General features: G+C 40.2%; 1 protein-coding gene across 1 annotated transcript; it reads right to left on the bottom strand.

Moving 5' to 3' along the window:
- Positions 1-27555: 27555 nt before the first annotated feature.
- Positions 27556-208401, bottom strand: LOC128657130 (gastrula zinc finger protein XlCGF26.1-like). The gene is made up of 9 exons (XM_053711375.1): positions 208289-208401; positions 198762-198867; positions 192602-192706; positions 191521-191668; positions 180629-180715; positions 162850-162948; positions 129780-129884; positions 124838-124945; positions 27556-29201 (listed from the first exon to the last, which is right to left on the bottom strand). Exons 2-9 carry the CDS (start codon positions 198828-198830, stop codon positions 28084-28086), a joined length of 1839 nt encoding a protein of 612 aa, XP_053567350.1. The 5' UTR covers positions 198831-198867; positions 208289-208401; the 3' UTR covers positions 27556-28083.
- Between the last annotated feature and the right edge of the window lie 36253 nt (positions 208402-244654).

Genomic DNA, 244654 nt, shown 5'->3' on the forward strand with positions numbered 1-244654 from the left:
CTGAACACTTTCTTACATCCCGCATAGTGGGGCCGGATAACCGTGAGTAACCTGGGTTGATGTTTTTACCATTGCACAAGGTCAGTTCGAGACCACCAATATATTCTCATGTTATTTACCTGTGATACAATATAATATACTGGCAATACTGAAAGTTTTGGAGGTTACCTGAACGTATATTTACCTACAAAGGAGAAACATAATACCTAACAATGTATGTGTAAAACTCACTCAGCTGAATATATACACAGTTAACACTCTATATGTACCCGGATATTAGAGTGTTACAAGTAAGAACTTTGCAACAATTTGATTCCTGTAGATAACTAGGTTGTGGCAACAATACATGCGAGACTATAAACCGATTTGAAAGGAAAAAAATAACAGTCTGTTTTGGTTGTACACAGCTGAAAGTGATTACATGTCTTATGGCTCAAATACACAGTTTTTGCAACAGTGTGTCTTTGTTTGAAGTGAAATTCTCAAATTGCATATTATACTGTGACAAGTCAAGTGCATAGCGCATAAGATAATAACTTGAAGCCATGGATCAGGAAGAAATTGTAAATAGACGAGCAAAACTTGATTTACTTATTAAAGGGGACACCACTCCTAAACACACACCTGTAGATTTGAGCACATTGTTTTCTATGAAAGAAAAATTAACCATTAAGGAACTAAAGACATGGTGGGAAATGGAATTTTTACAACTATATATAAATGAGGAAAAAATACCACGAGGCCTTAGAATGAAAAAGTACCCAGCAGCAGAAAAAATGGATGTGGTTTTTATGAAAGAATGGAATCAGAATCTAACTGATTGCTCTGTGATTCTTATGAAACAACTACTAAAGAAAAGAACAGAGGAAAGAGAAACCACACTATGTGAGCTAGCTGAGATACAAACACAGATTGATGACCATAAAAAAATGAGGATCCATCTTCCATTTATGATAGTGAGATAGTGGATACGGGTACAGTTGAGAGTAATATAATGGGCACAGATATAGATTCACTAACATTTAATGAATTGTGTGATACCAACAGTTTAAGGATCTTAAGTAGTGAAAACTTGAGATATGATCCTAATAATTTAAGTATTCCAAGCTCTACACAAAAGATAGGACACACAAGTAGTTTCTATCCTATACATGCAAGAGGGGATTTAATTGAGGTATTTCACGCAGTGGTGGAAGAAGAATTGACACAACTGTACAACACAAAAGTAAAAGATATACACACAAAAAAGAATAAAAGGGATAATTTGTCTCACCAGGAGAGAAAAGCACTAAAAGAAATTAGGGACAACACTAACATAGTAGTTTCTAAATCTGATAAGGGTGGCACTATCGTGGTACAAGATAGGGAAGCATATGTATTGGAAGCTGAAAGGCAACTATCAGATGAAAATACATACCACAAATTGACATATAACCCTACAGAGCGTTTTAATAATGAGCTAAAAATATTGTTAGATGAAGGTGTTCACCAGGGTTTTTTGACACAAGCACAGGCAGAATGCTTAGTAAATGAGAGCCCTACAGTAACTGTATTTAAACATCTCCCTAAAGTTCATAAATGTGCATCAAAACCGCCAGGGAGGCCCATAATCTCCACCATAGGAACCATAGGAGAAAACCTAGGGAGATGGATTGACGAATTTCTACAACCCATAGTAAAAAGTTTACCAGGTTACCTTAGGGATACGAAACACCTACTACGTAAGGTGGAAGATCTAGGATGGGATAGTGAATCACTGTTATTAACTATAGACGTAGAATCGTTATATTCCTGTATACCGCATAGGGAGGGACTTAATGCTCTTAATGAAATGCTACATATGTATACTAAATTTGAGACGTGCTTTATTGAATATATTGTAGACATTGTTCAGTTTCTTTTGAACCATAACTATTTTCTATTTGAGGGCTGCTTTTATGTACAATGTCAGGGCACGGCGATGGGGGCGAAATTCGCCCCCTCGTACGCTAACTTATATCTTGGATATTTTGAATTGAAGAAAATATTTACTACTAGTAATCCTTTTCAAAACCGTATTTTATTCTATACTAGATTTATAGATGATTTGCTAATAGTCTGGAAAAGTGGTGATTCAACTATAGAACAGTTTATGGGATATTTAAATGACAATAATAACAATCTGAGGTTTACATTTTTTTGCTCAGAGAAAAGTGTTGATTATCTAGACTTGACAATAAAAGGAGATATAGATAAAGGGTGTATTACAACAGAAATATTCAGAAAAAAAACATCAGGCAACACCATACTTAGAGCAGATTCTGGCCATCCCTACAGTGTGAAAAAGGGAATTCCAAAAGGCCAGTTTATGCGTTTAAAACGTAATTGTAGTAGTGAAGAAAATTACTCTATACAAGCAAATATATTAAAGAATAGACTGATGGATAGGGGCTATAAGAAAAGGGATCTAGAAATAACTATGGAAGAGGTTAAGGCTATGGACAGGAAATCTTTATTGCAGGATAAAAACAAACAGGACAAAACTTTAGGAAATATGGATAGGTTAACTTTTTCCACTAAATATAGCAGACAATATCCAGAAATTTGTAAAATTATTCAGAAATTTAGCCCTCTATTAAGAAATGATCCTAAATTAAAAACAGTCATAGACAAAGGGATTAGGTGTGTATCAAGGAGAGCAGAAACTATAGAGAACAATCTTAAACGAAATTTTTCTATCAAAGAGAAAAAGGACGATAGAATGTGGCTTAAAAAGAAAAATGGGAACTATAGATGTGGTGGCACACCATGTAAATCATGTAAATACCTGGCTAGGAGTGATACTTTTAACTCTACAGTAACAGGTAATGTGTACATGGTGAACCATCACATTAACTGTAATTCCAGATATATAGTGTATCTTATCACTTGTAAACTCTGTTTTTTTCAGTGCACTGGGAGAACGACACGTATGCTCAAGGATAGAGTGAGAGAGCACCTGTTGTCCCTTGAGAGTGAGGTGCCAAAGACACCTGTGGCAAAACATTTTGCCCAACATAGAAGGAATGATAATTTTGATATAAGTGAACTAAAATATATCAATACTTTATTTTCATTTCAAGGTATTGATCATGTGCCCAAACTGAATACAGGTGGCAATAGGTCTCAGACGCTCAATAGGAGAGAAGTGTATTGGATTTATACCTTAAAAACAGGGAGTCCTTTGGGCATAAATGAGAACTCAGATGTAAAACTTTATATAGGTAACTGAGATGTAATCGATAGTTAATAGTATTCCAATTTTTCTCCTTAGGAGGATAAATATGTAAATAAAACTATCAATAAACAAAGGTGATGAGTTACCCTAAATACTATTATTACTAGAGGTTACCTACGGTATTGTAAAAAAATTACCATTATGTTGTGCTGAGTCCTGAGTATATGTTTATACCTTTATTTGAAATATGCCCTTATATTTGTGACCTCTATAATAGCTCAGTGGTATACGTAATGCTGATGCAGCAAAAGTATTTGTTTATATAGCATTAGCTGTTTTTCCCAACTTATGTGTTAATTTTTCTAACTATATTTTTAGATACAATGTACTCGTAACATATAAATTTAAGATTGTTATTTTATATATTGTAATGTGATACTGATGCACCAGATTGAATGGCGTATAGGTTATAAACATGCCGCTAAATATATAAGCGGCAGTATACCTTTAAATTTTGGGAATGAGTGGTGAGCCTAATAAAAGGTGCAATCAGACAGCTGTGAGTATCCCTGACGAAGTGCTGTTTAGCAGCAGGAAACGCGTTGGATGTAGCTGTTGTGTGTGGAGTGGTGGAACCTTTGTTTTTTCGATGTGACAATAAATACACAGTGTTGATTTAGCTCGGTCTATGAATGCTTATTTCTTCGCAATTGTGGTAATATTGGATTCTTTTTTGGTGTGTGAGATACACCGCGGAGATCTTTTAAGCTACTAGTTCTGTACTGGATAACGGCTGTCTGGTGAGAAGGAGGAGTGCCTGAACACTTTCTTACATCCCGCATAGTGGGGCCGGATAACCGTGAGTAACCTGGGTTGATGTTTTTACCATTGCACAAGGTCAGTTCGAGACCACCAATATATTCTCATGTTATTTACCTGTGATACAATATAATATACTGGCAATACTGAAAGTTTTGGAGGTTACCTGAACGTATATTTACCTACAAAGGAGAAACATAATACCTAACAATGTATGTGTAAAACTCACTCAGCTGAATATATACACAGTTAACACTCTATATGTACCCGGATATTAGAGTGTTACAAGTAAGAACTTTGCAACAATTTGATTCCTGTAGATAACTAGGTTGTGGCAACAATACATGCGAGACTATAAACCGATTTGAAAGGAAAAAAAATAACAGTCTGTTTTGGTTGTACACAGCTGAAAGTGATTACATGTCTTATGGCTCAAATACACAGTTTTTGCAACAGTGTGTCTTTGTATATTAGGATTTATTTTACAGGTAAGTATTTAGCTTTAAATAGGAATAATTTATTTAATAAGAGTTAATTAATTTCGTTAGATTAAAATTATATTTAACTTAGGGGGGTGTTAGTGTTAGGGTTAGACTTAGCTTTAGGGGTTAATACATTTATTAGAATAGCGGCGAGATTCGGTCGGCAGATTAGGGGTTAATAATTGAAGTTAGGTGTCGGCGATGTTAGGGAGGGCAGGTTAGGGGTTAATAAATATAATATAGGGGTCGGCGGTGTTAGGGGCAGCAGATTAGGGGTACATAGCTATAATGTAGGTGGCGGCTCTTTGCGGTCGGCAGATTAGGGGTTAATTATTGTAGGTAGGTGGCGGCGACGTTGTGGGGGGCAGGTTAGGGGTTAATAAATATAATATAGGGGTCGGCGATGTTAGGGCAGATTAGGGGTACATAGGGATAATGTAGCTGGCGGCGGCGTGCGGACGGCAGATTAGGGGTTAATAAGTGTAGGTAGCTGGCGGCGACGTTGTGGGGGGCAGGTTAGGGGTTAATAAATATAATATAGGGGTCGGCGGTGTTAGGGGCAGCAGATTAGGGGTACATAAGGATAACGTAGGTGGCGGTCGGCAGATTAGGGGTTAAAAAAATTTAATCGAGTTGCGGCGATGTGGGGGGACCTCGGTTTAGGGGTACATAGGTAGTTTATGGGTGTTAGTGTACTTTAGAGTACAGTAGTTAAGAGCTTTAGGAACCGGCGTTAGCCCAGAAAGCTCTTAACTACTGACTTTTTTCCTGCGGCTGGAGTTTTGTCGTTAGATGTCTAACGCTCACTTCAGACACGACTCTAAATACCGGAGTTAGAAAAATCCCATTGAAAAGATAGGATACGCAATTGACGTAAGGGGATCTGCGGTATGGAAAAGTCGCGGCTGAAAAGTGAGCGTTAGACCCTTTTTTGAGTGACTCCAAATACCGGAGGTAGCCTAAAACCAGCGTTAGGAGCCTCTAACGCTGGTTTTCACGGCTACCGCCAAACTCTAAATCTAGGCCATAGACTATGCAAATCAAATTGAGAAAATTGAGGTCCCTATTATCACTAACTATTCTGTACAACATAAGATGTTTAAAAAAATTATCAATAAACATTGGCACCTGTTACAAAAAGATCCCATCATTGGTAGACAAATACCAGATCATCCCAGGTTCATTTACAGAAAGGCAAAAAACTTCAAAAATATACTTTGCCCTAGCGAATATCGCACCAAATGTGGAATAAATAAAAATAAAGATCTAGAAGGTGCTGAACTAAAAGGTTTTTATCCTTGCCACAACTGCAATTCTTGTAAACATAGTAACAAAATAAAAATGATTAAATCTGATAAAGATGAAAAAAACAACTAAATTCGAGATGTGATCAGATGTACGGAAGTAAATGTGATTTATATGATACAATGCGACTATGGTTTGAAATATTTTGGACAAACCAGTCGCAAACTGAGAGATAGGATCAGAGAACACATTGTAGCAATAGAACATGAAAAAGAGGACACAGTTTTATATAGACACTTCAAGGAGAAACACAATAATAATCTAGGAACATTCAAATACTGGGGGATCTTTAAAGTTAAAAAAGATAGTAGGAGGGGTAATTTAGAGAAAAAACTGTTAAGGAAGGAGGCAGAATTTATATATAATTTCGGTACCCTGGGGGGCGGAGTTAACCGCCATAGCAGAAAGACGTGTTCTGAAGGAGCTCCGTTAGTGTTTTCCCCTAACGAAGTTGTTAACAGCGGGATCAGTATTATTTTTACCCCAAAACATCACACAGGGGGAGCTGAGCCCACAAAGAGGCCACAGAGATCCGGTTTGGGATTTGCAATGGGAGGATTCCCGAATCTCGCCATCTTACAGCCCAGGGCCATCTAACTGAAGTGGCAGTGTCGGAGGGTCGGGGCTCCGCTCTGGCAGCTGCTTACATTGGGGCACTTTCAAGAGAAGACTGAGCGAACTCCCTGGGCTCAGCAAAACCACAGCCTGCCTAACCAGGTGCCGCAAGATCGGCCATAACAGCGGAGCAAGCGACACCAGTACTACGAGGTCAGGGAAAGGGAGGAGGACAGCCCCATATACAAGATAAGCAGGTGAGCGGCTCCATACATAAAGGGGTGAGGACTGTGACGGAGATATAAACCTTCATAAACCCCCCAGAGATATCCGGATAGTCTCACACACTGATACAGAGTGAACAGTCACACTATACAGAGAAAATTAGGTGGGAGATAACGCCATCTTTATTAGCTCCCCTATCTCAATTTACACGGCAGCAGTGCTAGTAGTGGGGCATCTTCACACACGCTCAGCTTTTTTAGCCTGCTTATGACTTAAGGTGCCACAACATATGATCACAGTATAAAAATCTTTGATGGCAGCCTAACCAGAGCTCAAACCTACAGGTTCCTTCTTAGGCCCTATCTCTAAAGACTACACAGTGTCCTACCTTGATCCTAAGAGGTTATATACCCAAAGACAAGAATATATAGGATACCTCACCTAAGGGCTGAATCAGTCACTTGACGAAAGAACATTCACACAGAGGGCTCTTTCACACTACAGCCTAGCACATCTTGCTCTACTACAGAGCTCCATGTAATTCAACATTACTGGAAGGGAGGGAGAGGACAAGTTAAAGTTAAACAGAATAGCTTTATGCCCCTTTCACAGAGCAACTAGCAGGCATGGACAGCCTTCCCCAACTCTCCTCTAACTAGCCCCTGATCCAGAGAGGCTTCTGAGCAAGCATTAACCCCCACAACCAGAAGGTATTGGTACCACTGCAATATAGAAAGGAACACAAGGGAAGTAGAGAGATAACATCATAACAACTCCTAACAAGGAACTCCTGACTCAAATTAAATCCCTACTCCAGGAGGAACTAAAAACTGCAATCTCAGAAATAAGGCTAGACATCAGAGAAATTGGCGGACGCACCGCTGAATTAGAAGAAAAACTAGACAACATTGCAGAAGAAATTCCACATCTCCAACAATCCATATCAGATAATTCGACCTACATTGCAAAGCTGGAAGAACACATAGAAGATCTGGAAAACAGGTCACGAAGATCAAATATCCGTATAAGGAATCTCCCTGAATCCTACAAAAATCTTAACGAAACCATATCAGACCTCTTTCAACAACTAGTCCCAGAAGTAGAAGAAAATATGTTGCTCATGGACCGTGTCCATAGGGCCTTGACAAAGCCCCAACAATTTACCTCAAGAGACGTTATCACTAAGCTCCATTACTTTCATGTAAAGGAACTTATCATGAGAGCAGTTAGAAATAGCCAGGTCATCAAGTATGATGGGCACACTATCCAGATCTATGCTGACTTAGCTCCAATCACTCTACGGAAAAGAAAATAATTAAAACCAATAACTACAGCCCTCACCAACGCAAACATAAGGTACAGATGGAACTTTCCCTTCAAGTTGGTGTTCTCTTACCAAAACACCACGCATTCCTGCACAACAACCGAAGAAGGTTTCACTCTACTCACTAAACTTAGGATACCCTCCGGAGAACCCCCACCGACCACACCTAATAAGGAAATAAAGAAGACCTTTCAAAGGGAATGGACCCCAGCACGAGAGTCCTCAAAACCCAAAAGAAGAAAATCGGCTCCCAGTGGTCCTAAAGATGCAGAAACCTCAATGGAAGAAGATGAACCGGAATGATATAAGGTGGTAATAAGAGGCTCAAATACTAGGTACATTCATCTTAGGGGAAGTGTTTACCCCTAGAACACAGAATAAGTGAACTGAGAGCAGCGGGAGAGCTCAGGTTTAAGTAATTAAGAACAGAATGAGAGCTCAGCCTCAAGCAACTACAGTTTGTTAGTTTAATAGTTTGAGTTTGTCAGTTTAATAGTTTCAGTTCGAGACATTCTTTATTATTATTGTTCCGTACTCCAGGTTGCTAACTCCCACTTAGCAACCCTGACTTTAAATTCCTTGTTATTATTTAAGGCAAAGCTGAATATCTCAGGAACTACCTACACTGAACCTTTATCCCCTTCCCCCTCTCCCTCATTACTTACCCTCCTTTCCCCATAGCCTAATTGGGGAAGAGTTACGTCCATGCTGTACTAAAACAATGAAAAATATGTCATCAACCAGCTCCCTCACACATGTGTGTGTGTTTGTATATGCCAGCTTATATATGTATAGACAAGCAAGTCAGAACTACTGACATTTCTATGCCTTTGTTATTTTTATATATGTTTGTTAAAATTATTTTTTGTTTCCTTGAAATATGCTCCACTGAGTTACTTTATCCATTTAGCAAAAGTAATGCAGACATTCGACTCTGTTTGTTATCCGCTGTCACTAAAAGCTTCTGCTCTCTTCCAAGATTTGATGAGGGAGGAGAGAACTGCACACACCTGCAGTCTCCAGTGGGTCTCGGCTCTACATATGGTAAAACAGGTCAACAGGTAAGCGAGCCGCTAAATTATCAGGTAACTAAACCTTTAGCAGAAAGGGGTACCATTTCACATCTACTTTTTTCTCCCCTGTTGTTATGCCAATTAAGATAATTTCACACAATGTAATAATGTTACAGGAAACGCACTTCACTAGATCATACACACCTAAATATTGGGATAGAACTTACCCTATACAATATCATGCTATAAACCCCAAAAAGAAATGTGGAGTCACGATTCTCTTACACTCCTCGCTAAATTTTAAAGAAGAAACAGTAATAAGAGATAAAGAGGGTAGATTTTTGATAATCACAGGATTAATACAAGACACCCCAGTTTTACTAGTTAATGTCTACGCTCCCAATGAACAACAATCGTCATTTATTTCAAAACTCAGTAAACAAATCACATTATGGAAAAAATACAAGACCATAGTTGGAGGGGACTTTAATACTACAATGGATAACCGAGTAGATAGAACAACCCCAATTGCATCACAGTCCACAACACCTAAACCTCCAAGTAATATTCTAAAAGATTTCACTGCAGACCATAACTTAATAGACTGTTGGCGAACATGCAATAATAATACACGTGACTACACTTATTACTCTCCCATGCACAAAACCCACTCCAGGATAGACTATATATTTATGAGCCAGATACTGATACCCTTACTAACTAATGCTAAAATCACAAATTGTGCATCGTCGGACCATTCTATAGTAGAAATCACGGTGTCGGGTTTGATCAATCCTAACAGAACAATGTCATGGACACTAAACACTAGTCTACTCCAGGATAACTTGATTTTAAGAGGCCTCACACAGCAAATACAGGAGTTTATGATGCTTAACAAAAACACCACCACGAACCCACTATATGAATGGGGTGCCCTGAAAGCCTATTTCAGAGGTCTGTTGATAACAGAATCCAACAAACAGCGTAAACTTAGAGAAGCCAAGCTCTTGGAGCTAAGGTCAGAGATTAGCCTTTTACAAACTCAAATTCTAAATAACCCCACTACGACCCTAATGAAACAACTAAAGACTAGTAATGAAAAACTAGATCAACTCTTGAATAAAGATGCAATCAGATCAATTAAAATGATTGACACACACTATTATATATATAGCAACAAACCAGATAAAATGTTAGCAAACAAACTGAAAGAGATTACTAAAATTACTACAGTCCCCCAATTACAACTTCCTGACAAAAAACAACTAACGATCCATTATCTATCGTGAACACTTTTGCAGACTATTATCAAAAACTTTATAACCTACAGGTCAATGAAAATAATGTCGACAAATCGAGTGAACTAGATAAATCTTTAGAGGACAGCGCGCTACCCAAAATAACAGAGGAAGATAGAGAACTTTTAAATAATCCCATTACTCACGAAGAACTCAGATTAGGAATTAAAGGCCTGAAAAGCTCAAAAGCCCCAGGTCCAGACGGATACTCAGGAATCTTTTACAAATTAATGCAGCCAACTATAGTCCCACTGTTAGTACAGGTATTCAATTCCATGCTACAGGGCAAAGAAATTCCCAAGGAGATGTTGATGGCAAGAATAGCGGTAATACCAAAACCAGGTAAAAATAAGCAGCACTGCCAACACTATTGGCCTATCTCTTTAATAAATAAAGACATCAAGCTGTTTACAAAAATTCTAGCAAACCGCCTTAACATCCTTCTCAATAAATTGATACACCTAGACCAGGTTGGATTTGTGTCCAACAGAGAGGCCCCAGACAATACACGCAAAGTGATCGACCTGATCAATATTGCCACTGTACAGGGAACGCCTTCTCTGTTCCTGGCCCTGGACGCAGAGAAGGCTTTCGGCAGAGTAGGCTGGAAATACATGCTAGCTGTCCTGAAAAACGTAGGTATCAGAGGAGGGTTCTATGATGCCATTAACACCCTATATTCATCCCCGACTGCGTTCGTCAAACTGTCAGGCTACCAATCTAAAACAATACATATTAATAACGGCACACGCCAAGGCAGCCCGCTTTCGCCCCTACTATTTGCTCTCTGTATAGAGCCACTGGCAGTCAAAATAAGAGACAATCAAAACATAACGGGTATTGTAGATGGTAAATTGGAGCACAAGCTGTCCCCATTTGCGGACGACGTCATCTTATCATTGTCCAAACCATTGTTATCTCTTCCCCCCCTATATCAGACACTGCAACAATTTGGTAACCTATCAGGCTATAAAGTAAATGAGGATAAATGCGAGGCATTAAGTGTTAAACTTCCTCAACACACAAAGAAACTGTTAGAATTAAACTTTGCATTCAAATGGGCTAAAAAGTCCATTAAATACTTGGGGATTAATCTTCCTACCAATATACACACGCTATATCAAGCCAATTATGTTCCAATGTTTAAACACATCAGAGATTTAATGACCAGATGGAACAAACTTAAAATTTCCCTATATGGCAGAATTATAACAACCAAGATGACGCTGTTACCAAAATTACTATACCTGTTTAGAGCTCTTCCTATCTCAGTACCTCACATAGAACTACATAAGCTTCAAAGGGATATACTTAGATTTATTTGGCAGGGGAAAAGAGCCAGAATTAATAAAAAAATAATGTGCACCAATAGAAAAGAAGGGGGGGGGTGGGTGTCCCAAACTTAATACCATATTACTATTCGGCCAGGATGTCCCAAACCCTACACTGGCTTAGAACACATCAAGAAAGACAATGGACTCTCCTAGAGTCAAACATTATGAAAACCAACTTTTTAGCTAGACTATTGTGGCCCTCAAACCCCCTGAAACCCCCACAGACAGGAAGCTATATCTCAATTAACCATACAATTTATTTATGGAAGCTACTGAACTCTAAATACTCCTTAATACGGGAAAGATCTAGATTAACCCCATTAGTAACGTGCGACTCCCCGATCGATCTGGGAGTGCAGCAGAAATGGTCTAATAAAGGACTTTACAGAATAGTGGACGCGATCAAAGCAAATAAATTATTATCCTTCAAACAGTATCAGAGTATTGACCCAGACGATAAGAATATTTGGTACCACTACCTTCAGCTTAGATCTAGGGCTCACGAAATAATGGGCAAAACAAAACTTCCTCTTAATACTACTCTAGAAACATTATGTCTCACCACATCCCAAGTAAAAGGAGTGATTTCTAAATTATATTCCATTTTTAACGCCCCACATAGCGAAGTTAAAACACAGCTTATGTCTAGGTGGGAACAAGACTTAGGTAAAACATGGTCATTAGAGACCTGGAACACCACACTTTCAAACGGCCTATCTTTTACACAGAATGCTATGTTAAAAGAGAACTTTATAAAGGTAGCTTTTAGATGGTATTTACACCCCACCAGATCGCCAGAGTCAGGGGGACCAGCATCTCACCTCTGCTACAGGGGATGCGGTACTAGGGGTACATATGTCCATATGTGGTGGGACTGTGACCATATCAAAAAGATATGGGATTGGACCTCGAAACTACTCAGCTCCATTTTTCAGAAGCAAATAGAACTTACAATAGAACAAGCCCTACTTCATTTCCCAATTGCAGGAATCCCTAAGATCCATAGTAAATTAATTATGCTAATAAGTACCACAGTTAGAATAAGTGTGGCGCAATTCTGGAAGTCCAATCCACCTGATTTCTCTTTCATACATAAAAAAATAGAATACCATTACAACAGGGCGGGTGCAGCTGCTGAAACCCTTAATGACACAGAAAGGTTCGTCAGATGTTGGGAACTGTATATTATGTACTATGAATCAGCCAGAAGACAGAGAGAATGATAGGGAGACTCTAAAAAACCTGAATAAAACCATGAGCCGAGACCCATGTTAACATTGATCTATATATAGGTGTCAACAATGTTTGCTGATACAATTGTATTAACAGAGTACAGTTAGCTTTGGAATTCTATGTGATGACATAATACCCTCTTTCTTTTTGTGGTCCCCTTTATACTAGAATGGAATAACTCTTACTTACAGCGAATGTCCTAGACGGAAATAAGACCTTGATCAATGTTTCTTTTTGAGAAGAAATGTATATTGTGACTTGTATTAAGAAACAACTGGAAAGTATGGATAGGAATGTTTGACATATGTATATTTTACTTTTTCTTGTAAAAATCAATAAAAACAATTTCAACATAATTTCGGTACCCTGCACCCAAAAGGACTAAACAGCGAATTTGACCTCAATAGTCTATTATAAACTACTATATTATACAGGGAGTGCAGAATTATTAGGCAAGTTGTATTTTTGAGAATTAATTTTATTATTGAACAACAACCATGTTCTCAATGAACCCAAAAAAGCTGAATATTTTTGGAAGTAGTTTTTAGTTTGTTTTTAGTTTTAGCTATTTTAGGGGGATATCTGTGTGTGCAGGTGACTATTACTGTGCATAATTATTAGGCAACTTAACAAAAAACAAATATATACCCATTTCAATTATTTATTTTTACCAGTGAAACCAATATAACATCTCAACATTCACAAATATACATTTCTGACATTCAAAAACAAAACAAAAACAAATCAGTGACCAATATAGCCACCTTTCTTTGCAAGGACACTCAAAAGCCTGCCATCCATGGATTCTGTCAGTGTTTTGATCTGTTCACCATCAACATTGCGTGCAGCAGCAACCACAGCCTCCCAGACACTGTTCAGAGAGGTGTACTGTTTTCCCTCCTTGTAAATCTCACATTTGATGATGGACCACAGGTTCTCAATGGGGTTCAGATCAGGTGAACAAGGAGACCATGTCATTAGATTTTCTTCTTTTATACCCTTTCTTGCCAGCCACGCTGTGGAGTACTTGGACGCGTGTGATGGAGCATTGTCCTGCATGAAAATCATGTTTTTCTTGAAGGATGCAGACTTCTCCCTGTACTACTACTTGAAGAAGGTGTCTTCCAGAAACTGGCAGTAGGACTGGGAGTTGAGCTTGACTCCATCCTCAACCCGAAAAGGCCCCACAAGCTCATCTTTGATGATACCAGCCCAAACCAGTACTCCACCTCCACCTTGCTGGCGTCTGAGTCGGACTGGAGCTCTCTGCCCTTTACCAATCCAGCCACGGGGCCATCCATCTGGCCCATCAAGACTCACTCTCATTTCATCAGTCCATAAAACCTTAGAAAAATCAGTCTTGAGATATTTCTTGGCCCAGTCTTGACGTTTCAGCTTGTGTGTCTTGTTCAGTGGTGGTCGTCTTTCAGCCTTTCTTACCTTGGCCATGTCTCTGAGTATTGCACACCTTGTGCTTTTGGGCACTCCAGTGATGTTGCAGCTCTGAAATATGGCCAAACTGGTGGCAAGTGGCATCTTGGCAGCTGCACGCTTGACTTTTCTCAGTTCATGGGCAGTTATTTTGCGCCTTGGTTTTTTCACACGCTTCTTGCGACCCTGTTGACTATTTTGAATGAAACGCTTGATTTTTCGATGATCACGCTTCAGAAGCTTTGCAATTTTAAGAGTGCTGCATCCCTCTGCAAGATATCTCACTATTTTTGACTTTTCTGAGCCTGTCAAGTCCTTCTTTTGACCCATTTTGCCAAAGGAAAGGAAGTTGCCTAATAATTATGCACACCTGATATAGGGTGTTGATGTCATTAGACCACACCCCTTCTCATTACAGAGATGCACATCACCTAATACGCTTAATTGGTAGTAGGCTTTTGAGCCTATACAGCTTGGAGTAAGACAACATGCATAAAGAGGATGATGTGGTCAAAATACTCATTTGCCTAATAATTCTGCACTCCCTGTATACTTGAAAGTCTATATACTAGTATCATATATACCATCCCCATACTACTCCTTAAAAGGACCCTTTTATTAACCAAACCTATTACAATCAGGCTGGATAAAAATCAATTTTTTTTTTTTTAAAAATCTGATTTTTTTTAATTTAAATCTGATTTTTTGAATTTAAATCGGATTTTTTTAAATAAAATGCTTTTTGAGGAAAATATATTACAATCCAAAGGTTATTCCATCATGAAATAAAGATTAGTTTTTTTAATTATGTAGAATAAGGCTGTATATGTTTAATATTTTTGGTAAATAAATTCCATTAATTCATTCACAATGTCATGCTCTTCCAGAGGTTTTTGTAAGATTATTGGGCAGTTTCTCTGCCTACAAGATATTATCACAGATGCTTGGTTTACTTTTGCAGTTCTCAAAACTGAATGACTCAGCAGAGATCACATGCCTCTTCTTCACAGCAAAAATGTTATAACATGAACAGAGTTGAGAAAAAGACCTTAATCCTAACTTCTACAAACCTATGAATACAGAATCAACCCCTTCAGTGCTAAGTTTCAAGAAGTTCAGTGAATAGAATAGAAACAATATTTTTCTGATTGTTTGGAGTGAAATAGATCTGAACAAGAAGAAAGTGAAACTAAGTGTGAGGAGGAAGGGACAAGCAGACAAGCAGTACTACAAAATGAAAGTGAAACTTTATGAGCACAATACTGCACAGCCACAGACAAGTCTTTGGATCTTTTTGTGTGTATGACCTGAGGTTTATTACATTCTTTCCTTGGAGGAAAAAACCTATAATGGCAGCAGGCCATAAAATAGACCCAGTTTGGCAATATTTTAATGAAGGTCCTTTACCTATCAGTAAGGCAGGCATGTGTGCAAAGTGCAAACACTGCAACAAAGAAATGCAAGGCCTGGTGGCCCGAATGAGGCAACATCATGAGAAGTGCTGTGATGAAGATGACCAAAAAAACACATTTGAACAGGCAGGATCTTCAGGTTGGTAAACATTTTTATTGAATCATATTTCTAAAGACTGCCTTGAACTGTCATGTTAGAGCAAAATTATATTTCTTATTATTACTGCATGTTACTGTCATTTGGTACAGTTATGAAGAAAAGCAAATATTCCTTTTGGGGCAGTGCTGTGTACAATAAGCAGAAATTGTATAAACAATAAAATAACAGCATTGACTTTTTTGTTTAGGGGAATTCATGGATTCTGGAAACTATCCACCTTCAAGATCACCATCCTCCTGTTCTACAGTTTCAGAGTTATCCATCCAGGATAGTGCTTCATTAGCATCATCATCATCAGACACCCGCAGCCACATATCACTATCACCTAAAAGAAAGAAATACCCCTTCCCTCCTGGAACAACCATAGATAAGTTTGTGATAAAAACTAGCAGATTAGAAAAAGAGTTAATTGATGAAAAAATTGCCCAGTTTGTTTATGCAATGAACTCTTCTTTCCGTCTGACTGAGAACCCACATTTTATTAATATGGTTCAGTCACTGAGACCAGGATACAGTCCACCCAGGAGAGCAGATGTTGCAGGGAAACTGCTGGATAAAGTGTATGACAGAGAAATGGAGCAATGTGCAACAACTCTGGAGGGTAGAATTGTTAACCTAAGTATTGATGGGTGGAGTAATGTCCACAATGATCCTACTGTATGTGCTTGTATAACAACAGAAGAAGGGAAAGTCTTCCTTGCACAAACAATTGATACGTCAGGAAATGCACATACAGCAGAATACTTACAAGAAGTGGCAGTAAAAGCTATAATAACATGTGAACAAAAATTCAAAATGTCTAGTACGCAGTTTGGTCACAGATAATGCTACAAATGTATCCAAGATGAGAAGAAATTTAGAAGAGTAGGAAGGGAATACAAAGCTAATAACATATGGTTGCAGTGCTCATTTGCTGCACAAAGACTTAAGTGTTCCAGAAATAAAGACTAATGTTGTTGAAATTGCTAAATACTTCCGTAACAATCATTTTGCTGCAGCAGCTCTGAAAAGGATGGGTGGAACCAAGCTAACGCTCCCACAAGATGTTAGATGGAACTCTGTGGTGGACTGTTTTGAGCAGTATATCAAGAACTGGCCTATTCTGATGACAGTTTGTGAAGAAAATCGAGATAAAATAGATGGCACTGTCACAGCCAAAATCCTCAACATTGGGCTTAAGAGAAATGTTGAACATATGCTGAGCATCCTGAAACCCATCTCTGAAGCTTTAAACAAAAGACAGAAAAATAGCTGTTTTATTGCTGATGCTGTTGAAATTTGGAAGGAACTGAGTGAACACTTAAAAACAGAATTTCAAGTTCAACTACACATGGACAGAATTAAATTACAAGCATTAAAAAACCGAATGGGACAAGCACTGTTTCCAGCTCATTTTTTGGCAAATATTGTCAATATCCAGTATCCGGGTCAAAACTAAGTGCTAAGGAAGAGGAGTTGGCTATGACATGGGTATCCAGCAATCATCCATCTGTAATGCCAACTATAATAAACTTCAAAGCTAAGGGGGAACCATTCAAGAAATATATGTTTGCTGAAGATATTTTAAACAAAGTCACACCAGTGAACTGGTGGAAGTCACTTAAGCACTTGGATTTAGAGACTGTTCAAGTAATGATTTCACTTTTAACAGCAGTAGCTTCTTCTGCAGGCGTTGAAAGAATATTCTCTTCCTTTGGACTCTTTCATTCTAAATTGAGAAATCGTTTGGGACCCGATAAAGCAGGAAAGCTTGTTTTTCTTTTCCAGATTATGAACAAAGAAGCTGAAGATGACGAGTGAGCTACAGAGGACAGTATTTAAGTTTTTCATGTGTAGGCTGGGCTGACAGTCGAGGTTTCTTAAAATATATATATTTTGTTTAGCCAAATTAGTTAACAAACATGGATGTTTGTTTAAGCAAATAACATATGCTGTAATGTTATTGTTTCAGTTGAATAAATCTATTTAAATTGTTATTATTAAGGTAGTGATTCTTTTTCTCCTTCCTAAGTACAACAGAAAAGTTGTCCAAATATGAATTATATTTATTATCCTATTAAACTGGGGATAAAAAAACTAATATGAAAAGTTGTTATTCTAAAAATCTTTATCTACTTGCATATTAAAGTTATACCAGCAAGAATGAGTCTTTATGTAGAAAACTATGATTTAAATCAAGCCTTACTGACTAGTGATTTAAATTGTGTTTTAAATCGTGAATTAAATCAGTTTGATTTAAATCAAATCCACCCTGATTACAATTGAAAGATGGTAAATGAATTACCAAGGCTCCTAATCTAATACTTTAATATAACTGTCACTATATAGTAGAAATGGTAAATTCATATTTACATATAACAGTATAGAGAGCATTTAGATCTTAAAACTAATTATAACCAACTTTAATGTTGAATATACAATTAAACATTTTTACTAATAATTTATATAATTTATATTTTTTTATATATCCTGTCAGAGTCAGGATAGATTAGTAACATATTGCTAACTATGAATATGCCTTAATGATATCTAGTATTAGGTTATTTATACACAAAACAACACCAAAGACATTATTTATTTTTTGTCTAAAAATAACAGAATTTATGCTTACCTGTATTCAGTCCACAGATTCATCCTTACTTGTGGGATATTCTCAATCCCTACAGGAAGTGGCAAAGAGAGCACACAGCAAAGCTGTCCATATAGCTCCCCTCAGGCTCCGCCCCCCCAGTCATTCGACCGACGGTTAGGAGAAAAAGGAGAACCATAGGGTGCAGTGGTGACTGTAGTTATTGTAAATTAAATTTGAACCTGACTTAAATATCAGGGCGGGCCGTGGACTGAATACACCTGTAAGAGAAAGTAATTTATCAGGTAAGCATAAATTCTGTTTTCTCTTACTTGGTGTATTCAGTCCACGGATTCATCCTTACTTGTGGGATACCAATACCAAAGCAATAGGACACGGATGAAGGGAGGGAACAAGTCAGGTAATCTAAACGGAAGGCACCACTGCTTGCAAAACCTTTCTCCCAAAAATAGCCTCCGAAGAAGCAAAAGTATCGAATTTGTAAAATTTGGCGAATGTATGCAGTGAAGACCAAGTCGCTGCCTTACAAATCTTTTCAACAGAAGCCTCATTCTTGAAAGCCCATGTGGAAGCCACAGCTCTGGTGGAATGACCTCTCCTCTTACCAGAATACACAACAAACAAGGATGATGTTTGTCTGAAATCTTTAGTTGCTTTTAAATAGAACTTTAAAGCACGAACCACATCAAGATTGTGCAACAGTCGTTCCGTCTTAGAAACTGGATTAGGGCACAGAGAAGGAACAATGATTTCCTGGTTAATATTCTTATTAGAAACCACCTTTGGAAGGAAACCAGGTTTAGTACGCAAAACAACCTTATCTGCATGGAACACCAGATAGGGTGAATCACACTGTAAAGCGGACAATTCTGAAACTCTCAGAGCAGAAGAATAGCTACTAAAAACAAAACTTTCCAAGATAATAACTTGATATCTATGGAATGCAAAGGTTCAAACGGAACCCCTTGAAGAACTGAAAGAACTAAATTTAGACTCCATGGAGGAGCCACAGGTCTGTAGACAGGCTTGATTCTAACTAGGGCCTGTGCAAATGCCTGAACGTCTGGTACAGCTGCCAGACGCTTGTGTAACAGAATAGACAGAGCAGATATCTGTCCCTTTAAGGAACTAGCTGACAGACCTTTCTCCAAACCTTCTTGGAGAAAAGACAATATCCTTCGAATCCTAACCTTACTCCACGAGTAACCCTTGGATTCACACCAACAAAGATATTTCCGCCATATTTTATGGTAAATTTTCCTGGTGACAGGCTTTCTGGCCTGTATCAGAGTATCTATAACTGATTCAGAGAAACCCCGCTTAGCTAGGATTAAGCGTTCAATCTCCAAGCAGTCAGTTGCAGAGAAACTAGATTTGGATGCTTGAAAGGACCTTGGATTAGAAGATCCTGCCTCGATGGCAGTTTCCATGGGACCGATGACATGTCCACTAGGTCTGCATACCAAGTCCTGCGTGGCCACGCAGGGGCTATCAGAATTACCGAGGCCTTCTCCTGTTTGATTCTGGCTATTAGCCGAGGGAGAAGAGGAAACGGTGGAAAGACATAAGCTAGACTGAATGACCAAGGCGCTATTAATGCATCTATCAATGCCGCCTTGGGATCCCTGGATCTGGATCCGTAAAGGGGAAGTTTGGTGTTCTGACGGGACGCCATCAGATCCAACTCTGGAATGCCCCAAAGCTGGGTCAGCTGAGCAAAAACCTCCGGGTGGAGTTCCCACTCCCCCGGATGGAAAGTCTGACGACTTAGAAAATCCGCCTCCCAGTTGTCTACCCCTGGGATGTGAATTACAGATAGATGGCAGGAGTGATCCTCCGCCCATTTGATAATCTTGGATACTTCCTTCATTGCTAGGGAACTGTTTGTTCCTCCCTGATGATTGATGTACGCTACAGTCGTGATGTTGTCCGACTGAAATCTGATGAATTTGGCCTCTGCTAGTTGAGGCCACGCCTGGAGCGTATTGAATATCGCTCTCAGCTCCAAAAAGTTTATCGGGAGAAGAGATTCTTCCAGAGACCATAGTCCCTGAGCCTTCAGGGAGTTCCAGACCGCACCCCAGCCTACCAGACTGGCATCGGTTGTGACAATGATCCACTCTGGTCTGCGGAAACTCATTCCCTGAGACAGGTGATCTTGAGAGAACCACCAGAGAAGAGAGTCTCTGGGTTTTTTATCCATTTGAATTTGAGGAGAAAAATCTGCGTAATCTCCATTCCACTGTTTGAGCATGCACAGCTGCAGTGGTCTGAGATGGATTCGGGCGAAAGGGACTACGTCCATTGCCGCAACCATTAAACCAATTACTTCCATGCACTGAGCCACGGAAGGCCGAGGAATGGAATGAAGAACTCGGCAAGTATTCAACAGTTTTGACTTCCTGACCTCTGTCAGAAAGATTTTCATTTCTACCGAGTCTATTAGTGTTCCCAGAAAGGGAACCCTTGTGAGCGGGGACAGAGAACTCTTTTCTACGTTCACCTTCCACTCGTGAGACCTTAGAAAGGCCAGAACGATGTCCGTATGAGCCTTGGCTCTGTGAAAGGACGACACCTGTATTAATATGTCGTCTAGGTAAGGTGCTACTGCAATGCCCCGCGGTCTTAGTACCGCTAGAAGGGACCCTAGCACCTTTGTGAAAATTCTGGGAGCGGTGGCAAACGCGAAAGGAAGGGCCACGAACTGGTAATGTTTGTCCAGAAAGGCGAACCTTAGGAACTGATGGTGATCTTTGTGGATAGGAATATGTAGGTACGCATCCTTTAGATCCACGGTAGTCATATATTGACCTTCCTGGATCATCGGCAAGATTGTCCGAATGGTTTCCATCTTGAAAGACGTAACTCTGAGGAATTTGTTTAGAATTTTTAGATCCAGGATTGGCCTGAAAGTTCCTTCCTTTTTGGGAACTACGAACAGGTTTGAGTAAAAGCCCAGTCCTTGTTCTGCAATTGGAACTGGGTGTATCACTCCCATTTTTAGTAGATCTTCTACACAGCGTAAGAACGCCTGTTTCTTTGTTTGGTCTGAAGACAAACGAGAAATGTGGAACCTTCCCCTTGGGGGAGAATCCTTGAATTCTAGAAGATACCCCTGAGCAACTATTTCTAATGCCCAGGGATCTGGAACATCTCTTGCCCAAGCCTGAGCAAAGAGGGAAAGTCTGCCCCCTACTAGATCTGATCCCGGATCGGGGGCTACCCCTTCATGCTGTCTTGGTAGCAGGAGCAGGCTTCTTGGCCTGTTTACCCTTATTCCAGCCCTGCAAGGGTTTCCAGGTTGCTTTGGGCTGTGCATCGTTATCTTGCTTTGCGGCAGCAGAGGTTGCAGCAGGTCTGCTCCTAAAGTTGCGAAAGGAGCGAAAATTAGCCTTGTTTTTGGCCTTAAACGGCCTATCTTGTAAAAAAGGGCATGGCCCTTTCCCCCAGTGATATCCAAAATAATTTCTTTCAGCTCTGGGCCAGATAGGGTCTTCCCCTTGAAGGGAATATTTAACAGTTTCGTTTTGGACGACCATGATTTGAGCCAAAGCGCTCTGCGCGCCATGATGGCAAAACCTGAATTTTTCGCCGCTAGCTTAGCTAATTGGAGAGCGGCATCAGTGATAAAAGAATTAGCCAGCTTTAGAGCATGAATTCTATCCATGACCTCATCATATGAAGTCTCCCTTTGGAGCGACTCCTCCAAGGCTTCGAACCAAAAAGCTGCAGCAGTAGTTACCGGAATAATGCAGGCAATTGGTTGAAGAAAACCTTGCTGAACAAAAATTTTCTTCAGCAATCCTTCCAATTTTTTATCCATAGGATCTTTGAAAGCACAACTGTCCTCTATTGGTATAGTTGTACGTTTAGCAAGTGTTGAAACAGCCCCCTCTACCTTAGGGACCGTCTGCCACGCGTCCCGCCTAGGGTCGTTTATGGGGAACATTTTCTTAAAGATAGGTGGGGGAACAAAGGGTACACCTGATCTCTCCCACTCCCTAGTCACAATATCCGCCACCCTCTTTGGGATCGGAAATGCCTCAGTGTATACAGGGACCTCTAAAAATCTGTCCATTTTACACAATTTTTCAGGGACCACCATGGGGTCACAATCATCCAGTGTAGCTAAAACCTTCTTAAGCAGGACGCGGAGGTGTTCTAGCTTAAATTTAAACGCTAAGGAATCTGACTCTGCCTGCTGAGAAACTTTTCCTGTGTCAGAAATTTCTCCCTCAGACAGACCTTCCCTCACTGCTACCTCTGAGTTTTGTGAGGGTACTACAGATAAATTATCCAAATTATTTAAAACTGAGCTATCGCGCTTTCTTGGAAAAACTGGCAGTTTGGATAAAAATGCTGCAAGGGAATTATCCATTACTGCTGCTAATTGTTGTAAAGTAATAGGGGCCAATGCGCTAGAGGTACTAGGCATCGCTTGCGCGGGTGTAACTGGTGTAGACACGTGGTGGGAGGAAGAAGGACTATCCTCATTACCCTCCGTTAAGGAATCATCTTGGGCAGCATTTTTAATTGTCACTGGATGATCTTTAAAATGCTTAGATGTTTTGGCACACTTTAAACATAAATGCAATGGGGGTACTGCCATGGCTTTTGAACATAAAGAACAAGGTCTATTTGAAGGCTCAGACATGTTTGACAGACTCAGACAACACTAAAATATTGAAAAAAATACTTTTTGAAAAAACGTTACTGTGTCTTTAAATAATAAAAAGCACACACTTTTTTACCAAATCATCAAAAAACATCCGATCTTAATGAAATTTTCACCACATGATCCTAATGCTTTGAAATGATTGCACACAAATTTTCAAATCAATTAACCCCTTAATGCCCAAACCGGAGCAAAATGAAGTAAACACCTGGTTTAACCCACTACAGTACGATGCCACAGTCTTTGCTGTGGCTTTACCTTCCTTTAGGGTTATTTGCAGGTGTAAATTAAGCCTCCCTGAAGTCCTCCTGTACTCTTAAGGCTCTGCACATGAAGCTGCATGGAGCTGTGTTGCAAATCAACTGCGCAATTGAGGCGCAAAAATGAGGCCCCCTCCTTCATTACTCCAGAGTTATGGGGCCTTTCTGAGTCAGATTAGCTGTCTTACAAAATGCCAGGCGTAAAAAAGTCCCCAAAAAGTGTTTCCAACGTCTAAAACGCTTAATAAATATAAGATTACCTTAATAAAGTAATCGATTTAGCCCATCACAGTGTCTGTCAGTATTAAAGCCCTTAACTGAAGCCATCATTCTATACTGTGTCTCAGAAAATGGCTTACCTTCCCTCATGGGATTTCTGTCAGTCTTCTAGCACTCAAAGAAGAAGGATAGGATCCAGCTTTATGCAAATAAAATGCATCTTTATTGGCAAAGTTAAAACGCCAGAAGTGGCTCAGTGAACAGCATACAAAGATAGTAAGCAAAAACTGGTGTGTGAGCGTGACACCACGGCTTACATGTTTCGGCGCTCAGCCGTAATCATAGCCATAGGTGTCATGCAGGTGAATGCAGGTTTAAAAGACTGTGTTACAATTGTGATTGGTTAAAAACAATGAATACAAAACACGCCCACACCTCAGGTAAAGAGTAATTTGTTTAACCCTTAATGCCCAAGTCACGTTACAGCAAAGGTACACACATTAAGGTATATATATGATAAATCCTTGTGAATATAAACAAGTTTCTAAAATGGAAAACCCATAAAGATAATATAAGAACATGGAGGAAAAATTACCCTATCACCAATTTATATCTGCGCTAGATTATTGTGTGTCTTATAGTTAGCAAGCACTTAAGCAAAATGTATATAGTTTACAAAATTCTCAAATGGCATAGTTTAAGATGTGATATGAATAATAATAGTATTGATTAACTGTAATAAATTCTCTTACAGAATTATGTCTCAAAGGTATGTACCCCTTAGAGAGTAAAGTTAGATGCTCGCATGCACAAATATACACATACTAGTGAATGCGATATACATATATATATTCACACACCTTGCAGGGCAGACTAATGTATAACCTTCAATGCGTATTAAAGAATAATTCAAAATAAATGTTAAAAGTGCGAGACACATCTAGAAGTATCAAAAAATGGGAAAGAAGGAAGGGGTATAACAGAATGAACAGTACCCTCAAAAGAATACAATATATATATATAGGGATGTTTGAATGGTAAATGTTAATACCCTAAAATTATTCCCAGAAATTGATCAAATCATATCTTGAGTTTAAACCCAATGGTAATCTGGTTTTAAGGGTGTATATCCAATATACTTCCCTTTTAGCAAGTATGTTATCCAGATTGCCACCTCTCTTGGGCACCTTAGCTTGTTCTATTGCTGCCCATTTAAATGAGTTTAGACTACTGTGATGTTTTGTGGAAAAATGTTGAACAAGTGGTGTGCTCGATGTACCCTTTGTAATAGTCGAAAAATGTTCTCTAATACGGGAATTTATATCCCTAGAGGTTAACCCTATGTATTGAATATTACATAGGGTACATGTAATGATATATATGACGTTAGTACTTTGGCAATTTAAGCAAGTTTTAATAGGATATGTCTGTCCTGTTATTGCTGAGGTGAATTCTTTAGTAACCCATGCAAAATCGCATGGTTTACGTTTCTTATGGCCACACTTGAACATGCCCAGATGATGTAACCATGAGCTGGTATGACCTGAAGTCTGTTTTAATTCTGTGGGAGACAGGATGGAAGCCAAAGTAGGGCTCTTCTTGTAGGAACACCTAACACCTTGTTTTACAGTTTCAACCAACTTCTCGTCAGCTGCCAATAGTGGGAAATGTTTCCTGACTATGTCGCAGATTTGAGAATATTGTGTACTAAAGGTTGTCACAAAATGTACACCTAGAAAATCTCTGTGTGTGTTGGCAGGTTTGTCCACCAAAAGTTGGTCCCTGTCCAGTTGGTCTACAGCTAATCTAGCCTGTCTAATGTGGCCACGTGTATATTTCCTCTCTTTTAGTCTCTTCTCTAGACAAACAGCCTCCTGCACATAATCCTCGTTATTGCTACAATTTCTTTTAAGCCGGGTAAACTGGCCTTTTGCAACAGCATATGAGGTATTTTTAGGGTGGCAGCTGGAGGCGTGCAGGAGGGTGTTGCCTGAGATAGGTTTACGGTACACTTTTGATACAATGTTACCACTTCTATCACCTGTAAGGCATAAGTCTAGATAATTGATGGAGTATCTGTCAGTGGTGTATGTAAAACTCAAGTTTAAATTGTTTTTATTGATCATGTCGATGAAGTTCTTAATGTCTGCAGGAGGACCTGACCAGATAAGAAGGAGGTCGTCAATATAGCGTTTAAAGAAACAAATGTGGGACCTGAATGGGTTGCTATGGTCAAAGATGTTTTCTAGCTCCCATTTGCCAAGAAATAAGTTAGCATAAGAGGGGGCATATTTCGCCCCCATGGCTGTGCCACATCTTTGTACATAGTATTTGCCTTCAAATGTAAAAAAGTTGTGAGTCAGTAGGAACTCAAGAATTCTTAGAATATATTTTTGGAAATCTGATGTATATTCTGTGTGTGTTGCCAAATAATATCTTACTGCTTCAATACCCTTGTTGTGTGGGATCCTAGAATATAGTGAGACTACATCAACCGAGAGCCAATAGTGGTTGGTTTGCCATTTTGTATTGGTTAGAAGATTTAGTATGTGTTTTGAATCCCTCGTATATGAAGGTAGTTGGTGAACCAATGGCTGCAAGATGGCATCCAACCACTGGGACAATCTTTCAAAGATAGAATCGATACCGCTGACTATAGGGCGGCCTTGTACGTTGTGAAGGGACTTATGAACCTTAGGGAACATATGGAAGACTGGGATTCTTGGGTATTTTACATAGAGATAGTCAGCTGTGTTTTCATCTAAGAAACCATGTTCAACGCCATCATCTAGTATATCAAATAAGAGCTTCTTATACTCATTTGTTGGATTTCTGGGAAGGATCAAGTAGTCAGTGGGGATATTTAGTTGTCTGTGTGCCTCTGATATGTAATCCTGCCTATCAAGTACTACAACGGTACCTCCCTTATCTGATGGGCGGATTACTAAGTCAGATCTTTGCTGTAAAGACCTGAGTGCTTCTGTCTGTTTTTTAGTCAGATTTTTAGTTGTTCGTTCAGTGGTCTCTTTTAATTTGTGCAAATCAGATTCTACTCGTGCATGGAATGTTTCGATTATAGGTCCTCTGTTTTGTATTGGATAAAAAGTAGATTTATTTCTAAATGAGTGTGCCCTATTGAGTGTTCCTGATATTGTGTTGCTCTCAATTGCTAAATTTTGTAGGGATATGAGGTCACATGTTTCTGAAAAGGTATTTATGCCTGTAGTAGATGTAGTGTGAAAACTATCTGGTTCGAAAATTGGTGTCTCCTGAGCGGTATCTGCAAAATATTTTTTTAAAGTAATATTCCTGACAAATTTGTTGATATCTATGAGTGTCTGGAATATATCAAAGTTTGTAGTGGGTGCAAAACCTAAACCTAAGGAGAGTACATCTATTTGATCTTGAGTAAGTGTAGCTGAAGATTGATTAACTACACTGTTCATTTGTATTTGGTCAATGTGCGGTTTCCCCGTACTGGATATCTCTCTTGGTTGTTGGCCTGCATCCCCCCTATACCCTCTGTCTGGGGGTCCATAGGAAAAACCTGATTCAGTAGTGTCTTCTAGCACTACCAAGTCTTGTTAGAATAAATGACTGAACATACCTTAAGCAGTATAAGCCTGCAAACTGTTAACCAAACATTATTTTTAAGCTATTATCATCACTTTAGTTAGATATCATCATACAAATAATTAATTAATTAATTTTTTTAAGGTTTAAATATTATAAATCACAATTAAAATTAATTTATTGCACCTTATCACGTTTTATACTTAATTTTTTAGAGATATCAATATCCAGATTGCTATTTCAGCGCCCCTTCTTACCCCACCCTCTTTTTTCTAATACTTATGGTAGTCATTTGTGAGAAGACTACACTAGTGAAGGAGGCTATATCTGGAGTGAGACATACTGTTCAATATCTTTTCCATACATAGGGGTTCATTCTTTGCAAAATATGAGAATGCTTTCTCTCCCATATGAATTTTCTGATACACAATAAGTTGTAACTTCTGAGCAAAACTTTTCCCACATTTATAACATGAAAAGGATTTCTCTCCTTTATGAATTCTCTAGTGTAACAAGAATATATTTCAGAGCAAAACATTCCCCACATTCAATATATAAAAATGCTTTCGAATAAAACACTTCACACATTCAGCACATTAAAATGCTTTTTCTCCTCTATGAGTTTTCTGATGTGCAATTAGATGTGATTTCTGAGCAAAATGCTGTATCTCCTGAATGAATTTTCTGATGTCTAATAGGTGATTTCTGAGAAAAATATTTCCCATATTCAGCACATGAAAATACTTTCTCTCCTATATGAATTTTCTGTCTATTAAGATTTGATTTGTCAGTAAAAGAAAAAAAAATTCCAACATTCAGAACATGAAAATTATTTCTCTCCTGTATGAATTTTCTGGGCACAATAAAATGTGATTTCTAAGTAAACCACTTCCCACATTCAGAACATGAAAATGCTTTCTCGCCTGTATGAATTTTCTGTTTACCAAGATTTGATTTCTGAATAAAACATTTCCAACATTCAGAAGATGAAAAAGCCATTCTCTCCTGTATGAATTTTCTGATGTCTAATAAGACGTGATTTCACAGCAAAACATTTCCCACATTCAGAACATGAAAATGCTTTCTCTCCTGTATGAATTTTCTGATGTGTAATAAGCTCTGATTTCTGAATAAAACACTTCCCACATTCAGAACATAAAAATGCTTTCTCTCCTGTATGAATTTTCTGATGTCTACTAAGTTGTGATTTGACAGTAAAAAATTTCCCACATTCAGAACATGAAAAGACGTTCTCTCCTGTATGAATTTTCTGATGTGTAACAAGAGCTGATTTATGAATAAAACACTTCCCACATTCAGAACATGAAAATGCTTTCTCTCCTGTATGATTTTTCTGATGTGTAACAAGAGCTGATTTCTGAATAAAACACTTCCCACATTCAGAACATGAAAATGCTTTCTCTCCTGTATGAATTTTCTGATGTCTTCTAAGCTGCGATTGGTCAGTAAAACACTTCCCACATTCAGAACATGAAAATGCTCTCTCTTGTGTATGGACCGTCTGATGTCTACTAAGATGTGATTTGACAGTAAAAAATTTCCCACATTCAGAACATGAAAAGGCGTTCTCTCCTGTATGAATTTTCTGATGTCTAATAAGACGTGATTTCACAGCAAAAAATTTCCCACATTCAGAACATGAAAATGTTTTCTCTCCTGTATGAATTTTCTGATGTGTATTACGATCTGATTTATGAATAAAACACTTCCCACATTCAGAACATGAAAATGCTTTCTCTCCTGTATGAATTTTCAGATGTGTAATAAGACTTGATTGCAAAGCAAAGCACTTCCCACATTCAGAACATAAAAAGGCTTTCTCTCTTGTATGAACTTTCTGATGTGTAATAAGACGTGATTTCAAAGCAAAACATTTCCCACATTCAGAACATGAAAAGGCTTTCTCTCCTGTATGAGTTTTCTTATGTCTTAAAATATTTGATTTCCTGGTAAAAAAAATTCCATATTCAGAACCTATATTTTCCACGTTGCTTCTTTGATTTTGAAGAAGATTGAAACAAGTATCTGTATTTTCACCATGGCTAGGACTAGGATTACTGCAGTTTGTAAATTCACCTGTTGATAAGATATACAATGGGATTAATGTTAGTTATTAAATACATTTTTTATTATATTTTGAGGACATTTCAACTGTTATGAGTGTCTACCACAAGAGTAAGAGGTAGGCTATGACCGTTGCACCTTTCCCTAGCTTCATGCTAATGCTTAAAGGGATATAGATATAACATTGTTGTTTTATTATTCAGATAGAGCATACATTTTTTTTTAAAGTTTCCAATTTACTTTTATGTCCATTTAATGGCAGTTTAGTAGACATTAAAGAATTTTTTTTATTTTATTGCAAACAAAGAAATCCTGTAACAAATATATTTTCAGAAGATCTCATATTTAAATATTATACAGATGTAGCAAAACATATAAGAATCTCTTATACAAATCTCTAACAAACACCTATCCAATTATTAGCAATAACAAAAACAAAAATCAACTAAACGCGATATAGCAACTAATACAACATCTTTCATCTGCCACTACCTTAGGTTTACTAAATGTGCTTTTATAAAATATAATATGTTTTTTTTAAAACCTTTAAATAGTTAACCCAGCATACAAAAAGTTTTCAAGTCTATTTAAAGTATAATTTATGACTAATATCTTTCACTAACTATCTAGTGACATAGAATTGTCTTACATTACAAAAGATAGGATTTCTTTTATCTATTGAAAACTTAAAATATGTTTCTTGTCTACAAAATAAAATATGGTAAACAAAATTTGTCTATAAATCTAAGACATCAAAAATTATTTTCTGTAATGTTAATATCATAACGCAATATCAACTTTAAAAAAATATTACAATTTGGACCAAAACTGAAAACTATTTGAAAAAATATAATTTATGTAAGAACTTACCTGATAATTTATTTCATGGTGGTGAGACTCCATGAGCTTTTACTGATGGGATATACATTCCTACCAGGAGGAGGCAAAGTTTCCCTCAAAAGCCTATAAATACCCCACCCACTTCACTCATATTTCAGTTTAACGTATAGCCAAGATGTGAGGTGTTAAGGAGCAAAAGCATAAAAAAAGAAGAGGAACAGGAAAAAAAGATGTGCTTTTTTAAAAATAACCCAAAAATTAAGAACTTGGGTGGTCCTCGTGGCCTCTCACCACCATGAAAGAAATTAATTTATCAGGTAAGTTCTTACATAAAAACATAATTTATGTAAGAACTTACCTGATAAATTAATTTCTTTCATATTGGCAAGAGTCCATGAGCTAGTGACGTATGGGATATACATTCCTACCAGGAGGGGCAAAGTTTCCCATACCTCAAAATGCCTATAAATACACCCCTCACAACACCCACAATTCAGTTTAACGAATAGCCAAGAAGTGGGATGATAAGAAAGGAGCAAAAGCATCAACAAGGAATAATTGTGCTTTATACAAAAAAATCATAACCACCACAAAAAAGGGTGGGTCTCATGGACTCTTGCCAATATGAAAGAAATGAATTTATCAGGTAAGTTCTTACATAAATTATGTTTTCTTTCATGTAATTGGCAAGAGTCCATGAGCTAGTGACGTATGGGATAGCAAATACCCAAGATGTGGAACTCCACGCAAGAGTCACTAGAGAGGGAGGGATAAAATAAAGACAGCCAATTCAGCTGAAAAAACAATCCACAACCCAAATCAAAAGTTTTAATCTTTATAATGAAAAAAACTGAAATTATAAGCAGAAGAATCAGACTGAAACAGCTGCCTGAAGTACTTTTCTACCAAAAACTGCTTCTGAAGAAGAAAAAACATCTAAATGGTAGAATTTAGTAAAAGTATGCAAAGAAGACCAAGTTGCTGCTTTGCAAATCTGATCAACAGAAGCTTCATTCTTAAAAGCCAAAGAAGTAGAAACTGACCTAGTAGAATGAGCCGTAATCCTTTGAGGCGGGGATTTACCCGACTCCACATAAGCATGATGAATCAAAAGCTTTAACCAAGACGCCAAAGAAATGGCAGAAGCCTTCTGACCTTTCCTAAACCCAGAAAAGATAACAAATAGACTAGAAGTCTTTCTGAAATCTTAGTAGCTTCAACATAATATTTCAAAACTCTGACCACATCCAATGAATGTAAGGATCTTTCCAAAGAATTCTTGGGATTTAGGACACAAGGAAGGAACAATAATTCCTCTATTAATGTTGTTAGAATTCACAACTTGAGGTAAAAATTTAAATAAAGACAGCAAAACCACCTTATCCTGATGAAAAATCAGAAAAGGAGACTCACAAGAAAGAACAGATAATTCAAAAACTCTTCTAGCAGAAGAGATGGCCAAAAGGAACAATACTTTCCATGAAAGTAATTCAATGTCCAAAGAATGCATAGGCTCAAACGGAAGAGCCTGTTAAGCCCTCAGAACCAAATTAAGACTCCAAGGAGGAGAAATTGGCTTAATGACAGGCTTGATACGAACCAAAGCCTGAACAAAACAATGAATATCAGAAAGATTAGAATTTTTTTTCTGTGAAACAGCACAGAAAGAGCAGAGACTTGTCCTTTCAATGAACTTGCAGACAAAACCTTATGAAGAAACTATAAAATCCTAGGAATTCTAAAAGAATGCCAAGAGAAATTATGAGAAGAGCATCATAAGATGTAAGTCTTTCAAACTCGATAATAAATCTTTCTAGACACAGATTTACAAACCTGCAACATAGTATTAATCACTGAGTCAGAGAATCCTCTATGACTAAGCACTAAGCGTTTTAATTTCTATACCATCAAATTTAATAATTTGATTTCCTGATGGAAAAAACGAATCTTAAGATATAAGGTCTGGCCTTAATGGAAGTGACCAAGGTTGGCAACTGTACATCCGAACAAGAACCATATACCAAAACCTGAGCAGCCATGCTGGAGCCACCAGCAGCACAAACGATTGCTCCATGATGATTTTGAAAAATCACTCTTAAAAAGAAGAACCAGAAGGAGCAAAAATATAGGCAGATTGATAACTCCAAGGAAGTGTCAATGCATACACTTTTTCCACCTGAGGATCCCCGGACCTGAAAAGGTACCTGGGAAGTTTTCTTGTTTAGATGAGATGCCATCAGAACTATTACTGGAAACCCTCACATCAGAACAATTTGAAAAAACACATCGGGTAAAGAGACCATTCTCCTGGATGTAAAGCTTGATTGACAGAGATAATCCGCTTCCCAATTGTCTAAACCTGGGATATGGACCGCAGAAATTAGACAGGAGCTGGATTTAGCCCAAGCAAGTATCCAAGATACTTCTTTCACAGCTTAAGGACTGAGAGTCCCATCCTGATGAATGGCATACGCCACAGTTGTGACATTGTCTGTCTGAAAAACAATAACGTCTCTCTCATCAAAAAGAAGCCAAAACTGACGAACTCTGAGAATGCACGGAGTTCCAAAATATTGAATGGTAATCTCGCCTCCTGAGATTTCCAAACCCCTTGTGCTGACAGAGATCCCCAGACAGCCTCCCAACCTAAAAGACTCGCATCTGTAGTAATCAAGGTCCAGGTTGGATGAATCGAAGAGACCCGTAGAACTATATGATGGTGATCTAACCACCAAGTCAAAGATAGTTGAATATTGGAATTCAAAGATATTAAAAATTATATCCTAGAATCCCTGCACCATTAATTCAGCATAAAAAACTGGAAAGGTTTCATATGAAAATGAGCAAAGGGAATTGAATCCAATGCTGCAGCCATGAGACCTAAAACTTCCATGCATATAGCTACTGAAGGAAATAATAGAGACTGAAGGTTCAGACAAACTGAACCCAATATAATTGTCTCCTGTCTGTTAGAGACAAAGACATTGACACAATCTATCTGGAAACCTAAAAAAGGTGACCCTTGACTGAGCAACCAAGGATCTTTTGATAAAAAGATCCTCCAACCATGTCTAAGAAGAAACAACAAAAGTTGAATTGTATGAGATTCTGCAGAACGAAAAGACTGAGCCAGTACCACGAGATCGTCCAAATAAGGAAACACTGAGAACCTTGAAAAGATTCTCAGAGCTGTCGCCAGACCAGAAGGAAAAGCAACAAATTGGTAATGCTTGTCAAAAAAAAGAGAATCTCAGAAAATGAAAAATAATCTGAATGAAAACAGAAGAAGATATGCATCTATTGTATCTATTGTAAACAAATAATGCCCTTACTGACCAAAAAGGCAGAATAGACTATATAAACACCATTCTGAAAGAAGGAACTCTTATATGACAAATCTTAAAGATTTTCTATCTTTGGGACAATGAATAGTTTTGAACAAAACCCCAAACCCTGTTCCTGAAATGGAACTGGTATGAATACCCCTGATAACTCCAGGTCTGAGCAGCGCCTTGAGACCCCAACGGGTAACCAGCCGCGCCTCACAAGTACCCAACACATACAGGTCTGAAACATACTTCAGAAAAGTGTGAGCCTTTACTGGAATAGCTGAAATTTGCTAGAGAGAAAAAAACTTCTCACAGGCGGTTTTACTCTGAATCCTATTCAGTACCCCAATCTAAGAAGTTTGGACCAAATTGAACCAAACAAATTTAAAAAAGTCAAAACCTGCCCCTTACCAGCTAAGCTGGAATAAAAAAAACGCACCTACATGCAAATTTGGGGGGCTGACTTTGAACTTTTAAATAGCTTAAATTCATTCCATGTTGAAGAAAGCTTCCAATTATAAACATGTTACTTGGGGAAGAATTAGGATTCTGTTCCTTATTAAGAACAAACTAATTTAAGCTTAAGATTTACTCTTAGAACTCAATCTTGAAGCAACAAAAAACTCCCTTCCCCAGAGTAACAGTTGGAAAAAATTGAATCCAATTGTGAACCAAATAATTGATTACCTTGGAAAAAAAGAAATATGAATTTTAGAAATCAAATTAGCATTCCAAGATTATGTCACAAAGTTCTTCTAGCTAAAAATAGCTAAAGACATAGATTAAACCTCAATTGTGAAAATATCAAAAAAATTACGACACAAATGAAATTATTAGCATGTTGATCAACTTAACAATGCTAAAACAAATAATAATTCGATACTTGTTGCACTAAAGTATACAACCAGAAAGTTGAAGCATTTGCAACATCAGCCAAATAAATTGCAGGCCTAAGAAAAGGACCTGAAATAAAATAATTTTCCTTCAATAAGATACAAGTTTCCCATCTGAAGGAAAAAAATAAATACTATTTTCTATAGAAATAGTAGAATGTTTAGCAAGAGTAGAGATAGCCCCATTAACTTTGGGGATCTTCCTCAAAACTTTAAACTAACTGCCGGCAAAGGATACAATTTAAAAACCTTAAAGAAGGAATAAAAGAAGTCCCAGACCTATTCCATTCCCTAGTATCATGAACTGGGAAAAAAACGTCTGAAGAAACCACAGGAGGTTAATGAGCAGAATTTAAATGTTAGCTAGTCTTAAATCAAAAGAACTAGACTCCACAATATCCAATATAATCAACACCTTTTCAACAACGAATGTACTCTATTTAAAAATAAAAAAGTAGCTTTGTTAGTGTCAAATATCTGATGAAGTATATTCTAAATGAGAAAAAACATCATCAGAGAAGGATAATTCAGTATGTTGTTGGTCATTTAAAAATTCATCAACTAAATGAGAAGTTTAAAAAAGACCTATAAATTTTATTAGAAGGCGGGATGTCAGACAAAGCCTTTAGGATAGAATCAGAAAAACAATTTTCATAGATTCCTAGGTCTATCTTGTACATTAGATGTAAAAAGAATAGCAATAGATAATGCATAAATACTAATGGACTCTGCATGTAAAAGTTTATCATGATAACTTATTACAAACCATAGCTAAAGATAAAATTCATAAAATTAAAATAAATGAACTTAGCTTTGGTAGGACCGATATCAGTCATCAGGAATCCAACCGTATTTTCTGATACAGGAACAGTTTTTGGAATATCTTGCAATATGTAATAGAAAAACAACATATAAAGCAAAATTATCAAATTCCTTAAATGACAGTTTCAGGAATGGGAAAAAATGCAAACAGAACAACCCTCTAGAAACCAGAAGCAACTAAAAAGTGAGACTTAAATAATGTAAAAAAACTGGCGCCAAGTATGACGCCCACATATTTTTTGGCGCCAAAAACGTCTGTAATAAACACGAGAGTCAAAAATGACGCAACTACATGAAAACTTCCGGCGTCAACTACGACGCCGGAAATTACGTCATTGACGTCAGACAAACGTCAATCTCACGCCAAAAAAGTCTCGCGCCAAAAATGACGCAATAAATTCTAGCATTTTTTGCACCCGCGAGCCTAACAGCCCGCAATTTATGTTTAAATATTTTTATTAACAAATCACTAGTACACTTACAATACGAAAGGAAAAATAAAAGAAAATAATTTTTCCAGCCAAAATTTCAATGAGACATATTTTAGAATATTAGGAGATAACAATTCTAAAATATACAAATAATATTCCCCCCGATACCTCCTATATAACTTAAAGTACTTCACATGTCCCAGAGAAACAACTCGGATTGTAGAGGACCCTGCAATAGAAATCAAGTTTCAGACTCTACAAATTGGTCATCTGTTTCTGGACTCTACTCCGGGAAAGTTATAAGTTATAACTTATAACAAAAATAGTCACGTGAACTCTTTACCTAATGATAAACCCAAAAAGAGTAATGTAGGCTGAAGGTTTCTTATCTATAGTAGTGATCAAGTAAAATGTTTTAGATAAAAACAAATAACTTTTCCTAGATCCCCTTTCAAGTGATTAGGGTCCAGGGAGGACAGGGAGGGGGGGAGGGGAAAGAAGGGGGGGAGGGGAAGAGAGTGTCTCCACTCCCGGCGATCCTCCGAGCCTCACGGATACTGTCTAGGTGCAATGTTTAGGAGTCAGAGCTAGCCACCCGTTTAGGTCTGGGAGGTGTTGAGTTACTAATCCAATAGTACCATATCCTCTGAAAAGAAGCCCTATTATTTAACGTGTCCGCTGCAGTTTCATACATAGTATAGGTGTAGCCTATTTTGTTGTATACTTCCGACCATGAGGGTGATCCCACCTTCCAATATTTTGCAATGCAGATCCTTGTCACTGTACAAAGGATTCTAATGAATGTATTAAGATATCTATGGAATTTGTCTATGTGTTCGTGTAGCAATGCCTGTTGAATGGTAAGTGTGACCTCTTCCTCCAGCAATCGGCTAATCAAAGCGGATAGGTTCTGCCAGATCCCCTGAATCTCTCAGTCCCACCACATGTCTATAGGACCCTAATTCACTGCATCCTCTATAGCATAAGTTACTGCCATTCGGTTGCATATGAGCTGTCCTCATTGGGGTCAAATACCATCTAAATATAGTCTTCATGACATTTTCTTTTAAATCCATACTAATTAGGCCCCTATCAGCTCCTTGTATCATTTACTCCCATTCCTGTATTTCTTTACTCATATTCAGGTCTTTCTCCCATGCTCCTATAACTGTGGATTTAGTCCTGTTTTGGGGTGTTTGTAGTGCTATGTATATTCTAGAAATATTATGTTTAACCCTGATAGGACCCGTGCCACAGGCCTCTAATACCGTAGATTGTCCACTCTTTGATTTTAACAAAAAAGAGTGCAAGGAGGAGCGTAATTGAAGGTATAGGTACCAGTGTAATTTTATAGGTGTAAGCTTTGACTGTAGTTGGGTGAAGGGAAGTAACTGTCCCCTCTGCACCACATCCATCATTCTATAAAGTCCCTTGTTTTCCCACTTAGCAACCAATCTGCGAGAGTCACCCGATAGAAAGCATCTAATTGGTGTCAGGAAGGAGGACTCAGGAAATAAGTCTGTTCTTTTAAGTGCCTGTGTCCAGGTCTTCATAGTCAAGTCTGAAGTATATGTCTTGGTATGTGTCTTAACAGAGTGTGGTGAGAGGTCCCATAGAATTGAGTCTCTTTCCTCCCACCCCCCTAAATCCCTCTCCAAAAATACCCATGTAGCCTCCTCCGACCTCCTCAGAAGACAGGACTCTTGGGCTAATCTCGCGGCCCTATAATATTCCAGAAGGTCCGGAGCTCCCACCCCTCCCGCCTTTCTACTCCTGCAGATGACTTGTTTCGCTATTCTAGTCGATTTTGGTCCCCTTATAAAAGTTAGTATTTCAGCTTGCATTTTAATAATATCTGTGTTAACTAGTTTAACGGGGAGGGCTCTGAAGAGGTATAGGATATGTGGGAGCAGGTTCATTTTAACTAATGCTACTCTTCCCATCCAGGAGAAACCACACACCCTCCATTTCAACAGATCTTTTCTAAACTGAGTAAGAAGTGGGGTGTAATTATATTTATATAACGATTGCATCTGTGTTGGGAGATTAATACCCAGATATCTAATTGCTTTTGTAGCCCATCTAAAGTCAAAATTAAGTTCAATTATTTTTCGTGTGTGTGGGGGAATGGCCACCGGAAGGAGTTCGCTCTTTTCCATATTTATTTTATACCCCGAGATATCTGAGAAATAGTTTAGTACCATATGTAAGTTAGGAAGTGAGATGAGTGGGTTGGTAATGGTGAGCAGAATATCATCCGCAAATAGTGTTACTTTGTATTCAGATTGGGCCACTCGGATTCCTGAGATGTCTGGATGAGCCCGAATTTTGGCCGCCAGCGGCTCAATGCAAAGGGCAAACAGTAGGGGCGACAGAGGGCACCCCTGTCTTGTCCCGTTCAGTATGGGAAAAAGAGTGGATCTATACCCCCCCGAAGTTACCTGGGCCCGTGGGTTCGAATATATTGCCTGCAGGGCAGTCATAAATGTGTCACCAAAGCCCAGTTCCCCCATGACCGCAAACATGTATTTCCAGTCTATCCTGTCAAACGCCTTCTCCGCGTCCAATGACAGGATCAGAGAAGGCGTTTGCGTACTTTCCAGATGGTGGACCAAATTAATCACTCGTCTTATGTTATCTGGGGCTTCCCTATTCTGTATAAACCCTACTTGATCGGGATGGACTAGGTGTGGCATGATTGGTTTAAGACGATTGGCCAAGGTTTTGGTAAAAATCTTAAGGTCTTGGTTAATTAGCGAGATGGGGCGATAGTTTTGGCATTTTTTATGATCCTTATCTGGCTTGGGGATAACTACTATTTTTGCATCCAATAGGTCCTGGGGGATGGGGTTGCCCTCCAGGATGAAGTTGCAGAGCTTGGTCAAGTGGGGGACAAGTGTTCTCTTAAAAAGTTTATAATATTCCCCCGGGAAACCGTCGGGGCCTGCTGCCTTTCCTGGTTTTAAATCCTTAATAGCTCTTGAGATCTCCTCAGGGGATATCGGGGCATCAAGGGTGTCCCTGTGCTCTGTCGTGAGGGAAGTCAGTTTGCAGTCACCCAAAAATGTCTCTGTTCGGGTCACTGTCGCTGTATTTTGTGTCACCTTTTTTCCATCATAAAGTTTACAATAAAAGCTAGTAAAGGTATCAACTATCTCCTGGGGATGAGAAGTCAAGACCCCTTTCTCTGTCTCTATTGAAGGTATAGCCGACGCCTTGTATCTTTCCCTAATCTTATGAGCCATATATCTGTCTGGCTTATTCACGTAGATAAAATAATGTGATTTAAGTCGCTGCACTGCTCTTGCTGCTTGTGAGTTTAAGATTGTTGCTAGGGATTGTTTTTTATCCTGGAGGATTTTTAACATCGCTGGGCTTGTTTCGATCTCTTTATGGAGTTGATCTATGTGGATTCTGTATTTCTTGTTAGTTTTGGCTTTGAGTTGACTACTGCTTTATGGGCTGCCCATGCGTATGTTGGGTTTGTGGTAGAGTCGGTATTAATGGTCCAGAATTCTGTCATGGCCCGTAGTAAGTCCTTGCAATCTTGGTTGTGTCTTAACAGGGTATTGTCATACGTCCATGTCCTACTTCTGTTGATATCCCTAAATCCCCCTAAGTTGACTGCAATTATAGAGTGGTCCAACCACACGCATGTGTGTATCCTCGAATTTTGAAGCATAGGTTGTAATACCTGGCTTAAGTAGATATAGTCAAGTCTAATGTAGGAATTGTGTGCAGCTGAGTAAAAAGTAGTGTCAGTTGTTGTACCGTATAGTGTGTTCCAAGTGTCTCTAAGAGTGTGTGGCATAAACGCGTCCTGTATAGCCTTGACGATGCGGTTATGTCTATGGTGTTTGGGAGTCATTGTTTTAGTGTTTGAGGGTTGAATAGGGGTCATTGTTATATTAAAGTCTCCTGCCAAGAGAATTTTAGTTTGTGACCACTCTGTCAGGAGATGGGCAACATAGGCAAAAAACGTATGCTGGTTATCATTGGGGGCATAAACATTACACAGGGTGACCTCGTTGTCCAGAATGCGTCCCCTCACTATCAAATATCTACCCTCAGGGTCAGCTAGTGTGCTATTGTGAATGAAGCCCACTGAGGAGTGGATTAGGATACCCCACGGGTCTTATTGGGTGCCGTGGCATGATAGTGTGTATTGAACTGTTTAGTCCAATATTTTGGCAGCTTATCTTTGAGGAAATGAGTTTCCTGTAAAAACACCAGGTTAGCGTCCAGTGTTCTATATTGGTTCATTGCTAATCTACGTTTAGTGTCTGTGTTAAGACCCCGTACGTTATGAGAGATCAGTCTAATCCTGGTGTTCATAGACATTTATAGTAGTTTGTGCTATTGTGTGAGGTAACTTGTATGTATATATGTTTGCAGCTTGTAACATAAATCACCTTACCCCAAAACTTCTGGTCTGATGTGGTGTGCTGTAGCCTGTGAGCCAGCATCTCGGAGGAATCGCCTAAGGAGGGGGAGAGGGGGGGAGGGAGCAAACAACAGAAAATCAGATAATCAACACATAACTGGTCCCCAACAGAAGGACGTTTTAACATTGTTTGAGAATGTCTTATGGGTCGAGTGGTATCCACTAAACCTTGAACTTTGGGGAGGTGACCATACACCTCTTCAGAATGTCAACAGAATGAGAACTGTCGCAGAACATGTCTTCCTCGTAACCCACCAGGGTTATTGATGATAAGAGTGCTGTCTATATGTAGAAGGTCCACAAGCCCACCCAACTTGGATAGGCAATAGGGATCATTCCCTCAGCATAGTTAGCAGTAATTGAATTATAAAGTGTCTTAATTGTAGCTAACCGCTCTGAGTTTTTTTACCTCCTGTCTCATATTGATTGAAGATGAGGAGAAATAGAAGAGAAGATACTTCATGATACCTTGTCTCTGGTTTCACTTGTTTTTTGCCTCTTGTGGCTGACCTTCTGCCAGGCCAGTTGGGGACCAGCACCTGCCGAGCTGCCTATCCGTGATGTTAGTGGATCCTGCTCCGGAAGGGCCGGAGGGTCCAAGCCTAATATCCCACACACCTCCGGGATGTCTACTTGATCCTTGATGGTTATAGTTTTTGAGTCTTTGAGAATTTTTAGGGCAAAGGGGAACCCCCATCTGTAAGGAATCTGTTGTTTGCGTAGAATGTTAGTTAAGGGTCTCAGCGAGCCTCTTCGTTGTAGGGTGCTGTTACGGTACCGACAAGATACCAAGGGTTAATACCAGATGAACAATGTCCTGAATAGGGGATCAGCAACTCACAACCCAACCAGTTCCCCCCCTCAAACATGAGACCAGGCTCCACATTGAAGGTAAAAACAGAATGTACTTTATTGAAGGCCATATGCCCAGTATTTATGCAGGTCTGACCCCAGATGGGGGGTTGAAAGAATATTGTACATTAGATAGAGGGAAAACGCCCTTTGACAGGCCACAATAGAATTACATTACTTAAGCAGATAAGCAAGTTAAACACAAGAAAACAATCCTTATCACCAACAGTCTGACTCTGGAGGTGATTAAACAATGTGAATGTGTATCACTAAACTTAATTACAGTACACAATAGCTGAGGCTAGCAAACCTGTCTTTAGAAAATAGCTTCTTAAAGCTGAACAAAGTTAACTCTTTCAGTACTGACAGAAGGGTCTGTCACATAGCTCCCCCCTTGTGGAACACTCCGGAAGACCCGGCTTGACTCTTTGGCGGGTCAACCTGGGGATGACCGGACTAGGAGGTGGTAGGCATGTCAGTTTGCCGGGACAATCCATCTGTATTCCCGTTATGAGAGAGAATTCCTGCCCGTATAAATAAGGGTTCAACTTCTTCAGTGCCCAGACCAGGGCTAAACAGTCCTTCAAAATCTCATCAGCTTCTTTACGCGTTTTTTGTACCTGTTCTTTATAGGTATCCACAATCCCTTCATACTGACATAGGGTGCCCTTGAGTTGCTGCACCTCACTATGAGCCAGCGTCAGCTTCTCCTCAAGTGTCGCTAAGTTTGTCTTTAATGTTTCATGTCCCACTCTCAAGCTGGTGTTTTCTGCAGTCTGTCGGTGCAGCTTGTCTAGCAGAGATTCCCGTTCTAAACGTGCCTTTTCCTCTGCGCTCCTCTTCTCCTTCATCAGCGCATTGTAACGGGACTTCAATGTATCAATAGCGGATAGAGATTTACTGAGCTCAGCGTCCTGGGGCTCAGCAGCAGGTGGGTCAGTCTCTGTGACACGGATCTGGGCACTGGTAGTCACAGGGTTAACATCGGTGGGACCCATGGGAGCATAGGCAGAAACAAGGGGGGCCAAGTTATTTCCAAGGAGAACATCAGCAGGTAAGTCCTTCTTGACCCCCACATTCACAGGTCTAGCGCCCCCTCCCCAATCCAAATGTACCCTGGCAACAGGTAGGCGGAACACAGCGCCCCCTGCTACCCTCACAGCCACAGTGTCTCCAGTGTGCTGTTTCTCAGACACCAAGTTCTTTTGAAGCAAGGTCATGGTAGCACCAGTATCCCGTAGACCACTGACCTCCTTCCCATTCACTTTAACCAGTTGCCGGTTATTCCGGTGGGCAGCTTGCACGGGGTCTGCTTTATGTTGGATGCCCCACTATTCTTGCTCCTCTACGTAGTGGGCCACAGGCTGAGGGTTACGTGGGATTTTACCGGCGGGTCTTCTCCAGGACTGTGCTTGGTTCGCTGCGTTTAGGGGACACTCTGTTCTTTTGTGCCCTAGTTGCTTACATCCAAAGCACCGAATAGGTTGTGAGTAGCCCCGCGAATTGAACCGGGCTCTCTGAGGGTAGGTCGTGGCCGGAGGCCGTGTGGTATAGCGGTGCACCGGGGGTTGGTAACTGGCAGCTGCTGGGGTGACTGGGGGTCTGTACTCCACTCTAGCAGGGGGCTTAGTGGTTGCAGTGTCCAGTTTGTGGGCATCCGTATACTCATCTGCCAGGCGAGCAGCTTCATGCAGGGTGGAGGGTTTACGGTCCCGAACCCACTCTAACTCCTGCGGATAACTTGTCAAAGCAATGTTCCAACAGGAATAGCTGCAGCACCTCTTCCCCAGATACGGCTTGGCACCCCGCTATCCAGTGAGCTGCTGTGCGGTGCACCTTACATGCCCACTCAACGTAGGAATCTCCAGCTAGCTTAACAGTGTCTCTGAACCTTCTCCGGTATGCCTCCGGTGTAACCGCATACCTGGAGAGCAGAGCCTCTTTTACAGTATTATAATCCCCGACTTCCTCATCTGGAATGGCCCGAAAAGCCTCACTGGCCCGGCCGGATAATTTTCCGGATAATATCGTGACCCAGTCCTCTGCGAGTACCTTGTGTAGTGCACATTGCCTCTCAAAATCCGCAAGGTACCCATCAATCTCTCCTTCTGTTTCCAGGAAGTTTTTAAAAGCTGCAAAATTTACTTTTCCCTTTTTCACTGGGGTTCCTGTGACTTGGGCTGCTGCAGCGCCTCTTTGGCGAAGTAGGTTGGCCTCCACAGCTGCTATGACCCGGTCGATAATTTCCGCAGATGGGTTGGGGCCATAATGTGCCAGTCTTATTTTGACAGCCCGGTCAAAGCTTGCTTCTTCGGGGGTTCTGTCTGATATGCTGGGCCCATTGGTTCCTACGGTCCCTGGTACTCTTTCCATCTTGGTCAGTGTTGTAATAATCCCCCTCTTCCTGAGGTTACTGGCTTGTGTAGTTGCTCTTCTGGGCGTTAAGGATCATCCCGACGCTTGCCACCAATTGTTACGGTACCGACAGGATACCAAGGGTTAATACCAGATGAACAATGTCCTGAATAGGGGATCAGCAACTCACAACCCAACCAGTTCCCCCCTCAAACATGAGACCAGGCTCCACATTGAAGGTAAAAACAGAATGTACTTTATTGAAGGCCATATGCCCAGTATTTATGCAGGTCTGACCCCAGATGGGGGGTTGAAAGAATATTGTACATTAGATAGAGGGAAAACGCCCTTTGACAGGCCACAATAGAATTACATTACTTAAGCAGATAAGCAAGTTAAACACAAGAAAACAATCCTTATCACCAACAGTCTGACTCTGGAGGTGATTAAACAATGTGAATGTTTATCACTAAACTTAATTACAGTACACAATAGCTGAGGCTAGCGAACCTGTCTTTAGAAAATAGCTTCTTAAAGCTGAACAAAGTTAACTCTTTCAGTACTGACAGAAGGGTCTGTCACATATGTCACAGGTGCGTAGGCTCAGGTCCTGAAAGAACTGTACTATATTACCCTGAAATTTGAATGTTGGGTTTTTCCTGGAGGCCCGCAGTATCTTTTCTTTGTCAGGGAAGAAGGTCATTTTGACTATTATATCCCTTGGGGGTAATCCGTTTTTGGTCTTAGCTTTGAGAGCTCTGTGTGCCCTTTCCACGTGGAATGTGTAATCAGGTGACCCTGTTATTTGACTGAAAAGCTGCGCAATGTATGCTGGAATATCTTTAGTAGTGACATCCTCTGGGATCCCCTTCAGCTTAATGTTATTTCGTCTGCTCCTATTCTCCAAATCTTCCATTTTGTCTTGTATTTCCTGTAGGAGCTGTTGTTGGCTGGAGACTGTTTGTGTTATATCATCTACATTTTCCACCATTGCATCCTTCTGATCTTCTAGTATGTCAATTCTATTTCCCATATCAGTGAGGTCAGATTTAATCTCAGCTAGACTCAATGTCATCGAAGTGTGTATGGAATCTATCTTCCCCCATAATTTTTCAAAATTATCCACTAGGTCTTTCTTAGATACTAGGGATTGTAGATCTGCCCTAGTGATAGGAGATTGATCTTCGGAGGTTGGTGTTAAAGGGACACTCAATCAAAATTAAACTTTCAGTATTCAGCTGGAGCATGCCATTTTAAACAACTTTCAAATTTACTTCCATTTAAAAAATGTGCACAGTCTTTTAATATTTAAAAATTTAGAGTCAACATCTCCTACTGAGCATGTGCAAGAATAAGTGTGTATGCATTTGTGAATGGCTGATGGCTGTCACATGGTATGTGTATGCATTTGTGATTAGCTGATGGCTGTCAAAATCTTCTGGAACTTAATATAATACTCATTTGAAGTTCAGACTAAGTGCTATTGAATTGTCTTGTTCACTTGCATTTGTTGATTATGCAACTATTCTTTGATGACTGGTCCTTTAAGGTTTGATCTGAGCCATTTCCTGCTTCCATGTCTCTAGCAGGTTTGGAGGGGTGGGAGGCTTTGAAGAAGGAAGATACTGTGTTAGGGGTACTAGGGTTTATTATTTTCTCTCCCTTCCCGCCTCTTCTTGTAGCCATCACAATGGTATATCAGTAGTTACTACTATTAGGTATGGTTGATATTGAAATCTTGAGGAGGGATAGTACTTCCGTCTTCTCTATGTAAGAATATAGGAAAGAGCAGCCCCAGAGGTACCCCTGGCAGTGTTAATAGATCAAAAGGGAGGAGGCAATTTTAGGTAATACAAAGGTATTCGTTAGCGGGTCCTCTTCATTTAAATGGTAATATGTGCTCTGCTATGTCTCCTTATAAGCATATGTAGAGGTAGATATCCCCTCTCTTTATTCCTAGAGATTACATACTGCTATGGCAAAAGTTGACTCTATATTCAATTCCTCCCCTTAATAGGCAGTTTAATAATATGTCCAATGTTGCAAGGAGTGAGTCTTAAGTATATCCCCTGAACAGATAAGTATAGATGGGAGCCACTTGGGACAGGCGGCTTGTAGTCTGCTAAGTGAACTATTATCTACTTTGGTATTGATCAGGAGACCAATGTTTGTGTTAGCTGTAGTTAATCTCTTAGTTCGAAGTTTCAAGATGATTCACTCTGAGCTATTGGTCTTTAGGGTGCAGAACCTGAGGTATGTAAGGTATAGTGGCCTGTAGTCATAATATTCTCTCTCCTCAGGCCATGCTGAGCCCAGTGCTGTCACTGAGAGAAGTTCTGTATTGCCTGTGTGATGCTCATTTTATATAGAGTAAATAGCAGGCTAAGGCCCTGGACTCAAGTATTAGGTTCTCCTCTAATCAGGCCCAGCTACTCATATGGGCCTAACTTATTGTCTCTGGAGGTATCCGCCTCTTATTAGGGCCTCAGAGCTACACCAATTATCCCATATGGCCCCCAAGACTGTTGCGTGAGGCTACTGTCGTGTTTCACTGGCTTATAGGGTATGTTTAGCTTGCAAGCGTGTGTATCTTACCTCCGGTGGTTAGCTGCTCTGTGCTCGCGGTAAAATGGCCGTTTTTCACACCAAACCAGGCTGGCGTTTGTGAGCAAGTCCTGACTTTTCCAGCTGGCCCCAATAGTCACTTCCACCCACCGGAGGGTGTTCCTAGTGTTCTCCCCTCAAACCGGTACTCCCCAGCTATGCAGTGTGGTTGTTCTCCTTAAGCTGCGTGTAGCCCCTGCTCACAGCCGGGTCCCGCAGTCGGACCAGTTGGTCCGTTATCGGCTGGGGTGCTGCTGTTCTACGGGTCTCCTCTCTGTTAAGTGGATTTTGTGTAGGCTGTGGATTTACTCCGGAGTGGAGTTCCTACCCCCCGGGGTGGAATGTTGATGGCTGCCAGTCACAAGTGCCCTGGCGTGGTGTAAAGAGGATTTTCCTCCCCGTTGCGGCAGCGCTCCTCTTCTTTAATTCAGGCAGGGGACACCTTGCAAATAGCTTGAGAGGATCTCTCACAATTTTTAAATATTAGACTGCCAAAATCTTAAATTAAAGCACTTTCTCTAATCTAAATGTCCGGAGCTCCTGAGAAGTGCGACTGAGCTGCACGGCAGTTAACTCCGCCCCCCAACAGCCCGCAATTTAAAGGAAAAAAGTCAATTGAAAATTTTAGGTAAGAAAAATATTTCATTCATATGCATTTTCCCAAAAAATGAAACTGACAGTCTGAAAGAAGGAAAATAAACTGATTGACCTGAATCATGGCAAATATGTATAAAAAGTATAAAACATATATTTAGAACTTTACATATAAAGTGCCAAACCATAGCTGAGAGTGTCATAAATAAAATAAGACTTACTTACCCAAAGACACTCATCTACATATAGTAGATAGCCAAACCAGTACTGAAACGAGAATCAGTAGAGGTAATGGTATATGGAATATAAGAGTATATCGTCGATCAGAAAAGGGAGGTAGGAGAAGAAATCTCTACGACCGATAACCGAGAACCTATGAAATAGATCCCCTAGAGGAAGACCATGGTATTCAAAAAGGCAATACTCTCTTCACATCCCTCTGACATTCACTGCACTCTGAGAGGAAAACCGGGCTTCAGCCTACTGCGAAGCACATATCAACGTAGAAATCTAGCACAAACTAACTTCACCACCTCCATGGGAGGCAAAGTTTGTAAAACTGAATTGTGGGTGTGGTGAGGGGTGTATTTATAGGCATTTTGAGGTTTGGGAAACTTTGCCCCTCCTGGTAGGAATGTATATCCCATACGTCACTAGCTCATGGACTCTTGCCAATTACATGAAAGAAACATAATTTATTCTTACCTGATAAATGTATTTATTTTTTTACAAGGTGAGTCCACGGATAATCATAATTACTGTTGGGAATATCCCTCCTGACCAGCAGGAGGAGGCAAAGAGCACCACAGCAAAAGCTGTTAAATACCACTCCCCCTACCCATAATCCCCAGTCATTCGACCAAAAGGAAAGGTGAAAGGAAGTAATCTAAGGTGCAGAGGTGCCAGAAGATTATAGGAAAGCAAAATGTCTGAAAAACAGGCCGGGCCGTGTCAAGAAATAAATAAATTTATCAGGTAAGAATGAATCATGTTTTCTTTCTAATGACATGGTGAGTCCACGGATCATCTTAATTACTGTTAAGAACCAATACCCAAACTAGAGGACACGGATGATAAGGGAGGGACAAGACAGTTAATCTAAACAGAAGGCACCACTGCTTGAAGAACCTTTTATCCCAAAAGAAGCCTCTGCTGAAGCAAAAGTATCAAATTTGTAAAATTTAGAAAAAGTATGCAAAGATGACCAAGTCACAGACTTTCAAAGCTGATCTACAGAAGCTCCATTTTTAAAAGCCCAAGAAGATGAAACAGACCTTGTGGAATGAGCCGTGATTCTCTCATATGCCAAGTGAATAACACTCCTCAACCAACAAGAAAGAGAAGTAGCCGTAGCTTTCTTACCCTTACACTTCCCAGAAAAAACAACAAATAAAGAAGACTGGCGAAAATCCTGTCGCCTGCAAATAATATTTCAATGCATAAACCACATCCAGGTTTGTGCAACAAACACTTCTTATGAGAAGAAGGATTAGGACACAACGAAGGAAGAACAATCTCTTGATTAATATTCTTATCAGAAACAAACTTGGGAAGAAAACCCAAGGCAGTACGCAGAACTACCTTGAAGTGAAAAATAAGAAAAGGCAATTCACACTGTAAAGCTGAAAGCTCAGAAACTCTTCAAGCCGAAGAAATAGCCACCAGAAACAAAACCTTCCAAGATAACATCTTAATATCCAAAGAATGCATAGGTTCAAACGGAGCCTGTTGAAGAACTCTAAGAACCAAATTAAGACTCCAAGGTGGAATAGTAGAATTAAACACAGGCCGAATTCTAACCAAAGCCTGACAAAAAGAATGAACATCTGGCATATCCGCCAGACGTTTGTGCAATAAAATAGATAAAGCAGAAATTTGACCCTACAGGGTACTAGAAGATAAACCCTTCTCCAAACCCACCTGGAGAAAAGACAAAATCCTAGAAATCCTAACTCTACTCCACGAGTAGCCTTTGGATTCATACCAATACAAATATTTACGCAAAATATTTTAATAAATCTTCCTAGGCACATGATGCTGAACATCCCTTTTTAAAAAAAAAAAAAAAAATAGGGAAAGAGGTTCGGAGAGGAAGGGATAGAAAAGGTCATTACCCACAGTATATAAATAAAGAGAAAGGAAAGTTGAGAATTTATGTGTTGCATTTATATAGATTCACGCCTCTACTAAGTTACATACAAAGATTTATTATGCATACCATGATTATACTACATAGTACTGGTAACTGATAAAAAGGAATCGATAAGAAACAGGTTGCCAGCTAGCAAGGTTTTTACCTTTTTAGTCTATTATCTCTGATACATAAAGTAGTTCAGATTTGAATAGTAATGTGACTGTGCTGCATTGGAAATAAGTATTCTGAGTTAATATTGAATAGTTTTTGTGTGGTGTGCTCACTACTTTTTTTGTGTTTTTGCCTTTTTTGTTTTTGTTTTTAAAGTGATTACCTCTGTTTATATTCCTTTTTTTTTTTTTTTCTTCTTTCTTCTTCTCTTCCTCTATTTTTTTTTTAATCTAATTTTCATGATATTGTGATTAACATATGTATTGTGTGATGCTTTGCTGATTCATGATGGCTCTGTATTGAAATAAGCACATCATGATTTTTTGATTCACTGTGTATTTATATGTAGACACATCACAACACATTCACTGTGTCTAATATATTCCAGCGGGTTTGAAGGCTGGTTTGATATTGTTGGTTGAGCTGCACTTATTTTTAAGCTCTCTTAGAATTTGTAGGTATTAGCCTATAATCAAAGGTTCTGTGGTATTCTTAGCACCAATTAACACGGTTAGGACTAAACTCTTTGTTAGATTTTGTCGTAGTCACGATTCACTTTTTCACCGAATATATGGAAAGATATATATCACATTCTAAACCCTCTTCACCCAGCATGCCACCTAAAACTAAAGATAAAAAATCTAAGCCCAGTGAAAGCAGTTCAGACACGCAAAGTCAGAATGAATTAGCTGTGAGCTCTTTGGATAATACATCATTAATTCAACAGATCTCTGAGTTAGTCATGCCACAATTTGAAGTTTTAAAGCAAGAAATGGCAACAGTTACTAACGAAATAAAGCAGTTTGCAACTCGTATGAATGAAATTGAATCGAGAGTCTCAGACCTAGAAGATAGAGCAGTAACACAGGATCAGATGACTATCAGGTTAGACTTCTCTCACTACAAACTAAATTAGAAGAACTCGAGGATAGGGCACGACGCAACAACCTGAGGGTTGTTGGGTTACCGGAAACGGCAGAGTTTCACGATCTGATAAATTTTGCTGCTACACAACTACCAAAATTACTCGATAGTAATATTGAAAATATAAGAATCCCTATAGAGAGAGCACATAGATTAGGCCCTCCTAGAGGGAGTCTAGATACTCAGGTAAGACCGCGAGCAGTAATCATCAAATTTCTGAATTTCCAAGACAAATTCCATATCCTCAGATTATACCGTAAAAATAACAATCTCATGATTGGTTCCCACAAAATCTTAATATTTCAGGATTTTTCAATAGAAACTCAAAACAGGCGTAGGGAAATGGCCCCTTACTGCTCTAAAATGATTAAAGCTAATTTAAAGGCAAGATTGGTATATCCTGCTAAGGTGATCTTGGAAAAAGATGGCAAATCTCACAGCTTTACGAAGCCGGAAGAGATTAAAATATTTTGCCAGAGTATAGGTCTACAATAAAGGAATTAAGGTAGGAGAAGGGTCCCATAAAGGAAAGAATGAGGATGAGGAAGCAAGAAGAAGTGATAATGTTGGTTGTGCTGGGGAATGATATAGGTATAGGAATGTCTAAACACATAAACAGAATTTTAACAATAAGTAACAGGGTGGGAAGCGAGGTAGAAGATATTAGTAATCCAGTAGATCTGAGGAGGGGGAATGGGGTGGGGGGCGTACCCTTTTTTTTTTTTCTCTCTTCTTTTTCTTTTTTATTTAGATGGTTAAGTTTAAATTAGTGTCCTGGAATGTTGGGGGGGATTTCATGCCCCAGCAAAAGGAAATTGATTATTAGACATCTTGGACTCCAAAAGCCAGACATAGCATTCATCCAGGAGACCCATCTCAGACCAAAAGAAGCGGTTAAATTTAGATCTAAGTGGGTGGGGGAGATATTATTTACCCCATATGATAAAGCTAAGAGAGGCCTTGCTATTTTAATTCGTAAGCAATTGGACTGTAAAATTATTACAGTAGAAAATGATTCTAATGGGAGATATCAGATTATGGAGATTGAAGTTAACGGTTCTAATTTTGTTTTCTGTAATATATATGGTCCCAATCTGATCGATAAAGGATTTTGGGAAGATATAAGTTTAAAATTATTTATGCATACCGGGAAAAACTTAGTGGTGGTAGGGGACTTCAATATGGCTTTCTCGCATATTTTAGACAGATCCAAAACAAGATTCTTGCCGAGAAAGGCCAGGGAAGCTGATATCCTCCAAATGTTTAGGAAGAAGTTAGCTCTATACGATGTGTGGCGCGGACAAAACCCAAATCATCGCGAGTATACGTGTGTTTCACGCGCCCACTCCTCCTTCTCTAGAATAGATTACTTTTTAATCTCTAAGCATATGGCTAGAATGCAAATTCGGGCAGACATTGGTGAGATCCTGGTCTCTGACCACGCTACTATCACATTAGAGATCGGAATAAGTGATAAGAGCAGGGTGAAAAATACTAGGATGTACTTCCCCCAATACCTGTACCACAATTTGCACTTTAAAAAATGGGTTAAGAACAGATGGTATCAATTTAGGGCCGAGAATAAAGACTATATAAACAGACCAGAAATTCTCTGGGAAACCGCGAAAGCGGTCTTCAGAGGAGAGATAAAGGCATACTTGGCTAGGATGCGAACAATTTGGGGGAAAAGGGAGGAGCAACTCGCGAATACCTTAAGCAACAACTATAGGAAATATTTAAGCAACCCTTTGCCAGAGCAGTGGCTTAAATACAAGGAGAGCAAAGCGCTCTATGATCTCTTCCTGAAACAAAATTCGATATCAGAAGAACTCAAAATGAAGGCCATATATTCAGGGGCTCAAGGTACGTCAGCTAAATATCTAGCTAGAATTGTTAAGATCAGACAACAGAAGAATTTTATCACTGCAGTTAAATTTAGAAACACCAGAGTGACTGATCCTGTAGGAATTAGTGAAGCTTTTAACTATATGCAGCTAAACAGATAGATATATTGTCAAAACAACAATTCTGGCAAGGGTTCACCATGCCTCAAATCGCGAGAGAGGATTTGCTAAGACTGAATGATCCTATTTCTCTGGAAGAAGTCATTAATTCTATTAAAAAGTTAAAACTCGGGAAAGCTCCCGGGCCAGACTCCCTCCCAGCAGAATTCTATAAATTACTTCTCGATCAAGTTCCGACGGTCCTGGTTCAACTTTATAACAATTATTATACCCAGAATAATTCACAATCGTGCCTGTTCGCGGCATCCAACATAGTTTTGATTCCAAAGAAAGATAAAGATCTTGAATTGCCCTCTTCCTACAGGCCTATCTCACTCTTGAATCAAGATTATAAAATTCTTACCTACATTCTTGCCAATAGATTAAAAGTGCCTTTAGGTTATCTGGTGCATCAGGATCAGACCGGTTTTATGACAGGAAGGAACCCTGTCAAGAACCTGAGGAAAGTGCAATTGGTTCTGGATTTCTTTTGCAATAAAGTGGAAAGACAGAGATCTCATATCAAGCCAGACCTTGCTATTCTCACGATCGACGCTGAGAAAGCGTTCGATTCCATTATATGGGATCATTTAATAACGGTTTTGGAGAAATTTGGCATAGCAGGTAATTTCCAACAATTCATATCACAGCTTTACAAGGCACCAACCTCCACAATTATAGTAAATGGGGAAGCAACAGAAAAGGTTAGTCTCGGACGAGGTACGCGGCAAGGATGCCCGCTTTCGCCTTTCTTATTTAATCTGTCTCTTGAACCACTGGCAATGTATTTAAGGAAGAAACTACATGGTATTCAGGTTGGGAGCTATAAGTTAGTTCTTTCGTTATACGCAGATGACCTCCTTTTATTTTTAAGTAACACACAGGACTCTATTCCTCGTCTTCTGGAAATATTTAATCTGTTTAGCTCCTTCTCAGGATATAAAATAAACTATGAAAAATCTGAGATCATGTGGATCCGTAAACCCCTAGGTCAGAGCTGGCATCCATTTATAGAATCGCTACAGATCACATACCTAGGAATCAGGTTAACTAGGGATCCCAGTCGCTGGTATGAGCTTAATCTCAAACAATGTATCAAGGGACTACTGTCTAAACTACGGAGTTGGAGCAATCTCCCCCTCTCGCTTACGGCCCGAATAATGTTGATTAAAGTAGTCCTACTTCCTAAAATTTTATATTTCTTACAGAATCTCCCCCTCTTGCTATACAAAAAAGACTATGTTCTCCTCAATAGATCTTTTAATCATTTTATCTGGCAAGGTAAGAAACCACGTATATCACTTCATAAGTTAACATTACCTAAAGCTTTTGGTGGTATGGCTTGTCCCAACTTAAAGTTCTATAATTATGCAGCAGCTGTGAAATTTGCTTTGGACTGGATTACCGAAAAAAATTTGGTTACGTTTTATGATTTGGAGTCGATATTGATAAAGCCGTTTAATCTTAAGGTGATTCTTCACCACCCAGCAAGTAAGCTTCCAGACCCAGTTAATTATCTTCACACCTTTAAGTATATTGTACAGGCTTGGCAGAAAGTATGTAAGGAACTGGGAATTGATTTTCGAAAATCAGAATTTCTACCTTTATGTGGCAACCCTAGTTTCCCAGCAGCCCATAACCCATCGATATTTGAGCTATGGGCTGAACGAGGAGTGAAATATGTGATCCAGCTATGTGATGGGAGCAATTTGCGGCTCCACTCTTTTGAAACTATAACTCAACAGTTTGGTATTCCAAGGATCAGTTTCTTTGCTTACTTGCAAACTAGGCATTGGGTAGAGAATTTAAGGCAGGAGTCTGGTGCGGAGATTGACACTAAATATTTGCAGAATGTTATTACACAATATAGTGAGGGGGTGAACTCTATTTCCATAACTTATGGCGTAATTATGAAATTTCTGGGCCAGAAAAATATAATTGAAATATCATCAAAATGGGCTAAAGAAAAAGTGGAGGCTGAGAGCGAGACCCTCACACAGAGTATTACTCTTGCAGCTGGGGCGACTTGCATGCACGCGTGGAAGGAATCCCACATGAAATTATTAAATAGGGCGTATTTAACGCCTATTAGATTGGCAAAATGGAGTCCTGAGAATAAGAACTGCCCCAAATGCAGTAAAGAACAGACAGACCTTTTGCATTGTTTTGGGAGTGCCCCAAAATATTTCAATTTTGGCAAAAGATAAATTTCTGGATAGGTAAATTAATGGGGATAAAATTTAAAATTAATCCACACCAAATAATGTTTTTATGCAAACTCTCGCCCGCTATACCTAATAATAGATTTATGAATCTATCAATCTTGACAGCTCGCAACATAATATTAAAAAAATGGAAAAACCATAAATCACCTAAGTTTACAGACTTCTTAAAAGAAGTGCAACATCAAATGGTGACGGAACAGTGTCAGGTAAAAGTCAATAATCCAAAAATGATCACCAGATTCTTTAGTAAATGGAAGAGATATATCTATTCACTTCCCTTAAAGATGCAGAGACAAGCAGTGAATCAATTCAGGTCCTCAGCGTGGGTACAACGCCAAATAGAGCTGAGTCTCCTACCTAGAGCATGGTTCGATCAATAGCTCTTGAAAGAGCCTGATAGATCTCTTCCTACAGGTATATAGCACTAATGCCACTTTACTCGTAGTTTAGTATATAATTTTTTTTTTTTTTTGTTTTGTTTTTCTCTCTCCCCCTCCCTCTTTTCCTCTCCTCCCCAGACCAAGGCTAAGCAGACTAATTTTCGACATTTTAAGGGATTAGGAGCTTAGGCTCTGGGTAATAAGGTTAGCAAATGAATGTATCCTCCATACCATCTAATAAATCTTAGTTTTTTGGATATCTCTCGCCAACTGCCACACTTATAGAGGACGCACGCTGAAAAGATAAGAGGGTTTTGAAATTGGCATAGACTCATAATGACTCTTATAGACCAGACATTTGTGTTTTTATTAAGAGCTGAGTCATTAATATGGATAGGATGTACAATTGATATCTTGGTAGTTAATATATGTAAATATATAAGAAGCTATTCTTGGTAATAGTTAAGGTAACTGGCTGTACCATGGTAATAATGGAAACTGTCTGTATTTGCTTATGTGAAATACAGGAGCTGCGTCTCCTAAACAATTGTATTATAATTTTTTTTCTTTTTGAAATAAACGTTTAAAAAAAAAAAAAATCTTCCTAGGCACAGGCTTACGAATCATAGTCTCAATGGCTTACTCATTGAAAAACCATGTTTAGAAAGAATCAAGCGTTCAATCTCCAAGCAGTAAGCTTCAGAGAAATGAGATTTGGATGAAGGAAGGGACCCTGCAGAAGAAGGTCCTTCCTTAATGGAAGATGCCAAGGTGGAAGAGAAGACATCTCCACCAGATCTGAAAACCAGATTTTGCGAGGCCACGCCGGAGCAATGAGAATCACTGGTGCCCTCTCTTGTTTGATCCGAGCAATGACCCGATGAAGAAGAGCAAACGGAGGGAACACATATGCCAGACTGAAAGTCCAAGGAACTGCCAGAGCATCTATCAGAACAGTCTGAGGATCCTATGACCTCGACCCATACCTCGGGAGCTAGGCATTCTGACGAGACGCCATAAGATCCAATTCCGGCTGCCCCCAACTGAGAATCAAGCTGGAAAATACCTCTGGATGAAGTTCCCACTCCCCCGGATGAAAAGTCTGCCGCTCAGAAAATCCACTTCCCAATTGTCCACCCCTGGAATGTGGATAGCAGACAGACAACAGTTGGGAATCTCCGTCCACTGAATAATCTTGGCTACTTCTGTCATGACCAAGGAACTCCGAGTTCCTCCCTGATGATTAATGTAAGCCACTGACGTTATGTTGTCCGACTGAAACCTGATAAACTGGGTTGAAGCTAGTTGAGGCCAGGCTAGAAAAGCATGGAAAATTGCTCTCAATTCCAAAACATTTATTGGAAGAACCGACTCCTCCCGAGTCCATAGAACCTGAGCCTTTAATGAACCCCAGACAGCACCCCAGCCCAGCAGACTGGCATCCGTGGTCACAATCACCCAGGCAGGTCTGTGGAAGCAAATTCCTGAGAAGATCTTGAGACAACCACCATGGAATAGACTCTCTGGACATCTGATCTAGAACAATCTTTGGAGATAGATCTGCATAATCCCCGTTCCACTGCCTGAACAAGCATAACTGCAGAGGTCTGAGATGGAACTGAGCAAACGGAATGATGTCCATGACTGAAACCATCAGACCAATAACCTCAATGCACTGAGCTACTGATGGCCAAGGAAGGGACTGAAGAGCAAGAGACGTATTGAAAATCTTTGACTTTCTTGCTTTTGTCAGAAAAATCTTCATCTCTAGAGAATCTTTAATGATCCCCAAAAATACCACTTTTGTAGCCGGAATTAAGGAACTTTTTCCTAAATTCACCTTCCAACCGTGGGAGCGCAGAAAAGACAACAACAACTCAGTGTGGGAGTTTGCTAGTTGAAAAGATGGAGCCTGAACTAGAATGTCATCCAGATAAGCAGCCACTGCAACACCCTTCAATCGAAGCACCGCCAACAATGCTCCCAGGACCTTTGAAAAAATTCTGGGAGCAGTTGCCAGACCAAAAGGAAGAGCTACAAATGGAAAATGTTTGTCTAGAAATGCAAATCTTAGGAACCTGTGATGATCCCTGTGAATGGAAATATGCAGATACACAGCCTTTAAATCCACTGTGGTCATGAACTAACCTTCCTGAACCAAAGGAAGAATGGAATTAATAGTTTCCATCTTGAAAGACGGAACACTGAGAAACTTGTTTACACTCTTGAGATCTAAAATAGGTCTGAAAGTTCCCTCCTTTTTGGAAATGACAAAGAGATTGGAATAAAAACCCAGACCCTGTTCCTGAACCGAAATAGGAACTATCACTCCCATGTCGGAAAGATTTTGAACACAATGTAAGAACGCCTCTCCTTTTATCTGGTTTACAGATAACCTGGAGAGAAGAAACCTGCCTCTGGGAGGAAAATTCTTTAACTCTAGTTTGTAACCCTGGGACACGATATCTACCACCCAGGGATCCTGAACATCTGAAACCCAAGCTTGAGCGAAGAAAGAGAGAGTCTGCCCTCCACAAGATCCATTCCCAGATCGGGGGCAGACCCTTCATGCTGATTTTGAGTCAGCAACATGCTTCCTGGGCTGCTTCCCCTTATTCCAAGACTGATTTGACTTCCAAGATGGCTTGGACTGTTCCTGCTTGGGGGAAGAAGAGGAAGATTTACCAGAGAAGTTACGAAAGGAACGAAAATTACTCTGCCGACCCATCTGTTTATTTCTTTTATCCTGAGAAAGAGAATGCCCCTTCCCTCCTGTAATATCAGAAATAATCTCAGCGAAACCTGGCTCAAACAAGGTCTTGTTGGAAGCCGAATAACCAGAGAAGGTGAGCTGCTTGAAGTTTTTCACAGAATCGCCAAATAACCTGGAGTAAGAGGGGTTACTGCACTGAGAGGAATAACCACAGGGGACCAATGAGGACCAGAGGGTGTCACTGAGAGCGGTAAGATCTCTTTCACTACTTTCAAAGCTCTAATTTTTTGCAATTTCATGGTTGGCTAAAGGTCTTAACCTTGTAAGGAATAGAAAAAAGCTTAGACTTAGAGGACGCATGTGCAGACCAGGATTTTAACCATGAAGCTCTGCGAGCTAAAATGGCAAAACCAGAAACTTTAGCTCCCAAATTGATGACCTGTAGAGAAGCATCTGCAATAAAGGAATTAGCCAACTTCAAAGCCTTGATTCTATCTTGAATTTCTTCAAGAGGAGTATCTTGCTGAATAGAATCAGACAATGCATGAAACCAATATGTCACCGCAATAGTAACTGTACTATTGATACCCCTGGTGAACATAAATCTTTTTAAGCAAGGCTTCCAATTTATTATCCATAGGATCTTTAAAGGAACAGCTGTCCTCAATAGGAATAGTGGTCCTCTTGGTCAGAGTGGAAACTGTTCCCTCCACCTTAGGAACCATCTGCCAAAATTCCTTAATATAATCAGCAATAGGAAACATCTTCCTAAAAATTGGAGAAGGGGAAAAAGGAATCCCAGGTTTCTCCCATTCTCGTACAATAATATCCGAAACATGATCTGGTATAGGAAAAACTTCCACCGAGGAAGGGACATCAAAAAACTTATTAAGTTTACTAGATTTCATAGGAATAACCATGACTGACGCCTCAGAGTCATCCAAGGTAGCCAAAACCTTGAGTAACAAACGGAGGTGCTCTAGCTTAAACCTAAAGGAAATAACCTCAGGTTCAGAAGAAGGATTTACACTATCAGAATCTGAGATCTCACCCTCAGACGCTACAGAAGTATCTTCCTTTTCAGACTTATGAGAAGAAACACTAGACACAAGTGCAACAGAATCAGAAACCTTATACTTCATTTTGTGCTTCCCCTGCAACATAGGAAAAGCATACAAAGCCTCAGATACTGCTGAGGATATATGGGTAGCCATATCCTGCAAGGAAAAAACAACCTGAGACGAAACACCGGGCACAGCAGAAGATTGGGACGTTTGAGGAGAAAGTTGCGGATTAGCTTGAACAGGAGACTCCCGAACAACATCCACCCTAGACAATGAAGACTCGGAATCAAAAAGTCTATCCTTGTAATGTAATGTTCTCTCAATACAAGAGGAACAAAAAGGGATAGGAGGCTTAACATTAGTATTTAAACATAGAAAACAAGCAACAGCTTGCAGGGCCTCTTGGTTCATCTTATTCCAAAGGAACAAACCTTAATCAAAAAATTCTAAGTTCAAAACAGAATTTAATGAAACAAAAAAAAAACACAAAAAAAGTTACTGTCCATTTAAATTTTAAAGACTTTTAAAAAAAAAAAAATCCTTAAACTGCACAATAAATCTTGCAGCAACAACAAACAAAATGAATGCAAAAAAACATTATAGTCCCTGATATTCAGACAGAAACTTAAATACAAACAGAGCAGCAGCCCCACAAACAGAGCAGCAGCCTACCTGACCTACTTGCTGCCGGAAACAAAGTCAGAAAATGATCCGGACCCCCACACAGCCGCACCAGAGAGAACGCTGAACCACCTCTGAGGAACTATGCAACAGAGCTGCAATATCCAGGAACAACAGGAAACAGCTAAAAGGGCGCAAAAAAATGTCCTATCTCAGATAAGCCCGCCTAATGTGGGCGTGGTCTAACAAACCTCCCGGTAGCCATTAATGCACAAACAAAAAACATGTACACCAAAGTGAAAACATAATAAACTGAGCCTCCAAACATCCCCAGTGCCTGCGAAACTGCCATAAAATAAACCATTAACCTAAAAGGCTGATTGTATATTCAGACAGTATTAACTTTCAAAGTGCCAAATTCTCCTATATCAAAACAGGGAAAGAAATAGGCACTTACCTCAAAAATTTGTCCGGCAGCAGGACAGCTCACTTGGTATGAGGGGGGCTTCCTACATCACATGGACCTGTGGAAAAAAGAAAAAGGTTGAGTAAACGTACTCAAACTTTCAACCAAGGGCAGCATTAAACTACTTGGGAGGCACAGTGGGTATTATACGCCACAAGTTCCCAAATGCTTAAAAGCCAGCACTTGCTCTACTGAAGAGACTGACATGGACTATGGCTAAACCCCAAAGAAAACCGGAGCAAACTTGCGCTGCTTAAAAAATAACAAACTCTTGATTGAAGAATCAGACACCTAACTTTAGCCCTCCTTGCAACTGACGCAAGCAAAGAGAATGACTGGGGATTGTGGGTAGGGGGAGTGGTAATTAACAGCTTTTGCTGTGGTGCTCTTTGCCTCCTGCTGGTCAGGAGTGATATTCCCAACAGTAATTAAGATGATCCATGGGTAGTCAGTAATTAAAAATGATAATTCATGCTTACTCAATGTACCTGCCTCATATCCACGATTAAGATGACCATCAATAATGTTTTTAAATAATGTAGTAAACTTTTTTAGGGGTGGCCACCCGGCCCACTGCCAAACCCCCCTTCATGCCACTACCCTTAAAAGGGCAAAGAGACATAAGATCAGAAGGGGTGGGTACAAACACAAAAAAACTGACAAAAAAAGAAGTAGACAGACGCCTAGATTTAGAGTTCTGCGGTAGCCGTCAAAAGCAGCATTAAGGGGTCCTAATGCTGCTTTTGGCCGCCCGCTGATATTTAGAGTCAGCCAGGAAAGGGTCTAACGCTCACTTCCAAGCCGCAACTTTTCCATACCGCAGATCCCTTTACGCCAATTGCGTATTCTATCTTTTCAATGGGATCTTCCTAACGCCGGTATTTGAAGTCTTGGCTGAAGTGAGCAGTAGATCCTCTACCGACAAGACTCCAGCCGCAGAAAAAAGTCAGTAGTTAAGAGCTTTCTGGGCTAACGCCGGTTCATAAAGCTCTTAACTACTGTGCTCTAAAGTACACTAACACCCATAAACTACCTATGTACCCCTAAACCAAGGACCCCCCACATCGCCACCACTATAATAAAATTTTTTAACCCCTAATCTGCCGACCGCACATCGCCGCCACCTACATTATACCTATGTACTCCTAATATGCTGCCCCTAACATCGCCGACACCTACATAATATTTATTAACCCCTAATCTGCCCCCCCCAACGTCGCCGCTACCTTACCTACACTTATTAACCCCTAATCTGCCGACTGGACCTCGCCGCCACTCTAATAAATGTATTAACCCCTAAACCGCCACACTCCCGCCTCGCAAACCCTATAATAAATTGTATTAACTAACATCGCCACCACTTAATTTAAAGTATTAACCCCTACTCTGCCGACCGGACCTCGCCACTACTATAATAAATGTATTAACCCCTAAAGCTAAGTCTAACCCTAACAGCCCCCTAAGTTAAATATAATTTTATTCTAACAAAATAAATTAACTCTTATTAAATAAAGTATTCCTATTTAAAGCTAAATACTTACCTGTAAAATAAACCCTAATACAGCTACAATATAACGAATAATTATATTGTAGCTATTTTAGGATTTATATTTATTTTACAGGCAACTTTGTATTTATTTTAACTAGGTACAATAGCTATTAAATAGGTATGAACTATTTAATAGCTACCTAGTTAAAATAATTACAAAATTACCTGTAAAATAAATCCTAACCTAAGTTACAATTAAACCTAACACTACACTATCAATAAATTAATTAAATAAATTAACTACAATTACATACAATTAAATAAAATAAACTACAAAAAAAACACACTAATTTACAAAAAAATAACAAAAGAATACAAGAATTTTAAGCTAATTACACCTACTCTAAGCCCCCTAATAAAATAACAAAGCCCCCCAAAATAAAAAAAAATCCCTACCCTAATCTAAATTAAAAAAGTTAACAGCTCTATTACCTTACCAGCCCTTAAAAGCACTTTTTGCGGGGCATGCCATAAAGAAATCAGCTCTTTTGCCTGTAAAAAAAAACACAATACCACCCCCCAACATTACAACCCACCACCCACATACCACCAACCCACTAACCCAAACCCCCCTTAAATAAACCTAACACTACCCCCCTGAAGATCTCCCTACCTTGAGCCGTGTTCACCCAGCCGGGCACCGATGGACCAAAAGAAGACATCCGGAGCGGCAGAAGTCTTCATCCTATCCGGGCAGAAGAGGACATCTGGACCGGCAGACATCTTCATCCAAGCGGCATCTTCTATCTTCATCCATCCGACGAGGAGCGGCTCCATCTTCAAGACCTCCGGCGCGGAACATTCTTCTTCAACGACGACTACCCTACGAATGAAGGTTCCTTTAAGTGACGTCATCCAAGATGGCGTCCCTCGAATTCCGATTGGCTGATAGGATTCTATCAGCCAATCGGAATTAAGGTAGGAAAAATCTGATTGGCTGATTGAATCAGCCAATCAGATTCAAGTTCAATCGGATTGGCTGATCCAATCAGATTGAGCTCGCATTCTATTGGCTGATCGGAACAGCCAATAGAATGCGAGCTCAATCTGATTGGCTGATTGGATCAGCCAATCCAATTGAACTTGAATCTGATTGGCCGATTCAATCAGCCAATCAGATATTTCCTACCTTAATTCCGATTGGCTGATAGAATGCTATCAGCCAATCGGAATTCGAGGGACGCCATCTTGGATGACGTGACTTAAAGGAACCTTCATTCGTTGGGTAGTCGTCGTTGAAGAAGGATGTTCCGCTCCGGAGGTCTTGAAGATGGAGCCGCTCCTCGTCGGATGGATGAAGAGAGAAGATGCCGCTTGGATGAAGATGTCTGCCGGTCCAGATGTCCTCTTCTGCCCGGATAGGATGAAGACTTCTGCCGCTCCGGATGTCTTCTTTTGGTCCATCGGTGCCCGGCTGGGTGAACACGGCTCAAGGTAGGGAGATCTTCAGGGGGGTAGTGTTAGGTTTATTTAAGGGGGGTTTGGGTTAGAGTAGGGGTATGTGGGTTGTAATGTTGGGGGGTGGTATTGTGTGTTTTTTTACAGACAAAAGAGCCGATTTCTTTGGGGCATGCCCCGCAAAAAGCCCTTTTAAGGGCTGGTAAGGTAATAGAGCTGTTAACTTTTTAAATTTAGATTAGTGTAGGGAATTTTTTTTATTTTGGGGGGATTTGTTATTTTATTAGGGGGCTTAGAGTAGGTGTAATTAGCTTAAAATTCTTGTATTCTTTTTTTATTTTTTGTAAATTAGTGTGTTTTTTTTTTGTAATTTAGTTTAGTTTATTTAATTGTATGTAATTGTAGTTAATTTATTTATTAATTTATTGATAGTGTAGTGTTAGGTTTAATTGTAACTTAGGTTAGGATTTATTTTACAGGTAATTTATTTCGTTAGAATAAAATTATATTTAACTTAGGGGGGTGTTAGGGTTAGACTTAGCTTTAGGGGTTAATACATTTATTATAGTAGCGGAGAGGTCCGGTCGGCAGATTAGGGGTTAATACTTGAATTTAGGTGTAAATAAAACCCTAATACAGCTACAATATAACGAATAATTATATTGTAGCTATTTTAGGATTTATATTTATTTTACAGGCAACTTTGTATTTATTTTAACTAGGTACAATAGCTATTAAATAGGTATTAACTATTTAATAGCTACCTAGTTAAAATAATGGAGTGGCCCGAGACACCGGTGGCTCCGTTCCAGTGGAGGCTGGATGTCTCCCTTTTAAATGACCCACTGGTGAAAATCGAGATTGAAAAGTCTCTCATTGAATATTTCCGGTTGAACACTGGTGATGAGTTACCACTTACTACAATTTGGGAGGCACACAAGTGCGTTCTGAGGGGAGAATATATAAAGTACAAGGCGCGCAAGCAAAGAGAGCAAAGGGCCAAATATCAGCAACTGTTAGAAGAAGTTAGCTCTGCAGAACAATTACATAAACAAGACCCATCCCACACCCTCTTTACAGAGCAACTTCTACAAAAGAGGGCAGCTTTGACACTATACTTACAACAGGAGTAGCACCATTCTGCCTTCTCTTTGAAACAATATTATCACAAACACAGTAACAAGGCGGGACGCTTACTCGCTAGAGCTCTCTGTAGGAAACACTTAAAGACTTTTGTACATTCGTTGCAGGACAACTCGGGACATTCACATGAGGATAGCTTACAAATAGCAGAAACATTTAAAGCATATTATTCTTCCTTATATAACCTACAGACCAGCCAGCACAATACATCCCAGTTGGACAGCAATAGCTATGCAACAGAGGTGGAGAATTATCTTTCCATTTCCGGCCTTCCCAAACTTGACGACAGTGACTCAGACGCTCTAGACTTACCTTTTTCAGTGGAAGAAATAACAGACGCCATCAGAGACTTACCGGCAGGTAAAAGTCCGGGCCCCGATGGGTACGGCAACTCTTACTACAAAACATACATTCACATTCTAGCCCCACAGCTCGCTAATCTATTCAATTCTCTACAGGATAATACAGGTTTTGCGCAAAATATGTTAGAAGCACATATCACGGTGCTCCCCAAACCAGGGAAAACACCTACCAGACCGGAGAACTATCGACCCATTTCACTTCTGAATTCGGACGTGAAGATATATGCCAAGGTCCTGGCCAATATGCTAAACCCTCTATTAAAGCATCTGGTCCACACGGACCAGGTCGGATTCATTCCGGGGAGGGAGGCCAGGGATAATACCCTTAAGGTTACACAGCTTATTTCCTACGCCCGAAACAATCAAATCCCAATGGGAATTATATCCACCGATGCCGAGAAGGCTTTTGATAGGGTGGACTGGCGATTCCTTAAAGCCACCCTATCCTCCATGAATATAGGGGACAAATTTATTAGTAGGGTTTTTGCTCTTTACTCTTGCCCTGTTGCCAGAGTGAAGGTTAACTGCTATCTCTCGGATCCCTTTAAAATTTCCAACGGGACTCGTCAGGGATGCCCACTGTCCCCTCTATTATTCGCCCTCTCCATTGAAATTTTGGCACACAAGATTAGACTTAACCAACAAATAGAGCTGTTAACATTTTAAATTTAGATTAGTGTAGGGAATTTTTTTTATTTTGGGGGGATTTGTTATTTTATTAGGGGGCTTAGAGTAGGTGTAATTAGCTTAAAATTCTTGTATTCTTTTTTTATTTTTTGTAAATTAGTGTTTGTTTTTTTTGTAATTTAGTTTAGTTTATTTAATTGTATGTAATTGTAGTTAATTTATTTATTAATTTATTGATAGTGTAGTGTTAGGTTTAATTGTAACTTAGGTTAGGATTTATTTTACAGGTAATTTATTTCGTTAGAATAAAATTATATTTAACTTAGGGGGGTGTTAGGGTTAGACTTAGCTTTAGGGGTTAATACATTTATTATAGTAGCGGAGAGGTCCGGTCGGCAGATTAGGGGTTAATACTTGAATTTAGGTGTAAATAAAACCCTAATACAGCTACAATATAACAAATAATTATATTGTAGCTATTTTAGGATTTATATTTATTTTACAGGCAACTTTGTATTTATTTTAACTAGGTACAATAGCTATTAAATAGGTATTAACTATTTAATAGCTACCTAGTTAAAATAATGGAGTGGCCCGAGACACCGGTGGCTCTGTTCCAGTGGAGGCTGGATGTCTCCCTTTTAAATGACCCACTGGTGAAAATCGAGATTGAAAAGTCTCTCATTGAATATTTCCGGTTGAACACTGGTGATGAGTTACCACTTACTACAATTTGGGAGGCACACAAGTGCGTTCTGAGGGGAGAATATATAAAGTACAAGGCGCGCAAGCAAAGAGAGCAAAGGGCCAAATATCAGCAACTGTTAGAAGAAGTTAGCTCTGCAGAACAATTACATAAACAAGACCCATCCCACACCCTCTTTACAGAGCAACTTCTACAAAAGAGGGCAGCTTTGACACTATACTTACAACAGGAGCAGCACCATTCTGCCTTCTCTTTGAAACAACATTATCACAAACACAGTAACAAGGCGGGACGCTTACTCGCTAGAGCTCTCCGTAGGAAACACTTAAAGACTTTTGTACATTCGTTGCAGGACAACTCGGGACATTCACATGAGGATAGCTTACAAATAGCAGAAACATTTAAAGCATATTATTCTTCCTTATATAACCTACAGACCAGCCAGCACAATGCATCCCAGTTGGACAGAAATAGCTATGCAACAGAGGTGGAGAATTATCTTTCCATTCCCGGCCTTCCCAAACTTGACGATAGTGACTCAGACGCTCTAGACTTACCTTTTTCAGTGGAAGAAATAACAGACGCCATCAGAGACTTACCGGCAGGTAAAAGTCCGGGCCCCGATGGGTACGGCAACTCTTACTACAAAACATACATTCACATTCTAGCCCCACAGCTCGCTAATCTATTCAATTCTCTACAGGATAATACAGGTTTTGCGCAAAATATGTTAGAAGCACATATCACGGTGCTCCCCAAACCAGGGAAAACACCTACCAGACCGGAGAACTATCGACCCATTTCACTTCTGAATTCGGACGTGAAGATATATGCCAAGGTCCTGGCCAATATGCTAAACCCTCTATTAAAGCATCTGGTCCACACGGACCAGGTCGGATTCATTCCGGGGAGGGAGGCCAGGGATAATACCCTTAAGGTTACACAGCTTATTTCCTACGCCCGAAACAATCAAATCCCAATGGGAATTATATCCACCGATGCCGAGAAGGCTTTTGATAGGGTGGACTGGCGATTCCTTAAAGCCACCCTATCCTCCATGAATATAGGGGACAAATTTATTAGTAGGGTTTTTGCTCTTTACTCTTGCCCTGTTGCCAGAGTGAAGGTTAACTGCTATCTCTCGGATCCCTTTAAAATTTCCAACGGGACTCGTCAGGGATGCCCACTGTCCCCTCTATTATTCGCCCTCTCCATTGAAATTTTGGCACACAAGATTAGACTTAACCAACAAATAGAGCTGTTAACTTTTTAAATTTAGATTAGTGTAGGGAATTTTTTTTATTTTGGGGGGATTTGTTATTTTATTAGGGGGCTTAGAGTAGGTGTAATTAGCTTAAAATTCTTGTATTCTTTTTTTATTTTTTGTAAATTAGTGTTTGTTTTTTTTGTAATTTAGTTTAGTTTATTTAATTGTATGTAATTGTAGTTAATTTATTTATTAATTTATTGATAGTGTAGTGTTAGGTTTAATTGTAACTTAGGTTAGGATTTATTTTACAGGTAATTTATTTCGTTAGAATAAAATTATATTTAACTTAGGGGGGTGTTAGGGTTAGACTTAGCTTTAGGGGTTAATACATTTATTATAGTAGCGGAGAGGTCCGGTCGGCAGATTAGGGGTTAATACTTGAATTTAGGTGTAAATAAAACCCTAATACAGCTACAATATAACAAATAATTATATTGTAGCTATTTTAGGATTTATATTTATTTTACAGGCAACTTTGTATTTATTTTAACTAGGTACAATAGCTATTAAATAGGTATTAACTATTTAATAGCTACCTAGTTAAAATAATGGAGTGGCCCGAGACACCGGTGGCTCTGTTCCAGTGGAGGCTGGATGTCTCCCTTTTAAATGACCCACTGGTGAAAATCGAGATTGAAAAGTCTCTCATTGAATATTTCCGGTTGAACACTGGTGATGAGTTACCACTTACTACAATTTGGGAGGCACACAAGTGCGTTCTGAGGGGAGAATATATAAAGTACAAGGCGCGCAAGCAAAGAGAGCAAAGGGCCAAATATCAGCAACTGTTAGAAGAAGTTAGCTCTGCAGAACAATTACATAAACAAGACCCATCCCACACCCTCTTTACAGAGCAACTTCTACAAAAGAGGGCAGCTTTGACACTATACTTACAACAGGAGCAGCACCATTCTGCCTTCTCTTTGAAACAACATTATCACAAACACAGTAACAAGGCGGGACGCTTACTCGCTAGAGCTCTCCGTAGGAAACACTTAAAGACTTTTGTACATTCGTTGCAGGACAACTCGGGACATTCACATGAGGATAGCTTACAAATAGCAGAAACATTTAAAGCATATTATTCTTCCTTATATAACCTACAGACCAGCCAGCACAATGCATCCCAGTTGGACAGAAATAGCTATGCAACAGAGGTGGAGAATTATCTTTCCATTCCCGGCCTTCCCAAACTTGACGATAGTGACTCAGACGCTCTAGACTTACCTTTTTCAGTGGAAGAAATAACAGACGCCATCAGAGACTTACCGGCAGGTAAAAGTCCGGGCCCCGATGGGTACGGCAACACTTACTACAAAACATACATTCACATTCTAGCCCCACAGCTCGCTAATCTATTCAATTCTCTACAGGATAACACAGGTTTTGCGCAAAATATGTTAGAAGCACATATCACGGTGCTCCCCAAACCAGGGAAAACACCTACCAGACCGGAGAACTATCGACCCATTTCACTTCTGAATTCGGACGTGAAGATATATGCCAAGGTCCTGGCCAATAGGCTAAACCCTCTATTAAAGCATCTGGTCCACACGGACCAGGTCGGATTCATTCCGGGGAGGGAGGCCAGGGATAATATCCTTAAGGTTACACAGCTTATTTCCTACACCCGAAACAATCAAATCCCAATGGGAATTATATCCACCGATGCCGAGAAGGCTTTTGATAGGGTGGACTGGCAATTCCTTAAAGCCACCCTATCCTCCATGAATATAGGGGACAAATTTATTAGTAGGGTTTTTGCTCTTTACTCTTGCCCTGTTGCCAGAGTGAAGGTTAACGGCTATCTCTCGGATCCCTTTAAAATTTCCAACGGGACTCGTCAGGGATGCCCACTGTCTCCTCTATTATTCGCCCTCTCCATTGAAATTTTGGCACACAAGATTAGACTTAACCAACAAATTAGGGGAATCACAGTACACGACACTGAATATAAAGCGACTCTTTATGCCGATGACGTGCTATTGACACTGACTGACATAGATGAATCCATCCCAGCCTTGCTCAGAGAATTTCAGATATATGGCAGATTTTCAAATTTCCATCTCAATCTTGCAAAATCCGAAATACTCAATGTAAATATCCCCCAAGGGGTCCTAGAGAGGGTCACCTTGAATTGCCCACTCAAAATTCAACCTAAAAAACTTAAATACCTAGGGGTATATTTAACAGCTGACCCTGCGGACATGATAGAACCAAACTATTTCCTTATCCAAAACGAGATTATAAATGACCTCTCCAGATGGGGCGGCAAAACTTTTTCCTGGTTTGGTAGGATCCAGATATTGAAGATGAACATCCTGCCCGCATACTTTATCTTCTCCAAATGATTCCCCTACCCCTGCCCAGTCAATATCTTACCAAACTGCAAGCGAGGCTGGAGGGCTTCATATGGAATAAAATTAAACCCAGAGTACAAAAAAAACCCCTTTACCTGGCTAGGGACAGAGGAGGACTGGGAGTACCGGACCTTGTGAGCTACAGAACTGCTACTTTGTTGCAAAGGATACCGGAGGGGTGTTCCTTGTCGGATCAGAAGCAGTGGATCCGCTTGGATTCTGACATTCTGAGAATAGGTAATGTAGGTGCTGCGGCGTGGCTGAGTCCACGGCACAGACCACCTTTGATTAGGAGATACCCCCTCCTGAACGAAGTGTTTACACAATGGGATAGGCTAACAAGCACTACCACACACATCTCTTCTATTCCTTCACCTCTATCACCTTTTCGGGGGAATCCCGAAATTCCTTTATCCTTTACCTCCAGATTGGACACGAGGGCAACGCACATCCGCGATAGAGCTATAGGATCTCTGATCAGGGATGGAGCCGTGATACCGATAAATGAACTGATGGGAACGGAGGAACCTGTGTTCTCCTCCTGGTTCTCACACGCACAGGTCTCTCATTTTGTACACGGGCACCCTAAAAAAAACCAAATAATCAGGGGACTTACCCCTTTTGAGAGCATCTGTATGTCAGAGCATCTAGGGCGGCATCTTCTATCAAAAATATACAGGCTGTTGATCCTATGGACCTTCTGCCTGCTTATGTACATAGATGGAACTCGGACTTACATTCGGACATAACCTTACAAAACTGGGCAAAAATCTTCCTTTTACACACAAAATTTTCAATCTCTGCCAACACACAAGAAATGAATTTTAAATTCCTTTCTCGCTGGTACCTGACCCCAACAAGGTTAAAACAAATCTATAAAAACACTGATGGCAAGTGTTGGAGAGGGTGTGGCGAGGAGGCAGATCTTCTCCACATTTGGTGGAGTTGTGATAAACTCAGACCTTTCTGGAAAGAGGTTGTTACGTATATCAGACATACCTTCTCGGTACCGCTTCCTTTAGAGCCTGATATTTTGTTGTTTCATTCATTACCTAGAGTAGAGGATGCTGCCACACAACTGCTTTTAACGACCTTTTTGAATTGCGCCAAAGCTCTTATCCCCCAGAGGTGGAAGTCGGTAGCGACTCCCACGCTGGCTCACTGGAAGGCACAGGTGTCACACACCCTTAACCTAGATAGACGACACTACTGGGAGTCAGGTAAAGCAGTGACACACGAGCTAATGTTGATTAGGTGGAGAGAGGCTACAGATAATGCGGAGGGCCAAAGTGTTTAGCCTTAAATGTTCATGGAAATTAGAGTGTTATTCCGTACTGGCCCTCGCCGAGCATCTCCCCTCTACTTTCTTAGGTGATTGTTCCTCCCTTTTTTTTTTTTCTTCTCTCTCTCCCTTCCTTTCTTCTCTCCCCCCCTTCTCCCCTTATCCCCCCCTTGCTCTTCTTTCTTCCGTTTCCTCTAACCTCTGGTTAATTGTTGAATTAAAACTGTTTCATTGACTACGGTCCAGGGGTTTCTCGAACTCTTCTATTACAATATTGAAAGTTTGAGCTTTTGTTCTATTCCAAACCCCTGATTGTAACTATTGTTATGTTTTTCTTAATATGTTTGGTAACCTTATACTGTTTTGGACAATATTGTTAAGAAATAAGGAACAAAAAAAAAAAAAAAAAAGAAAAGAGCAGAGCGTGTCAACAGATATGACGGCAGATACAGTATATATGTTTGGGACATTAGATGCAGGACCCACTTTGAAATTGTAATTTCGTGATTGTCCTAATTGTGTTGTACTATTATTTTTTTTTATTTGTTTGTCTTTTTCATTTTATATTTTAATAAAGCTCTTTTCAACACAAAAAAAAAAAAAAATAATTACAAAATTACCTGTAAAATAAATCCTAACCTAAGTTACAAAAGAATGGGGATGTGTTTAGGAGCGCCTATTGAAAGGCTGGGTCTGAAATGAGGTGTGTGAACTGAAATATGTCAGCACAATGAAAGGATCTTAAAATTACCCAAATTTACAAGAGTAATGTAACATATAATTATCAGGTTTAATAGAACATATAATAATCAAGTATAATATAACATATAGTATCAGCAGGTGATCACAAGTTTAAAAAAGCTTAAAAGTATATGGATCCATAATACTTAATAAAAACAATCCATAATGACATAATATAGGTACAATAACAAAGAGTAAAAAAGTCAGATATAAAAAATAAAGGATAATAATAACAATAGAACAGTGCACAATATGATACAGTGAGAGATTACTGTATAATGATATAGAATGAAATATAAAATATAAAACAGTTATGGATTGGAAGAAAAAAACAGTGAGAGTAAGGGTCGTGGAACCAGGGAAAAAAAGGGGTGTATACCAAAAAAATATATATATGTGTATACCTAAAGAAATATATATATGGGTGGTTATATCAAAGATAAAAAATGTAAAAAATGTGGAAGTCCAAAAGATAAAACAAATTGAAAGTATATGATTTATAAGTCAATGGCAATGTCCTCGTGATCCAAATGTAAATCCAAAATCCTGTGCATCAATTCAAATCTGAAGAATTCAGTGTAAACAAAATAATAATGTCATAAGCCAAACAGTCAAAAAGCTGTGAACACTAGTTAGCAATAGTGTATGCAACCAGACTTCATAAAAAAGTGTGATCCAAAAACCATAAGTAAAAAGTAAAATCCTGTGAAAAAATATACTTAAAGTGATCCAATCCCTGTAAAAAAAGAAAAATACAACATAGGGCAATATTGTTTAAAATAAGCTTACAGTGGGGGGCGGAGCCTAGCCACGGACTGAAATGGCTGCTTTCTAAACAAGCTCTGCAGTCCCTGCTATATCTACACTCAAAACAAGTGCACACATGGCATAAACTAATATATAAATAGTTTACCACTATGCTCTAAACATAACTCACTAACTATACACAAATTCTGAGACCAGATGGCGTTACAGAGCAGTGACAGAGGGGAGACGTGAGTTGGAGGCCTTCCAAACAGACAGCATCCACCGCGAGAGCACCGGGCTCAAATTAATATCTCTAACTGGATCGCATGATCACTGTGTGGAAGTATCGACCCAGAGCTTTCTTCAACTAACCCCAAGAGGTGAGAATAGGAGATCACACGACCGCAGTGAAGCACTTACACTTCAACGCGGACTTTCTTGTCGAGCTGCGGTGAGGCCTACCACGTGGGATCTGCAGAATCCGACCGACACAGAGGAGATCCAAAGCGGATTGAAGAACTGGACTTCCGCGATAGGAGTATTGAGCCCTGAGACCTGTGCGGAGAGTGCGGCTATCCCCAGAAGCGGTGCGGGGTACTCACCGACAGTTTGAAATCACCGGGTCTACACGGCAGAGGTAAAGCCACGCGACAGGAGAGCGCAGCACTCAGATCCCACTACCGGACAGGTAATACATACTACCGGATAACACCAGACTCAGGCCTGAGGGGTTATGAGGTACTAAAGGTAGTAGTGGGACACGCAAACAGGCTCTTCACTGCTAGCCCACGCAACGCCAAAACAGGGATCTATTGGCACGATCCTACATACATAGTTGGGCAATACAATTTCTTAACATTTCAAGGGTGAACTAGTTGAATAAATCTGCCCAGGACACAGTCACCTTGATAAACACTCTTGGCCTCTATAGCACTACCCGGCGTCTCCCGGGGAGAAAATATAACTATACTTGGGACTGCTTGCTCTCTCAGCTCCTTGATACCTCATAAAAGCATTTTATACTTCTGAGGGATAAGAGACATAAGGAATTGCCTGCCGGTAGACCCCATCTATAGAAAACAGCCCATTCCATTACATGTAATGTCTAGTAAAAGAAATACTAGACCTCTTAAAAGCTCTCAGCCCACCATCTTGGAAAATTATTTGATAAATAACGACCCCACAGTCTCAAAGTCAGACACTAACCAGAAAACTACAGCAGCGCAGGTTCATAACACAGACACAATGTCCTCTCATCAGGCCTGTGTTACCAAAGACGATCTTAAACTCCTCTCCTCTAAAGAGGATATAAAAGAGGCGATGAGAGATTTTAAATCTATGTTCCAGGAATTAAAAAGTGACATCTCAGCAGTAGATCAAAGAGTAACACAGATAGAGGAAAAACAAGAGACACTTAGCTCTGATTTACAGCACCAGACCAGCTTCCTACAGGCCCAAGAAAACACTGTACACACCCTATTAGATAGAATCGAGGACCTCGAAAACCGCAGCAGGAGGAATAACCTCAGACTGCGAGGAGTGCCTGAATCAGTCGAACCTGCCGCTATCCAAGCATACATCCAAGATTTTGTAAAATACCTCAGAAATTTTTAGCCCAGACATCCAAATAGAAAGAGCACATAGGGCTTTACGCCCCAAACCTCCAGGAAGGGCCCCTCCTAGAGACATTATACTAAAACTTTTGTCTTTTAAAGAGAAAGAAGATATTCTACGTTTGGCCAGAAACAAACAACAGATTGATTTTAGGGGTGTGGAATTACAGGTCTACTCGGATTTATGCCCAACTACCCTCCAGAAAAGGAGAGAACTCAGATTTGTCACATCCACATTAAAAGCCAACAAAATCCCGTACAGATAGGGCTTCCCTACAAGCCTCATTGTCTCTAAAAATAACACCACACACATCCTGAGGACCCCTGCTGACCTGCCTGCCTTCAGCCAAGCCTTAGGCATCAACATTAGACTTCCATCCCGGGCCCCTGCAGTGTCAGAGGGTCAGGCTATGGGGGAACCTAACGAGATACGCCATCTGGAATGATCAGCAGACACCTCCTGGTGTCAACCTTCCCAGCTGCTCTAAACTGCCCAGCTCTTACAATGAGCTGGTGGACTTAATTCTGCTAAATGAACAATGGAGGGACGACTCAGATAAGTTAACCCTTACAAACTGTGGGCATCTTATGCTAATTTAATGTATAGCTCTACAATGACTTTACCAGGGATACACTGAATGTGCCCAAATAGATAATTGTTACTAACAAATGCACTATCATTGCCAAGACGCCTGTATGCATGTAGATGATAGGATAGATAACAATATGATGGCTAAGGATATTACCTAGATGCTGCCCATGAGCTGATTAGAAAGGCTAGGGACCCATGTAATATAATATGAGGTCTTCTGATGTAATTGCAATAACCCCATAGCTTTAACTCAAAAAATGTCTATTCAGATGTTAACATATTGATTAGGACACACACCATGAGCTTTCCAAACATTATAATGAGATTGCCCATTTTTGTCAGAAACTTTGGAAAGATTTAGTCCCAAGATGACTTAAATTACTTAATATCTACCCCATTTCCAATGCATATATTATATTTAAGAGTGATACAGGTGTATAAATATTAGAAAACTTAAGATGGTAAAACAGTCTCATAGGTCACTCCATAGACCGCTACATTTCTGTGATACACCTGAGCTATGTTTTAACTGAGCCCGGTTGCGGTCCCCTTTGTTGGGGGTTTAATGCACATCACATGTCTCTATGACCGAACTAAGCTAAAAGACATATCCGGGTTGGATAAGAAAAACGCCTTAAGAGTGGCGGGAGTCATGGAGATGTGATGAGTAATTTACACAACAGCAATGAGGGGTGAAATCAGAATCAGTTCCTATATGATATACTTAGGTTTCAATTTCAGTTGTTACAAATGTTGTATAACACTGTGCACCAAGCAGTTAACTTTTATGAAAAATGTTTGATATTAGAGTTCTTTTCTTCATTTTGAATAGATAAAGAGTAAGTTGCAATAATGCAATGCCCTACTGTACTTGTTTCTATCTAAACATATTACAAAAGTGTTATGAAAAGTGTAGAATAGCAGGGAACACTACCCCTGCTTGTGTTTTACTTAGTTTGTCTTAATTGTATACCTTCCAGATACATGCCTGTGTAAGTTATACTACTGAACCATAGTTTGATTGAATTGTTCATTGCATAGGTTTGTTCTTACTTTTCTTCACTGCTAGTCGACTTCGGTCGCCTGCTCCCCTCCTCCCTTTTCTCATCCTCATTCCCCATTCACCTCTACTCATCTCTTTGCTTTTCCCTCACTCTCCCTCCCTTTTTTTTTTTTTCTCTCACACCCCCACTACCACTAACATGACGCCCCCACACAAAGAAACCTGCCCCCGAAGGATAGAGCTACTTTCTGTAAATGTAAAGGGCTTTAACAGCCCATCTAAACGCTCTATGGTCTTACGAGACATACACAGACAGGGTGGGCACATTATCTACCTACAAGAGACACACTTTGCTGCTGGCCATGAGCCCCACTGGTATAGTCAACAGTATCCAACTGCTTTCTTTGCATCTGGTCCACATAAAAAAAATGGAGTGGGTATTCTTTTTAGCAAGGACGTACCATTCCAACTTACACAAGCACATAGAGACCCAGAAGGTAGATACCTGTTGCTAACTGGACTGTTATATGCTAGACCCATAACCTTAGTCAACGTCTACTGTCCTAACCAATCCCAGCAGACCTTTTTTCAAAAGGTCATCCATAAAATACTCGAACTACAGACTGGTGTAGTATTCCTTGGGGGGGACTTGAATGCTCCAATGAACCCTAATCTAGACACCTCGGATGGTGTCTCTAGTGTGCCCCACAAGACCCTCAAACGTATAACATCATCACTCAGAGAAGCAGCATTGCACGACATATGGCGATCACACCACCCCACATCTAAGAATTTTACATTCTTCTCCCACCCCCATAAAAAATACTCGAGAATAGATTATTGGTTTACAGACGCTACTGGCCTCACAGTTGCCACGTCAAGCAATATACTTCCTATCACATGGTCAGATCATGCCCCAGTCACATGTACAATCCTATGGTCTGACACGCCTATCACGCCTTATATTTGGAGAATGGATGATACCCTGTTGGATGATCCAATCTTTAAACTAGAAATAGAGAAGGCTCTGACGGAATACTTTCAGATACATGAAAGAACGGAAACACCGTCAACCATGGTATGGGAAGCCCATAAGTGTACTATCCGAGGTCTCTTTCTGAAACAGAAAGCCAGAATAGTTAAGAGTAGACGATTAAAATATCATAAGCTTCTTTCTGAAGTAGAAAACGCTGAGCGCTCACACAAGGCTATGCCTACTGACGCAGCGCTTGATAAGAATTTGACTCATGCGAGAACAGAACTCTTGCAGTTCCTACAAGAAGATTATCAGAAAGCAGCCCTTGTTCTGAGACAGCAATTCTTCGAACAGGGTAATAAAGCTGGTAGATTGCTGGCCAGGGCTGTTGCCCGGAAAAAAAAGAAACAATATGTACATAGTATGATAAACCCAGATGGGAAGACTAGGGAAGATGGGAGATCTATCGCTGAGATCTTTCGATCCTACTATGAAACCCTATACAATATCCAGAATACGAATAGGGCTGAAGGTCATGCCCCCACTCGGGAGCAAGAGACAAGCAGGATATTGGAGTATCTTGATAGTGTCGATACCCCAAAGCTTTCGAGTCAGGACTCCGAGACCTTGGACTTCCCGCTTACTCCTATGGAACTTAAGCAAGCTCTCAGGGATATATCTTCGGGCAAGAGCCCAGGACCTGATGGTTTCGGAGCCAAGTACTACAAAATGTTTGGCGACATACTTGCGCCGAATATGATAAATCTTTTTAATCAACTATCAGACGACCCATTTCTACCTAACACAATGCTGGAGGCCCACATTGCCGTGATCCCTAAGCCAGGCAAATCAGAAACTAGCCCAGAAAATTACCGCCCTATCTCACTGCTTAACGCAGACGTTAAGATATTGGCGAAGGTAATTGCCAACCGCCTCAATAAACATCTTCCGCACCTTATCTCTACCGACCAGGTAGGCTTTATCCCAGGACGTGAAGCGAGGGATAATACTTTGAAAGTCCTTCAAATGATAACATTCGCGCACAACAATTCAGTCCCGCTGGCCCTGGTCTCGACCGATGCTGAAAAAGCGTTTGATCGGGTCAGCTGGACATTTATGCAACTCACACTGGGAAAGTTCGGTTTTGGGCCTAAACTTACAAATTGGATAATGTCACTATACTCAACACCCAATGCTAGGGTAAGAGTGAATGGAACCCTTTCAAATCCCTTCGATATTCGCAATGGGACTCGACAGGGTTGCCCCCTGTCTCCCCTTCTGTTCGCTCTGACGATTGAAATATTAGCGACCAGAATTAGAGCGAACCCTGACATTAAAGGAATCAATATAGGGGGCAATACACATAAGCTTGCCATGTACGCTGATGATGTCCTCTTGCTGATATCAGATGTGGGGCAGTCCCTCACAACGGCTATTGAAGAGTTCACACTCTTCGGGGATGTATCAAACTTTCTCCTAAATCCCTCAAAGTCCGAGATCATGAACGTTACGGTCCCGGAGGCTGAGTTTGATAAGCTGAAAAGAGGCTGTCCATTGAGAATTGCAAAAGATAAACTGAAATACTTGGGTGTATTCTTGACACCCAGTATTAAAGAAATGGTGACCCTAAACTATAAGAACATCAAAAATGAAATCTGTAGGGATCTGTCCAATTGGAGATATAAAACCATCTCCTGGCTAGGCCGCATAGGAGTGGTCAAAATGAATGTCATGCCCAGAGTTCTCTACATCATGCAGACTATCCCGTCATCTGCAGCCACCCATATCCTACACCAAATTCAATCGGCTATGGAGTCATATATCTGGAGAGATCTAAAACCTAGAATCAGTAGAAGAACGACATTCTTGACTCGGAGTGGAGGAGGATTGGGAGTGCCTGATTTGTTGACGTACCAAAAGGCAATATCCCTCCAGAGATTGGTAGAATGGTGTCAAAACTCAAACCAAAAGGCTTGGATACATGTAGACAATGCTATCCTAAAAAGAGGAAACTCAGGCGCCCTGGCGTGGATTTCTCCCGCCCACAGACCCTCTGAGATTAAGCTCTATCCACTCATGGACAGTGTACTAATGAACTGGGATAAATTGCTTAAGAAAACCTCTCATATATCTACCTTTATATCACCCATTACCCCGCTCAGAGAGAATCCTGACCTGATCTTCATGTCTGGTCTCCCCTCCGCGAAGGGGTCCTATGATCTTGCTGACTCTGCCATATATAATATACTCCAGCAGGACAGGTTGAAAACTCAGGAAGAATTAAAGACATGGGATAACGGAGTATTCGCTTCATGGTTTAGACTAGCTCAGATTAGACACTACTTTGATACGCACAGAGACAAACATAATCTGACAAGACGTAAGACTCATTTTGAAACTTTATGTACGATGACCCAACACCCGACTCATTTGATCTCTCAACTGTACAAATTATTATTGCAGGGAGACAGCCACCTCCTCCCATCCTTTACACTGTCATGGCAAGACGAACTAGATTTAGAGATAGACCACAAGGACTGGGGAAAATTTTTTGAACGAACGAGACGGGCCTCAGTCTCAGCTAAGATACAAGAAACACAATACAAATTGCTAAGTAGGTGGTACCTGACTCCCCACAGGCTGAAACATATATACCCACACACTAGCGGGAACTGTTGGAGAGGGTGTGGAGAAGAGGGAACCCTTTTACATATATGGTGGACCTGTCCACTGATACGACCTTACTGGAATGATATACTAGCTGAAATGAGTAGGGTACTTAATATTATTATACCTCCTAACCCCTGCTATTTATTATACCACCAGTTACCCAAAATAATTGGAGAGGATAAATACCTTCTCCTCCTGTTGATGCTTAATGGCGCAAAAGGCCTAATTCCCTTATACTGGAAAAAACAGAGCACCCCCAATATCCGGGAATGGAAAAATAAGGTAACTGACTTACTGAGGCTTGAGAGATACCATTACCTTAAAATTGGGAAACTGGGTATACATGAAATGATGTTATTAACCTGGGAGGGACGTGGAATCTAAGTTTTCCTGTAGAGAATTACTGTAGCTGAACTTGAAAAGGGAGTCCACTTCTTATATTATATAACTCACACAACAATCCCCTCACCCCCCCTCCCCCCCTTCCCCACCACTCCCCCCTTCCCTTTTTTTTTTTTTTTCTCATCTTCTCTCTCTCTTCTGTTTTTTATCTCCTCACTTTCTCCTCCTTCCCCTATCTTTCTCTCCCCCCTTCTTTGGAAGGTTAATCTATCTTACTCCTAACTCTTTTTCCTATCTGTTAGAGATAAAAAGCACAGAGAACAACTTATCCGACAGCGCTGTGTAAAAGTAAGCTGTCGATTTGAGATTTTTAGAATTGTTCTGTTCTCGTTAAGCTATATTTTTCATTATGCATTTCATATTGTTTAAACAGAGAATCATCTGCTGCGATGGTTCTTGACGTGTAAACAGTCTATGTGATGAGTTTCAATAAGTATAAACGGTATGTGATGGTTTTATACCTTATGTACCGGATGACATTATCTAGGCTGTTAGAATAGATTTGAACATCTAACACATCGCGAAATGTCTCTGAGTAACTATACCACTGCAAATGTTGCATAGCAACTTAATATTGTTTTGTAATGAACGTGTTTATATGTTTGCCTTTTTATGTTATACCATTTCGCTAATAAAGCTTATTTTGAAAACTAAAATAAGCTTACAGTAATAGGAATAAAACTCACCATATATGCCAACGCGTTTCGGCCCACCAATAGGGCCTTTTTCAAGACTGATATATGGTTGGTGAGATTGCTTGTTATATACCAGTATGAGTTTAGAAAATTTGCGCCAAAATTTCTCAATTTGCGCCAAAAAATGACCTTTAGACCCGGAAGTGGAAGTAAACCGGATGTGGGAATTTTCCGGTGTTAATGGAAAAAGATTTAGCCTAATTTGAAGTGTAGTAATATTCTGTTCCATCTTATCCTAATGTGGTAATAATAGTGCCTTCTTAGATATATATCTTTGTAGTCTGATTATGTGGCTTGATACCTATTGTTTACCTTTCAGCGTGTAAAACCGGATATCCGGTTTCGCCGCTAGACCCGAAGTAGATGAAAACCGGAGGTTGACTAGAACCGGAAGTTGACTAAAACCGGAAGTCGGTATGTTTCGTCAAAACCGGAACTAGCCTGGATGGGGGTAGACATGTGTCTAAGAAGTGATCATTATTGGAAGGGACTGACTCTTAGTAATATTCAATAGTTGGTATACTGAGTTGCGATATAACTTAGATTATACTCCTATTATTATAGATAAAATTAACATGTGAACTTGTGATGTGGTATCTGTATCTTATGTGTGGTTTTGTAATAGACACAGAAATCTGCATGAAGACACTACTCCATATTCCCTCACAATTTGGCCAGAAGTTCAATCTAAGGTCCCACATACTTCCCGAACATACTCCCTCCATAAATAAATAAAATAATAAAAGAAATGATTAGGAGATGTACTCCCCCGATTCTTATCGTCTTCTAGATAACATTTTTAAAAATTTTGGAAATTTTTAAAATTTTTATTACTTTTTGATCTCTATATTACTGTCTAGCAGTCTGGATTTACCAAATTCCTCAATGCCTAAATATTTATGTTGATTTCAATTTCCCAATTTTAGGAATATATTCACTACTCAGTATATATTTACTATCTATTATTTATAACAAAACCACACATAAGATACAGATACCACATCACAAGTTCACATGTTAATTTTATCTATAATAATAGGAGTTTTTCATCTACTTCGGGTCTAGCGGCGAAACCGGATATCCGGTTTTACACGCTGAAAGGTAAACAATAGGTATCAAGCCACATAATCAGACTACAAAGATATATATCTAAGAAGGCACTATTATTACCACATTAGGATAAGATGGAACAGAATATTACTACACTTCAAATTAGGCTAAATATTTTTCCATTAACACCGGAAAATTCCCACATCCGGTTTACTTCCACTTCCGGGTCTAAAGGTCATTTTTTGGCGCAAATTTTCTAAACTCATTCAGGTATATAACAAGAAATCTCACCAACCATATATCAGTCTTGAAAAAGGCCCTATTGGTGGGCCGAAACGCGTTGGCATATATGGTGAGTTTTATTCCTATTACTGTAAGCTTATTTTAAACAATATTGCCCTATGTTGTATTTTTCTTTTTTTACAGAGATTGGATCACTTTAAGTATATTTTTTCACAGGATTTTACTTTTTACTTATGGTTTTTGGATCACACTTTTTTATGAAGTCTGGTTGCATACACTATTGCTAACTAGTTTTCACAGCTTTTTGACTGTTTGGCTTATGACATTATTATTTTGTTTACACTGAATTCTTCAGATTTGAATTGATGCACAGGATTTTGGATTGACATTTGGATCACGAGGACATTGCCATTGACTTATAAATCATATACTTTCAATTTGTTTTATCTTTTGGACTTCCACATTTTTTACATTTTTTATCTTTGATATAACCACCCATATATATATTTCTTTAGGTATACACATATATATTTTTTTGGTATACACCCCTTTTTTTTCCCTGGTTCCACGACCCTTACTCTCACTGTTTTTTTCTTCCAATCCATAACTGTTTCATATTTTATATTTCATTCTATATCATTATACAGTAATCTCTCACTGTATCATATTGTGCACTGTTCTATTGTTATTATTATCCTTTATTTTTTATATCTGACTTTTTTACTCTTTGTTATTGTACCTATATTATGTCATTATGGATTGTTTTTATTAAGTATTATGGATCCATATACTTTTAAGCTTTTTTAAACTTGTGATCACCTGCTGATACTATATGTTATATTATACTTGATTATTATATGTTCTATTAAACCTGATAATTATATGTTACATTACTCTTGTAAATTTGGGTAATTTTAAGATCCTTTCATTGTGCTGACATATTTCAGTTCACACACCTCCTTTCAGACCCAGCCTTTCAATAGGCGCTCCTAAACACATCCCCATTCTTTCTGACTCTTCTTTGGGTATCTAGAGACCCAATTGTTATAGGAGCTAGGGTATTGGCAGTTAGCGCCGTCGGACAGATCATATTTCAATTCACTAAGTTACAATTAAACCTAACACTACACTATCAATAAATTAATTAAATAAATTAACTACAATTACATACAATTAAATAAACTAAACTACAAAAAAAACACACTAATTTACAAAAAATAACAAAAGAATACAAGAATTTTAAGCTAATTACACCTACTCTAAGCCCCCTAATAAAATAACAAAGCCCCCCAAAATAAAAAAAAATCCCTACCCTAATCTAAATTAAAAAAGTTAACAGCTCTATTACCTTACCAGCCCTTAAAAGCGCTTTTTGCGGGGCATGCCATAAAGAAATCAGCTCTTTTGCCTGTAAAAAAAAAACACAATACCACCCCCCAACATTACAACCCACCACCCACATACCCCTATTCTAACCCAAACCCCCCTTAAATAAACCTAACACTACCCCCCTGAAGATCTCCTTACCTTGAGCCGTGTTCACCCAGCCGGGCACCGATGGACCAAAAGAAGACATCCGGAGCGGCAGAAGTCTTCATCCTATCCGGGCAGAAGAGGACATCCGGACCGGCAGACATCTTCATCCAAGCGGCATCTTCTATCTTCATCCATCCGACGAGGAGCGGCTCCATCTTCAAGACCTCCGGCGCGGAACATCCTTCTTCAACGACGACTACCCTACGAATGAAGGTTCCTTTAAGTGACGTCATCCAAGATGGCGTCCCTCGAATTCCGATTGGATGATAGCATTCTATCAGCCAATCGGAATTAAGGTAGGAAAAATCTGATTGGCTGATTGAACCAGCCAATCAGATTCAAGTTCAATCGGATTGGCTGATCCAATCAGATTGAGCTCGCATTCTATTGGCTGATCGGAACAGCCAATAGAATGCGAGCTCAATCTGATTGGCTGATTGGATCAGCCAATCAGATATTTCCTACCTTAATTCTGATTGGCTGATAGAATGCTATCAGCCAATTGGAATTCGAGGGACGCCATCTTGGATGACGTCACTTAAAGGAACCTTCATTCGTTGGGTAGTCGTCGTTGAAGAAGGATGTTCCGCTCCAGAGGTCTTGAAGATGGAGCCGCTCCTCGTCGGATGGATGAAGAGAGAAGATGCCGCTTGGATGAAGATGTCTGCCGGTCCGGATGTCCTCTTCTGCCCGGATAGGATGAAGACTTCTGCCGCTCCGGATGTCTTCTTTTGGTCCATCGGTGCCCGGCTGGGTGAACACGGCTCAAGGTAGGGAGATCTTCAGGGGGGTAGTGTTAGGTTTATTTAAGGGGGTTTGGGTTAGAGTAGGGGTATGTGGGTTGTAATGTTGGGGGGTGGTATTGTATGTTTTTTTACAGGCAAAAGAGCCGATTTCTTTGGGGCATGCCCCGCAAAAAGCCCTTTTAAGGGCTGGTAAGGTAATAGAGCTGTTAACTTTTTAAATTTAGATTAGTGTAGGGAATTTTTTTTATTTTGGGGGGATTTGTTATTTTATTAGGGGGCTTAGAGTAGGTGTAATTAGCTTAAAATTCTTGTATTCTTTTTTTATTTTTTGTAAATTAGTGTTTGTTTTTTTTGTAATTTAGTTTAGTTTATTTAATTGTATGTAATTGTAGTTAATTTATTTAATTAATTTATTGATAGTGTAGTGTTAGGTTTAATTGTAACTTAGGTTAGGATTTATTATACAGGTAATTTATTTCGTTAGAATAAAATTATATTTAACTTAGGGGGGTGTTAGGGTTAGACTTAGCTTTAGGGGTTAATACATTTATTATAGTAGCGGAGAGGTCCGGTCGGCAGATTAGGGGTTAATACTTGAATTTAGGTGGCGGCGCTGTTAGGGAGGGCAGATTAGGGGTTAATACAATTTATTATAGTGTTTGCGAGGCGGGAGTGTGGCGGTTTAGGGGTTAATACATTTATTAGAGTGGGGGCGAGGTCCGGTCAGCAGATTAGGGGTTAATAAGTGTAGGTAAGGTAGCGGCGACGTTGGGGGGGCAGATTAGGGGTTAATAAATATTATGTAGGTGTCGGCGATGTTAGGGGCAGCAGATTAGGGGTACATAGGTATAATGTAGGTGGCGGCGGTGTCCGGAGCGGCAGATTAGGGGTTAATAGTGTAATGCAGGGGTCAGTGATAGCGGGGGCGGCAGATTAGGGGTTAATAAGTATAAGGTTAGGGGTGTCTAGACTCGGGGTTCATGGTAGGGTGTTAGGTGCAGACTTAGAAACTGTTTCCCCATAGGAAACAATGGGGCTGCGTTAGGAGCTGAACGCTGCTTTTTTGCAGGTGTTAGGCTTTTTTTCTGCCCAAACTGCCCCATTGTTTCCTATGGGGGAATCATGCACGAGCACGTTTTTCCAGCTAGCCGCTACCGTAAGCAACGCTGGTATTGAGAGTTGAAGTGGCGGTAAATATGCCTGTACGCTCCCTTTTTGGAGCCTAACGCAGCCCTTCAGAGAACTCTAAATACCAGCGTTGTTTAGAAGCAGCGCTAGAAAAAAAACACGCGTAGCTAACGCACCCCTTTGGCCGCAAAACTCTAAATCTAGGTGATAGTGCTTAATTTAAGTAAAAGACCACTTAGTGATGTGGAGGAAACCCTACTAAATAGTGGTTTATCTTTTATTCCCACTCCTAAGACTGAACCTTTTGACATGCTGGTTGATAAACACAGATTACAACATCAGTTAAAACTTAGGGACCACTTTTAAGAAAACTTCTACCTTTGAACCACCTAATACCAATACTTCTATTAGAAGCTATATACGGCTGCTTAGCCATATTAAAGAGACCTAACAGCAACAAACTTATTCCAATCTCAGCATCAAGGAATCTAAGGCCCTGTTGGACCTAAGCTATGATACGTCCATCATTATCCGCCCTGCAGATAAGGGTGGGTCTATTGTGATCCAAGACTATGCTGATTACAAACAAGAGGCGCTTAGACAGCTATCTGAAGTGAATACAAATGTAAAATTAAGAGGTAACCCTACTACATTATTTAAAAACATTATTGACAGTCATCTTAATCGTGGATATGAGGCAGGTACACTGAGTGAACATGAATTATTTTTAATTACTGACTATCCAAAGGTACCAGTGTTGTACTTACTACCAAAGGTTCACAAAACCTTGATAAACCCACCTGGAAGACATATTGTGTCTGCCAGGGGTTCTATGCTGTCTAGTTTGGCGATCTATATTGACTCCCACCTTCAACATGTCAGGGTACAGGTAAATGACATATATATATATATATATATATATATATATATATATATATATATATATATATATATATATATATATATATATATATATGTAAATAGGACAGGGGAATGTGTTTATGTATGAAACCACATTTTTTTATCAGGTATTATTAAAATAGGATTGCAATTCTGATGTCAGGATTTAACTCAAAACCCCCCACGATTTGAATACACATCTCAATACTTAAATACAGACAGGATGTCTCCAGAAACTTTAAAACTAAAACATTTGCTCTTTAATTGGAAGTGCAAACTGCAGAGCATTCTTTACCCCATACAGTGAGTGAAGACGAAGTGTCTGGGATACGTCTTTTGAGGCCTAATGAGATTCGTGGGGAGAAGCAGTGTTGGTTGAAGAAATGACTGTTAACAGCCATGTGTAAATTGACCCCATACTGTGTAAGTGGGGCAATGAAAACCTTGAGAACAGCAAATGAACATATTTGAATGTATACCTTAGAATGTATTGAATATAGAAATTAATATATATATGGGAGATGGATAAAAATTTTGTAATAGAGTAAATGGCAATTGTGATGATCCCATTGGTAAAGTATATATAACATGATCTTTCTATCTTGCAGATGGGACTAGAGGACACTGAGTGCAGGAGTGCCTACATGAGATGATCTGAGTCATGTCATATGATTATAAAATAGATGTTTATGAAAATTTTAAACACAGTTCTGAAAATATATCAGGAGTTTAAATGCTATCAATCTTGAATAGTTAGCAATATAAATTACTTTAATATAATGTTAATAACATAACATATTTGGTACCAGAATAATCAGAAAAATGATATGATACTACCCCATCTATAATTAATATTGTAAGTGATTGATGCAGGAAGTTATGGTCTGATAAATAATCATTTTATAAGAATAATTAAGTTGTTAAAAATGTTTAAAAATGGTTAAATGAATCTGTGTGTGTTGTCTGCTGCCCCGATGACCAGAATACAGAATTAGAGCCAGAAGGCTTTTTGGCTATTAAAAAGGAAATTTCCAAGGGCCAATCCGATAAGATATTCCAGATATCCAATCAGAAGGGACAAGGTTTTCCGAAAAGGGCCTCCCATATCCTCACCTATGATGGAAACACATATAAGCTTAATGCAAGATAGGAAAAAGGACAGATGCTGAGCTGACTTATAACTGGTTACTGGGTGTGAAAATACCATTTACTCTAGCAAAGCTGACCTGCCTTTTCTCATTGATTGCAAAATATACTTATTGGTCTTCTGAGGTGAGACTATTCCTATTAAGGAATACTGGATATTGATTGGTGTTCATCTTGGTAATGTATTAAGAGATTGCTGTAGCAAATAAATTTAGAGAGCAGTTTGTATTTTAAGCTAGTATTTCATAGCCTGTGTATTGTTAAACATATATCCTTGATGCTAAATTTATTCATCTGTGCAAAATATAGAATATATATATATACCTTAGAATTGATTTTAATTATAAGTAACTAAGGATTGGTTCCAGTTTAAATAAACAGACATTTTAAAGTAACGGTTTACAGTAAGAATATATGTATTTTTAGTATCCTAATTAGAATTGTATTAAAATAAATTGCAGCTAAATAGCTGAGTATATATATATATATTGTACTATTGTCTAATTTAACACTATTTATTGTACTGCTTGAATATTAGTAGCTGCTATTTCAAGTCTCATTGTGATATTTTAAATGCAACTCTAAATTGAATGAAATTCTATTGTGAATAAGGCTAGATTTAAAGGTAAATTTGTATAAACTTTGCATAGCATATTTTAATACTTTTTAAAAATATATAGTATTGATTCACATTCTGATCCCTACAAATATATTCCAATGTGTTCATAGATATTAACTAATAAAAAAAGAATTCAGGTATTTATATTAATTTTATGGTTTATAGTAGATGCATATTGATTGAGGGTTTATTTTTAAAGGATAATTATTAAATATATTGTATTATAACCCTGCCATAGACTGACATATTGTTTGGAGAGTACTGCTAAGATTCTTATCAATATACTGACAAACAGGTTGTAAAAACACCCAAGCCTATCTACACGGTTTTCCCAGTATGATTAAAATACTTAAGGAGTACATGAATTTAGAGAGCATGGATATCCTTGTCACCATGGACGTAGACAGCTTGTATACTGTAATCCCCCATACAGCAGGGGTTGAAGCAGTCAGGTCCATGGTGACTGGGAATATTTCATACAATGGTCCCCCAATTGAATTCTTGTGTGAACTATTAACCCTTTGTTTGGAGAGAAATTATTTTAAATTTGAGAGTCATTATTTCCTCCAAGTTACATGCACTGCCATGGGTTCAAACGTGGCACCCACTTACGCTAATCTGTACATGGCTTGGTATGAGCAGGAATTGATTAAACCATTTGACCATCCTAATGTACAAAATTACACACGCTACATCGACGATGTCTTCATGGTGTGGAGAGGTAGCGAACAAGAGCTACAGGAGTGGGTGTCACGTTTGAACTCCATGGTAAGTCCTATTAGATTTAAACTTGAATATGATCTAAGCACTGTGCACTTTTTGGATCTTAACATTTTTAAGATTGATGCCTGTGATCAAATTCGGTTTGGTACATAAATATACACGAAACCAACAGCGACTCTTTGCTTGATGCTAGAAGCTTTCATCCCAGGCACCAAAAGAAGGGGATTGTCACCTCGCAGCTCACTTCGGTCATCAGGAAAACAGTGAGAAACCCACAATGCAAGCACAATTAATTGAGATGGGAGACAAACTCTAGTCAAGAGGTTTTGCCAGGGAAGAAATTGGAGCTATCCAGGAGAGGTTGTTGAACACTGAAGCTGCTGTAAACACCGATATCTTGACGAAGGTTAATTCTGGACAACAACATAATGTGATCACCACATATGCAGTAGTGTACCGCAGGGTGAACAACTTAAGAGACCTGTTGGTGAAAACCGATCCTGTGAAACATTATAAAAAGGAGACATGGTTCAAATCAGCTAAGATGGGCTGTTTCCCATGTGGGAGTTGCATCACCTGTAATGGTATGCTTAGAGGCAATATGTTCCAACATCCACACAATAACCACAGGTACACGATACGTCATACGTTGTCCTGCACTAGCACCTTTGTGGTGTACATGTTGATATGCCCATGTCCATGGGTTTACATTGGGAAAACGGTAACCACCTTCCTTGAGCGGATGGCCAATCATCGTTGTGCCATTCGTGAGGCACTCACCAAGGGTGAATCAGACCAGCCAGTGGCACACCACTTCACTAAGTTCAAGCATGCTGTTTGAAGTTTGTTATCGATGCTGATCGACCATGTACCCCCCCATGCCTACGGATGGCAACCAAGCTAAGAAATTGCTACAACTTGAGAGCAAGTGGATTTACAGGATGGACACCCTAGCCCCAAGGGGCCTCAACACCTCCCTGGACTTCAGCCCCTTTTATTGAAGGATGTGATTTATGATCTGAATACCTATTGAGTTATCACTGTTTTATGAAGCTCCCATCATTCTCCATTGTGCTTTGAGCTGCATTCTTATTGGGGTCTCACTGTTTGAAAAAGTTTCTAGTATACTCCATTGGGCTATGAAGTGTTCCAATATATTTAACATTCATTTTGATGTCTAGGCAGTACATGTCTTTTGGCATGACTAATGTGGGTTCATATGAATGTAATAATTGGCTTTGTAAACTTAGCCTTATTTGCCATCCGGTACTTGGATCTATACTGAGTGCCATATAATATAGTATTACATTGTTCTTAAGTGTGCATCATTTTTGTTTCTAACTTTAACACCAGGGCCGGCCCTAGCCATTGCGGGGCCCAAGGCAGAATGACAAAGCGGGGCCCCCCTTTCCCCCCGCCCCAACCCCGCCCCACAGCTTTTAAAATGGAAAAAAATATAAAAAATCATTTAAGGTAATGCACAACATTTTATATATAAAAAACCCCCATAAATCCACTAATGTGGATCACTATAACATTGTATATATTGCAATATACCATTTGTACTATTGGAATAACTGTTTATGTATATAATGAAGAATTATGCTGACAATTAGGAACAGTTGAGTTGAACTGGGCCTTATTTTTATGTGTTTTTCGTATGATAACAAGAACATTACAGAGACGCCAGGGCCGGCCCTAGCAAGTGCAGGTCCCTAGGCAGATTGACAGCCCGGGGCCTCTACCCAGAACAAAAAATACTTAAAAGAAATGGGCAATGCACTGTACCACACAAACACACAGATATAATACACACAGAGATACTTATATACACATACATCCACACACTGTGTGTCAGACACACACAGGTGTACACACACACCAAAGCCCCCCCCCCCACACACACACCACAGCCCACACACACACACCACAGCCCACACACACACACACACACACCACAGCCCACACACACACCACAGCCCCCACACACACCACAGCCCCCACACACACACCACAGCCCCCACACACACACCACAGCCCCCCCCACACACACCACAGCCCCCACACACACACCACAGCCCCCACACACACACCACAGCCCCCACACACACACCACAGCCCCCACACACCACAGCCCACACACACCACAGCCCACACACACCACAGCCCACACACACCACAGCCCACACACACCACAGCCCACACACACCACAGCCCACACACACCACAGCCCACACACACCACAGCCCACACACACCACAGCCCACACACCACAGCCCACACCACAGCCCCCCCACACACACACACCACAGCCCACACACACACACACATACCACAGCCCACACACACCACAGCCCACACACACACACACCACAGCCCACACACACACACACCATAGCACCCACACACACACACACCACAGCCCCCCCACACACACACACCACAGCCCACACACACACACCACAGCCCCCACACACACCACAGCCCCCACTCACACACACACCACAGCCCACACACACACACCACAGCCCACACACACACACACACACACACACCACAGCCCACACACACACACCACAGCCCACACACCACAGCCCACACACACACACATCACAGCCCACACACCCACCACAGCCCACACACACACACACACACACCACAGCCCACACACACACACACCACAGCCCACACACACACACACCACAGCCCACACACACACACCACAGCCCACACACACACACCACACCCACACCACAGCCCACACACCACAGCCCACACACACACACTCACACCACAGCCCACACACACACACACCACAGCCCACACTTCCAGGTATAATTGTATATGTAAATGGAGGGTAGACATCCGCAAGACCTAATCACCTAAAGAGAATCACCTAATCTTTCAAATGGAAGATTTAGTGGTTAAAAGTAATTATTTTTTAAGGGAAAAGGTGTCTGTAAGTGAAAATGAAATGCTTACTAACTCCAAGATGACTCATGTGAGAAAAGACAGACCCTTTTTTAATTTGGGTATTATTTTGGACAGTGTAACTAGGGGGATCATGCAGTCACAGCGATTGTGTGGCTAAAGATATATACTGTATGAATTTTTGAAGGTGGTCTCTAAATACTTAAAAAAAAAATTGATTTTTTTAGAGACCCAAAAAAGCCCTTATGTAGAAAAAGAAGATAGATAGACCCCTATTTCAAATTCAAGTACTACTAGGTATTATAGTCAGATGATCATTGAGGTAATTAGTGATCACCTGGCTAAAAAATATATACTTGTCTGTTTGTGTAGAGGCCCTTTTTGTTGTAGCATTATGCCCATAATATATATATAATATATATATATATATATATATATATATATATATATATATATATATATATATATATATATATATATATATATATTATTATTAATAATAATTGTGGAGTTTTCCAGAAAAGTTTAAATCTAAGCCGCAATCAAAAGCTCAAAACTGCAGCATATCCTGGTATATATCAGATACCCCTATAAAGCATTTGTCAACTCATGCACACTCATCAGTACTAGCAGCATATCCTGGTATATATCAGATACCCCTATAAAGCATTTGTCAGCTCATGCACACTCATCAGGACTAGCAGCATATCCTGGTATATATCAGATACCCTATAAAGCATTTGTCAGCTCATGCACACTCATCAGGACTAGCAGCATATCCTGGTATATATCAGATACAAATACAAAAGAAAAGAAGGGCTGCGCAAAACACCTCTAAATGCAGACTGTAAGATCACAACAATTTTATTAAAACATATGACGATTAAAAACTCACACTCTCAAACCTCAAACATATGAGGTATGTTCAGTCACAGAAATAAAAATGCACTCAGATGCTCAATCCTCCGTGATAAAGTTCCAGCACACGAACAGTCCTCAACACACTGTTGTGCGATTACAACAAAGATTTGAACCAAGTTCACAATATGTAAAAGTTCGTAATAAATAGATATGTCACAATTACAAACGCCAAAAGCCCATACTGCACCAGACTACCAGGTTGAAAAAGCCGGCTACCCTGCAGCTGGTGTATGCGGCATGACGTCAAGACGGTGGGCGGGGCCTCTATATCAGATACCCCTATAAAGCATTTGTAAGCTCAAGCACACTCATCAGGACTAGCAGCATATCCTGGTATATATCAGGTACCCCTATAAAGCATTTGTCAGCTCATGCACACTAATCAGGACTAGCAGCTTATCCTGGTATATATCAGATACCCCTATAAAGCATTTGTCAGCTCATGCTCATCAGTACTAGCAGCATATCCTTCCTGGTATATGTCAGATGCCCCTAGAGAGCATTTGTCAGCTGAGCTCATGCACACTAATCAGGACTAGCAGCATATCCTGGTATATATCAGATACCCCTAGAGAGCATTTGTCAGCTGAGCTCATGCACACTCATCAGTACTAGCAGCATATCCTGGTATATATCAGATACCCCTATAAAGCATTTGTCAGCTCATGCACACTCATCAGTACTAGCAGCATATCCTGGTATATATCAGATACCCCTAAAAAGCATTTGTCAGCTCATGCACACTCATCAGTACTAGCAGCATATCCTGGTATATATCAGATACCCCTTGTGCTTCCTAGTTCCTACAGTGCTGTGCATAATGACTCTCAGTCCCCCCCACATGCCACTTACTGAGATATTAAACATAGATATCATCCATATCTAGCATCCTAAGCCATCATACCCACTCTCATAGTCACTATACAGAACAATATTATCAGCCCGCAAACTAATAATCACTGGACTGGATATTAAACATATCATCCATATATAGCATCCTAAGCCATCATACCCACTCTCACTATACAGAGTCGGAGCAAGCAGCCCGCAAAATAATAATCACTGTCTGGACCTGCCGGAGTCCCCCATTATCTCTACATTATCCGAGTGGCCACTGACTGTCACCCCCATTATAACTAATTGGTGACAGTGACACTGCTGTCCATACACTGTAAAGTTTCCCCTATAGCACTCAGTGACAGCTCCCGGAGCCTACCTTACACTTACAGATGTTCCAGTTGATGTCAGCTCTCACAGACTCAGTCTGAGTCTCAGACAGTTAAACAAGAAAGTACACACCTGACCTGACTCGCGCGCGCTTGCCCGCCCGGTACCTCTCGGCTGCCTGTTCCCGACTTCACGCCCAGTGCCTGTCACTCCTCCTCCTCCTGTGCTTTCGCTCTGACCGCTGCCTCAGCCACATGCTCCATCCTCAGACTGGGAAATAAATTGGCCCATAAAATTTAAAAATGGCGCCAAAAAAAAAAATGTCAACTAAAAAAAAAATTACCCCCCCAAAAAAAAAAAAAATGTTTGTGTGAACCGCGTTTAAGTGCGGAGCCCGAGGCAGCCGCCTCGCCGCCACACCCAAAGGCCGGCCCTGTTTAACATTATTTGCTGTTCTATCAGTGGGGTTCAATTTGATCCCTTAATCACCCAGTATGGTGCGATATGTGCATTATATAATTCTATGAATCAAGCACTTTGATAATTTTTGCTCTATATGTTCTTTAACAGCCATATTATGTGATAAAATTAGGTATTGATATATACCAATACCTTTCCTTTTACCAGTGTAACCGTTACTTTCTGTGTTATGTATACAACGTTGCTATGGCAACGTGTCTACGTACATCATGACGTTACGCACGTTGGCGCACTCTGATGATTATATAATTAATCTACAGGTGTAGCAACACCCTATTTGGACATATTTTTTTAAATATATACTATGTTACTTTCCCTGACACTATAAATAAGCCTCTACATCACTGTAGGTGCTTAGAGGATTTGCAGTTCACTATATACATATAAATAAGCTAATAAGTAAATATGAATATAGGTGCCTGTAGTCTGCTTATCTGTAAACTGCAACACACAGGAATGAACTTTGAAACATTAATCAATTAGATAACCTAGAGATTGGCTGCCGTATATGACTTATACAGGATATACAGTGAAATACTTTAGGGTATAATGGTTAAGGGAGAACAATAGCTGGTCAAAGTATCAGGGGTTCACAGCATAGATAGTTTTTCCTCATTAGCACATAGGAAATGCACCATCAGACAAAAAAGTCGTCATAGAGCAGAAAGAGGGATCAGAAACCCCTATAATAGGGGGGAAGGGCGAGGTGTAATATGATTAGTGGGAGACCATATTCTGTGTCTAACTACGAAAGAGTCCAAGGAAAAACCGAGGAACACTATAAATCATGTTATTTCACAATATATGAGAGCAGCCACAGTCACTTGATAGTGTATCATATATGTCCTCACAAAGTTCACGTACTTAACCAACTCCAGTTTTCACAATGTCTGCGGCATGTTTAACGACCAAACCTTTCTTTGTTAGTAGGGCCCTTATGCAATTTTGTGAGCTAGGCAGATCTATGTAATGCACCGGATATAAAGAATTCAGCTGCCATTGGAGTAAAGGGACACGCGATCCCCAGGATCCACTTTTTGCCGTAAGTCTCTGAGGTTTCTCTTGATCCGACCAATTTGTGGACCTGTGATGCTCTGTTTGTTGAACGGGCCCTGTGGCAGCTGAAACCCCGGCTGCCCTGTGTGATAGGAAGATCGCCTTGTTGTGGGCTTGTCCAGTGTGTGCTTTAGCCTGCTCGATCAGCCGTTCTCCTGCGACAACAATGTGAGGCAAAGCGTTCGCTCTAGAGTGAGAGACTGCTTCTGCAGAGCCACAGTTCTCAACATGTGCTCCCTCCGAGAAGTTGCAGTTCCAAATTATTGACTCTATGCGGTTCTCCAATCTGGCGTAATGGTCCCTTAATAGTTTCCCCAAAGCCTCCCATGTCATTCCAGTTACGCATTCCATAATTGTTGCTCAGGGCTAGTATGAGATCTACAGCGAAATAATATAGGAGTGTATCTTAAAAGCTTCCTTTTAGCCTCTGTAGGTGACCACTTAACCAGATGGCCAGGGGGGGGGGGGGGAGTGCCACGCTCATATAGGTAGGCCGCCGCTGCCCGGAATAAAGTATAGGCACAATAAATAAAGCATAAAATAGGCTTCTTCGGCTTGTCCTGAGCTCATGCGGCTTTTAACAAGAGCCTGTCCTGTAGATTATGTCCTCAGATGGTATAATTTGGTAAATTGTTGAAGATTCTTAATGAGCTTCAGATAATGCGTCCTGTCATGGCCGCTGCTTGGACACGCCCCCGGACAAACTTTTTAAAGTACTATAGTTTTTAAAGAAGCTTTATAATATTAATTAGCTTGCTTTTGTGTAGCTTTTAAAAAAGTTTTAGAGATGAAATGTACAAACATTCGGCTAGATTACGAGTTTTGCGTTATGAATAAAAAAGCAGCGTTATGGGTCATACTGCTGCTTGTTCACTAACGCTGCTATTACGAGTCTTGTCAAAAAAGCTGGTGGCCGATTGGCCGCGAGGCTGCAGGGGGCGGCGTTGCACCAGCAGCTCACAAGAGCTCTCCGCATTCAGCGTTGTCTGTCGAACTTGATCTGTCTTGTCAAAAAGCTGTACCGCACACTTTTTTGGCCGTAACGCAAATTAACTAACGCACCTTTCAAAAAGTCCTTTTTCAATGGGACTTCCATAGCGCCGGTATTACGAATCTGCCTGGGAGGCCAAAAAGTGAGCGGTACAACCAATACCGCCAAGATTCGTAACGCAATCTAAAGTCCGTATTTATGGGTTTTACTCTACAAAGCTGTAGCATAAAACTCATAACTAAAGTTCTAAAAAGCACCCATAAACTACCTTTACCTCTGAGCCAATTAGTGTCAGCCCTAGTCTTAGACTTCACTAAGCTAGGTGATAACTTGGAAGCTAGTGTCGGTGGTTTCTTGGCTACAAATCTGCAGTCTTTAATATAGGGCTGTAAGATTTCATCACCCTTTAATACATGTAGGTGTTTTTTGATAATACTACATATTGAATTATATTGGAGTGAAAATTCGGTTGAAAAAACAATACTATTTTCATCCAAATACTTTTTGCAGGTTCCTCCCTTAGTTGCACGAGTGCTACTAATTGTCCCTATCGGGGGGAGTGATTCTTTCAATTTTGGTTTCCAATATTTGGTCTCCTCAAACACTTTAAGCAGCTCTCTTTCATTGTAACCTCTAGCTTTGAGCCTCACAATTAGATCCATTCCACCTTGAATGTAATTTTCAAGATTGCTGGCATTACGCCTAAGTCTGATAAATTGGCTCCTGGGTATTGATTTTACTAAATGCTGTGGGTGACAAGAGGTGGCGTGGAGTATGGTATTGCCCGCTGTGTCCTTTCTGTATGTACTAGACAGAATTTTATGTGTGGAAATATCACTATATAAATGGAGATCTAGAAAATTGACTCCCTCAGGATGCAAGTCCCCAGTGAACCTAAGGTTGATATCATTGTCATTCATGGCAGTCAAGAAATCTTCAAAAGGAAAGTCATCCTTTACAATAAAAATGAGGTAATCAATATACCTCATGTACATAAGGATGCCGGACCTGAAAGGCTCCCCTATGTCATATATGTGTTGGAGCTCCCACTTACCCACAAACAAATTTGCATAAGAAGGGGCGAACTTCGCCCCCATAGCTGTTCCCTGACATTGTAAATAATATGCGGAATCAAAAATAAAATGATTGTGAGTAAGTAGGAACTCCACCACTTCCAAGATAAACTGTTTAACCTCATCCCCATAAGATGTATTTCTATTCAGGAAGAATTCCAAGGCCCGGCATCCATGTACATGAGGTATAGAGTACAAAGATGTAACATCCACTGTTACCCATTTATAGCCTTCCTGCCACTCACAATTCTGCAAGATGTCTAAGAGATGGCTAGAGTCCCTAGTATAACTATATAAGTTTTTAACCAAAGGTTGCAAAATACTATCTATCCATTCAGACATAGGCTCCAAAAGGGAGCCTATGCCTGAAATAATTGGAAGGCCTGGAGGGGACAAAAGGCTTTTATGTGTTTTTGGAAGGTAGTGACCAAGATTTTAACCATAACGCTCTACGCGCTAAAATAGCAAATCCGGCATTCTTAGCCGCCAACTTGGCAATCGGAAATGCAGCATCTGTAAAAAAGAATTAGCCAGCTTAAGAGCCTTAATTCTATCTAAAATATCCTCTAAAGGAGTCTCGGTTTTAAGAGACTCTTCTAAGGCATCAAACCAGAAGGCCGCCGCAGTGGTAACTGGTACAATGCAGGCCGTTGGTTGTAAAAGGAAACCCTGATAAATAAACAATTTCTTTAGAAGACCCTCCAATTTCTTATCCATAGGGTCTTTAAAAGAACAGCTGTCCTCAATAGGAATAGTTGTACGCTTAGCCAGGGTAGATATAGCTCCTTCCACCTTAGGGACTGTTTGCCAAAAGTCCCGAACAGTGTCGGATATGGGATACATCTTCTTGAAATTAGGAGAGGGTGAGAACAGGATACCCGGTCTGTCCCATTCCCTCTTAATAATCTCCGAGATTCTCTTAGGAACGGGAAAAACATCAGTGTAAGCAGGTACCTCTAAGTATTTGTCCATCTTACACAATTTCTCTGGTGGTACCACAATAGGGTCAATCCTATTATTAACACAGGCAAAGAAAATGACTGGAGGTGGAGGGAAGGGAGGAGCTATATATACAGCTCTGCTGTGGTGCTCTTTGCCACTTCCTGTTAGCAGAAGAATAAATCCCACAAGTAAGGATGAAATCCGTGGACTCGTCATATCTTGTAGAAGAAAAAGGAAAACTTTCCTCTAGTCTGAAAAATATGAAGAAAGAGAAGCGCAGCACGCTCTAAGTGTAATATGTTTGGTAGTTATCAATTATCAAAACCCCCTTCCCTGGGTATTACTCACAGGATCGTTCTGTATGATGTGCGCATCAGGTTGTATACAACCATGGAGTTTGTTCCTCAGATAACCTCCCTCAGTGACGTCTGGAAAGCCTGTCCAACCGGAGAGATTGTTTCACTTTCCCACGGCAGTCCACAATCAAACATGGAAGGGATACCACTCCAGTGTTTAAAGTATAACACGTTTATTGTGAAATAAAATATAAAAACTTACAAATCTATGTCTCTCAGCTCACCCAATAGGTGCCCACAACATCTGAGCCCTGGTAGCCTCCCTGAGACAATAACTTTAAAAACAGAATTTCTCTACGTACGTTTCGTTTCTATGCCAGAAACTTTTTCAAGAGTATGTTCCTTAAACAAATATGCTCCTTATATATCCCCTTACTTGCACAGGTGTGCTGATTTGAATTGATTCAGTTAACCCTGCATACATTTGATGTCATTTTGTCTACAATCAACAAATTTGTATTTTTCAAATATTTTGTTATACATTTGAAGTATACCACTTGTTGTAATAATTAAATTAATACACTATTAAAATCTGTATATGCTTAAAAAACCCAACAAAATCATAAAACTTTAACTTAAGGTCAAAATAATTAAAGAGTTTAAAATATTTTGCTGCAGTCAGAATTGAACTCGCTACTATTCTGTTATGAGGCCGTTATCTTAACCATTAGACATTTCCTCTAGTCTATTCTGCTTGACGTGTGGTAGAAAAGACCCTTTTCCACCCGTAAAGTCAGAGACCAGGTCCAAACAAGGTCTCGCCCTTGTAAGGAAGCACCAGAAGCTTGGACTTGGAGGAAACATTAAAAATAATCCAAATATGCCCAAGGTTGTCACATGTTTTGGTCAATGCTGCTTGACGTGTGGTAGAAAAGACCCTTTTCCACCCGTAAAGTCAGAGACCAGGTCCAAACAAGGTCTCGCCCTTGTAAGGAAGCACCAGAAGCTTGGACTTGGAGGAAACATTAAAAATAATCCAAATATGCCCAAGGTTGTCACATATTTTGGTCAATGTGGATATTGAACCTGCATCTGCAGTGCTATAAAGTCCAAGCTGGCCCATTAAGCCACAGATAGGCTGCTCAGCTGACCCAAGGTTACGGCCACAATGCTCCGCAAGCTAGCACAGCAAATCTAATTAGACAAGTAGATGATCAAATAAACCTCCAGCTTCTTATTCATGGTTCCGCAGAGGAGCAACTATCCTCTATATGAATCAAAGTTCTCTGAGCCATAGTAGAAAAGCTCCCTCTACCACCGTGCAATTTAATGGAGTCAGTGACGGGAAAATCCATTAAAGGACAGGAGACAAGGAGAATGGCATCCCTAGCTTCTCCTATTAATGTGAAAATTTCCATAGCATGTCTAGAAACACTTACCCATTGTAAAGAACATCATAGAAATGATAAAGTTTACACACAAAAAAAAACTTCCATGGGTTGACAACGACAGGTTATCGATGTCGTCCAAGTAGCTAATACCTCCTTTAACAGTACACAAGGTGTTCAAGCATACATCTGAAGGAGAACACTTCAGCATCAGATAAAGGAATTATACTGTCTGAATCCAAGATATCACCCTCAGAAGCTAATAGCGAATGCACCTCTTCAGACTTATGAGGGATAGCAACATATGTAACAGAAAGTGGAGCAGAAACCTTACTATCTGAATCTTTTAAATTTCCTTTTGCATTTTCCCTTAAGCATAGGAAAGGCAGATAAAGTCGCAGATACCGCAGAGGATACCTGAGCTGCAAAATATGCAGGCAAATACACTGCTCCAGGAGATTGAGAGGAACCGCAGGGCACTGCACATGACACCATATAGGCTTTGAACATTTAAGGAGTAAACTGTGGCATAGCCTGAACAGCATCATCCTGGGAGACATAAGGCTCAGAGGGCAACAACCTATCTGTTCCTTCAATAGCTATAGCTAAACATGCAGCACAGAAAAACAGACATTTTAACTTGTCTAAAATTGTCTTATAGGAGAGAGGCTCCAACAAAGAAGATCTTAATTTGTAAATATTTATGTTAAAATGAGGGACAGATGTGCTTAGAAAAACAAATTTGTTCCTCAAAGGCCAATAATCATTTGTTCCTAAGAACATAAGCCCCAAATAACTGTAATGATAAAAATATATAATTTAATAACCCTTAACTTAAGGGTGTAATATGTACATAAAGAGTGCATCCACTTTCACTGGCAAGCACAAGTACAGAAAATGAAATGTATTAATTTTATTTCATCCCAAAATACGATAATCTCTTTTGGCTTAACTGTCTCTTTATGACAAATTAAACTCTTGCGTTTGACACAGAATCCCACGTTACTTAGAAAAAAATACATGAACATATAGTGGGGAATGTATTTCAAAAGTTAAAATGCTGAGACTACGTAATTTCTTTACTGTCACACCGTTCTAGTTAATGCACCTCAACATTTTAAGTCAGTCGGCAAGCTAGTCTGAAAGTTAGCTTAACAATGGTGCTGCTCCACTAGACACTTCCGCGACAAGCGGAAGAGACGAGTAACATGTATAGGCTTGGGGCGTTTAAGGTCTGCCATAAAAGTGCAGTGTCAAAAAACAGAGCGCGCTCACAAAAAAAAAAACAACCTCCGCCATTGAGATCGGTCTGCAGTACAGGACCGAAAGAAAAGAAGCTTATGAACTAACTCTACAGAGAACTAAGGAACTAGCTGACAATCCTTTCTCCAATCCTTCTTGGAGAAAAGATAATATCCTGGGAATCCTGACCTTACTCCATGAGTAGCCCTTGGATTCACACCAATAAAGATATTTACGCCATATCTTATGATAGATTTTCCTGGTGACAGGCTTTCGTGCCTGAATTAAGGTATCAATGACTGACTCGGAGAAACCACGCTTTGATAAAATCAAGCGTTCAATCTCCAGGCAGTCAGCCTCAGAGAAATTAGATTTGGATGGTTGAAAGGACCTTGAAGAAGAAGGTCCTGTCTCAACGGCAGAGTCCATGGTGGAAAGGATGAAATGTCCACCAGATCTGCATACCAAGTCCTGCGTGGCCACGCAGGAGCTATCAAGATCACCAATGCTCTCTCCTGCTTGATTTTGGCAATCAGACGAGGGAGCAGAGGAAACGGTGGAAACACATAAGCCAGGTTGAAGGACCAAGGCGCTGCTAGAGCATCTATCAGCGTTGCCTTGGGGTCCCTGGACCTGGATCCGTAACAAGGAAGCTTGGCGTTCTGGTGAGATGCCATGAGATCCAGTTCTGGTTTGCCCCAACGATGAACCAATTGTGCAAACACCTCCGGATGGAGTTCCCACTCCCCCGGATGAAAAGTCTGTCGACTTAGAAAATCCGCCTCCCAGTTCTCTACACCTGGGATATGGATAGCTGATAGGTGAATCTCTGCCCAGCGAATTATCTTTGAGACTTCTAACATCGCTAGGGAACTCCTTGTTCCCCCTTGATGGTCGACGTAAGCCACAGTCGTGATGTTGTCCGACTGAAATCTGATGAACCTCATTGTCGCTAGCTGAGGCCAAGCCTGAAGAGCATTGAATATCGCTCTTGGTTCCAGAATGTTTATTGGACGGAGTGACTCCTCCTGAGTCCACGATCCCTGAGACTTCAGGGAGTTCCAGACTGCACCCCAACCCAGAAGGCTGGCATCTGTCGTTACAATTGTCCAATCTGGCCTGCGAAAGGTCATACCTTTGGACAGATGGACCCGAGATAGCCACCAGAGAAGAGAATCCCTGGTCTCTTGATCCAGATTTAGTAGAGGGGTAATCCCCATTCCACTGACTGAGCATGCAGAGTTGCAGCGGTCTGAGATGTAGGCGTGCAAACGGCACTATGTCCATTGCCGCTACCATTAAGCCGATTACTTCCATGCACTGAGCCACCGAAGGGCGAGGAATGGAATAAAGAACACGGCAGGAATTTAGAAGTTTTGATAACCTGGACTCCGTCAGGTAAATTTTCATTTCTACAGAATCTATCAGAGTCCCTAGGAAGGAAACTCTTGTGAGGGGGGATAGAGAACTCTTCCCCCTTCACCTTCCACCCATGCGACCTCAGAAATGCCAACACTATGTCCGTATGAGACTTGGCAACTTGGAAGTTTGACGCCTGAATCAGGATGTCGTCTAAATAAGGGGCCACTGCTATGCCCCGCGGCCTTAGGACCGCCAGAAGCGACCCCAGAACCTTTGTAAACATTCTTGGGGTTGTAGCTAACCCAAAGGGAAGAGCTACAAACTGGTAATGCCTGTCTATGAAGGCAAACCTGAGAACCCGATGATGATCTTTGTGTATCAGAATGTGAAGATAAGCATCCTTTAAATCCACTGTAGTCATGTATTGACCCTCCTGGATCATAGGTAGGATGGTACGAATAGTCTTCATCTTGAATGATGGGACCCTGAAATTTGTTTAAGATCTTTAGATCCAAAATTGGTCGGAAGGTTCCCTCTTTTTTGGGAACCACAAACAGATTTGAGTAAAATCCCTGTCCCTGTTCCTCCTTTGGAACTGGATGGATCACTCCCATAACTAGGAGGTCTTGTACACAGTGTAAGAATGCCTCTCTCTTTATCTGGTTTGCAGATAATTGTGAAAGGTGAAATCTCCCTTTTGGGGGGGAAGCTTTGAAGTCCAGAAGATATCCCTGGGATATAATTTCCAACGCCCAGGGATCCTGGACATCTCTTGCCCACGCCTGGGCGAACAGCGAAAGTCTGCCCCCTACTAGATCCGTTACCGGTTAGGGGGCCGTTCCTTCATGCTGTCTTAGAGGCAGCAGCAGGCTTTTTTGGCCTGCTTACCCTTGTTCCAGGTCTGGTTAGGTCTCCAGACCGTCTTGGACTGAGCAAAAGTTCCCTCTTGTTTTGCATTAGAGGAAGTTGATGCTGCACTTGCCTTGAAGTTTTGAAAGGCACGAAAATTAGACTGTTTGGCCCTTGATTTGGACCTATCCTGAGGAAGGGCATGACCTTTTCCTCCAGTGATATCAGCAATAATCTCTTTCAAACCAGGCCCGAATAGGGTCTGCCCCTTGAAGGGAATGTTAAGCAGCTTAGACTTTGAAGTAACGTCAGCTGACCATGATTGAAGCCATAGCGCTCTGCGCGCCTGGATAGCAAAACCAGAATTCTTAGCCGTTAGTTTAGTCAAATGAACAATGGCATCAGAAACTAAAGAATTAGCTAGCTTAAGTGCTCTAAGCTTGTCCAGTATGTCATCCAATGGAGTCGCTACCTGTAAAGCCTCTTCCAGAGACTCAAACCAGAACGCCGCAGCAGCAGTGACAGGAGCAATGCATGCAAGGGGCTGTAGGATAAAACCTTGTTGAATAAACATTTTCTTAAGGTAACCCTCTAACTTTTTATCCATTGGATCTAAGAAAGCACAACTGTCCTCGACAGGGATAGTAGTATGCTTTGCTAGAGTAGAAACTGCTCCCTCCACCTTAGGAACTGTCTGCCATAAGTCCCGTGTGGTGGCGTCTATTGGAAACATTTTTCTAAAAATAGGAGGGGGAGAGAACGGCACACCTGGTCTATCCCATTCCTTAGTAATAATTTCTGTAAACCTTTTAGTTATTGGAAAAACATCAGTGCACACCGGCACTGCATAGTATTTATCCAGTCTACACAATTTCTCTGGCACTGCAATTGTATCACAGTCATTCAGAGCAGCTAAAACCTCCCTGAGTAACATGCGGAGGTGTTCAAGCTTAAATTTAAATGTAGAGATATCAGAATCAGGTTGCATCATCTTCCCTGAGTCAGAAAAATCACCCACAGAAAGCTCTTCTTCAGCTTCTGCATATTGTGAGGCAGTATCAGACATAGCTCTTAAAGCGTCAGTATGCTCTGTATTTCGTCTAACTCCAGAGCTATATCTCGCTTTCCTCTAAATTCAGGTAGTCTGGCTAATACCGCTGACAGTGTATTATCCATGACTGCCGCCATGTCTTGTAAAGTAAACGCTATGGGCGCCCTAGATGTACTTGGCGCCATTTGAGCGTGAGTCCCTTGAGCGGGAGTCAAAGGATCTGACACGTGGGGAGAGTTAGTCGGCATAACTTCCCCCTCGTCAGATTCCTCTGGTGATACATTTTTTAAAGACATAATATGATCTTTATTGCTTAAAGTGAAATCAGTACATTTGGTACACATTCTAAGAGGGGGTTCCACAATGGCTTTTAAACATAATGAACAAGGAGTTTCCTCTATGTCAGACATGTTTGTACAGACTAGCAATGAGACTAGCAAGCTTGGAAAACACTTTAAATCAAGTTAACAAGCAAATATAAAAAACGGTACTGTGCCTTTAAGAGAAACAAATTTTGTCAGAATTTGAAAAACAGTGAAAAAAGGCAGTAAATCAAACGAAATTTTTACAGTGTGTATAATAAGCTAACAGAGCATTGCACCCACTTGCAAATGGATGATTAACCCCTTAGTTCAAAAAACGGATCAAAAAAACGATAGACGTTTTTTAACAGTCACACCAAACTGCCACAGCCTTGCTGTGGGCCTACCTTCCCCAACAAACGATTTCAGAAAGCCTAAGAGCCCTTTAGAGATGTCCTATAGCATTCAGGGGACTCCTGGAGGTGGCTGGATGTCTCAGTCTGTAAAAGTTACTGCGCAAAAAAGCGCTAAATTAGGCCCCTCCCACTCATAGTAACACAGTGGAAGGCCTCAGGAAACTGTTTCTAGGCAAATTTAAGCCAGCCATGTGGAAAAAACTAGGCCCCAATAAAGTTTTATCACCAAAGTATATATAAAAATGTTTAAACATGCCAGCAAACGTTTTATATTGTAAATATAAAAGAGTATTACCTCAGAAAGTAAGCATGATACCAGTCGCTATTAAATCACTGTATTCAGGCTTACCTTACATAAATTTGGTATCAGCAGCATTTTCTAGCATTCACATCTTCTAGAAAAAATCTTAACTGCACATACCTCATAGCAGGATAACCTGCACGCCATTCCCCCGCTGAAGTTACCTCTCTCTTCAGTCATGTGTGAGAACAGCAATGGATCTTAGTTACAACCTGCTAAGATCATAGAAATCACAGGCAGATTCTTCTATTTTTCTGCCTGGGACAAAATAGTACAACTCCGGTACCATTTAAAAATAACAAACTTTTGATTGAAGCAAGATAACAGCTACATTTCACCACTTTCCTCTTACTACCTCCATGCTTGTTGAGAGTTGCAAGAGAATGACTGGGTATGGCAGTTAGGGGAGGAGCTATATAGCAGGTCTGCTGTGGGTGATCCTCTTGCAACTTCCTGTTGGGAAGGAGAATATCCCACAAGTAATGGATGATCCGTGGACTGGATACACCTTACAAGAGAAATACATTTTTTAACCCCTAATCTGCCAAACCGGACATCACCACCACTATAATAAATACATTAGCCTCTAAACCGCCGCACTCCTGCATCGCAAACATTGCTCCTATCTTTCTCACAGGTCTTTTTCTGTGTCATTTGCCGGCGACTCCTTCTCTCCTATGCCTCTGTCTGTTGGAGTACCTCAAGGATCTGTTCTGGGTCCTCTACTCTTCTCCATCTATACTTCTTCGCTGGGTAAACTTATCAACAGTTATGGCTTCAAATAACCCCTCTATGCTGATGACACCCAGATCTACCTCTCCACCCCTGCTCTCTCTCCCTCTGTCCTCTCTCATGTCAGCAACTGCTTATCTGGTATTTCTTCCTGGATGGCCTCTCACCACCTAAAGATTAACATGTCCAAGACTGAGCTCCTTCTTATCCCCCCCTAAAGCTCTACGCCGACTTCTGACTTCTCTATCCCTGTTGACGGCATCACCATTTCCCCATCGCCCCAAGTCCGCTGCCTCGGAGTCACACTTGACTCAAACCTATCCTTCGTCCCCCATATCCAATTGCTTTCTACATCCTGCCGCAATCATCTACGCAATATTTCCAAAATTCGCCCTTTTCTGAGCGCTGACACCACAAAGCAAATAATCCACTCCCTTGTTATCTCCCGACTTGACTACTGAAATAACCTACTCGCTGGCCTTCCTCTTTTCCGCCTCTCCCCCTTCAATCCATCCTAAATGCCTCTGTCAGGCTGATCCACCTTTCCTGTCGATCTGTATCTGCTGCACCTCTCTGAGTCTCTTCATTGGCTCCCCATTCACAGCAGAATTAAATTCAAAATTCTCACCCTTACATACAAAGCTCTCACCAACGCCGCTCCCCTCTACCTATCCTCTCTAATAGACAAGTATACTCCAGCCCGTCCACTAAGATCCAACAATGACCTGCTCCTTGCATCCGCAACTATCACCTCCTCTCATGCTAGACTGCAGGACTTCTCTCGTGCAGCACCTACCCTCTGGAACACTCTCCCTCATGCTGTCAGGCTTTGCCCTAATCTTTCTTCCTTTAAATGTTCCCTGAAGACTTTTCTGTTCAGGGAAGCCTACCACCCAACTCAATAATAAATAAATTTCACTTACCTAACATTTTCCTCATCTAACTCTGTATTAACATCCTTCTCAATCTTGCAGTCCTCACCTCATGTTTCTCAACCTCCTACCCTTCTAGATTGTAAATTCTCACGGGAATAGGGCCCTCAATCCCTCCTGTATGTGTTTGTAAATTTTGTCCTGTATCTTACAAGTCTTGTATTGTTTTATTTAAATGAATTGTATGCATGGACAGCGCTGTGGAATATGTTGGCGCTTAATAAATAAAGTATAATAATAATAATATTAACACCTAATCTGCCATCCCAAATATCGCCGACACCTACCTACATTTATTAACCCCTAATCTGCCGCCCCCAACATCGCCGCCACTATATTAAAGTTATTAACCCCTAAATCTAAGTCTAACCCTAACACCCCCTAACTTAAATATAATTTAAATAAATCTAAATAAAATTACTATCATTAACTAAATTATTACTATTTAATATTTCATAACTACCTAGTTAAAATAAAGACAAATTTACCTGTAAATAAAACTTAACCTAAATTACAATTACACCTAACACTACACTACAATTAAATTAATTACCTAAATTAAATACAATTAATTACAATTAAATAAAATTATCTAAAGTACAAAAAAAACAAAACACTAAATTACAGAAAATAAACAAATTACAAGATTTTTAAACTAATTACACCTAATCTAATCCCCCTAACAAAATAAAAAAAGCCCCCCCAAAATAAAAAAAGCCCTACCCTACACTAAATTACAAATAGCCCTTAAAAGGGCCTTTTGCGGGGCATTGCCCCAAAGTAATCAGCTCTTTTACCTGAAAACAAAATTACATCCCCCCCCCCCAACATTAAAACCCACCACCCACACAACCAACCCTTCTCTAAAACCCACCCAACCCCCCCTTAAAAAAAAAACTAACACTAACCCCCTGAAGATCACCTTACCGGGAGAGGTCTTCACCCAACTGGGCCGAAGTCCTCAACGAACCCGGGAGAAGTCTTCATCCAAGCCGGGCGAAGTGGTCCACCAGACGGGCAGAAGTCTTCATCCAGACGGCATCTTCTATCTTCATCCATCCAGCGCGGAGCGGGTCCATCTTCAAGACATCAGACGCTGAGCATCCTCTTCAAACGACTGCTACACACAGAATGAAGGTTCCTTTAAATGATGTCATCCAAGATTAAGGTAAAAAAAAATCCTATTGGCTGATGCAATCAGCCAATAGGATTGAGCTGGCATTCTATTGGCTGTTCCAATCAGCCAATAGAATGCCAGTTCAATCCTATTGGCTGATTGCATCAGCCAATAGGATTTTTTCTACCTTAATTCCGATTGGCTGGTAGAATTCTATCAGCCAATCGGAATTGAAGGGACGCCATCTTGGATGACGTCACTTAAAGGAACCGTCATTCTGTGTTTAGCCGTCGTTTGAAGAGGATGCTCCGCGTTGGATGTCTTGAAGATGGACCCGATCCGCGCCGGATGGATGAGGATAGAAGATGCCGTCTGGATGACCACGTCGCCCGGCTAGGATGAAGACTTCTCCCGGCTTCGTTGAGGACTTCGGCCCGGTTGGGTGAAGACGTCTCCTGGTAAGGTGATCTTCATGGGGTTTTTTTAAGGGGGGATTGGGTGGGTTTTAGAGTAGGGTTGGTTGTGTGGGTGGTGGGTTTTAATGTTGGGGGGGAATTGTAATTTTTTTTCAGGTAAAAGAGCTGATTACTTTGGGGCAATGCCCTGCAAAAGGCCCTTTTAAGGGCTATTTGTAATTTAGTGTAGGGTAGGGCTTTTTTTATTTTGGGGGGCTTTTATTATTTTGTTAGGGGGATAAGATTAGGTGTAATTAGTTTAAAAATCTTGTAATTTCTTTATTATTTTCTGTAATTTAGTGTTTGTTTGTTTGTTTTTTGTACTTTAGATAATTTTATTTAATTGTAATTAATTGTATTTAATTTAGGTAATTCATTTAATTGTAGTGTAGTGTTAGGTGTAATTGTAACGTAGGTTAGATTTTATTTTACAGGTAAATTTGTCTTTATTTTAACTAGGTAGTTATTAAATAGTTAATAACTATTTAATAACTATTGTAGCAATTTAAAATAAATACAAAGTTGCCTGTAAAATAAAAATAAAGCCTAAGCTAGATACAATGTAACTATTAGTTATATTGTAGCTAGCTTAGGGTTTATTTTATAGGTAAGTATTTAGGTTTAAATAGGAATTATTAAGTTAATTGTAGTCATTTTATTTAGATGTATTTAAATTATATTTAAGTTAAGGGGGGGTTAGGGTTAGACTTAGGTTTAGGGGTTAATATGTTTATTATAGTGGTGGTGACGTTGGGGGCAGCAGATTAGGGGTTAATAAATGTAGTTAGGTTGCGTTGACATTGGGGACGGCAGATTAGGGGTTAATAAATATAATGTAGGTGTCGGCGATGTTGGGGGCAGCAGATTAGGGGTTAATAAGTGTAATATTAGGGGTGTTTAGACTCGGGGTTCATGTTAGGGTGTTAGGTGTAGACATAAATGTATTTTCCCCATAGGAATCAATGGGGCTGTGTTAGGAGCTTTACGCTGCTTTTTTTGCAGGTGTTAGGTTTTTTTCAGTCGGCTCTCCCCCATTGATTCCTATGGGGAAATCGTGCACGAGCACGTTTAGCCAGCTCACCGCTAACGTGAGCAGCGCTGGTATTGAGGTGAGATGTGGAGCTAAATTTTGCTCTACGCTCACTTTTTTGCGGTTAAAGCCGGGTTTGTAAAAATCCGTAATACCAGCACTGTCTGTAAGTGAGCGGTGAGCATAAACTGTGTGTCACTGTGCATCGTTCAACAATTCAGCGCACGTTGCACAAGGAGAAGCTGTATGGGAGAGTGATGCTGAAGCCTTTTCTGCACACACGCCACAAATAGTCGCTTGAGGTATGCAAACGCACATTTGGACAAGCCAGCTTCATTTTGGAAGAAGGTGCTGTGGACTGATGAAACAAAGATTGAGTTATTTGGTCATAACAAGGGGAAGTTATGCATGGCGGCAAAAGAACACTGTTCCAAGACAAACACTTGTTCCATCATGCTGTGGGGCTGTGTGCTGGTACTAGGAATCTTGTTAAAGTTGAGGGTCGCATGGATTCCACTCGATATCAGCAGATACTTGAGAATAATGTTGAGGAATCAGTCACAAAGTTGATGTTATGCCGGGGCTAGATATATAAGACAACGACTTAAAACACTGCTCAAAATCTATTTTGGCATTTATGCAGAGGAACAAGTACAATGTTCTGGAATAGCCATTCCAGTCCCCACACCTGAATATCATTTAAAATCTGTGTGGTGTTATGAAGCGGTCTATCCATGCTCGGCAACCATCAAACCTAACTGAATTGGAGATGTTTTGCAAGGAGAAATGGTCCAAAATACCTTCATCCAGAATCCAGACACTCATTACAGACTATAGAAAGCGTCTAGAGGCTGTTATTTCTGCTAAAGGAGGCTCTACTAAATTTTGATGCTGGGGTGCCCATATTTATGCACCTGTTTAATTTTGTTTTGATGCACATTACACACATTCTGTTAATCCAATAAACCTCATTTCACTACTGAAATATTACTGTGTCCTTCAGTTACTTGATAGATCAAAATGAAATTGCTGATCCAAACACCCAATTATTTATAAATGAAAACCATGGAAATTGTCAGGGGTGCCTAAACTTTTGCATGCAACTGTACCTAGATAGGTGTCTGGAGAACTACATGGTAGGAAATAGTGCTGCCATCTAGTGTTCTTACAAATTGATACAATTCATGCAAAATGTCTTCCATATAGTGCTCCAGAAATGGGCTGGCTCCTAAGCTTATATCCTTGCTTTTCATAAAAAAATTAAGAAAAATTTATAATAGAAGTAAATTATAAAGTTATTTAAAAACATAAATTATGCTTACCAGATAATTTCATTTCATTCTGTAAAAGAAGAGTCCACGGCATCATTCCTTACTGTTGGAAAATACTGAACCTGGCCACCAGGAGGAGGCAAAGACACCCCAGCCAAATGTTTAAATGCCTCTCCCCATTCCCCCAGTCATTCTGACGAGGGAACAAGTAGGAGGAATATCAGGGTATAAAAGATGCTAGAAGAAAAATATAATTTAGAGGGCCGCCCATCTGAGAACACGGGCGGGGCCATGGACTGAAATTATCTGGTAAGCAAAATGTGTGTTTTCCTTCTTAAAATAAGGAGAGTCCATGGGATAATTCCTTACTGTTGGGAAACTTATACCTAAGCTCTAGAGGACACTGAATGATAACGGGAGGGACAAAAAGAGAGGCAGACCCTAATCTGAGGGCACCACAGCCTGCAAAACTTTTCTCCCAAAGGTTGCTTTCAGCTAAAGCAAAAACATCAAACTTAAAATTTAGAAAAAGTATGTAAGGAGGACCAGGTAGCCACCTTACAAATCTGATCCATAGAGGCCTCGTTCCAAAAGGCCAAAGTGGAAGCCACTGCTCTAGTAGAATGAGCCGTACTCCTCGCTGTCTCATAAGTTAAGCGGATAACACTCCTTAACCAAAAAGATAAGGCAGTCAAAGAGACCTTCTGACCCTTACGCTTCCCAGACTAGGCAACAAATAAGGAAGAAGTTTGTCTAAAATCCTTTGTAGCCTGAAGATATAACTTCAAGGTGCAAACCACATCCAAATTATGAAGCAAACGTTCATTTGAAGAAGAAGGATTAGGACACAAGGAAGGAACCACAATCTCTTGATTGATGCTGTGGTCTGACACGACCTTAGGAAGAAACCCTAACTTAGTCCGAAGGACAGCTTTATCAGAATGGAACACCAGCTAAGGGGGCTCACATTGCAAAGCAGCAATCTCAGAAGCTGTCAGGGTTTTTTCCCTCTTTTGTTTGCCATGTGCTGCTGGCAGCCATTTTACTCACCTCTCTTGCTACTCTGGTGCATACTGTGTGATGTTGCTCATTTCCTGCACTTCCTTTTATGGTCAGACTGGTGTTCATCATCAGTGTGAGACAGGATGCAGTCTCAGAATTTTGATGTCATCACTTATTATTTAAATGGGCCTATGTACAGTATGCTTTGCCCTTGCGTTGTCTCAGACCTGTTTGTGAGAGCTCCTATTTATTACCTGGCTGTCTGATGTCCCTCCTGGTTCCTGATCCCTGGCTTGTTCCTGCTGATCTCCTTGTTCCTGATTCTGGCTCGTCTGACTACTAGCTTTGGCTCCTGACTCAGCTCGTCTGACTATTCGCTTTGGCTCCTGATTCGGCTCGTCTGACTACCAGCTCTGGTTTTGATTCCTGGCTTATTATTTGTTTTGTGGACTTTTTATAATTTTTTGCTATTAAGGTGTGATTATTTTTGCACTTCTCGCCTCAGTCTGATTCCTGGCACCCTGACATTACGCAAGGGCCATGAATCCTGATAGTGTTAATAATCCACCTTTACCTGCCATAATTTCCAGGATGGATGAACAGGATCACCGCTTGGATCAATTTGCACTAGCCCTGCAAACCCTGCTGACTCGCACTGCACATTTGGACCAAAGTGTCCCGCAAGTTATGGCTGCTCCTGTTTCCGCTGCTGCACCTAGTCCTACCAGGAGCATGTCTGGTTCTGCACCTCTACCTCAGCAATATGGAGGTGATCCTAATCAGTGCAGAGGGTTTTTGAACCAGGTGGGCATTTACTTTGAGATGTTACCTCAGGCCTTTCCCTCTGACAGAGCTAAGGTGGGATTTCTCATCTCGTTACTCTCTGACACAGCTCTTGCCTGGGCTAATCCCTTGTGGGAGACTAATAAACCTGTGATTTCAAATTACCCTGAATTTGTGGCCTCCTTTCGAAGGTTGTTTGATGTTCCGGCTCGCTCCTCCTCTGCTGCGAAATGACTTATGTCCATTCAGCAAGGTACAAGATCTGTTGCTCAGTATGTGATTCAGTTCCGTGTGTTGCCGCAGAGGTAGGTTGGAACAATGAAGCCCTTGTTGCTGCCTATTTTCATGGTCTCTCTGATGCGATTAAAGACGAAGTTGCTGCCAGAGATTTACCAGAGGATCTTGAGGCATTGGTGTCTTTTTTGATCCTAATTGACATCAGACTCAGAGAGAGGCCCTCTTTCAAGGAGCGCTTGTGGAAGCCTCCTGTTCCATTGTCTCCTACGTGTTCGTTCCCACCCATGCCTCCCTCTCCTCCCATGCCTCCTGGTCCCGAGTCACCAGGTACTGCTGAGCCGATGCAGTTGGGATTCACGCGTCTCTCCGCGGCGGAGAGGGCCTTTAGGAGAAGGGAGGGGCTCTGCCTCTATTGTGGGGTATAGGGCCACCTTTTGATGTCTTGTCCTACACGGCCGTAAAAGGCTCACGCCTAAGGTCCTGTCTGGGGCAGACTTTGGGTGGTTTATCCTCGACCCCGGAACCGCTAAAGGAGAAACCTTTGGTCACGGTTGTCCTTTCCTGGGTGGACTCCACCATAGTCACCCAGGCTCTTGTCGACTCCGGTGCTGCAGGCTATTTCATTGACAGTGCTTTTGTATCAAAGCACTCCATTCCTGTTTTGCCTCGGTCTGTTCCGCTTGCTATTGAGGCCATTGATGGCAGGCCCCTTCAGCCCGCACTCGTTACTCACGAAACTGTGCTGTTGGGGCTCTCCATTTTGAAACCCTCCAGTTCCAGGTGATAAATTCATTAATTTTCCGGTTGTTCTGGGTTATCCCTGGCTCCAAAAGCACAATCCCAGTCTCGACTGGCGCAGGTCCGAAATTTTGTCGTGGTCTCCGCAATGTATTTCCACTTGTCTTCGGAAACCAGTTAAAGTCTTGTGCACTTCTTCGGTATCTCAATTGCCAGAGGAGTACCGAGAGTTTCTAGACGTTTTTGACAAGGTGCGTGCCAGTATGTTGCCTCCTCACTGGTCTTACGATTGTGCCATAGACCTGCAACCCGGAGCCATTCCTCCTCGGGGCCGGGTTTACCCTCTGTCCGTTGCAGAGAATTGTGCTATGGAGGAGTATGTTGCCGATGCTCTGTCGTGCTGGATCATCCGCAAATCCTGCTCTCCTGCAGGGGCTGGCTTCTTCTTTGTGAAGAAAAAGGGTGGCGAGTTAAGACCATGCATCCATTATAGGGGTCTTAATCATCTTACAATTAAGAATGCTTACCCTATTCCGCTCATTACGGAACTCTTTAACCGCCTCAAGGGAGCTACGGTTTTTACTAAAATTGATTTGAGAGGAGCGTACAATCTCGTTAGGATCAAGGAGGGTCACGAATGGAAAACAGCATTTAACACCAGGAGCGGGCATTATGAGTATCTTGTAATGCCCTTTGGCCTATGTAATGCTCCTGCTGTTTTCCAGGAATTTATAAATGATGTCCTATGAGATATGTTGCAACAGTGTGTTGTGGTGTACTTAGACGACATCCTCATACACTTGAGGCTCATCGTTCTGATGTTACATGGGTTTCTCAGAGACTACGTGAGAATGGCCTGTTTTGTAAACTCGAGAAATGTGAGTTCCATCAGACTCAAGTAACCTTCCTAGGTTATGTTATTTCCGTTGCAGGGTTCTCCATGGATCCTGACAAGTTTTCTGCAGTTTTGCAGTGGCCTCGCCCAGTTGGTCTTCGGTCTATTCAACGTTTTTTGGGGTTCGCTAATTACTATAGAAAGTTTATTAAAAACTTTTCTTCCTTGGTCAAACCTATCACAGACATGACCCGTAAAGAGAATGATCCACATTGGTCACCTACTGCCATTAAGGCCATTGATAGTCTTAAGACTGCCTTTGCTGCCGCTCCAGTTCTGGCTCATCCAAACCCTGTCCTGCCTTTCATTCTTGAGGTCGATGCGTCTGAGACTGGAGTAGGTGCCCTCTTGTCTCAACGTCCTACGCCTGACGGATCCTTGCATCCATGTGGTTTCTTTCCTAAGAAATTGTCTCCAGCTGATTGCAATTATGAAATTGGAGACAGGCCATAATTTTGGCACTCAAGGAATGGAGGCATCTTCTTGAGGGTACTAGTGTGCCAGTGCTCATTCTTACTGACCACAAGAATTTAACTTATCTATCTGAAGCAAAACATTTGTTGCCCCGACAGGCCAGATGGGCGCTATTTTTGTCTTGGTTTATGTGGTCTCCTACCTGCCTGGTAGTAAGAATGTTATGGCTGATGCCCTCTCTCGACAATTTTCATCTCGGTCCAAGGAGGACTCTGTACCTACTCCAGTTATACCTCCTGACCATATTTTGGCTACCATACGTACTAATTTGACTTCTCCCTTGGGGGAGGAGATCCTGCTGCTTACCCTGTTTGTTTGCCATGTGCTGCTGGCAGCCATTTTACTCACCTCTCTTCCTGACTATGGTGCATTGTGGGGGATGCTGCTCATTTCCTGCACTACCTTTTATGGCCAGACTGGTGTGCATCATCCATGTGAGACAGGATGCAGTCTAAGAATTGTGATGTCATCACTTATTATTTAAAGGGCCTCTGTTCAGTATGCTTTGCCTTTGCGTTGTCTCAGACCTGTTTGTGAGAGTTCCTGTGTATTACCTGGCTGCCTGACGTCCTTCCTAGTTCCTGATCCCTGGCTTGTTCCTGACTCTGTTGTTTTCCTTGTTGCTGATTCCGGCTCGTCTGACTATTCGCTTTGGCTCCTGACTCGGCTCATCTGACTACCAGCTCTGGTTTTGACTCCTGGCTTGTTATTTGACTTGTGGACTTTTATTATTTTTTGCTATTAATAAAGGTGTGATTATTTTTGCACTTCTCGTCTCAGTCTGATTCCAGGCACCCTGGCATTCCCCCACTATCAGATAGGTAATAGCTACAGCCGTTTCTGAGGTAATGAATGTCCCAGAAAAATAAAGAGCTGCAAATACCTCTATGCTGAGCAACAGAATGACCGGTCCCACATGATAAAGAGGTCTTCTCCCTCCAGTAGTTCTGTGGAGACATACAGGGTCTTAGTTAATATCTGCTAAGACCATCATCTGAAGGGCAGCACTCAGTATGGGAGGCGCAGTGAGAATTTAATCCCACAAGTTCCCATTGCTTTAAAGTCACCTGTAGCTCTACTCTAGAGGCTGACAAGGAATACGGCCACACCCTATAATAAAATAGCACTCACTGGTACCATTTTAAAAATAATAAACTCTTGATTGAAGAATCCAAACTAACACCTCACTTTACCTCTTCCTATCACTAACACAGGCAAAGAGAATGACTGGATTGGGAGGGAAGGGAGGAGCTATATATACAGCTCTGTTGTGGTGCTCTTTGCCTCCTCCTGCTGACCAGGAGGCGTAATCCTACAAGTAAGGATGAAATCTGTGGACTCATTCGGCTAGATTTAGAGTTGGGCGGTAGCCGTCAAAACCAGCGTTAAAGGGTCCTAACCCTGGTTTTTACCGCCCTCTGGTATTTGGAGTCAGTCAGGAAAGGGTCTAACGCTCACTTTCCAGCCGCGACTTTTCCATACCGCAGATCCCATTACGTCAATTGCGTATCCTATCTTTTCAATGGGATATTTCTAACGCCGGTATTTAGAGTCCTGGCTGAAGTGAGCGTTAGAAATCTAACGACAAAACTCCAGCTGCAGAAAAAAAACAGGAGTTAAGAGCTTTCTGGGCTAACGCCGGTTTATAATGCTCTTAACTACTGTGCTCTAAAGTACACTAACACCCATAAACTACCTATGTACCCCTAAACCAAGGTCCCCCCACATCGCCGCCACTCTATTAAATTTTTTTAACCCCTAATCTGCCGTCCGCACGCCGCCGCAAGGTACGTTATACTTATGTACCCCTAATCTGCTGCCCCTAACACCGCCGACCCCTATATTATATTTATTAACCCCTAATCTGCCCCCCTCAACGTCGCCTCCACCTGCCTACACTTATTAACCCCTAATCTGCCGACCGGACCGCGCCGCTATTATAATAAAGTTATTAACCCCTAATCCGCCTCACTCCCGCCTCAATAACCCTATAATAAATAGTATTAACCCCTAATCTGCCCTCCCTAACATCGCTGACACCTAACTTCAAGCATTAACCCCTAATCTGCCGACCGGAGCTCACCGCTATTCTAATAAATTTTTTAACCCCTAAAGCCAATTCTAACCCTAACCCTAACACCCCCCTAACTTAAATATAATTTAAATCTAACGAAATAAATTAACTATTATTAAATAAATTATTCCTATTTAAAGCTAAATACTTACCTGTAAAATAAACCCTAATATAGCTACAATATAAATTATAATTATATTGTAGCTATTTTAGGATTTATATTTATATTTATTTTACAGGTAACTTTGTAATTATTTTAACCAGGTACAATAGCTATTAAATAGTTAATAACTATTTAATAGTTACCTAGTTAAAATAATTACAAAATTACCTGTAAAATAAATCCTAACCTCAGTTACAATTAAACCTAACACTACACTATCAATAAATTAATTAAATAAAATACCTCCAATTACCTACAATTAAACCTAACACTACACTATCAATAAATTAATTAAATACAATACCTACAAATAAATACATTTAAATAAACTAACTAAAGTACAAAAAATAAAAAGAACTAAGTTACAAAAAATAAAAAAATATTTACAAACATAAGAAAAATATTACAACAATTTTAAACCAATTACACCTACTCTAAGCCCCCTAATAAAATAAAGTCCCCCAAAATAAAAAAAATGCCCTACCCTATTCTAAATTAAAAAAGTTCAAAGCTCTTTTACCTTACCAGCCCTTAAAAGGACCTTTTGTGGGGCATGCCCCAAAGAATTCAGCTCTTTTGCCTGTAAAAAAAAACACATACAATACCCCCCCCAACATTAAAACCCACCACCCACATACCCCTAATCTAACCCAAACCCCACTTAAATAAACCTAACACTAAGCCCCTGAAGATCTTCCTACCTTATCTTCACCTCGCCGGGTATCACACCGATCCGTCCTGGCATTCTATTGGCTGATCGGAACAGCCAATAGAATGTGAGCTCAATCTGATTGGATGATTGAATCAGCCAATCGGATTGAACTTGATTCTGATTGGCTGATTCCATCAGCCAATCAGAATATTCCTACCTTAATTCCGATTGGCTGATAGAATCCTATCAGCCAATCGGAATTCGAGGGACGCCATCTTGGATGACGTCATTTAAAGGAACCGTCATTCGGCGAGTAGGCGTCGCTTGAAGAGGTTGGATCCGCGTCGGCTGGGAAGAAGATGGCTCCGCTCCGGAAGAAAGAAGATTGAAGATGCGGCTTGATAGAAGACTTCATCCCGATGATGGACTTCCGACTTCAGCCCGATGATGGAGTTCTTCAGCCGCCGCTTGGATCAAGACTTCGGACCCTCTTCTGGACCGATCGCTGAACCTGGTGAGGTGAAGACAAGGTAGGGAGATCTTCAGGGGCTTAGTGTTAGGTTTATTTAAGAGGGGTTTGGGTTAGATTAGGGGTATGTGGGTGGTGGGTTGTAATGTTGTGGGGGGGGGTATTGTATGTTTTTTCTTACAGGCAAAAGAGCTGAATTATTTGGGGCATGCCCCACAAAAGGTCCTTTTAAGGGCTGGTAAGGTAAAAGAGCTTTGAACTTTTTTAATTTAGAATAGGGTAGGGCATTTTTTTATTTTGGGGGGCTTTGTTATTTTATTAGGGGGCTTAGAGTAGGTGTAATTAGTTTAAAATTGTTGTAATATTTTTCTAATGTTTGTAAATATTTTTTTATTTTTTGTAACTTAGTTCTTTCTTATTTTTTGTACTTTAGTTAGTTTATTTAATTATAGTTATTTGTAGGTATTGTATTTAATTAATTTATTGATAGTGTAGTGTTAGGTTTAATTGTAACTTAGGTTAGGATTTATTTTACAGGTAATTTTGTAATTATTTTAACTAGGTAGCCATTAAATAGTTATTAACTATTTAATAGCTATTGTACCTGGTTAATATAATTACAAAGTTGCCTGTAAAATAAATATTAATCCTAAAATAGCTACAATATAATTATAATTTATATTGTAGCTATATTAGGGTTTATTTTACAGGTAAGTATTTAGCTTTAAATAGGAATAAGTTATTTAATAATAGTTAATTTATTTCGTTAGATTTAAATTATATTTAACTTATGGGGGTGTTAGGGTTAGGGTTAGACTTAGCTTTAGGGGTTAAAAAATGTATTAGAATAGCGGTGAGCTCCGGTCGGCAGATTAGGGGTTAATGTTTGAAGTTAGGTGTCGGCGATGTTAGGGAGGGCAGATTAGGGGTTAATACTATTTATTATAGGGTTATTGAGGCGGGAGTGAGGCGGGAGTGAGGCGGATTAGGGGTTAATACATTTATTATAGTAGCGGTGCGGTCGGCAGATTAGGGGTTAATTATTGTAGGTAGGTGGAGGCGACGTTGTGGGGGGCAGATTAGGGGTTAATAAATATAATATAGGGGTCGGCGGTGTTAGGGGCAGCCGATTAGGGGTACATAGGGATAATGTAGGTAGCGGCGGTTTACGGAGCGGCAGATTAGGGGTTAAAAAAAATATGCAGGTGTCAGCGATAGCGGGGGCGGCAGAATAGGGGTTAATAAGTGTAAGGTTAGGGGTGTTTAGACTCGGGGTACATGTTACGGTGTTAGGTGCAGATGTAGGAAGTGTTTCCCCATAGAAAACAATGGGGCTGCGTTAGGAGCTGAACGCTGCTTTTTTGCAGGTGTTAGGTTTTTTTTCAGCTCAAATGGCCCCATTGTTTTCTATGGGGGAATCGTGCACGAGCACGTTTTTTAAGCTGGCCGCGTCCGTAAGCACCGCTGGAATTTAGAGTTGCAGTGGCGTTAAATTATGCTCTACGCTCCCTTTTTGGAGCCTAACGCACTGAAAACCCAGCCATTCTGTGAACTCTAAACCAGCGGTATTTAAAAGGTGCGGGGGAAAAAAAGCACGCGTAGCTAACGCACCCCTTTGGCCGCAGAACTCTAAATCTAGCCGATTGTGTCTTTAAAAAGAAAAAGCCATTTTAAAGGCCCTTGGTCATTTGGGGGGGGGTGGGGGTTTGTATAGTGTTAGGGGGTGTTTGTATTCTTTTTAAAGTAAAAGAGCTGGTTATCTCAGGGCAGTGCCCTACAAAAGGCCCATTTATGGCCCCCCCAAAAGGTCCTTTTAAGGGCCCTTGGTAGTTTATTCTAGAGTAGGGTTTTTTATTTTGGGGTGGTTTTTAGAATAGGATTAATCCTTTTTTTAGTTGTTTTTGTTTTGCAATTATAGGTTTTTTTATTTTTTGTAATGGTAGTTTTTTTTTATTTTTGGTAATGTTAGGTTTTAGTGTAAGGAAGGTTAGGTTTTATTTCACAGGTAAATTTGTATTTATTTTAACTAGGTAGTTAGTAAATTGTTAATAACTATTTACCAACTAGTCTACCTAGTTAAAATAAATACAAATTTACCTGTGAAATAAAAATAAAACCTAAGCTAGCTACAATGTAACTATTAGTTATATTGTAGCGAGCTTAGGTTTTATTTCACAGGTATGTATTTAGTTTCAAATAGGAATTATTTAGTTAATAATTGTAAATTTAATTTAGCTATATTTTTATTATGATAAAGTTAGGTGGTGTTAGGGTTACGTTAGGGTTAGGTTTAGGGGTTAATATAGTTTAATTCAGCTTGTTGTGATGAGGGGGGCTGGCGGTTTAGGGGTTAATAAATGTAGTATAGTGGCAGCGATATCAGGAGCAGCAGATTAGGGGTTAATAACTGTAGGCAGGTGTCAGTGATGTCAGGGGCAGCAGATTGGGGTGTTTAGACGTAGGGTTTATGTTAGGGTGTTGGGTTTAAACTGTATTTTTATTTCCCCATAGACATCAATGGGGCTGCGTTACGGAACTTTTGTTTCCGCGATCGCAGGTGTTAGGTTTTTTTTTGCCGGCTCTACCGATTGATGTCTATGGGGAAATCGTGCACGAGCAGGTCTCAGCAGATATCTGATTGTGTGCGGTATGGAGCTCAACGCAACCATAGCGCAGGCAAAAGTATGTTTGAGAACTTGTAATAGCAGCACTATAGAAAATTAAACGACGTAACTTTTGTTGCGTTCATTAATATCTCTATAGCGCTCAAAACTCGTAATCTAGCTGATGGGTAATAATGAGGATAAGAAACTGATCACGCTCACAGTAGTTACTTAACCCACATCGCATAACAGTGATCTATCATCTACTTGCCCTAACCCACATGGACAATCTGTCAGCCCTACAACCACATACATTCAGGTTTTGTCCATGTTGAACTTCAGATCAAACTGCTGTATAGCAACCCTTATGTCACAACCATGCACAAATCAGACTAGAAAATATCTCACAGGGTCAGCTGATCAAAACTGATCTTCATTTTCTTACCCATTAGATCATAAAATGCAGTAGAAACATATAAAACACAGTTTTCCTCTTTACTCATGTAATGGTGGCATCAAGTTTAAGACAATGATCTACACTAGCATAAATCAAATCTAGGATTGTATATAATGACCAATTTTTTAAGAATCTGCAAATGTTAAGCTTTTTACCATTTAGCATGAAACATCTCTAACAGTGGAGGAGAAACAGTAAACACAAGTGTTTTCCTAAATGTAGACTAATCAACAGTGACCAATGTAGTATGACCAGCCACATGAATAAGGGTGTATACAGCATTAGTTATACACAGAAACAAAGATAGAGCAAAGTTAGATCAAAGGAAATACATTTCCTAATAAATGTCTGTCTTCAGAATCAAACTCCTCCTTGTCAAGTAATAAAAGAGGTAACTAAACTTCTTACATTTAGACAGAACATCTGCATTAGGCTCCACATAACTTATCAGAAGCAGGTTGAACATGGTGACTAATAATCCTAAAGGATTATTTATGGAACTACAGAATTGTCTGTCTCTCCAAAGAGCATATGGGACCAGCATCATTAGTGGTTAAGGGACCTGCCTTACTTAGGGTTGTAACGAGTAAGAAATACAATTAACTCTATACATCTATCATTCCAAAACACATTCAGACTTACAGACCGAAATCAAAATAAACATTATATGATAAATGCAGACAGTAATGACAGTAGTAAAAAAAAAAAAATAATAATCCCAGAAACAAAACACAATAACAGAAAAGGGGAAACTCCAGTTACTACAAGTAACACATAAATAAAATGCCCAGGTATTTGCACCAGTAAATAAATAAACAAATATGTTACTGCATATCAGTGTCCTCCCCAGGACCTTTTTAGCGGTGACAGCATCTGGCTAATTTTATTGACCATCTGGCAAAAATTGAAGCCAATTTTAAAGGGAATGTAAAGTTGAGCGTACACGCTCACGTCATAGGATAGAATTTTTAAAATTATGAGGACTTTATTAATAAATAGTACAAATTTTATGAATGAAAGTCCTCCTAATTTTTTATCCTATGACATGAGTATGCTCAACTTTACATTCCCTTTAAGTTAACATTAGTAAATTTTAAATGTTTTCAATATTTGTTGCTCAAATTCAGCTAGATTACAGGTTTTCCGCCGCTCCCCGACATTGTGGCCACTCTACTAAACTTATTAACCCCTAAACCGCCGTCCTCCCGCATCGCAAACACTATTTAAATATTATTAACCCCTAATCTGCCGTCCGCCCACACCGCCGCTATAATAAACCTATTAACCCCTAAACCGCAAGCCCCCCACAACGAAATAAACTAAAATAAACTATTAACCCCTAAACCGAAAGCCCCCCACAATGAAATAAATTTAAACTAGTAACCCCTAAACCTAACGACCACCTAACTTTATATTAAAATTACAAGTTTCCTAGCTTAAATTCAATTAAAACTTACCTGTCAAAATAAAAAAAATTTTTTTAAATTAAATAAAACTAAACTACCAATAAAAAAATCCTAACACTACTCTAAAAATTACAAAAAGTATCTAATTACAAAAAATGAAAACTAACTAAATTACAAAAACAAACACTAAATTATGAAAAATAACAAATTATCACAAATAAAAAATAATTACAGCTAATCTAATAGCCCTATCAAAATAAAAAAAGCCCCCCCCCCCAAATAAAAAAACCCTAGCCTATAATAAACTACCAATGGCCCTTAAAAGGGCCTTTTGTGGGGCAATGCCCCAAATATATCAACTCTTTTACCTGTAAAAAAAATACAAACACCCCCAACAGTAAAACCCACCACCCAACTAACCACCCCAAATAAAAAAAAAACTATCTAAAATAACCTAAGCTAACCATTGCATACAAAGGGCATTTGTATGGGTATTGCCCTTAAAAGGGCATTTAGCTGTTTTACTGCCCAGACCATAAACTTAAAAAAAAAAAAAAAAAAAAACGTAAAAAAACCCTAACACTAACCCCCGACGATCCACTTACAGTTGTTGAAGTCCCACTTGAAGGATCTTCATCCAGCCGGCCTCGTCTATCTTCATCCAGCCAGCAAGAAGTCTTCATCCAGACGGCCTCTACTATATTCATCCAGCCGGCGAAGTCCTCATCTAGGCGGCCTCTTCGATCTTCATGTGGCTGGCGCGGGTCCATCCTGAAAACATTTGGCACGAAGCCTCCTCTTCATACGGTCGTCGCCGTACACTGGATCTTCAATGCAAGTGACGCTATTCAAGATGGCGTACCTTGCATTCCAAATGGCTGAAAAATTTGAATCTGCCAATAGGAAATAGGGCTGCTAAAATCCTATTGGCTTTTCAAATCAGCCAATAGGATTTAAGCAGCTCTCATTCTATTGGCTAATTCGAATTAGCCAATAGAATGAGAGCTGCTTAAATCCTATTGGCTGATTTGAATAGCCAATAGGATTTTAGCAGCCCGAATTGCTATTGGCTGATTCAAATTTTTCAGCCAATAGGAATGCAAGGGACGTCATCTTGAATCGCGTCACTTGCATTGAAGATCCAGTGTACGGCGGCGACCATATGAAGAGGATGCTCCGCGCCGGATGTCTTCAGGATGGACCCGCTCTGCGCCTCTGGGATCAAGATAGAAGATGCCGTCTGGATGAAAATTGAAGAGGCCGCCTGGATGAAGACTTGTTGCTGCCGGGATGAAGATTGAAGAGGCCGTCTGGATGAAGACTTCGCCGGGATGAAGATCGTTCAAGCGGGATTTAAAAAACTGTAAGTGGATCATCAGGGGGTTAGTGTTAGGCTTTTTTAAGGGATTATTGGGTTGATTTTATTTTTTAGTTTAGGGTCCGGGCAGTAAAAGAGCTAAATGCCCTTTTAAGGGCAATGCCCATACAAATGCCCTTTTCAGGGCAATGGGTAGATTAGTTTTTTTAGATTTTGTGGGTTGGGGGGGGGGTTGTTATGTATTTTCAATAAAAGAGCTGATATCTTTAGGGCAATGCCCTACAAAAGGCCCTTTTAAGGGCCATTGGTGGTTTATTCTAGATTAGGTTTTTTATTTTGGGGTGTTTTTTTATGGGTATTAGAATAGGAATATTTTTTTTTTATTTTGATAATTTGTTTGTTATTTTGTGTAATGTATATTTTTAGCAAGATAGCTGTTTATCTAAGGGCAATGCCCTACAAAAGGCCCTTTTAAGGGCCCTTGGTAGTTTGGGGGGTGTGGGTTTGAATTTTGTTTGTTAGGGGGTGTTTGAATTTTTTTAGTTAACATAAATACAAACTTACCTGTGAAATAAAAATAAAACCTAAGCTAGAAACAATATAACTATTGGTTATACTGTAGCTAGCTTATGTTTCATTTCACAGGTATGTGTTTAGTTTTAAATAGGAATTATTTAGTTAATAATTGTAAATTTAATTTAGATCTAATTTAATTATGTTAAAGTTAGGGGGGTTAGGTTTAGGGGTTAATATAGTTTAATTTAGCTTATTGCAATGTGGGGGCTGGCGGTTTAGGGGTTAATAGGTTTATTTAATTAATAATTGTAAATTTAATTTAGCTATATTTTTAATATGTTAAAGTTAGGGGGTTTTAGGGTTACGTTAGGGGTTAATATAGTTTAATTTAGCTTGCTGCAATGTGGGGGGCTGGCGGTTTAGGGGTTAATAAATGTAGTATAGTGGCAGCGATATCGGGAGCGGCAGATCAGGGGTTAATAATTTTATTTAGGTAGCGGCAATATTGGGAGAGGCAGATTAGGGTTTAATAACTGTAGGCAGGTGTCAGCGATGTTAGGGGCAGCAGATTAGGGGTGTTTAGACGTAGGATTATGTTAGGGTGTTATTTCCCCATAGACATCAATGGGGCTGCGTTACTTTTGTTTCCGCGATCGCAGGTGTTCGTTTTTTTTTTGCCGGCTCTCAACATTGATGTCTATGGGAAAATCGTGCACGAGCACGTCAAACAAAGCACTTGTTTTAGGTGCGGTATGGAGCTCAACACAACCATATTGCATGCAAAAGGTGTATGTTTGAAAACTTGTAATGGCAGCACTATAGAAAATTAAATAACGTAACTTTTGTTGCGTTCGTTAATTTCTCTATAGCGCTCAAAACTCATAATCTAGCTGAGTATCATTTAATCAGTTTATGTTACATTATGCAATTACTTTGTGCAATGGATAGCTTAAAGGGACAGTATACACCAATTTTCATTTATCTGCATGTAATAAGCACAACAATAAAGAAGAATATGCACAGATACTGATCTAAAAATCCAGTATAAAAGCTTTAAAAAAAACTTACTTAGAAGCTCACAGTTTAGCACTATTGATGAGGTTAGGTTGGGACACCCAGTGAAAGGGGCTGGGAAAACATGAAGAGCAGACACTCCCCCCTCCCCTGCATATGAAAAGACAGATTACACAAACAGGAGCGGAAGGAATCTGTAGACATCAGTATACATCTAAAACTTTGGGGCTTGGTTAGAAGTCCGAAAATCAGCACAAGGTTAATTAAAAATAGACAAAACTATACATTTTTACAAAAACACTCCCAGATGGGCTTTATAAATGGATCACCTACAAAACATTTATGCAAAGAAAAATCTATGGTAAAATGTCCCTTTAATAAAAAAACCTTCCTGTGCCTAGTGGACCAGGTGATCTGTATCCCTCAGACACATCACACACGTGCACTCACCTGTACTGATATTGTCACTGATTTCCTGCTTCACTGCTTCCTGTTGACTCTTTACATACAGATCATTTGTTTGTTCAGCATTAAGTGTAACTTCAGTCTTAACATCACCTGCATAGAGCATATAAACATGGGCAAATATTAGCTACTTAGCACTGCGCAATGAAATTGTAATATCTGAATGTCACATACAACACTAAACTGTGCCCTGTATACCTCCGACACATCACACATGTATACTCGCCTGTACTGATATTGTCACTGATTTCCTGCTTCCCAGCTTCACTGCACCCTGCATCCCTCAGGCACATCTCATACATACACTCACTTGTGCCCTACATCCCTCAGGCACATCACACATGTACACTCACTTGTGCCCTACATCCCTCAGGCACATCTCATACATACACTCACTTGTGCCCTACATCCCTCAGGCACATCTCATACATACACTCACTTGTGCCCTACATCCCTCAGGCACATCTCATACATACACTCACTTGTGCCCTACATCCCTCAGGCACATCTCATACATACACTCACTTGTGCCCTACATCCCTCAGGCACATCTCATACATACACTCACTTGTGCCCTACATCCCTCAGGCACATCTCATACATACACTCACTTGTGCCCTACATCCCTCATGCACATCTCATACATACACTCACTTGTGCCCTACATCCCTCAGGCACATCTCATACATACACTCACTTGTGCCCTACATCCCTCAGGCACATCACACACGTACACTCACCTGTGCCCTGTATCCCTCAGACACATCACACACGTACACTCACCTGTGCCCTGTATCCCTCAGACACATCACATACGTACACTCACCTGTGCCCTGTATCCCTCAGACACATTACATACGTACACTCACCTGTACCATGTATCCCTCAGACACATCACACATGTACACTCACTTGTGCCCTGTATCCCTCAGACACATCACATATGTACATTCACCTGTACCATGTATCCCTCAGGCACATCACACACGTACACTCACTTGTGCCCTGTATCCCTCAGACACATCACACATACACTCACCTGTGCCCTGTATCCCTCAGGCACATCACACACGTACATTCACCTGTACCATGTATCCCTCAGGCACATCACACACGTACACTCACTTGTGCCCTGTATCCCTCAGACACATCACACATGTACACTCACCTGTGCCCTGTATCCCTCAGACACATCACATATGTACACTCACCTGTGCCCTGTATCCCTCAGACACGTCACACATGTACACTCACCTGTGCCCTGTATCACTCAGACACATCACACACGTACACTCACTTGTGCCCTGTATCCCTCAGACACATCACACTAGTACACTCACCTGTGCCCTGTATCCCTCAGACACATCACACACTTACACTCACCTGTGCCTTGTATCCCTCAGACACATCACACACATACACTCACCTGTGCCCTGTATCCCTCAGACACATCACACATGTACACTCACCTGTGCCCTGTATCCCTCAGACACATCACACACTTACACTTACCTGTGCCCTGTATCCCTCAGACACATCACACATGTACACTCACCTGTGCCCTGTATCCCTCAGACACATCACACATGTACACTCACCTGTGCCCTGTATCCCTCAGACACATCACACGTGTACACTCACCTGTGCCCTGTATCCCTCAGGCACATCACACACGTACACTCACCTGTGCCCTGTATCCCTGACACATCACACATGTACACTCACCTGTGCCCTGTATCCCTCAGACACATCACACATGTACACTCACCTGTGCCCTGTATCCCTCAGACACATCACACATACACTCACCTGTCCCCTGTATCCCTCAGACACATCACACATGTACACTCACCTGTGCCCTGTTTCCCTCAGACACATCACACACGTACACTCACCTGTGCCCTGTATCCCTCAGACACATCACACACGTACACTCACCTGTGCCCTGTATCCCTCAGACATACGTCACACTAGTACACTCACCTGTACCCTGTATCCCTCAGACACATCACACACGTACACTCACCTGTGCCCTACATCCCTCAGACACATCACACATGTACACTCACCTGTGCCCTGTATCCCTCAGACACATCACACATGTACACTCGCCTGTGCCCTACATCCCTCAGGCACATCACACATGTAGACTCACCTGTGCCCTGTATCCCTCAGACACATCACACATGTAGACACACCTGTGCCCTGTATCCCTCAGACACATTACACGTGTACACTCACCTCTGCCCTGTATCCCTCAGACACATTACACGTGTACACTCACCTGTGCCCTGTATCCCTCAGACACATCACACACGTACACTCACCTGTGCACTGTATCCCTCAGGCACATCACACATGTACACTCACCTGTGTCCTACATCCCTCAGGCCTATCACACATGTACACTCACCTGTGTCCTGCATCCCTCAGGCACATCACACACATGTAATCACCTGTGCCCTTCATCCCACAAGCATGTCACACGTACACTCACCTGTGCCCTGCGTCCCTCAGGCACATCACACACATGTAATCACCTGTGCCCTTCATCCCACAAGCATGTCACACGTACACTCACCTGTGCCCTGCGTCCCTCAGACACATCACACACTGTCATGTACTTCCCCTTTAACTGGGGTTTGGCCCAATTCTCATTTCCCTTTATAAGGAACATCAGGGTTCTTTTCAAATTGCTTGGTAATTTGTCTCTTGCCTCCGTGTATGCAAGTGTTTGCTGCGTTCCTGCAAGCTACCGGTTAAGCCCTTTTCGCTACTAATTCCTGGAGTAGCCACCTACTAGTTTTCTACAGCTAAAGAATATTTCTACCTAACTTTAGTTATTCACCTTTATCTATGTTTTTAGAGTGAAACCGGAGTTTTGTTCTACGGATATTGTCGGATCTTCCTGTGATGTCACAGCCACGCTGAAACCGAAACGCTTCCACAGATCAGCTGCAACTCTCTCAAGCTTTGCCGTGCCACTGTTTCTAAGGCCTGCAGAATTCTCTGCTTTCGTGACGGCCGTTGCGACGGATTTGGCTGCCATAAAGCTCTTCATACATTGATCATTTTTACCAATATTAAGGTATTTTCTGAATTGTCAATTTTCTTCTTCTCGCAGGTACTACCGCTTCCATGGTTGTTTCGTTGTATTCCTACAAACAACCATTATTCATGCGACTCGTTCTCTCTTTGTAATGCTGCTTGAATCTAGTAAGAACCGCCAGCCTAAGACTCTAACTTTATGCCTCCCTGCATTTAATTATTCAGTTATGTTCAGTAATTCTGAAACATTTTGTTACTATGTTTTTGTGGCCAAATATCCTATAATCATATATAACAATTGTTATTTAGCTATCAGAATAATTTATTCTTCCTCTTTAGAATATTTAGTTCATATTCTTTAGAATTTGAGTCTTCTGTATAATAAGTGCAGATTTAAGTCAGCTTTTACCAGAAGATAGCTATAAGTTGATTTATCACTGCTACAATTAATAACATGTTATATTAACTACAAATTTGTTCTACATATTAGATCCTTTCAAGACAGTCTATTACACTCACGTACACTCACCTTTGCCCTGTATTCCTCAGACATCACACACGTACACTCACCTGTGCTGTATCCCTCAGACACATCACACATATACACTCACCTGTGCCCTGTATTCCTCAGACATCACACACGTACACTCACCTGTGCCCTGTATCCTTCAGACACATCACACACGTACACTCACCTTTGCCCTGTATTCCTCAGACATCACACACGTACACTCACCTGTGCTGTATCCCTCAGACACATCACACACGTACACTCACCTGTACTGTATCCCTCAGACACATCACACATATACACTCACCTGTGCCCTGTATTCCTCAGACATCACACACGTACACTCACCTGTGCCCTGTATCCTTCAGACACATCACACACGTACACTCACCTTTGCCCTGTATTCCTCAGACATCACACACGTACACTCACCTGTGCTGTATCCCTCAGACACATCACACACGTACACTCACCTGTACTGTATCCCTCAGACACATCACACATATACACTCACCTGTGCCCTGTATTCCTCAGACATCACACACGTACACTCACCTGTGCCCTGTATTCCTCAGACATCACACACGTACACTCCCCTGTGCCCTGTATCCTTCAGACACATCACACATGTACACTCACCTGTGCCCTGTATCCCTCAGACACATCACACACGTAAACTCACCTGTGCCCTGTATCTCTCAGACACATCACACATGTACACTCACCTGTGCCCTGTATCCCTCAGACACATCACACATGTACACTCACCTGTGCCCTGTATCCCTCAGACACATCACACACGTATACTCACCTGTGCCCTGTATCCCTCAGACACATCACACATGTACACTCACCGGTGCCCTGTATCCCTCAGACACATCACACACGTACACTCACCTGTGCCCTGTATCCCTCAGACACATCACACACGTACACTCCCCTGTGCCCTGTATCCTTCAGACACATCACACATGTACACTCACCTGTGCCCTGTATCCCTCAGACATATCACACATGTACACTCACCTGTACCCTGCATCCCTCAGTAACATCACACACGTACACTCACCTGTGCCCTGCGTCCCTCAGACACATCACACACATACACTCACCTGTGCCCTGTATCCCTCAGACACATCACACATGTACACTCACTTGTGCCCTGCGTCCCTCAGACACATCACACATGTACACTCACCTATGCCCTGTATCCCTCAGACACATAACACACGTACACTCACCTGTGCCCTGCGTCCCTCAGACACATCACACACATACACTCACCTGTGCCCTGTATCCCTCAGACACATCACACATGTACACTCACTTGTGCCCTGCGTCCCTCAGACACATCACATATACACTCACCTGCACTACTATTAAGCATTTCCTGATGTGCATCTTCTGTAATTTTTCTTAGCCATTGATTTTCTGATTTTTCCATCTCACGTGAAATCTTAGCATGATTTTTACCTGAAGTAAAAAACAAAAGAATTGTTATTTACAAAGTAACATAGGTGAGGTTGAAAAGAGACATAAGTCCATCAAGTTCAGCCTAAATCCATTGAGTTTTAAAATTTAATCTCTATATCCTCTTTTAAAAAAGGACTAAAATAAAATGTGAAAATTTTGTGATTTGCTACAGCACTAGTATTTCAAAAGCCCCTATACCCGATATGGGGACAGTACAGCATTAGTATACCAACAGCTCCTATACATGATATGGGGAAAATACAGCACTGATATTTCAACAGCCCCTATATCTGACATGCGGAAAATATTGGACTAGTATCCCAACAGCCACTATATCTGACATGAGGAGACTACACACATACAGATATGCACATAGAAGCATGCACAGACTACACAAGCTCACACTTGATTACTTTGTACAAACCGATGTTGAAGTCGATAAACAGGAAGGCAATCTACAAATAGTAGCTAGATTAAGGGTGAGCAAACAACTGCAATAATAAGGCAATATGGCAGGAAGTGACCTCTTCTCGGTCCAGTCACATGTTTAGAGTCATGTGAAGAGAGTTCAATATAACAATGCAGGAGCTAGGTTCAAGGTAAGGCATGAAAGCAAACAGATTTAAGTTCTGAAGTGGCAGAGTGACAGAGCAAAGGGTTAGTACCAGTGAGAACAGGGTTCAATACCAGATGTGCTCCTAACAGTACTTCCTCCTTCAGAGAGACGTGCTCTGGACAATCAACCATCCTGGCTTTGTAGGATATCATACATGGAAATCCCTGATCAACCTAGGAACATGAATATTCTCAACAGGTTCCCAAGAACTCTTCAAATGTCCATGATGAACTCTAGAATCTAAAAAAAAACAACTACCATATATTCTTCCTCTACGTCCACTTGTCCAGGCGCTGAAGGGAGTGAAATCCTGCCTGGAAATGTATTTTCATGAAATGGTTTTAGAAGAGCTGAATGAAAAACAAGGCATATCTTAATGAAGCCTGGAAGTCGTAGCTGGAATGTTTTGCTCTGTTATCTTATAAGGACCAATGTACTTTTGACTCCGTTTTTTAGATAGAACTTGAACCTTGAGATTCTTTGTGAAGAACTATACTTTATCTCCAATATAAAAAACTAGATTCTATTTACGATATTTCTTAGCTGATCTTGTAGAATGTTCCTGAGCTTCACTGATAGCCATTTTCAAAAGTTCCTGAGTATCATGTAGAGCTGCAAGTCGTTTTTCTACGGCAGGCATGGAATCTGTGGTTGGGTGGTTAATAATAAATGCTGGATGATACGCATAATTTGCAAAGAACGGAGTCTGGAAGGTGGAACTGTGTTTGCATTATTGTAGGCAAATTCTCCTGCAGATAGGAAAATCAGTGTAATTATTCTGCAGATAATTAACAAAACATTGCAGATATTGCTGTAGAGTCTGGTTAGTATACTCTGTCCATTAATTTGTGGATGAAAGCAGTAGACAATTTGATGTCAATACCTAAAGCAGAACAAAAACTTTTTCAAAATCGAGAAGTAAATTGAACCCCTCAGCCAAAGATTAGATCATCTTTAACTCCTGGCAGAAGAAAAAACATAATTTATGTAAGAACTTACCTGATAAATTAATTTCTTTCATATTAGCAAGAGTCCATGAGCTAGTGACGTATGGGATATACATTCCTACCAGGAGGGGCAAAGTTTCCCAAACCTTAAAATGCCTATAAATACACCCCTCACCACACCCACAATTCAGTTTAACGAATAGCCAAGAAGTGGGGTGATAAAAAAGGAGCGAAAGCATCAAAAAAATAAGGAATTGGAATAATTGTGCTTTATACAAAAAATCATAACCACCACAAAAAAGGGTGGGCCTCATGGACTCTTGCTAATATGAAAGAAATGAATTTATCAGGTAAGTTCTTACATAAATTATGTTTTCTTTCATGTAATTAGCAAGAGTCCATGAGCTAGTGACGTATGGGATAATAAATACCCAAGATGTGGAACTTCCACGCAAGAGTCACTAGAGAGGGAGGGATAAAATAAAGACAGCCAATTCCGCTGAAAAATTAATCCACTACCCAAATCAAAAAAGTTTCAATTTTTATAATGAAAAAAACTGAAAATATAAGCAGAAGAATCAAACTGAAACAGCTGCCTGAAGTACCATTCTACCAAAACTGCTTCTAAAGAAGAGAAAACATCAAAATGGTAGAACATAGTAAAAGTATGCAAAGAAGACCAAGTCATTGCTTTGCAAATCTGATCAACAGAAGCTTCATTCTTAAAAAGCCCAGGAAGTAGAAACTTACCTAGTAGAATGAGCCATAATCCTCCGAGGCGGGAATGCACCAGACTCCAAATAAGCATGATGAATCAAAAGTGAAAGCAAGATGCCAAATAAATGGCAGAAGCCTTTTGACCTTCCTAACACCAGAAAAGATAACAAATAGACTAGAAGACTATCTGAAATCTGAATAGCTTCAACATAAGATTTCAAAACTCTTACCATATCCAAAGAATGTAAGAATCTTACCAAAGAAGTCTTAGTAAAAGACAATAATTCCTCCCTAATGTTGATAGAAATCACAACTTTAGGTAAAAATTGAAATGAGGATAGCAAAAACCACCTTATCCTGATGAAAAAATCAGAAAAAGGAGATTCACAAGAAAGAACAGATAATTAAAAATTGTTCTAGCTGAAGAGATGTCTAAAAAGAACAATACTTTCCATGAAAGTAAATAATGTCTAGAGAAAACATATGCTCAAATAGAAGAGCCTGTAAAGCCTTTAGAACCAAATTAAAACTCCAAGGAGGAGAAATTGGCTTAATGACAGGTTTGATAAGAAACAAAGCCTGAACAAAATAATGAATAACAGGAAGGAACACTGCCTTACCCTGATGAAAAATCAGAAAAGGAGATCCACAAGAAAGAGCAGAAAACTCAGAAACTGTTCTAGCAGAAGAGATAACCAAAAGGAACAATACTTTCCAAGAAAGTAATTTTAATGTCCAGAGAACGCAAAGGTTCAAACGGAGGAGCCTGTAAAGCCCTCAGTACCAAATTGAGACTCCAAGGAGGAGATATTGACTTAATGACAGGCTTGATACAAACCGAAGCCTGTACAAAACAATGAATATCAGAATGAATAGCAATCTTTCTGTGAAAAAGAACAGAAAGAGTAGAGATTTGTCCTTTCAAATAACTTGCAGACAAAACCAACCTGAAAAATTGTAAAATTCTAGGAATTCTAAAAGAATGCCAAAAGAATTTATGAGAAGAACACCAAGAAATGAAAGTCTTCCAAACTCGATAATAAATCTTTCTAGAGACAGATTTAGAAACCTGTAACATAGTATTAATCACTGAGTCAGAGAAACCTCTATGACTAAGAATCAAACGTTCAATCTCCATATCTTCAAATTAAATGATTTGAGATCCTGATGGAAAAATGGGCCTTGAGATAAAAGGTCTGGTCTTAACGGAAATGTCCAAGGTTGGCAACTGGCCATCCGAATGAGATCCGCATACCAAAACCTGTGAGGCCATGCTGGAACCACCAGCAGTACAAACGAACGCTCCATTAGAATTTTTGAAGAACTAGAGGCGGAAGATATAGACAGAATGATAATTCCAAGGAAGTGTCAATGCATACGCTACTTCCGTCTGAGGATCCCCGGACCTGAAATAGGCCCCTGGGAAATTCCTTGTTAAGACGAGAGGCCAACAGATCTATTTCTGGAAGCCCTCACATCTGAAAAATTGAAAAACATATCTGGGTAAAGACCATTCTCCCGGATGTAAAGCTTGATTAACAGAGATAATCCGCTTCCCAAACGTCTATACCTGGGAAAAGGAGCCCAGAATTTAGATAGTATCCGAGATACTTTGTCACAGTCTAAAGACTGATAATTACACCCTGATGATTGACATACACCACAGATGTGATAATGTCTGAAAAAAACAATAAACGTCTCTTCTTCAAAAAGAAACCAACTGAAGAACTCTGGGAATGCACAGAGTTCCAAAATATCAAATGGTAATCTCGCCTCCTGAGATTTCCAAACCCCTTGTGCTGACAGAGAACCTCAGACAGCCTGCCAACCTAAAAGACTCGCATCTATAGAGATCATGGTCCAGGTTGAAAGAATCGAAGAGACCTGTAGAACTAAATGATGGTGATCTTAACCACCGAATCAAAGATAGATAAACATAGAATTCGAAGATTTAAAAAGTGAAATCCTAGAATCCCTGCACCATTATGCAGCATAAAAAACTGAAAAGGTTTTCTATGAAAATGAGCAAAGGAAAATGAATCCAATGCTGCAGCCATAAGACCTAAATTTCCATGCATATATAGCAACTGAAGGAAATAATAGAGACTGAAGGTACCGACAGACGGAACCCAATAAGAAAAAAATCACTTATCTGTTAGAGACAAAGACAGTGACACAATCTATCTGGAAACCTAAAAAAGGTGACCCTTGTGTGAGGAATCAAGAGCTTTTGATAAAAAGATCCTCTAACCATGTCTTGAAAAAACAAAATTGAATCATATGAGATTCCGTAGTCTCAGAAAATAAAAATAATCTGAATGAAAACAGAAATGAAGATATGCATCTATTGTATCTAATGAAAACAAATAATGCTATCACTGACCAAAAAAAGTCAGAATAGACCATATAAATACCAATCTAAAAGATGGTACATTTATATAATAAAAAGATTTTCTATCTTTGGAACAATGAATAGTTTGAATAAAACCCCAAAACCCAGATCCTAAAAATGGAACTGGAATAAATACCCCAGAAGATTCCAGATCTGAGCAGCGCTTGATCCTCAACAGGTGATCAACCACACTTCAACATTACCCAAAATATATGGGACTAAAACACATTAAGGAAAATGTTAGCCTTACTGGAATAGCTTTAATATAATAGAGAGAAAAAGACTTCTCACAGACGGTTTTACTTCAAATTTTATTTTGTACCCAAAATCTAAGAATTTTGGACCGAATAGAACCAAAAAAACTTCTAAATAAAAACATGTTACTTGGGTAAGAATTTAGAATTTTGTTCTTTAGTAAGAACAACCAAACTAAAATAAGCTTAAAGTTTTAGTCTAAGAACTTAATCTTGAAGCCCAGAGTAACAGTTAAGAATTGAATCCAATATGAATCAAATAATTGATTATCTTGGAAAAAAGAAATAAGGATTTTTTAGAAATCACAACATTTCTTCTAGCTAAAAACAGCTAAAGACATAGATTAAACCTCATTTGTGAAAATATTCAATAAAAAGGAAGAAACAAATAAAATTATTAGCATGTTAATCCAGTTAAGGGACCAGAACACACCGGACTTGCATAAACAAAAATGCAAGACAACAAGACAAATGCAACAGCACCCAGTCTGAACCTCAAATGAGCAGTAGACTTTGTCCCTTAACAATGCTAAATAATACATAATCTGATACTTGATCTTTAAAGTAAACAGAAAAAATGGAGCAAAAGCAACATCATCCAAAAAAATTACAGGTCCAAGAAAAGTACCTGAAAATAAAAATTTTTCCTTAAATAGGATACAACCATTTAAAAAGAAAATAAATACTATTTTGCTATAGAAACAATAGCATAATTTAGCAGGAGTAGAGATAGCCCCATTAAATTGGAGAACCCTCAAAATTGAATTTAACTGCCGGCAAAGAATATAATTTAAAACCTTTGAAGAAAATTGTCAGCCTATTCCATTCCCTAGTATGAAGGAATGGAAAAAAACCTCTGAAGACACAGAAGATAAAATAAGCAGAAATAAAATGTTAGCTAGTTTTGAAAAAGAACTAGTTACCTCAATATCCAAAATAATCAACACCTTTTCAACAAAAAACAAATGTACTCTAATAAAAAATAAAAAAGTAGATTTGTTAGTGTCAATATCTGATGAAGAAAAGTTCTGAAAGAGAAAAAACATCATCAGAGAAGGATAATTCAGTATGTTGTTGGTCATTTGAAACTTCATCAAAAAGAAGTTTAAAAAAGACCTAAAAATTTTTTAATAGAAGCCGCAAAGTCAGACAAAGCCTTAACCTAGAATCAGAAAAATATTCTAATAAATTTACATAAGATGTAAAAAGAAAAGCAATACATAAAGCATAAATACTAATGGATTCTGCATGTAAAAGTTTATCATGATAACTTATTACAAACCATAGCTAAAGATAAAGATTCATAACATTTAAAATAAATGAACTTAGCTTTGGTAGGACTTCTTAGTCAACAGGAATCCCTCAGTATGTTCTGATCCAGGAATAATTTATGGAAAATCTTGCAATATGTAATAGAAAAAAACAACATATAAAGCAAAATTATCAAATTCCTTAAATGACAGTTTCAGGAATGGGGAAAAAATGCAAAACAAACAAGCCTCTAGCAACCAGAAGCAACAAAAAAGTGAGACTTAAATAATGTGAAAAAAAGTGGCGCCAAGTATGACGCCCACATTTTTTGGCGCCAAGTATGATACCCACATTTTTTGGCGCCAAGTATAACGCCCACATTTTTGGCGCCAAGTATGACGCCCACACTTTTTGGCGCAAAAAAAACGTCTGTAACACACATGCGTCAAAAATGACGCAACCACGTGTAAACTTCCGGCGTCAACTATGGCGCCGGAAATGACAAAATTTTGCGTCAAAAAAGTTTGCGCCAAGAATGACGCAATAAATTGAAGCATTTTCTGCCCCCGCGAGCCTAACAGCCCGCAAGGAAAAAAGTCAATTAGAAAATTTCTTTAAGGTAAGAAAACATATTTTATTCATATGCATTTTCCCAAATAATGAAACTGAAAGAAGGAATACTGATTATCCTGAATCATGGCAAATATAAGTTTAAAGACATATATTTAGAACTTTACATATAAAGTGCCCAACCATAGCTTAGAGTGTCACAAAAAAATAAGACTTACTTACCCCAGGACACTCATCTACATATAGCAGATAGCCAAACCAGTACTGAAACGAGAATCAGTAGAGGTAATGGTATATAAGAGTATATCGTCGATCTGAAAAGGGAGGTAAGAGATGAATCTCTACGACCGATAACAGAGAACCTATGAAATAGATCCCGTAGAAGGAGACCATTGAATTCAAATAGGCAATACTCTCTTCCCATCCCTCTGACATTCACTGCACTCTGAGAGGAAAACCGGGCTCCAGCCTGCTGTGAAGCGCATATCAACGTAGAATCTAGCACAAACTTACTTCACCACCTCCACGGGAGGCAAAGTTTGTAAAACTGAATTGTGGGTGTGGTGAGGGGTGTATTTATAGGCATTTTAAGGTTTGGGAAACTTTGCCCCTCCTGGTAGGAATGTATATCCCATACGTCACTAGCTCATGGACTCTTGCTAATTACATGAAAGAAATGTCACTGATACCGGGCTGCCAATGCCACCCCCCTCTCCAATTTGGACTATTGTGTTTTCCACCCGTTCCCCTTTTGTTTGTTACAATGACTGAACTTTGCCCTGAAAGAGCTGATCGCTACCCCGCTGGCCTCTTCCTTCCTTGCCGAGGCCCAGCCGGAGTCTTATGGAACTATTCGCCGGCTGGGCTCGCTAGAGATCCCCGCTGAACTTCAACCTAGGTCACTCCAGAAGCCCTTTGCCCCAGAGCTCCGCTCCAGGTTGGGGTGATTCCTAAGAGGGAGCTCACTCGGGAACTTGGGGTTCTGGACACCTCTCTACCTCATGCTGGCCTGAGTACCTCTTTGCCAGGCTGTCGCTCCGGCCACCAGCCACGGATAATGTCGTTTTTTGGACTGTGACATCTGGGGATCCGGGGCTCTCCAATGGTAACCCGGAATAGCCGTCGCTCCATCTGGATCACCCCAAAACTACGACCTAGCTATTGTGGGATCTCAATATTCCAACGGCTCCTATGGAGGCGCCAGCCTGTCTGGAGAGGCAGTGATTTCTTGATCATATAAGGCTCTTGTCAGATGGCAATGAAAAGTGTAAATAAGCTGTGTGTTTGTCCCAATAAAGTCTGTTCGTGTTTCACCTTAATACTGGTCTTGTATAGTTATTAGGGTGGGCTACTTGCTATAATCACTTTCCCGCTCTACAGCTACAGGTTCCATGGTAAAGAAGGATAATTTTGGCAGAGATACCCAGTCAAGGTATCCGGAAGTCCGTCACAAAAAAACATTCTGCATAATTAACTCTACAGTCTTTTTAGCTGTGGGGAGGCCCTGGGTAGCAATTACTCATCTTGGTTAGACAATCAACAACATCCAAGATTGTTTTATATTCCCCAGATGGAGGCAGCTCTACAATAAAGTCCACTGAAATTGAAATGGACGGGTTGGCACAGGAAGGTGTTGTAATAACCCAAGTGGACAACAATGAGGAGCTTTGTTTCTGGCACAAGTGTCACAGGATGAAACAAATTTCTGGATATCCTTTTGAAAAGTGGGCCACCCGAAAGAACGAAACAGTGCTTGGGTTTTACTTATTCCTTGGTGACCTGCCAGTTTGGAGTCATGGCAAAGGTATCAAACTTGCAACCTAGCAGACCCTAGTACATATTGTTTTTTCTAGTAAACCCAAAAAACATCATGGTCACAGACAGTTCTTTGGGGGGGGGGGGGGGAATCATCAGCGTATGCTCCTTTAAATTGTGATAACATGGTAGAAGAAATTGAAGCACCCAAAAAATTGGCTTTAGACAAAATAGCCTTTTCTGGTTCACTGGGTTGTGGAGTTTCGGAAAAAAATTTGAGACAGAGCATTTGCCTTTCCATTTCTGCAGCCAGGGCTTTAAGAAATCACAAAATTGAAGCAAGAGAAAAGTGGCCATCTTGCCTGTCAGGCTCACTGTCTTTTAGCGGACAATACATTCTAGATTTATGTGGTCTGTAAGTACTGCAATTGTGTTAAATGCTCCTTCTAAATTATGTCTCTATTCTGTAAAATCAGATTTGATTGCTATGAGCTCTTTATTACCAATACCATAATTTATTTCTGCTGGATTCATCTCTCGTGGGCCCTGTACACTGGGAGGGGACTGCACCAACTGCAGTAGAGAGTTTTTAACCTTGTAAAAAAAAAAAAAAAAAGAAGATTCTGCTTCAGTTGGCAATTTTTTTCTTTTCTTCAAATCTGTTTTATTGAAAGATAATAAGGTGGAAACAAATACACATAATTGTCAAATTTACATGTGTACAAAAGATTGATGAATATAGTTTGGAAAACATAACATACGAGATTTAAACCAAACAGTACAGTATGAGAAAAACGTCTCGTGTAATAAAAAACTGGAACAGATATTATTCACATTATTTAGAAAAAGCAATAGAAAACGTGATGTATGTCATATTATCAAAAACATTAATCTGATTAAATAATCTGCACTGGCGTCAACCAGGAACATCTCTAACCACAGAGAGTCAGTTTAGGTGAGCTGGAATTAAAGTAAGCCGTCAGTGGGCTGTTAGAAAATTATGTTCAGGTCAAAGATGCCCAGATATAGGTTGGGTAACTAGTACGATAAGGAAGAGGCTGAGGAGTAGAAGAAAGGGGATTGGGGGATAGAGGGGGAGATATAAAAAAAAAAAAAGGGGGAAGTTACGAGAGGAATTCAGTTGACAATTTGAGTTAACTTAGTAATTGGGGCTATTATCCTAGAGAAGTTCTTAATAAATTGTCTTTATAAGTTTGCAAATCCAACAAATCTTTTAAAATCTCTCTCATTTTTAGGAGTAGGCCATTTCAAAATAGCCTTTATTCATCACCTGGCCTAATCCGAACCAAACTGTAAGTTCCTCTCAAATCAAGCCAAGTTCTCAAGTAGCTCAGGTATGAGAGAAAGAGGATATTGTCTTTTAACAGTAACTTACTTTAATTCACTGTAGTCTATGCAGGGTCTGAGACCGCTATCTTTTTTCTCTACAAATAATATAGGTGCTCAAGCTGGGGTGGTGAATGGTCCAAAGAATCCCTTTGCTAGGTTTTCCTGCAGGTAGCCTCTAAGAACTTTTAATTTTAGTTCTGAAAGAGCATAAAATTTGTACAAGAGGTGTTACCACTCTGGGAAGCAGTTCTATATGACTATGAGTGATGAGGTGGAAGCTTATCTGCATTTTTTTGTCACAGACATCTGCTAAATCTTGCTACTGAGAATGAAGCTTAACAATATATCTGTAGAGTTCTTGCCATTAATGGTTACAGCTGTTTGCAATGTTGTAGAATGTTTACAATTCAGAAAAAAAACAGTACTCAGATGGAAAAGATAGCTTTTTGGTTTTCCAATCAATCTGTGGATTATGTTTCGATAACCAAGGGATTCCTAAAATCCCTGGGAACTGAGCAGAGGAATTTAGATGAAACTTTATAGTCTCATGATGAAGCAATTTAAATTGTTTTACTCTCATGGGTAACCGGAGCAGAACGAAGCTGTGAGTTATCCACGGTTTCCATCTAAATGGGTGATAGTGTACTGAATTGTATTTTCTTCTGCAAACGTAACGTCCATAAAGGTAAATTGGCAGTCAAATGGGGGTGACAATTTAAATTTTGACCTATGCCACAGAGGAAAGAGATTGTGTAATGAAATCTAATTGTCCAAACAAAGGTATACTCCAGTAGTTCTTGTTAAAATTGAGCAGTCATGGTGATAGTTCCCTTAGCCTTATTTGGGCAAATAATAGCATAATATCCTGAATTAACACAATACAGATACAGGTTCTGAGAGACACAACACTGTTTTTTTTTCAAATGAAAGTGGTTTCTGGATTAAGTTAACTTGCATGTGTTCAGGTTCTATATCAGCTGATGTACAAGGAAACTTAGCAACAGGAACATTTAACTAAACATTTGAACTTGAACTTAGGCTAGAAAAACTTTGTCTTTCCATCCTTTACTCTGAAAGACTTTGATCAATATGAACGGCAATGCAAATAAAAGTATCCAGATCTTCAGGAATATCTATTTGAGCCAATTCATATTAAATGGAATCTTCTAGACATGTCCTGAAATAAAATATTTGAGCTAATTGGTTCCAAGTTGTGTCTGCTATCCATTGATGAAATTCAGCAGCACATTCTGCTAGAGAACGCCTTCCTTAGCGAAGATTCAGTAAAGTTGCCTCAGCTGTAGCACAACAACTGGGTCATCAAAAACCAGGCACATAGCATTAGTAAAGTCATTCAGATTACCTAAATTCGAGCTGTCCTGATAAAGTAACAGTGAAGCCCAGGCTAAAGCCTCATCAACCAGTTGAGACAAAATAAATGCTACCTTGGTTTGGTCTGTGCAAAATCTGGAGGGGTGCATCAGAAAAAACATAATTTATGCTTACCTGATAAATTTATTTCTCTTGTAGTGTATTCAGTCCACGGGTCATCCATTACTTATGGGATATATTCCCTTCCCAACAGGAAGTTGCAAGAGGATCACCCAAGCAGAGCTGCTATATAGCTCCTCCCCTCACATGTCATATCCAGTCATTCGACCGAAACAAGACAAGAAAGGAGAAACTATAGGGTGCAGTGGTGACTGGAGTTTTAATTAAAATTTAGATCTGCCTCAAAAAGACAGGGCGGGCCATGGACTGAATACACTACAAGAGAAATACATTTATCAGGTAAGCATAAATTATGTTTTCTCTTGTTAAGTGTATTCAGTCCACGGGTCATCCATTACTTATGGGATACCAATACCAAAGCTAAAGTACACGGATGATGGGAGGGACCAGGCAGGAACTTTAAACAGAAGGAACCACAGCCTGTAGAACCTTTCTCCCAAAAACAGCCTCCGAAGAAGCAAAAGTGTCAAATTTGTAAAATTTTGAAAAGGTATGAAGCGAAGACCAAGTCGCAGCCTTGCAAATCTGTTCAACAGAGGCCTCATTCTTAAAGGCCCAGGTGGAAGCCACAGCTCTAGTGGAATGAGCTGTAATCCTTTCAGGGGGCTGCTGTCCAGCAGTCTCATAGGCTAAACGTATTATGCTACGAAGCCAAAAGGAGAGAGAGGTAGCCAAAGCTTTTTGACCTCTCCTCTGTACAGAGTAAACGATAAACAGGGAAGAAGTTTGACGAAAATCTTTAGTTGCCTGTAAATAGAACTTCAGGGCACGGACTACGTCCAGATAATGCAAAAGTCTTTCCTTCTTTGAAGAAGGGTTAGAACATAATGATGGAACAACAATCTCTTGATTGATATTCCTGTTAGAAACTACCTTAGGTAAGAGCCCAGGTTTAGTACGCAGAACTACCTTGTCTGAATGGAAAATCAGATAAGGAGAATCACAATGTAAGGCAGATAACTCAGAGACTCTTCGAGCCGAGGAAATAGCCATCAAAAACAGAACTTTCCAAGATAACAGCTTAATATCAATGGAATGAAGGGGTTCAAACGGAACACCTTGAAGAACTTTAAGAACTAAGTTTAAGCTCCACGGCGGAGCAACAGTCTTAAACACAGGCTTAATCCTAGCCAAAGCCTGACAAAAAGCCTGAACGTCTGGATCCTCTGCCAGACGTTTGTGTAAAAGAATAGACAGAGCAGAAATCTGTCCCTTTAACGAACTAGCAGATAAGCCCTTTTCTAAACCCTCTTGTAGAAAAGACAATATCCTAGGAATCCTAACCTTACTCCATGAGTAACTCTTGGATTCACACCAATACAAATATTTCCGCCATATCTTATGGTAAATTTTTCTGGTAACAGGTTTCCGAGCCTGTATTAAGGTATCAATAATCGACTCCGAGAAGCCACGCTTTGATAGAATCAAGCGTTCAATCTCCATGCAGTCAGCCTCAGAGAAATTAGATTTGGATGGTTGAAAGGACCCTGAATTAGAAGGTCCTGCCTCAGAGGCAGAGACCATGGTGGACAGGACGACATGTCCACTAGGTCTGCATACCAGGTCCTGCGTGGCCACGCAGGCGCTATCAGAATCACGATGCTCTCTCCTGTTTGATCTTGGCAATCAGTCGAGGAAGCAGCGGAAATGGTGGAAACACATAAGCCATGTTGAAAACCCAAGGGGCTGCTAGAGCATCTATCAGCGCCGCTCCTGGGTCCCTGGACCTGGATCCGTAACAAGGAAGTTTGGCGTTCTGGCGAGACGCCATGAGATCCAGTTCCGGTTTGCCCCAACGATGAATCAGTTGAGCGAAGACCTCCGGATGAAGTTCCCACTCCCCCGGATGAAAAGTCTGGCGACTTAGAAAGTCCGCCTCCCAGTTCTCCACGCCTGGGATGTAGATCGCTGACAGGTGGCAAGAGTGAGACTCTGCCCAGCGAATTATCTTTGAGACTTCTAACATCGCTAGGGAACTCCTGGTTCCCCCTTGATGGTTGATGTAAGCCACAGTCGTGATGTTGTCCGACTGAAATCTGATGAACCTCAGTGTTGCTAACTGAGGCCAAGCTAGAAGAGCATTGAATATTGCTCTTAATTCCAGAATATTTATTGGGAGGAGTTTTTCCTCCTGAGTCCACGATCCCTGAGCCTTCAGGGAGTTCCAGACTGCGCCCCAACCTAGCAGGCTGGCATCTGTTGTTACAATCGTCCAATCTGGCCTGCGAAAGGTCATCCCTTTGGACAGATGGACCCGAGAAAGCCACCAGAGAAGAGAATCTCTGGTCTCTTGATCCAGATTTAGTAGAGGGGACAAATCTGAGTAATCCCCATTCCACTGACTTAGCATGCATACTTGCAGCGGTCTGAGATGCAGGCGCGCAAATGGCACTATGTCCATTGCCGCTACCATTAAGCCGATTACTTCCATGCACTGAGCTACTGACGGGCGTGGAATGGAATGAAGGACACGGCAAGCATTTAGAAGTTTTGATAACCTGGACTCCGTCAGGTAAATTTTCATCTCTACAGAATCTATAAGAGTCCCTAGGAAGGGAACCCTTGTGAGTGGTAATAGAGAACTCTTTTCCACGTTCACCTTCCACCCATGCGCCCTCAGAAATGCCAGAACTATCTCTGTATGAGACTTGGCAATTTGAAAACTTGACGCTTGTATCAGAATGTCGTCTAGGTACGGAGCCACCGCTATGCCTCGCGGTCTTAGCACCGCCAGAAGTGAGCCCAGAACCTTTTTAAAAATTCTCGGGGACGTAGCTAACCCGAAGGGAAGAGCTACAAACTGGTAATGCCTGTCTAGAAAGGCAAATCTTAGGTACCGATAATGATCTTTGTGAATCGGTATGTGAAGGTAGGCATCCTTTAAGTCCACTGTGGTCATATACTGACCCTCTTGGATCATGGGTAGGATGGTTTGAATAGTTTCCATTTTGAATGATGGAACTCTTAGGAATTTGTTTAAGATTTTTAGGTCCAAGATTGGTCTGAAGGTTCCCTCTTTCTTGGGAACCACAAACAGATTTGAGTAAAATCCTTGCCCTTGTTCCGTCCGCGGAACTGGATGGATCACCCCCATTACTAGGAGGTCTTGTACACAGCGTAGAAATGCCTCTTTCTTTATTTGGTTTGCTGATAACCTTGAAAGATGAAATCTCCCTTGTGGAGGAGAAGCTTTGAAGTCCAGAAGATATCCCTGAGATATGATCTCCAACGCCCAGGGATCCTGGACATCTCTTGCCCAAGCCTGGGCGAAGAGAGAAAGTCTGCCCCCCACTAGATCCGTTTCCGGATAGGGGGCCCTCTCTTCATGCTGTCTTAGGGGCAGAAGTAGGTTTTCTGGCCTGCTTGCCCTTGTTCCAGGACTGGTTAGCTTTCCAACCCTGTCTGTAACGAGCAACAGTTCCTTCCTGTTTTGGAGCGGAGGAAGTTGATGCTGCTCCTGCCTTGAAGTTACGAAAGGCACGAAAATTAGACTGATTGGCCTTTGATTTGGCCCTGTCCTGAGGAAGAGTATGACCCTTACCTCCAGTAATGTCAGCAATAATTTCTTTCAAGCCGGGCCCGAATAAGGTCTGCCCTTTGAAAGGAATATTAAGCAATTTAGATTTAGAAGTCACGTCAGCTGACCAGGATTTAAGCCATAGCGCTCTGCGCGCCTGGATGGCGAATCCGGAGTTCTTAGCCGTTAGTTTGGTTAAATGTACAACGGCATCAGAAACAAATACGTTAGCTAGCTGAAGTGCTTTAAGCTTGTCCATAATCTCATCCAATGGAGCTGTGCGAATGGCCTCTTCCAGAGACTCAAACCAGAATGCCGCAGCAGCAGTGACAGGCGCAATGCATGCAAGGGGCTGTAAGATAAAACCTTGTTGAACAAACATTTTCTTAAGGTAACCTTCTAATTTTTTATCCATTGGATCCGAAAAAGCACAACTATCCTCCACCGGGATAGTGGTACGCTTAGCTAAAGTAGAAACTGCTCCCTCCACCTTAGGGACCGTCTGCCATAAGTCTCATGTGGTGGCGTCTATTGGAAACATTTTCCTAAATATCGGAGGAGGGGAAAAGGGCACACCGGGTCTATCCCACTCCTTGCTAATAATCTCTGTAAGCCTTTTAGGTATAGGAAAAACGTCAGTACACACCGGCACCGCATAGTATCTATCCAGCCTACATAATTTCTCTGGAATTGCAACCGTGTTACAATCATTCAGAGCCGCTAATACCTCCCCTAGCAATACACGGAGGTTCTCAAGCTTAAATTTAAAATTAGAAATCTCTGAATCCGGTCTCCCTGGATCAGATCCGTCACCCACAGAATGAAGCTCTCCGTCCTCATGTTCTGCAAATTGTGATGCAGTATCGGACATGGCTCTCACATCATCAGCGCGCTCTGTCCTTAACCCAGAGCTATCGCGCTTGCCTCTTAATTCTGGCAATTTAGATAATACTTCTGTCATAACAGTAGCCATGTCTTGCAAAGTGATTTGTATGGGCCTCTCTGATGTACTTGGCGCCACAATATCACGCGCCTCCTGAGCGGGAGGCGAAGGTACTGACACGTGAGGAGAGTTAGTCGGCATAACTTCCCCCTCATTGTCTGGTGATAATTTCTTTACAGATAAAGACTGACTTTTATTTAAAGTGACATCAATACATTTAGTACACATATTTCTATGGGGCTCCACATTGGCCTTCAAACATAGTGAACAAACAGATTCATCTGTGTCAGACATGTTTAAACAGACTAGCAATGAGACTGGCAAGCTTGGAAAATACTTTCAATAAATTTACAAGCAATATAAAAGACGCTACTGCGCCTTTAAGAAGCACAAAAAAAAAAAACTGTCACAGTTGAAATAACAATGAACCAAATCAGTTATAGCAACCAAATTTTCACAGTAAATGTATTAAGTTAGCAAAGTATTGCACTCACTAGCAAATGGATGATTAACCCCTTAATACCCAAAACGGATAATCAATTTAACAATTAACGTTTTTATCACAGTCTAACACACTGTCACAGGTCTGCTGTGACTGATTACCTCCCTCAAAATGAATTTTGAAGACCCCTGAGCTCTCTAGAGACGTCCTGGATCAAGGAGGAAGAAGCAGGAAGACTGTGACTGAATTTTTACTGCGCAAAAAAACGCTAAAATAGGCCCCTCCCACTCATATTACAACAGTGGGAAACCTCAGTTAACCATTTCTATGCAGAAATATAGCAGCACATTCTGCTAGAGAACGCCTTCCTTAGCGAAGATTCAGTAAAGTTGCCTCAGCTGTAGCACAACAACTGGGTCATCAAAAACCAGGCACATAGCATTAGTAAAGTCATTCAGATTACCTAAATTCGAGCTGTCCTGATAAAGTAACAGTGAAGCCCAGGCTAAAGCCTCATCAACCAGTCGAGACAAAATAAATGCTACCTTGGTTTGGTCTGTGCAAAATCTGGAGGGGTGCATCAGAAAAAACATAATTTATGCTTACCTGATAAATTTATTTCTCTTGTAGTGTATTCAGTCCACGGGTCATCCATTACTTATGGGATATATTCCCTTCCCAACAGGAAGTTGCAAGAGGATCACCCAAGCAGAGCTGCTATATAGCTCCTCCCCTCGCATGTCATATCCAGTCATTCGACCGAAACAAGACAAGAAAGGAGAAACTATAGGGTGCAGTGGTGACTGGAGTTTTAATTAATATTTAGATCTGCCTCAAAAAGACAGGGCGGGCCGTGGACTGAATACACTACAAGAGAAATACATTTATCAGGTAAGCATAAATTATGTTTTCTCTTGTTAAGTGTATTCAGTCCACGGGTCATCCATTACTTATGGGATACCAATACCAAAGCTAAAGTACACGGATGATGGGAGGGACCAGGCAGGAACTTTAAACGGAAGGAACCACAGCCTGTAGAACCTTTCTCCCAAAAACAGCCTCCGAAGAAGCAAAAGTGTCAAATTTGTAAAATTTTGAAAAGGTATGAAGCGAAGACCAAGTCGCAGCCTTGCAAATCTGTTCAACAGAGGCCTCATTCTTAAAGGCCCAGGTGGAAGCCACAGCTCTAGTGGAATGAGCTGTAATCCTTTCAGGGGGCTGCTGTCCAGCAGTCTCATAGGCTAAACGTATTATGCTACGAAGCCAAAAGGAGAGAGAGGTAGCCAAAGCTTTTTGACCTCTCCTCTGTACAGAGTAAACGATAAACAGGGAAGAAGTTTGACGAAAATCTTTAGTTGCCTGTAAATAGAACTTCAGGGCACGGACTACGTCCAGATAATGCAAAAGTCTTTCCTTCTTTGAAGAAGGGTTAGAACATAATGATGGAACAACAATCTCTTGATTGATATTCCTGTTAGAAACTACCTTAGGTTAGAGCCCAGGTTTAGTACGCAGAACTACCTTGTCTGAATGGAAAATCAGATAAGGAGAATCACAATGTAAGGCAGATAACTCAGAGACTCTTCGAGCCGAGGAAATAGCCATCAAAAACAGAACTTTCCAAGATAACAGCTTAATATCAATGGAATGAAGGGGTTCAAACGGAACACCTTGAAGAACTTTAAGAACTAAGTTTAAGCTCCACGGCGGAGCAACAGTCTTAAACACAGGCTTAATCCTAGCCAAAGCCTGACAAAAAGCCTGAACGTCTGGATCCTCTGCCAGACGTTTGTGTAAAAGAATAGACAGAGCAGAAATCTGTCCCTTTAACGAACTAGCAGATAAGCCCTTTTCTAAACCCTCTTGTAGAAAAGACAATATCCTAGGAATCCTAACCTTACTCCATGAGTAACTCTTGGATTCACACCAATACAAATATTTACGCCATATCTTATGGTAAATTTTTCTGGTAACAGGTTTCCGAGCCTGTATTAAGGTATCAATAATCGACTCCGAGAAGCCACGCTTTGATAGAATCAAGCGTTCAATCTCCATGCAGTCAGCCTCAGAGAAATTAGATTTGGATGGTTGAAAGGACCCTGAATTAGAAGGTCCTGCCTCAGAGGCAGAGACCATGGTGGACAGGACGACATGTCCACTAGGTCTGCATACCAGGTCCTGCGTGGCCACGCAGGCGCTATCAGAATCACCGATGCTCTCTCCTGTTTGATCTTGGCAATCAGTCGAGGAAGCAGCGGAAATGGTGGAAACACATAAGCCATGTTGAAAACCCAAGGGGCTGCTAGAGCATCTATCAGCGCCGCTCCTGGGTCCCTGGACCTGAATCCGTAACAAGGAAGTTTGGCATTCTGGCGAGACGCCATGAGATCCAGTTCCGGTTTGCCCCAACGATGAATCAGTTGAGCGAAGACCTCCGGATGAAGTTCCCACTCCCCCGGATGAAAAGTCTGGCGACTTAGAAAGTCCGCCTCCCAGTTCTCCACGCCTGGGATGTAGATCGCTGACAGGTGGCAAGAGTGAGACTCTGCCCAGCGAATTATCTTTGAGACTTCTAACATCGCTAGGGAACTCCTGGTTCCCCCTTGATGGTTGATGTAAGCCACAGTCGTGATGTTGTCCGACTGAAATCTGATGAACCTCAGTGTTGCTAACTGAGGCCAAGCTAGAAGAGCATTGAATATTGCTCTTAATTCCAGAATATTTATTGGGAGGAGTTTTTCCTCCTGAGTCCACGATCCCTGAGCCTTCAGGGAGTTCCAGACTGCGCCCCAACCTAGCAGGCTGGCATCTGTTGTTACAATCATCCAATCTGGCCTGCGAAAGGTCATCCCTTTGGACAGATGGACCCGAGAAAGCCACCAGAGAAGAGAATCTCTGGTCTCTTGATCCAGATTTAGTAGAGGGGACAAATCTGAGTAATCCCCATTCCACTGACTTAGCATGCATACTTGCAGCGGTCTGAGATGCAGGCGCGCAAATGGCACTATGTCCATTGCCGCTACCATTAAGCCGATTACTTCCATGCACTGAGCTACTGACGGGCGTGGAATGGAATGAAGGACACGGCAAGCATTTAGAAGTTTTGATAACCTGGACTCCGTCAGGTAAATTTTCATCTCTACAGAATCTATAAGAGTCCCTAGGAAGGGAACCCTTGTGAGTGGTAATAGAGAACTCTTTTCCACGTTCACCTTCCACCCATGCGCCCTCAGAAATGCCAGAACTATCTCTGTATGAGACTTGGCAATTTGAAAACTTGACGCTTGTATCAGAATGTCGTCTAGGTACGGAGCCACCGCTATGCCTCGCGGTCTTAGCACCGCCAGAAGTGAGCCCAGAACCTTTTTAAAAATTCTCGGGGACGTAGCTAACCCGAAGGGAAGAGCTACAAACTGGTAATGCCTGTCTAGAAAGGCAAATCTTAGGTACCGATAATGATCTTTGTGAATCGGTATGTGAAGGTAGGCATCCTTTAAGTCCACTGTGGTCATATACTGACCCTCTTGGATCATGGGTAGGATGGTTCGAATAGTTTCCATTTTGAATGATGGAACTCTTAGGAATTTGTTTAAGATTTTTAGGTCCAAGATTGGTCTGAAGGTTCCCTCTTTCTTGGGAACCACAAACAGATTTGAGTAAAATCCTTGCCCTTGTTCCGTCCGCGGAACTGGATGGATCACCCCCATTACTAGGAGGTCTTGTACACAGCGTAGAAATGCCTCTTTCTTTATTTGGTTTGCTGATAACCTTGAAAGATGAAATCTCCCTTGTGGAGGAGAAGCTTTGAAGTCCAGAAGATATCCCTGAGATATGATCTCCAACGCCCAGGGATCCTGGACATCTCTTGCCCAAGCCTGGGCGAAGAGAGAAAGTCTGGCCCCCACTAGATCCGTTTCCGGATAGGGGGCCCTCTCTTCATGCTGTCTTAGGGGCAGAAGTAGGTTTTCTGGCCTGCTTGCCCTTGTTCCAGGACTGGTTAGCTTTCCAACCCTGTCTGTAACGAGCAACAGTTCCTTCCTGTTTTGGAGCGGAGGAAGTTGATGCTGCTCCTGCCTTGAAGTTACGAAAGGCACGAAAATTAGACTGATTGGCCTTTGATTTGGCCCTGTCCTGAGGAAGAGTATGACCCTTACCTCCAGTAATGTCAGCAATAATTTCTTTCAAGCCGGGCCCGAATAAGGTCTGCCCTTTGAAAGGAATATTAAGCAATTTAGATTTAGAAGTCACGTCAGCTGACCAGGATTTAAGCCATAGCGCTCTGCGCGCCTGGATGGCGAATCCGGAGTTCTTAGCCGTTAGTTTGGTTAAATGTACAACGGCATCAGAAACAAATACGTTAGCTAGCTGAAGTGCTTTAAGCTTGTCCATAATCTCATCCAATGGAGCTGTGCGAATGGCCTCTTCCAGAGACTCAAACCAGAATGCCGCAGCAGCAGTGACAGGCGCAATGCATGCAAGGGGCTGTAAGATAAAACCTTGTTGAACAAACATTTTCTTAAGGTAACCTTCTAATTTTGTATCCATTGGATCCGAAAAAGCACAACTATCCTCCACCGGGATAGTGGTACGCTTAGCTAAAGTAGAAACTGCTCCCTCCACCTTAGGGACCGTCTGCCATAAGTCTCGTGTGGTGGCGTCTATTGGAAACATTTTCCTAAATATCGGAGGAGGGGAAAAGGGCACACCGGGTCTATCCCACTCCTTGCTAATAATCTCTGTAAGCCTTTTAGGTATAGGAAAAACGTCAGTACACACCGGCACCGCATAGTATCTATCCAGCCTACATAATTTCTCTGGAATTGCAACCGTGTTACAATCATTCAGAGCCGCTAATACCTCCCCTAGCAATACACGGAGGTTCTCAAGCTTAAATTTAAAATTAGAAATCTCTGAATCCGGTCTCCCTGGATCAGATCCGTCACCCACAGAATGAAGCTCTCCGTCCTCATGTTCTGCAAATTGTGACGCAGTATCGGACATGGCTCTCACATCATCAGCGCGCTCTGTCCTTAACCCAGAGCTATCGCGCTTGCCTCTTAATTCTGGCAATTTAGATAATACTTCTGTCATAACAGTAGCCATGTCTTGCAAAGTGATTTGTATGGGCCTCTCTGATGTACTTGGCGCCACAATATCACGCGCCTCCTGAGCGGGAGGCGAAGGTACTGACACGTGAGGAGAGTTAGTCGGCATAACTTCCCCCTCGTTGTCTGGTGATAATTTCTTTACAGAAAAAGACTGACTTTTATTTAAAGTGACATCAATACATTTAGTACACATATTTCTATGGGGCTCCACATTGGCCTTCAAACATAGTGAACAAACAGATTCATCTGTGTCAGACATGTTTAAACAGACTAGCAATGAGACTGGCAAGCTTGGAAAATACTTTCAATAAATTTACAAGCAATATAAAAGACGCTACTGCGCCTTTAAGAAGCACAAAAAAAAAAAAAACTGTCACAGTTGAAATAACAATGAACCAAATCAGTTATAGCAACCAAATTTTCACAGTAAATGTATTAAGTTAGCAAAGTATTGCACTCACTAGCAAATGGATGATTAACCCCTTAATACCCAAAACGGATAATCAATTTAACAATTAACGTTTTTATCACAGTCTAACACACTGTCACAGGTCTGCTGTGACTGATTACCTCCCTCAAAATGAATTTTGAAGACCCCTGAGCTCTCTAGAGACGTCCTGGATCAAGGAGGAAGAAGCAGGAAGACTGTGACTGAATTTTTACTGCGCAAAAAAACGCTAAAATAGGCCCCTCCCACTCATATTACAACAGTGGGAAACCTCAGTTAACCATTTCTATGCAGAAATATAGCAGCACATTCTGCTAGAGAACGCCTTCCTTAGCGAAGATTCAGTAAAGTTGCCTCAGCTGTAGCACAACAACTGGGTCATCAAAAACCAGGCACATAGCATTAGTAAAGTCATTCAGATTACCTAAATTCGAGCTGTCCTGATAAAGTAACAGTGAAGCCCAGGCTAAAGCCTCATCAACCAGTCGAGACAAAATAAATGCTACCTTGGTTTGGTCTGTGCAAAATCTGGAGGGGTGCATCAGAAAAAACATAATTTATGCTTACCTGATAAATTTATTTCTCTTGTAGTGTATTCAGTCCACGGGTCATCCATTACTTATGGGATATATTCCCTTCCCAACAGGAAGTTGCAAGAGGATCACCCAAGCAGAGCTGCTATATAGCTCCTCCCCTCGCATGTCATATCCAGTCATTCGACCGAAACAAGACAAGAAAGGAGAAACTATAGGGTGCAGTGGTGACTGGAGTTTTAATTAATATTTAGATCTGCCTCAAAAAGACAGGGCGGGCCGTGGACTGAATACACTACAAGAGAAATACATTTATCAGGTAAGCATAAATTATGTTTTCTCTTGTTAAGTGTATTCAGTCCACGGGTCATCCATTACTTATGGGATACCAATACCAAAGCTAAAGTACACGGATGATGGGAGGGACCAGGCAGGAACTTTAAACGGAAGGAACCACAGCCTGTAGAACCTTTCTCCCAAAAACAGCCTCCGAAGAAGCAAAAGTGTCAAATTTGTAAAATTTTGAAAAGGTATGAAGCGAAGACCAAGTCACAGCCTTGCAAATCTGTTCAACAGAGGCCTCATTCTTAAAGGCCCAGGTGGAAGCCACAGCTCTAGTGGAATGAGCTGTAATCCTTTCAGGGGGCTGCTGTCCAGCAGTCTCATAGGCTAAACGTATTATGCTACGAAGCCAAAAGGAGAGAGAGGTAGCCAAAGCTTTTTGACCTCTCCTCTGTACAGAGTAAACGATAAACAGGGAAGAAGTTTGACGAAAATCTTTAGTTGCCTGTAAATAGAACTTCAGGGCACGGACTACGTCCAGATAATGCAAAAGTCTTTCCTTCTTTGAAGAAGGGTTAGAACATAATGATGGAACAACAATCTCTTGATTGATATTCCTGTTAGAAACTACCTTAGGTAAGAGCCCAGGTTTAGTACGCAGAACTACCTTGTCTGAATGGAAAATCAGATAAGGAGAATCACAATGTAAGGCAGATAACTCAGAGACTCTTCGAGCCGAGGAAATAGCCATCAAAAACAGAACTTTCCAAGATAACAGCTTAATATCAATGGAATGAAGGGGTTCAAACGGAACACCTTGAAGAACTTTAAGAACTAAGTTTAAGCTCCACGGCGGAGCAACAGTCTTAAACACAGGCTTAATCCTAGCCAAAGCCTGACAAAAAGCCTGAACGTCTGGATCCTCTGCCAGACGTTTGTGTAAAAGAATAGACAGAGCAGAAATCTGTCCCTTTAATGAACTAGCAGATAAGCCCTTTTCTAAACCCTCTTGTAGAAAAGACAATATCCTAGGAATCCTAACCTTACTCCATGAGTAACTCTTGGATTCACACCAATACAAATATTTACGCCATATCTTATGGTAAATTTTTCTGGTAACAGGTTTCCGAGCCTGTATTAAGGTATCAATAATCGACTCCGAGAAGCCACGCTTTGATAGAATCAAGCGTTCAATCTCCATGCAGTCAGCCTCAGAGAAATTAGATTTGGATGGTTGAAAGGACCCTGAATTAGAAGGTCCTGCCTCAGAGGCAGAGACCATGGTGGACAGGACGACATGTCCACTAGGTCTGCATACCAGGTCCTGCGTGGCCACGCAGGCGCTATCAGAATCACCGATGCTCTCTCCTGTTTGATCTTGGCAATCAGTCGAGGAAGCAGCGGAAATGGTGGAAACACATAAGCCATGTTGAAAACCCAAGGGGCTGCTAGAGCATCTATCAGCGCCGCTCCTGGGTCCCTGGACCTGAATCCGTAACAAGGAAGTTTGGCATTCTGGCGAGACGCCATGAGATCCAGTTCCGGTTTGCCCCAACGATGAATCAGTTGAGCGAAGACCTCCGGATGAAGTTCCCACTCCCCCGGATGAAAAGTCTGGCGACTTAGAAAGTCCGCCTCCCAGTTCTCCACGCCTGGGATGTAGATCGCTGACAGGTGGCAAGAGTGAGACTCTGCCCAGCGAATTATCTTTGAGACTTCTAACATCGCTAGGGAACTCCTGGTTCCCCCTTGATGGTTGATGTAAGCCACAGTCGTGATGTTGTCCGACTGAAATCTGATGAACCTCAGTGTTGCTAACTGAGGCCAAGCTAGAAGAGCATTGAATATTGCTCTTAATTCCAGAATATTTATTGGGAGGAGTTTTTCCTCCTGAGTCCACGATCCCTGAGCCTTCAGGGAGTTCCAGACTGCGCCCCAACCTAGCAGGCTGGCATCTGTTGTTACAATCATCCAATCTGGCCTGCGAAAGGTCATCCCTTTGGACAGATGGACCCGAGAAAGCCACCAGAGAAGAGAATCTCTGGTCTCTTGATCCAGATTTAGTAGAGGGGACAAATCTGAGTAATCCCCATTCCACTGACTTAGCATGCATACTTGCAGCGGTCTGAGATGCAGGCGCGCAAATGGCACTATGTCCATTGCCGCTACCATTAAGCCGATTACTTCCATGCACTGAGCTACTGACGGGCGTGGAATGGAATGAAGGACACGGCAAGCATTTAGAAGTTTTGATAACCTGGACTCCGTCAGGTAAATTTTCATCTCTACAGAATCTATAAGAGTCCCTAGGAAGGGAACCCTTGTGAGTGGTAATAGAGAACTCTTTTCCACGTTCACCTTCCACCCATGCGCCCTCAGAAATGCCAGAACTATCTCTGTATGAGACTTGGCAATTTGAAAACTTGACGCTTGTATCAGAATGTCGTCTAGGTACGGAGCCACCGCTATGCCTCGCGGTCTTAGCACCGCCAGAAGTGAGCCCAGAACCTTTTTAAAAATTCTCGGGGACGTAGCTAACCCGAAGGGAAGAGCTACAAACTGGTAATGCCTGTCTAGAAAGGCAAATCTTAGGTACCGATAATGATCTTTGTGAATCGGTATGTGAAGGTAGGCATCCTTTAAGTCCACTGTGGTCATATACTGACCCTCTTGGATCATGGGTAGGATGGTTCGAATAGTTTCCATTTTGAATGATGGAACTCTTAGGAATTTGTTTAAGATTTTTAGGTCCAAGATTGGTCTGAAGGTTCCCTCTTTCTTGGGAACCACAAACAGATTTGAGTAAAATCCTTGCCCTTGTTCCGTCCGCGGAACTGGATGGATCACCCCCATTACTAGGAGGTCTTGTACACAGCGTAGAAATGCCTCTTTCTTTATTTGGTTTGCTGATAACCTTGAAAGATGAAATCTCCCTTGTGGAGGAGAAGCTTTGAAGTCCAGAAGATATCCCTGAGATATGATCTCCAACGCCCAGGGATCCTGGACATCTCTTGCCCAAGCCTGGGCGAAGAGAGAAAGTCTGCCCCCCACTAGATCCGTTTCCGGATAGGGGGCCCTCTCTTCATGCTGTCTTAGGGGCAGAAGTAGGTTTTCTGGCCTGCTTGCCCTTGTTCCAGGACTGGTTAGCTTTCCAACCCTGTCTGTAACGAGCAACAGTTCCTTCCTGTTTTGGAGCGGAGGAAGTTGATGCTGCTCCTGCCTTGAAGTTACGAAAGGCACGAAAATTAGACTGATTGGCCTTTGATTTGGCCCTGTCCTGAGGAAGAGTATGACCCTTACCTCCAGTAATGTCAGCAATAATTTCTTTCAAGCCGGGCCCGAATAAGGTCTGCCCTTTGAAAGGAATATTAAGCAATTTAGATTTAGAAGTCACGTCAGCTGACCAGGATTTAAGCCATAGCGCTCTGCGCGCCTGGATGGCGAATCCGGAGTTCTTAGCCGTTAGTTTGGTTAAATGTACAACGGCATCAGAAACAAATACGTTAGCTAGCTGAAGTGCTTTAAGCTTGTCCATAATCTCATCCAATGGAGCTGTGCGAATGGCCTCTTCCAGAGACTCAAACCAGAATGCCGCAGCAGCAGTGACAGGCGCAATGCATGCAAGGGGCTGTAAGATAAAACCTTGTTGAACAAACATTTTCTTAAGGTAACCTTCTAATTTTGTATCCATTGGATCCGAAAAAGCACAACTATCCTCCACCGGGATAGTGGTACGCTTAGCTAAAGTAGAAACTGCTCCCTCCACCTTAGGGACCGTCTGCCATAAGTCTCGTGTGGTGGCGTCTATTGGAAACATTTTCCTAAATATCGGAGGAGGGGAAAAGGGCACACCGGGTCTATCCCACTCCTTGCTAATAATCTCTGTAAGCCTTTTAGGTATAGGAAAAACGTCAGTACACACCGGCACCGCATAGTATCTATCCAGCCTACATAATTTCTCTGGAATTGCAACCGTGTTACAATCATTCAGAGCCGCTAATACCTCCCCTAGCAATACACGGAGGTTCTCAAGCTTAAATTTAAAATTAGAAATCTCTGAATCCGGTCTCCCTGGATCAGATCCGTCACCCACAGAATGAAGCTCTCCGTCCTCATGTTCTGCAAATTGTGACGCAGTATCGGACATGGCTCTCACATCATCAGCGCGCTCTGTCCTTAACCCAGAGCTATCGCGCTTGCCTCTTAATTCTGGCAATTTAGATAATACTTCTGTCATAACAGTAGCCATGTCTTGCAAAGTGATTTGTATGGGCCTCTCTGATGTACTTGGCGCCACAATATCACGCGCCTCCTGAGCGGGAGGCGAAGGTACTGACACGTGAGGAGAGTTAGTCGGCATAACTTCCCCCTCGTTGTCTGGTGATAATTTCTTTACAGATAAAGACTGACTTTTATTTAAAGTGACATCAATACATTTAGTACACATATTTCTATGGGGCTCCACATTGGCCTTCAAACATAGTGAACAAACAGATTCATCTGTGTCAGACATGTTTAAACAGACTAGCAATGAGACTGGCAAGCTTGGAAAATACTTTCAATAAATTTACAAGCAATATAAAAGACGCTACTGCGCCTTTAAGAAGCACAAAAAAAAAAAAAAACTGTCACAGTTGAAATAACAATGAACCAAATCAGTTATAGCAACCAAATTTTCACAGTAAATGTATTAAGTTAGCAAAGTATTGCACTCACTAGCAAATGGATGATTAACCCCTTAATACCCAAAACGGATAATCAATTTAACAATTAACGTTTTTATCACAGTCTAACACACTGTCACAGGTCTGCTGTGACTGATTACCTCCCTCAAAATGAATTTTGAAGACCCCTGAGCTCTCTAGAGACGTCCTGGATCAAGGAGGAAGAAGCAGGAAGACTGTGACTGAATTTTTACTGCGCAAAAAAACGCTAAAATAGGCCCCTCCCACTCATATTACAACAGTGGGAAACCTCAGTTAACCATTTCTATGCAGAAATATACGTCAGCCATGTGGAAAAAAACATGCCCCAATAAGTTTTATCACCAAAGTACCTCACAAAAACGATTAACATGCCAGTAAACGTTTTAAACATACATTTTAAAGGTTATGTAGTGTTATCAATAAAAAATGAAAAAGGCTGTCCAGCCGAAACATGTTGATACCAGAGCACACCTGCACAGGATTTGAGAAGACAAAGTGAATACCAGCTATACCCAGTTGAAATATTCAAGTTCCCACTGAGCGGCATATATTTAACCGCAAAGATCACATTGATAACTAGAAATCCTTTTTCTACTTATCCTACAAACTTTCTACTTATCCCAACAACCACATTTCAGCACCCAGATCGGTCACTGACCGACATCTAAGAAACCTGGGAACAACAGACCGGAAAGGCACGCAAAAATTCCACATCAGGAGGTTATCCAACAACCATACCATCGTGATCGGTCACTGACCGACAGACAAGCCACAGAATAGAAAAACCGGAGATACTTAAAAAACATCAGCAAACGGTTTAGCACTTAACCGCAACGAAGATCCCACCAAGAAACCCTTAAGAGCGCGATCGGTCACTGACCGACAAAGGATAAGGTAACTGAGCGGCCACGACAACTACCCAAACACTTATATAAAAGTGAATTTTCTCGCAGCAAACAGATAAGCCCACCTAATAAGAGGAAACCAAAGCGGCATTTATTTAACCGCCAGCAGCTCATATAGAACTGCCACCAGCTTGATCTTGAAACTTAATCAAAACACTGGCATAGCGGCGTTTATTTAACCGCAATTATCTCACAAAAGTGATATCAAACAGATACACTTCAAGGTACTAATTTGTATACTTATATTATAGTGTGATAAAAATCGCACCAATATACCTCTACATTTGATATATAGTTGCCTAAGATAAGATCTCAATTGCATAGCTGAACTTGAAACAAAGTATCCTATATGAACTATACAGCAACTATTGTTTTATCCACTATAAAATTGTATCTACAAACATTCTGTTAGAAATTACAACTTGTGATAAACCCAAAACTGTATAAATTATAAGATTTCAACGTTATTATTTTAATTTAATTTATTTTTTATATATTATGTACATTTTTATACATAGAGACACCGGTGTAATTTTTTAAACTTTGAAGGAATTGTAATAATTTTTGTTTAACTGTACTTTTAGCATCACTACTATTGGGTAAATTTACCATAATCAAATAAAGGATCATATTTATTTCTTAAATAGTTTCGACATCCATTTTTTTCCAAAAGAGAATATAAAATTAGGACTCATCAAAACATTAACATATATTGAGCCCACACATTATCACACATATTTACAGTAAGACACATTGGGAATAGCAACTTGTTTTGCGCCACCTACTACAACTAACTATAACTCTTTAAACTTTGGGATAAAGTTTACTTCAGGTGTGCTAGATTCCCCACCAGCTAGACAGTCTAAACCTACCAAACATTCAGTGTTATCAATAAGCCTGCTACCAGTCGCTTCTACTGCAGTTAAGGCTCATACATTACTTCAGTATTAACAGTATTTTCTTAGTCAAATTCCATTCCTTAGAAAATTACTTTACTGCACATACATTCATCAGCCTGATACCAGTCGCTACTACTGCATTTAAGGCTGTACTTACATTACATCGGTATCAGCAGTATTTTCTTAGTCAATTCCATTCCTTAGAAAAATATTTTACTGCACATACCTCATTTGCAGGGGACCCCGCATGCTATTCCCTTTCTGAAGTTACCCCACTCCTCAGAATGTGCGAGAACAGCCAGTGGATCTTAGTTACTTCTGCTAAGATCACAGAAAACGCAGGCAGATTCTTCTTCTAAATACTGCCTGAGAGAAAAACAGCACACTCCGGTGCCATTTAAAATAACAAACTTTTGATTGAAGAAATAATTAAGTATAAAAACTCCACACTCCTCTCACGACCTTCCTACTATGTTGAGAGTTGCAAGAGAATGACTGGATATGACATGTGAGGGGAGGAGCTATATAGCAGCTCTGCTTGGGTGATCCTCTTGCAACTTCCTGTTGGGAAGGGAATATATCCCATAAGTAATGGATGACCCGTGGACTGAATACACTTAACAAGAGAAATGCATATTGTTACATTGAAATAGGAACCCCGGAAACCTGTAATTGTTTCCTTTAAAAACTTCTCAGGTAAAGGCAGATGAACATCTTGGGGTGTGTCAGCGGCAGCAGCATTTGGAGGACGGATCCCAGAAACATTTCCACAGAGGGTATGCATTTTATTTTGCATCTGAGTAACTAGAGCTTGTACAGTCTGAGTTAGGAAAGTAACCTGTTGCAGAAGGAGTCAATTTTTTGGGCCTGGTTATTCTGTATTGATACGGATACTCAGCAAGAACAAATACAGTAGCTGGCAAAGGAAAATAAAAGAAACACAGGCGTCTAGTTTGAAAACATGAAGAACATTGCATAGTCCAAAAAAACAATAAAAGAAAAACAATACAAGAGTCATTAAACAGTACTGATATTTCCCAAAAAGACTTAGATTTTATCTTAATGGACATTACATTCATATTAAACCACAATTATTTTACATTTGAGAAGCAGTTTTTTCGACAAGTACAAGGGACTGTGATGGGGACCACATTTGCCCCATTGTATGCCAATTTATTTATGCATAATTTTGAGGAAAAATACATATGGGCCAATAATCCCCACATCCGTAATCTGATCAAATATTACTGGTATATTGACAATATCGTCATGATTTGGAGAGGATCAGAGACTGATTATGGGGATTTAGCGAATCAAATGAATAACAACAACCACAATCTTAAGTTTACCTCCAAAGTAGATAAACAGGTGGAATTTTTAGATCCTTTGCTTTTTATTGATGAGAATAGAAAGGTAGCAGTATCAAATTATCGTAAACCTACAGATAAGAATGGGTTTTTAAACGCTAAAAGTGGTCATTTTCCTAGGTGGAAAACCAACATCCCCCTGGTGCAGTACCAAAGTATTAAAAGGAACTGCACCAGGGAGATATATTATCACAAAGAAGAGGCCCTATTGGATACAAGGTTTAAGGAAAATCATACAGAAGGCTAAAGAAAGAGTTAGAAATATGGAAAGAAAAAATATTTTGAAACCCAAAGAGTAGAAATCTAGTTCAAAGTGAAAAAATGTATAACAATGAGGCTAGATTCATCACCACATATAATCAGGGTAGCAAAGACATCCAAAACATCCTTAGGAAACATTGGGGAGTTTTAAAAGCAGAACCTGTATTAGGAGCCATCCTGCAGGAAAAACCACTAGTGACTTTTAGAAAAAATAGGGATTTGAAAAATATATTAGCTCCCACTAAACTACGTGACACCAACAAAGAAAAAATACCTACAACAACATGGTTGTAACAAAAACCAGGCACATATAGATGTGGAGTTAGTAGGTGCGGGATGTGCAGTTTCATTAAAAGAGGTAATTCTTTTGTAAACCATGATGAATCTAAATCTTTCACAATGACGTATAAAAGCAATTGCAGTACTAATTATGCTGTTTATCTCCTCAGCTGTAGTTGCAACATTATCTACATTGGTAGAACAAAAAGGAACGTACGAACCAGGCTGAGTGAGCATGTAAACAACATTAAAGCAGGTTTAACAACCCACAGTGTGTCTGAACACTTTAGAATAAGGCACAATAAAGATCCTATTTGCCTAAAAATACAAATTATAGACTGGATTCCACCAAACATATATCCAAACAGATTACTCACCCTGAGACGCAGGGAGTCATATTGGATTTACCAGCTTGACTCCATGCATCCTCAGGGTTTAAATATAGAACTGGATCTACAGGCTTTTATGTAAGCAACAGTCAGGCTAATTAGGAAGTGTTCACATCTAGAAGCGTGGGCTGTTGCTTTCATATTAAGCCTCTTGTTTTATGGTGTTGCTATTATCATTTGGCACACATGTATTATGTTATGTTCACATTATTAGATTTCCATAATCACGTCTCTATATGACATAGAGCGTATAAATATGGAGGTTATTAACTTTGTATTAATCACATACACACTTGCGACACTGTTTGTTTTATGTTATTTATTGTGTATATTTCAAATGGTGCTTCTATATATGTCTTCCATATATGTTTTATAATGTGGCTGTTTTTAATAGGTTTTCAATTTCAAATGCTTTGAGGGTTTTTTTTTATTACCTTAACTGCATAATATTTGGGATGCATAACCCTATGCTGTATACCTTTAAGCATCCAACACATTCAACCAATTAGCATAGTCATGTGCATGATGCCCAACATGCTATTGGCTGAATTTGAGGTTCCAATTACATAGGCTCTTTTAAAAAGCCGGTTTGAGCCCTATATTGGGATACATTTTACACTCTTGAAAAAGTCTGAGCGTACTCAGACGAAACGTACGTAGAGTCCTCATTATCCTACCGGCAGTGTCTCAATAGTCTCAGGCACTCTTCATCCAGACTTGGTATATTCCGACCGAGATGGTTGTTTTGGCTTAGGACACAAGAATCACACCGGAAGGATCGTTTTCTATTTGAACTTGCTTTTTGTGTTTTTAAACGCTTGTGAGTATGTATTTTGTGATATAACTTACTTTGCAATAAATAATCTGCATTTGAGTCGGGCTGCGCCTGTTTTCTACTTTCATACAATAGTCCAAAAAAAGCCTTAGAGAAGTCAACCAGGCTGAAATCGATACACAGGAAGGCAATCCACAAATATTAGCTAGATTAAAGGTGAGCAAACATCCACAATAATCAGGCAAGGCAAGATGGCAGGAAGTAACCTCTTATAGGCCCAGAACCAGTCAAGTGATCAAAGTCAGGTGAAGAGAGTTCAATATAATGATGCAGTAGCCAGGTTCAATGTAAGGTATGAAAGCAACCAGATTTGAGTTCTGAAGTTGGAGATCGACAGAGCTCCTAACAATGCAATTTAATTGGGTACACTATTGCACAAGTGGTCCATGGTCCTCTCTACTGCCACTTCTCACCTTGGTAATTGACAATAGTAATGATTATACTCTGGCAGATATAAATGACAGCAGCTGTATAGGGCTTGGGTGTTAAATGATGAGGATAACCAAACACTAGAAATGTGACAACAGTCTGTGATTATCAGGCTATATTGTACTGTGACACTCAGTGTGTGATTGAGGTGACACCCTGACTGGTGATACAGTATGTTGTACAGTACTTACAAACAATAAGCTATAAAACTCAGGCAATACTTCATAAACAGAAGACACACCACACACGTGCACTTACCTTCATTGTTACTGTAACACATTTCCTGCATTGGAGCTTCCAGCTGACACATTACACTCAGATCTTCGGTTTTAACATCTACGTCAGTATTAATGTCATCTGTCAGATTATTTAATGCAGAGAATATTTCATGGTTTAGGATTTTATTTCACCCCAAAAGCAGCTAATGTTTAACACAGTAATGTGTACTTAATTTCCATACAATTAATATTTGGGGAATATTGAGATTGATTAATAACATAAAAAATGTATTTTCATTAGATTTGTAAATTCAGATGTTACATTCAATATTTAAAATAGATGGCAAATTTGAAGGTATGTGTACAAAGCATATACACCCAAAACATATTTCAGAACTTAAATGTACATACAGTAATAAACTATAGATTAAATAATGTTCCACTACAGTCATCAATTCAAAAGTATAATTATATTCCAAAATACCAGCCAATGTATTCATATATTAAAGTGAATGTAAATTTTGATGCTAAAATGCCCAGTTTTTAAAACTTTGATTAAAAACAGGGGCACTTTAATTCATCAAAATTTACATTTCACTCCTGTTGTGAAAAAAACTTACCTTTTAAACTTCACAGCAGCTCCAGCTTCCTCCGGTCTCACAAGCCATTTCTGATGTCAGAAATGATTGATAGGTCATCCTCCAATCACAGCTTCCCCCCCGGGGGAATCAGTGTCTGATTCAACGCTGTGATTGGAGGAAGTCGGATGCCTCATTTTAGACCCAGGACGAGGCTTTGAAACGGGTGGAGGAAGCTGGAGCTCCTGTGAAGTTTAAAAGGTAAGTTTTTTTCACAACAGGAGTGAAATGTAAATTTTGATGAATTAAAGTGCCCCTGTTTTTAATCGAAGTTTGAAAAACCGGGCACTTTAGCATCAACATTTACATTCACTTTAAGTCACATATTCATTAATGGCCCAAATAATTGAATTTAAAATAAAAACAGAATTTTCAGAATACCATTTGATGAAGAGGGTGAGGAGATAGAGAGGACATATGTGTATCATTTACATGAAGAAGAGTGTGAGAGAGATGGGAACAGAGAGCATGTGTGTGTATCATTTACATGTAGCAGAGGGTGAGAGAGAAGGGAAGAGAGGGCATGTGTGTGTATCATTTACATGAATCAGAGGGTGAGAGAGAAGGGAAGAGAGGGCATGTGTGTATCATTTACATGAAGCAGAGGGTGAGATTAAAGAGAATAGAGGGCATGTGTGTGTGTGTATCATTTACATGAAGCAGAGTGTGAGAGAGAAGCGAAGAGAGGGCATGTGTGTGTATCATTTACATGAAGCAGAGGGTGAGAGAGAAGGGAAGATAGGGCATGTGTGTGTGTATCATTTACATGAAGCAGAGTGTGAGAGAGAAGGGAAGAGAGGGCATGTGTGTGTGTATCATTTACATGAAGCAGAGTGTGAGAGAGAAGCGAAGAGAGGGCATGTGTGTGTATCATTTACATGAATCAGAGGGTAAGAGAGAAGGGAAGAGAGGGCATGTGTGTGTATCATTTACATGAAGCCGAGTGTGAGAGAGAAGGGAAGAGAGGGCATGTGTGTGTGTATCATTTACATGAAGCAGAGTGTGAGAGAGAAGGGAAGAGAGGGCATGTGTGTGTGTATCATTTACATGAAGCAGAGGGTGAGAGAGAAGGAAGAGAGGGCATGTGTGTGTATCATTTACATGAAGCAGAGGGTGAGAGAGAAGGGAAGAGAGGGCATGTGTGTGTATCATTTACATGAAGCAGAGGGTGAGAGAGAAGGAAGAGAGGGCATGTGTGTATCATTTACATGAAGCAGAAGGTGAGAGAGAAGGAAGAGAGGGCATGTGTGTGTATCATTTACATGAAGCAGAGTGTGAGAGAGAAGGAAGAGAGGGCATGTGTGTGTATCATTTACATGAAGCAGAGGATGAGAGAGAAGGGAAGAAAGGGCATGTGTGTACCATTTACATGAAGCAGAGGATGAAAGAGAAGGAAGAGAGGGCATGTGTGTGTATCATTTACATGAAGCAGAGGATGAAAGAGAAGGAAGAGAGGGCATGTGTGTGTATCATTTTACATGAAGCAGAGGGTGAGAGAGAAGGAAGAGAGGGAATGTGTGTGTATCATTTACATGAAGCAGAGGGTGAGAGAGAAGGAAGAGAGGGCATGTGTGTGTGTATCATTTACATGAAGCAGAGGGTGAGAGAGGAGGAAGAGAGGGCATGTGTGTGTGTGTATCATTTACATGAAGCAGAGGGTGAGAGAGAAGGGAAGAGAGGGCATGTGTGTGTATCATTTACATGAAGCAGAGGGTGAGAGAGAAGGAAGAGAGGGCATGTGTGTGTGTCATTTACATAAAGCAGAGGGTGAGAGAGAAGGGAAGAGAGGGCATGTGTGTGTATCATTTACATGAAGCAGAGGGTGAGTGAGAAGGGAAGAGAGGGCATGTGTGTGTATCATTTACATGAAGCAGAGGGTGAGAGAGAAGGAAGAGAGGGCATGTGTGTGTGTCATTTACATGAAGCAGAGGGTGAGAGAGAAGGGAAGAGAGGGCATGTGTGTGTATCATTTACATGAAGCAGAGGGTGAAAGAGAAGGGAAGAGAGGGCATGTGTGTGTATCATTTACATGAAGCAGAGGGTGAGAGAGAAGGAAGAGAGGGCATGTGTGTGTATCATTTACATGAAGCAGAGGGTGAGAGAGAAGGAAGAGAGGGCATGTGTGTGTACCATTTACATGAAGCAGAGGGTGAGAGAGAAGGGAAGAGAGGGCATGTGTGTGTGTATCATTTACATGAATCAGAGGGTGAGTGAGAAGGGAAGAGAGGGCATGTGTGTGTATCATTTACATGAATCAGAGGGTGAGAGAGAAGGGAAGAGAGGGCATGTGTGTGTGTATCATTTACATGAAGCAGAGTGTGAGAGAGAAGGGAAGAGAGGGCATGTGTGTGTATCATTTACATGAATCAGAGGGTAAAAGAGAAGGGAAGTGAGGGCATGTGTGTGTGTCATTTACATGAAGCAGAGGGTGAGAGAGAAGGGAAGAGAGGGCATGTGTGTGTATCATTTACATGAAGCAGAAGGTGAGAGAGAAGGAAGAGAGGGCATGTGTGTATCATTTACATGAAGCAGAAGGTGAGAGAGAAGGAAGAGAGGGCATGTGTGTATCATTTACATGAAGCAGAGTGTGAGAGAGAAGGAAGAGAGGGCATGTGTGTGTATCATTTACATGAAGCAGAGGATGAGAGAGAAGGAAGAGAGTTCATGTGTGTATCATTTACATGAAGCAGAAGGTGAGAGAGAAGGAAGAGAGGGCATGTGTGTGTATCATTTACATGAAGCAGAGTGTGAGAGAGAAGGAAGAGAGGGCATGTGTGTGTGTATCATTTACATGAAGCAGAGGGTGAGAGAGAAGGGAAGAGAGGGCATGTGTGTGTATCATTTACATGAAGCAGAGGGTGAGAGAGAAGGGAAGAGAGGGCATATGTGTGTATACCATTTACATGAATCAGAGGGTGAGAGAGAAGGGAAGAGAGGGCATGTGTGTGTATCATTTACATGAAGCAGAGGATGAGAGAGAAGGGAAGAAAGGGCATGTGTGTACCATTTACATGAAGCAGAGGATGAAAGAGAAGGAAGAGAGGGCATGTGTGTGTATCATTTACATGAAGCAGAGGATGAAAGAGAAGGAAGAGAGGGCATGTGTGTGTATCATTTTACATGAAGCAGAGGGTGAGAGAGAAGGAAGAGAGGGCATGTGTGTGTGTATCATTTACATGAAGCAGAGGGTGAGAGAGGAGGAAGAGAGGGCATGTGTGTGTGTGTACCATTTACATGAAGCAGAGGGTGAGAGAGAAGGGAAGAGAGGGCATGTGTGTGTATCATTTACATGAAGCAGAGGGTGAGAGAGAAGGAAGAGAGGGCATGTGTGTGTGTCATTTACATGAAGCAGAGGGTGAGAGAGAAGGGAAGAGAGGGCATGTGTGTGTATCATTTACATGAAGCAGAGGGTGAAAGAGAAGGGAAGAGAGGGCATGTGTGTGTATCATTTACATGAAGCAGAGGGTGAGAGAGAAGGAAGAGAGGGCATGTGTGTGTATCATTTACATGAAGCAGAGGGTGAGAGAGAAGGAAGAGAGGGCATGTGTGTGTACCATTTACATGAAGCAGAGGGTGAGAGAGAAGGGAAGAGAGGGCATGTGTGTGTGTATCATTTACATGAATCAGAGGGTGAGTGAGAAGGGAAGAGAGGGTATGTGTGTGTATCATTTACATGAATCAGAGGGTGAGAGAGAAGGGAAGAGAGGGCATGTGTGTGTGTGTGTGTGTATCATTTACATGAATCAGAGGGTGAGAGAGAAGGGAAGAAAGGGCATGTGTGTGTGTATCATTTACATGAAGCAGAGTGTGAGAGAGAAGGGAAGAGAGGGCATGTGTGTGTATCATTTACATGAATCAGAGGGTAAAAGAGAAGGGAAGTGAGGGCATGTGTGTGTATCATTTACATGAAGCAGAGTGTGAGAGAGAAGGGAAGAGAGGGCATGTGTGTGTATCATTTACATGAAGCAGATTGTGAGAGAGAAGGGAAGAGAGGGCATGTGTGTGTATCATTTACATGAATCAGAGGGTGAGAGAGAAGGAAGAGAGGGCATGTGTGTGTATCATTTACATGAAGCAGAGGGTGAGAGAGAAGGGAAGAGAGGGCATGTGTGTGTATCATTTACATGAAGCAGAGGGTGAGAGAGAAGGAAGAGAGGGCATGTGTGTATCATTTACATGAAGCAGAGGGTGAGAGAGAAGGAAGAGAGGGCATGAGTGTGTGTATCATTTACATGAAGCAGAGTGTGAGAGAGAAGGAAGAGAGGGCATGTGTGTGTATCATTTACATGAAGCAGAGGATGAGAGAGAAGGAAGAGAGTTCATGTGTGTATATCATTTACATGAAGCAGAGGATGAAAGAGAAGGAAGAGAGGGCATGTGTGTGTGTATCATTTTACATGAAGCAGAGGGTGAGAGAGAGGGGAAGAGAGGGCATGTGTGTGTATCATTTACATGAAGCAGAGGGTGAGAGAGAAGGGAAGAAAGGGCATGTGTGTGTACCATTTACATGAAGCAGAGGATGAAAGAGAAGGAAGAGAGGGCATGTGTGTGTGTATAATTTACATGAAGCAGAGGGTGAGAGAGAAGGAAGAGAGGGCATGTGTGTGTGTATAATTTACATGAAGCAGAGGGTGAGAGAGAAGGAAGAGAGGGAATGTGTGTGTATCATAGGGTGAGAGAGAGAAGGGAAGAGAGGGCATGCGTGTGTATCATTTACATGAAGCAGAGGGTGAGAGAGAAGGAAGAGAGGGCATGTGTGTGTGTATCATTTACATGAAGCAGAGGGTGAGAGAGAAGGAAGAGAGGGCATGTGTGTGTGTATCATTTACATGAAGCAGAGGGTGAGAGAGAAGGGAAGAGAGGGCATGTGTGTGTATCATTTACATGAAGCAGAGGGTGAGAGAGAAGGAAGAGAGGGCATGTGTGTGTATCATTTACATGAAGCAGAGGGTGAGAGAGAAGGAAGAGAGGGCATGTGTGTGTATCATTTACATGAAGCAGAGGGTGAGAGAGAAGGAAGAGAGGGCATGTGTGTGTGTGTCATTTACATGAAGCAGAGGGTGAGAGAGAAGGGAAGAGAGGGCATGTGTGTGTGTATCATTTACATGAAGCAGAGGGTGAAAGAGAAGGGAAGAGAGGGCATGTGTGTGTATCATTTACATGAAGCAGAGGGTGAGAGAGAAGGAAGAGAGGGCATGTGTGTGTATCATTTACATGAAGCAGAGGGTGAGAGAGAAGGAAGAGAGGGCATGTGTGTGTGTATCATTTACATGAAGCAGAGGGTGAGAGAGAAGGAAGAGAGGGCATGTGTGTGTGTATCATTTACATGAAGCAGAGGGTGAGAGAGAAGGGAAGAGAGGGCATGTGTGTGTATCATTTACATGAAGCAGAGGGTGAGAGAGAGAAGGAAGAGAGGGCATGTGTGTGTATCATTTACATGAAGCAGAGGGTGAGAGAGGAGGAAGAGAGGGCATGTGTGTGTGTGTATCATTTACATGAAGCAGAGGGTGAGAGAGAAGGGAAGAGAGGGCATGTGTGTGTATCATTTACATGAAGCAGAGGGTGAGAGAGAAGGAAGAGAGGGCATGTGTGTGTGTCATTTACATGAAGCAGAGGGTGAGAGAGAAGGGAAGAGAGGGCATGTGTGTGTATCATTTACATGAAGCAGAGGGTGAAAGAGAAGGGAAGAGAGGGCATGTGTGTGTATCATTTACATGAAGCAGAGGGTGAGAGAGAAGGAAGAGAGGGCATGTGTGTGTATCATTTACATGAAGCAGAGGGTGAGAGAGAAGGAAGAGAGGGCATGTGTGTGTACCATTTACATGAAGCAGAGGGTGAGAGAGAAGGGAAGAGAGGGCATGTGTGTGTGTATCATTTACATGAATCAGAGGGTGAGAGAGAAGGGAAGAGAGGGCATGTGTGTGTATCATTTACATGAATCAGAGGGTGAGAGAGAAGGAAGAGAGGGCATGTGTGTGTGTATCATTTACATGAAGCAGAGGGTGAGAGAGAAGGAAGAGAGGGCATGTGTGTGTGTATCATTTACATGAAGCAGAGGGTGAGAGAGAAGGGAAGAGAGGGCATGTGTGTGTATCATTTACATGAAGCAGAGGGTGAGAGAGAAGGAAGAGAGGGCATGTGTGTGTATCATTTACATGAAGCAGAGGGTGAGAGAGAAGGAAGAGAGGGCATGTGTGTGTATCGTTTACATGAAGCAGAGGGTGAGAGAGAAGGAAGAGAGGGCATGTGTGTGTGTGTCATTTACATGAAGCAGAGGGTGAGAGAGAAGGGAAGAGAGGGCATGTGTGTGTGTATCATTTACATGAAGCAGAGGGTGAAAGAGAAGGGAAGAGAGGGCATGTGTGTGTATCATTTACATGAAGCAGAGGGTGAGAGAGAAGGAAGAGAGGGCATGTGTGTGTATCATTTACATGAAGCAGAGGGTGAGAGAGAAGGGAAGAGAGGGTATGTGTGTGTATCATTTACATGAATCAGAGGGTGAGAGAGAAGGGAAGAGAGGGCATGTGTGTGTGTGTGTGTGTATCATTTACATGAATCAGAGGGTGAGAGAGAAGGGAAGAAAGGGCATGTGTGTGTGTATCATTTACATGAAGCAGAGTGTGAGAGAGAAGGGAAGAGAGGGCATGTGTGTGTATCATTTACATGAATCAGAGGGTAAAAGAGAAGGGAAGTGAGGGCATGTGTGTGTATCATTTACATGAAGCAGAGTGTGAGAGAGAAGGGAAGAGAGGGCATGTGTGTGTATCATTTACATGAAGCAGATTGTGAGAGAGAAGGGAAGAGAGGGCATGTGTGTGTATCATTTACATGAATCAGAGGGTGAGAGAGAAGGAAGAGAGGGCATGTGTGTGTATCATTTACATGAAGCAGAGGGTGAGAGAGAAGGGAAGAGAGGGCATGTGTGTGTATCATTTACATGAAGCAGAGGGTGAGAGAGAAGGAAGAGAGGGCATGTGTGTATCATTTACATGAAGCAGAAGGTGAGAGAGAAGGAAGAGAGGGCATGAGTGTGTGTATCATTTACATGAAGCAGAGTGTGAGAGAGAAGGAAGAGAGGGCATGTGTGTGTATCATTTACATGAAGCAGAGGATGAGAGAGAAGGAAGAGAGTTCATGTGTGTATATCATTTACATGAAGCAGAGGATGAAAGAGAAGGAAGAGAGGGCATGTGTGTGTGTATCATTTTACATGAAGCAGAGGGTGAGAGAGAGGGGAAGAGAGGGCATGTGTGTGTATCATTTACATGAAGCAGAGGGTGAGAGAGAAGGGAAGAAAGGGCATGTGTGTGTACCATTTACATGAAGCAGAGGATGAAAGAGAAGGAAGAGAGGGCATGTGTGTGTGTATAATTTACATGAAGCAGAGGGTGAGAGAGAAGGAAGAGAGGGCATGTGTGTGTGTATAATTTACATGAAGCAGAGGGTGAGAGAGAAGGAAGAGAGGGAATGTGTGTGTATCATAGGGTGAGAGAGAGAAGGGAAGAGAGGGCATGCGTGTGTATCATTTACATGAAGCAGAGGGTGAGAGAGAAGGAAGAGAGGGCATGTGTGTGTGTATCATTTACATGAAGCAGAGGGTGAGAGAGAAGGAAGAGAGGGCATGTGTGTGTGTATCATTTACATGAAGCAGAGGGTGAGAGAGAAGGGAAGAGAGGGCATGTGTGTGTATCATTTACATGAAGCAGAGGGTGAGAGAGAAGGAAGAGAGGGCATGTGTGTGTATCATTTACATGAAGCAGAGGGTGAGAGAGAAGGAAGAGAGGGCATGTGTGTGTATCATTTACATGAAGCAGAGGGTGAGAGAGAAGGAAGAGAGGGCATGTGTGTGTGTGTCATTTACATGAAGCAGAGGGTGAGAGAGAAGGGAAGAGAGGGCATGTGTGTGTGTATCATTTACATGAAGCAGAGGGTGAAAGAGAAGGGAAGAGAGGGCATGTGTGTGTATCATTTACATGAAGCAGAGGGTGAGAGAGAAGGAAGAGAGGACATGTGTGTGTATCATTTACATGAAGCAGAGGGTGAGAGAGAAGGAAGAGAGGGCATGTGTGTGTGTATCATTTACATGAAGCAGAGGGTGAGAGAGAAGGAAGAGAGGGCATGTGTGTGTGTATCATTTACATGAAGCAGAGGGTGAGAGAGAAGGGAAGAGAGGGCATGTGTGTGTATCATTTACATGAAGCAGAGGGTGAGAGAGAGAAGGAAGAGAGGGCATGTGTGTGTATCATTTACATGAAGCAGAGGGTGAGAGAGGAGGAAGAGAGGGCATGTGTGTGTGTGTATCATTTACATGAAGCAGAGGGTGAGAGAGAAGGGAAGAGAGGGCATGTGTGTGTATCATTTACATGAAGCAGAGGGTGAGAGAGAAGGAAGAGAGGGCATGTGTGTGTGTCATTTACATGAAGCAGAGGGTGAGAGAGAAGGGAAGAGAGGGCATGTGTGTGTATCATTTACATGAAGCAGAGGGTGAGAGAGAAGGGAAGAGAGGGCATGTGTGTGTATCATTTACATGAAGCAGAGGGTGAGAGAGAAGGAAGAGAGGGCATGTGTGTGTATCATTTACATGAAGCAGAGGGTGAGAGAGAAGGAAGAGAGGGCATGTGTGTGTACCATTTACATGAAGCAGAGGGTGAGAGAGAAGGGAAGAGAGGGCATGTGTGTGTGTATCATTTACATGAATCAGAGGGTGAGTGAGAAGGGAAGAGAGGGCATGTGTGTGTATCATTTACATGAATCAGAGGGTGAGAGAGAAGGAAGAGAGGGCATGTGTGTGTGTATCATTTACATGAAGCAGAGGGTGAGAGAGAAGGAAGAGAGGGCATGTGTGTGTGTATCATTTACATGAAGCAGAGGGTGAGAGAGAAGGGAAGAGAGGGCATGTGTGTGTATCATTTACATGAAGCAGAGGGTGAGAGAGAAGGAAGAGAGGGCATGTGTGTGTATCATTTACATGAAGCAGAGGGTGAGAGAGAAGGAAGAGAGGGCATGTGTGTGTATCGTTTACATGAAGCAGAGGGTGAGAGAGAAGGAAGAGAGGGCATGTGTGTGTGTGTCATTTACATGAAGCAGAGGGTGAGAGAGAAGGGAAGAGAGGGCATGTGTGTGTGTATCATTTACATGAAGCAGAGGGTGAAAGAGAAGGGAAGAGAGGGCATGTGTGTGTATCATTTACATGAAGCAGAGGGTGAGAGAGAAGGAAGAGAGGGCATGTGTGTGTATCATTTACATGAAGCAGAGGGTGAGAGAGAATGGAAGAGAGGGTATGTGTGTGTATCATTTACATGAATCAGAGGGTGAGAGAGAAGGGAAGAGAGGGCATGTGTGTGTGTGTGTGTGTATCATTTACATGAATCAGAGGGTGAGAGAGAAGGGAAGAAAGGGCATGTGTGTGTGTATCATTTACATGAAGCAGAGTGTGAGAGAGAAGGGAAGAGAGGGCATGTGTGTGTATCATTTACATGAATCAGAGGGTAAAAGAGAAGGGAAGTGAGGGCATGTGTGTGTATCATTTACATGAAGCAGAGTGTGAGAGAGAAGGGAAGAGAGGGCATGTGTGTGTATCATTTACATGAAGCAGATTGTGAGAGAGAAGGGAAGAGAGGGCATGTGTGTGTATCATTTACATGAATCAGAGGGTGAGAGAGAAGGAAGAGAGGGCATGTGTGTGTATAATTTACATGAAGCAGAGGGTGAGAGAGAAGGGAAGAGAGGGCATGTGTGTGTATCATTTACATGAAGCAGAGGGTGAGAGAGAAGGAAGAGAGGGCATGTGTGTATCATTTACATGAAGCAGAAGGTGAGAGAGAAGGAAGAGAGGGCATGAGTGTGTGTATCATTTACATGAAGCAGAGTGTGAGAGAGAAGGAAGAGAGGGCATGTGTGTGTATCATTTACATGAAGCAGAGGATGAGAGAGAAGGAAGAGAGTTCATGTGTGTATATCATTTACATGAAGCAGAGGATGAAAGAGAAGGAAGAGAGGGCATGTGTGTGTGTATCATTTTACATGAAGCAGAGGGTGAGAGAGAGGGGAAGAGAGGGCATGTGTGTGTATCATTTACATGAAGCAGAGGGTGAGAGAGAAGGGAAGAAAGGGCATGTGTGTGTACCATTTACATGAAGCAGAGGATGAAAGAGAAGGAAGAGAGGGCATGTGTGTGTGTATAATTTACATGAAGCAGAGGATGAAAGAGAAGGAAGAGAGGGCATGTGTGTGTGTATAATTTACATGAAGCAGAGGGTGAGAGAGAAGGAAGAGAGGGAATGTGTGTGTATCATAGGGTGAGAGAGAGAAGGGAAGAGAGGGCATGCGTGTGTATCATTTACATGAAGCAGAGGGTGAGAGAGAAGGAAGAGAGGGCATGTGTGTGTGTATCATTTACATGAAGCAGAGGGTGAGAGAGAAGGAAGAGAGGGCATGTGTGTGTGTATCATTTACATGAAGCAGAGGGTGAGAGAGAAGGGAAGAGAGGGCATGTGTGTGTATCATTTACATGAAGCAGAGGGTGAGAGAGAAGGAAGAGAGGGCATGTGTGTGTATCATTTACATGAAGCAGAGGGTGAGAGAGAAGGAAGAGAGGGCATGTGTGTGTATCATTTACATGAAGCAGAGGGTGAGAGAGAAGGAAGAGAGGGCATGTGTGTGTGTGTCATTTACATGAAGCAGAGGGTGAGAGAGAAGGGAAGAGAGGGCATGTGTGTGTATCATTTACATGAAGCAGAGGGTGAGAGAGAAGGAAGAGAGGGCATGTGTGTGTATCATTTACATGAAGCAGAGGGTGAGAGAGAAGGAAGAGAGGGCATGTGTGTGTGTATCATTTACATGAAGCAGAGGGTGAGAGAGAAGGAAGAGAGGGCATGTGTGTGTGTATCATTTACATGAAGCAGAGGGTGAGAGAGAAGGGAAGAGAGGGCATGTGTGTGTATCATTTACATGAAGCAGAGGGTGAGAGAGAGAAGGAAGAGAGGGCATGTGTGTGTATCATTTACATGAAGCAGAGGGTGAGAGAGGAGGAAGAGAGGGCATGTGTGTGTGTGTATCATTTACATGAAGCAGAGGGTGAGAGAGAAGGGAAGAGAGGGCATGTGTGTGTATCATTTACATGAAGCAGAGGGTGAGAGAGAAGGAAGAGAGGGCATGTGTGTGTGTCATTTACATGAAGCAGAGGGTGAGAGAGAAGGGAAGAGAGGGCATGTGTGTGTATCATTTACATGAAGCAGAGGGTGAAAGAGAAGGGAAGAGAGGGCATGTGTGTGTATCATTTACATGAAGCAGAGGGTGAGAGAGAAGGAAGAGAGGGCATGTGTGTGTATCATTTACATGAAGCAGAGGGTGAGAGAGAAGGAAGAGAGGGCATGTGTGTGTACCATTTACATGAAGCAGAGGGTGAGAGAGAAGGGAAGAGAGGGCATGTGTGTGTGTATCATTTACATGAATCAGAGGGTGAGTGAGAAGGGAAGAGAGGGCATGTGTGTGTATCATTTACATGAATCAGAGGGTGAGAGAGAAGGAAGAGAGGGCATGTGTGTGTGTATCATTTACATGAAGCAGAGGGTGAGAGAGAAGGAAGAGAGGGCATGTGTGTGTGTATCATTTACATGAAGCAGAGGGTGAGAGAGAAGGGAAGAGAGGGCATGTGTGTGTATCATTTACATGAAGCAGAGGGTGAGAGAGAAGGAAGAGAGGGCATGTGTGTGTATCATTTACATGAAGCAGAGGGTGAGAGAGAAGGAAGAGAGGGCATGTGTGTGTATCGTTTACATGAAGCAGAGGGTGAGAGAGAAGGAAGAGAGGGCATGTGTGTGTGTGTCATTTACATGAAGCAGAGGGTGAGTGAGAAGGGAAGAGAGGGCATGTGTGTGTGTATCATTTACATGAAGCAGAGGGTGAAAGAGAAGGGAAGAGAGGGCATGTGTGTGTATCATTTACATGAAGCAGAGGGTGAGAGAGAAGGAAGAGAGGGCATGTGTGTGTATCATTTACATGAAGCAGAGGGTGAGAGAGAAGGAAGAGAGGGCATGTGTGTGTGTATCATTTACATGAAGCAGAGGGTGAGAGAGAAGGAAGAGAGGGCATGTGTGTGTGTATCATTTACATGAAGCAGAGGGTGAGAGAGAAGGGAAGAGAGGGCATGTGTGTGTATCATTTACATGAAGCAGAGGGTGAGAGAGAGAAGGAAGAGAGGGCATGTGTGTGTATCATTTACATGAAGCAGAGGGTGAGAGAGGAGGAAGAGAGGGCATGTGTGTGTGTGTATCATTTACATGAAGCAGAGGGTGAGAGAGAAGGGAAGAGAGGGCATGTGTGTGTATCATTTACATGAAGCAGAGGGTGAGAGAGAAGGAAGAGAGGGCATGTGTGTGTGTCATTTACATGAAGCAGAGGGTGAGAGAGAAGGGAAGAGAGGGCATGTGTGTGTATCATTTACATGAAGCAGAGGGTGAAAGAGAAGGGAAGAGAGGGCATGTGTGTGTATCATTTACATGAAGCAGAGGGTGAGAGAGAAGGAAGAGAGGGCATGTGTGTGTATCATTTACATGAAGCAGAGGGTGAGAGAGAAGGAAGAGAGGGCATGTGTGTGTACCATTTACATGAAGCAGAGGGTGAGAGAGAAGGGAAGAGAGGGCATGTGTGTGTGTATCATTTACATGAATCAGAGGGTGAGTGAGAAGGGAAGAGAGGGCATGTGTGTGTATCATTTACATGAATCAGAGGGTGAGAGAGAAGGGAAGAGAGGGCATGTGTGTGTGTATCATTTACATGAAGCAGAGTGTGAGAGAGAAGGGAAGAGAGGGCATGTGTGTGTATCATTTACATGAATCAGAGGGTAAAAGAGAAGGGAAGTGAGGGCATGTGTGTGTGTCATTTACATGAAGCAGAGGGTGAGAGAGAAGGGAAGAGAGGGCATGTGTGTGTATCATTTACATGAAGCAGAAGGTGAGAGAGAAGGAAGAGAGGGCATGTGTGTATCATTTACATGAAGCAGAAGGTGAGAGAGAAGGAAGAGAGGGCATGTGTGTATCATTTACATGAAGCAGAGTGTGAGAGAGAAGGAAGAGAGGGCATGTGTGTGTATCATTTACATGAAGCAGAGGATGAGAGAGAAGGAAGAGAGTTCATGTGTGTATCATTTACATGAAGCAGAAGGTGAGAGAGAAGGAAGAGAGGGCATGTGTGTGTATCATTTACATGAAGCAGAGTGTGAGAGAGAAGGAAGAGAGGGCATGTGTGTGTGTATCATTTACATGAAGCAGAGGGTGAGAGAGAAGGGAAGAGAGGGCATGTGTGTGTATCATTTACATGAAGCAGAGGGTGAGAGAGAAGGGAAGAGAGGGCATATGTGTGTATACCATTTACATGAATCAGAGGGTGAGAGAGAAGGGAAGAGAGGGCATGTGTGTGTATCATTTACATGAAGCAGAGGATGAGAGAGAAGGGAAGAAAGGGCATGTGTGTACCATTTACATGAAGCAGAGGATGAAAGAGAAGGAAGAGAGGGCATGTGTGTGTATCATTTACATGAAGCAGAGGATGAAAGAGAAGGAAGAGAGGGCATGTGTGTGTATCATTTTACATGAAGCAGAGGGTGAGAGAGAAGGAAGAGAGGGCATGTGTGTGTGTATCATTTACATGAAGCAGAGGGTGAGAGAGGAGGAAGAGAGGGCATGTGTGTGTGTGTACCATTTACATGAAGAAGAGGGTGAGAGAGAAGGGAAGAGAGGGCATGTGTGTGTATCATTTACATGAAGCAGAGGGTGAGAGAGAAGGAAGAGAGGGCATGTGTGTGTGTCATTTACATGAAGCAGAGGGTGAGAGAGAAGGGAAGAGAGGGCATGTGTGTGTATCATTTACATGAAGCAGAGGGTGAAAGAGAAGGGAAGAGAGGGCATGTGTGTGTATCATTTACATGAAGCAGAGGGTGAGAGAGAAGGAAGAGAGGGCATGTGTGTGTATCATTTACATGAAGCAGAGGGTGAGAGAGAAGGAAGAGAGGGCATGTGTGTGTACCATTTACATGAAGCAGAGGGTGAGAGAGAAGGGAAGAGAGGGCATGTGTGTGTGTATCATTTACATGAATCAGAGGGTGAGTGAGAAGGGAAGAGAGGGTATGTGTGTGTATCATTTACATGAATCAGAGGGTGAGAGAGAAGGGAAGAGAGGGCATGTGTGTGTGTGTGTGTGTATCATTTACATGAATCAGAGGGTGAGAGAGAAGGGAAGAAAGGGCATGTGTGTGTGTATCATTTACATGAAGCAGAGTGTGAGAGAGAAGGGAAGAGAGGGCATGTGTGTGTATCATTTACATGAATCAGAGGGTAAAAGAGAAGGGAAGTGAGGGCATGTGTGTGTATCATTTACATGAAGCAGAGTGTGAGAGAGAAGGGAAGAGAGGGCATGTGTGTGTATCATTTACATGAAGCAGATTGTGAGAGAGAAGGGAAGAGAGGGCATGTGTGTGTATCATTTACATGAATCAGAGGGTGAGAGAGAAGGAAGAGAGGGCATGTGTGTGTATCATTTACATGAAGCAGAGGGTGAGAGAGAAGGGAAGAGAGGGCATGTGTGTGTATCATTTACATGAAGCAGAGGGTGAGAGAGAAGGAAGAGAGGGCATGTGTGTATCATTTACATGAAGCAGAAGGTGAGAGAGAAGGAAGAGAGGGCATGAGTGTGTGTATCATTTACATGAAGCAGAGTGTGAGAGAGAAGGAAGAGAGGGCATGTGTGTGTATCATTTACATGAAGCAGAGGATGAGAGAGAAGGAAGAGAGTTCATGTGTGTATATCATTTACATGAAGCAGAGGATGAAAGAGAAGGAAGAGAGGGCATGTGTGTGTGTATCATTTTACATGAAGCAGAGGGTGAGAGAGAGGGGAAGAGAGGGCATGTGTGTGTATCATTTACATGAAGCAGAGGGTGAGAGAGAAGGGAAGAAAGGGCATGTGTGTGTACCATTTACATGAAGCAGAGGATGAAAGAGAAGGAAGAGAGGGCATGTGTGTGTGTATAATTTACATGAAGCAGAGGATGAAAGAGAAGGAAGAGAGGGCATGTGTGTGTGTATAATTTACATGAAGCAGAGGGTGAGAGAGAAGGAAGAGAGGGAATGTGTGTGTATCATAGGGTGAGAGAGAGAAGGGAAGAGAGGGCATGCGTGTGTATCATTTACATGAAGCAGAGGGTGAGAGAGAAGGAAGAGAGGGCATGTGTGTGTGTATCATTTACATGAAGCAGAGGGTGAGAGAGAAGGAAGAGAGGGCATGTGTGTGTGTATCATTTACATGAAGCAGAGGGTGAGAGAGAAGGGAAGAGAGGGCATGTGTGTGTATCATTTACATGAAGCAGAGGGTGAGAGAGAAGGAAGAGAGGGCATGTGTGTGTATCATTTACATGAAGCAGAGGGTGAGAGAGAAGGAAGAGAGGGCATGTGTGTGTATCGTTTACATGAAGCAGAGGGTGAGAGAGAAGGAAGAGAGGGCATGTGTGTGTGTGTCATTTACATGAAGCAGAGGGTGAGAGAGAAGGGAAGAGAGGGCATGTGTGTGTGTATCATTTACATGAAGCAGAGGGTGAAAGAGAAGGGAAGAGAGGGCATGTGTGTGTATCATTTACATGAAGCAGAGGGTGAGAGAGAAGGAAGAGAGGGCATGTGTGTGTATCATTTACATGAAGCAGAGGGTGAGAGAGAAGGAAGAGAGGGCATGTGTGTGTGTATCATTTACATGAAGCAGAGGGTGAGAGAGAAGGAAGAGAGGGCATGTGTGTGTGTATCATTTACATGAAGCAGAGGGTGAGAGAGAAGGGAAGAGAGGGCATGTGTGTGTATCATTTACATGAAGCAGAGGGTGAGAGAGAGAAGGAAGAGAGGGCATGTGTGTGTATCATTTACATAAAGCAGAGGATGAGAGAGAAGGAAGAGAGGGCATGTGTGTGTATCGTTTACATGAAGCAGAGGATGAGAGAGAAGGGAAGAGAGGGCATGTGTGTGTATCATTTACATGAAGCAGAGGGTGAAAGAGAAGGGAAGAGAGGGCATGTGTGTGTATCATTTACATGAAGCAGAGGGTGAGAGAGAAGGGAAGAGAGGGCATGTGTGTGTATCATTTACATGAAGCAGAGGGTGAGAGAGAAGGAAGAGAGGGCATGTGTGTGTATCATTTACATGAAGCAGAGGGTGAGAGAGAAGGAAGAGAGGGCATGTGTGTGTATCATTTACATGAAGCAGAGGGTGAGAGAGATGGGAACAGAGAGCATGTGTGTGTATCATTTACATGAAGCAGAGGGTGAGAGAGAAGGAAGAGAGGGCATGTGTGTGTATCATTTACATGAAGCAGAGGGTGAGAGAGAAGGAAGAGAGGGCATGTGTGTGTATCATTTACATGAAGCAGAGGGTGAGAGAGAAGGAAGAGAGGGCATGTGTGTGTACCATTTACATGAAGCAGAGGGTGAGAGAGAAGGGAAGAGAGGGCATGTGTGTGTGTATCATTTACATGAATCAGAGGGTGAGTGAGAAGGGAAGAGAGGGCATGTGTGTGTACCATTTACATGAATCAGAGGGTGAGAGAGAAGGGAAGAGAGGGCATGTGTGTGTATCATTTACATGAAGCAGAGGGTGAGAGAGAAGGGAAGAGAGGGCATGTGTGTGTGTATCATTTACATGAATCAGAGGGTGAGAGAGAAGGAAAGAGAGGGCATGTGTGTGTACCATTTACATGAATCAGAGGGTGAGAGAGAAGGGAAGAGAGGGCATGTGTGTGTATCATTTACATGAAGCAGAGGATAAGAGAGAAGGGAAGAGAGGGCATGTGTGTGTATCATTTACATGAATCAGAGGGTGAGAGAGAAGGGAAGAGAGGACATGTGTGTGTACCATTTACATGAATCAGAGGGTGAGAGAGAAGGGAAGAGAGGGCATGTGTGTGTATCATTTACATGAAGCAGAGGATAAGAGAGAAGGGAAGAGAGAGCATGTGTGTGTATCATTTACATGAAGCAGAGGGTGAGAGAGAAGGGGGCAGAGGGCGTGTCTATGTACTATTCATATGAAGCAGAGAGTGAGAAAGAATAGAGAATATATGTATGTAATATTTGCATGAAGCAGTGTGAGATAATTTCAGAATCTGAGTTTTCTAACTGTGAAGCTTATACCATAGATCACTCACTTGCAGAGATATCTGATGGCTGAATATTCTGTACAAGGTCTCCATGTGATCCTGGGTCTAAAATTGCATCACTGTGACCTGTTAGTTCTAATAAAGAATAAAGTTTCCTTAGGTAATCATGAAACACTGTACAATGTATTTTTATTTTTTTAAAGATGATCTGTTATTGGATAAACCTACTTTATTGGTCAGCCTATGCACATCACAAAGTAAGAATGCGGCATGCATTGCTGCTAGTGTGCTGCATAAATAAGTTTTTGCCTCTAATAATAATAATAATAATAATAATAACAATAATAAATAATTGCATTAATATCCATTACCGTGAGCTCGCGTTAGTAATTTGCGATTATAAAATTAACCAGAGATCAGATCTCTGTTTAATTTTACAAATGTCAACCAAAAGCCTTAAAAATATAGGCCTAGATTTGGAGTTTTGTCGGTAACGACCCGAAAAACTAACGCCGGCTTTTTTCTGGCCGCACCATAAAAATAACTCTGGTATCGAGAGTCCACATAAAGGCTGCGTTAGGCTCCAAAAAAGGAGCGTAGAGCATTTTTAACGCAGCTTCAACTCTCGATACCAGAGTTGCTTACGGACGCGGCCAGCCTCAAAAACGTGCTCGTGCACGATTCCCCCATAGGAAACAATGGGGCTGTTTGAGCTGAAAAAAAACCAAACACCTGCAAAAAAGCCGCGTTCAGCTCCTAACGCAGCCCCATTGTTTGCTATGCGGTAACCCTTCCGACGTCTGCACTTAACACTCTAACATGTACCCCGAGTCTAAACACCCCTAACCTTACACTTATTAACCCCTAATCTGCCGCCCCCGCTATCGCTGACCCCTGCATATTATTTTTAACCCCTAATCTGCCGCTCCGTAAACCGACGCTACTTACATTATCCCTATGTACCCCTAATCTGCTGCCCTAACATCGCCGACCCCTATATTATATTTATTAACCCCTAATCTGCCCCCCACAACGTCGCCTCCACCTGCCTACACTTATTAACCCCTAATCTGCCGAGCGGACCTGAGCGCTACTATAATAAAGTTATTAACCCCTAATCCGCCTCACTAACCCTATCATAAATAGTATTAACCCCTAATCTGCCCTCCCTAACATCGCCGACACCTAACTTCAATTATTAACCCCTAATCTGCCGACCGAATCTCGCCGCTATTCTAATAAATGTATTAACCCCTAAAGCTAAGTCTAACCCTAATACTAACACCCCCCTAAGTTAAATATAATTTAAATCTAACGAAATTAATTAACTCTTATTAAATAAATTATTCCTATTTAAAGCTAAATACTTACCTGTAAAATAAATCCTAATATAGCTACAATATAAATTATAATTATATTATAGCTATTTTAGGATTTATATTTATTTTACAGGTAACTTTGTATTTATTTTAACCAGGTACAATAGCTATTAAATAGTTAAGAACTATTTAATAGCTAAAATAGTTAAAATAATTACAAATTTACCTGTAAAAGAAATCCTAACCTAAGTTACAATTAAACCTAACACTACACTATCAATAAATTAATTAAATAAAATACCTACAATTACCTACAATTAACCTAACACTACACTATCAATACATTAATTAAATACAATTGCTACAAATAAATACAATTAAATAAACTAGCTAAAGTACAAAAAATAAAAAAGAACTAAGTTACAAAAAATAAAAAAATATTTACAAACATAAGAAAAATATTACAACAATTTTAAACTAATTACACCTACTCTAAGCCCCCTAATAAAATAACAAAGCCCCCCAAAATAAAAAAATGCCCTACCCTATTCTAAATTACTAAAGTTCAAAGCTCTTTTACCTTACCAGCCCTGAACAGGGCCCTTTGCGGGGCATGCCCCAAGAAATACAGCTCTTTTGCCTGTAAAAAAAAACATACAATACCCAAGCCCCCCAACATTACAACCCACCACCCACATACCCCTAATCTAACCCAAACCCCCCTTAAATAAACCTAACACTAAGCCCCTGAAGATCATCCTACCTTGTCTTCACCATACCAGGTTCACCGATCGGTCCAGAAGAGCTCCTCCGATGTCCTGATCCAAGCCCAAGCGGGGGGCTGAAGAGGTCCATGATCCGGCTGAAGTCTTCATCCAAGCGGGGCAGAAGAGTTCTTCCATCCGATTGAAGTCTTCATCCAAGCGGCATCCATCCGGAGCGAAGCGGCAGCATCCTGAAGACCTCCACCGCGGAACATCCATCCTGGCCGACGACTGAACGACGAATGACGGTTCCTTTAAATGACGTCATCCAAGATGGCGTCCCTCGAATTCCGATTGGCTGATAGGATTCTATCAGCCAATCGGAATTAAGGTAGGAATATTCTGATTGGCTGATGGAATCAGCCAATCAGAATCAAGTTCAATCCGATTGGCTGATCCAATCAGCCAATCAGATTGAGCTTGCATTCTATTGGCTGATCGGAACAGCCAATAGAATGCGAGCTCAATCTGATTGGCTGATCGGATCAGCCAATCGGATTGAACTTGATTCTGATTGGCTGATTCCATCAGCCAATCAGAATATTCCTACCTTAATTCCGATTGGCTGATAGAATCCTATCAGCCAATCGGAATTCGAGGGACGCCATCTTGGATGACGTCATTTAAAGGAACCGTCATTCGTCGTTCAGTCGTCGGCCAGGATGGATGTTCCGCGGTGGAGGTCTTCAGGATGCTGCCGCTTCGCTCCGGATGGATGCCGCTTGGATGAAGACTTCAATTGGATGGAAGAACTCTTCTGCCCCGCTTGGATGAAGACTTCAGCCGGATCATGGACCTCTTCAGCCCCCCGCTTGGGCTTGGATCAGGACATCGGAGGAGCTCTTCTGGACCGATCGGTGAACCTGGTATGGTGAAGACAAGGTAGGATGATCTTCAGGGGCTTAGTGTTAGGTTTATTTAAGGGGGGTTTGGGTTAGATTAGGGGTATGTGGGTGGTGGGTTGTAATGTTGGGGGGCTTGGGTATTGTATGTTTTTTTTTACAGGCAAAAGAGCTGTATTTCTTGGGGCATGCCCCGCAAAGGGCCCTGTTCAGGGCTGGTAAGGTAAAAGAGCTTTGAACTTTAGTAATTTAGAATAGGGTAGGGCATTTTTTTATTTTGGGGGGCTTTGTTATTTTATTAGGGGGCTTAGAGTAGGTGTAATTAGTTTAAAATTGTTGTAATATTTTTCTTATGTTTGTAAATATTTTTTTATTTTTTGTAACTTAGTTCTTTTTTATTTTTTGTACTTTAGCTAGTTTATTTAACTGTATTTATTTGTAGCAATTGTATTTAATTAATTTATTGATAGTGTAGTGTTAGGTTAATTGTAGGTAATTGTAGGTAGTTTATTTAATTAATTTATTGATAGTCTAGTGTTAGGTTTATTTGTAACTTAGGTTAGGATTTCTTTTATAGGTAAATTTGTAATTATTTTAACTATTTTAGCTATTAAATAGTTCTTAACTATTTAATAGCTATTGTACCTGGTTAAAATATATACAAAGTTACCTGTAAAATAAATATAAATCCTAAAATAGCTATAATATAATTATAATTTATATTGTAGCTATATTAGGATTTATTTTACAGGTAAGTATTTAGCTTTAAATAGGAATAATTTATTCAATAAGAGTTAATTAATTTCGTTAGATTTAAATTATATTTAACTTAGGGGGGTGTTAGTATTAGGGTTAGACTTAGCTTTAGGGGTTAATACATTTATTAGAATAGCGGCGAGATTCGGTCGGCAGATTAGGGGTTAATAATTGAAGTTAGGTGTCGGCGATGTTAGGGAGGGCAGATTAGGGGTTAATACTATTTATGATAGGGTTAGTGAGGCGGATTAGGGGTTAATAACTTTATTATAGTAGCGCTCAGGTCCGCTCGGCAGATTAGGGGTTAATAAGTGTAGGCAGGTGGAGGCGACGTTGAGGGGGGCAGATTAGGGGTTAATAAATATAATATAGGGGTCGGCGGAGTTAGGGGCAGCAGATTAGGGTTACATAAGGATAACGTAGGTGGCGGCGCTTTGCGGTCGGCAGATTAGGGGTTAATAAGTGTAGGCAGGTGGAGGCGACGTTGAGGGGGGCAGATTAGGGGTTAATAAATATAATATAGGGGTCGGCGGAGTTAGGGGCAGCAGATTAGGGGTACATAAGTATAACGTAGGTGGCGGTCGGCAGATTAGGGGTTAAAAAATTTTTTTCGAGTGTCTGCGATGTGGGGGGACCTCGGTTTAGGGGTACATAGGTAGTTTATGGGTGTTAGTGTACTTTAGAGCACAGTAGTTAAGAGCTTTATAAACCGGCGTTAGCCAGAAAGCTCTTAACTACTGACTTTTTTCCTGCGGCTGGAGTTTTGTCGTTAGATGTCTAACGCTCACTTCAGAAACGACTCTAAATACCGGAGTTAGAAAAATCCCATTGAAAAGATAGGATACGCAATTTACGTAAGGGGATCTGCGGTATGGAAAAGTCGCGGCTGGAAAGTGAGCGTTAGACCCTATTTTGAGTGACTCCAAATACCGGCGGTAGCCTAAAACCAGCGTTAGGAGCCTCTAACGCTGGTTTTCACGGCTAACGCCAAACTCTAAATCTAGGCCATAGTGTAATACACTTTATTAAAAAATAAAGAAAGTAGCAACTGCAGTTTTTGGGGTCTAAATTTGGCGGCGATAGGGTGTTAGAAAGAAAAAAAAAAACGGCACTGAAAAGCCCCTTTACATTGCAGTCTATGGGAATTGTGTGTTCCTTGTAAATATATATGCATATGCTTATGTGTAGATCCCAGAGGCAGAACTTTTTTTTTTATTTTCTGCAATGAGATTTTATTAGTGAAAACATTTCTGCAGTGTCTCACTACACACACACACATATATATATATATATATATATATATATATATATATACACACACACATACATACATACATACACAAACACATATACATCTGTTGGATCATGCAATAGAACACAATTTCATGACTAAAGAATTAACAGAATATCTATATGTGGAAGAGCCAACCACCCCATATTTTCGCATTGCACCAAAGATACATAAGGGACTTAAAAATCCCCCTGGACGACCCATTGTAGCCAGCAATGGGTCTTTGTGCGAAAGATTAGGTGGTTGGCTCGACCACATCCTCCAACCAATTATGGTGGCCCTCCCTGGGTATATTAAGGACAGTACACACTTGCTCACACAGATTACAGATCTTACTTGGAGTGATTCCTATGTATGGACCACTATTGACGTGACTGCCCTATACTCGAATATCCCCCATTCAAAAGGATTAGAAGCCATTGACTTTATGCTACATAGATACTCAGATTATAACCATGAATTTATAACATTTATTGTTCAGGTAACTGAGTTCCTTCTGAAACATAATTTTTTCATTTTTCAGGGTACCCATTACTTGCAAAGACGAGGCACGGCGATGGGGGCAAAATTTGCCCCAGCCTTTGCCAATATTTATATGGGGTGGTTAGAGTTTAATATGATCTTTTCAGACTCATTTCCATATAAAACTAATATCATACTTTATGGCCGTTATATAGACGACATTATTGTCATTTGGGAGACTAGTGAAAGTTGTAATGTAAATACAATACTGAGAGCTGATTCTTGCCATCTCGACCATCTCAAGAGAGGCATACCTAAGGCCCAATACTTACGCCTTAGGAGAAATTGTACAGAAGTGACAGAATACTGCTCCCAGGCTAGAGAATTGACAAATAGACTGACAGATAGGGGCTACCAAAGAAATTTACTATTACATATAGAAAAACAAGTAGCAACCCTAGATAGACAAGACTTACTTCAAGGGAGGAATAATCTAGATAGGACCAAGATATTTAACAAGACTGTACTGCCTAGTCAAAATCTTTTGTTTGTTACACAATTTAGTAAACAATATAATCAGATTTGTAGTATAGTCAAGAATAACTTGACCATCCTAAAAGGTGATGAGGCTTTAAAAGATATCCTAACATCTGGAGTTAAGTGCATAGCACGTAAAGCCCCTACCATAAGAGAAATAACTAGTAAGCAGTTCACTGAAAAAGTAACAGTAGGTTCTAATTGGTTAAGCCTAAAATCAGTATGTTTTAAATGTGGCCATGTACCATGTAAAGGGTGCACGAGCATAACTGTGACTAACACTTTTTCTTCACATGTGACGAATCAAACATTTCATATTAGGGACAGGATTGACTGTAACTCCCAATATGTGGTTTATCTAGTTAATTGCTTATTTTGTTCTTGCCAATATGTAGGCATAACTACTCGCCCACTGAAAGATAGGATTCGTGAGCACCTGTGCTCTTTGGATGAAAAAGAGCCCAGAACACCTGTAGCTAAACACTTCAGACTACATGGTATAGGTCCCAAATATGTCTCATTTATAGGCATTGATCTAATCAAAAAACATCCCAGAGGGGGAGATAGGGAAAAAAGTCTAAGGAAAAAATAAGTCTTTTGGATTGTAAAATTACATTCAAGAGCACCAGAGGGCATCAACAAGAGGATGGATGTTGACCTATTTGTTGAATAGCCCCTTGCTGCCCAGTTATCTAATTCTTACAAAATCCTTATTTTGACTTGTCAAAAAAGTGAGTCTCTACTTAAGTTTGTCTCTATCTGTTCCCTAGCTAATTAATATGGCTAAACCAATATAGTCCCTTAGTTCCCCAATTTGTTCAAAGTAAAATCAAAATTTATTTGAAAATTAATATAGTAAAATTGCTAATTGCTGTAGTAAAACTCCTCATTTGAAATTAGATCTTTTTCTTTCTTTTTTAATAATATCTATAGATATATTTTTATTTATTTAGGTTTATCAATATTATTTAATGTTTATTTTTTATTTGCTTTATATATATATGACATGATATACCAAAAAACAAATATTGTTTTTTTTAAAAATATTTTTTCCTTTTTTCATCTTTCTTTTTTACAAGAGATAGTTACTTGGTTAAGACTGGATTCATATTCAGCGATCTAATTTCCACATACCTGATACTTGGAAACAAAATATATATTTATATTTCTATTATTTTTAAGGTTCTTAACCAGTACTTTGTGTCCTATCTCGACCCATAAGTATTATTCACATTTAGATTCCTATCTTTATATGATATGTTATGGTTGTATTTATGAATTGTATTTTCTTTACAATTGAAAAAATTGTTTTTGAATATATCACGATATATGTTTATATGCACTATTACCATTGCAGACTTCTATATATGAAGTCTTAGAACTTAATTGTTTACACATGTATATATCTATAAGAAAAAGAATGAGTGGTTGGCTTGTTTACAGCAAACAATCTTATCTCATATTACAGGTGTAACCGTTATCCTATTCATCTAATGATACCTGGATTGGTTGCTTTGCTGTATATAAGTCTATGCACACCTTGAACACATCACCTCTGATGAAGCGCATGTGCGCATGCGCGAAACGCGTCAGGTGTTAATGTCCTGGCTTCACCTCTGTACCTGCACTCTGCCAATAAACTGGTTTTGAACTGACCTTGGATGTAGCTTCGGCCTCTATGTTGCCCTCCTTTGGGGATTTCTTGCTTCTTTTTATATATATATATATATATATATATATATATATATATATATATATACACACACACACATATATATATATATACACAGACACACACACACATATACACTTAATATACACACAAACACATACATACACACATTTATTAAAGAAAGAAAAAAATCTGGCTCCTAAAAGTATTTTGGTTGGCTCCTAGACTTAAAATAAATTTGTTAAGCCCTGACGTACCTTTTCTGCAATGTGCTAGTACCACACTGGAGTTCAGGAAGGGGGAGGAAATTGACACACACGCACATACACACAGATACAGAAACACACACACATATACATACACACATAGAGATACATACACACACACACACACGCAGATACAAATACACACACTAACAGAGATACACACACAGATAAATACACACACACACAGATACATACACACTAGGGCTGCACGATATGGGCAAAAATGAAAATCGTGATTTTGTACCCAAAAAAATTGCGATTGCGATTTAACAGCAAATTTCTTAAAAATGACTAAAACACTCTCACATGAAACATTACTGCTGCTAACACAGGGTCGTGATCTATATAGCGCTTGTGCTGAAACCCTGCTGATGCCTACGTATCCCATATGTACCAAAAATACACATCCCAAAAATACCCGCGCTGTACCTGTGGCCTTGTGCTCCATCTGACACCTACATATCCCAAAAGCACAAGCGATAAAAACGAAATAGCTCAATAGTCTCTGTGGTGAGATCCTGCTGAAGCCTACATACCCCAGAATTACTAGCGATAGGAACTACATACCCCATTAGTCTCTGCAAGTCTGCCGTGAAATCCTGCCAAAGCCTACGTATCCCAGAATTACTAGCGATAGAAACTACATACCCCATTAGTCTCTGCGGTGAAATCCTGCCCAAGCCTATCCCGCTGCAGCACACAGGAAACCGAGGGAAGAGAAGGGCACGCAGGTAGAGGATCACTCTGCTGAGCTGCCTGGGGTGTGATGTCACTGTCAGGCAGCTTTCCATTCTGGGACACTGCATTGTCCCGAAATGAAGGTGCCCGGGACTGACCTTTACACCGCTAGATCGTCATGACGTGATGTCCCCCCAGGCCTTGCCCCCATAAAAACCGTGGACTCTCGCGGTTTTTAAATCGCGGCGGTTAATCGTGGTTTAAAACCGCATATGTGGTTAATCGCCCAGCCCTAAAACACACACACAGATACATACACACACACATACATACACACACACAGAGACACATACACACAAATACAGATACATACACACATATACACACACACACAGAGCTACACACACAGAGATACAAACTAAAATTAAAAAAAAAACTCTAAAATTACAGAAAAAAAATAAACATAATTATCAAAAATTAAAAAATTAAACCTAATCCCTATGAAAATAAAAAAGCCCCCCAAAAAAATAAAAACAATCCCTAAACCAAACTACCAATAGCTCTTAAAAGGGCCTTTTGTAGGGCATTGCGCTAAGTTAAACAGCTCTTTTACATTTAAAAATTACTAAATCCCTCCTAACAGTAAGAAAAACCCCACCCACCAAACCCCCAAAAATAAAAAAAAACTAACAATAAAAATAAATAATTAAACTACCCATTGCCCCTTAAGGGGCTTTTATATGGGCATTGCACTTAAAAAGGCTTTCAGCTCTTTTACTGCCCATTAAATCCCTATTCTTAAAAAAAAATAAAAAATAAAAAATCCTAACGCTAAGCCCCAATTAGGTACTCACCGTTCCTGAAGTCCGGCGGAGGTCTTCTTCCAGACGGCTCCATCATCTTCTATCTTCATCCGGAGCGAAGGCAGCGCAGATCGGAGGTGCAGAACTGGCTTCCCCAATGCGTGGATCCTAAGCGGCGGTCCTCAACGGCGGTGGTCCTCAGTGGCGTGGAGGCTCCTCTTCATGCAATCGTCCGTAGCACACTGAAGATTGAATTCAAGGTACTCCATATTTATTGGGGTACCTTGCATTCCTATTGGCTGAAATTTTGAAATCAGCCAATAGGATGAGAGCTACTGAAATCGTATTGGCTGATTTGAACAAATAATAGGATTTCAGTATCTCTAATCCTATTGGCTGATTTCAAAATTTCAACTAATAGGAATGCAAGGTACCCCACAATTGATTGTGGTACCTTATATTCAATCTTCAGTGTACGACGGACATCGGATGAAGAGGAGCCTCCATGCCACCGAGGAACGCCACCGTTGAGGACCACCCCTAAGGATCCACGCATCGGGGAAGACAGCTCCGCACCGTGCCACCTTCGTTCCAGATGAAGATAGAAGATGATGGAGCTGTCTGGAAGAAGACCCTCTCCGCCGGACTTCAGGAACAGTGAATATCTATTTGGGGCTTAGTCTTAGGCTTTTTTTGTTTAGATTAGGGTTTTTTGGGCTGGAAAAGAGCCGATAGCCCTTTTAAGGGCAGTAAAAGAACGGAATGCCCTTTTAAAGGGCAATGCCCATACAAATGCCCCTTTAGGGGCCATGGGTAGTTTAGTTTTTTTTTAGTGTTAGGTTTTTTTATTTTGGGGGGTTTGATGTGTGGGGGGGTTTACTTTTAGGGGGTAATTGGTCATTTGTTTAGGTAAAAGAGCTGTTTAACTTAGGGCAATGCCCTACAAAAGCCTTTTTAAGGGCTATTGGTAGTTTAGTATTAGATTAGGAGGTGTTTTTTAATTTGGGGGGATTCTTTATAGGGGTATTAGTTTAGGTTTACATTTTTTATTTTTGATAGCTTTGTTAATTTTTTTCTGTAATTTTACATTTTTTTTTATTTTGTGTACTTTTAGCTTTGGGGTTTGTAGTGTTTTTTTTTTTTTTTTTTAAATAGACTGCCCTCTGGGCAGGCTTATCGCCTAGTATGTATATAAACATTTACATAAATATTTATATTTGCTGCCCATCTCTGCGAGACCCCCCTTCGTTGAGCTAGTTCTCATGCCATGTCTCACGGAGCCTATGGAAGCGTGCTCTCATGAGCACAATGCTTCCCAGCAATGTGAATGCAAGGTTGTGTTTCCATTGCGGCTAACTTGTAATACCAGTGCACATTTGCGTGCTCCGGTATTACTCAGTGGAGCGCAAATATCACTTTCGCGAAAGTGATATTTTGCGCTCCACTTGTAATCTAGCCCTATGTATTAATTGGAAATGTACTCTTTATCAGTCAGTTCTGTAGTGTATGTGCATTCCCTGAGTGAGATATTTATTACTACACAGTGTTACCTGAGCTCTCATTTCCTGGGATCTCCATAGTCCTTAGTGCTTGGTGAGTCTCCATCATGACGTCCTTGTAAAGCTCCTTGTGTCCCTCTATATACTCCCACTCCTCCATAGAGAAATACACAGCAACATCATCACACTTTATAGGCACCTGAAACACACACAACTCATTCAGCACTGACACAGGGACTGGTTCTGTCACACACTTTTACTGACAGAGCCAGGATAATGTTACTGAGACCATACAGAAGGTAGGAAATACACACAGGGCAGGTGACTCAGCAATGGGAAGTGCACTACTGTGTTCTAGGCCTCGCACCATCAGTATTGCTTGATTTGGTATTAGAAGTTATTACTTAAAGAATTTAACAAAAGACTGGAATCTGTTTTCTTTGAAATGTGGCAATTTTGTGGGCATCCTTGGTGATTATGCAGAAAATATTATGTAAATTCTTGGTTATATATAATATTATAGTCGTGTATACTGGAGTTTAATTTCAGATTTCCTGTGCTTTTAAAGTGAATGTAAAGTGAACACGACTGCCTCACGGTATTGTATAGACTTTTAAAAATGAGCCTGAGTTTAATTCATGCAATTTTTTATATTTATTTTCTTAAATTTATACTGCTCCGACTATAAGCGCAGCTCTCCTGCCCTCCATATTGTCTAATTGATTGACAGATGACGATTCTTAAAACTACTAATCCTTGTTTCCCCCCATGGGGCGTTCAGCCCCTTTGCATAAATGTCACGGCCTGGGGGGAAACAAGGATTTGTTGTTTTAAGAATCGTTATCTGTCAATCAATTACACAATATGACGGGCGGGAGAGCTGCGCTTATCGGCAGAGCAGTAAAAAGGTAATAATTTAGGAAAATAAATATAAAAAAATTACATGAATTAACCTCAGGCTCATTTTTAAAAGTCTATACAATACCGTGAGGCAGTCGTGTTCACTTTACATTAACTTTAATGTTTATACACAAATATATCTATTTTTAGGCTCTCCAATAAAAAACAAAACTAATACAGCCGGTCGCAGGGACACAAAGCTGTTATTATGACACATTCCATCAGCTCTCACCTCCTCTGTCAGCAGGTACATGATCTGCAGGGTGTGGGTTAGTATCCTCTCTGTTGTCATCTTGTCCCCGGTCATGTGACTCACTGTCAGTGAGTTAGTCACATGCTGCAAGAGTGAAACGTAAAAACATCACTGACTCCTCTTAAAGGGATATTCCAGCCAAAAAGAACACATTGGTGCATTTCAGTATTAAACAGAAGCAATTTTGTAATATAAATGCATTAAGAAAAATGCTTCTAATAAAAGCTATAGCTGTTTCAAACGTGTATTTAAGTATGCACCGTGCACCAGCATTTTTAACACAGCACTTGCTCAGAGAGCCTAAAGTGCTTGTAGCATCTGGTAATGACTCAACTTGTTAATTGCTGACATGATACAAGCCCCAGTGATGATCTGAGCAGCTACATTATTTAAAATGTGGGTGCAGTGACAATATCTAGCTATGCTTTACATGCACGTGCAGAGAGAAATGTTAACACAAACACAGTGATAACTTTTACTAGAAGCATTTTTGCTAATACATGTATATTGCTAATATCTTTCTATTCAAAGATATAATTAATCGATGTGCATTTAAATTTTGACTGGAATGTCCCTTTAAGTGTATATCCTGTTATAATATTCTCCATCTCATCATGGTCACATTCTGAGCACTTGTGTAAAACTTAGCTGGTGAGTTTAGCATGACAGTAAACTACACAATGTGACTGTTAAACACCATCCTAGTTAAAGGAACATTACACATTCATGATTCAGATAGAACATGCAGTTTTAAACAAACTATCTAATTTGCTTCATTCCCTTGGTAACCATTGCTGAAATGCAGTATAGTGAACTAGGTGCTGATTGGTGGCTGCACATATGCTTCTTGTCATAGGCTCAACTGATGTGTTAAGCTACCTGGGTATAGAAAGAATGAAGCAAATATAATACTAAAAGTAAATTGAAAAGTTATTTAAATGTGTCTGCTTTATCTGAATCACAAAATAAAAATTTTGGGTTTCGTGTCCTTTTAAAGGGTCAGGAAACCCCAACATTTTCTTTCATGATTCTAATAGAACATACAATTTGCTTCATTATCTTGTTAAAGGAATAGCATTGCACTACTAGAAGCTTGCTGAACACATCTAGCTAACCAATCACAGGAGTTAAATGTGTGCAAACATTAATCAGCCGTTACCGCCCTCTAGTGTAGGATAAGTGCATAGCTTCACCAATAATAAATTATATGATCTAATTAGTTAGAGAATGTAATCTTTTTCAATTGTATATCTGTATAGTATATCACAGCAATTAAGCCCTTTGTGGGTGTTAAACACAGACTTAAATATCACTAATAATAATTAATATGATCTAATTAGTTAGAGAATGTCATTTCATTAGAAAGGCCCTTTAAAAGGGACTTTAAACACTTTTAGATGGCAATACAAAATGATCAATTGTAAATATAAAAAAAGTCTGCAATATATCTTCATTATTTATTTTGTCCCCCTTTCCTGTAGTACTATTCTGAATTTGTGAGCTTTCAAGTTCCCTTTAGAAATGGAAGTGCAGAACACTGTTATATTCCACACAGCCATTGGCTGAAACTCGTGACCTATTTATGACTGTCTCTAATTGGCTATAGTAGAGAAGGTAACCTAAGTTACAATATGGCAGCTCCCATTGTTTTATGGACACTAGAACTTTTCACTTATTTTTTTCAATATTTAAACAACAAATTACACTTTAAAAAATAGGGGGGGGGCGGAGCCAGCCACAGAAGAGACAAGACATACAGTTCATGAGCTCCTGATAAATTAATTGATTTAGGGTTATATTTCCCAGATCTAAGCAAAGCTCCTGATCTACACTTACAAATAGGGAAAGCAGCCTGTTTAAAGACCCAGTTGGCAAATCTTTGGATAGTTGCTAAGGCAATTTCCTAGACCTTAATTGATTGGATTGACCACGAGGTAGCAGTGACTGTAGGCCTCAGAGACGCAGACTGATGTGAATGGAACTCTCTTTCATATAACCAAACATGGAAAAATTTTACTTACAGGTACAAACACTGCTTAATGATTTCAAGGAGAAGATGTATCACAGTTTAGATAACCTACTGCCTACAACTAAGGTTCACTCTATAAAAGAGGTCCACCTAATCTCTGGAATGGTGGAGGGTGCAGAACTGATAGCATACCGCAAGAGTTCTCAGCTAAATGTGAGGGGATCCACGTCGGAGCAGGAGCCTGACCACTTCAAGCAAGTCCCCTATGAGAGCAAGATATACAGCCCGCAAACTTTCTGCCTAGATGAGGGAGATATGGATATTTCTATGGGCTGGAGTATGAGCACCTTACAGTATCCTATGGAGCCTCCCTTACACGATATACATGTGAGAACATCCAAGCGACTCACAACAGAGAGGGACTTAGCTTCTCCGGATCTGCTAGGGGACAGTCTGGGCGCCGGTGGTGATCCTCGGCAGTCCGCTGGTGTCCTGACAATCCCTGATGGATTGCACTCTAGCACAAGTATTCCGGCGATTAATTCTGGCATAATTCCCGCAGGTGATAAACAAGCATGGCTGCACTTGCAGTGTGCTCAGTGCTCATACTACTGTTTCCTTAACGCAGTCAGTGTTGGCTAAAGCAGCAGGGCTTCCTACAGTAAGAGAAGATAAGTTCTCTGTATACTTAAGACTCTCTTCTACTGACTGCTAATCTATAAGACACTCATTGATATTAAAACATTTATTTTGGCACAGAAGGTCAATGTTGTTGTCAGATGGACTTGCTATGGTTTATCCTCTTACTCTTTGCATATTTTTTTTTTTTGTGCCTTCAATATGTTAAAACAGCCTACACACTGAGAGACACTGACGAAATTTTGTGATGTGTTTAGTTTGTGCAGACCTTGATATTTGTTTTATTACAGGTTTTTGGTTTGCTTACTTGTCATTTTTTTTTTCTCTCACTGTTTCCTTTCCACAGGAATTACGTGCTATATAATGACTGTAGTGCCGGATCCACCAGAAGAGCTTAGTAATATGGATAGATATATATCCCCATAGTTTGCTGAATAGGTCAGCTGTCATCTAATAGCAATACATTGTTGGGGTAATTAGCGAATCTTTTAGCTTAGATCATCTTCCCAGCATAATAGGCATTAAAACTTTGTATGTTGCATCATGTAATGGGGGCACTGTGCTCTGTGGGCTAGATGTCTATATGTCAGATATTTATTAAGCTATTTAGACCTATATCTCGTGAGCTCTTTACATAAAAACAAGGCACACAGCAGAATGTGGCTTTAAAATAATATTCACGGAAGGAAGATGCAATTGCCACTTTGCGCCACTAGAGAGGAGTCATGGTTTGTGTATAACTTGTATATATCGCAAATTACTGTGCTCAATTACTTTATTACTTTTGCCTCCCCTAAGACTCCTAGCCCTGTATTTATAGAGATGTTAACCCCAGGCTTACTACATATCTTTATACATATATACATGAGCTATGATCAGGTAGTAATATGTGTTCTCCAATGTGTCTCACTTTCTAAGGATTCTGGTCGATTCACTACCAAGTGGTGGAAAGTTTCTGCTCCCCCAGGCGACTGCAATGTTCCTTCACTTGAATTATTTGTTTCACAGATGGGGCATAGCATAGCTAATATTCACTTATCTACTTGTATGCATTACTTTGCAATATAATGTAAGGGGATACATAAGTATCTGCTGCGTTTGCTTACAATACAGTGCAAATAGCCTAATTTGAGTGTTAAAGGTTATTTGTTAAAAAATATTTTTTGGTTAAGATGTAGGGCTGGGGACCCTAGACACATATTGAGCTATTTTAATCGTTAACCTGGATATTGGTTGACATCTTCATTGATAAGGGAAGGATTTCGATTCACCTTCTCTGTACCTCACATAAAGTAAGTTATAGGACGGCATTCCTATGTTTATCCCACTAATGTTGAGCCACATATCATAGTAATATATTTATGAAGCGCTCCTCAATTTTATTATGCTCAATTACTCCCTAGATTGGATCAAGTTAGTTAGCCCAGGGAACTATTGTTATTGCTATTGCAGAAAATACTCTCTACTCCGCAAGTGATACCTACAACCACGAATCCCCTTCCTGATTTTAATATCCTATGCAATTCTAGTATTTTTATTTTTCAAGCACCTTTAACACTGCGGTTTCAATGAAGCATTTTTCATAAATATTATAACCTTGGTATTTGGAACTCTACTATTGGTCCCTAGCAGTACATGAGTGTGAGCATGCCATCAGAGTTTCCATTAAGTGAGTGGAGCTACTTTCCCATTATATGTTGAGAAATATGGTGATTTTGGGGTACTCCCCTCACTAGTACACGTTGTGGGGGTTGTGGGCTCCGCTGCCAGCGGCCAAAGCGGTGTGGGCCTCTATAATTATGAGTAGATTGTAGTATAACCCTGTTCCTTTCTCTTTTTTTTTTTGTTAGACGTGGAACTAAGACCTCAAGGTAAAAGCTTTAACATTAGTATGTCGCCCCCACCCTACACCTCTATAGCTAATAATTGTATATTCCAAATATACCATAAGGCTTCCAAGATTTAAAAAAAAGGTCCAAAGGAGACCAACATCCAACATCTTTCAGTAAATAGCTTTATAGCTAATCATCGCAATTTTTAACGTTTCAGAGCATAAAACCTCTTTTGTTTTCTAGTACCTGTTACCCATCGCACCTTAACCACCACCTCCCTCCCCCCACGCATAATGTGCCTCCTAGTTTAGGAGGACTACAACTGCGGCTTCTCTTGCCTATGCCGCAACTGTCACTATAGTGTTGACTCTACCTATCACCCCTAGCCCAGTAGGACTGACTAATATAACTTAACAGTTGAGTCTGCAATTTTAAAGTATTTTTAAATTGCCTTCTTCGAAGCTATTAAGTCCATGATAGGGCCCAAAAGTGACCCATTGTATCAGTTTGAAGGCTTCACTACTAATTCTATATTAAAATTAAAATTTGAGGTCTTGATATAGAGACCCGTAAGTGGTCTACTATAATTGGTTTAACCTTCAGTTGTTGTACTATATTTTTGTTGATTTTGGGCCCGAATGTGACCTCTTAAAAAGATCTGAAGGTTTAAAATGTTTGCCTTGGCATGTTGCTGAATTGTTTTTCTTTTTGCAGCAATTGTTAGCACTAATTGTTTGTGCCATATAGATCGCAACTACTGTTTATTACTAGTGCAACCATTATAAGTAACCCATAAGATGTAACTTGCAACAAGCAATTTCAAAATGTTATTGTATAATGCTGCAATTCCTTGTCTGTATGCTGAATCAATACCTCAATAAAAATATATAAAAAAACTTTAAAAAATACATCTACATGTTACTCTCAGATTGAGCTTTTCTTTGAATGAATCAATCTATCTAGCATTTATTTAGTGTTTAATGTCCCTTTAAAGTGTCAGTAAACCTCAAAAATAATGTTATAGAATTCTGCACATAGTGCAGAATTATATAACATTATATTAGCCTTATCTTTATAAAACATAATATTCCCTTTTGATTTTTTTAAAACAATGACATTTTTTCAGACCCGCTCTCTGTACTCTTCTGAGCGGGTCTGTTTTTTTCACACAGCGCATCGGGCCAGCTGTATAGTCACAGCCTGGCCCGACCGTGCCATTATACACAGTGCAGCTCGCTCCTGCTGTCTGAAAAACTCTCATTGTTTTAAAAAAATCAAAAGGAATATTATGTTTTATAAAGATAAGGCTAATATGTTATATAATTCTGCACTATGTGCAGAATTATATAATATTATTTTTGAGGTTTACTGTCCCTTTAAGTGCAGCATTACAAAAGGTCTGCACAAATAATACATGTTTTATAAATGCTAAAGGCAACCTAAAGAGCTACATATTGCTGGTCTGTGTATGGGATTGATGGAACAAATAACAAAAGGCTGCTGTAAAATAACGGTCTCCTCTGGTAAATTTCTACAACAGAATATTCCCAGAACAAATTTACACTTTTGTATTTGCACAAACACCTTAAACACTGGATCTTTCTTTTCCTCTGAGCATCTGTCACCTCTTGTTGCTAAGCAACTAATACACATATTCACTGCAGAAGGTTACCGTGGTGTCGTTATGATGTTTTCTCACCTCTCCTGTCAGCAGGTAGAGAATCTCCAGGATGTGATTCAGGATCTGCTCAGGCAGCTTCTTCTTCATCTTGTTCGTGGTCAGTGATTTTGTGTAACACTGAGACCTGCAACAGTGGCACGTACATGACAGAAATTACAGATATGGGTATAATGGCCATACATACACCAACAAATATACATATGCATCTATCTAATCTATACACACATCTAAACTCTGCCTGTGAAATATATACGTAAATGTGAATATATATATATAATATAAATATATACAGGTAGCCCTCAGTTTACGCTGAGGTTAGGTTCCAGAAGGAATGGTTGTAAATCAAAACCCAGTTTATAATGTAAGTCAATGGGAAGTGAGGGAATTAGATTCCAGGCCCCTCTCAAAATTGACATAAGTAACACCTAATACATTATTTTTAAACCTTTGAAATGAAGACTTTAAATGCTAAACAACATTATAAACCTAATTAAATAATCACATAACAGACTGTATCATCAAACTAAGTTTAATGAACAAAACCATTTTTTTACTTGCACTACTTGCATTTTTCTGCAAACAGTTCTCTGCATTGTTAGCATGTTAGATAATATTGGGTCTGCACCTATTCTATGCATTTCAATCTGGACTGATTAAGCAGTTAGGCACCCTCACCTCAAGCAGCTGGACAGGAAGATAATAGGGAAGTGGCTGCTAAATCTTGCTGCTTTGAAAGCTGCTCTATAGCTAATGTCTGTTCTGTGTACACAGATTAACTTCAGTCTGCTAAGCTTGCTTAACTTTGCTGCAACACAAGCGGACAGCTCCACCTACTTGCTATTTTAATTAGTGCACTGCTTTTCAATAGCAGTCACATGACTGGGGAAAAAAGGTTGTTATTCTGAAACGGCGCAAATTGAACCGGCATAAACCGAGGGCCACCTGTATGTGTATATATATATATATATATATATATCATAAACATATACAAACATACCTACTTATAAATCAGACACACATTCACTAAACTGATGAAAATCCCTATTTTGGTTTAATCCATAAGCAATGGAATAGGAGGTTAAGAGGGGAGCCTGAGGTTGTGTTTGAGTGAAGGAGAGGGAGTTCAGAGAGTGAGCATGGGCTGTGTGTGAAAAGGAGACTTACAGGGGAACAGTCATAGACATAAAGATATAAAAATGACTATGTTTGCAATTTGAATGACACTTTTTTTTTTTTTAAAATCCACAGTAAAAAGTACCCATACTTTGCTCTATTGTAGAGGGGTCATTGTGTGAGATAGCTGCAGTAAAAATGTATTGACACAATATGATTTTTTGGTTTTTAACCCTTAGTGAAGTGGTGGAAAATCACTACTTTTGCAATTTGTGTGACATTTGGGGCCCAATATTTTTAAAATTCCACAGTAAAAAGCATGCAAACTTTTTGATATTTTAGAGGGGTGATTGTGTCAGATAGTTGCAGTGAAAACTTACTCGCACAATGGGAGATTTTGTTTTTACCTTAACGTGAATGTAAAGTTTGAGGAATGAGTGCCCGGTTTTTAATAATCCTATTAAAAACAGGGGCACTTTCATTCATCAAACTTTAAATTACACTGCTTTTGTTAAAATACTTACCTTTTCTTTCTGCAAGCCAATCCAGCGCTTCCTCCGCAAGCCTCTGACGACGTCAGAAATGATGATTCCGGCCTTCCACCAATCACGGCGTTGCTTTGGGCAATGATTCCCTGGGGGGGAAGCCGTGATTGGAGGATGCCGGAATCGTCATTCCTGACGTAAGAAGAGGCTTGCGACGGGGTGGAGAAGTGCTGGAGCGGCTTGCAGAAAGAAAAGGTAAGTATTTTAACAAAAGCAGTGTAATTTAAAGTTTGATGAATGAAAGTGCCCAGGGATAGGCAAGGTGTCCGTACACGGACACTGGTGTCCATGACTAGCCCTTGCAGTGTCCGCCACAACCTTAGTATATCTTTTCTTTCTGATTAAATAATAGGAATAAAAAAAATATGTAGTGTGAATAAAGTTAGTGGCTTGTCAAGAGACTGCTAGTGATATTGGGTGATAAGTTATGGAATAAATAAAGCCTGAGTGAAATACTGGATGTGTATCTGTATAATAACACCCAGTAGTGACACAGGCACATGGGTATAGCCAGAGGAGGGCTGGTTATAGAATCAGTGGTATCTGCATCAGTATAATAACACCCAGCACTAAATAATGACACAGTAGTGACACTGGCACATGGGTATAGCAAGAGGAAGGCTGGTTATAGGATCAGTGGTATATGCATCAGTATAATAACACTCAGCGCTATATAATGACACAGTAGTGACACTGGCACATGGGTATAGCAAGAGGAAGGCTGGTTATAGGATCAGTGGTATCTGCATCAGTATAATAACACCCAGCACTATATAATGACACAGTAGTGACACTGGCACATGGGTATAGCCAGAGGAGGGCTGGTTATAGGATCAGTGGTATCTGCATTAGTATAATAACTCTGAGCACTATATAATGACACAGTAGTGACACTGGCTCATGGGTATAGCCAGAGGAGGGCTGGTTATAGTTTCAGTGGTATCTGCATCAGTATAATAACACCCAGCACTATACAAAGACACAGTAGTGACACTGGCTCATGGGTATAGCCAGAGGAGGGCTGGTTATAGGATCAGTGGTATTTGCATCTGTATAATAACACCAAGCACTATACAAAGACACAGTAGTGACACTGGCTCATGGGTATAGCCAGAGGAGGGCTGGTTATAGGATCAGTGGTATCTGCATCAGTATAATAACACCCAGCACTAAATAATGACACAGTAGTGACACTGGCACATGGGTATAGCAAGAGGAAGGCTGGTTATAGGATCAGTGGTATCTGCATCAGTATAATAACACCCAGCACTATAAAATAATGTTTTTAATTTCAAAATGTGCCTTGGTGTCCTTCACTAAGGTCTGTACTTTGGAAAAGGTCCTCCATAGCCTTTGTCTGTGCCTATCCCTGAAAGTGTCCCTGTTTTTAATAGGATTTAAAAAAAAACGGGCACTCATTTCTCAAACTTTACATTCACTTTAAGTGGAAATGTTGGAAAATTACTATTTTTGGAATTTGAGTAATATTAGAAACTCAAAATGTAAAATATTCTACAGTAAAACGTCTACATAATGTGTGATACTATACGGGGCCAGAGTGTGAGATATGTGCAGTGTAAATATATGCTGTATTAGTAGAATGATAAAAATAATTTTATCTTTATGCAGAATTATATTAAAATGTCAATTCATTGGTACTGAGATTTTACTAATTTATTACAAAAATGCTTACGCTTTGTTCAGTATTTTTTTAATGTAAAAAATAAATGCAACACAGTTAAAACATTTCTTATTAGCACAAATGTATGGTACAGCTGTCTTAATAAAGTGCAGAAAACTCCAGTCACCTACAGATATTTATAGAGGTTCCCTCTGCCTCACACACACACACTTTCTCTGTGTTTTTTTTATTGGTTTTTATTTTCTTTTTGGCCTGTATGACCCCTAGCACCCTCCCTTAACTTTTTTTGCAGACCAATATAACACTAATTTATCTTTCCCCCCAGCTGACTTAAAGTATACTCACAATAAGTCTAAGGAACATTCACAGACCCACATTTGCAGCTGAAACTGCTCTCTGCATCAGGTAGTTACAGGTAGGTAGCATCTGGTAATGACTCAACTTGTTAATTGCTGACATGATACAAGCCCCAGTGATGATCTGAGCAGCTACATTATTTAAAATGTGGGTGCAGTGACAATATCTAGCTATGCTTTACATGCACGTGCAGAGAGAAATGTTAACACAAACACAGTGATAACTTTTACTAGAAGCATTTTTGCTAATACATGTATATTGCTAATATCTTTCTATTCAAAGATATAATTAATCGATGTGCATTTAAATTTTGACTGGAATGTCCCTTTAAGTGTATATCCTGTTATAATATTCTCCATCTCATCATGGTCACATTCTGAGCACTTGTGTAAAACTTAGCTGGTGAGTTTAGCATGACAGTAAACTACACAATGTGACTGTTAAACACCATCCTAGTTAAAGGAACATTACACATTCATGATTCAGATAGAACATGCAGTTTTAAACAAACTATCTAATTTGCTTCATTCCCTTGGTAACCATTGCTGAAATGCAGTATAGTGAACTAGGTGCTGATTGGTGGCTGCACATATGCTTCTTGTCATAGGCTCAACTGATGTGTTAAGCTACCTGGGTATAGAAAGAATGAAGCAAATATAATACTAAAAGTAAATTGAAAAGTTATTTAAATGTGTCTGCTTTATCTGAATCACAAAATAAAAATTTTGGGTTTCGTGTCCTTTTAAAGGGTCAGGAAACCCCAACATTTTCTTTCATGATTCTAATAGAACATACAATTTGCTTCATTATCTTGTTAAAGGAATAGCATTGCACTACTAGAAGCTTGCTGAACACATCTAGCTAACCAATCACAGGAGTTAAATGTGTGCAAACATTAATCAGCCGTTACCGCCCTCTAGTGTAGGATAAGTGCATAGCTTCACCAATAATAAATTATATGATCTAATTAGTTAGAGAATGTAATCTTTTTCAATTGTATATCTGTATAGTATATCACAGCAATTAAGCCCTTTGTGGGTGTTAAACACAGACTTAAATATCACTAATAATAATTAATATGATCTAATTAGTTAGAGAATGTCATTTCATTAGAAAGGCCCTTTAAAAGGGACTTTAAACACTTTTAGATGGCAATACAAAATGATCAATTGTAAATATAAAAAAAGTCTGCAATATATCTTCATTATTTATTTTGTCCCCCTTTCCTGTAGTACTATTCTGAATTTGTGAGCTTTCAAGTTCCCTTTAGAAATGGAAGTGCAGAACACTGTTATATTCCACACAGCCATTGGCTGAAACTCGTGACCTATTTATGACTGTCTCTAATTGGCTATAGTAGAGAAGGTAACCTAAGTTACAATATGGCAGCTCCCATTGTTTTATGGACACTAGAACTTTTCACTTATTTTTTTCAATATTTAAACAACAAATTACACTTTAAAAAATAGGGGGGGGGCGGAGCCAGCCACAGAAGAGACAAGACATACAGTTCATGAGCTCCTGATAAATTAATTGATTTAGGGTTATATTTCCCAGATCTAAGCAAAGCTCCTGATCTACACTTACAAATAGGGAAAGCAGCCTGTTTAAAGACCCAGTTGGCAAATCTTTGGATAGTTGCTAAGGCAATTTCCTAGACCTTAATCGATTGGATTGACCACGAGGTAGCAGTGACTGTAGGCCTCAGAGACGCAGACTGATGTGAATGGAACTCTCTTTCATATAACCAAACATGGAAAAATTTTACTTACAGGTACAAACACTGCTTAATGATTTCAAGGAGAAGATGTATCACAGTTTAGATAACCTACTGCCTACAACTAAGGTTCACTCTATAAAAGAGGTCCACCTAATCTCTGGAATGGTGGAGGGTGCAGAACTGATAGCATACCGCAAGAGTTCTCAGCTAAATGTGAGGGGATCCACGTCGGAGCAGGAGCCTGACCACTTCAAGCAAGTCCCCTATGAGAGCAAGATATACAGCCCGCAAACTTTCTGCCTAGATGAGGGAGATATGGATATTTCTATGGGCTGGAGTATGAGCACCTTACAGTATCCTATGGAGCCTCCCTTACACGATATACATGTGAGAACATCCAAGCGACTCACAACAGAGAGGGACTTAGCTTCTCCGGATCTGCTAGGGGACAGTCTGGGCGCCGGTGGTGATCCTCGGCAGTCCGCTGGTGTCCTGACAATCCCTGATGGATTGCACTCTAGCACAAGTATTCCGGCGATTAATTCTGGCATAATTCCCGCAGGTGATAAACAAGCATGGCTGCACTTGCAGTGTGCTCAGTGCTCATACTACTGTTTCCTTAACGCAGTCAGTGTTGGCTAAAGCAGCAGGGCTTCCTACAGTAAGAGAAGATAAGTTCTCTGTATACTTAAGACTCTCTTCTACTGACTGCTAATCTATAAGACACTCATTGATATTAAAACATTTATTTTGGCACAGAAGGTCAATGTTGTTGTCAGATGGACTTGCTATGGTTTATCCTCTTACTCTTTGCATATTTTTTTTTTTTGTGCCTTCAATATGTTAAAACAGCCTACACACTGAGAGACACTGACGAAATTTTGTGATGTGTTTAGTTTGTGCAGACCTTGATATTTGTTTTATTACAGGTTTTTGGTTTGCTTACTTGTCATTTTTTTTTCTCTCACTGTTTCCTTTCCACAGGAATTACGTGCTATATAATGACTGTAGTGCCGGATCCACCAGAAGAGCTTAGTAATATGGATAGATATATATCCCCATAGTTTGCTGAATAGGTCAGCTGTCATCTAATAGCAATACATTGTTGGGGTAATTAGCGAATCTTTTAGCTTAGATCATCTTCCCAGCATAATAGGCATTAAAACTTTGTATGTTGCATCATGTAATGGGGGCACTGTGCTCTGTGGGCTAGATGTCTATATGTCAGATATTTATTAAGCTATTTAGACCTATATCTCGTGAGCTCTTTACATAAAAACAAGGCACACAGCAGAATGTGGCTTTAAAATAATATTCACGGAAGGAAGATGCAATTGCCACTTTGCGCCACTAGAGAGGAGTCATGGTTTGTGTATAACTTGTATATATCGCAAATTACTGTGCTCAATTACTTTATTACTTTTGCCTCCCCTAAGACTCCTAGCCCTGTATTTATAGAGATGTTAACCCCAGGCTTACTACATATCTTTATACATATATACATGAGCTATGATCAGGTAGTAATATGTGTTCTCCAATGTGTCTCACTTTCTAAGGATTCTGGTCGATTCACTACCAAGTGGTGGAAAGTTTCTGCTCCCCCAGGGGACTGCAATGTTCCTTCACTTGAATTATTTGTTTCACAGATGGGGCATAGCATAGCTAATATTCACTTATCTACTTGTATGCATTACTTTGCAATATAATGTAAGGGGATACATAAGTATCTGCTGCGTTTGCTTACAATACAGTGCAAATAGCCTAATTTGAGTGTTAAAGGTTATTTGTTAAAAAATATTTTTGGTTAAGATGTAGGGCTGGGGACCCTAGACACATATTGAGCTATTTTAATCGTTAACCTGGATATTGGTTGACATCTTCATTGATAAGGGAAGGATTTCGATTCACCTTCTCTGTACCTCACATAAAGTAAGTTATAGGACGGCATTCCTATGTTTATCCCACTAATGTTGAGCCACATATCATAGTAATATATTTATGAAGCGCTCCTCAATTTTATTATGCTCAATTACTCCCTAGATTGGATCAAGTTAGTTAGCCCAGGGAACTATTGTTATTGCTATTGCAGAAAATACTCTCTACTCCGCAAGTGATACCTACAACCACGAATCCCCTTCCTGATTTTAATATCCTATGCAATTCTAGTATTTTTATTTTTCAAGCACCTTTAACACTGCGGTTTCAATGAAGCATTTTTCATAAATATTATAACCTTGGTATTTGGAACTCTACTATTGGTCCCTAGCAGTACATGAGTGTGAGCATGCCATCAGAGTTTCCATTAAGTGAGTGGAGCTACTTTCCCATTATATGTTGAGAAATATGGTGATTTTGGGGTACTCCCCTCACTAGTACACGTTGTGGGGGTTGTGGGCTCCGCTGCCAGCGGCCAAGGCGGTGTGGGCCTCTATAATTATGAGTAGATTGTAGTATAACCCTGTTCCTTTCTCTTTTTTTTTTTGTTAGACGTGGAACTAAGACCTCAAGGTAAAAGCTTTAACATTAGTATGTCGCCCCCACCCTACACCTCTATAGCTAATAATTGTATATTCCAAATATACCATAAGGCTTCCAAGATTTAAAAAAAAGGTCCAAAGGAGACCAACATCCAACATCTTTCAGTAAATAGCTTTATAGCTAATCATCGCAATTTTTAACGTTTCAGAGCATAAAACCTCTTTTGTTTTCTAGTACCTGTTACCCATCGCACCTTAACCACCACCTCCCTCCCCCCACGCATAATGTGCCTCCTAGTTTAGGAGGACTACAACTGCGGCTTCTCTTGCCTATGCCGCAACTGTCACTATAGTGTTGACTCTACCTATCACCCCTAGCCCAGTAGGACTGACTAATATAACTTAACAGTTGAGTCTGCAATTTTAAAGTATTTTTAAATTGCCTTCTTCGAAGCTATTAAGTCCATGATAGGGCCCAAAAGTGACCCATTGTATCAGTTTGAAGGCTTCACTACTAATTCTATATTAAAATTAAAATTTGAGGTCTTGATATAGAGACCCGTAAGTGGTCTACTATAATTGGTTTAACCTTCAGTTGTTGTACTATATTTTTGTTGATTTTGGGCCCGAATGTGACCTCTTAAAAAGATCTGAAGGTTTAAAATGTTTGCCTTGGCATGTTGCTGAATTGTTTTTCTTTTTGCAGCAATTGTTAGCACTAATTGTTTGTGCCATATAGATCGCAACTACTGTTTATTACTAGTGCAACCATTATAAGTAACCCATAAGATGTAACTTGCAACAAGCAATTTCAAAATGTTATTGTATAATGCTGCAATTCCTTGTCTGTATGCTGAATCAATACCTCAATAAAAATATATAAAAAAACTTTAAAAAATACATCTACATGTTACTCTCAGATTGAGCTTTTCTTTGAATGAATCAATCTATCTAGCATTTATTTAGTGTTTAATGTCCCTTTAAAGTGTCAGTAAACCTCAAAAATAATGTTATAGAATTCTGCACATAGTGCAGAATTATATAACATTATATTAGCCTTATCTTTATAAAACATAATATTCCCTTTTGATTTTTTTAAAACAATGACATTTTTTCAGACCCGCTCTCTGTACTCTTCTGAGCGGGTCTGTTTTTTTCACACAGCGCATCGGGCCAGCTGTATAGTCACAGCCTGGCCCGACCGTGCCATTATACACAGTGCAGCTCGCTCCTGCTGTCTGAAAAACTCTCATTGTTTTAAAAAAATCAAAAGGAATATTATGTTTTATAAAGATAAGGCTAATATGTTATATAATTCTGCACTATGTGCAGAATTATATAATATTATTTTTGAGGTTTACTGTCCCTTTAAGTGCAGCATTACAAAAGGTCTGCACAAATAATACATGTTTTATAAATGCTAAAGGCAACCTAAAGAGCTACATATTGCTGGTCTGTGTATGGGATTGATGGAACAAATAACAAAAGGCTGCTGTAAAATAACGGTCTCCTCTGGTAAATTTCTACAACAGAATATTCCCAGAACAAATTTACACTTTTGTATTTGCACAAACACCTTAAACACTGGATCTTTCTTTTCCTCTGAGCATCTGTCACCTCTTGTTGCTAAGCAACTAATACACATATTCACTGCAGAAGGTTACCGTGGTGTCGTTATGATGTTTTCTCACCTCTCCTGTCAGCAGGTAGAGAATCTCCAGGATGTGATTCAGGATCTGCTCAGGCAGCTTCTTCTTCATCTTGTTCGTGGTCAGTGATTTTGTGTAACACTGAGACCTGCAACAGTGGCACGTACATGACAGAAATTACAGATATGGGTATAATGGCCATACATACACCAACAAATATACATATGCATCTATCTAATCTATACACACATCTAAACTCTGCCTGTGAAATATATACGTAAATGTGAATATATATATATAATATAAATATATACAGGTAGCCCTCAGTTTACGCTGAGGTTAGGTTCCAGAAGGAATGGTTGTAAATCAAAACCCAGTTTATAATGTAAGTCAATGGGAAGTGAGGGAATTAGATTCCAGGCCCCTCTCAAAATTGACATAAGTAACACCTAATACATTATTTTTAAACCTTTGAAATGAAGACTTTAAATGCTAAACAACATTATAAACCTAATTAAATAATCACATAACAGACTGTATCATCAAACTAAGTTTAATGAACAAAACCATTTTTTTACTTGCACTACTTGCATTTTTCTGCAAACAGTTCTCTGCATTGTTAGCATGTTAGATAATATTGGGTCTGCACCTATTCTATGCATTTCAATCTGGACTGATTAAGCAGTTAGGCACCCTCACCTCAAGCAGCTGGACAGGAAGATAATAGGGAAGTGGCTGCTAAATCTTGCTGCTTTGAAAGCTGCTCTATAGCTAATGTCTGTTCTGTGTACACAGATTAACTTCAGTCTGCTAAGCTTGCTTAACTTTGCTGCAACACAAGCGGACAGCTCCACCTACTTGCTATTTTAATTAGTGCACTGCTTTTCAATAGCAGTCACATGACTGGGGAAAAAAGGTTGTTATTCTGAAACGGCGCAAATTGAACCGGCATAAACCGAGGGCCACCTGTATGTGTATATATATATATATATATATCATAAACATATACAAACATACCTACTTATAAATCAGACACACATTCACTAAACTGATGAAAATCCCTATTTTGGTTTAATCCATAAGCAATGGAATAGGAGGTTAAGAGGGGAGCCTGAGGTTGTGTTTGAGTGAAGGAGAGGGAGTTCAGAGAGTGAGCATGGGCTGTGTGTGAAAAGGAGACTTACAGGGGAACAGTCATAGACATAAAGATATAAAAATGACTATGTTTGCAATTTGAATGACACTTTTTTTTTTTTAAAATCCACAGTAAAAAGTACCCATACTTTGCTCTATTGTAGAGGGGTCATTGTGTGAGATAGCTGCAGTAAAAATGTATTGACACAATATGATTTTTTGGTTTTTAACCCTTAGTGAAGTGGTGGAAAATCACTACTTTTGCAATTTGTGTGACATTTGGGGCCCAATATTTTTAAAATTCCACAGTAAAAAGCATGCAAACTTTTTGATATTTTAGAGGGGTGATTGTGTCAGATAGTTGCAGTGAAAACTTACTCGCACAATGGGAGATTTTGTTTTTACCTTAACGTGAATGTAAAGTTTGAGGAATGAGTGCCCGGTTTTTAATAATCCTATTAAAAACAGGGGCACTTTCATTCATCAAACTTTAAATTACACTGCTTTTGTTAAAATACTTACCTTTTCTTTCTGCAAGCCAATCCAGCGCTTCCTCCGCAAGCCTCTGACGACGTCAGAAATGATGATTCCGGCCTTCCACCAATCACGGCGTTGCTTTGGGCAATGATTCCCTGGGGGGGAAGCCGTGATTGGAGGATGCCGGAATCGTCATTCCTGACGTAAGAAGAGGCTTGCGACGGGGTGGAGAAGTGCTGGAGCGGCTTGCAGAAAGAAAAGGTAAGTATTTTAACAAAAGCAGTGTAATTTAAAGTTTGATGAATGAAAGTGCCCAGGGATAGGCAAGGTGTCCGTACACGGACACTGGTGTCCATGACTAGCCCTTGCAGTGTCCGCCACAACCTTAGTATATCTTTTCTTTCTGATTAAATAATAGGAATAAAAAAAATATGTAGTGTGAATAAAGTTAGTGGCTTGTCAAGAGACTGCTAGTGATATTGGGTGATAAGTTATGGAATAAATAAAGCCTGAGTGAAATACTGGATGTGTATCTGTATAATAACACCCAGTAGTGACACAGGCACATGGGTATAGCCAGAGGAGGGCTGGTTATAGAATCAGTGGTATCTGCATCAGTATAATAACACCCAGCACTAAATAATGACATAGTAGTGACACTGGCACATGGGTATAGCAAGAGGAAGGCTGGTTATAGGATCAGTGGTATATGCATCAGTATAATAACACTCAGCGCTATATAATGACACAGTAGTGACACTGGCACATGGGTATAGCAAGAGGAAGGCTGGTTATAGGATCAGTGGTATCTGCATCAGTATAATAACACCCAGCACTATATAATGACACAGTAGTGACACTGGCACATGGGTATAGCCAGAGGAGGGCTGGTTATAGGATCAGTGGTATCTGCATTAGTATAATAACTCTGAGCACTATATAATGACACAGTAGTGACACTGGCTCATGGGTATAGCCAGAGGAGGGCTGGTTATAGTTTCAGTGGTATCTGCATCAGTATAATAACACCCAGCACTATACAAAGACACAGTAGTGACACTGGCTCATGGGTATAGCCAGAGGAGGGCTGGTTATAGGATCAGTGGTATTTGCATCTGTATAATAACACCAAGCACTATACAAAGACACAGTAGTGACACTGGCTCATGGGTATAGCCAGAGGAGGGCTGGTTATAGGATCAGTGGTATCTGCATCAGTATAATAACACCCAGCACTAAATAATGACACAGTAGTGACACTGGCACATGGGTATAGCAAGAGGAAGGCTGGTTATAGGATCAGTGGTATCTGCATCAGTATAATAACACCCAGCACTATAAAATAATGTTTTTAATTTCAAAATGTGCCTTGGTGTCCTTCACTAAGGTCTGTACTTTGGAAAAGGTCCTCCATAGCCTTTGTCTGTGCCTATCCCTGAAAGTGTCCCTGTTTTTAATAGGATTTAAAAAAAAACGGGCACTCATTTCTCAAACTTTACATTCACTTTAAGTGGAAATGTTGGAAAATTACTATTTTTGGAATTTGAGTAATATTAGAAACTCAAAATGTAAAATATTCTACAGTAAAACGTCTACATAATGTGTGATACTATACGGGGCCAGAGTGTGAGATATGTGCAGTGTAAATATATGCTGTATTAGTAGAATGATAAAAATAATTTTATCTTTATGCAGAATTATATTAAAATGTCAATTCATTGGTACTGAGATTTTACTAATTTATTACAAAAATGCTTACGCTTTGTTCAGTATTTTTTTAATGTAAAAAATAAATGCAACACAGTTAAAACATTTCTTATTAGCACAAATGTATGGTACAGCTGTCTTAATAAAGTGCAGAAAACTCCAGTCACCTACAGATATTTATAGAGGTTCCCTCTGCCTCACACACACACACTTTCTCTGTGTTTTTTTTATTGGTTTTTTATTTTCTTTTTGGCCTGTATGACCCCTAGCACCCTCCCTTAACTTTTTTTGCAGACCAATATAACACTAATTTATCTTTCCCCCCAGCTGACTTAAAGTATACTCACAACAAGTCTAAGGAACATTCACAGACCCACATTTGCAGCTGAAACTGCTCTCTGCATCAGGTAGTTACAGGTAGGTAGCATCTGGTAATGACTCAACTTGTTAATTGCTGACATGATACAAGCCCCAGTGATGATCTGAGCAGCTACATTATTTAAAATGTGGGTGCAGTGACAATATCTAGCTATGCTTTACATGCACGTGCAGAGAGAAATGTTAACACAAACACAGTGATAACTTTTACTAGAAGCATTTTTGCTAATACATGTATATTGCTAATATCTTTCTATTCAAAGATATAATTAATCGATGTGCATTTAAATTTTGACTGGAATGTCCCTTTAAGTGTATATCCTGTTATAATATTCTCCATCTCATCATGGTCACATTCTGAGCACTTGTGTAAAACTTAGCTGGTGAGTTTAGCATGACAGTAAACTACACAATGTGACTGTTAAACACCATCCTAGTTAAAGGAACATTAAACATTCATGACTCAGATAGAACATGCAGTTTTAAACAAACTATCTAATTTGCTTCATTCCCTTGGTAACCATTGCTGAAATGCAGTATAGTGAACTAGGTGCTGATTGGTGGCTGCACATATGCTTCTTGTCATAGGCTCAACTGATGTGTTAAGCTACCTGGGTATAGAAAGAATGAAGCAAATATAATACTAAAAGTAAATTGAAAAGTTATTTAAATGTGTCTGCTTTATCTGAATCACAAAATAAAAATTTTGGGTTTCGTGTCCTTTTAAAGGGTCAGGAAACCCCAACATTTTCTTTCATGATTCTAATAGAACATACAATTTGCTTCATTATCTTGTTAAAGGAATAGCATTGCACTACTAGAAGCTTGCTGAACACATCTAGCTAACCAATCACAGGAGTTAAATGTGTGCAAACATTAATCAGCCGTTACCCGCCCTCTAGTGTAGGATAAGTGCATAGCTTCACCAATAATAAATTATATGATCTAATTAGTTAGAGAATGTAATCTTTTTCAATTGTATATCTGTATAGTATATCACAGCAATTAAGCCCTTTGTGGGTGTTAAACACAGACTTAAATATCACTAATAATAATTAATATGATCTAATTAGTTAGAGAATGTCATTTCATTAGAAAGGCCCTTTAAAAGGGACTTTAAAACACTTTTAGATGGCAATACAAAATGATCAATTGTAAATATAAAAAAAGTCTGCAATATATCTTCATTATTTATTTTGTCCCCCTTTCCTGTAGTACTATTCTGAATTTGTGAGCTTTCAAGTTCCCTTTAGAAATGGAAGTGCAGAACACTGTTATATTCCACACAGCCATTGGCTGAAACTCGTGACCTATTTATGACTGTCTCTAATTGGCTATAGTAGAGAAGGTAACCTAAGTTACAATATGGCAGCTCCCATTGTTTTATGGACACTAGAACTTTTCACTTATTTTTTTCAATATTTAAACAACAAATTACACTTTAAAAAATAGGGGGGGGGGCGGAGCCAGCCACAGAAGAGACAAGACATACAGTTCATGAGCTCCTGATAAATTAATTGATTTAGGGTTATATTTCCCAGATCTAAGCAAAGCTCCTGATCTACACTTACAAATAGGGAAAGCAGCCTGTTTAAAGACCCAGTTGGCAAATCTTTGGATAGTTGCTAAGGCAATTTCCTAGACCTTAATCGATTGGATTGACCACGAGGTAGCAGTGACTGTAGGCCTCAGAGACGCAGACTGATGTGAATGGAACTCTCTTTCATATAACCAAACATGGAAAAATTTTACTTACAGGTACAAACACTGCTTAATGATTTCAAGGAGAAGATGTATCACAGTTTAGATAACCTACTGCCTACAACTAAGGTTCACTCTATAAAAGAGGTCCACCTAATCTCTGGAATGGTGGAGGGTGCAGAACTGATAGCATACCGCAAGAGTTCTCAGCTAAATGTGAGGGGATCCACGTCGGAGCAGGAGCCTGACCACTTCAAGCAAGTCCCCTATGAGAGCAAGATATACAGCCCGCAAACTTTCTGCCTAGATGAGGGAGATATGGATATTTCTATGGGCTGGAGTATGAGCACCTTACAGTATCCTATGGAGCCTCCCTTACACGATATACATGTGAGAACATCCAAGCGACTCACAACAGAGAGGGACTTAGCTTCTCCGGATCTGCTAGGGGACAGTCTGGGCGCCGGTGGTGATCCTCGGCAGTCCGCTGGTGTCCTGACAATCCCTGATGGATTGCACTCTAGCACAAGTATTCCGGCGATTAATTCTGGCATAATTCCCGCAGGTGATAAACAAGCATGGCTGCACTTGCAGTGTGCTCAGTGCTCATACTACTGTTTCCTTAACGCAGTCAGTGTTGGCTAAAGCAGCAGGGCTTCCTACAGTAAGAGAAGATAAGTTCTCTGTATACTTAAGACTCTCTTCTACTGACTGCTAATCTATAAGACACTCATTGATATTAAAACATTTATTTTGGCACAGAAGGTCAATGTTGTTGTCAGATGGACTTGCTATGGTTTATCCTCTTACTCTTTGCATATTTTTTTTTTTGTGCCTTCAATATGTTAAAACAGCCTACACACTGAGAGACACTGACGAAATTTTGTGATGTGTTTAGTTTGTGCAGACCTTGATATTTGTTTTATTACAGGTTTTTGGTTTGCTTACTTGTCATTTTTTTTTCTCTCACTGTTTCCTTTCCACAGGAATTACGTGCTATATAATGACTGTAGTGCCGGATCCACCAGAAGAGCTTAGTAATATGGATAGATATATATCCCCATAGTTTGCTGAATAGGTCAGCTGTCATCTAATAGCAATACATTGTTGGGGTAATTAGCGAATCTTTTAGCTTAGATCATCTTCCCAGCATAATAGGCATTAAAACTTTGTATGTTGCATCATGTAATGGGGGCACTGTGCTCTGTGGGCTAGATGTCTATATGTCAGATATTTATTAAGCTATTTAGACCTATATCTCGTGAGCTCTTTACATAAAAACAAGGCACACAGCAGAATGTGGCTTTAAAATAATATTCACGGAAGGAAGATGCAATTGCCACTTTGCGCCACTAGAGAGGAGTCATGGTTTGTGTATAACTTGTATATATCGCAAATTACTGTGCTCAATTACTTTATTACTTTTGCCTCCCCTAAGACTCCTAGCCCTGTATTTATAGAGATGTTAACCCCAGGCTTACTACATATCTTTATACATATATACATGAGCTATGATCAGGTAGTAATATGTGTTCTCCAATGTGTCTCACTTTCTAAGGATTCTGGTCGATTCACTACCAAGTGGTGGAAAGTTTCTGCTCCCCCAGGGGACTGCAATGTTCCTTCACTTGAATTATTTGTTTCACAGATGGGGCATAGCATAGCTAATATTCACTTATCTACTTGTATGCATTACTTTGCAATATAATGTAAGGGGATACATAAGTATCTGCTGCGTTTGCTTACAATACAGTGCAAATAGCCTAATTTGAGTGTTAAAGGTTATTTGTTAAAAAATATTTTTTGGTTAAGATGTAGGGCTGGGGACCCTAGACACATATTGAGCTATTTTAATCGTTAACCTGGATATTGGTTGACATCTTCATTGATAAGGGAAGGATTTCGATTCACCTTCTCTGTACCTCACATAAAGTAAGTTATAGGACGGCATTCCTATGTTTATCCCACTAATGTTGAGCCACATATCATAGTAATATATTTATGAAGCGCTCCTCAATTTTATTATGCTCAATTACTCCCTAGATTGGATCAAGTTAGTTAGCCCAGGGAACTATTGTTATTGCTATTGCAGAAAATACTCTCTACTCCGCAAGTGATACCTACAACCACGAATCCCCTTCCTGATTTTAATATCCTATGCAATTCTAGTATTTTTATTTTTCAAGCACCTTTAACACTGCGGTTTCAATGAAGCATTTTTCATAAATATTATAACCTTGGTATTTGGAACTCTACTATTGGTCCCTAGCAGTACATGAGTGTGAGCATGCCATCAGAGTTTCCATTAAGTGAGTGGAGCTACTTTCCCATTATATGTTGAGAAATATGGTGATTTTGGGGTACTCCCCTCACTAGTACACGTTGTGGGGGTTGTGGGCTCCGCTGCCAGCGGCCAAGGCGGTGTGGGCCTCTATAATTATGAGTAGATTGTAGTATAACCCTGTTCCTTTCTCTTTTTTTTTTTGTTAGACGTGGAACTAAGACCTCAAGGTAAAAGCTTTAACATTAGTATGTCGCCCCCACCCTACACCTCTATAGCTAATAATTGTATATTCCAAATATACCATAAGGCTTCCAAGATTTAAAAAAAAGGTCCAAAGGAGACCAACATCCAACATCTTTCAGTAAATAGCTTTATAGCTAATCATCGCAATTTTTAACGTTCAGAGCATAAAACCTCTTTTGTTTTCTAGTACCTGTTACCCATCGCACCTTAACCACCACCTCCCTCCCCCCACGCATAATGTGCCTCCTAGTTTAGGAGGACTACAACTGCGGCTTCTCTTGCCTATGCCGCAACTGTCACTATAGTGTTGACTCTACCTATCACCCCTAGCCCAGTAGGACTGACTAATATAACTTAACAGTTGAGTCTGCAATTTTAAAGTATTTTTAAATTGCCTTCTTCGAAGCTATTAAGTCCATGATAGGGCCCAAAAGTGACCCATTGTATCAGTTTGAAGGCTTCACTACTAATTCTATATTAAAATTAAAATTTGAGGTCTTGATATAGAGACCCGTAAGTGGTCTACTATAATTGGTTTAACCTTCAGTTGTTGTACTATATTTTTGTTGATTTTGGGCCCGAATGTGACCTCTTAAAAAGATCTGAAGGTTTAAAATGTTTGCCTTGGCATGTTGCTGAATTGTTTTTCTTTTTGCAGCAATTGTTAGCACTAATTGTTTGTGCCATATAGATCGCAACTACTGTTTATTACTAGTGCAACCATTATAAGTAACCCATAAGATGTAACTTTGCAACAAGCAATTTCAAAATGTTATTGTATAATGCTGCAATTCCTTGTCTGTATGCTGAATCAATACCTCAATAAAAATATATAAAAAAACTTTAAAAAATACATCTACATGTTACTCTCAGATTGAGCTTTTCTTTGAATGAATCAATCTATCTAGCATTTATTTAGTGTTTAATGTCCCTTTAAAGTGTCAGTAAACCTCAAAAATAATGTTATAGAATTCTGCACATAGTGCAGAATTATATAACATTATTAGCCTTATCTTTATAAAACATAATATTCCCTTTTGATTTTTTTAAAACAATGAGAGTTTTTTCAGACAGCAGGAGCGAGCTGCACTGTGTATAATGGCACGGTCGGGCCAGGCTTGTGACTATACAGCTGGCCCGATGCGCTGTGTGAAAAAAAACAGACCCGCTCAGAAGAGTACAGAGAGCGGGTCTGAGAAAAATGTCATTGTTTTAAAAAAAATTCAAAAGGGAATATTATGTTTTATAAAGATAAGGCTAATATAATGTTATATAATTCTGCACTATGTGCAGAATTCTATAACATTATTTTTGAGGGTTTACTGACACTTTAAAGGGACATTAAACACTAAATAAATGCTAGATAGATTGATTCATTCAAAGAAAAGCTCAATCTGAGAGTAAACATTAGATGTATTTTTTAAAGTTTTTTTATATATTTTTATTGAGGTATTGATTCAGCATACAGACAAGGAATTGCAGCATTATACAATAACATTTTGAAATTGCTTGTTGCAAGTTACATCTTATGGGTTACTTATAATGGTTGCACTAGTAATAAACAGTAGTTGCGATCTATATGGCACAAAACAATTAGTGCTAACAATTGCTGCAATAAGAAAAACAATTCAGCAACATGCCAATGGCAAACCTTTTTAAACCTTCAGATCTTTTTAAGAGGTCACATTCGGGCCCAAAATCAACAAAAATATAGTACAACAACTGAAGTTAAACAATTATTGTAGACCACTTACGGGGTCTCTATATCAAGACCTCAAATTTTAATTTAATATAGAATTAGTAGTGAAGCCTTCAAACTGATACAATGGGTCACTTTTGGGCCCTATCATGGACTTAATAGCTTCGAAGAAGGCAATTTAAAAATACTTTAAAATTGCAGACTCAACTGTTAAGTTATATTAGGTCAGTCCTACTGGGCTAGGGGTGATAGGTAGAGTCAACACTATAGTGACAGTTGCGGCATAGGCAAGAGAAGCCGCAGTTGTAGTCCTCCTAAACTAGGAGGCACATTATGCGTGGGGGGAGGAGTGGTGGTGGTTAAGGTGCGATGGGTAACAGGTACTAGAAAACAAAAGAGGTTTTATGCTCTGAAAACGTTATAAAATTGCGATGATTAGCTATAAAGCTATTTACTGAAAGATGTTGGATGTTGGTCTCCTTTGGACCTTTTTTTTAAATCTTTGGAAGCCTTATGGTAAATTTGGAATATACAATTTTAGCTATAGGAGGTGTAGGGTGGGGGGCGACATACTAATGTTAAAGCTTATACCTTGAGGTCTTAGTTCCACGTCTAACAGAAAAAAAAAAGAGAAAGGAACAGGGTTATACTCAATCTACTCATAATTATAGAGGCCACACACCGCCTTGGCCGCTGGCAGCGGAGCCCACAACCCCCACAACGTGTACTAGTGAGGGGGGAGTACCCCAAAATCACCATATTTCTCAACAATATAATGGGAAAGTAGCTCCACTCACTTAATGGAAACTCTGATGGCATGCTCACAACTCATGTACTGCTAGGGGACCAATAGTAGAGTTCCAAATACCAAGGTTATAATATTTATGAAAAATGCTTCATTGAAACCGCAGTGTTAAAGGTGCTTGAAAAATAAAAATACTAGAATTGCATAGGATATTAAAATCAGGAAGGGGATTCGTGGTTGTAGGTATCACTTGCGGAGTAGAGAGTATTTTCTGCAATAGCAATAACAATAGTTCCCTGGGCTAACTAACTTGATCCAATCTAGGGAGTAATTGAGGGCATAATAAAATTGAGGAGCGCTTCATAAATATATTACTATGATATGTGGCTCAACTTTAGGTGGGATAAACATAGGAATGCCGTCCTATAACTTACTTTATGTGAGGTACAGAGAAGGTGAATCGAAATCCTTCCCTTATCATGAAGATGTTCAACCAATATCCAGGGTTAACGATTAAAATAGCTCAATATGTGTCTAGGGTCCCCAGCCCTACATCTTAACCAAAAAATATTTTTTAACAAATAACCTTTAACACTCAAATTAGGCTATTTGCACTGTATTGTAAGCAAACGCAGCAGATACTTATGTATCCCCTTACATTATATTGCAAAGTAATGCATACAAGTAGATAAGTGAATATTAGCTATGCTATGCCCCATCTGTGAAACAAATAATTCAAGTGAAGGAACATTGCAGTCCCCTGGGGGAGCAGAAACTTTCCACACTTGGTAGTGAATCGACCAGAATCCTTAGAAAGTGGAGACACATTGGAGAACACAAATTACTACCTGATCATAGCTCATGTATATATGTATAAAGATATGTAGTAAGCCTGGGGTTAACATCTCTAAAAATACAGGGCTAGCGAGTCTTAGGGGAGGCAAAAGTAATAAAGTAATTGAGCACAGTAATTTGCGATATATACAAGTTATACACAAACCATGACTCCTCACTAGTGGCGCAAAGTGGCAATTGCATCTTCCTTCCGTGAATATTATTTTAAAGCCACATTCTGCTGTGTGCCTTGTTTTTATGTAAAGAGCTCACGAGATATAGGTCCTAAATAGCTTAATAAATATCTGACATATAGACATCTAGCCCACAGAGCACAGTGCCCCATTACATGATGCATCATACAAAGTTTTAATGCCTATTATTCTGGGAAGATGATCTAAGCTAAAAGATTCGCTAATTACCCCAACAATGTATTGCTATTAGATGACAGCTGACCTATTCAGCAAACTATGGGATATATATCTATCCATATTACTAAGCTCTTCTGGTGGATCCGGCACTACAGTCATTATATAGCACGTAATTCCTGGTGGAAAGGGAAACAGTGAGAGAAAAAAAAATGACAAGTAAGCAAACCAAAAACCTGTAATAAAACAAATATCAAGGTCTGCACAAACTAAACACATCACAAAATTTCGTCAGTGTCTCTCAGTGTGTAGGCTGTTTTAACATATTGAAGGCACAAAAAAAAAAAATATGCAAAGAGTAAGAGGGATAAACTATAGCAAGTCCATCTGACAACAACATTGACCTTCTGTGCCAAAATAAATGTTTTAATATCAATGAGTGTCTTATAGATTAGCAGTCAGTAGAAGAGAGTCTTAAGTATACAGAGAACTTATCTTCTCTTACTGTAGGAAGCCCTGCTGCTTTAGCCAACACCTGACTGCGTTAAGGAAACAGTAGTATGAGCACTGAGCACACTGCAAGTGCAGCCATGCTTGTTTATCACCTGCGGGAATTATGCAGAATAATCGCCGGAATACTTGTGCTAGAGTGCAATCCCATCAGGGATTGTCAGGGACACCAGCGGACTGCCGAGGATCACCACCGGCGCCCCAGACTGTCCCCTAGCAGATCCGGAGAAGCTAAGTCCCTCTCAGTTGTGAGTCGCTTGGATGTTCTCACCATGTATATCGTGTAAGGAGGCTCCATAGGATACTGTAAGGTGCTCATACTCCAGCCCATAGAAATATCCATATCTCCCTCATCTAGGCAGAAAGTTTGCGGGCTGTATATCTTGCTCTCATAGGGGACTTGCTTGAAGTGGTCAGGCTCCTGCTCCGACGTGGATCCCCTCACATTAGCTGAGACTCTTGCGGTATGCTATCAGTTCTGCACCCTCCACCATTCCAGAGATTAGTGGACCTCTTTTATAGGAGTGAACCTTAGTTGTAGGCAGTAGGTTATCTAAACTGTGATACATCTTCTCCTGAAATCATTAAGCAGTGTTTGTACCTGTAAGTAAAATTTTTCCATGTTTGGTTATATGAAAGAGAGTTCATTCACATCAGACTGCCGTCTCTGAGGCCTACAGTCACTGCTACCTCGTGGTCAATCCAATCGATTAAGGTCTAGGAAATTGCCTTAGCAACTATCCAAAAGATTTGCCACTGGGTCTTTAAAACAGGCTGCCTTTCCCTATTTGTATAGTGTAGATCAGGAGCTTTGCTTAGATCTGGGAAATATAACCCTAAATCAATTAATTTATCAGGGAGCTCATGAACTGTATGTCTTGTCTCTTCTGTGGCTGGCTCCCGCCCCCCCCCTATTTTTTAAAGTGTAATTTGTTGTTTAAATATTGAAAAAAATAAGTGAAAAGTTCCTAGTGTCCATAAAACCAATGGAGCTGCCATATTGTAACTTAGGTTACCTTCTCTACTATAGCCAATTAGAGACAGTCATAAATAGGTCACGAGTTTCAGGCCAAGGGCTGTGTGGAATATAACCAGTGTTCTGCACTTCCATTTCTAAAGGGAACTTGAAAGCTCACAAATTCAGAATAGTACTACAGGAAAGGGGGACAAAATAAATAATGAAGATATATTGCAGACTTTTTTTATATTCTACAATTGATCATTTTGTATTGCCATCTAAAAGTGTTTAAAGTCCCTTTTAAAGGGCCTTTCTAATGAAATGACATTCTCTAACTAATTAGATCATATTAATTATTATTAGTGATATTTAAGTCTGTGTTTAACACCCACAAAGGGCTTATTGCTGTGATATACTATACAGATATACAATTGGAAAAAGATTACATTCTCTAACTAATTAGATCATATAATTTTATTATTGGTGAAGCTATGGCACTTATCCTACACTAGAGGGCGGTAACGGCTGATTATGTTTGCACACATTTAACTCCTGTGATTGGTTAGCTAGATTGTGTTCAGCAAGCTTCTAGTAGTGCAATGCTATTCCTTTAACAAGATAATGAAGCAAATTGTATGTTCTATTAGAATCATGAAAGAAAATGTTGGGGTTTCCTGACCCTTTAAAAGGACACGAAACCCAAAATTTTTATTTTGTGATTCAGATAAAGCTGACACATTTAAATAACTTTTCAATTTACTTTTAGTATTATATTGCTTCATTCTTTCTATACCCAGGTTGCTTAACACATCAGTTGAGCCTATGACAAGAAGCATATGTGCAGCCACCAATCAGCACCTAGTTCACTATACTGCATTTCAGCAATGGTTACCAAGGGAATGAAGCAAATTAGATAGTTTGTTTAAAACTGCATGTTCTATCTGAGTCATGAATGTTTAATGTTCCCTTTAACTAGATGGTGTTTAACAGTCCACATTGTGTAGTTTACTGTCATGCTAAACTCACCAGCTAAGTTTTACACAAGTGCTCAGAATGTGGACCATGATGAGATGGAGAATATTATAACAGGATATACACTTAAAGGGACATTCCAGTCAAAATTTAAATGCACATCGATTAATTATATCTTTGAATAGAAAGATATTAGCAATATACATGTATTAGCAAAAATGCTTCTAGATAAGTTATCACTGTGTTTGTGTTAACATTTCTCTCTGCACGTGCATGTAAAGCATAGCTAGATATTGTCACTGCACCCACATTTTAAATAATGTAGCTGCTCAGATCATCACTGGGGCTTGTATCATGACAGCAATTAACAAGTTGAGTCATTACCAGATGCTACCTACCTGTAACTACCTGGATGCAGAGAGCAGTTTCAGCTGCAAATGTGGGTCTGTGAATGTTCCTTAGACTTGTTGTGAGTAACTTTAAGTCAGCTGGGGGGAAAGATAAATTAGTGTTATATTGGTCCTGCAAAAAAAGTTAAGGGAGGGTGCTAGGGGTCATACAGGCCAAAAAGAAAATAAAAACCAATAAAAAAAACACAGAGAAAGTGTGTGTGTGTGAGGCAGAGGGAACCTCTATAAATATCTGTAGGTGACTGGAGTTTTCTGCACTTATTAAGACAGCTGTACCATACATTTGTGCTATAAGAAATGTTTTAACTGTGTTGCATTTATTTTTTACATTAAAAAAATACTGAACAAAGCGTAAGCATTTTTGTAATAAATTAGTAAAATCTCAGTACCAATGAATTGACATTTTAATATAATTCTGCATAAAGATAAAATTATTTTTATCATTCTACTAATACAGCATATATTTACACTGCACATATCTCACACTCTGGCCCGTATAGTATCACACATTATGTAGACGTTTTACTGTAGAATATTTACATTTTGAGTTTCTAATATTACTCAAATTCCAAAATAGTAATTTTCCACATTTCCACTTAAAGTGAATGTAAAGTTTGAGAAATGAGTGCCCGTTTTTTTTTAAATCCTATTAAAAACAGGGACACTTTCAGGGATAGGCACAGACAAAGGCTATGGAGGACCTTTTCCAAAGTACAGACCTTAGTGAAGGACACCAAGGGCACATTTTTGAAATTAAAAACATTATTTTATAGTGCTGGGTGTTATTATACTGATGCAGATACCACTGATCCTATAACCAGCCTTCCTCTTGCTATAACCCATGTGCCAGTGTCACTACTGTGTCATTATTTAGTGCTGGGTGTTATTATACTGATGCAGATACCACTGATCCTATAACCAGCCCTCCTCTGGCTATACCCATGAGCCAGTGTCACTACTGTGTCTTTGTATAGTGCTTGGTGTTATTATACAGATGCAAATACCACTGATCCTATAACCAGCCCTCCTCTGGCTATACCCATGAGCCAGTGTCACTACTGTGTCTTTGTATAGTGCTGGGTGTTATTATACTGATGCAGATACCACTGAAACTATAACCAGCCCTCCTCTGGCTATACCCATGAGCCAGTGTCACTACTGTGTCATTATATAGTGCTCAGAGTTATTATACTAATGCAGATACCACTGATCCTATAACCAGCCCTCCTCTGGCTATACCCATGTGCCAGTGTCACTACTGTGTCATTATATAGTGCTGGGTGTTATTATACTGATGCAGATACCACTGATCCTATAACCAGCCTTCCTCTTGCTATAACCCATGTGCCAGTGTCACTACTGTGTCATTATATAGCGCTGAGTGTTTATTATACTGATGCATATACCACTGATCCTATAACCAGCCTTCCTCTTGCTATACCCATGTGCCAGTGTCACTACTATGTCATTATTTAGTGCTGGGTGTTATTATACTGATGCAGATACCACTGATTCTATAACCAGCCCTCCTCTGGCTATACCCATGTGCCTGTGTCACTACTGGGTGTTATTATACAGATACACATCCAGTATTTCACTCAGGCTTTATTTATTCCATAACTTATCACCCAATATCACTAGCAGTCTCTTGACAAGCCCTAACTTTATTCACACTACATATTTTTTTTATTCCTATTATTTAATCAGAAAGAAAAGATATACTAAGGTTGTGGCGGACACTGCAAGGGCTAGTCATGGACACCAAGTGTCCGTACACGGACACCTTGCCTATCCCTGGGCACTTTCATTCATCAAACTTTAAATTACACTGCTTTTGTTAAAATACTTACCTTTTCTTTCTGCAAGCCGCTCCAGCACTTCTCCACCCCGTCGCAAGCCTCTTCTTACGTCAGGAATGACGATTCCGGCATCCTCCAATCACGGCTTCCCCCCCAGGGAATCATTGCCCAAAGCAACGCCGTGATTGGTGGAAGGCCGGAATCATCATTTCTGACGTCGTCAGAGGCTTGCGGAGGAAGCGCTGGATTGGCTTGCAGAAAGAAAAGGTAAGTATTTTAACAAAAGGCAGTGTAATTTAAAGTTTGATGAATGAAAGTGCCCCCTGTTTTTAATAGGATTATTAAAAACCGGGCACTCATTCCTCAAACTTTACATTCACGTTAAGGTAAAAACAAAATCTCCCATTGTGCGAGTAAGTTTTCACTGCACTATCTGACACAATCACCCCTCTAAAATATCAAAAAGTTTGCATGCTTTTTACTGTGGAATTTTAAAAATATTGGGCCCCAAATGTCACACAATTGCAAAAAGTAGTGATTTTCCACCACTTCACTAAGGGTTAAAAACCAAAAATCATATTGTGTCAATACATTTTTACTGCAGCTATCTCACACAATGACCCCTCTACAATAGAGCAAAGTATGGGTACTTTTTACTGTGGATTTTAAAAAAAAAAAAAGTGTCATTCAAAATTGCAAACATAGTCATTTTTATATCTTTATGTCTATGACTGTTCCCCTGTAAGTCTCCTTTTCACACACAGCCCATGCTCACTCTCTGACTCCCTCTCCTTCACTCAAACACAACCTCAGGCTCCCCTCTTAACCTCCTATTCCATAGCTTATGGATTAAACCAAAAATGGGATTTTCATCAGTTTAGTGAATGTGTGTCCTGATTTATAAGTAGGTATGTTTGTATATGTTTATGATATATATATATATATATATACACATACAGGTGGCCCTCGGTTTATGCCGGTTCAATTTGCGCCCGTTTCAGAATAACAACCTTTTTTCCCCAGTCATGTGACTGCTATTGAAAAGCAGTGCACTAATTAAAATAGCAAGTAGGTGGAGCTGTCCGCTTGTGTTGCAGCAAAGTTAAGCAAGCTTAGCAGACTGAAGTTAATCTGTGTACACAGAACAGACATTAGCTATAGAGCAGCTTTCAAAGCAGCAAGATTTAGCAGCCACTTCCCTATTTATCTTCCTGTCCAGCTGCTTGAGGTGAGGGTGCCTAACTGCTTAATCAGGTCCAGATTGAAATGCATAGAATAGGTGCAGACCCAATATTATCTAACATGCTAACAATGCAGATAACTGTTTGTCAGAAAAATGCAAGTAGTGCAAGTAAAAAAATGGTTTTGTTCATTAAACTTAGTTTGATGATACAGTCGGTTATGTGATTATTTAATTAGGTTTATAATGTTGTTTAGCATTTAAAGTCTTCATTTCAAAGGTTTAAAAATATGTTATTAGGTGTTACTTATGTCAATTTTGAGAGGGGCCTGGAATCTAATTTCCCTCACTTCCCATTGACTTACATTATAAACTGGGTTTTGATTACAACCATTCCTTCTGGAACCTAACCTCAGCGTAAACTGAGGGCTACCTGTATATATTTATATTATATTATATATTCACATTTACGTATATATTTCACAGGCAGAGTTAGATGTGTGTATAGATTAGATAGATGCATATGTATATTTGTTGGTGTATGTATGGCCATTATACCCATATCTGTAATTTCTGTCATGTACGTGCCACTGTTGCAGGTCTCAGTGTTACACAAAATCACTGACCACGAACAAGATGAAGAAGAAGCTGCCTGAGCAGATCCTGAATCACATCCTGGAGATTCTCTACCTGCTGACAGGAGAGGTGAGAAAACATCATAACGACACCACGGTAACCTTCTGCAGTGAATATGTGTATTAGTTGCTTAGCAACAAGAGGTGACAGATGCTCAGAGGAAAAGAAAGATCCAGTGTTTTAAGGTGTTTGTGGCAAATACAAAAGTGTAAATTTGTTCTGGGAATATTCTGTTGTAGAAATTTACCAGAGGAGACCGTTATTTTACAGCAGCCTTTTGTTATTTGTTCCATCAATCCATACACAGACCAGCAATATGTAGCTCTTTAGGTTGCCTTTAGCATTTTATAAAACATGTATTATTTGTGCAGACCTTTTGTAATGCTGCACTTAAAGGGACAGTAAACCTCAAAAATAATATTATATAATTCTGCACATAGTGCAGAATTATATAACATATTAGCCTTATCTTTATAAAACATAATATTCCTTTTGATTTTTTTAAAACAATGAGAGTTTTTCAGACAGCAGGAGCGAGCTGCACTGGGTATAATGGCACGGTCGGGCCAGGCTGTGACTATACAGCTGGCCCGGATGCGCTGTGTGAAAAAAACAGACCCGCTCAGAAGAGTACAGAGAAGCGGGTCTGAAAAAATGTCATTGTTTTAAAAAAATCAATAGGGAATATTATGTTTTATAAAGATAAGGCTAATATAATGTTATATAATTCTGCACTATGTGCAGAATTCTATAACATTATTTTTGAGGTTTACTGACACTTTAAAGGGACATTAAACACTAAATAAATGCTAGATAGATTGATTCATTCAAAGAAAAGCTCAATCTGAGAGTAACATGTAGATGTATTTTTTAAAGTTTTTTTATATATTTTTATTGAGGTATTGATTCAGCATACAGACAAGGAATTGCAGCATTATACAATAACATTTTGAAATTGCTTGTTGCAAGTTACATCTTATGGGTTACTTATAATGGTTTGCACTAGTAATAAACAGTAGTTGCGATCTATATGGCACAAAACAAATTAGTGCTAACAATTGCTGCAAAAAGAAAAACAATTCAGCAACATTGCCAAGGCAAACATTTTAAACCTTCAGATCTTTTTAAAGAGGTTCACATTCGGGCCCAAATCAACAAAAAATATAGTACAACTACTGAAGGTTAAACCAATTATAGTAGACCACTTACGGGTTCCTCTATATCAAGACCTCAAATTTTAATTTTAATATAGAATTAGTAGTGAAGCCTTCAAACTGATACAATGGGTCACTTTTGGGCCCTATCATGGACTTAATAGCTTCGAAGAAGGCAATTTAAAAATACTTTAAAAATTGCAGACTCAACTGTTAAGTTATATTAGTCAGTCCTACTGGGCTAGGGGTGATAGGTAGAGTCAACACTATAGTGACAGTTGCGGCATAGGCAAGAGAAGCCGCAGTTGTAGTCCTCCTAAACTAGGAGGCACATTATGCGTGGGGGGAGGGAGGTGGTGGTTAAGGTGCGATGGGTAACAGGTACTAGAAAACAAAAGAGGTTTTATGCTCTGAAACGTTAAAAATTGCGATGATTAAGCTATAAAGCTATTTACTGAAAGATGTTGGATGTTGGTCTCCTTTGGACCTTTTTTTTAAATCTTGGAAGCCTTATGGTATATTTGGAATATACAATTATTAGCTATAGAGGTGTAGGGTGGGGGCGGACATACTAATGTTAAAGCTTTTACCTGAGGTCTTAGTTCCACGTCTAACAAAAAAAAAAAGAGAAAGGAACAGGGTTATACTACAATCTACTCATAATTATAGAGGCCCACACCGCCTTGGCCGCTGGCAGCGTAGCCCACAACCCCCACAACGTGTACTAGTGAGGGGAGTACCCCAAAATCACCATATTTCCTCAACATATAATGGGAAAGTAGCTCCACTCACTTAATGGAAACTCTGATGGCATGCTCACTACTCATGTACTGCTAGGGACCAATAGTAGAGTTCCAAATACCAAGGTTATAATATTTATAAAAATGCTTCATTGAAACCGCAGTGTTAAAGGTGCTTGAAAAATAAAAAATACTAGAATTGCATAGGATATTAAAATCAGGAAGGGGATTCGTGGTTGTAGTATCACTTGCGGAGTAGAGAGTATTTTTCTGCAATAGCAATAACAATAGTTCCCTGGGCTAACTAACTTGATCCAATCTAGGGAGTAATTGAGCATAATAAATTGAGGAGCGCTTCATAAATATATTACTATGATATGTGGCTCAACATTAGTGGGATAAACATAGGAATGCCGTCCTATAACTTACTTTATGTGAGGTACAGAGAAGGTGAATCGAAATCCTTCCCTTATCAATGAAGATGTCAAACCAATATCCAGGTTAACGATTAAAATAGCTCAATAGTGTCTAGGGTCCCCAGCCCTACATCTTAACCAAAAAATATTTTTTAACAAATAACCTTTAACACTCAAATTAGGCTATTTTGCACTGTATTGTAAGCAAACGCAGCAGATACTTATGTATCCCCTTACATTATATTGCAAAGTATGCATACAAGTAGATAAGTGAATATTAGCTATGCTATGCCCCATCTGTGAAACAAATAATTCAAGTGAAGGAACATTGCAGTCCCCTGGGGGAGCAGAAACTTTCCACCACTTGGTAGTGAATCGACCAGAATCCTTAGGAAAGTGAGACACATTGGAGAACACATATTACTACCTGATCATAGCTCATGTATATATGTAGTAAAGATATGTAGTAAGCCTGGGGTTAACATCTCTATAAATACAGGGCTAGGAGTCTTAGGGAGGCAAAAGTAATAAAGTAATTGAGCACAGTAATTTGCGATATATACAAGTTATACACAAACCATGACTCCTCTCTAGTGGCGCAAAGTGGCAATTGCATCTTCCTTCCGTGAATATTATTTTAAAGCCACATTCTGCTGTGTGCCTTGTTTTTATGTAAAGAGCTCACGAGATATAGTCTAAATAGCTTAATAAATATCTGACATATAGACATCTAGCCCACAGAGCACAGTGCCCCCATTACATGATGCAACATACAAAGTTTTAATGCCTATTATGCTGGGAAGATGATCTAAGCTAAAAGATTCGCTAATTACCCCAACAATGTATTGCTATTAGATGACAGCTGACCTATTCAGCAAACTATGGGGATATATATCTATCCATATTACTAAGCTCTTCTGGTGGATCCGGCACTACAGTCATTATATAGCACGTAATTCCTGTGGAAAGGAACAGTGAGAGAAAAAAAAATGACAAGTAAGCAAACCAAAAACCTGTAATAAAACAAATATCAAGGTCCTGCACAAACTAAACACATCACAAAATTTCGTCAGTGTCTCTCAGTGTGTAGGCTGTTTTAACATATTGAAGGCACAAAAAAAAAAAATATGCAAAGAGTAAGAGGATAAACCATAGCAAGTCCATCTGACAACAACATTGACCTTCTGTGCCAAAATAAATGTTTTAATATCAATGAGTGTCTTATAGATTAGCAGTCAGTAGAAGAGAGTCTTAAGTATACAGAGAACTTATCTTCTCTTACTGTAGGAAGCCCTGCTGCTTTAGCCAACACTGACTGCGTTAAGGAAACAGTAGTATGAGCACTGAGCACACTGCAAGTGCAGCCATGCTTGTTTATCACCTGCGGGAATTATGCCAGAATTAATCGCCGGAATACTTGTGCTAGAGTGCAATCCATCAGGGATTGTCAGGACACCAGCGGACTGCCGAGGATCACCACCGGCGCCCAGACTGTCCCCTAGCAGATCCGGAGAAGCTAAGTCCCTCTCTGTTGTGAGTCGCTTGGATGTTCTCACATGTATATCGTGTAAGGGAGGCTCCATAGGATACTGTAAGGTGCTCATACTCCAGCCCATAGAAATATCCATATCTCCCTCATCTAGGCAGAAAGTTTGCGGGCTGTATATCTTGCTCTCATAGGGGACTGCTTGAAGTGGTCAGGCTCCTGCTCCGACGTGGATCCCCTCACATTTAGCTGAGAACTCTTGGCGGTATGCTATCAGTTCTGCACCCTCCACCATTCCAGAGATTAGGTGGACCTCTTTTATAGAGTGAACCTTAGTTGTAGGCAGTAGGTTATCTAAACTGTGATACATCTTCTCCTTGAATCATTAAGCAGTGTTTGTACCTGTAAGTAAAATTTTTCCATGTTTGGTTATATGAAAGAGAGTTCCATTCACATCAGTCTGCGTCTCTGAGGCCTACAGGTCACTGCTACCTCGTGGTCAATCCAATCGATTAAGGTCTAGGAAATTGCCTAGCAACTATCCAAAGATTTGCCAACTGGGTCTTTAAACAGGCTGCTTTCCCCTATTTGTAAGTGTAGATCAGGAGCTTTGCTTAGATCTGGGAAATATAACCCTAAATCAATTAATTTTATCAGGAGCTCATGAACTGTATGTCTTGTCTCTTCTGTGGCTGGCTCCGCCCCCCCCCTATTTTTTAAAGTGTAATTTGTTGTTTAAAATATTGAAAAAAATAAGGTGAAAAAGTTCTAGTGTCCATAAAACAATGGGAGCTGCATATTGTAACTTAGGTTACCTTCTCTACTATAGCCAATTAGAGACAGTCATAAATAGGTCACGAGTTTCAGCCAATGGCTGTGTGGAATATAACAGTGTTCTGCACTTCCATTTCTAATGGGAACTTGAAAGCTCACAAATTCAGAATAGTACTACAGGAAAGGGGGACAAAATAAATAATGAAGATATATTGCAGACTTTTTTTATATTTACAATTGATCATTTTGTATTGCCATCTAAAAGTGTTTAAAGTCCCCTTTTAAAGGGCCTTTCTAATGAAATGACATTCTCTAACTAATTAGATCATATTAATTATTTTAGTGATATTTAAGTCTGTGTTTAACACCACAAAGGGCTTAATTGCTGTGATATACTATACAGATATACAATTGAAAAAGATTACATTCTCTAACTAATTAGATCATATAATTTATTATTGGTGAAGCTATGCACTTATCCTACACTAGAGGGCGGTAACGGCTGATTAATGTTTGCACACATTTAACTCCTGTGATTGGTTAGCTAGATGTGTTCAGCAAGCTTCTAGTAGTGGCAATGCTATTCCTTTAACAAGATAATGAAGCAAATTGTATGTTCTATTAGAATCATGAAAGAAAATGTTGGGGTTTCCTGACCCTTTAAAAGGACACGAAACCCAAAATTTTTATTTTGTGATTCAGATAAAGCAGACACATTTAAATAACTTTTCAATTTACTTTTAGTATTATATTTGCTTCATTCTTTCTATACCCAGGTAGCTTAACACATCAGTTTGAGCCTATGACAAGAAGCATATGTGCAGCCACCAATCAGCACCTAGTTCACTATACTGCATTTCAGCAATGGTTACCAAGGGAATGAAGCAAATTAGATAGTTTGTTTAAAACTGCATGTTCTATCTGAATCATGAATGTGTAATGTTCCTTTAACTAGGATGGTGTTTAACAGTCACATTGTGTAGTTTACTGTCATGCTAAACTCACCAGCTAAGTTTTACCACAAGTGCTCAGAATGTGACCATGATGAGATGGTGAACTATTATAACAGGATATACACTTAAAGGGACATTCCAGTCAAAATTTAAATGCACATCGATTAATTATATCTTTGAATAGAAAGATATTAGCAATATACATGTATTAGCAAAAATGCTTCTAGTAAAAGTTATCACTGTGTTTGGTGTTAACATTTCTCTCTGCACGTGCATGGTAAAGCATAGCTAGATATTGTCACTGCACCCACATTTTAAATAATGTAGCTGCTCAGATCATCACTGGGGCTTGTATCATGTCAGCAATTAACAAGTGAGTCATTACCAGATGCTACCTACCTGTAACTACCTGATCAGAGAGCAGTTTCAGCTGCAAAATGTGGGTCTGTGAATGTTCCTTAGACTTTTGTGAGTATACTTTAAGTCAGCTGGGGGGAAAGATAAATTAGTGTTATATTGGTCTGCAAAAAAAGTTAAGGGAGGGTGCTAGGGGTCATACAGGCCAAAAAGAAAATAAAAACCAATAAAAAAAACACAGAGAAAGTGTGTGTGTGTGAGGCAGAGGGAACCTCTATAAATATCTGTAGGTGACTGGAGTTTTCTGCACTTTATTTAAGACAGCTGTACCATACATTTGTGCTAAATAAGAAATGTTTTAACTGTGTTGCATTTATTTTTTACATTAAAAAAATACTGAACAAAGCGTAAGCATTTTTGTAATAAATTAGTAAAATCTCAGTACCAATGAATTGACATTTTAATATAATTCTGCATAAAGATAAAATTATTTTTATCATTCTACTAATACAGCATATATTTACACTGCACATATCTCACACTCTGGCCCCGTATAGTATCACACATTATGTAGACGTTTTACTGTAGAATATTTTACATTTTGAGTTTCTAATATTACTCAAATTCCAAAAATAGTAATTTTCCAACATTTCCACTTAAAGTGAATGTAAAGTTTGAGAAATGAGTGCCCGTTTTTTTTTAAATCCTATTAAAAACAGGGACACTTTCAGGGATAGGCACAGACAAAGGCTATGGAGGACCTTTTCCCAAAGTACAGACCTTAGTGAAGGACACCCAAGGCACTTTTTGAAATTAAAACATATTTTATAGTGCTGGGGTGTTATTATACTGATGCAGATACCACTGATCCTATAACCAGCCTTCCTCTTGCTATACCCATGTGCCAGTGTCACTACTGTGTCATTATTTAGTGCTGGGTGTTATTATACTGATGCAGATACCCACTGATCCTATAACCAGCCCTCCTCTGGCTATACCCATGAGCCAGTGTCACTACTGTGTCTTTGTATAGTGGCTTGGTGTTATTATCAGATGCAAATACCACTGATCCTATAACCAGCCCTCCTCCTGGCTATACCCATGAGCCAGTGTTCACTACTGTGTCTTTGTATAGTGCTGGGTGTTATTATACTGATGCAGATACCACTGAAACTATAACCAGCCCTCCTCTGGCTATACCCATGAGCCAGTGTCACTACTGTGTCATTATATAGTGCTCAGAGTTATTATACTAATGCAGATACCACTGATCCTATAACCAGCCCTCCTCTGGCTATACCCAATGTGCCAGTGTCACTACTGTGTCATTATATAGTGGCTGGGTGTTATTATACTGATGGCAGATACCACTGATCCTATAACCAGCCTTCCTCTTGCTATACCCATGTGCCAGTGTCACTACTGTGTCATTATATAGCGCTGAGTGTTATTATACTGATGCATATACCACTGATCCTATAACCAGCCTTCCTCTTGCTATACCCATGTGCCAGTGTCACTACTATGTCATTATTTAGTGCTGGGTGTTATTATACTGATGCAGATACCACTGATTCTATAACCAGCCCTCCTCTGGCTAACCCATGTGCCTGTGTCACTACTGGGTGTTATTATACAGATACACATCCAGTATTTCACTCAGGGCTTTATTTATTCCATAACTTATCACCCAATATCACTAGCAGTCTCTTGACAAGCCACTAACTTTATTCACACTACATATTTTTTTTATTCCTATTATTTAATCAGAAAGAAAAGATATACTAAGGTTGTGGCGGACACTGCAAGGGCTAGTCATGGACACCAGTGTCCGTGTACGGACACCTTGCCTATCCCTGGCACTTTCATTCATCAAACTTTAAATTACACTGCTTTTGTTAAAATACTTACCTTTTCTTTCTGCAAGCCGCTCCAGCACTTCTCCACCCCGTCGCAAGCCTCTTCTTACGTCAGGAATGACGATTCCGGCATCCTCCAATCACGGCTTCCCCCCAGGGAATCATTGCCCAAAGCAACGCCGTGATTGGTGGAAGGCCGGAATCATCATTTCTGACGTCGTCAGAGGCTTGCCGGAGGAAGCGCTGGATTGGCTTGCAGAAAGAAAAGGTAAGTATTTTAACAAAAGCAGTGTAATTTAAAGTTTGATGAATGAAAGTGCCCCTGTTTTTAATAGGATTATTAAAAACCGGGCACTCATTCCTCAAACTTTACATTCACGTTAAGGTAAAAACAAAATCTCTCCATTGTGCGAGTAAGTTTTCACTGCAACTATCTGACACAATCACCCCTCTAAAATATCAAAAAGTTTGCATGCTTTTTACTGTGGAATTTTAAAAAATATTGGGCCCCAAATGGTCACACAAATTGCAAAAGTAGTGATTTTCCACCACTTCACTAAGGGTTAAAAACCAAAAAATCATATTGTGTCAATACATTTTTACTGCAGCTATCTCACACAATGACCCCTCTACAATAGAGCAAAGTATGGGTACTTTTTACTGTGGATTTTAAAAAAAAAAAAAAGTGTCATTCAAATTGCAAACATAGTCATTTTTATATCTTTATGTCTATGACTGTTCCCCTGTAAGTCTCCTTTTCACACACAGCCCATGCTCACTCTCTGAACTCCCTCTCCTTCACTCAAACACAACCTCAGGCTCCCCTCTTAACCTCCTATTCCATTGCTTATGGATTAAACCATAATAGGGATTTTCATCAGTTTAGTGAATGTGTGTCTGATTTATAAGTAGGTATGTTTGTATATGTTTATGATATATATATATATATATATATATACACATACAAGGTGGCCCTCGGTTTATGCCGGTTCAATTTGCGCCGTTTCAGAATAACAACCTTTTTTCCCAGTCATGTGACTGCTATTGAAAAGCAGTGCACTAATTAAAATAGCAAGTAGGTGGAGCTGTCCGCTTGTGTTGCAGCAAAGTTAAGCAAGCTTAGCAGACTGAAGTTAATCTGTGTACACAGAACAGACATTAGCTATAGAGCAGCTTTCAAAGCAGCAAGATTTAGCAGCCACTTCCCTATTATCTTCCTGTCCAGCTGCTTGAGGTGAGGGTGCCTAACTGCTTAATCAGTCCAGATTGAAATGCATAGAATAGGTGCAGACCCAATATTATCTAACATGCTAACAATGCAGAGAACTGTTTGCAGAAAAATGCAAGTAGTGCAAGTAAAAAAATGGTTTTGTTCATTAAACTTAGTTTGATGATACAGTCTGTTATGTGATTATTTAATTAGGTTTATAATGTTGTTTAGCATTTAAAGTCTTCATTTCAAAGGTTTAAAAAATAATGTATTAGGTGTTACTTATGTCAATTTTGAGAGGGGCCTGGAATCTAATTCCCTCACTTCCCATTGACTTACATTATAAACTGGGTTTTGATTTACAACCATTCCTTCTGGAACCTAACCTCAGCGTAAACTGAGGGCTACCTGTATATATTTATATTATATATATATATTCACATTTACGTATATATTTCACAGGCAGAGTTTAGATGTGTGTATAGATTAGATAGATGCATATGTATATTTGTTGGTGTATGTATGGCCATTATACCCATATCTGTAATTTCTGTCATGTACGTGCCACTGTTGCAGGTCTCAGTGTTACACAAAATCACTGACCACGAACAAGATGAAGAAGAAGCTGCCTGAGCAGATCCTGAATCACATCCTGGAGATTCTCTACCTGCTGACAGGAGAGGTGAGAAAACATCATAACGACACCACGGTAACCTTCTGCAGTGAATATGTGTATTAGTTGCTTAGCAACAAGAGGTGACAGATGCTCAGAGGAAAAGAAAGATCCAGTGTTTAAGGTGTTTGTGCAAATACAAAAGTGTAAATTTGTTCTGGGAATATTCTGTTGTAGAAATTTACCAGAGGAGACCGTTATTTTACAGCAGCCTTTTGTTATTTGTTCCATCAATCCCATACACAGACCAGCAATATGTAGCTCTTTAGGTTGCCTTTAGCATTTATAAAACATGTATTATTTGTGCAGACCTTATTGTAATGCTGCACTTAAAGGGACAGTAAACCTCAAAAATAATATTATATAATTCTGCACATAGTGCAGAATTATATAACATATTAGCCTTATCTTTATAAAACATAATATTCCTTTTGATTTTTTTAAAACAATGAGAGTTTTTCAGACAGCAGGAGCGAGCTGCACTGTGTATAATGGCACGGTCGGGCCAGGCTGTGACTATACAGCTGGCCCGATGCGCTGTGTGAAAAAAACAGACCCGCTCAGAAGAGTACAGAGAGCGGGTCTGAAAAAATGTCATTGTTTTTAAAAAAATCAAAAGGGAATATTATGTTTTATAAAAGATAAGGCTAATATAATGTTATATAATTCTGCACTATGTGCAGAATTCTATAACATTATTTTTGAGGTTTACTGACACTTTAAAGGGACATTAAACACTAAATAAATGCTAGATAGATTGATTCATTCAAAGAAAAGCTCAATCTGAGAGTAACATGTAGATGTATTTTTTAAAGTTTTTTTATATATTTTTATTGAGGTATTGATTCAGCATACAGACAAGGAATTGCAGCATTATACAATAACATTTTGAAATTGCTTGTTGCAAGTTACATCTTATGGGTTACTTATAATGGTTGCACTAGTAATAAACAGTAGTTGCGATCTATATGGCACAAACAATTAGTGCTAACAATTGCTGCAAAAAGAAAAACAATTCAGCAACATGCCAAGGCAAACATTTTAACACCTTCAGATCTTTTTAAGAGGTCACATTCGGGCCCAAAATCAACAAAAATATAGTACAACAACTGAAGGTTAAACCAAATATAGTAGACCACTTACGGGTCTCTATATCAAGACCTCAAATTTTAATTTTAATATAGAATTAGTAGTGAAGCCTTCAAACTGATACAATGGGTCCTTTTGGGCCCTATCATGGACTTAATAGCTTCGAAGAAGGCAATTTAAAAATACTTTAAAATTGCAGACTCAACTGTTAAGTTATATTAGTCAGTCCTACTGGGCTAGGGGTGATAGGTAGAGTCAACACTATAGTGACAGTTGCGGCATAGGCAAGAGAAGCCGCAGTTGTAGTCCTCCTAAACTAGGAGGCACATTATGCGTGGGGGGAGGGAGGTGGTGGTTAAGGTGCGATGGGTAACAGGTACTAGAAAACAAAAGAGGTTTTTATGCTCTGAAACGTTAAAAATTGCGATGATTAGCTATAAAGCTATTTACTGAAAGATGTTGGATGTTGGTCTCCTTTGACCTTTTTTTTTAAATCTTGGAAGCCTTCATGGTATATTTGGAATATACAATTATTAGCTATAGAGGTGTAGGGTGGGGGCGACATACTAATGTTAAAGCTTTTACCTTGAGGTCTTAGTTCCACGTCTAACAAAAAAAAAAAAGAGAAAGGAACAGGGTTATACTACAAATCTACTCATAATTATAGAGGCCCACACCGCTTTGGCCGCTGGCAGCGAGCCCACAACCCCCACAACGTGTACTAGTGAGGGGTAGTACCCCAAAATCACCATATTTTCTCAACATATAATGGGAAAGAAGCTCCACTCACTTAATGGAAACTCTGATGGCATGCTCACACTCATGTACTGCTAGGGACCAATAGTAGAGTTCCAAATACCAAGGTTATAATATGTTTATGAAAAATGCTTCATTGAAACCGCAGTGTTAAAGGTGCTTGAAAAATAAAAATACTAGAATTGCATAGGATATTAAAATCAGGAAGGGGATTCGTGGTTGTAGGTATCACTTGCGGAGTAGAGAGTATTTTCTGCAATAGCAATAACAATAGTTCCCTGGGCTAACTAACTTGATCCAATCTAGGGAGTAATTGAGCATAATAAAATTGAGGAGCGCTTCATAAATATATTACTATGATATGTGGCTCACATTAGTGGGATAAACATAGGAATGCCGTCCTATAACTTACTTTATGTGAGGTACAGAGAAGGTGAATATCGAAATCCTTCCCTTATCAATGAAGATGTCAACCAATATCCAGGTTAACGATTAAAATAGCTCAATATGTGTCTAGGGTCCCCAGCCCTACATCTTAACCAAAAAATATTTTTTAACAAATAACCTTTAACACTCAATTAGGCTATTTGCACTGTATTGTAAGCAAACGCAGCAGATACTTATGTATCCCCTTACATTATATTGCAAAGTAATGCAATACAAGTAGATAAGTGAATATTAGCTATGCTATGCCCCATCTGTGAAACAAATAATTCAAGTGAAGGAACATTGCAGTCGCCTGGGGGAGCAGAAACTTTCCACCACTTGGTAGTGAATCGACCAGAATCCTTAGAAAGTGAGACACATTGGAGAACACATATTACTACCTGATCATAGCTCATGTATATATGTATAAAGATATGTAGTAAGCCTGGGGTTAACATCTCTATAAATACAGGGCTAGGAGTCTTAGGGGAGGCAAAAGTAATAAAGTAATTGAGCACAGTAATTTGCGATATATACAAGTTATACACAAACCATGACTCCTCTCTAGTGGCGCAAAGTGGCAATTGCATCTTCCTTCCGTGAATATTATTTTAAAGCCACATTCTGCTGTGTGCCTTGTTTTTATGTAAAGAGCTCACGAGATATAGGTCTAAATAGCTTAATAAATATCTGACATATAGACATCTAGCCCACAGAGCACAGTGCCCCCCATTACATGATGCAACATACAAAGTTTTAATGCCTATTATGCTGGGAAGATGATCTAAGCTAAAAGATTCGCTAATTACCCCAACAATGTATTGCTATTAGATGACAGCTGACCTATTCAGCAAACTATGGGGATATATATCTATCCATATTACTAAGCTCTTCTGGTGGATCCGGCACTACAGTCATTATATAGCACGTATTCCTGTGGAAAGGAAACAGTGAGAGAAAAAAAAATGACAAGTAAGCAAACCAAAAACCTGTAATAAAACAAATATCAAGGTCTGCACAAACTAAACACATCACAAAAATTTCGTCAGTGTCTCTCAGTGTGTAGGCTGTTTTAACATATTGAAGGCACAAAAAAAAAAAATATGCAAAGAGTAAGAGGATAAACCATAGCAAGTCCATCTGACAACAACATTGACCTTCTGTGCCAAAATAAATGTTTAATATCAATGAGTGTCTTATAGATTAGCAGTCAGTAGAAGAGAGTCTTAAGTATACAGAGAACTTATCATCTCTTACTGTAGGAAGCCCTGCTGCTTTAGGCCAACACCTGACTGCGTTAAGGAAACAGTAGTATGAGCACTGAGCACACTGCAAGTGCAGCCATGCTTGTTTATCACCTGCGGAATTATGCCAGAATTAATTCGCCGGAATACTTGTGCTAGAGTGCAATCCATCAGGGGATTGTCAGGACACCAGCGGACTGCCGAGGATCACCACCGCGCCCAGACTGTCCCCTAGCAGATCCTGAGAAGCTAAGTCCCTCTCTGTTGTGAGTCGCTTGGATGTTCTCACATGTATATCGTGTAAGGGAGGCTCCATAGGATACTGTAAGGTGCTCATACTCCAGCCCATAGAAATATCCATATCTCCCTCATCTAAGGCAGAAAGTTTGCGGGCTGTATATCTTGCTCTCATAGGGGACTTGCTTGAAGTGGTCAGGCTCCTGCTCCGACGTGGGATCCCCTCACATTTAGCTGAGAACTCATTGCGGTATGCTATCAGGTTCTGCACCCTCCACCATTCCAGAGATTAGTTGACCTCTTTTATAGAGTGAACCTTAGTTGTAGGCAGTAGGTTATCTAAACTGTGATACTATCTTCTCCTTGAAATCATTAAGCAGTGTTTGTACCTGTAAGTAGAAATTTTTCCATGTTTGGTTATATTGAAAGAGAGTTCATTCACATCAGTCTGCGTCTCTGAGGCCTACAGTCACTGCTACCTCGTGGTCAATCCAATCTATTAAGGTCTAGGAAATTGCCTTAGCAACTATCCAAAGATTTGCCAACTGGGTCTTTAAACAGGCTGCTTTCCCTATTTTGTAAGTGTAGATCAGGAGCTTTGCTTAGATCTGGGAAATATAACCCTAAATCAATTAATTTATCAGGAGCTCATGAACTGTATGTCTTTGTCTCTTACTGTGGCTGGCTCCGCCCCCCCCCTATTTTTTAACAGTGTAATTTGTTGTTTAAATATTGAAAAAAATAAGTGAAAAGTTCTAGTGGTCCATAAAACAATGGGAGCTGCCATATTGTAACTTAGGTTACCTTCTCTACTATAGCCAATTAGGAGACAGTCATAAATAGGTCACGAGTTTCAGCCATGGCTGTGTGGAATATAACAGTGTTTTCTGCACTTCCATTTCTAAAGGGAACTTGAAAGCTCACAAATTCAGAATAGTACTACAGGAAAGGGTGACAAAATAAAATTAATGAAGATATATTGCAGACTTTTTTTATATTTTACAATTGATCATTTTGTATTGCCATCTAAAAGTGTTTAAAGTCCCTTTTAAAGGGGCCTTTCTAATGAAATGAACATTCTCTAACTAATTAGATCATATTAATTATTATTAGTGATATTTAAGTCTGTGTTTAACACCCACAAAGGCTTAATTGCTGTATATACTATACAGGATATACAGATTGAAAAAGATTACATTCTCTAACTAATTAGATCATATAATTTATTATTGGTGAAGCTATGCACTTTCCTACACTAGAGGGCGTAACGGCTGATTAATGTTTGCACACATTAACTCCTGTGATTGGTTAGCTAGATGTGTTCAGCAAGCTTTCTAGTAGTGCAATGCTATTCCTGTAGACAAGATAGATGAAGCAAATTGTATGTTCTATTAGAATCATGAAAGAAAAATGTTGGGGTTTCCTGACCCTTTAAAAGGACACTAAACCAAAATTTTATTTTGTGATTCAGATAAAGCAGACACATTTAAATAACTTTTCAATTTACTTTTAAGTATTATATTTGCTTCATTCTTTCTATACCAGGTTAGCTTAACACATCAGTTGAGCCTATGACAAGAAGCATATGTGCAGCCACCAATCAGCACCTAGATCACTATACTGCATTTCAGCAATGGTTACCAAGGGAATGAAGCAAATTAGATAGTTTGTTTAAAACTGCATGTTTCTATCTGAATCATGAATGTGTAATGTTCCCTTTAACTAGGATGGTGTTTAACAGTCACATTGTGTAGTTTACTGTCATGCTAAACCTCACCAGCTAAGTTTTACACAAGTGCTCAGATGTGACCATGATGAGATGGAGAATATTATAAACAGGATATACACTTAGAAGGGACATTCCAGTCAAAATTTTAAATGCACATCGATTAATTATATCTTTGAATAGAAAGATTATTAGCAATATACATGTATTAGCAAAAATGCTTCTAGTAAAAAGTTATCACTGTGTTTGTGTTAACATTTCTCTCTGCACTTCATGTAAAGCATAGCTAGATATTGTCACTGCACCCACATTTTAAATAATGTAGCTGCTCAGATCATCACTGGGGCTTGTATCATGTCAGCAATTAACAAGTTGAGTCATTACCAGATGCTACAAGCACTTTAGGCTCTCTGAGCAAGTGCTGTGTTAAAAATGCTGGTGCACGGTGCATACTTAAATACACGTTTGAAACAGCTATAGCTTTTATTAGAAGCATTTTTCTTAATGCATTTATATTACAAAATTGCTTCTGTTTAATACTGAAATGCACCAATGTGTTCTTTTTGGCTGGAATATCCCTTTAAGAGGAGTCAGTGATGTTTTTACGTTTCACTCTTGCAGCATGTGACTAACTCACTGACAGTGAGTCACATGACCGGGGACAAGATGACAACAGAGAGGATACTAACCCACACCCTGCAGATCATGTACCTGCTGACAGAGGAGGTGAGAGCTGATGGAATGTGTCATAATAACAGCTTTGTGTCCCTGCGACCGGCTGTATTAGTTTTGTTTTTTATTGGAGAGCCTAAAAATAGATATATTTGTGTATAAACATTAAAGTTAATGTAAAGTGAACACGACTGCCTCACGGTATTGTATAGACTTTTAAAAATGAGCCTGAGGTTAATTCATGTAATTTTTTTATATTTATTTTCCTAAATTATTACCTTTTTACTGCTCTGCCGATAAGCGCAGCTCTCCCGCCCGTCATATTGTGTAATTGATTGACAGATAACGATTCTTAAAACAACAAATCCTTGTTTCCCCCCAGGCCGTGACATTTATGCAAAGGGGCTGAACGCCCCATGGGGGGAAACAAGGATTAGTAGTTTTAAGAATCGTCATCTGTCAATCAATTAGACAATATGGAGGGCAGGAGAGCTGCGCTTATAGTCGGAGCAGTATAAATTTAAGAAAATAAATATAAAAAATTGCATGAATTAAACTCAGGCTCATTTTTAAAAGTCTATACAATACCGTGAGGCAGTCGTGTTCACTTTACATTCACTTTAAAAGCACAGGAAATCTGAAATTAAACTCCAGTATACACGACTATAATATTATATATAACCAAGAATTTACATAATATTTTCTGCATAATCACCAAGGATGCCCACAAAATTGCCACATTTCAAAGAAAACAGATTCCAGTCTTTTGTTAAATTCTTTAAGTAATAACTTCTAATACCAAATCAAGCAATACTGATGGTGCGAGGCCTAGAACACAGTAGTGCACTTCCCATTGCTGAGTCACCTGCCCTGTGTGTATTTCCTACCTTCTGTATGGTCTCAGTAACATTATCCTGGCTCTGTCAGTAAAAAGTGTGTGACAGAACCAGTCCCTGTGTCAGTGCTGAATGAGTGTGTGTGTTTCAGGTGCCTATAAAGTGTGATGATGTTGCTGTGTATTTCTCTATGGAGGAGTGGGAGTATATAGAGGGACACAAGGAGCTTTACAAGGACGTCATGATGGAGACTCACCAAGCACTAAGGACTATGGAGATCCCAGGAAATGAGAGCTCAGGTAACACTGTGTAGTAATAAATATCTCACTCAGGGAATGCACATACACTACAGAACTGACTGATAAAGAGTACATTTCCAATTAATACATAGGGCTAGATTACAAGTGGAGCGCAAAATATCACTTTCGCGAAAGTGATATTTGCGCTCCACTGAGTAATACCGGAGCACGCAAATGTGCACTGGTATTACAAGTTAGCCGCAATGGAAACACAACCTTGCATTCACATTGCTGGGAAGCATTGTGCTCATGAGAGCACGCTTCCATAGGCTCCGTGAGACATGGCATGAGAACTAGCTCAACGAAGGGGGGGTCTCGCAGAGATGGGCAGCAAATATAAATATTTATGTAAATTTTTATATACATACTAGGCGATAAGCCTGCCCAGAGGGCAGTCTATTTAAAAAAAAAAAAAAAAAAACACTACAAACCCCAAAGCTAAAAGTACACAAAATAAAAAAAAAATGTAAAATTACAGAAAAAAATTAACAAAGCTATCAAAATAAAAAATGTAAACCTAAACTAATACCCCTATAAAGAATCCCCCCAAATTAAAAAACACCTCCTAATCTAATACTAAACTACCATAGCCCTTAAAAAGGCTTTTGTAGGGCATTGGCCCTAAGTAAACAGCTCTTTTACCTAAACAAATGACCAATTACCCCCTAAAAGTAAACCCCCCCACACATCAAACCCCCAAAATAAAAAAAACCTAACACTAAAAAAAAACTAAACTACCCATGGGCCCCTAAAGGGGCATTTGTATGGGCATTGCCCTTTAAAAGGGCATTCCGTTCTTTTACTGCCCTTAAAAGGGCTATCGGCTCTTTTCCAGCCCAAAAACCCTAATCTAAACAAAAAAAAGCCTAAGACTAAGCCCCAAATAGATATTCACTGTTCCTGAAGTCCGGCGGAGAGGGTCTTCTTCCAGACAGCTCCATCATCTTCTATCTTCATCTGGAACGAAGGTGGCACGGTTGCGGAGCTGTCTTCCCCGATGCGTGGAGTCCTTAGGGTGGTCCTCAACGGTGGCGTTCCTCGTGGGCATGGAGGCTCCTCTTCATCCGATTCCGTCGTACACTGAAGATTGGAATATAAGGTACCACAATCAATTGTGGGGTACCTTGCATTCCTATTAGTTGAAATTTTGAAATCAGCCATTAGGATTAGAGATACTGAAATCTATTATTTGTTCAAATCAGCCAATACGATTTCAGTAGCTCTCATCCTATTGGCTGATTTCAAAATTCAGCCAATAGGAATGCAAGGTACCCAATAAATATGGAGTACCTTGAATTCAATCTTCAGTGTGCTACGGGACGATTGCATGAAGAGGAGCCTCCACGCCACTGAGGACCACCGCCGTTGAGGACCGCCGCTTAGGATCCACGCATTGGGGAAGCCAGTTCTGCACCTCCGATCTGCGCTGCCTTCGCTCCGGATGAAGATAGAAGATGATGGAGCCG

The sequence above is a fragment of the Bombina bombina genome, chromosome 4 (assembly GCF_027579735.1).
Source record: "Bombina bombina isolate aBomBom1 chromosome 4, aBomBom1.pri, whole genome shotgun sequence".
NCBI lineage: Eukaryota > Metazoa > Chordata > Amphibia > Anura > Bombinatoridae > Bombina > Bombina bombina.

Excerpts from the sequence above, each read along its gene's own strand:
- LOC128657130 (XM_053711375.1), bottom strand. The coding sequence starts at position 198,830 with ATGAAGAAGAAGCTGCCTGAGCAGATCCTGAATCACATCCTGGAGATT. Across the intron at positions 162,949-180,628 it reads GCCATCAGATATCTCTGCAA|ATGACATTAATACTGACGTA; the intron begins GTGAGTGATCTA and ends ATAATCTGACAG. Across the intron at positions 124,946-129,779 it reads AATGCTTAATAGTAGTGCAG|GTGATGTTAAGACTGAAGTT; the intron begins GTGAGTGTATAT and ends TGCTCTATGCAG.